We start from the raw sequence: 288,358 nt of genomic DNA on the forward strand, positions 1-288,358 counted from the left end.
CATTAAAACTGTTTAAAACCAATTATTGATGAGAAGGACCCAAGGAGTAGGAAGCAAGATTTTCCACAACTAAAGAGATAAAGAAGGAAACACAGAGATGAGTAGGAAGAGTGGGCCCATGGTGCAGTCAAGCCCCGCCCCCTGAGAAGACACCCACGTGGGAGGGTGGTTGCAGCTGCAGAGCTTCTCCCCAGACCCCCAGCCTGGGAGTGCTGCTCGGAAAGACGAGCCCCGGAGCAGCTGGCCCGGCAGGCCTGCAGAGCTTGTGTGCAGGAGCTGCTGGAAACAGAGATCCTGCTCTTAAAGGGCTCACGCGCGTCTCACGCTCTCTGAGTCTCAGCTCAGAGGCAGGAATTGGAAAGGTGCCTGGGTCAGGCTCGTCTGCTGGACACCCTCGTGGGACAGAATTTTGGTGGTGTCTCTTTCGGGGAGCTCATTCCGTTACGAGGACACTTGTGTTGCCAAGTGCCATTTAGGCGCCTTTCCTCCAGCCTATTGGAACGCGGCTTACCTGTCTATCGGAGGTCAGCACCAGTCCGGGGCCCCCCGGGCCACACGCCGGCTGTGAGGAGGCCCGGCCCCGTGCACCACTGGGCAAGCGGCCCCTGAATGAAACAGCACCTGGCGGCCAACCAGGGGGTGGGCAGAGGGGCCTTCCAGTCTTCTCACGGCAGCGGGCCCCTCACAGCAGAGGCGCCCACACAGCAGAGCGTATGGAGAGTGCTTCCTGTCTCCATAGGACGTCTCCTCCATCGGCCTCTTCTGCAAGGTCAGGAAACACAACCAAGATGTCCACTGAAAGTGAAAGTCACTCAGTCGTGTCTGACTCTCTGTGACCCCATGGACTGTGTACATGGAATTCTCCAGGCCAGAATATTGGAGTGGGTTGCCTTTCCCTTCTCCAGGGGATCTTCCCAACCCAGGGATCAAACCCAGGTCTCCCACATTGCAGGCAGATTCTTTACTGTCTGAGCCACCAGGGAAGCTCAAGAATACTGGAGCGGGTAGCCTATTCCTTCTCCAGAGGATATTCCTGACTCAGGAGTCAAAACGGGGTCTCCTGCATTGCAGGTGGATTCTTTACCAGCTGAGCTACCAGGGAAGCTCAAAGATACCTACTACATGGAAATAAATACAGGGGGACAAGGCAAACATGAAGTGATAAAGTAATATCTTGCAAATGAAAGAACAAGACAAAACTTCAGAGAAAGAACTAAACAGAGTGGAGATAAGCAATTGACTTGATAAAGAGCTCAAGGAGATGATTGTAAGGATGCTCAGTGAACTTCAGAAAAGAAGAATGGATGAACACAGTAATAACTTTAACAAAGAGGCAGAAAGTATAGAGACGAGCCACACAAAGTGGAAGAATATAATAACTGAAATAAAAAGGGCACTAGGAGGGACCAGGAGTAGATTGCATGACACAGGAGAATGGTCAGCAAGCTGGAAGACTCAGAAGCGGTGATCACCCTGCAGAAAAAAAATTTAATGAGGACAGTTTAAGATATCCCTGGGGCCACATCAAATAATTAGCATTGGTTATATAGACACCGGGGCAGAGGACTTAATCTGAAGACTATAGCTGGAAACTACCCGCACCTGGAAGAGGAAACTGGCAACCAGATCCAGGAAACACAACAGTCCCAAAGAAGGTAAACACGGTGAGCTTCAACCAAGACACATTCTGATTAAAATGCAAAGTTAGATACAGGGAGACTGTTAGAAGCATCAGAGGAAAGCAACGGTTATGCACAAGGGAACTCCCATAAGCTGATCAGGTGAATTTTCAGCAGAATTTTGCAGGCAGAAAGGAGTGTCATTTTATATTCAGCACGATGAAAGGCAATACATGACACTATGTATTAAAAACCCTAAAGATGCCACCAGAAAAATTTAAAACTAATAAATGATTTCAGTAAACTTGCAGGATACAAAGTTAATAAATTTGTTTCATTCCTATAACAACAAACTGTCCAAAAAATAAATTTAGATAATGATCCCATTTAAAATTGCATCAAAAAGAATAAAACACCTGGGAGTAAATCTAACCCAGGAGGCAGAATACTTGTATTTGGAAAAGTACCAATAGAAGACATTAATTAATGAGATTAAGGATGACATAAATAGATGGAAAGGTATACCATAGCCATTGATAAGAAGAGTTACTATTTTAAAAATGATCATACTACCCAAGGCAAACTAAATCCAGTGAAACCCCTAACAAAATACCAAATGCATTTTTTCATAGAACTAGAACAATGATTCTAAACTTTGTATGGAAACACTAAAGACTCAGAACAGCCAAAACGATCTTGAGAGAGAAAAACATCTATAGGTATCATACTTCCTGATTTCAAACTATACGAATCCTAATTTGAAAAGATATATGTCTTCCAATGATCACGGCAGTTCTAGTTACAATTGCCAGGGTATGGAAGCAGCCCACATCCATTAACAGGTGAATGGATACAGAAGACGTGAAGCATACACTTATACACCCACATACACACAGTGGAGTATTACTCAGCCACTAAAAACAAAATCTTGTCATTGGTGGCCCCACAGATGGATCTAGAGGGTATTATGCTAAGTGAAATATGTCAGAGAAAGACAAATACTGCCTGATTTCACCTATATGTGAAATCTAAAAGCAAAATAAAGCACAATGAAAACAGATTCATAGATACAGGTAACAAATTGGTCACTGCCAGAAGGGTGGGGGTTGAGAGGATGGGAGAATTAAGTGATGGGGATTGAGAGGCATAAACCTCCAGTCGTATGTAAATAACTTACAGTGGGTAACATACAGAGTAAGGAATATGGTCAATAACACTGTAATAACTTTGTGTGTGAATAGATGGCTAATAGAGAGTGCGATCGTTTCAGAATTCTGATCTGTGTGCGTGTGTGCTGAGTTGCTTCCGACTCTTTGTGATGCTGTGGACTGTAGCCCACCGGGCTCCTCTGTCTGTGGGATTCTCCAGACAAGAGTACTGGAGTGGCTTGCCATTTCCTTCTCCAGGGGCTCTTCCCAATCCTGGGATCAAACTGGAGCCTCACATGTCTTCAGCACTGGCAGGCAGAGTCTTCACCACTGAGACGCCTGGGAAGCCCATTTCATAATTTCTGCAAATATCAAATCATTGTGCAGTACACCCGAACTCTCATAGTGCTGAATGTGACCTGTGTTCCAATAAAAATGCATAATCATATTTTGGACACAAGAAAAAAGGATTAAAATGGTGTAATATTTTTGGATATATTGAGCTAAATTAAAATACTGTTAACATTTATTTCATCTGGTTCTTTTAACATTTTTTATTATAGCTATAGTATTTCCATTGGACAGTCCTTGTATAAAATTTGTGAAATTTACCTTTTTCCCCATTGAAAAGTTCTCGGTACTTGTTTTCTACAATTTCTTCAAGATTAGTAATCAACAGTGCTTTCCCTGGTAGCTCAGATGGCAAAGTGTCTGCCTGCAATGCAGGAGACCTGGGTTCGATCCCTGGGTTGGGAAGATCCCCTGGAGAAGGAAATGGCAGCCCACTCCAGTATTCTTGCCTGGAAAATTCCATAGATGAAGGAGCCTGGTAGGCTACATACAGTCCATGGGATTGCAAAGAGTCGGACATGACTGAGCAACTTCACTGGTTCACTAGTTAACAAGTGATAATTCCAAACCAAGGTAGCATTTTTATAGAGGTCGAAAGAAGCAGTGGCTTGTGCAGTTTGTCTGTGTGAATATTAAAATGACCACCTGTATTTGTTAATGCCTAATATGTAGGGTGTTGGGTTTATAACGTGGACAGTACCTGATCAAGGGCTTCTATTCAATGCCTTACTAAGCACATTAGATTAAGTGCAGCAGATGTTGAGAAGGCTAACAGTTTTATAAGCACTAATCTTCTGTATATTTTATTACATGCATTTTTCCAAGCTATAATTGAATATCATGAGCGTGGTGCCTAAGGATTAACGTTTGTGCTTTTCTTTCGGTGTTCACTGCTATTATCAATTATATGTTGTGATTCGTCAGGCTAAATTAAATTTGTTGCAGGATTTGGCCCGATCCTTCTCTCGGAATTTCCTGTGGCTTTCTTGCCCAAGGTATTTCATCACCAAACTGTCTTATTGAGCTCTCCAGCACATGCCACTGGGGATGCACCACTTACTGTCCAGGTCAAGTAACTGTGGATGCTACTTTGTTCTATAAAAAGATAAGGTTCTGGCTTCAAGTCACATTCCTTCCGTGGGAATTTGGTTCTGGCGGGATTGAAATACTGTTAAGGAATAGTTTGGTGAGAAGCGGCTTGAGGGACAAGAGTCGGGTGAGCTTGTGTTTAAAAGGAATGTGACTTGGGGACGCGGGTGGAGCAGAGGATAAGAATCCAGCTTCAAGCTGAGTCTGGAACTGAGGGAATGGATGTTAAAGATTCAACAGGAGCAATGGTTTTATACCAACAAACAGTGATTATTCGTCACAGTTCCACTCTATTTAAACAGAAGATTTCAGTTTCAGCTGCAGATCAATATGGCTGTAGAATATGTTACTTAATGTTTTCGGTCGTCAACTTATTGTTGAAGAAAATCCAGAAAACATACCATCCAGGAGTTTGAAATATTGATGGAGGACTATTTATAACCAAGCTTGATTCCAAAGCTGATCCACAATATTGTCCCAACAGACACAATATTTAGTTGACCCCTGAGCCAGATTCAGAAGTGAGTTCACACGCCATGGATTTATTAATTTTCTATCTTTTCTAGCTTTGAAATTTTGTCTCTTTTCCTCTCAAAAAAAAAAAAAAGTGTGAACTCAATGTAGAGAAACAATTCTATCGAAAGTTTTATTTTGCTAAGTGAGAAATTAACAAAAAGTTCATTGAGGATGTGCTCGTGGGGACTTCCCTGGTGGTCCAGGGGCTAAGACTCCAAGCTCCCAGTGCAGAGGCCTGGGTTTGATCCCTAGTCAGGGAACTAGATCCCACATGCTGCAACCAAGACCCCATGCAGGGAAATAAACAAAGATTTTTAAAAAGACGTGCTTCATATCTGAATGGTTACATTAGGATTAACTTTATTCAAAAGCACAAGTAAAGCAGAGAGCCGGGACAATCACAATAAATCAGATGTTTGGAACTAAAGTCCCTGAACTGTTCTGTAGCCTTTCAGGGAGTTTAGAGTTACGGGCAGAACAGCAGGAGAAGAATAAATGTCGAGTCCCATTTTTGTCCCACGTGAATCTTTATGCCAGAGAAGTCCACTCACAAAGTTGATTTAAGCGCATTCAGCGACCAGTGGAACTGTGATGGCACTTGAGGGCAGTGACAGCCCCCCACGGGACCCAGTCAAGTCCAGTCTGGTTCTGTTTTGTAAAAGAACATCTTTTAAGAATTACTGTTAACAACTTTGCTCATAAAACTAAGATTATGCTGTTTATGACCCAGAGAGGTAGGTTATCACAGGCAGAAATGTGAAAGGAAATGAATTATAGCTCGGATCTGTTTTTCTATCAACCAACTGAAAGTACACAACTGACGGCCAAGATCATCACGGCAGTCACTTTTGAAAAGAAGGATCAGAGGGTGGTGTTCATGCTAAGCTTAGAATATAGTTCTTGGCCAACCTGGAGTCAGGAAGCAAGGGAAGGTCCAGGCCTTGGTGTGTGGCCAGCCAGGGCTGAGTGTATTTCGTCATTGCTGTCCTCTAGCCTCCAGATAGCCCCCACGTACTAGGTCCTTATAAATGCCTGTAGGGGCAACGGAGGCTGGGGGTGAGCTGTCGGGGGGCATCGCAGGCCCGGCAGCAGAAGTACCAGAGGTGTGACGGGCGTGAGCCAGGGGAGCGGGCAGCAGACGCTCACGGGGCCGTGGAGATAGGGGAGAAGCTGAGCCTTTCTGGGCCCTCCTGGACCTTCAGAACCATGTGTGCTTTCCTCGGAGGCTCCCTGGAGACGCTCCATGGGAGAGACAGCTTGAGAGGAGGTACGTCGGAGCCACACAGATAAGGAAAGCTTTCAGTCCTGGCTGTGTTCATGGGAAGCAGAGAACACAGTCTAGGGCCGCAGCAGGAACCAGGGCAGAGTGAAATAAGCACAAATCTCCCGAAAACACTGAACATCTAAGTTCATCTGTGAAGAAAACCGCTGAGTACTGAGCCTTCAAAAGGGGATGACTAAGATCATAGCGCATTTGCGGTATTTATTCTAATGCTTTTCAGCTTTAAACACAAAATGGCGTTTGGACCATCACGTTCAGTGTAAGACACCAACGAGGAAGGTGGATGGAAGGCTGAGGGGAGACTGAGCTTCTCTGGGGCCATGGATGAACGCTTTGTAGCTCTGGTCCCCTCTGGCCCTCATGGTGTATTACTCACAGTGCCTCATAGAGAAAATGCCAGAAAGCCTCTTTTCCCTTATAATAACTCTAGAAGTAATAGGCAAATACATGGCTTACTATGTTTCAAACACCAAAGAATTTCTCTTCCATCCTTGTTGCTTTTCATAATCTCATTTTCCCTTCATGTATTACCCCCTGTTCAGGTGCTTCAGTCGTGTCCGACTCTTGGACCCTACGGACTGTAGCCCACCAGGCTCCTCTGTCCATAGGATTCTCCTGGCGAGAGTACTGGAGCCGGTTGCCATGCTCTCTTCCTGGGAATGTTCTCGACCCAGGAATCAAACCTAAGTCTCCCGTGTCTCCTGCACTGCAGGCGGATTACTGAACCACTTGAGAAGCCCTTTACATATTAACAATTAACAATTGTTAATAATTAACAATTCAGTGCATTTCCAGTTCTTTTTATTTGCATCTATATAAATATACTTCACTTTTTAAATGTAAAAATTTATTGAGGAGCACAATTAATTGGAGCATAAGTATGAAATGATTTCCTTTTTAAAAAGTGACTGTGATTTGTTTTTTTTTTTTTTTTTTCAACCGTGCAGCTTGTGGGATGTTAGTTCTGCAACCAGGGATCGAACCTGTGCCCCCTGCTTTGGGAGTGCAGAATCTTAACCACTGAACCACCAGGGAAGTTCCAAAAATGGCTCTATTATTTTAAACTTCCCTTTTTCCTTTGGTGCTGAGTGGGCTCCTTAATGAAATCTCAGCTCCTCTTCATAACTTTCCTGTTACGTTCAGTGGTTAGAATGGTTTCATTTCAATATTCAGGAGTCTATTTATTTGAAAACTTCAGTCTCAAATGCAGTTGAGAGAGGGTCTCCTTCCCGCGTCCAGGGGCGGCCAGCAGTGGGTGTGGCTCCAGCTGGTCCCTCTGGCCGTGCGGCGGGGGCTGGCGGGCGGCCTTTGCTTCCTGGCTGCGTTTGCTCCCCTAGCCTCTGTGAGCTCATGATGGTGAAAGTGCGCACACGCCCCTGACCGGAGCGGCTCGCTTCCCCTCAGCGCTGCAGGCACTGCCGCTCCGGGTCACGCCTGGCTACCTCTTCCGGACACGCCTGGCGTCCGCCGTCATGGCTCCGTAGGCCGCGCCTTCGCCTCCTAAAACACCCAAGGCGGGCGCTTCTCGGAAGGGCTCTGCAGCCTCAGCTGGCTGAATCCGTCCTGAAGGCCGGCAGACACCTGCGGGAATCTCCTCTTCCGTGTCCTTCAGAAATCGGGACCCTCAGGGAGAGGACCTCTCTGGTGCTCCAGAGGTTAGTGCCAGGGCGGGGCGCGGGTTCGATTCTTGGCTGGGGAACTAGGACAGTGCAGGCAGCGAGGCCAAAAAAAGAGAAAAACCTGAGAGGTGGGGTCTGGATTCTCTTTCCGCTGGTCTCTCGCCACCACCCCCCGCCACCCCGCCTTGGCCTCAGTCTCCAGGCGTCTCCTCGGGCGCGGGGAGCGGGGCGCCGTCCTCAGCTCTGCGGGTGTCCAGGTAGGAAACCGAATGCCCCTCTCTGCGCCTTGCCCTGTCTTTCCAAGCCGCTCCCTGGAGCCGCCTCGAGGTGGGAGGAGGCACAGCCTTCTGTCCCTCCCGCGTTGGGGTGGACGGAGCGCCCTCTCCTCAGGAGGGCTTGCAGTCTGAGCCCGCTGAACCCCAGCCCCGGCGGCCCCTCGTCTCCCTCTGCGTGGCGCTCCCCTTGACCCCGCGCTGCTCCCTTAACCGCAACTGCGCCTCTGAAAAGCGTCCCTCTTGTCAAACTAGCCTTAGATTCTTTCAGGGGGTCCTCTGCTTTCTGTTGACCATGACGAACGTGACCGCGTTTTCCTCTTAGAATATCCCCAGGTCTTCAATGTCACCAAGTACACATTTACTCACAGAGGCATGACTGAGTCAGAGGACCAGCAGACAAAACCCAAACTGAGATGCCTTCCATACGAAAGAACCAGAGTGTCCTCTCCCAGGTCACGAAAGACAGAAGGCCAAGGGATGCTCCCAGATTAAAGGGAGCTCAAAAGACCTGGCAAGTGAATGCCATGCCCACTCCTGGAGCAAAAAGGAAAAAAATTTTTCATTTATCTTTATTTTGAAAAATTAATTTTATTGAGGTATAGTTAACTTACAAGAGTTTATTAGTTTCAGCTATATAGCAAAATGACTCATGTATCTGTATACTATATCTATGTTCTTTTCCATCATAGTTTATCATAGGGCACCACCACACTGAATGTATAATTCTTGGTGCTGCGCAGTGGAAGCTTGCTGCTTATCCATTCTAAACGTAACAGTCTGCACCTGCTAACCTCAGACTCCCAACCTGTCCCCGCCCCACCCTGCTCCCCTTCGCAGCCAGGAGCTGGTTTCCTACATCTGCGGGTCTCCGTCTGCTCCACTGATAGGTTCATTTGTGACATATTAGATTCCACACGTAAGGGATATCATCTCATATCTGTCTGACTTACTGCACTTAGTATGACCATCTCCAGATCCATCCATGTTGCTGCAAACGGCGTTATTTCATTCTTTTTTAATGACTGCGTAGTATTCCATGCATACATGTGCCGCAGCTTTTCTTTATGCAGTCATCCGTCGTTGGCACTTAGGTTGCGCCCACGTTTTGACTAGTGTAATAGTGCTGCTAGGAACACTGGAGTGTACATATTCTTTTCAACTGTGGTTTTCTCTAAATATATATCCAGGGGTGGGATTGCCGGATCATACGGTATTTCTAGTTTTCTGAGTAAGCTCCAGACTGTTTTCTGTTGCGGCTGCACCAATTTGCGTTCCCACCAGCAGTGTAGGAGGGTTCCTTTTTCTCTGCGTTCTTTCCAGTATTTGTTATTTGTAGACTTTTTAACAATAGCCATTCTGACTGAAGTGAGGGGGTACCTTGCTGTAGTTTTGATTTGCTTAGGAAGAAATGTTTTTAAATTTTGCTGTAAATGACACGTTTGCTTTTGTGTGTGTGTATGTAGAGAGAGAGAGAATAAAGCAATTGTAATAAAATGTTGGCATTTGGGGATTCTCAGTACAGGGTAAGTGGAAATTCGTGTACTATCTTTGCAACTTCTCTGTAAATCAAAGTTACTTCAGAGTGAAAAGAGCATACAGTGTACATGACTGCTGTCTTACTGCTGGCTGTTTATTCAGGTTGCCTCGTGTTTTTCTCCATTGCAAACAGCCCTGCAGCAAAAAACCTCCTACATACACATCTTTCTGTACTTGTGCCAGTATTTGTTGAATGGAATGGAAGAAGTAGAGCTGTTGAATCAAAGGTCAAACACGTTTTGAATTTTGGTAGATTTTGCCACGTCGCCAAAGACTTGCTGTAAATGCCTACAATCTGCTTTATATTGCTGCAAAAATATGAGAAAAGTATTTAAACAGATGGTAACCTGGACAGATGAAGTCTTTCAAACTGATGGAATTTAAGTCACTAGAGTTTAGGAATTTAGCCAAATCTAGGTTATTATTATACATGTTAACTGCTTTTTCTGCCCTTTATCACCAACATTTTCAATGTCCTGTGGATTTCCTTTAGCCTGGGGTTTGTGACCCCTTTTCTTGTGGCCTACTTCTCTGAATTCCATTTGATCAAAAATGCTAGTTAATTTTACTCAGGAGGGCAAAAAAGTTAACATACCAAAAAAATTAAAATAAAAAAAAAACAGAAAAAAAAGTTGAAACGTTACTTTAGAAACAAATTGTACCTGACTTTTTGTATCAAGAATGACATTGCTTTCTTCCAAGAACATACATAGCCAAGGGTTGGTTGACAGGTAAAATCCCTTGCAAGATCATCAAGGGATCTAATATTGAGGTTGAGTTTGGAGACGCGACAGAATTACTGTACAGTTTAAAGAATGCATCTGCTCGCTTGCTTGTTGGCTGCGATCACATGTTCTAGCTGCAAAGAAAGGGAGAGGCGCTTGGGTCCACTGACTTCCTCTGTAGAAGTGGAGACTGATGTGCAGAGCTTGATGTTTGAGCTGGAATCACAGTGCTGATAATGCAATGCAGTGGCTAAGAGCTGGTCTTCCTTTTTTACTTTTCTTTTTGACCATGCTCTGCAGGATGTTGGATCTTAGTTCCCCGACCAGGGATCGAACACACACCCTCCACACTGAAAGTACAGACTCTTAACCACTGAACACCAGGGAAGTCCTGTGGTTTTCTGACTTTTTAAAGTGCTCTTTTCCTGCTTTATACCTGTACTATCTTAAATATCCTCTGTCCATGGGATTTCCCAAACAAGAATGCGTGAGTGGGCTGCCATTTTCTTCTCCAGGGGATCTTCCTGACCCAGGGATTGAACGAGAGTCTCCCGCATTGGTAGGTGGATTCTTTACCACTTAGCCACCAGGGCAGCCTCATAAATGACTCATACAAAGACCCTAACCAGGAAATATAACTGGGAAACTGGGTATTTCTCTTTGTATTGCTGGAAACTGCACCAGAACATATGAAAATGCCATAAATACCAGAAATATATAATGTGTCCTCAAAAAGTTTTGCCCAAATGGTAATTCTAGTGTGCTTCATATACACAAGGTCAAATGTTTCTTTATTCGGAAATGATTAGATTTTCCTAGATAATTACTGTAGCTGAAACTTGGGTGATTTGGTTTCTAATTTTCTTGACAGTGGCATAATTCAAACTAAGATAATGTCATTTAGCTTTTATAATTGAAATAAACATTTCTTTGAGTGTTTATGCCATAATGACGGAAGATAACCTGTTATGCAAGTATCAACACTGCCCCATCTTATCCCTGCCAGATCACCCACTCTGGCTCTGGAAGTGTGTTCTGTATTCAGCTGTCTGTAGGTGTAACATTCTGGAAGCTCAGAAAGTCTCATGTACAATCGTAAAGTCTGAATGCCACTGTTGCTAGATTCTGACTGTACCTGCTTCATTACTCTGGTGGGGTTACTTGCAGAGCATATTAGGTTTTGAAAAACCTTCATGGATACGGTGGGAGAGGATTCTGTAGTGAGGGGTGTGTATTAGTTGCTCACTCGTGTCTGTTTCTTTGTGACCCCATGGACTGTAGCCCACCAGGCTCCTCTGCCCGTGGGATTTCCCAGGCAAGCATACTGGAGTGAGTGGCCATTCCCTTCTCCAGGGCATCTTCCTGACCTAGGGATCGAACCCAGGTCTCCTGCATTGTAGGTAGAGGCTTTACCGTCTGAGCCACCAGGGAAACCATGGTCGTGGGGGGAGGGGTGACTTGGCCATGGGTCTGATCATTGAGAGTAAGAGGATGGCCAGCGAGGGAAAAGGCGAGGCTCTGTCCCAGAGAACCCTGGGGTCTGACCCTGGTTTGGATTGCTGTGATCGTCTACGGAGAAGGCAATGGCACCCCACTCCAGTACTCTTGCCTGGAAACTCCCATGGACGGGGGAGCCTGGTGGGCTGCAGTCCATGGAATCTCGAAGAGTCAGACACGACTGAGCGACTTCACTTTCACTTTTCACTTTCATGCATTGGAGAAGGAAATGGCAACCCACTCCAGCATTCTTGCCTGGAGAATCCCAAGGACAGAGGAGCCTGGTAGGCTGCCGTCTGCGGGGTCGCACAGAGTCAGCCATGACTGAAGCGACTTAGCAGCAGCAGTGGTTGTCTAAGGTGATCCACCTGGTTCGTGGGTGGCGGTAACAGGAGTTTCTGTCAATGGTGATGCCATTAATTGGGTGGTTCCCAGTCTTCAGCTAGTATTTTTAGGCTAAAAGGGATTGGTAATTGCTGACACAATGTTCTCTATTTAACACAAAATGCCTAGAACTAACACAGCACTGTAAACCAACTATATTCCAATATAAAATAAAAATTAAGCATAAATTAAAAGAGGATTTGCATGTGTTTGACAAACACAAACTGGCAAAAGATCCAATGCTAAAAAATTTTTAAAAAAACACAAATATTTGTTATATCCACTTAATATTCATTGATAAAATACTCTACACAGGTACTTTATAAAAATCAGAATGCCCTAACTATAAAATAAAAAAGAAATAAAAAGTGAATGGATAAAATTTCTTTTAATATAGAATGCTTGCGTACAAACCCCGGGAACGGTGCTCCCCGGACTTAGCTGCGTGCACATCTCCTGGGATCTTGTGAAAAAGCAGATTCTGGTTCATCAGGCGGTAGGTGTGTTTTGCTCTGTGCTCAGTCGTGTCTGACTCTTTACGACCCTATGGACTGTAGCCCGCCAGCCTCCTCCGTCTATGGACTTTTCCAGACAAGAATTCTGGAGTGCGTGGTCATTTCTTACTCCAGGGGATCTTCCCGACCCAGGGGTCGAACCGGCAGCTCCTGTGTCTCCTGCATTGGCAGGAGGATTCTTTACCATCGTGCCTGAGAATTCGAATTTCTAGTAACTTCCCGATTATGTCGGTGCTGCTGGCACCTGGCGTACACTTGGAGTAGTTGGCCCTAAAAGGTATAACCCAAAAGAGCTTATGTCCACAAATGCAGCCCGACACAGGCGTCTGGAATCGGCAGCTGAATGATCAGGAGAGGCATTGCCATTGAATGTGATTCTCGGGTAATTCATAAACAAATGTTGCTGAAAAACCTGTTTGACTTCCCTTGATTTGCGCAGCTAGTTGCATTCTTGCCCAAATGCTTTGCGCTCATGCGTGAAACACAGCTGGGTTCTGGACTCAGATAATGATGGATGTATTTTTCACCTCCAGGAATGCCCAGTGGGATGCTTGGCATTTTCGTAGCATGCAGGGCCCCTCTTTGTATGCAAGGTTATGCCATGGATGGCAGAACGTTATTATCCTTGACTCCTGCCTACTATCAATAGCACACCCAATCCTGTGAGAAACCCAAATCACGCCCACAGATTTCCCAAGCCCTGTGGGGCACAGAATGGGATTGCCAGAGATGTGAATCGAGGCAGAGTGCTGAGCTCATTCTGCTAATTAGTAACCACGGCAGAAACCCATTGTGAGGTTGGCCAAACACTTCAAGGGCTAGCGGCCCCGGCTGCTCGGAAACAGGTGAGCCTGAGCTCCTTGTGATGTGTTGGTCCATTCGCTTATGACATCAGTACTGTTTGGAACGCTGTTGGAGAAGGAGTGGGCTGGAACAGGACATGCCTCTCAGTGTGAGAGCATCTGCTGCTTGGGGGTCTTGTTAAAATGCAGGTACCGGTGCGGCAGGTCTAGAGAGGGACCAGAGATTCTGTATTTCCAGCAGACTCCTAGGTGACGCCAAGGCTGGCTGCTGGGGCAGCGTCTGCTCCACTCGCTCTGAACAGCGAAAGCTGTAGCACCACACTTGCTGAACTGGGGCTGTAGGTTGGAAAGAGTGCCCAGAACGGAGATGAGCTGAGGGCAGGCAGAGTGGACAACCGTCATCCCGTGTTTGTATCCCCTCCGGAAACATTCCTTTTTTCTCACTCCTTGTTACCTCTCAAAGCAGTGCCAACTAGCAGAGGACAGACAGCCAGCTTGTTTGCAAAGGCCTCCTAGTTCCTCTCTGGAATGTGGAAGCGGCGGGTGACACTTTGCTTAAAGGTCATCTTTAGGTCTAAAAATACAGAATAAAGGGTACAGAGATTCTATTTATGTCATCCAAGGATTTAATTAGGTGTAAATGTCATACTGTTAATGGATACTTAAAAGCCAGATTTCCTGAAGATACCGTCCAAATCAAACAATGACTGACGACTGAGAATGTTCTCTGAAAATCTGTTAAGGGAACGTGGTTATTTGGTTCCAGAGTCAGGAAGATGGGTTACAGCACGCATGCTCTGAGTCCCCCTGTGCTCAGGATGCGGCCCGCAGGCTAAACCAGGCACAAAGTTTAAGGAGGCACCGTTCTCTGGGTCGTGCAAGGGCCTCCTTACTTCTCACCTTGGATGCCTCACTTGCTCACCCTAATCCTGATTCTGCCAGTGCCCATGACGGCTGTTGCAAAGAGATGATGCTTATGTCGAGAAATGCATGGTGAGTTTGTCCGTTACGTCCTCCATACATGGATGAATCCATGTGTCTTTGGTTAATTACCTATTGTCTGGAATACTGTCCTTATTCATGCGTTTTGTGGTCGCCACAATAAACCTGGAAGACACAAAGATGGAAAAAAAATCTCAACAATTCTTTAAACAAATTCCTCCTTCTCTGTGTCTAACATTTTTCCTTGGGCTTCTTACAAATAGAATATCATCTTACCAAAGAATTTCATAGCTTATATATTTGTTATTTTGAAAGTTAGCCTAGGGCGAGAACCTCCAGGTTGAGTGAATAGAAATGGGCAAAACAAACCCCAAATAGAGCATCAACTCAAAACCACAGATCACACCCCTTCCCCCACACAACATGTCGTCATGAGTGAATTATGAAAAATGTGCTATTTTTGAAAGAGAATGAGCTCCCAAAGGCCAAAACCAACACTTGAAATCCTTTTCTTGGAAAAGGCCTTTTATGATGTATTGTAGCTGATTTCCAGTTGCTTTGGCTTGGATCTGCTGCGTTAGCGCCTCTCTGAGTGAAGTGTGGACGTTAAACTCAGAAGGTGGCAGAAGAGCTGCTGGTGTCCAGGCAGGATTGAGAGCAAGAGCTCGCGGACGTGGCTGTTTTTAGGCTGGCAGGAAATGTCCACATTGTCGAAACAAAGTTTCGCTTACTATGCTAACCTAAAGATATATTAATAGTGAAAGTCTTTTTCATTGAATTTATGGAAAAATGACCTTATAATAGCAATAACAAAAATAAAACCAACAAATTCCATAACCCTGATAAATGACTCACTTGTTTTCATTTTCTCTCTTTGCAGCTGGTCTGTCCTCAGGTTTCAGAGGCGTGTGACCTTGGCAGTGACACAGGGCCCCTACTCAGAAGAGCCCCACAAATTCCATAGCTGGTCATGCTTTATCCTTGTATGATTCTGCATGAAATGTTACATAGCTCTGAGTCCAGGGTTGATTGGAAGCTGTGCTCTCTTTTTACTCGAGAGTATATGATAGGTATTTTTCGTGCCATTTTATGCTGTCATATCATCTTCGAGACTATTAGTTTTTATGGTTATATAATACCAGATTATATTTAGGATTAAGCTCATATTCCCTTACCTTAATTTTACCCATGTTAGATTGCTTCTTGATTTTCATTAATATGTAATTCTGTACCAGTGAGAATCTCTGTGTATTCAGCTTTATCCTTTGAAAATTTTACTCAGGACACTTTGTTTGGATAGGGACCCCTGGGCTGGGCTGATTATACTTCTCAGCTTGCCTAGGACAGAGTTGGCTTATGCCTGATGTATTCATTCACTGCACCCCTTTTTGATCTGAGAAGTGCTCCCATGGGGGCTATAAATTTCATGCTTTTCTTGGCTGCGGCTGGTATTACGCCTATTGAGCACTTTTAGAAGGGAGAACTGATACAATCAAATGGTAGTAATAAAATATTTTATACAACGCTGAGCATAACCACTTTGGAAAATAAAATAAGGGGAAAAGAAAAGCTTCTTGGGCTTCCCTGATGGCTCGGTGGTAGAGAATCCGTGTGCCGATGCAGGAGACACAGGTTCAATGCCTGGTCCGGGAAGATCCCCCATGTCGCAGAGCAGCTGAGCCCATGCACCACAGCTGCTGAGTCAGGGCTCTAGAGCCCGGGGGTTGCACCTGTTGAGACCTTGCACAGCAGCTACTGAAGCCCCTGGACCCTAGAGACTGTGCTCCGCGATGGAAGAAGCCACCGCAGAGAAGCCTGCCGCAGCTAGAGAAAGCCCGCTCAACCCAACAGACAAAGCCCGCTCAACCCAACAGAGAAAGCCCGCGCGCAGCAGCAAAGCGCTCAGCCGAAAACAGATAGCCAGAAAATAAATAAACCTATACAAAAGAAAAGCTTATTTAGGAAAGATTGTCGAAATAGGTTTCAATTTTTCCACACAATCACATAATTAAGAAGAATGGGATGAATTAAATGGCAATAATATTTGGGGGCGTTTTAAAAATTCTTAGCAGATATGTGACTATTAGTGACCCATGGTGGTGAGAAATACCACTTAAAAATCAAGATGTTATGTTTATTTTTAAAATCCACAGATAATTTTTGTATTATATTAAAATATCATTAATTCTGATATGACCAATTTGAAATTGGTGATAATTTCAGGATGGACTTTAAAGTTTCTCTCTGCCATATCAAGGAAAAATAGGACTTGGCTAATTGCACTCATCTCACATGCTAGAAGGCAATGGCACCCCTCTCTAGTACTCTTGCCTGGAGAATCCAAGGGACGGGGGAGCCTGGTGGGCTGCAGTCCATGGGGTCGCAAAGAGTCGGACACGACTGAGTGACTTCACTTTCACTTTTCACTTTCATGCATTGGAGAAGGATATGGCAACCCACTCCAGTGTTCTTGCCTGGAGAAGCCCAGGGATGAGGGAGCCTGGTGGGCTGCCGTCTGTGGGGTCGCACAGAGTCGGACACGACTGAAGCGACTTAGCAGCAGCAGCAGCAGCAGCACATGCTAGTAAAGTAATGCTCCAAATTCTCCAAGCCAGGCTTCAGCAATACGTGAACTGTGAAATTCCAGAGGTTCAAGCTGGTTTCAGAAAAGGCAGAGGAACCAGAGATCAAATTGCCAACATCAGCTGGATCATCGAAAAAGCAAGAGAGTTCCAGAAAAACATCTATTTATGCTTTATCGACTACGCCAAAGCCTTTGACTGTGTGGATTACAATAAACTGTGGAAAATTCTGAGAGATGGGACTACCAGACCACCCGACCTGCCTCTTGAGAAACCTGTATGCAAGTCAGGAAGCAATAGTTAGAACTGGATATGGAACAACAGACTGGTTCTAAATAGGAAAAGGAGTATGTCAAGGCTGTATATTGTCACCCTGTTTATTTAACTTCTATGCAGAGTACATCATGAGAAACGCTGGGCTGGAAGAAGCACAAGCTGGAATCCAGATTGCCGGGAGAAGTATCAAAAACCTCAGATATGCAGATGACACCACCCTTATGGCAGGAAGTGAAGAGGAGCTAAAAAGCCTCTTGATGAAAGTGAAAGAATTGGCTTAAAGGAGAGTGAAAAAGTTGGCTTAAAGCTCAACATTCAGAAAACGAAGACCATGGCATCTGGTCCCATCACTTCATGGGAAATAGATGGGGAGACAGTGGAAACAGTGTCAGACTTTATTTTTGAGGGGCTCCAAAATCACTGCAGATGGTGATTGCAGCCATGAAATTAAAAGACGCTTACTCCTTGGAAGGAAAGTTATGACCAACCTAGATAGCATATTCAAAAGCAGAGACGTTACTTTGCCAACAAAGGTCTGTCTAGTCAAGGCTATAGTTTTTCCTGTGGTCATGTATGGATGTGAGAGTTGGACTGTGAAGAAAGCTGAGCACTGAAGAATTGATGCTTTTGAACTGTGGTGTTGGAGAAGACTCTTGAGAGTCCCTTGGACTGCAAGGGGTTCCAACCAGTCCATTCTAAAGGAGATCAGTCTTGGGTGATGGTTGGAAGGAATGATGCTAAAGCTGAAACTCCAGTACTTTGGCCACCTCATGTGAAGAGTTGACTCATTGGAAAAGACTCTGATGCTGGGAGGGATTGGGGGCAGGAGGAGAAGGGGATGACAGAGGATGAGATGGCTGGATGGCATCACGGACTCGATGGACATGAGTCTGAGTGAACTCCGGGAGTTGGTGATGGACAGGGAGGCCTGGTGTGCTGCGATTCATGGGGTCGCAAAGAGTTGGACACGACTGAGCGACTGAACTGAACTGAAGTGAGGAATAGTATACTTAAGAATATAGGAAGAGGTGGCTGTTCACGTTGGATCATGAAAACCTCAAAGAGCTTCAGCAACTGCACTTCTATAACCGAAATGAAAGGACTTGGTAAGCAGGGCTTTGTTGCTGGTTGGATTCATGCTTTGACTTGCTAATTCAAATAATTCTTATCTATTCATTGAATCCGAGTCTTTGCCAAATATGATTAGTATCAATACATCTAGTTCCAATTAGCATATGAACATGACCTTGGCAAAGCCTCAGTTCCTTAAAAATAGTGCTTCATCATCACATTAATTCTTCCCATTCCAGAAGACTTGTCCTTTGAATTTGTTCCAATTTTTTTTCCACATTTTTTGAGAGGTTGTATTTTCTGGATAAAGCAAACCATTCGTGTTCCTAAGACTTGAGTTTGGCTGTGACCTTGGTGAAAGCAAAGTGCAGTCCCAGATTTACAGGGGAGGGAACTTTGGACTGTCTCCTCCCTCCGGAAAAAAGACATGTGGAGGTTGGGGGTGTTTGCTGGGGGGCGGTGGTGGGGCATCTGTACTTGGCTGCAGTGTGAAGGCCACTGGGGAGATCAGAGAGGCTGCTCCTGGAAGATTCCAGAGCTTTGAGGGTTTGATGGAGTGCACACACTGCCCAATCTGAGACAGCATTAGTTTAATCTTATCTTCTACACCGATTAGCTCTGGGACCAAGAGCATGTTCATCTTCTCTGAAACTCAGTTTCATTGTGTATTGGTAAATACATTTCTCCCCGCAGTTCCTGGGTAGTAAGTTTAGACTGGGTCCTCAAAAGAGCAGGAAAAGACAAGGGATACCTGGGAGGAGAGGCAGCCAGGGAAAACCGGGCAAGCTGGAGTTTTGTGTGATTCTCCTCGGGGAGAACAGAGCCCCATGCTGGAGGGGAGCAGGCAGGAGAGCTCTGGGCCGGCTTAGCCCACTTGATTAGCGGGATCGGAGCGGAGGAGTGCTCCTCTCTCAGTGGGTCCTGGCCTCGCCTTCCCCCGCTGTGTTCACCGGGCGGTTCTTCACATCCGCATCTCTATTTCTTCTCTGTAAACAGGTTAATCAGTACTGTTTTTCTAGATTCCATATACATGCGTTAATACCCAATTTTTCACTCTGTGTCGTCTGGAGGGGTGAGAGGGGTTGGGAGGGAGGTGCGAAGGGGAGGGCTACGTATGTTGTTATGACTGATTTGCGCTGATGTAGGGCGGAGACCACTGCTGCATCGTAAGGCCATTATCCTCCAGTTAAAAAATAAACACAAGGGATGATTAGATTATTAAAAAACAAACAAACAATAATGGATGACTGGCCATTTTGCCCTTGACAGGGGCAGGTGTCTTTTAGGTCTGCCGGCGTCAGAGGCTGGGACTTGGAGGTGATCAGTAAGAAGCAGTGGGGAGAGGGAGCACCCTCACTGTGAGGGCAGAAACCAGGAGAGAGGGGATTGGAGTGCCTCCAAGGAGGGGTCCATTGGGGCGATAAACTAACTCTGAGCCTGGATATCCATCCTAGGCCTTGAGGTTTTGATTCAGTGGCCTCTGAAAAGCACCGTTCATTCATGAAATCCTGCCTCCTTCTCTCCTTTATTTGTTGAGTGCTGACCAGGTGCTCAGAGTTTAGGCTGGGGACATTCATACAGTTCAGTGGAACTGTTAAGGCTGAGTGATGACCCCTCCTGGTTAGCCTGGCCTTGTTCTGCAAGGGACAACCAAACTCTTCTTTCTAGGAAGCAAGGCTAGCTGTCCTGGGTCTGGGGATGGATCAGCCTTCACATCTAACTCGAGCCTTAAGAGCCAGCCTGCCCCACTGGTCCTGTCCCACCCACACTGTTGGGCTGCTCTGATGGTCCTTTTGGGAAAGGGGACTGCAGACCTCCTGCCAACACCCTTATCCTTCTTGGTCGTCGTCCCAAAGAACTCGCTTTGGTTTCCTCGGAGTGAGGTCAGCACTCTACTTCAGCCGGTAGACTAGGAACTCAATCCCTCATCCCGGTTGCTGTCAGCACGGCTTCCTAGGACTAGGAGGCCTTACTCCTCTCTCCCGTGATGTCTGACCACACCCCGAAGTCTCGGTTGTTTTTTTCTGTTTTGTTCACCATGGGTCTGAGAGCCTCTGGCTGTTCACACCTGCCTGGAGGCAGATGAAAATAGATACCATGTGCTCATGTAGTTAGTGAGTAGAAACACCAGGAATTCAAGCCCAGGTGAACTGACCCCAGAGTCTGTTCACAGCTGCACGGCTATTGGTTATCTCAACTCCACTGTCTAGCGTCTAGCATTGCTTGTTCTTGAGAAAATCCAGTTCGGCCCACAGGGCGTTGCTTTGTCTACAGTCTGGTTTTCCTCCTCCCTCGGGAAGCTTTTAGAATCGGAAGTATATTGCCAGGGTTCTAAATTCCCAGTGTGTCGATTTAGGTCTTTCCCTCCACTCTTTCAGCGAGTGAATCCTTTCAGTTTTTTCAGTTCTTGAATTTTTAAAAAAATTCCTTTCTAAGGCTGACTTTCCTGTTTATCCCTCCTTTTTTAATGGAAAACGAAATCCTACATATTTGGCCGTCTGGACCGATTTCTCGAATTCTTTTCTCTCGTGGTTTTCATCTTTCAGTCTTACTCTCTGGGGAATTTTCTCAAGTCTCTTTCTGTTGAACTTTTAATTTGGGCAAATATTTAAATTTCAAGGAGTCTTGCTTGTTTTCTATCATCCTGTTTTTGCTTTTTTGAAAAATAGGTTTAATATTTTGTCAGTTTTTTCTCACACCACCGACTAGAAAGTGTTGAAGTTCCCTTTTATTTCTAGCACCATTTTTTCTTTTTTTGAAATAAAATTCTCTTTGTACATACTGGTCTTTCTCTTTCACAGGGAAAACTTTCTATAAATACCTGGTGATTCCCGATTGTCTCTTTATATTTTAAAATTAGGTCCTGAAAGTTACTTGGGAGTTCTGTTGCCAAGCTGGAGCTTATTGATAGGTGTCTCTGGGTAACAAGTGATGTAGTGGGAGCTGACCTGCCCTGGGGCTCCCCAAATGTGGAAAGGTGGAGGTGCTTTATATATATATATGTATTTTTTAAAATAAATTTTTAATGTATTTTCACTTTTAGTTAGTGACTCACATTTTCTCTAAAGTATTCAGCATCGCTTTTTCTCCACTGCTTCTTTCTTTTTTTTTAAAAAATTTATTGGTATATAGTTGATTTGTGATTTTGTGTTGGCTTCAGGTGTACGGAAAGGTGAATCAGGTATACATTTACATGCATCCACGCTTTTTTAGATTCTTTTCCCAGTTGGTCGTTACAGAGTGTTGAGTAGAGTTCCCTGTGTTATCCAGAAGGTTCTTATTAGTCATTTGTCTTTATAAACAGAGTTCCCTGTGTTCTGTATAGCAGGGAACTCCACTCAATATTCTATGATGGCCTCTAAGGGAAGTGTTCATGTCAACCCAGCCCCCAGTTTGAGGCTCTTTATCTTACCCAAAGCAGACGCTTCCGATTTCTCGCCTGGGAGAGCAGATCCCTGTGTGAAACTCCCACGTGAAGCTGTGGTACTTGTCACGTCGGGTACTGGCTGTTCCAGCCTCTATGGCTGAATAACACATGTTCCCAAAGCTTAGTGGCTTAGAGCAGTCATTTGTTACCTCTGAGGGTTTCTGTGGGTCAGAAGCTTGGTGGCTGACTGGTGGTTTGGGTTTGGGGCTGCTCGTAAGCTGGGGCCGCGGTCATCTGAAGGCTTGACTGGGGTTGGAGGATGCGCGTCCATGGGGACTTGATCATATGCTGGAGAGTCGGTGCTGGGGCCCGTCTCACCACGGGGCCTGACCACGGAGCTGCTTGAGCATCCATCCGGCACGGCTTCTCCACAGTGAGCAATCCAGTAAACAGAGGGGAGTGTGCAGGCCTCTGAAGACCGAGCTTCAGACACCATCCCTTGGCGCTTCTGCTGTATTCTGCTGGCCCCCAAAGAGCTGTTCTCTGGTGGCAGGAGGCTAAGCGGACACCAGGAGCTAAGTATCGCTGGAGTCGGTCTTGTACAACGGGCACCGTGCGGACTTCCCGCTTGTCTCCCTATGTTCAGGGGTGTGTCTTACTCCCACTTTCTGATGTAACTTAGTCTTTAATTCGGGGCCCCAGGGGCTCTGCAGGAAGGCAGGCAACTTTGGGCCTTTTGTTCACGTCTGCCTCTGTGTACACATTGCGGGATTCCTCCTCCCATCTCTCAGGGTTTTCTTGAAATCAGCTGTCAGCCAGGAGATTCCCTCCTGTTCTTTCTCTGATGGTAGATGTATATGTTTTCCACCACTATCATTAGTGAGTTATTAGGAGGATGGAGAGAGAAATGTATTTGGTCAACTCATCATTTTTAACTTGAAGCCAGAAACTGTGTTCTTAATACAGTTTCCAGAATGGGACATAATTTTATTTCATGGGCTGATTTTCTGATTATCTCTATGAATAAATTACCTTTCCCTAATACCTAAGAACAGCCTGTTAGTCCAATTGATATTAAAGGATTTTTAAGAAGTTTCAGTTTATCTATAAGACATAAATAGTACTGGGTGCTGTATGCTGCTTGACACAAATTTTTTTAGCCTTATTTTGATATTAATGTAAAATTAGGACTGCCATCTATAATAGGGTTCACGCTGTGAAGTTGACACTGTATTTCAGAAGGTGGCGGAAAAGATGAGCTTGATGACTGGTGATCCTGTCACTTCTGTGGCTGCAACAACTCTATAATGTATCTTTTTCTATCATTAGAAGCATCTCCTTTCATCACCAAAGACAATTTGCTTGTAAATATTTATAGCTCCCCCTTTCCCAGGTTTTTTGTTACAGAGGCCTTCATTTACCCTGCTGTAGTCCTCTGTCTAATTTTTCTTTCTTTTTTGGTTAATAGAGGATACACATTTTTCTTTCAAAATCACTAAGAAATTAAGTTTAGAAGAGCCAAAATATCTGATATTAGAGATAGGTTCACGTTCAAATTTTTCTTTCTTTCTTTGTTTAAAAAGTCTAACGATGACTGAGTGACTGAAAGACAACTAAACAATTTCAGTTGATGACTTAGCAATTTAACTATGAGAACAATTTAAATTGTTAACCTAGAAAACACACACAATCAGAAATAAAAATAATAAAAATCAGCCATAATTTTACTACTTTCTTCTTGGTATATATCCCTTTGATTTGTTTTTTGTGCGTATATGCTCATTATTCTCTTTATTAATTTTGTCACTTAATGGTTTATTATGACCATCTTTCCTTATTAAGAAATATAAGCTAGCTATTTGTCAGTTATACTTCAATAAAACTGAAATTTATAAGCCTAAATGATCAACTTTAATGTCAGTATACAATTCCATTTTATGAATAAAATAATGTATTTAACCCATTCCTTATTGATGGATATTTAGGTTGCCATAAAATCTTAGTTATAATAAACAGTGCTGTGATAAATATTCATATATGTTTGTGTAACAGACACACACAAACATATCCACATCCTGACTTTGACTGTTTTGGAAAGGTAGATCCTTTGAAGTAGAATTTCTGCGCTGTAGGCAATCAGTCAGTTCAGTTCAGTTCAGTTGCTCAGTCGTGTCTGACTCTGTGACCCCATGGACTGCAGCATGCCAGGCTTCCCTGTCCATCACCAACTCCCAGAGCTTGCTCAAACTCATGTCCATCGAGTCGGTGATGCCATCCAACCATCTCATCCTCTGTTGTCCCCTTCTCTTCCTGCCTTCAATCTTTCCCAGCATCAGGAGGGAAAATCTTTTCCAAGTTCTTTGAATCAGTTCTTTGCATCAGGTGGCCAAAGTATTGGAGTTTCAGCTTCAGCATCAATCCTTCCAATGAATATTCAGGACTGATTTCCTTTAGGATGGTTGGATCTCCCTGCTGTCCAAGGGACTCTCAAGAGTCTTCTCCAACACCACCGATCAAAAGCATCCATTCTTCAGCACTCAGCTTTCTTTGTAGTCCAACTCTCACATCCATACATGACTACTGGGAAAACCATAGCTTTGACTAGATGGACCTTTGTTGGCAAAGTAATGTCTCTGCTTTTGAATATGCTGTCTAGGTTGATCACAGCTTTTCTTCCAAAGAGTAAGCGTCTTTAAATCTCATGGCTGCAGTCACCATCTTCAGTGAATTTGGTGCCCAAAAATGTAAAGTCTGTAACTGTTTCCATTGTTTCCCCATCTATTTGCCATGAAGTGATGGGACTGGATGCCATGATCTTAGTTTTCTGAATGTTGAGTTTTAAGCCAACTTTTTTACTCTCCTTTTTCACTTTCAAGAGGCTCTTTAGTTCTTCACTTTTTGCCATAATGATGGTGTCATCTGCATATCTGAGGTTATTGATATTTCTCCCAGCAATCTTGATTTCGCTTGTGCTTCATCCAGCCCAGCGTTTCTCATGATGTACTCTGCGTGTAAGTTAAATAAGCAGGGTGACAATATACAGCCTTGACGTACTCCTTTCCTAATTTGGAACCAGTCTGTTGTTCCATGTCCAGTTCTAACTGTTGCTTCTTGACCTGCATGCAGATTTCTCAGGAGGTAGGTCAGGTGGTCTGGTAATTCCATCTCTTTAAGAATTTTCCACAGTTTGTTGTGGTCCACACACTCAAAGGCTTTGGAGTAGTCAAGAAAGCAGAAATAGCTGAAGCCTATCCCTTCACCAGTGGATCTTCCTGACCCAGGAATTGAACCGAGATCTCCTGCATTGCGGGCAGATTCTTTACCAACTGAGCTATCAGGGAAGCCCATGAGACGTTTTAGGTGAACAAAATAGACAACATATAGTTTGATTATATATTTTTCTACATGTGCACACATAGGAAAAATTCACCAAAGAATCAGAAGTGACTGTCTCTTAACAGAGCAGCCCACTCCAGCATTCTTGCCCGGAGAATCCCATGGACAGAGGTGCCTGGGGGGCTAGAGTGCATGCGGTGCAAAGTCGGACACGACGGAGCGAATAAGCACAGCGCACATGATGGGGATGGAAGGCGCTCCTTCCCTCAGAACTTCTGGGATCCTTCAGTTACTTAGGGGCAAACATTGCTTTAGCCTTTTTCTGAGACAGAGGGTTAGAGTTGGGAATTGTCCCAAAGAGACTCCACTACACTTGTGGCTCTCCTTCTGGTCAAGGCTGAAAATTGGGGAGGTGGGGCAGATCTCCTTGCAGCTTTCTAAAATCATCATTACTGCTATTTTTCTTGTCTCTTTCCGGCTGCAGTGCACGCGTGCAGGATCTTTGTTCCCAGCCATGGATTCAGCTGTGCTCCCTGTAGTGGAAGCACATAGCCCTAACCACTGGTCCACCAGGGAAGCTCCGCTCTGCTTCTTAATGCAAGCTCCAAGGAGACCATTATCCACCGCTGTGGCTTAGAAGATGAACAGCTATCGCCAGGAAAGAAACTCTTGACCCAGATACCCTTCAGGGCCCTGAGTGAGATATGGGAGCTAGCTCTCATACAACCGTGACGTGACATCAATTCGTTTCTGTCTCTGGTGACCTGGGGAGCCCAGAGAGCTTTTCTGAGTTCCCGTGAAGTCAGAACTATTTTCATAGTTATACTAAGATGGTATTTGCCCTTCACTCTCATTTTCTCATGAGTATGCAGTGGAGTTTGCTGGAGACTGAATGACGTGTGATATTTCAACAGAGTGAATGCAGAGGCAGATGGCGGAATCCAGTCGTCATCGATTAAGCCAAGCATTGAAGAGATTTGCAAAAATATAAAACAATGCTATTGTCTCGCTGCTTATTTTGTTTTGGAAAAGAGAGTCATTTTTCATTAAATATGCTACTTATGGTATCAGAATGAGCTTATTATTTTTCATTTATAAATGAATAAGTCAATATTTCAAATTCTCTGTTTTAATTTTAAATATGGTAAATTTTGAGAAATATTTACCCACATGAGCAAAAGTCTTTTGGGGGTCCTGGATAATTATTACAGTATACAAAGGTCCTGAGATGAAGCAGTTTGAGAACCAATGATGTAAAGAAAAGAGACTGAACTGAACTCTAGGAAATGGTAGCACCAAGAGATGCAGAATTTCTACTGACCGATGAGCATTTGACAGACTATATTATTATGGATACTTGATTCCAAACTACTTTTAAAGGAGAATGAATACATTCTAAGAGCATTTAAAAAATGTCCCTCAAACCTTTTAAGCAAAACCAGACACAAAGCCAAATAACTAATGAAAAGGAAAACTTGGACTCAGGCTTCTAAAGAATTTAGCAGGACAGGAATTGAGAGGTAAATGATCATGCCTTGTAATAGTTCAGTTTTCTATTTTTTAATTTATTTTTAAAAAACTTTTTGATGTGGACCAATTTTTTAAAAGTCTTTATTGGATTTGTTAGAATATGTTTCTGTTTTATGTTTTGTTTTTTGGCTACAAGGCATGCGGGATAGTAGTTCCCCGACCAGGGGTCAAACTTGCAACCCTTGCATTGGAAGATGAAGTCTAACCATTGGACCGCCAGGGAAGTCCTGGTGCAACGCTGTAAAATACGGATACATTTGAATTTAACTAGTGAGCTTGGAAAGTTTCTGAAAAATTCCTATTTTTATTTTGAAATTGTCATCTAGCTAAATTCATGAATACTTTGTTAAGCTCCCTTATTCATTTTTTTCTATATCGTATGTGCCAGCAGTTAGAATGCATTGTTTTAACTGATATGAAGAAAAAATAGCGGCTCAGTTACCAAACCGATGTAATAGTCATTAAAAAAGATAGATTCTCAAAATAGCATGGATGCTTGTGTATGTAGACTGATAGTATGTTTAACTACAACCTTTCAGCAGCGTGCCCCCGATCATATGCCCGATTCATCTTTATGAGTCATGATTAACAGCAGGACCTATTCGTATCTGTTTAGTTTGTGAGGATTGGGTAACAACAGGTGAGAGACTCCAGTGGTATCATTAAGATTCAAGAGTCTTTACAAAGGCAGGTCTTTGGAATAACATTTCATGAATTGCCCATGTAGTTTTCAATCAGTAACTAACCTCTAATTATTCTGTAAGCTCCTTCTGAAGCATGCATTTCTTAAAATAACATTGATCATGTTTATATTGCAAAAAGAATACATATTCATTGTAGAAAATATAGTTAAGCATGGAGATGTGAAAGAAGTAAGTATCAGAGGCACATTCTTCCCACAAAGATCACCCTAGTAACAATTTGGTATGTATCTGGTTAGCATTTTTGACATGTACATATACACATATTTTTTCTTTTGCAAAAATGGGACCATCCTGCAGATACCATTTTGTAACTTGCTTCCCCCGAAACAGTATTTCATTAACATTTTTTCTTTCAAGTATCCTTTTTTTTTTGGCTCAGATGGTAAAGAATCTGCCTGCAATGCGGCAGAACTGGGTTCGATTCCTGGGTCAGGAAGATATCCTGGAGGAGGGCATGGCAACCCACTCCGGTATTCTTGCCTAGAGAATCCCATGACAGAGGAGCCTGGTGGGCTACAGTCCGTGGGGCCACAAAGAGTGGGACACGACTGAGCAGCTGGCACTATCCTTTTCCTTAGTACTCACATCACCTAAAGTTCTCCAGATATTTCTACTGCTATTCTCTTAGATTGTAAGAGCATATCATGCTGTCTTCAAGGTTATATCACTCAAGGTTTTCATTGCAAACAGCAGAAACTGACACGGGCTAAATTTCCCAGAAAAGGAGTTTACTGGAAACATTGGCAGCTCTCAGGGTGGGGGTAATAAGATGGTCCAACCAGAATCAGAACAACAAATGCCCACAACAGTGAAACACTAGAGATTTCTACCTAAATCTGTGCTCATTTAAAAATTGAGTCCTGCCTGCTCAGCCCTGTGGAATTTATCCCATTCACTTAGAATTGAGAGGAAATAGATGTTCGTGAAATGTCAAAATGGTGAAAGATGATCCTGCCTGCTCAGCCCTGCGGAATTTATCCCATTCACTTAGAATTGAGAGGAAATAGATGTTCGTGAAATGTCAAAATGGTGAAAGATGAACAACTGATACAAATGGGAAAGACTCGTGCAGATCAAGCCGGGGGGTTATTATGTCATGAGACCAACAGACCGAAGACCCCCTGGCTGGCTACACTGGGAGTCAGATTTGAGATGGGCTGATTTCATTTCTCCCTTGTGGCAGCTGATGGGGCACACAGTGCCCTTAATTGTTTAAGTGATGCTCAGGACCACACTGCGGGCTCCCTTGAGGAGGCTTTGAAAGGCAGCTGGAAACTAACGCTGGACGATCAGTGGGCCACGCTCAGTCTGTGGCTACGTGGAAAAGCAGCAAGGGCGACCCAGCATGTGAAGGGTCCTCCGAGGTAAGGCTGTGCCCTGTTGCAAGGGCAAGTCGCCTTTCATCTCCCACCCCCCGCCTTGAAACTGCTGCCTGAGACCATGTGTTAGCCTGCCTGATACTACAGCTTGACATCAGGCCTTTTGAAATAGAAGATGAATTCTTGGGGGTATGAGAGGAAATAACGCCATTTTGAAAAGTCATCTTCTACCGAAACCACTGCTTAAGGGCATCCTGCAGCGCTAAAAATGACTCGGAGAAGAGAGGGCGCCTTGAGAACGGAATTTCTCTCAGCTTTCTTTAAAGTTCTGATGAGTTCTTCTAGAGACAAGAACCTAGGTTGGTGCAGGAAAACTGATCTCCCGTAACTGTTCTGCACGGGAGAGGCTGTCTCCCTACAGCACTGCGCTCTTAGTGGTGGCAAAAAATAGAAATCCCTCCACTTCCCCCCGTCCCCGACCTGCCTTCCCCTAAAGGTGAGCCCCTGCTGCTGCTAAGTAGCTTCAGTCGAATCCGACTCTGTGCGACCCTAGTGATGTTTAACTCAAAATGGGAGCTTGCTGAAGAAATTAGTGCCCTAGTCTTTTTGAAATCAACATGTTTCGTCAGAAAATAAGGCCTTCAAAGAGTTGACACTAAAAGTAAAGAAATGGGCAGTAAAATAAATAAGAAAAAAGAAGCTACAACCGCTGCTGAGCACCTCCTGGACCCCTTGGCACGCATCTTCTCAGTTCACGCTCGGGCGCCTTCATAAGCGGGTGTTGGCGTTTCCATCGTACGGAGGCGGTGGCGGAGGTTCAGAGAGGGAGAGACTTGCCCATGACCGCAGACGACAGTGAGGAGATACCAGATGCAAACGGTGTTTTCCCCCCGCTGCAAACTGGTTCAACACAATCGGTGTGTTGGGGAGGAGTGTCAAGGAAAAGCAAAGTGGTCAAGGACACGGCGCTGATGGGGAGAGCGGTGAAGAAGCGTGGCCGTTTCCCAGCATTTGTCGCTGACATCTGTTGGTGTTAAAACCTATATTTGTAGTTGACCACAATGTAACATAAAAGGGAAAATTATATAGATGCAAAGGACTGATTATTTACTGACTTTATTTTTTTAAAAATTAAAAAAAATTATTTGTCTTTGGCTGTGTGGGCCTCTTTTGCTGTGCTGGTTTTTATCTAGTTGGGAGTGGGGGCCACTCTCTAGTTACGGGGCAGACTCCTCATTGGGGTGTCCTTTTCTGTTGTGGAGTACACGCTCAAGAGCTCAGTGCAGTTCAGTCGCTCAGTCGTGTCCGACTCTTTGCGACCCCATGAATTGCAGCCCGCCAGGCCTCCCTGTCCATCACCAACTCCCGGAGTTCACTCAGACTCGTGTCTATCGAGTCCGTGATGCCATCCAGCCATCTCATCCTCGGTCGTCCCCTTCTCCTCCTGCCCCCAATCCCTCCCAGCATCAGGGTCTTTTCCAGGGAGTCAGCTCTTCGCATCAGGTGGCCAGAGTGCTGGGGTTTCAGCTTCAGCTTCGGTCCTCCCAGTGGACTCTCAGGACGGACTGCCTTCATGACGGGCTGGCTGGACCTCCGGCTTTAGCTGTCAGGGCTCCTGGGCCCTGGGCACAGGCTCAATAGCTGCCGTGCTCGGGTCTAGTTGGTCCACCGCGTGTGGGGTCTTCCCGGACCAGGATCGAATCCATGCCTCCTGCATTAGCAGATGGATCCTTTACCACTGAGCCTCCAGGGAGGACCCTACCGAGTTTATTTAACAACACGTGCACTGACTGCTAATATGAAAACGCTGTTGCTCAAATATCATCCTCTTCACGTGGTCAGAAACGTGTTTGTGATACTCCTTCCACTGTCTGCTGAGCTTTGTAAATGGCCGTATCTATTTATTGATCTTCCATTAGTCCCTCTTCTCACATGTATACACATCTGTTCATATACACTCGAACACACACACACACACACACTCAAAAAGAGGTTTTAGTTCTTGGAACATCTTTAGGTTTTTGCTATTTAAAGCAATATAATAATACTTTTTGATTATAAGAAAAATTCTTGTTCATTGGTAAAAAGTTTGTAAGTGGGACAAAAATCAATATCACTCAAATCTTATAAATTGGTGGAAACCACTGCTGTTTGTTCTGTTTCCATGTATTCTAAACACTATATGTATGGGGGAAAACTTTTCCATTTTGAGATAATTATAGAGTCACAAGAAGTTAACAAAAATAGTACAGAACTGTCCTGTACACTTGTACCCAGTTACACCCACTGGTCACACCATATATAACTATAGTCTAATCCCCAAATCCAGGCAGTTGACGTTAGTGAAACGCACGCGTATAGCTCTGTCAATTTAATCACGTGAGTATATTCAGGCAACCATCCCCACAGTGAAAATTGTCTATGTAATTTTTAAAAATGGGAATATTCTGTATAATATGCCTCCTAACTGTTTTCTTCCTCTAACAATACAGTACACTGAGAACATTTTTCAGTGCAGTGAATATCTCTCCTATAATGATTATATTTTTGTCTGTGTCATATTCCATTGTGTTGATACAAGCGTCTTGGACACTTTGTTTATCGGAAGTAGGATTAAGAAGTCAGTGGCCATGGGCATGTTAAAGGTACTTGTGGCATGCTAGTACCCACTTCTTGAGATAGTGCATCAATTCCTACTCATGTGAGCAGACTGAATGACTTGCTCACTAACCAGTGCCTTGGCCAACATGGGTATTAGTAGTAAAGGAAATCAGTACCTTTTTGATAAGCTGAGAAGTGTTGTTTTATTGTGCTTTAATTCGCTATGTGTGATTGATAGTAAGGTTGAATGTTTCTTATGCTTATTGAACATTAATGTCTTGATTATAAATTTTTATTCCTATACCATGCCTTTTTTTTTCTATAGAGGAAATTCTTTCTTTATATATTTGTAAGCATCACTTATCGATGAAGGACATTACCCACTATTGCATACATAATGTTTTTTTTTTTGGTAGGTTTGTTTGAATTTGTTGCTGGGTTTTAAATTTTGTTTATAATGATTTTGCTGTGCAGAAGTTAATAATTTTCTTAAATTAATTTGTTTTCTTTTTTAGTTTCTTCCTGTGGAGAATCCTTTTCCACACTGAAATAATCAAGTTGTTTTCATTTTGTTCTTTTAGGATTTTCAAAACAACGTTAAATCTTTTAAAATCTTTGATATTTTAGCATACAGTATAAACAAAGTATCTAGTTAACGTTTATTCTAAATTGTTATCTATCCAAGCAACAACTGTTAAAATCCTTTCATTAATCTGAAATGTCTCATTTATCATACATTAAAATCATACATATGCTGCACAAAGGATAGAAGATGGAAAGTGGCTTTGAGCTCATAACCGTTTGCTTCATTTCCTCACTCATTCATTCCTGCACTGACTCATTCCACAAACATTCATTCAGTCCCCGCTCTGTGCTTTAGACGCGGTGGTCAAAGTGATGCTCAAGATGGACAGGGAGTTGTCATGGGACTCTTTTGCTTTTAGGAGTGGGCTGGGGAAAGCTAAAGGTTATAGCAAAACAGTAAAAAAAGAAAGAAAAACTTGAGTAGAAGGTGTATGAGAAGGAATAAATACGACTGCCCCTGACCTCACACCCTCGCCCGAGTCTCCATCGTGTCTTGCCTGGATTACTGCGGTGGTTTTCTGTCCATCGTGTCTTGCCTGGATTACTGCGGTGGTTTTCTATTCTGGCCTCTTTTAGTCTATTCTCCTGGCAACCACCAGAGTAATGTTTCTAAACCGCAAGCTAGATCACCCAGTTCCTCTGCTCCAAACCCTCCGATAGCCCACTCTTCCTTTCTGTTGCTAGGTAACAAATGACTACACAATAGCAGCTTGGACCAGCGCCATCTGCATCTCACTGTTTCAGGGGTCAGGGGTCAGGGCTGGTGGGAGCCCTTTTAGCATCTGTCTGCCACCGAGAGAAGAAGGCAGGGCCTCATGTGGCACTGGAGCCCCCTCGTGCTCTCCCCTGCCCAGCACCCCGCTCTGGCATGGTCCTCCTCGCCCTCCTCCGTGCTCGTGGGCCCTGGCTGGGCCTCAGACCCGCCAGGCACTGGCCAGCCTCAGGGCTCTGGCTGTTGCCGCGCTTCCTACACACACGCTCTGCTTGCCTCCTCTCCTCCAGCTCTTTGCCCCCGAGTCACCTCTCCGTGTCCCTGACCACTTGCAGAAGGATGCTTGTCTCCCTCCTGACGTGGACACCCGGCTGCCCGTCTCTTGTACCCTGTGCCCCGGCTTCTTCTTTGCACAGCTTCCAACAGGCTATTGCTTCTGAGATGCTGTTTTTGTGGTACTTGCCCTTTATCACCTGTCTTGTCCCCTGAGAAAGTAACCTCCACAAAGGCAGAAATCTTTGTTTTCTTGCTGGAACCCCCAAATGCACCTGGCACAAAGCCAGCATTTCATATATAATTGTTGAATAAATGGGGATGGCAATGACTTGAAGACATTTGAGCCGAGTTTTGAATAAGAGGCCTTTTCCAAAAAGATTAGTGGAAGAAAGATCATTTCATGCATACTTTTGAAAAAAAGATTTTATATGAAAGCTCTTCCAAGCACTTTCCAAACATTACTTCATTGAATCCTCTAAAAACCCTGTGATTATGTACACCTATTATCCCCATTATACAGATGAAGAAATTTAATAACTCACTCAAAGTCACACTGTTAATATTTAAATAGCGAGCCAGGCGACATGGGACCAGAGTCTGTATGCTTAACCTCTATGCTTTGCTGCCTTTCAAGGCATAGCCAGTGCAAATACCCAGAGGCTCAAAAAAAACGTGGAGCTTTTTGGGCAGTGAATAAACCCAGTGTGGATGGTGTTTATCTAGGCATGAGCAACATGATATGAATTGAGTCCAGAGATTAGGCAAAGAGGACGACCTAGCCAGCCTTAGACTGGAGTAACGAGTGGGGAAGAGATTGTTCTGATTGCTGGAGGTTTTTTGACAGGGCAATGCTGTGATTTGATTTAGGTTTAAAAATGATTTGCTCTGGATACTGGCTGGAGAAAGGACTTGTGACGGTGAAGACGGAGGTAATGAAAAAGCAATTGTCATGAACAGTTCTGTTAATTCTGTTTCTCCTAGATGTATTTTTTTCTCGTTATATTAATTTAGAAGTACCTCCTTGAGTCTGTTTGGTTCTTAGTTCTGCCAGCTAATGGAATGTCTTTGCATTTTCATTATGCTATGTCGTGTCTGCATGTGTGTGTGTGTCGTGTGTGTTGTCTGCATGTGTGTGCCATGTCTGCATATGTGTGTGTGTCGTGTCATATGTGTGTGTGGTGTCTGCATATGTGTGGGTCTGTGTGTCATATCTGCATATGTGTGTGTGGTGTCTGCATGTGTGTGTCGTGTCATGTGTGTGTGGTGTCATGTGTGTGCCATGTCTGCATATGTATGTGTGTGTGTCGTGTCGTGTGTGTGGTGTCTGCGTGTGTGTGTCTGCATGTGTGTGTGGTGTCATGTGTGTGTGGTGTCGTGTGTGTCCTGTCATGTGTGTGGTGTCATATGTGTGTGCCATGTCTGCATATGTATGTGTGTGTCATGTCGTGTGTGTGTCGTGTCTGTGTGTGTGTGTCGTGTCTGTGTGTGTTGCGTCTGCATAGTGAGCTTTATGAAAATTGCAGACGATGCCCGCCATGACTGTAAACGATTGGCTGAAATGCGCTGACTCACAGTGTTGAGTTAGTTTCAGGTGTATAGCGAAGGGATTCAGTTATGTGTACACATATATTCATTCTTTTTTATATTCTTTTCTCATGTAGGTTATCCCTGTGCTATACAGTAGGTGCTTGTTGGTTATCTATTTTATATATAATAGTGTGTGTATGTTCATCCCAAGCTCTTGATTTATCCTTACCCATCATGTTTCCCTTTCAGTAACCATAAGTTAGTTTTTGATGAAAGTGAAGAGGAGCAAAAGAGCCTTTTGATGAAAGTGAAAGAGGAGAGTGAAAAGGTTGGCTTAAAGCTCAACATGCAGAAAACAAAGATCATGGCATCTGGTCCCATCACTTCATGGGAAATAGATGGGAAACAGTGGAAACAGTGTCTGACTATGTTTTTGGGCTCCAAAATCACTGCAGATGGTGACTGCAGCCATGAAATTAAAAGACGCTTACTCCTTGGAGGAAAAGTTATGACCAACCTAGATAGCATATTCAAAAGCAGAGACACTATTTTGCCAACAAAGATCCATCTAGTCAAGGCTATGGTTTTCCAGTGGTCGTGTATGGATGTGAGAGTTGGACTGTGAAGAAAGCTGAGTGCCGAAGAATTGTTGCTTTTGAACTGTAGTGTTGGAGAAGACTCTTGAGAGTCCCTTGGACTGCAAGGAGATCCAACCAGTCCATTCTGAAGGAGATCAGTCCTGGGTGTTGATTGGAAGGACTGATGCTAAAGCTGAAACTCCAATACTTTGGCCACCTCATGCGAAGAGTTGGCTCACTGGAAAACACCCTGATGCTGGGAGGGATTGTGGGCAGGAGGAGAAGGGGACGACTGAGGATGAGATGGCTGGATGGCATCACCGACTCGATGGACATGAGTCTGAGTGGACTCCGGGAGTTGGTGATGGACAGGGAGGCCTGGTGTGCTGCGATTCATGGGGTCGCAAAGCATCGGACATGACTGAGCGACTGAACTGAACTGAACTGAAGTCTGTTTCTGCTTTGTAGGTAAGTTCACTGTAGATAAGTATCATTTTAAAGTTAGATCACATGTATGAGTGATGTCATATGATGGCTGTGTATCTCTGTCTGACTTGCCTCACTTAGTACGATCATCTCGAGGTCCACCCATGTTGCTCCAAGTGGCCTGGTTTCATTCTCCCTCGCGGCTGAGTAGTGCCCCATCGTGTGTGTGCCACGCCTCCTCTACCCGTCGCTCTGTCAGCGGGCGTCTAGGCTGCCGCCTGGCTGTTGCAGACGCTGCTGCTGGGGCGCTGGGGTGCCTGCCTCCTCCAGATTGTGTTTCTCCCTGGATGTTTGCTCAGCGGTGGGTTTGCTGGGGCATGTGGTGGTTTTATTTTTCATTTTCTGAGGACACGCCAGCCTGTTCTGCACAGTGGCAGTACAGTCTGCATTCCCACCGAGTGTAGGGGGCTCCTCTCTCTCCACACTTCCTCCGGCGCTGACTGTGGGTGGCCTTTCTGATGGGGGCCACGATGACCCGTGGGAGGTGGCGCCTCGCCGTAGCGTTCGTTTGCATCTCTCTGGTTATTTGCGATGTTGAGCATCTTTTCTTGTGATGTGTGGTCATCTGTAGTAACAGAACTTTTGAGAAGACAGAAAGGCATCACGCACACTGATGTCAAGCAGTAATCAATTCCTAACACCCCGGCTCGCTTTCAGACTGCAGTCTCTGTCTAAAAACAGGTTTCCTGAGGCATCATTTGCATCCTGTGCATTTTTCGCAGGCTCAGTGAGCCCTGATTTCCAGTCTGTCTGCTGGGTAGCGCAGCGGCTGTCACCGTCCCATTTTAGAACTTTCCGTCACACAGACTTCATGTCCACTGGACTCGCTTGTCTTCCTCACCATCCTTCTGAGAGAGCCATGAATTTACTCTGTGCCTATATATATATATTTTCTGGACATTTCACATGAACGGAATCACAGAGTACATAATCTTTCATGTCCAGCTTCTTTCACTTAGTGTCATGTTTTTGGGGCCCATCCATGCTTCAGTGAGTATCCGTACCTCATTGCTTTTTATTATTGAATAGCATTCCACTGCGTGAGTATACTATGTTTCATTTGTTTTTCATCAGTTGACAGATAACTGGGTTATTTCCACTTTTGCTTGTAATGAATAAAGTTGCTTAAGATATTGCCATTTACATCTTCGTGTGGACATGTGTTTTCATTTCTCATGGGTAGAAGTTTTTTTTGAGGAGCAGAATTTCTGGGTCTTTTGGAAAATCTTCATTTAAATTAATTTTCAAAGTCTTAAATAAAACTAGAATAGCCTGCACCATGAATTTATTTTGATAAGTTGTCATCTCCAAATAACTGATTATTTTTTATTAAATGTAAATTTGTAAAGCTAGCTTTTGTTATGTACTTGACATTTTAACTTAATAAGGAATGTCTTTGCATTTCATAATGTTTCAAACATTGAGAAATAATTTCTCCATGCTCATAGGTTTTTCCCTTGGTACTCAATTTGTGATTTGATTAAAAATGTCTTTAAAAACAAGATGTTCTCTAAATCATTGTTTTAGGCAACGTACCATATGGAGTTATTTCTGCCTTTAAAATACTCATCCGTGGAGAAGGAGGCTTGAAAACCACCGAGTGAATATCTTTCTTCTTTGTTATTTTAGCTGCTGACATTTTAAATTGAATTTAGCAGTGGCCTTATATTTTTAAAGTTAATGAAGTGGATTTCAGGTTCAGTTAACAGTAATTTAAGATGACAATTAAATTATTAGTGAAGCTAATTATTAAGTGGAAAACTCACGGTAATGCCCAAGCTAATGATGAAATAAAATCTTAGTTCCAAGAGCTGTGCAGACCGTGAGCTGGATGGGGTATAGATTTTTTAACAAAGAGTAGTGGGAAGGTTGACAGGTGACGGTCCCATGTCAGGTCTTATTTCCAGCAGGCTGAGGTTTGATATTTAGGTTCATGTCGAGATCTGTTTTATTTATCTAAGTCACACTGGGTGTAAAGCGCTGTTTCACAACGTCTTAAGCGATGTCTCTAAATATAGATACATCCGTTATGCTTCTCCCATTTTTCTCAAACTCACATGACAAGCGCAGTGATTGCCATGTTTATAATAAACACAGAAGAAGAAAAATGCTGCTAGGAGCCCTCCCTGTGCCTCTATTTCGGTAAGCAAGGGCGTGCGCTTCCTTGAGGGGTTTGCCTGAAGCGAAACTCCTGGATAGCGAGCAATGCTGCATCCAAGTCATAGACGAAGCCAAGCCTTTTCCCCAAGTGGTGAAACCGCTCTTTTTAACAGTAACTTTCTTTGCAGTGTATTGGAGTAGAGTTCCTTTTCAATGGTGTGTTAGTCTCTGCTGCACGGCAGAGTGAACCAGCTCTGCGTGTACATGTCCCCTCTTTCGGGAGCTTTCTCCCATCCAGATCCCCACAGGGCGTGGAGTGGAGCTTCCCGAGCTCTCCCCGGCTGGGGTCCACGGGTCTGCCCTCTGCTTCTTAGCGCTTTCACCGCCGCGTGTGAGCGTGTCTGCTGCTCCTCCTGGTTTGAATCGGGAGAGCTGGAAACCAGGCAGGTTCATCAACAGTGAAGGGGTGACTAAGACCTGATTCGCTGTCTCCAGTGAGACAGCAAATGGCGTCGAAAATGAACTGTGGGCTCAGTTCAGTATGCCTGCATCTCAAAGCACGATGTTCAATCACTAAAGCAAGACATGAAGTAAAGCATACTGAAAGGTCCCTATTTTTGTAATAGTCAAAGACTGCATTAAGCTGTGGTGTCAGAAGTCAGGACAGTGGTTGATCTCAGGGAAGAGAGGGCCTGGAGGTGGGAAGGGCAGGAGAGGCGTCTCGGGGTGCCCGCGGCCTTGGCTTCTGGGCCTGGATTTCTTCCTTTTGTGATGTCTCTATGAGCTCCATGCTTACGATCTGCACGCCTTTGTGTGCACATGTTAAATAAACCAAACAAAAAGTAAAAGGCAAGTAGGTAGTCAATGCAGAGAAACATTACTTTTTATCTTCTTTTGATTTTAATTGTAATATTGATTTGCACTGAGGCAGAATCCTTAAAGCAAAATGTATCACAAAACTCTTTCACATGAATAAAATTCCTTGATATAGGCTCTGAATTTGTCATTCATGTATTTTGAAACAAGTTAAACTGTTTCCTCATATAATTATTTTATAAATTTCCAAAAATAGCTAGGAATTTTTTGTGAGTACTTTGCGATTTAACTTGGAAGGTATTGACATCCTTATGGACGTTTTCAGCTAGGTTTATCTATGATGCTTGTCTATTTGTCTGCTCTTGTGCTGGTTAGTATTAGTCATTTTTCTTTTAAAAACTCAATTATAATCACATCATTAAAATACAAATATGTTCTTATTGTTAAAATTTAAAATATTATAAATAAGTCTATAATCTCAAATTTGGATATATCTTTTTCTTTTCCACAGGACTGTCCATAGTTATCAGTCTCCAAATAACTAGGTATCTAAGTTTTCTTCAGCATCTCTATATATGTAAATATGCCGAGAGAACACATATGGTCTCAGCTCATCATTTTTTTGCCTACGTGAGCTATACCAGGTAATCCTCATTTGTGTGTATTTTACTTTTTATTTTCCGCTCCCAACAATATGCTTTAGAGCTCTTTTCATGAAAGAAGATTAGAATGCCCTCATTCTTTTAATTTGCTGACTGCTATCAATGGAATGGGCTAGAAAGGATATGCAATGGATTATTTATTCATCCTATTGATGAACATGTAGACTGTTTCCATTTTTATGATTATAAACAGTGCTAAACCATAGCTATACGCATCTCTTTAAGCATGCTTGCAGGTCTTTCTCTAAAGTAGACTTTGAGAGTTAGAATTGGTCAAATGTTATGCACATATGAAAGTTTGATTAATACTGCCTGAATTCTTCCCTACAATTATTTTTCCAATTGGCATGCCTTCTAAGAATATTTTAAAAGTATTCATTTCTATCCTCTCATCAAAACCTCATATATTAAATACCATGGGGAATGGTAAAAATGAATGATTACTGTGCTCATGGAATTTGTAATTGAATGTGATTAAGTACATAAATATTTGTAATATAAGGCAATGCAAATAATGCCTTAAAGTCAGCTGAACTTGTGGAAATTGTAGCTTGTGGTGCTTGGTAAGAAGCAGAGAGGATACCTTACCTCTGGAGTGCCTTAGTGACGACTTCCCAGCCAACAGGGCTGACTCAGAAACCCAATTTATTGGCTTCCTGAGTGGATTCAATTCTCAAGAATAGATTCACAGTAACCAAACTTATGGAAAAACAGAAATAGCAGAGTCCAGACCTGCTCTGCAGCTGTCGTCTTCTGTCCGTGGACACCCCACACGGAAAGCCAAATTACCATTTAAATGCCAAGTAGCCCAGTTTTTAAGAAAATCTATCCACACAGCAGACCATTTGGCGTATAGCTTCTGTGAAACTTCTCAGTGGAGAAACCTGATTTATATTCTTGATCAGTGAATGTGGAATGAGGAAGAGGGGAGAGTGGGGGGAGTTACAGGAATCGCCTCCTCCACAGCACGGCGCACCTGCCGCTGCTCTGCAGACAGCTCCTTGGCAGAGACACCCTCTCCCCTGGGTACCGCTGTGCTGAGCCCAGCCAGTGTTCGCCTCGCGCCTTCCCTCTTCTTCTGGACTCTCAAGGATGGATAGTCCTCCTCCTGATGGGCACACATTGCAATCGCGTGTTACTCTCTGGAAGCGACCATGCTATTTAATCCTAATGATAAAATCAATAATTATAGTCAGAGATGCTTATTTAAGGCTTGTGATGTGCCAGGCACAGTTCCAAGTGCTTTAAATACATTAACTCATTTAATCCTCTTTAAAATGTCTTTCTTGATCTCCATTTTTGTCCATCATGTGTTGGTTTGATAGCTTATTTATCCAAGGGAGCCAACCTGCTTATTTTATTTACACGTTCTTAGGGTGACCCTCAATATAGATGTAACATACGGAAACACAATTAAAATAGGGCAGAAATACTAAGTAGAAGAGATTCTTTTTGATTGGGTCAATAGGTGAAATTTCTCAAGAAAGAAGAGATGATGCTTCAAAGCATGAGTTGAATTTTTATTGGCAGTGATAGGATAAGATTTCATGCCTTAAATAAATGAATTTCGCTGCTTAAAAGTGAAATTTCACTTCCCTGGAAAGTTTACTGACTTGAAATATCTAATATCTTATTAATGTCTGATAACCAAGATGTATTTGATTAAGAATTTAGCTGTTTGGAGTAGAGGTAGAGAGAGAATACAGATATTTTCCTGTACTGTTTTTGTTGTCTGATTAAACTATAGAATTAAAACAAAACTGTCATTGGCTCTGTGAGCTTTTTCTTTCTAAATGTTTCTTACACATTTGCAGCACAATTTATATCTTAATGAAAATGAGGCTCAAGAGATGCTCTTAGGATCCAGGAGGGGAAATTAGAATGCTTTGCTCTTGATTACAGCATCTGTTATTTCCTAGGGAAAAAAGCATCAGTGGTCACTTGTAAATTGTAATTCTGACCTACATTGCAGAGCTTGCAAATTTCCTTGGGAGCCTGATCAATAACACACTGTTAAAAGGGAACCTTGCTAACAGCTTTTTCTAAAAAAAGGTTGACAGTCAAGAAAACAATTTGTTCAATTTCACCTACTCTCCTGGAATTCCCATGAGGTAAAACTGCTCCCTATTTCGTAGTCACAAAAGCATTTTGTTTAAAATGATAATGTTGATGTTTATTATATTTTAACATGAAAGATATACATATCAAATATGAAAAGGATCTCTGGATTCTTGTGGTAGCAGGCTGGCCTTGTCTGACATCCTTCTCCCAGCTTCTGGGATGGTACCCTAAAAAGATTCACCAAAAACTGGCAACAGAAGAGGTAACTAAAAGGAAGGCAGCCAGTCAAATCCTGCATGAGATGTTTTCTAATTCTAGTAAATTAAGAATCCTATTTTTGGACTACACACCACCTGCCCGCTTTGTGCATCTGAACTGTGCAAAGAGGTCTGAAGATGATGGGAAGAGAGCTAAAGTCAGCCCACGTTTAAAGTGGGCCATTCTCTGAGTTAGGAGTTTTCAGTCTTGGCACTGTTGACATCACGGTTAGGATTAAGGCTACAGCTAGGATTAGGGTGGCAGGCTGGCTGGGTCTGACACCCTTCTCCCAGCTCCTGGTATGGCATCCTGAAAAGATGCACAGAAGGAAAAAAACAGAGGAGGAAAGTAAAGGCCCGGTCCTTCTTTGTCGTGGGGCTGTCAGAGTATCGTGGGATGTTTACAGCATCCTGGTCTCTACCCATTAGCTGCGAGAAGCACTGCCCACTCTTGTCTCTGGCTTTGACAAAAGCAGTGGTCTCCAGACACTGCCAAACTCCTTGAGGGCAGAACAGCCCCAGGCTGAGACCCAGGACTTAACTGACCAGCGTAGCCAGAGCCGGGGCAGCCCCTCTCCCGCCTCTCTTTCATCACCACGCTGCGTTTAGTGGCTCAGTTGTGTCCTGCCGGGCTCCTCTGTCCATGGAACTCTCCAGGCCAGAACACTGGTGTGGGCAGCCTTTCCCTTCTCTGGGGATCTTCCCAAATCAGGGATCAAACCCAGGTCTCTTGCATTGCAGGCGGATTCTTCACCAGCTGAGCCACCAGGGACGCCCGTGGTACCTCTTTTTTTCACTTTTTATGAAAGGAACTGACCAGGGACAGATTGAAGTGCTCTGAAGCCTGGGGCAACTTGTTTCTAAAAAAAGTTTAAGGGAACACGTTTGGACCCCAAATCGTCAGTGCTGGTAGAAGCTAAAGTAATGGTTACTTTTGAGAGAGGGACTGTCGGCAGGGTGGGGACACAAAAATGGCTTCTCCAGTGACAGAAATACTCTGTGCCTGGATCTAGGGATGGGGATGCGTGTTGAAAGGTCCTCAGGCCCAACTGTGCAGCTGAGTGCACTTTGCTGTGTTTAAGTGATGATTCAATTAACAAAAGCATCATCAAAAGAAAGAAAGGCACAGGGCAGAAAACCCAACTCAGGCAGAGGAAAAGGGCAAAGGGTCATCTGTTTGCAGATTAACATGCAGAGAGCATGGTTCTGAATGTGCAGAGCCAGGCGCATGTTGGCCACCCGAGCTTGGTTTGGGACGGGGGTGACTCCTGGGTTCTCACGAAGTCCGTGTGGAGCTCCACAAGCCCCTTGGGGTGAAGGGAAACCTAGTATTAGAAGCTGGTCCTCGGGACTGGTAGATGCAAGCTACTACATATGGAATGAATAAGCAACGAGGAGAGACTGCATCGCGCAGGGAACCATATTTAACACCCGTGATAAACCGTAACGGAAGAGGACGCAGCAGAAACGGGTGGGACAGTGTAAATCCACTGTTCTTTAATAAGATCAAGGTTAAAGAAGCAGGACCTGTCTTCAACCAACTGCCATAGCCTTAGAGAAGTTTCAGGAAAACACAAAGACGCTGGATCAATTTTAAAGATGCAGAACCCCCTAAATGTCTGTAGGTCTTGTCCTAGGAAACCTGGGCAGCAGGAGTCCTGCCCCTCAGCTCTCCAGGTCCTGACCCTCCAAGCGCTGCCGGGGGTCAAGGGAGTGCCCGTCAGTGGCTTCAACATAACGCTCTCCTACCTCCTGCCTTTGTGTCAAAGGCGCCATGATTCATCCATTTGCTTATTTCTTAGTTCATGTACTCGCCCAGCAGGCATTTATTTATTGATAATTTTATTGGAGTCTAGGTGCTTTCCAAAGTTGTGTTAGTTTCTGCCGTACAGCAGAGCGAATCAGCCACGCACACACGTGTAGCCCCTCTTTGGGGGTTTCCTTCCCATTCAGGTCACCACGGAGCGCTGAGCAGAGCTCCCTGAGTTACACCGTGGCTTCTCATTAGTCGTCTATTTTAAATATAGCATCGATACTGTGTATACGTCAACCCCAAACCCCCGATTCATCCCACCACCACCGCCTCCTTCCCGCTTGGCGTTCTTAGATTTGTCCTCTATGCCTGTGTCTCTATTTCTGCTTTGCAAATAAATCATCTATACCCGTTTCCTAGATTCTGCACGTATGTATTAACGTATGATATTTGTTTTTCTCTTTTTGGCTCACTTTACTCTATACGGCAGTCTCTAGGGCTGCCCACATTTCTACAAATGGCCCAGTTTTCTTCCTTTTAATGGCCGAGAAGCATTTATTATTTCACATAGACTGTATCCCAGGCGTTACTTTCTGGGTGAGGGCTATAGCGGTTTATGAGACAGACAAGATCCCTCTTCCCTTGCAGCTTATTTCCTAGTGGAGGAAACAGGCCAGGTCAATCAATAAACAAGTATATATTAGAGAGTGATAAGTGCTACGGTGTAAACAAAGTCAGGACATGGGATATTGACTGGGCGTGGTGGGGTAGAGAAGGTGTAGTTTTGTCTATGCAAATGAGAATGCAAAGTCTTTAAAGACCCTAAGGTAATGAGGTGCTTGGTGACTTGCTAGCCTACTGGTATCCACTTGTTCCCTTCTTAACAGACCTCTTCTCAGGGAGACTGAGTGTCCCAGCTCCAGTGTGAAAGGCCCTGGGTAACAGCCCTAGTAATGGTGGCCCACGCCCTTGACAACGATCGGCCTAAAAATCTGGGCCTTAAAACATGGGGTTTTCCTGTCCTCTGGCATTGGTTCAGGAGGGGTCCCTGGATCCAGCCTGAAGCAGGAGATGTGTCCAGGGAGTGGTGGCGGGTTTCTAGAAACATCTGGGAAGTTTCAGTTCAGTTCAGTCACTCAGTCATGTCTGACTCTTTGCGACCCCATGAATTGCAGCACGCCAGGCCTCCCTGTCCATCACCATCTCCTGGAGTTCACTCAGACTCACGTCCATCGAGTCCGTGATGCCATCCAGCCATCTCATCCTCTGTCGTCCCCTTCTCCTCCTGCCCCCAATCCCTCCCAGCATCAGAGTCTTTTCCAATGAGTCAACTCTTCGCATGAGGTGGCCAAAGTACTGGAGTTTCAGCTTTAGCATCACTCCTTCCAAAGAACACCCAGGGCTGATCTCCTTTAGAATGGACTGGTTGGATCTCCTTGCAGTCCAAGGGACTCTCAAGAGTCTTCTCCAACAGGACAGTTCAAAAGCATCAATTCTTCTGCGCTCAGCTTTCTTCATAGTCCAACTCTTCGCGTCCATAAATGACCACTGGAAAAACCATAGCCTTGACTAAACGGACCTTTGTTGGCAAAGTAATGTCTCTGCTTTTCAATATGCTATCTAGGTTGGTATCCTTAATAGGAAGAGATGGCCTGTTTTTCACTAGCTGAGAACGAGGAGGCAAGACGCTGTGGCCGTGCAAGAAGTGGGCTCAGAGCTGAGTGCAGGGAAGCGAGGGGTCTACCCGGCTCCCTGGGACATGAGCGAGCCCGTGGCACACGCTGCAGGTCTGCTCGGCGGGCTGGGCCTTCACTCCGCACGGCCGGAGCTCCTGTGTGTGCACAGAGCTGGAGGAAGGGCCCCGGAGGAGTGGTCCTCAGCCAGAGACAGGGGGAGGTGGTGGACGACTGAGACAGCTCTGAGCATCCCTTGTTCTCCAAGGAGGGACCACTTGCGCTGAGCCCTGGATGACGACAGGAAGACGTCTGCGAGAAGAGTGCTCCCAGCTGAGGCAGAGGTCGGCAAAGGCCCTAATCTGGGATCTGTTTTGGCCCATTCACGAGTCAGCACAGAGGAGGGAGAGCATGACCGGCGTCTGCAGTCAGGGAATCTGGCTGAAGTCCTCGTCTGTTTCTAGAAGACCATTTGTGTATGCACTTGACTGTGCTGGGTCTCAGTTGGGGCTTGTGGGATCTAGTTAGACCAGGGATTGAACCCAGGACCCCTACTTTGTCAGTCGTGATATTCCTGTTGGAGCTCCCAGTCTTAGTCCCTGGGCTATCAGGGAAGTCCCTAGAGTTCTCATTTTTCCTGCAACTTGATCTTTGATCTTGAGCAGTTTGATCTTGAGTGGGAGCTTCCTCTCCTTTCAATGGGCTGAACCATAGCATCCCCAAGTCAGGGCTGTAATTGAAACAGTGTAGGCGCTCCTGTGTCCTTATCTTTTGCAGGAAAATGCTGACTTGGGAGATAATGATTAGGAGATGCAAAGATGCGGAAACAAAGAATAGCTGTTGGGCTGAGGAACTGGTAACAGTTTAGCCTATAATTCTGCCATGTAACAGAATCACCAAATCCCCAGGTCCCTGAAAGATATGGATAAAAGCTTACATACATTCCCAAGCTGCTTTTACAGGAAGCAGACCTCCCTCCAGATGAAAATGCTGGCCACAAGAACATGGACCCTAGACAAGTTGAAAGCAGAAGGCTGATGATGCTTGAAACGTCACCTTGATGGCAGCCGATCCAAGAACTGCCCATGAGCTGACCACGTCCTGCTCCTTGAACACTATACGGGTCCTCATGACCCCCCCAGGGAGGATCACAGTCTTCAGGGCACTAGGCTAGTGTGCCCCCTTTGCCTGGCAAAGCAGTAACAGCTGCTCTTTCCTACTTCACCCAAAACTGTCTCCGTGTTTGTGTCTGGCACCAGTGAACAGAGGCGGAGATTCAGCAACATAATGAGACTCAAACGTGCTCCTGAGTGTGAAACGTCTGTTTCGGCCCTTGGCCCAGAGAAGCTGTTCTCTCCCCTGGATCAGGTTTGCTCACAAATGTTCAGTTTGCCATGGGTTTTACATTTCTGTGTGTGCGGGGTCATCGTCAGAAGGAGCAGAGTAAGATCTCACTCAGCTGAACCTTGGGACAACGAGAGCAAGCCAGCACGGATCAACCCTGAGGAACCATAGCTAAGCGCCCGTCATAGAGGGGTTATCCGGATCCACTTAGAGCGGAGGTGCCCCAGTTCGTCTCCTTGTCAGAAACTCTGGGAGCAGGCCTTCAGAGCTTGCACAGTGTGGGATGAGGGTGTCATCTGGGCCAGGACACATCACTTCCCCGGTAGCCCTGTCTACTGCAGAGTATCAAGAGATACTCTGTCCACGTCCATAAAGCTTGTGGCTCACAATGCACACTTTGGTCAATTTGTCCATCAAATAAAATGGAAAACTCACTATGGACATGTTATTGGGAGGAGCTGGAAATTCTGATATGCTTTCCCTGGAGCACTCATGATTAATTACCTGGTGGACCTTGACAGGTGCCTTGTGCCTGCTTCAAAAGCTGCTCTAAGGCTGACTTTCTACTCCTAATGGAAAGAAGCGTCCAGAAAAGAGCCTGGACTTTCCCTGATGTCCAGGGTCATCAAAAAGTTCCCGCTGGATCAGCTGTGTTCAGTTTCCAAGGAAGCCAGTGGAAAATTGCTTATGTTAATGGCACAGATGACGCTGCACCATGAATTCAGAGCATACCTGCAGAAGAGGAGTTCCATCCAGAATGCTTTTAGCAGAGTGCTATCAAGATGTTGGGTTTAATCACGCGTATTCCTTTACGACAACAGAGACGGAGAAAATGTGTTTCACAGCGCCTGTCGCTAGTGATATTTCTGTTAAAGTACCCTGTCAGAGAAGTCTCATAAAATAATAGCAACGGCCAAGTAGTATTTATCTAGGGCAAGTGATATTTTTCTGACCCCTAGGAAGCTCTGAAAGGAATCAAACCTCTCATACTCAGTCAAAAGCGATTTCGGGACCATTTCTGTCTCCCATCATGAACTAATTTTCTATAATTATGGGCTATTAAAAATGAAATGAAGAGATAAAGAAGGATTCAATCCCGAGCTCTGGCAGTTACTCATTCTTTGACCTTATTAATAATCATAGTAATAATGACAGTTAATATTTATGACAGCTTACTGGGTCCTAAGCCTTATGCATAGCACTTAACTCATACCCGCCTCATTTAATACCTGCACAAAGCCTTTGGGCCAAATGTATTATCGTATTCTTTGTATAGATGAGAAATAGAGACTCTAAAAGGTTATGACTCTCGACTCTCGTCTAGGCTCACAGTCTTAGCGGGCGCCTGGGATGCCTTTCCAGCCTGGGCCGCCCACCAGGGGATCACTAGTCACAGTCTAGAGTCCACCTCCTCCGGGCCTGATGTCCTCAGCTCTGTTTGTCTTGCTCTCCGATGTAACTGGGGAGGCCAGGGCCTGGCGGACTGAGTTTCCGGACTCGGCGTGGGGGGACCAGGAGTGGCTCAGCTCTGATGTGGTGTGGCATGGAGCAGGGCGAGCCTGGAGCCGGGGCCGTGGCCGTAGGACAGCGCCGGGAGCAGACGTGCCCCTGAGGCGCCCGGTCCCCTCCTAGTGACCCACGTCGGGGACCAGCTGCAGAAACGCTGTGAGACCGAGCAAGGGTGTTGGGAAGGCAGATGGCAGAGATTGCCTGAGGCCGGGCGACAGAAACGGGGGCTTATCAGAGGCTGTCCGGGGAGGGGGCACAGAGCTGCCCAGGGAGACCTGCACAGATTCCGGCCCCCATGCGGCAGAGGGCCCCGGCGCCCCTGCCTCCTCGCACCACCTGAGGACTCATGGAAGAGCCTAGCGCAGGCAGTTGCAAACTCTCCAGTGAGGACTTTTAGTGCAAAGCATTGTCTGCGTCTGTGCACGCCGGATAAGACGAACCTGGGTGTCTGGTTCTCCCTCAGCAGCCCGGCCATGGATTTCTGGTGCCGGACCCCTCAGCCGGGTTTAGGGCTAGGACAGAGGTAGGCAGATGGTCATGACGGAGAAAGAAAGAGCGTCCCGTTTTGTCATTGTTCTGAGAGGGGATCTGTGAGGGAACCAGGAGGAGGACCAAGCCCACTGCAAGTTAATGCTTGACCGCGATGGTCTCTGGAGGACACCACATGGCCTGGTGACAGCTGGAATTCAGGACTTGGAGCCCGTGCGGCGGCTTGTATTCTGTAGCCGCAGCTCAGCGGCGTCCGTTCGTGGCAGGGGGGTGCGCCAGTGCTGGGGGGCACAGGGTGAGCAGCCAGGAGACCCTGGGAGAATCTGAGACCCCGGACCTTGGGACGCAGGCTGGAGACGGGCAGTGGGGGTCCCGCTGCTGGCTGGCTCTTCCAGCCCGGGGAGCTGAAGTGAACAGAACCCGAAGGCAGCTGGCTTCCCGCAGCCGCTGCAGGCTTGTGTCCAGCGGGGTGGTGAGGCTTGTGTCGGAGCTGGCTGGCAGCAGCGGGCGGGCAGAGGCGCAGCTGTTACCTGGCACGGAGGCCGGGCACACGACAGGCTCGCGGCGGAAAGCCGGAGCTTCCCGGGCTCCGCCAGGGCTGGAAGGACTCGCGCAGAAACACGGCTCTGCTGGGAAGGCCCTTGGCTCCACTTGCACGCCGTTTAGTTCAGGCCGACTGGGAAACAGACACTAACGCCAACCAGCCCTCTGCGCCGGAACCTGCCAGAAGGATTCCAAGGACAGTCAGGAGATACAGGTGAACCCGGTCTTTCAGTCCGTGGAGGAAACACTAAGACAGGATCGGCCTGACCCTCCTGGAGGATGAGTGAGCAGGAACCAGCCAGAGGAGCTCGCGGAAAGACTCCGAAGCAGGGAGACACCGAACCCCCTCTTCAGGATGTAGGAAAAAATGGGCAAAGAGTTCAAAGTGATGGCAGATGGAGAGCTTAGGAGCAGGGAGGAGAGATTACACAGAGGTGACTGAGGTTTCTCAGAAAAGCAGACCAGGTGCTTCCCTGGTGCTCCTGAGGGTGAGGCTCTGTGCTTCCAGGACAGGGCTGACGGTGTGGCCCTCTGATGGCCTCTCTACGATAGGAGACTTTGGAAGAGGTACATTATGGGAACAGATGGGGCAAAGATTTGGTGTAAGAACGGACCTATGCTCTCTTGTTTTGTAACAACCTGTAAGGGAGGAGGGGCTCCCAGATGGCGCTAGTGGTAAAGAATCCAGCCGCCAGTGTGGGAGATGCAAGACACGTGGGTTTGATCCTTGAGCCGGGAAGATCCCCTGGAGTAGGAAATGGCAACCCACTCCAGTATTCTTGTCTGGAAATTTCCGTGGACAGAGGAGCCTGACAGGCTACAGTGCATAGGGCCGCAAAAAGTTGGATATAACTGAGCGACGGACCACATAAGGGAAAAGAATCTGAAAAAGTATATAAGAAACTGCATCACTGTGCTGCAGACCTGAAAATAATACATTGTGAACCAACTATGAAAGTGAAAGTGAAAGCTGCTCCATGGAACTCTCCAAGCCAGAATACTGGAGTGGGTAGCCTTTCCCAGGGATAACCCAGGTCTCCTGCGTTGCACTCGGATTCTTTACTAGCTAAGCCACAAGGGAAGCCCCCCAACCACAATTAAAAAATACGCTTTAAAAATTTTTTAAAATAATGGTGCAAGCATCTTATTATAGCGAGTTCTATCTATCTATCCATCCATCCACCTCATTCCATTTCTGAAAAGGTAAGCCAAGTAACTAGCAAAGAAAGTCTCCTGAAAAAATGACTCAAAGGTGAACTCTAGCTGACTTAAAGATGCGAAGGGCAGTGATGGGAAACTCATGGGAAAAAAGGCTCTGCGCTCATTGCAAGGCACGCAGAAATTCAGTGTGAAGAGCTGTGTTCAGTATGGCTCTAAACCAAGTGAGTGTCAAAATCTGAAAGAAATGCGTGTAATAGACATTTGTCAGGATAGGTTACGTATATCCTTCCAAAGCACTTGACACACAGCACATGCTTTATAAACATTTGCTGGATGAGGGTCGCAAAAGTTTAGTAGTATAAACTCTGAGGCGCTTGATGAGGCTCCCTGAGCAAACAGCTTCAGTCCTGCATTAGGAAGTCGAAGTGTCTGCTTCTGAGAGCAGACGGGTGTCTTTTGCCCTGTAAGCGTTGCCATGTCAAGGGCCTGCAGGGAAAAAGTGTCTTTCCTGGTTTCCGACTGCCAGCCGTGGAATCCGGCCCAGGAACATCACACCCTTCCCTCACGTCTGCATCAGTGTGACTCTCCAGTTCTGGCTTTCTCACTTTGTTCTGGATTTACATGACTCAGAGTCACGTTAGTCTGGTTTTTCAGGTATAGGGAATCGACTGCAAACTGACGGGTAACCATGATTCGCTGGGTCTTTTAAAAGAATGAATCAGTCAGTTAATTAATTTGGTGGCACCAGGTAATCTGGTTCCCTGCTCGGGGTGGAGCCTGGGCCCCCTGCATTGGGACTGCAAAGTTTTAGCCGCTGGACCACCAGGGAAGTCCCTTGATCATGATTCTTTCAAGATGACTACTTACCAGTGGGCCACCGAGTTGGCTGCGTAGGCGTCCGTATCGGACATCCCGTTCATGCCAAACAAGCTGATCCTCTGCATAGAAACAGGCTGCTCCGAGGGTGAGATGAGCAAGGTGGGCTTGTGTTATGAACAACACAGGGTGGTCTGCTTCTAGCCGCTCTAGGGTGAGGGCAAAACTAGCAAGAACCATTTGCCTTGTTTGTCCCTGAAGATCTTAAATGAATGAGACCTGTTCTGGGTTGGGGATTAAGACCAAAACCCACCCAGGACGTTGTAGGCAGGAAAGTTGATTGTGGAGATGACGGATTCAAGAGCCAGTGTTTCACAGACTCCAGGGGTGACAGGATTTTCAACTTGAGCTTTATTATCATTTACGTATATTGCATTATCTTTTTAAAAATGTTCAAAATTCTTTTACCTATTACTTTTCACTAGGGTTTATCCCAGGATAGTGAATATGTTCCCTGTGCAATATGGTAGGACGGTTTATCCATTTTGTACACCATAGTTTGCCTCTGTGGATTCCAAACTCGCATTAGGAGCTGCCATTAGGACTGGGAGTTCGCTACTTTGGGCAGCCAGGTGTGTTTCCTGGGGTGAGCACGTGTCTGGAGACTGAAGGTGCAGGCTAGGTGCTACTGGTACTACACGGGGCACAAAGACACATTCTCTCTGCCCCCTGGAACGTGCACTCCAGTAGGGACACCAGTATGAGTCGTGTAACCACCCAGGCATCACGGATTCAGTCGTCGCTTATTCATCCATGCATCCGCTATTTTTTAAGCACCTGCCACGTGCCAGGCAGGCACTATTTTAGGTTTTGGGGACTTTGATTCAGCAGTAACGAACAGGACAACAGGATTCCTGCCCAGGAGGGCTTTAGAAGGTGCCAAACTCTCTAGGCTGGAGCTACCTTTCCCAGAATTTCTTTCTCGGTGCATTTCTGGAATGGGAATGGCCCAGGACAATCTGTGACAGTTCTGTGCGGCGAGAGCCCAGCTCTGTGTGGCACCATCTCTGAAGGTCACTGCGGGGGCAGCTCGTGACACAGGAGCAGACCCGCTGGACCACCGTCCCGGTGCTGGGGTCACCTGTAGGCTTGCTGGGAATCTTTCGCTTCCTTCTCTGAGGCCTGGGTCCAGCTTGCTGCCACATGAGGGCAGAGGACCAGTTTCTGCTGCGATTCTGTTTGACCCTGGGGCTGGAGGCAGGTCCCAGGTCGTCCCTGTGAGCACAACCGTGCCCCCGCTCCCACGCACGCCCAGGTCTCCTTCCTGATGGCCAGGGAGCTGGACTCCAGGCTCGCCAGCCTTCACCAGATGCAGAGGCGACAGCCCCCACGGCCACACCACCTGCTCCCGCAACCGCACAAAGACTAACCCCTGACATCTGTTCTGTTCTCCCGCGGCTCTCCTGCTCTGGCTGAGCCCTGATGGATAGCCCGCCCTTGTGCCATTGACACCCTGACATTCTAGACAACTGCACCAGGGCAGACTATCCTTCAGGGTTAGTTATTAAGCAAATAGCTTAATAGACAAGCAAATTATGCAGTAAGTTTAAGAGGGGAAGGTGTAATGGAAAGAAAATTAAAGAGTCAGAGGGACCCAGGGCGCCAGGGGTGAATGCGGGCAGACAGGTGTGGTGGGAAACAGGGCCATCACAGTGAGCCTCTCTGAGGTGGGATGTGAGGGGACTGGAGGGAGGGGAGGGGCCAGCCAGAGGAAGACTCCAAGGGCAGGAGGACACAGGACGCTCCTGAGGCAGGGGGACGCCAGAGCACTCCCGGAGCTCCCAGGAGGCCTGTGTGACCGGAAAGAGGGGGCAGGGGGACAGAGGGGGAGAGGCCCTGGAGGCTCTGCTGTGTGTAGCATGCGTGCCTGCCTGCTAAGCGGCTTCAGTCATGTGTGACTGTCTGCAGCCCCACAGACTGTAGCCCGCCAGGCTCCTCTATCCATGGGATTCTCCAGGCAAGAATGCTGGAGTGGGTGGCCAAGCCCTCCTCCAGGGGATCTTCCTGACCCAGGGATCAAACCCGCGTCTCTCACGTGTCCTGTGTCAGCAGGCGGCTTCTTTACCGCTTGCGCCCCCTTGGAGGGGTCAGCAAACTCACTCTGGTGGCCGCATCTGGCCTCCTGCCTGCTTTTGTGCGTCAGGTCTCACTGGCGCTCAGCCGTGCTTGTTCATTCCCACATCGTGCACAGCTGCTTTCTGGCCACTGCGGCAGAGCTGGAAAGCTGTGACAGGGATCATATGGCCTAAACAAGCAGAAACAGTCACTCAGAAGGGTTCCGGATGCCTGGTCTAGAATCCGATGTTTTGCCTTTTAATCTGAATGAAGTCTAGAGCCATTTCAGAGCTTTGGGTGGAGGAGAGCCATGCTGAGACTTCCCTTAAAAGCAAAAGCATTAGTTGCTAGGTTGTGTCTGACTCTTTGGGACCCCATGGACTGTAGCCCATCAGGCTCCTCTGTCCTTGGAATTTTCCAGGCAAGAAGGCCATTTCCTTCTCCAGGAGGTCTTCCCAACCCAGGGATCGAACCTGTGTCTCCCGCATTGCAGGCAGACACTTTACCATCTGAGCCACCAGGGAAAGCCCTTATTTCAGGGTTATTTCTGCTGCTGTGTTGAGAGCAGATGGCAGGAGGCAAGGGCAGAAGCGGGAAGACTCACTGGGACGCGACTGCAACAGTCTACGCTGAGATGGGCGTGGCTTGGTTGAGAGCGGCAGCAGGAGGGAGCAGCGGAGGCCGGACGCTGATTATCTTTTGGATGCTGAGCCAAGCCGACAGATTGCATCTGGGCTGTGGGGAAATTAGGAGTCAGCAACTGCATGACTGCAGGCATCTTAAGAGCCGGTTTCAGGCGTCCCTTGGAGAGGCCCTGGGGGCCACGGGGATGGGATGCTGCCGGGCTCCCTGCGCAGCTGGAGCAGCGCTGCGCTGTCTGTTCCGCGTGTTGGACTTTCCGCTGGAAGGAAGTCTAGTTTTCAGTCTTGGCTCCAGGTTAGAGCCGCCTGCGAGGTCTGGCGAGGTCTGCTGCCTGGGACCCACTGCCCCCGACCAAAGTCAATTCACTGGCTTCTCTGGTGGTTCAGACACTAAAGAATTTGCCTGCAATGCAGGTGACCCAGGTTCGATCCCTGGGTCTAGAAGATCCCCTAGAGAAGAGAAAGGCTACCCACTCTAGTACTTTTGTCTGGAGAATTCCATGGATAGAGGAGCCTGGTGGGCTACAGTCCATGGGGTCGTGAAGAGTTAGACGTGACTGAGAGACTCACACTTTCTTGACCTGAGCACTAGGATTCATAAAAGATTCCCAGATGATTCTTTAATCAGCCAAAGTTGAGAACCACTGCTCTGATATTTTCTTTGAACAAACTTTCTATGACTTGCCTTTTTAGATTTGAATATTGCTTTTTTAAATGAAAACATTTCTATTGGAGTACAGGTGAAATAAATTTATTTACAAAACAGAAACAGACTTAGATCTTGAAATTAACTCTATAGCACTTGAATGATGGAAATGGGCTGGTTTGAGGTCTAGAAGGGTGCAGTGGAGTTTGTCTGTTTTCCTTTCCTTTTTCTCTTCCAGCACTTGGCACCTTCACAACACCTCCTTGAGTTCCTTTGAGGAAATTTTCCATCTCCCCTTTGTCCTTGGCCTTGCTGGTAATAACGCCTGTCCCGCCGTCTCTAAGGTGGACTTCCTGGATCTCGTCTCAGCTTTTCCCTGGTGCAGTCGGATGGCAGCTCTTTGACTTGAGCCCAACCAGGTGGACACACGGATGTCAGAGATGGTTGAAGGTGATGCTACAGCAGTGGCCAACACGCGGCCAGAGTCTGAGCAGGATTTCCCACCACTAGGTGGTTGCCGAGCCCTGCTCCCGGATTTATGGTCCTCAGTGTCCTGGCTCTTTCCATCTATCCCCAAGCCTGCCGCCCCCACTTCCTGTGGCTTTTTTCAGGCCCTTTGCCCTGCCCTCTATCATGTCAACAAATCCCCTATTGCCTAAGTTAGCTTGAGTTGCTAATCAAGAACGTTCCCGAGGCAGAATGCCTGGGTAGCACTCTGCTCCATTTGTACCATGACGTTATTCCAACCTATTCATTTGGCAACTGTGCACTGTGGCTTCTTTGATGGAAAAGAGCAAACAGCAGAAATAAGAATCTCTTGAACTGGGCTTATGCGATAGGGAAGAGACAGATACGAGTTGGAGCCCAATCCTTCAGAGGTTATAACAATCCCTTATAAAACGAGCATAGCTGCCAATAATCACCAGTAATTCCCAGGTGGTGCAGTGGTAAAGAATCCACCTGCCGATGCAGGAGCTGCGAGAGACACAGATTCCATCCCTGGGTCAGGAGGATCCCCGGAGGAGGAAACGGCAACCCAGTCCAGTCCTCTTGCCTGGAGAATCCCATGGACAGAGGAGCCTCTGGGGCTGCAGTCCATGGGGTCACAGAAGAGGTGGACGCAACTGAGTGAGTAGGCACACAACACATTAGCCATCTACTTCTTGAAACACACGCATTTGATTTGATATTCCAACAGACGCAAAGACTTTGGTTGAAAAGCAATGTAGATAAAATCTTCAAACTGGTGAGTTAACAAGACCTCTGTCTGGAGCCATGTGTCCAACATCCAGAGGAACAGCGACCTGTGCTGGCTTCAGTCCTGTAGGAAGCTGGCCGAGACAGAACTAGAAGTGCAAGAGGTTTAGTGTAGGAAGTACCCACGGTAGATCAAGAGGAGCGGCCGTAGAAGCCACTGGAAGGAAACCTCAGGTCAGGCTGAGGGGCTGGCACCTGCGAAAGGAGAGTGGAGGGGAGGGAGGAGCCTCGGGAACCCTCGGGGCGCAGCGCCCTGAGAAGGTCTCGGCTGCGCGGATGGAGCCCCAAAGCCACGGTGGCCAGTCGGAGGGGAGGGGTCTTGCATCGGCCCGAGGAGACGGCGGAGCGCAGGCATCCGTGAGAGCAGGCCCGCAGAGCGACCCGGGGTGGACGGTGGGGCGGATCTCAGAGAGGCAGCGGCCGCAGGTGGTTGGCTAAGCACGTTTCCTGCTGCAAGTTCGTTCCTGAAAGATGTGAGCGGCACCCTTCCGTGGGTCGTAAGCTAGAGGGCCAGAGGAGGCAAGACAGGATCCAAAAAAAAAAATTCCTTCTTTCTTTTCCTTCTTCCCTCCCTTCCTCACTCTCTCCCTTCCTTCTTTCCTTTCCTTTTTTTTCACCTTTGCAGAATCTTAGTTCCCCAACCAAGGGTTGAACCTGCGCCCTCAACCTGCAGAGAAAACATGCAGCCCTAACCGCGGACTCGCCAGGGAATTCCCAAGGGAGGAAACTCTCTTTCAAAAATCAAGGTCAGCTCCCCACACCTGTCCTGATCATTATTCAAGACCACTTAGGGCCTGAGGACTGTGTATAGGAGGGGAGGGCTTGTTCCCGTGTGCTTTCCGCCTGCTTTAGTAAGAGGTCTTCCAATCCGCTGTTCGAGAAGGATGAGGCATTTTGGAAAATGAGTGTATCTCCTTCCCTCTGGAGAGGGGTCAGCGGTGGGCTCTGGAGGGAAGAAGAGGCATTCTGTTTCTCAGAATGGGGCGCTGGGGAGGGTAAAGACTCCCACACTTCCTGTCGGCTCCAGCTGTATTCCTCTTGTTTTCCCCTCTCCTGAGCCATCGCGTGCCCCTTTTCTACTGAGCCATTCCTGTCGTTATGTAAACGTGCTCTTGAAGAGCTTCCCTTTGTCCCAGATTCCTCTGCAATCAGCCTCCTCTTATTCCACATCCGTTCAAGACCAGGCTCACCAGCTCTCTCCTGTTCTTGCATACACATTCATTCCTCCCTTTATCTGACTCCAGTCTCACTGCCCTTGAAAAATGCAGTTGTCAAGGGCACCAGAGACCTCCATGCGGCAAACTTAACGACCAGGTCTCTGTCCTTGCCTGTGTGACCACTGGCCACTAACACCGCTGAGACCCCCTTCTTCTTGAGATACCTACCTTTCTCGGTTTCCCATCTCCTGGTTTCCCCCATCTCTCTGGCTACTTCCTCTTTAAGTGTCCTTAGCTGACTCCTCTTCCTCAGTCAAGTCTGAACTTGGTGCTTTATCCGTGTTCTGAGCTGCACGCTCCTTGTCTTCTCTGCTTTCTCCAGCGTTTCTTGGTCAGGATGCTTTGGGCCTTTGGGCTCACGTGCTAAGCCACATCAGCTGTGACTGACTCTTTGCCACCCTGTGGACTGTAGCCCAGCAGGCTCCTCTGTCCCTGGGGTTCTCCAGGCAAGAATACTGGAGTGGGCTACCAGGCCCTCCTCCAGGGGATCTTCCAGACCCAGGGATGGAACCCATGTCTCTTATGTCTCTGAAACTGGCAATCAGGTTCTTTACTACTAGCACCACCTGGGAAGCCCTTTGGCCTCTTGGGGAGGGACATTCTCTGTTGTGTGAGGTTTTTATGGCATTGAAGGACTTTTAACATCCCTGGTCTCCAGGCACCTAACTCCATTGAGACTGTGAGTTTTTCATCTGTTTTCCAGAAGCCAAACGTGAAAAGAGGTATTTGTGTCAGTTTATTAGGAAAGAGCTCCCTGAAGAATTGGAAAGGGTGTGGGGGAAGCCAGACAGGGAAGGGGAGAAACTGAGACTCGAAGATGTTTTGGGCCAAGTTCCAGCCTCAGACAGATCCCTGCAGTAGGTCAGAGTGTAAATTACACCTCAAGGTTGCTCTGGCTTGAGAAGGGGAGCTGGGTTTTCATATTCCTACTTAAATCAGTCATCGCCTAAGAACTGCTGTGTATATGTGTGTGTGTGTGTGTGTGTGTGTGTTGGGGACCAGGAGGTGTGGTGTGAGGGCTCAGATAGGAATGCGGAAGAGCTTTTAACTCTCTGTTTTTGCAGCATCGCAGTCCAGTAGCTCAAAAGGAACCCCTGAAGAAAGTTGCAGATATGAGCCCTTAGAAGCAAAGCACCTTGAAGCTGGGGGAGGGGTGCTCAGAGCTGGTCAGGAGGATTCCTAGGACCTGGGAGGAGCAGGGGCAGCATCAGCTGTAATTGTCTAGAATGGAAACGTGGATGGAACGGGGTGGGTGGAGGCTGAGGGTGCGGAGGAGAAGAGCGGAGAGTGCCTCTCACCCGTGAGAGTGGTTCCCGGGGGTCTGCTTTCTGGAACTTTCTCAGGGGAGCACCTATAAGAAGACAGCTGTGCGAGTCCCAGGCGAGTTCCCAAGAGCTGTGCTGGTAGAGCCTGCATCTGCCTCCTGGTCCAGGAATTGCTCCCTGGGGTCAGCTGACCATCATCTGCATGCAAGGCCGGGCCTGCCAACGCCCGTCATGGCCTGGGCTGGGCTTGGCCCAGAGCCCCGGCACCCCACCAGCCTCCACACCTGTGTGCAGGTGAGTGCCGGCCTTCTCCTCACTGGGGGCAGTGAATAGGCATGTCTGATTTGCTGTGTCTTTCAGACTGAGGTTTCATAATTTAAAAATCACTAATTAGATGAGGTAAGCATGGAAAGAATAAATTCTTCTGTTAAAAGTGAGGAAACTGATTAATAAACCATTATAGGTACAAGTTTGAAAAGAGTGCATATAAATACACCACAAATTGGAAAGAGAGGAAAAGAGGGAGCTGGCTGCCTCATTATGCGGAAATGTTGAGAAGCAGGGCGAGAAAAATCACCTTCAACCCTAACACCCAAAGGTATCTGATTTTAACATCTTGTTTCTTTAGGATATTTTCCATCTCTACTGCTTTCATATAATGCTTTCCCTTTCTAACGTTACAATAAAAGCCTTTGCATATGCTATAGAATATTCTTGGAAACAGTATTTGAAATCGCTGCATAAAGTGCATATTGAGCTTTGCTCAACACTTTCCCAACTGTTGGACATTGCAGGGTTTTATGTTTTTGTTTTATAAATATCACTGCAATGGACAGCATTATAGAGGTCTGTGTGTATGTATGCTTTGGACAACTTCTCCAAGATACCTTATAGCTTGTTGTGGTTTTACACCGTGTCTTTCCCCGTCTCTTGAGTGTGAAAATGAGATAAGCTTAGTGACCTGCATCTAATGAGCAGGCTATGGCAGAAGTGATTGGTGTGACTTTGGAGACTGGGTCATAAAAGGCCTGCGGCTTCTTCCTTGCTTTTTCTTGGGCCATGTGTTCCGAGTATGCCAGTTGACATGTTATTAGGGTGCTCAAGCAGTCTTGTGGAGAGGTTCATGGGGTGACCAGCCTCCAGCCAGGCAAGTGAGTCATTTGGGAAGCAAAGCCTGTAGCCTCAGACAAACCTTCAGATGGATGTAGCCCTAGGCACACGGGTTGACTACAGCCTTACGGAAGAACTTGAACTAGGAACACCCAGCTAAGCTGCTCCGACAGTCCTAACCTGCAGAAACTGTGGGATGAAAAATCCCTGTTGTTTTGGGGGTAATTTTCAATGTAAAAACAGATAACTAATATAAGGCTCTTGATATGTTCAAATTGCCTTTTCAAAAGGTTATACAAATTTATACACTCATCAAAAACATAGATAAAATGGCTTTCTGTGTTACTTTTTCTACAAAGTTTGTGCTAGAAACAAGGTCTTTTATTTAAAGTTGTTTATTTCTTAAAGAAGGTGGCAGAGGAGGAGATCAAGATGGTGGATAAGGAGGATGCTGAGCTCACCTCCCACCATGAACACATCAAAAATACACCCCTGTGTGGAGCGACTTGCCCTAAAGACAACGTGGAGGCCGACAGAGGGGCTCTTCAACAACCATCAGTGTAAAGAAAGAGCCAGGCTTCCCCAGGGGCTCAGCAGTGAAGAGTCCACCAGCAATGCAGGAGATGGGGTTTCTATCCCTGGGTCAGGAAGATCCCCTTGAGGAGGGCCTGACAACTCACTCCATTATTTTAGCCTTGACACAGGAGCCTGGCGGGATGCAGTCCATAGGGTCACCAAGAGTCAGACACAACTGAAGCAACTTAGCAGGTAGGCAGGCAAAGAAAATCCATGCAGAGCTGGGTAGGAAGGGAGCAGTAAATACTAGATAAGCAATAAGGATATACTGTGTAGTACAAGAAGAAATAACCAGCATTGCGTAATAACTTTAAATGGAGTACAATCTATAAAAAAAACGAATCACTATGTTGTATATCTGTAACTAATATAATATTGTAAATCAACTGTACTTTCGTAATTAAATAAGGTAGCAGAGAGCCTTGTACTCAAAGTCAAGGAAGAGGGGGTGTGAAATGCCAGCGGATGGTACAGCCAGGGGATTAGCGAGTGGTGTCCTTGGGTGGTGCCCCTCTCCACAGAAGTTAGAAATCTCCCGGAGGAGGCAACATGGTGAAAAAAAGGACAGGCCGGATGTCGGAGAAAAACAGGCTACGCATGCGCATCTCAATAAGCAACCTGAGAGCTGCGAAGAAAGAGCGCCATCGCAGGATGGCTGGGCTTTGCCAGAGCGAGAAAGTTCAGGAGCTCTTGAAACTGTCAGATCTGGTGATCTGGCTGGGAACCGGCTATGAGCTCCAGGTGACTCAGCTGAAGCCTCTGAACGATGGTAAAGAAGTCACAGACTGGGTGTGAGTAGAAGTGCGGAACCATGCCGGGGGCAGAGCCCTGGGACCCAGAGATAAGGAAACGGGGGCTACGAGAGGCTAGATGACTTTTATCTAGGCCGCTTAGTCGATATGACGCACCACCTATCTCTACTCTCAAAAATAAGAGCTAGCATGAAATCTCCAAGGAGGCACTTAGCAAAGTGTGTTGAATGGCTACATCTGTTTATCTCTATGAGAAATACAGTCATCCAAAGAATTCCAGAAAAAATAAACCAAACAAAACACCCTGGTTATCAGTTAATTCAGTATTGCAGTAAAAATGGAGCTTTTGAGCCTCAGCCCCTGTCTCCTGCCCAGCCCTGTTGCCGGGCAATTCACTGTGCTTGACTTGTAGGAGGTTACCCCAGGGATGGCAGTGTCATCAGCTCACTGAACGCAGAGAAATGGGATTGTGGAGAGAATTTCTAAATGCAAGAGTGAGTTCATTGCTAAGAGAGGATACAAATGGGCTTGCTGCTTTTAAAATCACATTTAAACACACTGAACATGAAAATACAGAAATTTTTTTGATCTTCTGGTTATATTTTGTAGTTTATGAATCATCTTAGTCAACTTTTCTGGAAAACAAAGCAGTTGGTTTCACTCCTCAATGTCATGTTACTTTACGTGTCAATTGACCACATCCTCATTAATCTGGTTGCAGTGACTCAGCAGTTTTCAAAAGTCTTGGAGTCAGGGAAGTGTTTGTAAGCCTTTCCTTGCTACATAAGTCATGCACATAAAAATCATCATTGTCATATCACAATAGAATCATCCCTTAAGCAAAAGCCCAAATTTCCATTTTTCTCTACACTCTTGAAAGATTAGAAACAGGGAGGCAGGTTTGTAGCAACATGGATGGGCCAGGAGATTGTCATTCTGAGTGAAGTCAGTCAGACAGAGACGGAGAAATATTGTGTGACATCCCTTCTCTGTGGAATCTAAGACTAAATGGTACAAATGAACTCACAAAATAGAAGCAAACTCACAGGCCCAGAGGAGGAGCTTCTGGTTGTGGGTGGGGGTGGTGAAGCGAGGTGGGGGGAGCGGGGCAGAGGGAATACTTAGGGAGTTTGGGACCGACGTGCACAGACATACACACTGCTGTGTTTAGAACGGATAAGCCGCAAGGACTCAGTGCTGCTTGGCAGCCTGGTGGCAGGGGAGCTTGGGGGAGAGTGGACGCATGTATGTGCATGGCTGAGTCCCTTCCCTGTTCACCCAAAACTGTCACAACGTGGTTAATCAGTTATACCCCAATCAGTTCAGTTCAGTCGCTCAGTCGTGTCTGACTCTTTGCGACCCCATGAATCGCAGCATGCTAGGCCTCCCTGTTCATCACCATCTCCCGGAGTTCACTCAGACTCACGTCCATCGAGTCCGTGATGCCATCCAGCCATCTCATCCTCGGTACAATCTAAAAAGTTAAAAAAAATATGGAGGCAGTGTTCTTACATTAAAACATCAAGAAAGCTTTGAACAAAATGTGGTGTTTGTAGGTTTTCAAATAGCCTCATATATGAGAATGAATATGCACGGTATAATCAACTACTTTCTGATTTCTTTGTTTCCAAAAGCTCATCCATTCCTCGTCCTCTTTATTTTGAGTTTATAGAGCAATTAGGAGCCACTTTTGTGAGTGAAAATGGAAAGCTGTATTGCCTGTTCAGTCATGGAAGCCCAGAGCTGTTGACTGTGCTGTTTTCGCACCAGCAGCACACTCTGAGCTGCCAGTCGGGCGTGGTGGGGGCGTATAAACCAGAGCAGGACTCTATGGTCTTTACCGCCGGTGTCCTCAGCCTGCTTCATGTCTGGAGAAAAGCTTCGCCAAAGAAAGAGCTTGATCAGAGAACAAAATCATGCCGTTTGCGGCACGGAGGCAGATGAGCATGCTAAATGAAGCAAGTTAGGGAGCGAAAGAGAAGCACCATGTGATGCCACTTATATGCGGAATCTAAACTATGACACAGATGGCCTGTCCATGAAACAGTCAGAATTGTGGACAGAGAGAGCAGACCGGGGTGCCGAGGGGGAGGGGAGGGCGCGGAGGGTTGGCTGGGAGTTTGGAATCAGCAGATGCGGACTAGGATGACCACGATGTACAGAGGGGATAAACAACGAGGTCTTGCTGTATAGCACGAGGAACTATATTCACTATCTTGGGAGAAACCATAATGGCAAAGGATATAAGAAACAAAGTGTGTATAGATATAGATATAATACAGATATAGAAATATAGACGTATAGATATTCTCCAGGAGATCTTCCCCACACAGGGATCGAACCTGGGTCTCCCGCACTGTAGACAGACGCTTTACCGTCTGAGCCACCAGGGAAGCCTCATCTATATCTATATCAATGTATATCCATCACATATATACATGTGTGTAGGCATGACTGCGTTACTTTTCTGTCGAGCAAAGTTAACACAGCATTGTAAAGCAACTATATGCCAATTGGGAATTAGAAAAAATAGATTTTGGGAAAAAGGAGAAAAAGATGAATTTCACAGTCAATACAGATAAATCGTGCACTTAACCTGGCAACAAATAAACAAAGCAAATCTGTGATAACAAAACCGCCTCCCTCCACTTCTGGGAGCCGCGGTGAGGAGGCCGGCGCCCACTCCCGGGCAGGCTCGCCCTCCTGCAGTCCTCCGCTGCCTTGGTGGTCTCCAGTCCCCCCCGGAGCCCGCCTGAGGGGTCTCCCTGCCAGATCGCCTTTCACTGGCCTCCCCCAGGTTGAGTGGGCCTTGCCCGATGCATGGCGGTCTATTGCGAGTGATGGTGCCCCTCACCCTACCAGTCTTCGAGCTTCCTGAGGGTGCAGCCCTGTCTCCTTGGTGGCCCCCGAACCTCACGCGGCGTGTGGGAGTGAATGAAGAAGGGCGGGGATCAGTGCCAGCCCAGGCCCAGCAGCCAACTGGGGGCTCTAAGTAGCAGCTAACTGGAAGCTCTAAGGCGGCCTGTGGACCTCCGAGCCTGTGACCCAGGCCCATCTGTCTTCTCTTAAAAATATCCACTTTAGGAACTTACTTGGTGGCTCAGTGGATAAGAATCCGCTTGCCGAGGGCACACGGTTCGATCCCTGGTTCAGGAAGATCTCCCACGCCTCGGAGCAACGACGCCCGTGGGCCTCAACCTCTGAGCCCGTGTCCCAGAGGCAAGCCGCGCAGTGGGGAGCCCGCCCGCTGCGGGAAGAGGCACGCCCGCTCGCCGCACAGGAACGCCCTCGCAAAGCAGCCCAAAATAATGAATTAACTAAATCATAAAAGAATAAGACCACTTCGTTCCGTGCTCGGCTGGCCCACGCACAACCCTCATGGGGGAGGAAGCTTGACGGGGTCTCAGTGACGCTCATCCCTCCAGCTGACTAGGGGAGGGCCGGGTCAATGCTTTCCTTCACAAAAGCAATTCTTTTTTATTTGATTTGTCGTTTTTCAGCCTCCGAGTAACTCGCTCCAGGTGCAGAGAGGCAGGTGAGAGAGGGTGTGTCCTGGGGGAGGGGGCGGCTGGCGGGCTGCCCAGGCTGGCTGTCCCAGGTGTCATTGTCCCCTCAGGGCTGCCACGTGCTCAGCTTTGCACAACCGTGATATTTCACTCAGTGTGAAAGGGATCAGATAATCCAGCCCACAGGACTGATAAATATACCCCAAGACCCCAAACTATTCATCTACAAGGGAAAATCTCACTAGAGACCAAAGGGGAAATTCGTATTAGCTGCAGAGTGTGTTCCTAGAGGAAAACGCGTGTAGGAAAGAGATGTCTAAATCCCAAGCTGCATGGAGGATGGGAGGAGGGACAGCGATGAGTGTCACTGAGCTACGAGATGAGATGCGCTACTGCCCTGGTCCGTGAGCCGCCAAGCGGGCTGTGTATTTGTGCTCAGAGGCCCTGGCTGTGGCACCCACGAGAAAGTCCTTGGGTTTTGACTCCCTGCTCACATGATCGCAAAAGGAGCAGTTTCTGCAATCAGCAGGATTCCTCCCGACAAGGCAAACCGAAGCTGTCATGTCCCCAGTTCCGCATTAAAATGATAATCCAGGACACCTGGATTGGACTTCCGTATTTACAAATCCCTAGAGTTCTGCGTTGGCGTACATTAATTGCTGCATTTAGCTAATCTCATCCATCATGTATTAACTCAGTGATTTCAGTCTTACAAAATAAATAGTGTAACAAAATGGTCACATTATTCATAGGTTTGGGGGGTCTGGGCTTTGCTTCTCACTTTGATAACTGTTTTTGGGCACTTGGTACACACTCTCTGTAAGCACTGATGGTGATCATTCACTTGGTGCACACTGCCTGTAAGCACTAATCATTCACTTGGTGCACACTGCCTGTAAGCACTGATGGTAATCATTCACTTGGTGCACACTCTCTGTAAGCACTGATGGTGATTATTTGTTAAGCAGGGCTTTTCAAAACTCCAGCCTCCGTGCACGTGTGTCATCAGATCAGAGGAGAGGGTTCTGATCGGTGGCTTAAAAATGAGTAAGAAATATTAGAATTCATGGGCACAGGTAAATGTTTTCCATGTATTCTGTGTACTGCATAGTGCTGTGAAATGTTTTTCTGCCTCTGGATCAGTGTTAAGGAAATCTATAAACCCCACCCTCGAGCTCAGATCTTCACTCTCTGCCTTAGAGAGCAGGATGCTCGTTGTATCAGAAGATGTTAGAAAATTTATGTAGATGGAACTTTTGCCTGTTGTTGAGGGGACAGTCTACGTTCTGTGTCAGAGGTCTGTAGAAATATCCCATGTTGACAGTGTGTGATGGGAGGTAAAAAGCAGGTGCAAGGTATGTCCAGCCAAATGTAAATGAGAAAGTAGCTGAGAGGAAAGGCTTCTGGATGCCGGCTGGTCACTGCTTCTCTGTAGCTTGAGTTTCTCCTCTTGCCCCAGGGCTTGGGGTTCCAGATGGTCAGAGCAGAGCTGCGCTGGGCTTAGTGAGTTCCAAGTGATACAGGGTCGTGGTGATGCCTGCTCAGATTCAGCTGGTCAGAATGAATAACGAGATTCTGATATGAAATTTAATTCTCTTAGGAAATTGTTCTCTTAAGCATGAATATACAGAATATATTTGGGCATTCTAGAAATTGTTTGGTAAACTCTTAGAGATGAAAATGCATTTTACTTTTTCCTTTGGAGTCCAGTGAATTACATTGTGCCAGTGTGTTCATGAACCCGTAGTGCTGAGTATTCTAAACGTTAGGCTGCATCCATCCATCCATCCATTTGTCCATCCATGAATGTACCCATCTGTCTGTCCATCCATCTACCCACTCATTTGTCCATCCATCCACCCCTTCCCTGTTGAGCACCTATGTACTCTGTGCAAGCAGTTTGCCCTCTTATCGTGTATTTTCAATTCCAGGAAATCTTAGGTTGGGTGGGAATAGGAGGTGGCATTGGAATAGGCCAGGAGGGGGTGAGGGAAAGACCCGTAGAGATCTACAGCACCCTGGGGAACAGCTGATACAAAAGCCCTGAGGCAGGACCAAACTAGATATATCTTAGAAAGAGGGCAAAGGCAGCGGGGCTAAAGAATAGTTAAGGGGAAAGTACGGGAAGAAATCACATTAGAGAGACCGGCATCTTCTCTATAGCTCTTCTGGCCAGTTTTTGCAATCATGGGAATCAGTTCAGTTCAGTCACTCAGTCGTGTCCGACTGCTTACGACCCCATGGACTGCAGCACACCAGGCTTCCCTGTCCATCACCAACTCCCAGAGTTTACTCAAACTCATGTCCATCGAGTTGGTGATGCCATCCAACCATCTCATCCTTTGTCGTCCCCTTCTCCTCCTGCCTTCAGTCTTTCCCAGCATCAGGGTCTTTTCCAGTGAGTCCGTTTTTCACATCATGGACACCCTTCTGAATGAGAAGGTTCTTCTCTGTGTTTCTTTTTCACTAATTACCCTCAGAAGCCTCTTGTCTGACCCCCATACAGCTAAGGATTTTGAAAAGCTGCTTTTCACCTACGTGTCCATCCCAGTTCCTGAGCCAGTTTCTCATTGCCTGGTTTCTGAGCTAATCTTAATCTAGCCTGATGACACGTTAGGATCTTCGGTCCCATCCGAGGTTGGGATCAAGACCGAGGCTGACGTCTGGCAGGTGAAAGGCCTGTCCCTATCCCAAGCGGCACCCTTAGCGCTCCCACTCTGCTGCCCAGCCTTGTTCCTCTGTTCCTCTCTGATTTTGCCTCGAGGTTGATACCCCAGCCTGAGTATCATACTGACTGGGGCCCAGGCCACCTTCCAGTCCTTTCCCATCCGTCTGTCCCCAGCCATTGGATGGACAGATTCCACCTGAATCCTGCCCACCGCCCTGCCCCCCAGCCCAGCACTGTGATGTCCACATCTGCTATGCAGGCGGAACCTTGGGCACTGATGCCGTCCGAGACTGCGTCTAAACAGCCAGGTCCTCTGAGCATCGTAATCTAGATTCTTGCTTTATCTCCTGAGGCCAGTCCAGCTCTGGCACTCTCTTCTGAATTTCTCTGCCTAGTCTTCTCTTGGCAGCTCCTCTGTGAGTCTCATCCAGTTATGCACGTTGGTTTTAATCCTCCGTATTGGTCCTAATTCTAGCCCACAGGGCCAAGTCTATGAAGCGCTTCATAGATGTGAAGACGCTCACTGTTTCAATTTTCTCTTGCCCCCTAACAAATCACCATGGCTCAACACAATGACGGTAACTTTTATTGCTAATGATCTTGCAGTCTGGCCAAACTCAGTGGGGGGAAAGCTTATTTTTGCTCCATGTGGTGTCGGCCAGGGTAGCTTGCTGAAGTGAGGATCTGTATCCAAGTGGATCACTTAGGTGGGCTTGCAGGGAGCGCCGCGGGGCCGCTGGCTGCCCCCTCAGCGCTGCCCTGCTTGGGTCTGCCCTTGTGGCCGCTGGAGACTCCTTCTAACAGGGCGGCCGGATTCGAAGCAGGAGGGGATGGAAGCTGCCAGGCTGGAACTGGCACCGTGCCACTTTCTCCCCATTCTCTTGGTCAAAGTCATCGTAACATGAGCCCAGATTCAGGAGGGTAGAAATACAGCTCTATTTTTTTTAAAAGGATAAAACATATTTTTTTTATTAAATACATTTCCCATGACTTATAAACTTCCTTTGGAAACAACTTTCTTGTGCCATAAATAGGTATTGTAAATGTACAAATATCTAAAAGGATTAGTGCCTAGAATATATAAAGGACACTTGAATAAATGGAATAAAGTAAAGGAGATAATAGAAAGTAGCACTTAGAAGGTGTGACTGTAATCTTGGAGAGGAGGAAACCCAGTGGCGAATGAAGTATGTGAAAGATGTTGAACTTCATGTTAAGTAATTTGAATTAGAAGAAGGTAAGATTTCAGGGCTGCCAGATGTCCTATATTTTGATGATGATGTAATTTTGATTTTGATATTGTAATTTTGTTTGTTGGCCAGCACATGGAGAGAAGAGGACCTGACGTCACTGCAGCAGAGAGAGGTCAGTTTTAAAGTAGTCGTTATGATGTCCACCTGAAGCTAATGTGTCATATATTAACAACTCAATTAGAAAGAACATTGCTTACTCCACAGACAGAATTTGCAATGTCTCATTTAAAGATCATTTTGAAATGTTCTAAAACCCTAAACTTTACTTCTAAGTGTATGCCACAGAGAAATTTCTGTGTGTGATAAAAAAGACACACTGTAAGCTCCGTTTCTTGATTTAGGGACTGGACACACATCTGGCGGCCGCGTGCAATCTCGCCCACACCCAGAGGCTCATCTGACCCTGCTCTCCCGTGTCACCCACATCCCACTCCTTCAGTCTTCTCTCAGCTTGAAAGTCCCTGTTGCTTTCCCACGTGGCATCAGTCCAAGTTTTATCAAGATGCTACAGTATTAACTGGGACAACAATAGTTACGGTCAAGCCAGAAACTGAGATGCGTCCTAGTGATGCTGAGATGACGGAGACATTGTCCCTGTCCTTAAGGAAACGTGGATTTAAAAGAATACTGTTATCCCCCGTCCTCTGATCTAGTTTTAAACCTCCCCCCACCGCAGGTATCCTACCAAGAACATAACATATATTTTAATATAAGCCTATTACAGAATATGAGAAGGCAATGGCACCCCACTCCAGTGCTCTTGCCTGGAAAATCCCGTGGACGGAGGAGCCTGGTAGGCTGCAGTCCATGGGGTTGCTAGGAGTCGGACCTGACTGAGCGACTTCACTTTCACTTTTTACTTTCATGCATTGGAGAAGGAAATGGCAACCCGCTCCAGTGTTCTTGCCTGGAGAATCCCAGGGATGGGGGAGCCTGATGGGCTGCCGTCTATGGGGTCGCACAGAGTTGGACACGACTGAAGCGACTTAGCAGCAGCAGCAGCAGGACAGAATATAGAACAAGAGTTTCACCTTCTTTCTATAAAAGCTTACATCTTTCTTGATATAACCCAAGGTCATGCTCACTTCCTGCAAAGCTACATTTCATTGCTAACGGACCCTGAATTTATCATTGACTATGACTCTAAGGCTTCCTTTTCTACTGTCCTGTTGGTATGGCATGGCACCTGTGTCTTATACTCAGAAAGCTCACGTTTGGACTCAATTTATCTACTTAATATTGAAAGCTGTCCTTGTCAGGTTTAGACTTGTCGGATCTAAACTACTGTTCAGCCTAAAGGATATTTTAGATCATCATCTCTTGCCTAACATAGCAGTGTTCAGTCAACACAAAGGTGATGTTGGTGCCCTTAGGTGTTCAGGCAAATAACTGATGACAATGTTAAGTGGACTGAATGCAGTCCCTGTGATCTGCCGCTGGAGGTCTTCAGGGCCACACAGGAACCGCCACCCAGCTCGCAAAGTGTTCTTGCCCCTGGCCGCGAAACTTCATCTGATCCAACAGTGTACTGTGAAAATAGCTCTCCACTTATCTGCTGAAGTCCACGCACTTTTCCTCTACGGTACATCCCAGATCTCGTGGCCCAGGAACCCTGTTGGGGAAGAAAAACTATCAGGCAAATACCACATTTTCTCAATGAAAATATACTGTGTCCCAAACAGACTTACTCCTTTTCTAGGCTCTTAACTGACTTAAAAATATCATTTTGTGTTTTCATGATTTCTTTTTTGAGAATTAGTTTGATTGAAGTTATAATTCATGAACAACAAATTACGCTCGCTTAAAATGTATAATTTCGCATATGTGATCACTTATATGTGGAATCTAAAATGTGATGGAAATCTACACATCTACAAAACAAAAGCAGACTCAGAGGCTTGTGCTTGCTGAGGAGGAGGGGTGTGAGGGAGGGAAGGAATGTGAGTTTAGAATTAGCAGACGCAAACTATTACGTACGGGAAGGATAAATAACAAGGTCCTCCTGTAGCGCACAGGGAACTGTCCTCAGTATCCTACAATAAGCTGTAACGGAAGAAAATATGAAAAAAAAAATATGGCTGAATCACTTTGCTATGTAAAAGACGTTAACAGTTTTGTAAATCAATGATACTTCAATAAATTAAAGATATTAAATGTATTCTTTGATGCATTTTGACAGACTTATGAGATACATAATGTAAGAGGTGTGTAATCGTATGCAAATATGATATAGGTGTATAATTAATCAAGGTGTGTAATCGTATGCAAATGTATAATTTGATGCATTTTGATGTACCATTGAAACCACCCCCCTGATGGAGCCTCAGGACATTTCCGCCGCCTTCCAAGGCTTCCTCTTGTCCCTTCTCCATCGCTTTTCTCGTCCATCCTTGGTCCTCAGGCAGATCTGATCTCCTTTCTGTCATCATAGGCTACTTGCTTTTCCTAGAGTGTGTTACAGATGTGCTTATACAGCGTGTGCTTTCTTGTGTTTTGTTTTTTTCACTCAACGCAATGATTCTGAGGCTCGTCCATATCGCTGTTCTCCCATATTGCTGTGCTCCTTCTCATCGCTGAGTGGCATCCTGTTGCAGACACCTGTTGGCAGACATTTTTCCAGTTTTGAGCTCTGATGAGTGTAGCTGTTATGACTGTTCATGTATGAATCTTGGTGTGGATGTGTGTTTTTATTTCTCTTTTGTACCTAGATGACTTCTCCTTTTAAAAAATTTTTATTTTGTTTTTTCACAGATTCTTCCTACCTAGAATCAACACCACCATTCTGCAGTTTTATGGCCTATTTTGGAAACTGCAGAAAAGGTAATCCACTTCCAACCTTCTGGAATATCTTTATAGTTCCTCAAAAAGTTTCCATTTACAACTTCTTTCAATTCTTGGAATATAGTTCCATAACTCAGAGAATGTATTCTCTTTTGGCTAACAGATTTTGGCATAAATTTTCCTGAAAACTTAATGTGTCTGACTAAGCATTTTATGTACATTATTTCATTTTCTGCTTATAACCATCTTATAAGAGAGATGCTACTTTATTTTTTAGCAGATGAAGAAACAGAAGCATAGAGAGATGATGTAAGTTGGCTAAATTCTGACAGCTGAGCAGATAAGTGGTTTGAAGCTAGTGATTCTGGCTGGAGCTGGAGTCAAAACCATTTCACAACATAAGATAGATGGTGGTGATTATGATAAGAAACTGGGCGTTCAGCATGGTGAGTGTTTATAACAGGAAGATTCCTCTGGGTGAGGACAGAGGCAAACTTTCTTGACAGGGAGGTGATGGCTGAAGTGGGTTCTGAAAGCTGGGATGAATTTGGTCATGGTGGGGTGGGGACAGACTGATACAAAATTCAGATACACAGGCAATATAACCAGAGGCTCAGGGGCAGGGATGGGGCACCACTGAGCTGCCTCAGTGCAGAGATCTGTGCATGACGGGACAGGGGAAGAGTGACTTGGAGCCCACGCTTGCTCTGTTTGCACCCAACACGCCAATAAATTGGGAGATGAGATTTTGGGGGCAGCGGTCAACGACTTTAATCAGAAAGCTAGCAGACAGAGAGATGGCAGACTAATTCATTAAAAAAACAACAACCCCTCAGCAGAACACATGCCCCTCAGTCTGACTTCGGCTCCTTTTATACAGAGGAAGTGGGGTGGGAGGGCACTCTGCAATACCAACCAACGGCTGAGTGGGACTGCTGCTGCTGCTGCTGCTGCGTCTCTTCAGTCGTGTCTGACTCTGTGCCACCCCACAGCAGCCCACCGGGCTCCCCCGTCCCTGGGATTCTCCAGGCAAGAACACTGGAGTGGGTTGCCATTGCCTTCTCCAATGCAGGAAAGTGAAAAGTGAAAGTGAAGTCGCCCAGTCCTGTCGTGAAGGTCGGATGAGTGGGACTGCTAATGATCGCTAACTTAGAAGAGGGGCCTGCTGTGACGTTGACCAGCGGCGTCACTAACTCTGAGGGGGCCTGCTCTGATGCTGACCAGTGGCCTCTCTAAGTCTGAGGGGGGCCTGCTCGGACAATGACCGGTGGCCTCTTTAACTCTGAGGGGGGCCCGCTATGACGCTCACCAGTGGCCTCTCTAACGCTGAGGGGGCCTGCTCTGACGCTCACCAGTGGCCTCTCTGACTCTGAGGCAGGCCGGCTGTGACGCTGACCAGTGGGGTCTCTAACTCTGAGGGGGCCAGCTGTGACGCTGACCAGTGGCCTCTCTGACTCTGAGGGGGCCTGCTGTGACGCTGACCAGTGGCCTCTCTGACTCTGAGGGGGCCAGCTGTGACGCTGACCAGTGGCCTCTCTGACTCTGAGGGGGGCCCGCTGTGACGCTGACCAGTGGCCTCTCTGACTCTGAGGGGGCCCCGCTGTGACGGCGATCAGAGGCTGAGTGTGACTGCCTCAGTTGCTTCCTAACATCCAGGTGCCTGCCCTACCCTCATTATAATGACTTCTTGATGGACAGATCTTAAATACATATTTTAAAAACGTCTACAAATGTATACATGCACAGAACCTCCCTCGAATGAGATAGAAAACTGTTCATCACCAGAATATGTGCTTTTTTCAGACAATCCTACGTCACTCCGTGACCCCTCCTCCACTCTTCTGGCTTATCACCATAGACTTGTTTCGACTGTCCTAGAATATCCCATAAACGGAACCACGCGGCATGTACTATTCTGTGTGTGGTGTTTTCTGACCTAACTGTTCTAGAAATTTGTCTGCAGTGGCTGCACAGATCTAGACTTCCTTCCTTTTCACGGCTGAGGTGTTTTCTGGTGTATGAATACACCGTTGTTTGGCCAGCCTCCTGCTGGTCTGGGTTGTTTCCAGTTTGGGGCTGTTATGACTAGAGCTGCTTTTTGTGTGGACCTTTTTGTGCCCATATGGTTCTATTTCTTAGACAAATAGCTTGGAAGCCATGGCTGGGTCATATGGTAATCTTTTAAGAGATGGCTACACTGTTTTCCACAGTGTTTAAATTTTTAAAAAATATTTTTAGATTCGTGGGTTCTAGACATCTTATTCCTATAAAGCCTACCTCAAGACTTGATTAAGAATGCAATATTCACGTTAGGCTTACAATAGTATTTTCTGAGACAAGGAGGACTTGGCAATTACAGATGGCTGGCTTAGCCATCAACACCCCTTCCCCGTAATTATGCTATAAATTAGGGGTGACCCTTGAGCCTCTTCTAGTAAGAACTTCGATTTCTGGAAGGTGAACGCGAAATCCTCCAAGGTGTTCTTAAGTGGTGTCTAAAGGAAAAACATGCTATAATGTCACAGAAGTTAATAATTTTAAGGAGCCTGTAGGCTTGGCAGTGGACTTAAATGCTTAACAATAATTCAAAAATGGCTTAGAGAAACTTAAAAATGTGAATCATTAAGTGGGTCTGAAATTATGCTCCTGACATGTGTGTGTGACACACGAGAGCACTTACCTGGGAATTTATTACCGGCTTCTGAGCAAACAAAGCCTGACCTACATTTGACTAAAGTCAGCTGTCTTTGGTTAATCCTATGGGCTTCTTTTTATTAATGACACAATTGCTAATGTGGTAGAACATTGTCATTACAGAACAGCACGGCGGGATGAGCTGCAGCTGTTGCTCCTCTTTCTGAACCTACCGAGTCATTAAATCTGAGTTTGGGAGGAATACAAGTTGTAAAGATTATTCAAATTCTGATTCAGAAATAGGACTACTGGGAAATTGTAGGTACATAAAGTAAAACTTTGAATCAATCAAGGTTCCTTTTTTTGGTGAAGGTTGAATGTTCAAAATTGTTCCTTACATTTCATTTAAAATGGAATGTCAAGGAAATAGAAGGTGAAGGAAAGAAAATCAAAGAACAACAATAATTACACACTAAGTCTCTTTTATTTCAAGGAAACTGATGTATTGTTACTGGGGAAATATTAGGAAGATAATTTTCCTTCAAAAGATCATAGCATTTTAAGAATCTTAATATTAGTTTAACAAGGATTTGCTTTTGTCCTAACAAGCCAGAGAAGAACTGATTCCTCTTCAATATCTAAGGGAAATTTTGTTACACTGTTTGTAGGTCTTCCTTGCAGAATTTTCTCTTCTTTTGGAATTCTTACTTTGCCTTTGTTGACAATTAGTCCTTTGTAAAGGGTATGAACCGGTAGTTTCCAAACAGAGTGAAGTTACCTTAGGGTGGCTCAAAAAAATGTTCAGTTTTTGAGGCGTGTGTGTGTGTGTGTGTGTGTATGTGTGTGTGAAGTTGCCTCAGTATAGTGATATTCAATATTTGTTGAAAACCACAAAAACTATCAGCCCAAGATACTTCACGGTTTCTTCAGTATGACTGGACTACATCCCCTTCCAGGGGGTCATATGTAGTTGCTGGATTTTGACAGCTGCTGTGTTACACAGCAATCACCACCTGGAACACCAGGTGGGTGAGGGTTGTGGGTGCCAGTCCACACTGATCCCAAAGTTGTGCAAGGAACTAGGATGCACACATCCTGATTAATAAGTGCTTGTGATTATTTAAGGATGAAAAAAAAGCAGGTTTTCTTTCAGTTTATGCACATTATTTTTTCAAATGGCTACTAAATTGTTAGGACAAAAAAGAAAACAAACCCAACTTACCAAGTTGTATGGACCTAACTATTTAGTACATAAAGCAGCTGATTATTTCTTTGGAGTTAGGAATGCTGTGAAGACAATTTCTAAGTCACTTAAGGATCCCTTGAAAGTGAGAAATTTTAGGAGCACCCGGTATAATCTGATGATCATGTAAGGTAACTTGTGACCTGTTATTTCCATTACTGTGTTTTGGAAGTTATTTTTAAAAGTTGGGAGAAATAGAGTTCACAGAGAAGCCTTTCTTTCTTTTATTTAAATTGAAGTATAGTTGATCTACAATGTCATGCTAATTTCTGCTGTACAGCAAAAAAATCACAGACTTGGATCACTGTGATAGTGAATGGTTTGCCTTGGGAATGAACCAAGGTCATTCTGTCATTTTTGAGATGGCACCCAAGTACTGCATTTCAGACTCTTTTGTTGACTATGAGGGCTATTTCATTTCTTCTATAGTTTGCCACAGGATATTGAAAATAGTTCCCCATGCTATACAGTAGGACCTTGGGGTTTATCTATTCTATGTATAATGGTTTGCCTCTGCTAATCCCAAACACCCAACCCATTCTCCACCCCACCCCCCATACCAAGGTGTTTTTGTATGACATCCATAACTGGTCTCTCTACTTGAGCTCAGGGGTTGGCCAAGGGTTTGTCCAATAGCTGGCTCATTCCACAGTACGTTCAGTCATGAGAAGTGTTGCTGAATGCATACTTCATACAAGGTGCTGGGGTTCACATCTTTGCTGAGATGAGCTCACAGTCCTGCAGAGGACTGTGCACAAGGTTAACCAGACGAATCAGATACAAAGCGAGGACTACTACGGTTGAGAAATGAGCTCAACTTTTTGGGAACACTATGACAGTGTCTCATTATGACTGAGGGGTCGACAAGCCCCATCTGAACTGGCTCTGAAAGAGTTCCCCCAACTCTAAAGTATGTGAAAACCTGTTGACATAGATTAGTAGATGTTTATAGTGAAAGTGAAAGTGAAGTCGCTCAGTCGTGTCCGACTCTTTGCGAACCCCGTGGACTGTAGCCCACCAGTCTCCTCCTTCCATGGGATTCTCCAGGCAAGAATACTGGAGTGGGTTGCCATTTCCTTCTCCAGGGGATCTTCCCGACCCAGGGATCGAACCCAGGTCCCCTGCATTGCAGGCAGATGCTTTAACCTCTGAGCCAGGGCTATATGGGTAACTATAGACTAATTTTTTCTTTTTTAATTTGATTTTTATTTTATATTGGAGTACAGTTGATTTACAATGTTATGTTAGTTTCAAGTGGACAGCAAAGTGACTCAGTTATACATATATATATATATATATATATATATTTCAGATTATTTTCCCATTTAGGTTATTAACATAATATTGAATAGAGCTCCGTGTGCTATTCAGTAAGTCTGGCTGCTTATCTATTTTACATATGTGCTTAGTTGCTCACTTGTGTCCGACTCTTTGTGGCCCTTTGGACTGTAGCCCGCCAGGCTCCTCTGTCCATGGGATTCTCCAGGCAAGAACACTGGAGTGGGTTGCCATGCCCTCATCCAGGGGATCTTCCCAACCTGTGGATCGAACTTGGGTCTCCTTTATTTCCTGTATTGCAGGCAGATTCTTTACCCACTGAGCCATCAGGGAAGCCCCATTTTATATATTCTAGTGTGTATATGTTAATCCAAAATTCCTAATTTATCCCTTCCATCCACTTTCCCCCTCTGGTAACCATAAATTTGTTTTCTAAATCTGTGAGTCTGTTTCTTTTTTGCAAATAAGTTAACTTGTATCACTTTTTTAGATTCCACACTGAAGTGATCCTATATGACATTTGTCTCTCTCTGCTGACTTGCTTCACTTGGCCTGATAATCTCCAGGTCCGTCCGTGTGGCATTACTTCATTCTTTTTATGACCGAATAGCGTTCCGCCGTGTACACTCACCACGCCTTCTTTATCCATTCCTCTGCGGATGGACATTTAGGTCCTTTCCAAATCTTGCCTGTTGGGAATGCTGCTACGATGAACATTGGGGTGCACATACCTTTTTGAATCATGATTTTTTCTGGATGTATACCCAGGAATGGAATTGCTAGACTGAGTTTCTAGACCTTTTTTTTTTTTTTTAAAATCAAGGTGCTAGTAACAGCAAAGAAGGTTAGTAAAATATTACTGCTGTGCTGGAGTCAGAGGCCAGGGTGAGACACAGGCCTGGCTTTTTCGTCAACTCACTGGGGACGCTGGAGCATAGGTGGCAGTAACCTTCTCTGTCTATAACCTGAGACCATCAGATTACATGGTCCTGGTGACTCTAAACTGCATAAAATTTAACAGAATGCATTTAAAAAGCACATGCTTGGTTTATGAAACAAAAGAAAATTTTAATTGGAAAGCATTTTAAACTTTTTTTTTTTTAAGTAATGTACTATTTGGTTAAATAATAGGAGACATCCTGGAGAAGATCTCAGAAATAGATGCTTTAATCTGGAGTTACCCTGTCTATCGCTCACTCCTTTGTCTTCTGGAAATGTTTATAATCATGAAGGGCTGGCTCTGTAATGGATCCTTTATATTTTTCACAGCGAATGATAAAATCGGTCCCGCAACAGCCCTGACGTTTTGACACTGATGCTCATAGATGTTGCTAAGGATCTGATGGGCTCGTAGATGTTGCTAAGGATCGAATGGTGAAAGGACTCAGCATGAACTCACCTCATGAGCTTTCCAGAGGCTCGTGAGAGAAGCTGAGCAATAGATTCCTTGATGAAAGTCCCGGGTGAGGAGAAAATGTCTGCAATGTGTGTGTACTTATTTGTCAGGAGGGCATGGCAGCCCACGCCAGGATTCTTGCCTGGAGAATCCCCAGGGACAGAGGAGCCTGGGGGGCTACAGTCCATGAGGTCACAAAGAGTCGGACACGACTGAGTGACTTAGCACAGCACAGCACGTGATACTGTTTAAGGTCTCTGAGGAAACTGGTATTTGAAATTATTTAAGATACTGAAGCTGAAACTCCAATACTTTGGCCACCTGATGCGAAGAACTGACTCACTGGAAAAGACCCTGATGCTGGGAAAGATTGAAGGCAGGAGGAGAAGGGGACGACAGAGGATGAGATGGTTGGGTGGCATCACCGACTCAATGGACATGAATTTGAGTAAGTTCTGGGAGCTGGTGATGGACAGGGAGCCCTGCGTGTTGCAGTCCATGGAGTTGCAAAGAGTTGCACGTGACTGAGCGACTGAACTGAACTGAAGATACTTAGCCTTGGAGGTGGCAAATAAGATTTTCACCAGATTCTGTTTATTCTGCTAGCGTGATGATGGGAAATGGGCTTGGAGTGAGCCGCTGTGACCGCTTGGAAAGTTCAACTCTCTGCGTTGCAGATCTGCGAAAGAAGGCTGACAATAAGGCTGCTTACATCGTAGGATGGAAAGGCGTGGTGCGCGCGTGCCTGCTGTTACTTTGTGTCCGGCTCTTTACGACCCTGTGGACCACAGCCCGCCAGACCCCTCTGTCCATGGGGCTCTTCAGGCAAGAATACTGGAGTGGGTTGCCGTGCCCCGCTCCAGGGAATTTTCCTGACTCTGGGATTGAAGCTGTGTCTTCTGTGGCTCCTGCTTTGCAGGTAGCTTCTTACTGCTGAGCGCCTGGGGAAGCCTCAGCAGAGGCGACAGGCGCCATGAATTACCCGCATTGTCTGGCGAAGAGAAAACACTCAAAGCAAAGATTTCTTACGGTCGCTCGGGAAGATGATACAGCGGGGCCAGATGCCGAAAGGACGGGCCCATGTCTTGGATTAGGAGCGCACTCGCCGTGTAGCCTCAGATGAGTCCACGATGATCTTCAAATCCTGAGTCTTTCATTTGTAAAACTGAAAGTACCGAGTCTGCTTTCTTCTCCTCTAAGCCTGTTGTAGGGACCGGAGGAGAATGTGAACGTGGAGTAGTTCCTGCCTGCCACGGGCCGGCGGAAGCGATTCCCATCCCCGTCCTAGCGCACAGAGGGGCTCCCAGGGAGACGCAGGAAGAGACGGAGGCTTGTTCAGCGCCTTCCCGCAGCACAGCCTATTGACCGTCTCCAAAACACACCGAATTCAGTCCACTTCTTTGCCTCTGCTGCCATCTTATCTCCAGATAGCATCGTCTGTCACTGAGGGAGGTGGCCTCTTTGTTGGTATTCTGCTTCTGCTCCTGATCCCTTTTAAGCCGTTTCCCACTCAGTTTCCAGAGCAGTACTCTTCTGCTTAAAGCCCTCTAGTGGCTTCCCATCACACTGGGAAGAAAATCTATGCTCTTGACCTTGAAGTCTTTATGCTGTCCGCTGCACACCAGCCTCACGAGCCATCCTTCTGTTCTTTAAGAAGGCCAAGTTCGTTCCCAGGAGCGTCGTCTATTATAACCGTGGCCCTGCCAGTCTAGAGCATGCTTCCTCCTGATGGTTCCCGCAGTCCTCCAGGAGCTATTTCTTGTTATTATTTGGTCTCCCTGGAGAGGACTTCTCTGGCCATTTTATTGTGCTGTCCTATTTTCATTTCTCCGTAGCTTTTGATCACCATCTAACTTTCTCTTTGAAGGCTAGCTTCAGAAGAACAGTATTCTTCTCTATCTTATTTCACGTGTCATTCCTAGGAACTGGAAAATATCTGGCATACAAGAGGTGCTAAAAAATCCATTAGCTAAATGGACAGGGGTCAACATGAGCAAGGACATGTTTGTTGTTACTAACTTTTTATCTGTTTCACTTAGAAGACTCTAAAGGACCTCAAATCTCCTCCAGCATAGAACTTCAAAGGCTTGAATTTACCTTCTTCGTGTACACCTCATGGAACCTGGAATGGCTCATAGCTTCTAGAAGGACCTGGCTGTCTGCTTTGGGGATAGAGTTGACATCTGGGGAGGATAACACACAAAGAAAATAAGACTGAGGGCATCACCAACAGTAGAATGGGTCTGTAGTGGTAGAACATCTCCAACAAATGGTTATATATTTATTCAATGGAATATAAGCAAGAGACCAGTGTTGCTACTTGAGGCAGTATGTTGCAGCCATATGATGAGGGAAGGAAGCAGCTGAGTACAAAGTCAGCTGAATGATTCCACTTATTTGAAGTCCGTAAACAGACAAAACTAATGTATGGTGACTCAGCTCAGGGTGGTGTTTACCTTTGAAAGGAAGGTATTGACTAGGATGGTGCATGAGAATATTCTGTTACGTATGTAAAAGTGAATCCCCTTTTATATTTAATATGTGCATGTTTAGCCTGTCCATTATGTGTGGCTGTCTGTGACCCCATGGACTGTAGCCCGCCAGACTCCTCTGTCCATGGAATTCTCCAGGCAAGAATACTAGAGTGGGTTGTCATGCCCTCTTCCAAGGGATCTTCCCAACCCAGGGATAGATCCCAGATCTCTAGCATTGCAGATGGATTCTTTGCCATCTGAGCCACCAGGGAAGCCCAAGAATACTGGAGTGGGTAGCCCATCCGTTTTCCAGGGGATCTTCCTGATCCAGGAATTGAACTGGGGTCTCCTGTGTTATGTAGGTGGGTTTTTTACCAGCTGAGCCACACAGGGTCAGCTGTTGGGAGACATGACGCCCTGGATTCCGTGGGTGCAGTAGACCAGCATGCACCTTCCCATTGTTTATTTATATTTATTATTTTATATATATTTTATATATAATATATATATATTTTATTATATATATATTTATATATATTAACATATATACACTGACACATAAAACAGATAACCAACAAGGACCTGCTGTATAGCACACGAAACTCTGTCCAATGTTCTATAATAGCCTATAAGGAAAAGAATTTGGAAAAATAGATATGTTAACTGAATCACTTTGCTGTACACCTGAAACAACATAACATTGTTAATCAACTATACTTAAATATAAAATAATTTTGAAAAAATTTAAATAGGATAATATTTTTAAAATTTAAAAAAAAAGTGAAAAAGGAAAGTAAAAAGACTTTACCAACGTATCCTTCAAGATCCAATAATTAGCCTAATTGTGGGGTCGCAACTCCAGTGCCCAGAGAACTGAAGCTATTCAACATTACTCAATAGTTGAGATTTCAGCAGCAAAAACAAGCATGGGAAATGCTAAATTCTCGAGTTTAAAAGGAAAAGCATAAACAGTGACATACATTGCAAGCAAAATTTAGCTGCATGGCAACAAAAAATCAGACCACCTTCTGATTAAAAAGAAGGAAAAACAGCATACATTTCTGAAACACAGGAGTCACAGGGGTTTTGATGGGACAGACTAACCAAGGGAAGCCCTCACCACCTAACCCCGTTCACGAACAGAGCCGTAGTTTCCTCTAGGTTAAGATGCAGTGTCTTTCTCAAGTACCGTACCCCCCTGAACTCCGTGGAGTAGAAGAGAAGGTCATGGGCAAAGGGTCTGCAGGCAGGGGACGCAGCATCCTGAGGCTTGTATAGCCATTTAATTAGATGAAATGACAGCGCCGTAGACCACTGCTTGTAGGACTTGCATTCTCCACAAGTTACGGGGCAGCTATTTATTCTTTGCAAAGAGTGTTTCCTTTCCTCCTTTTTGGCTCAGATTCCCTTGGATTTTTCAGAATGATCAAGTTTTTGGAAATATGTTTCATGTGGTTTGTTTTATTTTTAAAGGTGGGAGGGGCATATGTGTGGTGGAAAAGCCAGCTTCAAACGTGAAATCCTTTCCTAACTTCTTCACAGGAAGCTCACATTTCCAAATGAGCTTTCACGACTGACATTTCGAAGAGCGTCGTGTTTGAAGTTCTTCACAGAAGACCCAAGTTTGGCTTGAAGAGCTGGCTTGAAAAGCACAGTCTCCTTATTTCCACAGAACAAAAGAGCTCGCGGCCTGCAGCCGCTCAGAACTGGGCAGCACTGTGGGAAGCGGTGCTTTAGCTCCTGTCTCCTGAGGTCCCTGCGGGCTTCCTCTTCGGTTGCCCTGTCTTATTGGGTCTTCCTCAGGAACAATCCGTGTTCCTACCACCTGTTTTCTTGGGTCTTCCTCAGGAACACTCCGTGTTCCTACCACGCTTTGTCCTGGCTTCTCCAGCTTGTGCTTATAAGCACCAAGCGGGCCTTTTCATCACTAGCTGCCTGGACTCTTCCTTGCGATAAACACTGCCCTCTGCTTCACCGCAACTTGCTGTCAGAGGGCTGGTTTTACTGTGTTCAGGCAAGCTGACCCAAGCTTGGTTTGGTAACAGTTTGAGTTGAGGTCCTAGTATTTAAACCCAAAGGGTCCTGACTGATCTCTTAAACTACGTTGGGGTCATGTTTACAGCAGTCCACATGTGAGACTATAGTTCATTTTCCTTTTGAATTTTAATATATTTTTTGTACACCCTCATTCAGAAGATTTAAATATGTTATCTAGTCGAGTCATCTGCAGTGATTTGTCTCTTAATTTCATATTTCAATTCATTTACGTGATCATGCGTTTCAGTGACCATACCTTCCTATTAACTCTGGTTTTATTTTTATTGCAAATGCTTTTTGCATTTTATGAATTTGCTCTGTAAACTAAGGCTACGCAAAATCGATTCCCAGTTTTTAGTGAGCTCTTACTCTTTTGATGGAAACAGCAAAATGACTGAAATGTTCCACATTTCATACATCATAAAGCAATATTCTATCATGAAGTGGTAATCAGCATTCCCAATATTATAAATACTTGTTTGCAGGAAACTGCTGGCACTTGTAAATTTCCTTCGGTTACTCCCACCCTTCTGAGTTATGACCAGGAACAGAATTCTGTAGTGGTTTTTTTTTTTTTGTCTTATTGCTATTTCAAAGCAGGCCTTTGTGATTAAGGAAAATTTTTGACGGGTATCGCACCTAGGGTGGGTCAAAGGGGTGTGTCAAAGGAGTGTGATATTAGTGTAAGTGTGATGTGGTTTTGTACCTTGAATGCTCACTGAATGCCATTTGTGCTCTGAGGACATTTTTAGGCTTCAAATAAGATACATCACAACATTCCTCGCTGTGTGAGCACTGGGCCCCTGCCTGCCCTGACTGCCTGCTGGCTGAGTGGCCCCAAGGAGCTCATGGCATTCTTCACTGTATGCCAGGCTGTGTCTCAACTCGGAACTTCTAAACACGCTGGAGATAGATGGGAAATAACGCGTAAAGCTAAGAAAAGAGCTTCAGAAAGTGAAAGTGGTAGAGAGGTGTCTCCATCCTCAGGTGAGGCGCCCTAGCTTTCTGGGGCCGAGTGGGGCCCCCTGTTCCCTCTGGCTCCTGCCTGCATGGGGGAGCTCACGGCACGAATGGTTTCTACAAGTGAGTTGAAAATTAGATTTTTTTGGGGGGAATAGATGTGCCTTCTGAGAGCAATTTTCCAAAGCTGTAGTTCTTAGTAAGGAAGAGCTACAACCTTTGGAAAGTCCCTAATGCCCAGCTGGTTGGGATTCTTTCCAATTCAAGTTGTCAGTCATCACCTATAATGTGGTGATGAAGGGAGAAAGTGATTATTTTTATCCACATCTTTCATAGTAGATAAATGTGTGCCACTTCATTTTTAACTCTGAGAATGAAATTTCACGATTTATTCCGTTTGCCCTGTTGCTTCAGATTTGTTAAAGACAGTCTGTATCTGATGAAGTTACCTCTGAAGGGAGGCAAACACCTTATTTCTTACCAAATTTGATGTTATTTGTTACCAGATGTTGTCAAGAAGGTTTTGGCAAACACCAGGGTTCAGTTGGTGAGAGAGAGTCAGCATATGAGACCGTAATACCATGCCGTGCATTATATATATATAATATATACACATACATACATACATACAGGGACTAATTGGTCATAGCAGATTAGAAATTTAATTTTTCAAATCACTAATAACATTTCAAACCTACATTTCTGGCTTTGCACTTTTTATTAACAGAGGTAGCTAAAATAAATAAACAAATAAAAGGTCACTGGTCCCGGTGGGAAGCTGGCATTGCCAAGGGTGTCGCATTCAGACGGCCACAAGGAGGAGCCCAAGCATCAGACAGAAAAGGAGCACAAACCAGGAAGTGAATCTTGCTGCTTGGGGCAATGTGTTAAGACCACATTGATTCTTAAATGGAGGTGAGGTGATGTGTGGGCCTCTTGCCCAAGTTAATATCGCACTGGGGATGTTTATGCTGATATGCTGGTATGTATCCGAACACATAAATAACTGTGATAACATAGGCACCATCTATTCTTCACCGGGCAGCCAGCTAGATCTTTAAAAAATGCAAACGAGACCATGCCCTGGCCTGGCTTAAAGCTTTCTCATGGCGGCTCTGCACTTTGGGAATTAACTACGTGGTCTCAGCCTTGGCCTTCCAGTCCCTGCTTTATCCAGTTCCCACATCCCTATCTGGAGTCGTCTCATGCCTCTCCCTGGCACATTCACCTTCCAGTACATTCTAGAATGGCTCCTTTTCCACTTGAGGGACTTGCGGTTTCCTCTCTTATTCCTGATCTTGGCATGCCTGCGTCCTTCTCTTCCTTGGAACCGGGCTTCACGGTTACCTTGAGAGCCTTGTTTCCTGACACTTACTTAAGAAGACTTCGGCCTGCCCTCCTCCTCCCATGAAGTTTCTGTTCATTTCTTCTCAGCATTTGTTACAAGCTGTCATTCCCCTGGTCATTTATGTGTTCGCCATTTATCACTTGGTTTTCATTTTTAAATTTATATTAGGGCAGGAACATGGCCCATTTTGTTTCAATCTCTGGTGCAGGAAGATCCCCTGGAGGAGAAAATGGCACCCCCTCCAGTGTTCTTGCCTGCGAGATCCCATGGACAGAGGAGCCTGGCGGGCTGCAGTCCACTGGGTCGCACAGAGCCAGGCACGACTGAGTGAGTGAATAACAGTGGTCTACGTGATCACTTTAGGGCCTACAGGGCCTGGAACAATTCTTGGCACACAGGATGTGTGCCATAAACATTGGTTGAATGAATGAGGTTTGATTATTGGAACTTCCAGAACATGACTGGGCCAAGGCAACCCTGAAAGAATAACTGTGAAATGTTGCTGGTGAACTTGAGGTTCTGTCTTGGTCAAGAAAAAATTCAGAGCTGAAGCAGAGAGCTTAAGAAGGTAATATGGGCTTGCTCAGAGGCTAAATCATGTCTTACTCTTTTGCAACCCCATGGGCTGTAGCTTACCAGGCTCCTCTGTCCATGGGATTCTCCAGGCAAGAATACTGGAGTGATTTGCCATTTTCTCCTCCAGGGAATCTTCCCAACCCAGAGATCTAACCCACTCCACTGCATCACCTGGGAAGCCCTAAGTGAAGAGAGAGTTTATTCAAGCAAGGATACGCTCTGGTGGCTCAGATGGCAAAGAATCTGCCTACAAGGCGGGAGACCCCGGTTTGATCCCTGGGTTGGGAAGATCTCCTGGAGAATAGACTGGCAACCCACTCCGGTATTCTTGCCTGCAGAATTCCAGAGGAATCTGATGGGCTAGAGTCCATGGTGTCTCAAGAGTCGGAAACGACTGAGCAACTCAGACCCAGAGTCTCAGAGGGAGAGCAGACAAGCATGTGAGGAGCTGCTGCGCTGGGTTTCTTTGTTAAGCTTGCTTTAACTGCCATAGATGGGGGTCAGATGGTAAAGAATCCGCCTGCAATGCAGGAGACCCGGGTTCGATGTCTGAGTCAGGAAGATCCCCTGGAGGAGGAAATGCAGCCCACACCAGTATTCTTCCCTGGAGAATCCTGTGGATGGAGGAGCCTGGGATCGCACAGAGCTGGACAAGACTGAGCAACTTCACTTTCTTTCACTTTAAGTGGCAATCGAACGAAGGGGCAGAATATTCCCTGGGGAAGGAGGCGTTTGGGATCGACCTTCCTGATTTCCATCCCAGCTCCTTGTTCCTGAGGGGAGGAGGGATTTTGTCCCCGTTTAGCTTAGATGGGAAGTGTCATGGCTTGGCACTTGATGAGTACCTCTTATCTGTGAGGCTGATCTTGTGGTAATGAGAGCCCTTGAGCTAAAGGTTACCTCCAGATGCCGGAGATCGCTGCCTTTCCCCACCTGTCTTTGTCTGCAGCTCAGACCCTTGCCACCCAGAGGTGCGGTTTCCTGCCAGTCTGGAGGCACCTGCCTTCCTTTGTCTTCCTGCGGACCTTGCTGTTTACAGGATGCGTCATTTCCTGCCACCTGGCTCCTGCCCCCGTTCCTCTGCTCATGCCCAGCTACCTGCCTGCAATACCAGAAACAGTTTAAAGAAATTAGTCTCCATCTCAGCGACCTCTACTCATGGTTGCAAGGCCCACTCACTGGTTCCCCAACAACACAGGCACTGCTCCTCCTGCCCCCAAGAAGAGGCGGCAGACGCTGCACAATGAAATGAAATCTGAAGCCCCCCGCCCCCGGCCCCGGGGGTAAATGACGGAGAGCATTGCTGGACAAACACAACACTGAGCAAAGTATACGGACACCTTCCATCGCTATCAGTATTGTCTGACCTCTGAAGACACGAGCTTGTTTCTGAAGACAGCATCTTCTGCGGGTCAGTGGGATTGCCCTCTGATAGTGTCGCCAGCCTCGCAGTTCAGAGGTGGTGACAGAAATGACCCTCGGTGACCCCGTCTCTCAGACGCAGGAGGATTCTTCGAGAAGGTGCTGGTCCCTTCGTCTTCAAGGAGCCAGTCTTAGAGTTGCAGCAAGCAGGCTCCTTTAAGACAGATCTGTGCTCATGTGAGTGCTCCCAGAAAATTCCTGGCTCTGCTAAAACCGTATCCTAGAACTCACTAAGCTTGAGTTTCTGCCAAGCGTATTATTTTACTAGGTATAATATATTTCACTTTTACCTTGTATTTGGTTTTATAAATAGCTTCTGATTCTGCCAGTAATGACCAGTAATTATTCAACCTTGTTCATGCTCTCCATCTTCTCAAGAAACGTTTTCTAAGTAGTACTTTCATTTTCCGGGAAAAGAAACACTTGCTTTCTGGAAATGTACTCAGGGAAGATTCCCCAAAGAAATGTATTTGATCCTTTCACAAGAGGAAGGTTGACATATTACCTGTTAGAATCACCATTTCAAAGACCACGCTTACATATTTTAAAACTTGCAGGATAACAAGACAAGCTAACGTTGGCGTCTGTCTTGTTTATCTCTCTCAGCGGTTACTTAGTCGGGCTGTATATGCCTGGATTTAATTTCTGGGCTTTCTGTTCTCTCCCATTGGTCTACGTGTCTATTTTTTTTGGCAGTACCATCCTATTTTTATTACTATGGCATTAGTATTATTTTATTACTATGGCATTTTATTACTATAACTGTAACTTAAAATCAGGAACTGTGGTACCTCCAGCTTTGTTCTTTTTTTTGAAGACAGGAAAACCACTTAATTTTGAGTTGGTTTGTTACACAGCATTATTGTGACTAGGTGTGCTATTGGACACATGTTTCTGAGTGACAGTGATTCTGTCCTTTTCAGTTCAGTTCAGTTTTTGCTCTGGGTTATATTAACTATGGTTTTAGATGGCAGTGGTCTGTGGTTCTAGGTACTGGGGACTCGATGATGGAACTTGGAGGTACTCGTGGCAATGTAGCTAATATTTATGGCTTTTGATAATGATTGACTTGTACCTTTTTTTTTTTGGCCATGCAGCATGCAGGGACTTAGTTGGCCTACCAGGGAGCAAACTCATGCCCCCTGCCATGGAAACGTGGCCTCTTAACCAGTGGACCACCAGGGAGGCCCCTGATGGACTTGTGCTTTTGTTGGTTATGGTGCCTAAGCTAAAAGTGGTTATTCTGTTGACAGTACTTCACGTGACAGCCCACGTGGTATGCTAGAGAGCTCAGATTTTCTGCCAGGTTACCATGGTTTGATTACTACCTAACAGCTCTCAATGCCACATAATTTCCAAGGAAGCTAAATATACCGAGTTCTCAGTTTCTTGCTAGACCGGGGAAATTGAGACACTGATGGGTTTCTTCTCACTGTTTATATGTGCACGTGTGCACACACACACACACACACGCACACGCACACACACGCACACACACACACACAGAGAAGACGTAAGGGATTCCTGGTTATTGCTCTGTATGTGTGGCAGTCAATCTGGGCCCATTTGGCACAGATGTCAGAAGTGGAGAACTTCTTATACTTATTCTCATGATTTTCCAGGAGAAAACACCTTCTCTAGGCCCACGTTCGGCCTTTACAAGAAGGGCTGGTACACTGGTATAATGATACCGACTGGATCACCCTTTCTTTGGCTCGGCTCATGCAGTCGTGAGAGGCAGAGCCCTGCCTGTGCGTCGGCAGGGGAGCAGTCCGCGTGTTGGGTCCCCCCCCCCCCGGAGGAGCTCGGTCCCGTTGCTGAAGCTGTCCTATTGTCCAAGGAGGGAGCTGGGGATGCTGGCTTTTGTTTTCCATGTGGCTTCTTTGCCAGTGTGCCCATTTGAGTTACGGGGCACCATCGTTCTCTGTAAGAAGCCTGCCACGTCTTCTGAGGATATCTCTCACTTTTGTGGATTAATGGTTAACAAAACTCTTCACTTTTTTCCCCTCCCTTTTTTTGAATGAGAGTCTGACCTTTGGCTAGCTGTCTGGCTCAGTGCCTCTGGCGGCTCGACAATGATAGACCCGTCAACGTGTTTCCAGGCAGGATTGCTCGTGCTGGGAATGACCTCTGACTGGCACATTGCATCTGGCTTGGAAAGGCTCTAAATACTTGACTGGGAAGCTATGTTTTGGACTTCCCTAAGAGCTGTGACTCTTGGACCTGGGCATGCATCCCACAGGGACCCAGGACACTACAAATCCCGTGGGTTAGCATCTTTCAGGTCAGGGTGGATCCTGAACCTGCCTGATGTGGGTCTCGTCTCCTGGCGTCTGAGCCATTAGACTGCTCCAAGGACCACTACAGAAACAGTCCACCCGAAGCTGTCCTTTTGGTAAGCTCTGGGCTCTGCTCTCTAACCTAATAGATGGGCCCCAAGTCTTGTGAGTCTGAATGTTTAGTGGCACCTAAGACGATTTTCAGTAGGCATTGCAGACCTGGCACAGGTCCATAGCTCCAGCTGCTGACACGCTTGAGGCAGACATCGTCTGACCTGAGAGGACTCCATGGCAGATGAGCTGTGCGTCTGTCTGGGAGTGAGTCACCATCCCCGGAGGTTAAGGGGCAAGATGCCCATTTCCTTGGAGTTCCCAGACGATGTTACTAGCACATGAACAGAATGTTGTCCAGGCAACCTGCCTAAACACCACATCCCTACTCTGAGTCAGAGGATATGGAGAAGGGCTTTGAGAAGGAAGGAGCTTGGGGGGATGATTATGTTGCAGGCAGTACTGGCCAAAGGGTGACTATTTTTTGTCAAACCAAAGGGCGCTGACAACTCGAGTCGCTCAGGAACCACACAGCTGGTCACAGGAAAGCAGGAGAATGAACGCCCCTCTCAGGCATGCCCCCAACCGCAGGAGGGCCTTCTTTTTTCTCGGTGGGGGAGCACAGATGAGTTCTGGCCCCTCTGCCATGTCGCGTCTTGCCTAGAGATGGAAGGCGGGTCTGTGGGACGAGTCAAGGGCTCCAGCAGTGGCCTCTTGAATTCTCCTCCTCTCAAAGCTCTCTTCCACTGTTTGTCTCCAGTCGGGTGTTTCCCAGGAGGAGACGGGAATGAGCATGGCCACCCCAGGCTTCCGTTTTGCACCTTAGCAACCACAGAGAGTTGGACTGTGAAGAAGGCTGAGCGCCGAAGAATTGATGCTTTTGAACTATGGTGTTGGAGAAGACTCTTGAGAGTCCCTTGGACTGCAAGGAGATCAGGCCAGTCCATCCTAAAGGAAATCAGTCCTGAAGATTCACTGGAAGGACTGATGCTGAAGCTGAAACTCCAATACTTTGGCCACCTGATGCGAAGAGCTGACTCATTGGAAAAGACCCTGATGCTGGGAAAGATTGGGGGCAGGAGGAGAAGGAGACAACAGAGGAAGAGATGGTTGGATGGCATCACTGACTCAGTGGACATGGGTTTGAGTGAACTCTGGCAGTTGGTGATGGACAGGGAGGCCTGGCGTGCTGCAGTCCATGGGGTCGCACAGAGCTGGACACGACTGAGCGACTGAACTGGACTGAACTGAACCTCAGAGGGGAGAGCATCCTCCTCCCTTCCCTCCAGCCGGCAGGCCCTGGCTGACGCTCCCTGGGCTTGGACCGTCCTCATCACAGAGGCCGGAGTGACGGACGCCCTCATGGGGCTGCCCGGGAGCAGACCACTCAGCACACCTGGAACACACAGCCTGTGATGGAAGCAAATGGCTTCCCCAAAAGGAAAACTGGAGGGCGGGGTGCCAGGCCGTGGGGAAGGACAGGGGGAAGGCTAACCATGGTTGTTCCCCACGGCGTCCCTGAGCATCCAGCAAGAATGTAGAAAGGCAGTGATTTGCATTCTCTGGCCTGGAGAATACCATGGACTGTATAGTCTGAGGGGTCGCAAAGAGTCGGACCCCACTGAGCGACTTTCGCTTGCTCACTCTGCTGATGGGAGTACGCCGTGCTGTGAAATGGATGATACACACATGCTCACGGGCTTCCCCAGCCAGCGGGCGGCTCCCGCTCTCACGAGTTTGGGCGAGACTAGAAAACAGGCAAGGCCGGATAATGTGTGACCAGACTTATTTGCCGCACAAGCATGTCTGGAGAAAGTTAATCTTTAAACGTCTGCTCCCGCCCTGTTGTCTGGACCTCTCAGAAGACAGAGAATACCGTTCCTTTTCCTTAGATGGCTCTCCTCTCAGGGCCGTATTAGGGAAATATTGATTTGACTCCTTATTTTGTTAAGCAGCGCATCCAGCAAGTTTTAACTTGTTCACTTGAATTCCATAGCGTGGTCTTAATCAGACCCAGTGCAAACCCAGGAACCCAATTGTATTCTAAACCAGATTCTTCTCTCCTATCCGAAGAATAAATGGTGAAACTCTTCAAGATATTTAAAGACTAAATGTTTAAGCCCAGAACTTAAAAGATGAATAAAACAAGCAAAACAAAAAAATTAAGGCAGCACCAAACTCTGGGCATTCAGGACATGTTGCCATTGAGGACCTCACTATTTTTCTGCAAGTCATTAATGATTTTGACTTTGGTCAAAGGCAGAACAATTCCAATATAGAATTGTTTAGTAGTATTTTGGACTGTTTCCTTTAGTGTCTGGTTTTCTCTTTTCTCCTCATTCAATTTAAATGACAGATATAATGCAGTTGGCACAATGGACATTAGACTGTTCCAACAAACAAATCCTCAGCTATAACTCACCTGAGCTGTCCTTGAATCTGTTTTTGGAATGCGGGGTGAGGGTGAAAGCGGTTATTACATAGCAGAGTCAAAACCATATATTCCTGTTGGTTCCTGACACTGGAGCAGAGTGAGAAGGGAAAGCATCTTTGAGAAAAGAAGAGCGATTTTGTAACTCAAGGACTCCAGTGCCAAGCTCTGAGTTTTTGTTTATGGTGGGTGGATACTAATGAGTTCATCTCTTTTCCACTTGATTTTTCTCATTCAATAAAACCGCAAAGCTATGTCAGTGTTTGTGTCTCTCACACACAATTTGCAAATCCTTTGGCAATAAAGTTAATAAAAAAGTTATGAAGATCAGGCAGCCTGCCTTGACCGCCTTCTGTCATCCCTCTACTGCGGCTGCCTTCCATGAGCCTCTCCTACCCCTGTAGTCCTGATCGGGAGACCCTTAGACCATTTCTCATCACATAATTCCTTGTTTATTTATGTTCGTTGACTATCTCTCTCCTTAGAATACAGATCTACAAAAGCTGGAATCTTGGTATTGTTCATGGATGTGTACTGAGTCCCTGGAACAGTATCCACCTGGCCCTTGCTAAGCTTTTGATAAAGCAGTGAATAAAATATGTATATATTTATTCAAATGATATGTATATAGATTTATCTATTATGCATGTATACAAACACACACATATGTATACATATATTGGCCTTTAGAAGACATTAACTCTCATCTTCTTAGACAAGGTTGAATTTCAAACAGGAATATAGCCATCTACTTTTATCTCAAATGCAAAAAGGATATCATGGAACACTATCTCATACTTTTTTTCCAACAAAAGAAAAAGCTTTTCTTTTCCTGTCATGCAACAAAAGATACCACTTGATAAAGTGTTGATGAAAGTTCATTTGGTAGAAATAAAAATTTCACTTCCGTGTAGATCAATTCACTTTTCCCAAAGGGTTCAGGTAAATCAGGGTTTCTCAGTCTTGGCACTATTGACATTTGAGGCTGGTTAGTTCTTTGCTGCGGGGTTTGTTCTGGGCTTTGTTAGATGCTGAACAGTACCCTGCCCTTGACCTACTAGGGACCAGTGTCATCCCCTTCCCACCAGTTACAGCAACTAAAAACGTCTCTAGCCATTTGTCGGATGTCCCCTGGCTGAAACCATTTATCCAGAACAACCCATCCAATTTTAAATAGTCTCATTGGCTCACCAGAGAGTCTGTTTAATTATTAAAGCGACAGCAGCTCTCTTCCATCAAGCACTTATGTGATCGGCAGAATAATGTCCCCCCAAAGGTCCACATCCCAATCCTGGGGACCTGTGAATATGCTACCTTATATCACAGAAGGACTTGGAGGTGGGATTCAGGCTAAGGACCTTTAGATGAGGGGACTTTTTTTTTTTTAATGTTCAGGTGGGACCAATCTAATTATACACATCTTTAAGAGAGGAAAGGCTTTCTCTTTCTGACTGACCTCTTAACGCATGTACGTGGGATCTAGAAAGATGGTGCAGATTAACACACTTGCAATGCCGAAATGGACACAGACCTGCAGAGCGAATGCACGGACACTGGAGGGAAAGCAAGGGGTGAGCTGGGAGAGTTAGACGGACAGATAGACATTGTGGTGCATGCCAAGCCGCTTCAGTCGTGCCTGACTCTCTGCGATCCTGTGGCCTGTAGCCCGCCAGGCTCCTCTGTCCATGGGATTCTCCAGGCAAGAACACTGGAGTGGGTGCCATTTTCCTCCTCCAGGGGAACTTCCCAACCCAGGGATTCCTGGTCCAATGAGTGGTGTTCTTAAAGGAAAAGATTAGGACACGGACACACACAGGGAGAAGACCACAGGAAGACACCTCCAGAGAATGCCATCTGTGAGCCAAGAAAGGCCTTTAGAAGATTCCAACCCTGCTGCACCTTAATCTTGGACTCCTGCCTATAGAATTGTGAGGAAAATATTTCTGTTGTTTAAGCCACCCAGTGTGTGAAACTGTGTTATGGCAGCCCTAGAAAATCCATATAATAGATGAGGAAATGAAGAGTCAGAGAACAGATAAGTTTCCCTAGGACACCCAGCTAATACAGAAGGGATTAAGGCCTCCAAAACCTGTGCCCTTCATCCACACACACTGTGGTCAAGATCATGGATGGTCCGGAGGATTCTAACTACTGCCAGTTTACAGAGGAAATGCCTGAAGCAGGTGCTCACATTCTGACTGATTTACAAAGCTGTTGTATCTTGAGTAACATACTGACTTCAGAAACTCAATTTGCTTGCATGTAAAAGTGTTATTATTTTCTTCCCAAGATTACTTACAGAATTAAACTGGACGATGAATGCAAAAGGCCTTTGTCCAGTTCAGGGCACTGCAAATGTGAGAGGATCTTCTTCAAGCCTTATCTCTACTGGAGAAGAGGAGTGTGGCTCTGACAGCATCCTCCAGACCTTCTTTCAGGTGTGTTTCGTGAATGTCGTTTGGACCCGAAAAGCGACATATGACGTATTCTTCAACTAAGGGGGAGCAAGAGTGTTCAAGAGTCAGTGCTTCCTTTCTAGATTTCCTTCTAAAAGGCAATTCACATTGGTTTTATTGTTTGAAATTCCCAAGGGAGGTCTTCTCAAGTGTAGATTTCAGAAAGCCAGTGGGAAGAATAGCAACTGTTTAAAAAACTGTCCACGCTGGTTTAGCATGTCAGATTTATTACGGGATAAGTCCTGGTGGCTCAGATGGTAAAGAATCTGCCTGCAATGTGGGAGACCTGGGTTCAGTTCCTGGGTTGGGAAGATTCCCCCTTAGGAGGGCATGGCAACCCACTCCAGTATTCTTGCCTGGAGAATCCCATGGACAGAGGAGCCTGGCGGGCTACAGTCCATGGGGTCTCAAAGAGCTGGACACGACTGAGTGACTAAGCACAGCACAAGAGTAAAAACAGAGAGAAAAGGACCAATTAGCTGCGGTAAAGCTAGCAAGGCAGTCCTCCCACAGGACAGCCGCGTGGGTCACAGGTCTCTGGGTCCATGTACTGTCCTTCTGGGGGAAAGCACTGATTTTGGTTTGAAACTCAAACTTCTCTTTCATAATACATACTCTCACAAATGATAGTCTTTGTATATCAGGTAACAGAATCCTCAAGCGCTCAAAAGGCTCTATGAGCCCCATGAATCTTGCTTCAACTGTGCTGGGGTGGGGCGGGGCGTCGGGGCCAGGGGGAGCTGTACGATCGACCCCTCCCACCAATCTTCAGATGCCAGGCGAGGGCAGACTTAGTGCCAGGGCGGGGAGCTGGCATGCTTTCTCCTAGATGCTACCAAAATAACATTACGTCCTGATTCCACATCAGCAAGATATACAGAGGCTACCCATTTTCTAAAATGTCTTTTCCTCTTCTTCCCAAGGTACTACTTCTTTTTTGTTTAAAGATTTTTGGTATGGACCACGTTTAAAGTCTTTTTTTTCTCTGGTTTTTGGCCGTGAGGCATGTGGGATCTGAGCTCCCCGGCCAGGGATCAGCCCTGCACCCCTTGCGTTGGAAGGAGAAGCCTTCACCCCTGGACCTCCAGGCAAGTCCTCCCTAAAGGTACTTCAATCTCAACATCAAGTCCTAGCTCAAATTTCACCTCTCTCATGATACATTTTTTTCCATCTTTCATAGATACAAATCCTTCACTCATCTGTGCATCTCTACTACCTTATTCAGATCTCAAATACAGTCTCATATAATAATAGATACTCTTAATATAATAATATAATATGCTACTTACTCTCATTTGTAATAGTTGTTTACCTTTCTGTGTAATAATGATTTGTGAGGTCTCCAATGTCAGGTATATTTGTGTTTCCAGCACTGTGCCTGAAACATAGGAGCTATACATATACTAACACATTTCAGGTGAGACGAGGGACTTTGGCTAGCTTTATCAACCTGGTTATTAATTTTTAATTTTAAAATTTATATTTGCTTCCAGTTTTATTGAGATATGATTGACATAAAACTTTACAAGTTTAAGGGTATAGCATAATGATCTGATTTGCATACATCATGAAATGATGACCACGGTAAGTTTAGTGAACACCCATCATATCATAATTTATATGAGATTTAACAAAATCTGCATGTATTTAACTAAATTAAGGAAACAGAAAAGATTTTTTCTTTGTGATGAGACATCAGGATTTACTCTTGTGACAGCTTTCATGTATAACGTACAATGGTGTTATTATATTTATCATGCTGTACCTTACATTTCTACTACTTATGTGTTTTATAACTGAAAGTTTGCACATTTCAACTGTGTTTACCCAATTCTACCCCCTTGGATAACCACAGATTTTATCTCTTTTCCTATGAGTGAGTTTGTTTGATTTTAAAGTATAATTGAACCACAACACCTGTTAGTTCCTGCTACGCAACATAGTGGTTCAGTATTTCTGTACATTACAGAATGTTCACCATGATAATCTAGTTACCATCTGTCACCACGGGGAGATGTCACGTAATTGCTGATTATGCTCCCCCACACCGTTCATCCCCCACCCTGACTCATTCATTTTGCAGCTGGAGGTGTGCATCTCTTCACACCTCAGCTATTTCTCAGCGATTTCAGCTACTTCCCTTCTCTCTCAGCTGTTTCTCGACTCCCCCACTCCCTCCCCTCTGGGAAGCACCTTTTCTCTGTGTCTGTGACTGCTGCTATCTCGTTATGAGAACACAGGGCAGCTACGTGCAAGAGAATCAGACTGGACTGCATCAGGCACAAAGATACATTCCAAACTGATTAAAGACTTTAAACTTGAGACCTGAACCCATAAAACTTCTGGAAGAAAACATAAGCAGGAAGCTGTCCCCGGGACAGAGATTGGAAGCGTCAGCGATTCGGGACCAGGAAGACTCTAAGCCACCAGCTTTGAAGACAGATGGGGACACACAGCCAGGATCTGGGGGTGGCCCATGGGAGCTGAGAGCAGAGCCAGCAGATGCCCCCGCCCGCAGAGACCTGCCTCTCCGTCTGTCTGGGTGGGCATGGAAGCAGATTCTCCCCAGAACCTCTCGAAAGGCAGGGGGCACGGCTGACCCAGATTTTGCTCCTGGAATCCCTGAGCCAAGAACCCAGCACACCACGCCTGCATTTCTGAAAGCTTGTTTTTCTGATGGGCTTGTTTTGATCACTAACATGTTTCATTCATTACTCAGCAATAGCAAACTGATACAAATAATACGGAACTGAATTTTACAGTGGCCTGAATGGGGTTGGAAGAAGCAGGTCAATCCTAGCCAATACCTTGATTCAGCCTGGGAGATTTGAGCAGAGAACTCAGTTACTCTATGTCCAGACTCTGACCTGCAGGGTGTCTGAGAAGATAAACTGTGAGATGCTTTAAGTTATTAAGATCGGGGACCAACTCCGATGGCTAACATCCCCCAGCCCCACCCCCCAGCTCACATCAGAGGTAGAAGGCTGAAAACACTGATCTCTGTCAAAACAAATTCGGGATTAGATGTTGGGTGTGAGAAGGCACTATTTTATTGGAATAATTTTATCTTCTAAATTCATAAGTATACTAAAAGTTAATAAATGGAAAATCACCATAGTGTTCTAAAGAATATATAAAATTGGGGCTTCCCTGGTGACTTGCTGGTTAAGAATCTGCCCTTCCATTACAGGAGGCAGGGGTTCGATCACGGGTCGGGAAACTAAGATCCTGTGAACCATGAGGCACAGCCAAAAAATAAAAATCAACTTACAAGTTAAAAAAAAGAATATACGGAATTGAAGGTTATGAATAACAGTGACTACATTCAATTTGTTTCTCTTGTTTCTCTCGGTTGCACACAAGACAAGCCCAGCTCACACGTATTTAGTAACTGCCCAGTCAGTTTCATAATTGGGTCTATTGTGGACATGTACAGGCTGGAGTGAAAAGAATAGGCCACCGCCGGGTTACCGCCTCTGTCATCACTGGCACCATTACAGGAAGTCGTCTAATTGACAGAAATGATAGAATTTTTATGCCAGGATTGGTATAAAATTCAACTTTTTGTTGCTTTACAATTAACGTGGTCTCTAGAACATTTCAATTTGATATGACATTTAAGTGTGCGTACTGATTGTATTACAGTATTTTAAACAGATGATTATATATGCCTGTGTGCGAAGTTGGCTTCAGTCGTGTCTGACTCTGTGTGACCCCATGGACTGCAGCCCGCCAGGCCCCTCTGCCCACGGCATTCTCCAGGCAAGCATACTGGAGTGGGCTGCGTGCCCTCCTCCAGGGGGTCTTCCCGGCCCAGGGACTGTCTCATGTCTCCTGCATTGGCGGGCAGGTTCTTACCACTGGCAGCATCTGAGAAGCTCATGAAAGTGAAAGTCACTCAGTCACGTCTGACTCTGCAACCCCAAGGACTATACAGTCCATGGAATTCTCCAGGCCGGAAGACTGGAGTGGGTAGCCTTTCCCTTCTCCAGGGGAATCTTCCCAACCCGGGGATTGAACCCAGGTCTCCCGCATTATGGGCTGATTCTTTACCAGCTGAGCCACCAGGGACTCCCAAGAATGCTGGAGTGGGTAGGCTGTTCATTCTCCAGGAATCACCCGGGGTCTCCCCCATTGCAGGCGGATTCTTTACCAGCTGAGCTATGAGGGAAGCCTGAGAAGCCCATATTCGTGTACATATGCACACACACGCACACACGCACACGTGCACACGCGCACACGCACGTGCACACACACGCACGCACACACATGCACACTCACGCACGCACACACACGCACACGCACACACACGTGCACACAGGCACGCACACACGCACACGCACGCACAGAAGTCCGCGCACTGTGCACCTTTGCGGTCCTCCAGGTTTCCAGAGATGTGAAGGCTCTCGCTCAGACCCTCTCCATGCTGACAGCAGCTGGTCCTTCAGTACAGCTGACCTTGTGGAGGAAGGACCCAAATGGATTCCTGAACGAACAGACAGCTACCTCGTGTTGAGGTCTTTAGCCTGTTGGGAAGCTGAAACCACGGGGCGAGAGGAAGCGCCTTAGATGTCCGCGACAGCAGCTGTAAGCTCCTTGGAGCTCGGCTCCGGGAGTGATGGCTTGGGGGCGGTGCCCCCTCCTGGGGCAGGTGGGAGGGAGCAGTGATTTCTTTCTTTCTTTATGGCTGTGCCGGGTCTCTGTGGGTTGGGCCTTTCTCTAGCTGTAGGGGCTACTCTCTGTTGTGGTGCAGAGACTTCTCACGGCAGCGGCTCCTCTTGCGGAGCCCGGCTTCTAGGAGCACAGGCTTCAGTAGTTGTGGTGCGTGGACTTAGCCGCTCTGTGTGCAGCACCTGAAATCTTCCTGGACTGGGCGCTGAACCCAGGTCTCCTGCACTGAAGGCTGATTCTTAACCGCGGAGCCACTGAGGGACGCCCAGCAAGGATTTCATCTACCTGGATTATGATATGCCAGTGGGGAGTCACTTGAAGGTCTGAAGCAGGGACTGATTCTCACCACCGCGTGGCGAAGGGGATCCCAGCCAGAAACTCATTTTCGTGGTCCAGATGGGAGGTGGGGAGAAGGAGAGAGGAGTCCCTCAAGATCTTAACAATCTCCCAGGCAAGGAGCCCCTTGCAATGGGAGTGTGTCAGTCTGAATACTATCAGAAAGCCAATTAAATAAGCTTCAGGCAAGTGGGACGTGAGTTCCCATCTGCCATTTCTTTCTCGGGGCTGCAAACATGTGACGGAGATAAAGGCAGTGTTGGTCATATCAGCAAAAGAAGTTGCAGATAGGAATTCAAGTAGGTTTAAATCACCAACGATGTCAACAAGTGAAAAACTGTAGCACCAGCTGCTACAACAACCTCCAAGTTTTAGTGGCTTTCAATAACAGAAGCTTCCCATTTCGGTTCTCATGCACGGGCTTGCAAGGTTGGCCTCTGTCATCTAGGGGTTCTAAGTGTCCTCAGACAGAGATGGTGTGGACGGTTATGAGCCTGTGTTTAAGCTGGGCCTCCAACCAGCTTATCTGAGATCTGTTCCACGTTTCACTAGTCAGGACCTGACGGCATAAACACACTGCACTGCGGGGACCAGGAGACCTAAGGTCCATTGCGGGCTTGGCATCTCCGCTCCGGAGGTCAGGCTCTGCCGCATGCTGCTGGCTTGAGTGGTCTGTTCGAGATGAAGCTGGGGCGCTTCCTTCTTTCTCTTCAACTAATGAAACCACAAACTCTCTCTCTGGGACATCAATTTGCCTCAAGGGTGGGAAGGTTTTCGTTTTGTTTTTTGGTGGCATTTGTTGGCCTGCAGTCTACCGACATCAATCTATTCTTATTCAGTTGGTAGAAGTTGAAACCTCATCTATTTTCTTTTTTTAAAGACCATGCTTCCTTTTGGCCTCTTCATTAATTGAACACCTATTTGGGGTTTCCCTGTATCCAGACATACCTGGCAAAGGCACAGTGTTATTTTGTTTCCTGAGGTCAGCTTTGTAAAAACAAAGTGTTTTATAAGATAGAGAAGTTAACTGCTGGATTGAGGGCCTACTTAGAGCAGTCAAAGCTTGTGCCGTCTATTCACAGTAGCCAAGCATGGAAATAACCTAAATGTCCGTCGACAGCTGAATGGATAAAGAAGGCGTGGGACATGTATACAACGGAATATTATTCAGCTATTAAAAAGAATGAAAGAAGACTCTTGAGAGTCCCTTGGACTGCAAGGAGATCCAGCCAGTCCATTCTAAAGGAGATCAGCCCTGGGATTTCTTTGGAAGGAATGATGGTAAAGCTGAAACTCCAGTACTTTGGCCACCTCATGCGAAGAGTTGACTCATTGGAAAAGACTCTGATGCTGGGAGGGATTGGGGGCAGGAGGACAAGGGGACGACAGAGGGTGAGATGGCTGGATGGCATCACTGACTCGATGGACGTAAGTTTGAGTGAACTCCGGGAGTTGGCGATGGACAGGGAGGCCTGGCGTGCTGCGATTCATGGGGTTGCAAAGAGTCAGACACGACTGAGCGACTGAACTGAACTGAATGACATTTGGATGCAACTAGAGATTATCATACTCAGTGAAGTGAGTCAAACAGAGAGGCAGATACCAGACAGTATCACTTATATGTGGAATCTAGAAAATTTGATACATATGAACTTATTCTTAAAGCAGAAATAGACTCACAAATGTAGAAGGTAAGCTTGCGGTTACCAAAGGGGAAAATGGAAGGAGGGATAATCAGGGGATTGGGGTTCACATTGCCCACTGCCTCACATAAAATAGATAAACAGCAAGGATCAGCTCTATAGCACAGGGGACTGTACTCATATAATAACCTAGAGGAGAAGAGAACCCACAAAAGAACACATAATAATGCATATATATAAAACCTATATATTTGCATAACCCCTGACTGTACAACTCTGTCTAGTCTCTCTGTTGTTCTATCTTTAGTTATAAAAGTAACAGCTGATATTTATTGAATGCTTTCTGTGTGCTGGGCCTTCTTCTAAGCTCTTTACCTTGATTGTTGTGGTCTTAACAAGAAAGCTATTATGTGGGTACTAGTATTCTTATTTTAGATGGGAAAATTGAGAGAGAGGTTAAATAGTGTTAGAAAAAGTATAGATTTCAGGACCATCAAATTTAATGACTTTCACGGAACTGGGTGGGTCTCTCGTTTTCACTTGTAAATCTTTGGAGAAGGCTTTTGTTCCCTTTTCTCCAGTAAAGACTCTGTAATGAATCTGGCTTTCCTTACCTTATTCCCTAAGGCTTCCCTAAAGCTTCCCGGGTGCCCCAGTGGTGAAGAATCTGCCTATCAATGCAGGAGACAGAGAAGTCTTGGGTTTGATTCCTGGGTTGGGAAGCTCCCCTGGCGAAGGGAATGGCTACTTACTCCAGTATTCTTGCCTAGGGAAGCCCGTGGATAGAGGAGCCCGGGTTCGCAAAGTCAAACATCTGGGTGACGGAGCACGCACACGCACCCTGTTCCCAAGCTGGTTTCGCAGGAAGAATAATTTAATGCTGTCTGGCTAAGGGGCATGTGTCTTTACAAGCACTCAAGATGCTTCCTGTGAGTCTCAGCATCTCAGCGATACTGTTTTCAAGGAACTAATGGGCTGAATAAATATGTTTCTTGGCTGTAGACCCACTGTACTCTTTGGATGACACTTTTGAATACTTATCTAAAATGAACATTTTGCTTTTATTACCGGAATTACGTGCTGCTGAAGAGGCTGTTCACGACTCACGTGGGACAGGACCGTGTGTACATCTTCTGGGCAAAGTGCTCATTTTCAGCTTGCATTTATTGGCACTGTTTAACTCAGGTGAGATTGCTGCGGGAAGTAGCTCTCTTAATCAATCAGCTTTGAGTTTATTTGGTCAGTAACACAATCTAGCCCTTGTCAGACACATTGACTGCTGTTGACCTAGGAGGAGTCTCGAGGAGGGCCGCGCCGCTTCTCAGGTTGCTCAGCTGCGAAGGGCTAACTCAGAAGTTGGTTCCTCCGCAGGTTTACGTTTCCTCTTAAATCCCGGCTGATGTTCCCTGTGTTTGCAGACTGTGGGAAAGTTTCTTCCAGCTGGTAGCGAGCTATCAGGGATCACGAAGAGGAGGCTCAACCCGCAGGCGCTGTAAGCCCCCGGACTTTACACAGCGGTAGATGAATTTTCACCGTGAAGACCCGCGGCGGGGGCATTCCTGCGGCGCTGCCCTGTGCGTGGCCGACGCGAGCGTTTCTCGGAGGCACCTGCGCCCTGGGGGGCGTCCTGCACTGTTCTTCAGTGTCTCAGGGCTGACTCCCCGAATTTCTCTCTTTCAAAATACGACTGCCTTTCGGGTCAGGCCACCAACTGGCCACATTTTGGGACTTCTCAAAACTCACATCTGGCTACCATCCAGTCCTATTTTCTTTCCTGGGATCCCTGGATCAGGAAGATCACCTGGAGCAGGAAATGGAAACCCCTGCAGTGTTCTTGCCTGGAGAATCCCATGGACTGAGGTGCCTGGCGGGCTGCAGTCCACGGGGTTGCAAAGAGCCTGACACTACTGAGTGACTGAGCTCACAGACGTGCGCGCACACACACACACACACAAATTTTTATAACAAAACATGCCACAAATTAGCTGGTCCATTTAGTACCTGTTAGTAACAAGATTTGGGCTGAAAGTATGGGCTAAGGGTTTAGTGTCTGTGGTATGCGTGGCCATGGATACTACTCGAAATATTCTGTAACTTCTGAATAGACACATGCATTTTTAATCACTGTGAGCCTGGGGGAAGTGTTCCACTTCAAGAGACAGGCAATTATTTACTTAGTAATACTTAGCATACTTCCTTATCACTCTAGCTTTTACATAAAGCCCCAAGTTCTGAAAAAACAAAACAAAACCCAAAAACTCTAAGAGATTTAAAACCTGTACCGACCAGTATGGTAGCCACTAACATGTAGCTAATGGACATTTGCACCATAGCTTGTCCAAATTAGTGGAAAATGTACTGTAAACGTAAAATACACAACAGATTTCAAAGACTTAATATGAAAAAGAGGGTTGGCTACATATTAAAATATAGTATTTTGGATTCATTGGGATGAATAAAATATATTATTAAGATTAACCACTTATTTATTTTCCCCTTTTTAAATGTGACTATTAGAAAATTTTAACTACATATGTGGCTTATATTTGTGATATGCATTATATTAATATTGGCCAACATCATGCTAAACAATTAATAAAGACTGTTACAATCTTAATACATATTAATGTTTAGCACAGATCACAACTGAGGAATATTGGCATTTAGTGGTCTTGATATTTGTTATACAACAATTACAATTAAAATGCCAATACATTCTCATTAATTCAGGACACTTATTTCTTACCTGAGTTCACCCATTCATCTTCCAACACCAATGCTTAAAAAAAATCTCCCTAAGATCAGCTTGGATGAGTGCTCCGTCTCACTCTGAAATAGTCTCATTGCTTTTGGTGGATTTTAGCTGAGAAGCAGGAGGCACATGGTTTGTTTTGACAGCGAGGCATGCAGGAGGCTTTCTAGTTTAGATTTGGCATTCCATCTGCTGTGTTTTACAAGTAGAAGAGCTTGGTGACGAGCGATCTGCTGGAATGAGGTGGTGGAGGTTCTGTTTTACCCCGTGTCGTCTTCTTTTTCTTTTTCTTTTTAAACTTACGAGCTAAAGAAGAGATACAAACCGCACCCCTGTGCATTAGCGACCGTGCCAAGTGTAGCAGATGAACGTGCTTCTACTGAGTATCACTCGGTCTTCGCCAGTCAGATTGCTCACTGCTCTGCCTCCATTCCCAGGGAAAACATCTCTCCAGAGCTGTGGATTCCATTTACAGCTCAAAGGGAACTGCTTCCTACAAATCGCTGTCATAAATCAAAAGCAGGAAGCCTGCCTCCTGGGATCAAATTGAGTAGATTTCCGATTGCCAGGTCTCTGTGGAGTTCAGGGGATTTATAAGTAGGGACTCAAAGGATTTATCTCTCTTGCGCATATGTAAGCAATCTGGAGTCAATTGCTTTAGGTTGGTGAATGCGATGTCTACGCACACTCTTCCCTTCCGGTGGGCGGGGAAGGCAACGACGAGACTGACCTAGAAACTGGTAGATGTGGAGCTTCCATCAGCCTGTGTCCCTGAAAGACCACGTGAAAGAGGAACATGGTACTTGGGCGTTCTTTGAGAGAGAATTAAACTTCCATGTGTTCGGGCTGTTGCATTTGTTATAAATGCTTGGCCTACCCTAGCTAATGTAAATTCTGTTAGCTATTTCTTCTACTGAAGTACGGTAGATTTTCAATATGGTATTAGTCGCAGGTGTATAGCATAGTGCTCCAATACTTTTATAGATCATATTCCATTTAAAGCTATTACAAAATAATGGCTATACCTCCCCGTGCTGCTCAATATATCCTTGTTGATCATCTGTTTTGCGCATATACTTGTTTCCTCCTAATCCCCTGCCCCTCTCTTGCTCCCTCCTTCTCCTCACTGGCTCCTGCTGGTTTGTTCTCCATATCTGCAAGTTTGTTTCTGTTTTGTTGTAAACATTCACTTGCTTTATCTTTTAGATTCGACACGTAAATCATTAGATGGAGTGCTTGTCTTTCCCTATCTGACTTGTTTCACTAAGTGTGACACCTTCCAGGACTAACTATGCTGCTGCAAATTACAAAATCTCATCTTTTGTTCGTGGTGAGTTATATTCCATTGCTTCCTTGGTGGCTAAGACAGTAAAGAATCTGGCTGCCATGCAGGAGACCCGAGTTCAATCCCTGGGTCGGGAAGATCCCCTGGAGAAGGAAATGGTAACCCACTCCAGTATTCCTGCCTGGAGAACTGCGTGGACAGAGGAGCCTGGTGGGCTGCAGTCCGTAGGTTGCAAAGAGTCAGACGCGGCTGAGTGACTAACACAACACAATATTCCACTGTGTATGTGCATCATGTCTTCTTTATCCATTCATCTGTTGACGGGTGGCATTTAGCTTTCTTCCAGATCTTGGCTATTGAGAATAATGCTGCGATGAGCCATGCATGTGTCTTTTAGAATTAGTGGCTTTGTGTTTTCAGATATATACCCAGGAGTGGATTTTCTGGGTTGTATGGTAGCTCTGTTTTTAGTTTTTAGAAGCCTATATCCTACTTTCGTAGTCGCTTCATAAATTTTCGTTCCTACCAACAGTGCACAAGGGTTCTGTTTTTTCCCCTCCTCTCCAATATTTGTTATTTGTAGACTTTTTCATGATAGCCATTCTGATGGGTGGGAGGTGATAGCTCACTGCTGTTCTGATTTGCATTTTTCTCATAATTAGGGATGATGAGCATCTTCTCAAGTGCCTGTAAACCATCTGGGCGTCCCTGCTGGCTCAGCTGGTAAAGAATCCGCCTGCAATGTGGGAGACTTGGGTTCAATTCCTGGGTTGGGAAGATACCCTGGAGAAGGGAAAGGCTACCCACTCCAGTATTCTGGCCTGGAGAATTCCATGGATCTATATATTTTCTTCGGAAAAATGTCTATTCAGGTCTTCTGCCCATTTTTTTTGGGGGGGGTGTTGTTTGCTTTTTTGATGTTGAATTAAATGAGCGGTTTATATATTTCGGATAGTAATCTGTAGCTGTTACTATCCTCTGCAAATCCTTCCGTGTCTTAGGTTGTCTTCTTGCTTTGTCAGTGGTTTCCTGTGCTGTGCAAAAATTTAAGTTTAAGGAGGTCCCATGTGTTTGTTTATTTCTTGTGTCTTAGGAGACAGAGTCAGAAAATATTTTTATGATTTATGTCAAAAGTAATCTGCCTTATGTTCCATTCTAGGAGTTTTATGGTTTCAGATCTCATATTTGTCTCTAAACGATTTTGAGCTTATTTTTGAATACGGTGTGAGGAATGTTCCAGGTTCATTCTTTCACATGTAGCTGTCCAGTTTTCCCAGCACCGCTTATTGAAGAGACTGTCTTTTCTCCATTGGACAGTCTTTGTCTTAGATTAATTGACTGTGTGTTGGTGAGTTCATTTATAGGCTTTCTATTCTGCTTTATGGAGAAGGCAGTGGCACCCCCCTCCAGTGCTCTTGCCTGGAAAATCCCATGGACGGAGGAGCCTGGTAGGCTGCAGTCCATGGGGTTGCAAAGAGTCGGACACAACTGAACGACTTCTTTCACTTTTCACTTTCCTGCACTGGAGAAGGAAATGGCAACCCACTCCAGTGTTCTTGCCTTTAGAATCCCAGGGATGGCGGAGTCTGGTGGGCTGCCATCTCTGGGGTCACACAGGGCCGAACACAACTGAAGCGACTCAGCAGTAGCAGCATTCTGCTTTATTGACCTATGTGTCTGCTTTTTTGTGTGCCAGTCCATGCTGTTTTGATTAAGCCCTATTAGTTATTATACTGGTAGTTATCTGATTTGAAAATTAGAAAATGTCATAAATCACAAAGGAGATACTTTTTTCTCATCCTCTTTCATCTTCAACAGTCATGATCTTATTTCTAGCATGTAACTGAAGCTGGCTTAGACGTTAGTCATGGAGGTGGAAGATATTGGAACTGGGAAGTTCAGTGCCTCACTTTGCAGATGAGGAAACACCCTTATCTTGCCTGCCTGGTGTGACATGACCAGCAGTTTCAGGAACTGGAGTTTACTGTTTCTCATTTCAGTATCTTTCCAATATATCTAAGAGGTGGAAGGGCTTTCCTGGTGGCTCGGACAGTAAAGAATCCGCCTGCAGTGCAGGAGACCTGGGTGCGATCCCTGGGTTGGGAAGATCCCCTGGAGAAGGATATGGTATTCCACTCCAGTATTCTTGCCTGGAAAATCCCATGGATGGAGGAGCCTGGTAGGCTACAGTCCATGGGGTGGCAGAGTCGGACACGACTGAGGGACTTCACCTTCACTATCTGTCTATGTAGTTTAAACTTTAAGAAACACATTTATACCTAGAGAAAACCATAATTCAGAAAGATGCATGCACTCCAATATTCAAAACAGTGCTATTTATAATAGCCAGGACATGGAAGCAACCTAAATGTCTATCAACAGGGTAATGGATAAAGAAGAGTATTACTCAGCCATGAAAAGAAGTGAAATTGGGTCATTTGTAAAGAAATGGATGGAACTAGAGGTTGTCATACAGAGCCAAGTGAGTCAGAAAGAGAAAAACAAATATTGTATATTAATGCATACATGTGGAATCTAGAAGGTTGGTATAGATGGTCTTATTTGCAAAGCAGAAATAGAGACGCAGACAAACAGAGCACGTTCATGGACCCCAGGGGGAAAGAGGGAGTGGGAGGCAAAGGGAGGTTGAGATGGACACGTGCACACTGCCGACACTGCGTACGAGACAGATGGCTGAGGACGCACCCAGAGCACAGGGGACCCGGACGCCCCGTGGCGACCTGAATGGGGGAGAGGTTCAGAAGGGAGTGGATGTATGTGTGAGGACGGCTGATCCCTTTTGCTCTACAGTGGAAACTAACATGACTTTGTAAAGCAACTATGCACCAGTAAAAATGAATGAAAGGACACACATTCAAATTCACTGAAAATAGCCAAGTCCACTGACAATACTACGGTTAATCATTATAAGAAAATACATTTGTGTGGGGCTTTTATTTAGGTCTTCTCATTTGATCTCCTTAACAAATCTGTGAGTTTGACAGCGATTTTTCTTATACCATGGCATAACTTGGAAAAAGGGCTCCGTTTGGAGGTGATAGAACTGTGGCTTGGGAAGTGTGCATGGCAAAACACTAGGCCACGTAACAGGTAAGTGAGGAAACCGGAGCCTGATTTCAGACCAGATGCGCTTTCTCTACATGCCATTTCCTCCGTAACCCTTTACAATTAAAACCAGTTATAGTTTGGTTTGGATGTTCCTTATGGAGATGACTGCTGTGTCTCTAGGATGCTTCACATTCCAGACGTTTTGAGTTTGACTTGGTAATTTGTCGTTGTTGACAACATATAGTGGAGATCTCCGGCGTCCTCTCTCCTCCGTTTGTGCGGGTGAAGTCGTGCACTCTGCAGCTCTTGGTCAGGGAGTTCTCTTGGTCAGGGAGTTCTCTCGGCCCTGGTTCTTTGTATGATCGTTCTTGGCGCAAATTAACCAATCCTGTTGTTCCCAGGTGGCTCAGTAGTGAAGAATCCGCCTGCCGGTGCAGGAGACGTGGGTTCGATCCCTGGGTCGGGAAGATCCCCTGGAGGAAATAGCAACCCACTCCAGTATTCTTGCCTGGAAAACCCCAAGGGCAGAGGAGTCTGGCAGGCTACAGTCTGTAGGGTCGCAAAGAGTTGGACATCGCTGAGCACACACTCAGGCATTGTATCATGGTGATTCTTCGCCACTGCTTTTCAACCTAGCTTAGGTGTGACCCTTGGACAGAAAACAACTCAGAGTGGCCCGCCAGTGAGCTTGAGATGCTGAAAGAATAGCACAGACGGGTGGAACATCTGCATTGAATCAAAGCACCCCACGTGCCTTCTGCTTTTCTTTCTGGGTTCTGCTCTAATCAGGCAACGTTTAACAGTTGTTCAATGACCTGGATTGTGTGGTAAGTTCTGTACAACTCATATCTTTCACTGTTAAAAAAATTTCAGATTGTTTCACCAGACAAACACTTATGAGTAGACGGTTAGGCAAACAGTTCATTTAATGTTTTATTAAATTGCATATTTTTCTGCTGTGCCGCGTTGTAATTTGACATCTTTATAGACTACAGAGTGATCACTACCGCACACCGAGTTACCGTCTATCACCACACCATCGACCCCCTCCTTTCGTCTTGCCTATGCGCTCTCATAAGCACTGGTGCTTGGTCTACTCAGAGTTTCTGTTTCTTCATGATTTGTGCTCGAACCATGTTTTCCAGAGTCTATCCCTCTCTTCTAGGCTGCCCAGTCTGTTGGCCTGTAACTGTAGCAGTCTCTTAGGACCCTCTGTGCGTCTTTGGTATCAGTTGTGAATCCTCGTCTTTCACTTTTGCTCCCATTTACCTGAACTCCTCTCTCTTTGTTCTTGGTTAGTCTAGCTGAAAACTCCTCTCTCTGTTCTCGGTTAGTCTAGCTGAAGTTTTGGGTACATGCGTGTGTGCAGGCTCAATCAATAAATCAGGTTTACTGATGTTGCTTATCTTTTCAAAGAGTCAGCTCTTAGTTTCATTGGTTTTTATGATTTTTATGGCTCTATTTTGTTTATTTCTGCTCTGACCTTTATTATTTTCTTCCTTCTGCTAATTTTGAAATTACTTGCTATTTTCTTCTAGTTTCTTTAGGGGTAAAGTTAAATTGTTCATTGGGTATTTTTCTTGTTTCTTGACGTAAGTCTGTGCGGCTGTGAACTTTCCTCTTAGAACTGCTTTTGCTCTGTCCTACAGACTATCATATTTTTGCTATCGTTTGTCTCTAGATGTTTTATTTTTCCTTTGATTTATTTGATGAACTGGTTATTCAGTAGCATGTTGTTTAATCTCCATGTTTTGATTTTTTCCAGTTTTCTTTCTGTAACTAACATCTGGTTTCATATACCGCTGTCACAAAAAGTGCTTGATATGATTTCAATCTTCCTGAATTTACTGATCTTATTTTGTAAACTGTGGAAAATTCTGAGAGAGATGGGAATACCAGACCACCTGACCTGCCTCTTGAGAAATCTGTATGCAGGCCAGGAAGCAACAGTTAGAACTGGACATGGAACAACAGACTGGTTCCAAATAGGAAAAGGAGTATGTCAGGGCTGTATATTGTCACCCTGCTTATTTAACTTCTATGCAGAGTACATCATGAGAAACGCTGGGCTGGAAGAAACACAAGCTGGAATCAAGATTGCCGGGAGAAATATCAATAACCTCAGATATGCAGATGACACCACCCTTATGGCAGAAAGTGAAGAGGAACTCAAAAGCCTCTTGATGAAAGTGAAAGAGGAGAGTGAGAAAGTTGGCCTAAAGCTCAACATTCAGAAAATGAAGTGATGGGCATCCGGTCCCATCACTTCATGGGAAATAGATGGGGAAACAGTGGAAACAGTGTCAGACTTTATTTTTTTGGGGGCTCCAAAATCACTGCAGATGGTGATTGCAGCCATGAAATTAAAAAACACTTATTCCTTGGAAGAAAAGTTATGACCAACCTAGATAGCATATTCAAAAGCAGAGATGTTACTTTGTTGACTAAGGTCCGTCTAGTCAAGGCTATGGTTTTTCCAGTGGTCATGTATGGATGCAAGAGTTGGACTCTGAAGAAGCCTGAGCGCCGAAGAATTGATGCTTTTGAACTGTGGTGTTGGAGAAGACTCTTGAGAGTCCCTTGGACTTCAAGGAGATCCAACCAGTCCATTCTAAAGGAGATCAGCCCTGGGATTTCTTTGGAGGAATGATGCTGAAGCTGAAACCCCAGTACTCTGGCCACCTCATGCGAAGAGTTGACTCACTGGAAAAGACTCTGATGGTGGGAGGGATTGGGGGCAGGAGGAGAAGGGGACGACAGAGGAGGAGATGGCTGTTTGGCATCCCTGACTTGATGGATGTGAGTCTGAGTGAACTCCGGGAGTTGGTGATGGACAGGGAGGCCTGGTGTGCTGTGATTCATGGGGTCGCAGAGAGTCGGACATGACTGAGCGACTGAACTGAACTGAACTGAATTTTGTAACCTAACATGATCTATTTAATGCACTTGAGAGGAAAGTATATTCTGCTTTTGGATGAAATGCTTTATATATACATGCATCTGTTAAATTCATCTGGACTGATATGTCATTTAAGGCCCATGGTTTGCTCATTGATTTCCTGTCTAAATGATATATCCATTGATGTACGTTTGGTGTTAAATGTCCTCTGCTATTATTGTTTTGCTCTTAATTTCTCCCTTCAAGTCTTTTAATATTTGCTTTAAATATTTAGATACTTCTCTGTTGGAGAAGGAAATGGCAACCCACTCCAGTACTCTTGCCTGGAGAATTCCGTGGACAGAGGAGCCTGGTGGGCTGCTGTCCATGGGGTTGCACAGAGTTGGACATGACTGAAGCGATTTAGCAAGTGAAGGACCTAAGCTACTCCATTTTGTAAGGTTCCGGGAAAACAGCCTTTGGAAATCCCCTAACCTCACCCCACCGCCCACGAGCCAATCGGACCCCAGACCAAAATCTCCTGACTTAACGTTCAGGAACTCGTGGTCTACCTAGGTAATGGGAACCAATCAGAACTCGTGGCCAGCCCAGGAAATGGAAACCAATCAGAAACCAGCACCTAACCCTTCCACAGAAGGTAACCAATTAGACGTCTCCCAACCCGGAAACTCCCGTTTTTCGAAATTTTCACGAGAGAATACCCTATATAAGCAGTGTAATCCAGAGCTCAGGGCTCCTCCCTATAGCCGCTGTGTCGGTATCGGTGGGAGCCCCAGCTCGAGCTTGGTAATAAAAACTCTCTTGCTTTCGCATCGGATATCGGCTCCCTGGTGGTCATTGGGAGATTTCGCAACTTGGGCACAACAGCAAGTATGCATGCATGTCGGGTGTATGTCTGCCTACTAAGCTCCACTGTCCATGGAGTTGTCCAGGCAAGCAAACTGGAGTGGGTTGCAATTTCCTACTCCAGCGGATCTTCCCAGCCCAGGGATCAAACCCATGTCTCCTGCATTGGCAGGCAGATTCTGAGCCACTGAACTACCTGGGAAGCCCATGTTGGATGCATATACATTTATAAATGTTATATCTTCTTTACATTTAAAATATTTTATTTCATGCATCTCTTAAATGATTATTATAATTTTAGTTTCTTTGACTCCTTTTGTCTTTTAACCTTCATGCTCACTTTATACGTGATTAATGCACTACCTCTATTTTGTATTTACCTTTTCTAGAGAGACTTTCACTTTTGCATGTTTTCTTCTTATTTGTTAGTGCCACTTCTTTTCAGTTTAAAACTTTTCCTAAAGTATTTCTTGTAGGGCCAGTTTAGTGGTGATGAACTCCGGTAGCTTTTGTTTATCTGGGAAATTGTTAAAATCTCTCCTTCAATTCTGAATAATAACCTTGCTGGATAGAAAATTCTTATTTGGAAATTTTTTACTTTTCAAAACCTTGAATACATCTGCTACTCCCTTCTGTCCCATAAGGTTTCTGCTGGAAAATCTCCTGATAGCCTTTTGGGTCAAGTGAGTCTGTGAATGTGCTTCTTGAGAGTGGGTCTTCTGTTCTCTGCAGTTCTACAGTCTTGCTGTGCGTATTCCTAGGCGGTTTTTAAAGTGAAGTGTTTTGGAGCCTTCTCTCTCCTGTGCAACATCAAGGGGTTGGTGTGCCTCATGTGGGACTCAAATCGCTTGCCCCTCATGGAAGAGTCACACCTCTGTGATCCCTCCTCCTCATGCAATGTTATAGCTGGAGTGTGGTGAATCGTCCTACACACGGCTGCGTATTTGACATGTTCACTAGAGGAGCTGAGTTCAGGACCTTCCTACACTGCTGTCATGAACCCTCTTCCCTCATAAAAAATGTAAAATTACGCTGAAGATTCTATCAGCTTACATTCAGAGGGAAGTATCTGGTGTATTTGATACCTCTCATGATATTCTTTTGGGTTAAATGGAAGCAATTATAGACGCAATGTCAGAATGCTGCTGCTGCTGCTGCTAAGTTGCTTCAGTCGTGTCCAACTCTGTGAGACCCCATAGATGGCAGCCTACCAGGCTCCCCCGTCCCTGGGATTCTCCAGGCAAGAACACTGGAGTAGGTTGCCATTTCCTTCTCCAATGCATGAAAGTGAAAAGTGAAAGTGAAATCGCTCAGTCTTGTCCAACTCTTAGCAACCCCATGGACTGCAGCCTACCAGGCTCCTCCATCCATGGGATTTTCCAGGCAACAGTACTGGAGTGGGTTGCCATTGCCTTCTCCAATGTCAGAATAGCAAGGTAAATTCTTACCTGGCTGAAAAAAATGTTGGCTAACTGGGTCAACCAGATGAGGTTGGGCCCTGTTCTGTTAAACATTTAAATTACAATTGGGATGAAAGACATACATAGAAATTGCTCAATAAACTTTGGATGTCACAAAACATTGGAAGAACAGTTAATGTATTAGGTGATAAGCTGTTCATCAAAAGTTTTGCTAATAATCTTATCATGATGACCTGGAACTAACTGGATATAATTCCTAAATCTAGGGCTGAAAATAAGATCTTTTGTGAATGTCTATAAAGAGGAAGACTGAGTTTAGTAGGGCTTTATGTGCAGAAGATTTCAGCTGATTACAAGCTGAACAGGAGCCAACAGCCCAGCCACAGCTGCTGGGCAGGCTAATGCAATCTGAAGGGAGTGTCGGGACAACATACTATTTGGATCAGTGGCAAGGATGGCTCATTGTAATGGGCACTGGTCAGAACTCATCAGGATTATCGCACTACTTTTGGTTCCATATTTTAAGTGGGTATTGTCAAATGAAGGAAATTGGATGCTGAAGAAGCCCAGAGTTCAAAGACTCGAGGATGTTCATCCTGAACGAGGGAAATGGTGATGATGTGGTAACTAGGGTGACGATATGGTTGGGTTCACCCAGGTCATTCCCTGTTCATGCATGTTTCTTAGTATCCCATCTGATTTAGCATCTGTCCCAGATATGTTATTTTTACATTTTGGAGAGCAATTTATTTTTTTTAACGCTTTTTTTTTTTCCCCTGTTTGTTTTTTTGGCTGCACTGTGGGGCAGGTGGGATCCTAGTTTCCCAACCAGGGAATGAACTTATGTCCCCTGCCCTGGGAGCAGAGTCTTAACCACTGAACTGCCAGGGAAGTTCCTGAAACTGCTTTTGAATTAGACTCTTTTAATAGATCTCCCACTGTATTAAAATCTAGTACTCAATTAATTAATGTAAATATTAACAATTATAATCCATTCATTATTTTAGTACCACTTTTTATTTTCAAAATTTGTCCCTGTCTTGGATAGTAAGTTGCATACCTAATAATCTTCTTGCTATTTGGAGGATTCTCTTGTTGAGAGATTTACTTCTGTGTAAAGAACTACTTTTATGTCATTCACAGGAGAGAAGGTTGATCACCTGGTAGACATGATAAGAAGTCAAGTTTCAGCTGAGTGGTAGGATCTTATGATCCTATGAAGTGGTAGGATCTGATGAAGTGTTAGGATGTCACCTCTGGAAAAGCTCAAGTGAAGCTTGATGACCTCTTGTATGCCAGGGGTTTAAACATACTTTGCTATGGAAAACTTTCAAATATATGCCAAACTAGAGAAACAGTATACTGTCAGGAACATTTGAGGGTGGAATCCAAATTTCCAAGTGGCCGCAGTAAACCCAGTGCCATTGGTTGGTGGACGAAGCAGTGGCGACCGGGCTCAGGTGAGTGCCCACTCGTCATGCCACAGCCCACATGATGCTGAGACCAGGGCCTCCTGTGCCAGGTGTTGCTGCCAGCTAGACTTGCAGGCCCCTGGGAATCAGGAGTCTGTTCCTTTCTTACCTTTGGCTTCTTTGATAATTGATTCCTCATGCATAAAAGAGGGTCATGTTTTCCTTCTGGTATTTTCAATTTTTTTCTTCGTGAGTGGTCTTTTCGGAGGTGCAGGCTGTCACTGCCTCATCCTGATCCCAGCTTAGGTGACGCCTGAGCCCCTAACACACAATGTCTGTCTAACCCATTGTGTCTGTGATTAGTTGCTCAGTCATGTCTGACTCTTTGAAACCCCATGTAGTCAGGTCCCCTACATGTGACTGTAGCTCGCCAGGCTCCTCTGTCCATAGGATTCTCCAGGCAAGAATACTGGAGTGGATTGCCATGCCCTCCCTCAGGGAATCTTCCCAACCCAGGAATCGAACCGGGGTCTCCAGCATTGCAGGCAGGTTCTTTACCAGCTAAGCTACCAGGTGCTTAATACACATTTGTTGACCGAATGAAAGAACCACTGACAGGCTGCCATCTACCGTCTCCTGCACGATGGAAGCCTAGCATAGGTCTCTTCACTGGAAAATGGGATTTGGAAGTAATTTTAAGCTTTTCTACCCATGGAAGATTGAAGAAGCTGGACTATAAGGGAATTCTTGTCTTTGATGCCATTCTTGGGTGGTAGCTTCTGCATTCTCAGTTATTAAATGAACTCTAACTGGCACCTAGATGTAATCTGTTCCTCCAACTATTGTGTAAACCTAAGGAAGTCTCTGCTCTCTCTGCATGGAAATACAACAGCCATCCCCTTGCATAAACATTTCACTTAGAGTAGACAGGATGATATTCCAGAGAAGAAGACTCTATCCTTATAGTTGGAGCTAGATGATGAGAAACACTCTTAATCAAAGGTTGAAACAATCCCCTGGGGAGCAAGACATGGGCGTGACCAGGCTAGAGCCTTTGTAGAGCCTTGTTCCCTCCTCATGAAGGGGCACAGAGTATTTCTCACCTTTGTCCAATTCCCAAATCTTTAACATTCAGCTATTTCACCAATGAGAGCAATGTTATGGCATTTTACAAGTCTCAAGTTTCACCAATAAAAGCCTATTGCTGATATTCACTATTCTAAGGTCAAAGCATTTGGTTTGAATCAAGATATAGTAATTGTCAAGAATGATGGGTCTGAGGTTTAACTAAGAACCTTTTCTAGTATTCACCACTGGAGTGGTGTTTCTAATAGAAGGTGGACAATGTGAATTTACTTTTCCTGTGTTCAGACCCATTCTACCTAAAGAGCATTTTTCCCTCCTTCCAAATACATGAATCTATGACTCACATGAGTAATCAGATACATGGTTCTTTAGAAAAATGATACTAGTAACTAAAAAATAAAAACCATGTAATGATGCATTGAGACCATCCTTTGATATTTTCTCCCTCATCAAGAAATCCTCCAGTATTTAGAATACCACATAGTGGTTTAATTTAAATTATAATTGCCACATGCGTTTCTTCATTTAGAACAAAATAACAATAAGGAAAACTAACAAAGTAAAGGTATATTTCCATTTGCATTTCCTTGTTCCTGTTTTGATAACAAGTAAATTAGACTGAACTGAACTAACCTGTTACAAAGAAGTTTATTTTTTACCAAGTTCCTGGGCTTTTTGAAAAATTGTCTCATTGACTAAAGTTTTTCACAATCCATCATTTTCAAGGAATAGAAAATAAAAATTTATAATTAATGGAAAAGTTCATTCTCAGCTATTGGTGTGAAATATTTCTTGAATATTCTAGTTTCCTGATAATGTCTCAATTTGAAGAGATGCTTAAAATGACAGCTATTGATTATCTGAAAATTTTGAATGATTATTTAGTTGCCCAAGAATATAATTTCTTTGGACCTAGAGATTTAAATGTCCATACTTTGAATAATTCTTTAGCCATCCCAACTCTGTTCTAGTTATTTAATTTTCAGTTCTTGATGCATTTTGAGACTGCATAAACTTGGACAAGTCATAATCTTATTTCTGTGTCATCCATAAAATGGAATGAAATAGCTGCCCTAGGAAGGCAGATTTTACTTTCTTGGACTCCAAAATCACTGCAGATGGTGACTGCAGCCATAAAATTAAAATATGCTTGATCCTTGGAAGAAAAGTTATGACAAACTTAGCATATTAAAAAGCAGAGCCATCACTTGCTGACAAAGGTCCGTATATTCAATTCTATGGTTTTCCAGTAGTCATGATGGATGTGAGAGTTGGACTGTAAAGAAGGCTGAGCACCGAAGAATTGATGCTTTTGAATTGCGGTGTCGGAGAAGACTCCTGAGAGTCCCTTGGGCAACAAGGAGATCAAACCAATTAATCGTAAAGGAAATCAGTCTTGAATATTCATTGGAAGGACTGATGCTGAAGCTGAAGCCCCAGTACTTTGGCTACATGATAGAAAAAACTGACTTATTGGAAAAGACCCTGATGCTGGGAAAGATTGAAGGCAAAGGAAAAGGAGGTGGCAGAGGATGAGATTGTTGTTAGCATCACTGACTCAACAGATATGAGTTTGAACAAACTCTCTGAGATAGTGAAGGACAGGGAAGCCTGGTGTGCTGCAGTCCATGGGGTTGCAAAGAATCAGACATGACTTAGCAGCTGAACAACAAGACTTTTGTGTGACATTAGGGGATAAATTAATATAACTGATTTCTCAGCAGTAGAGACTACCCTTACCCTTATTGAAAAGGTGGACTTTGTAGGGCAAATTAAAAGTGAAGCTGGGAAAGCTGTTCTCTTGTCTGTGACAGTAGAACCGATTAATCGTGAAATCTCAGACAAACCCACACGCGCTGCAGAATGAAGTGTGCCTGCCACTTATTGCTGGAGTTACTTTCACTTGCCTCACCTTTTTGCTTATCACTTTTGTAAATTTATTTGTCTTACCTCTCAAGTTTTCTCTAAGTCATCAAGAATCTATACCAAAATCCTAGGTTCTTAGAATTTTTCTAATTCCAGAAGAGACAGAATTTTGCGATCATCTGTGACAATTCTAGAAAGCACTGCTGATTTTGTAAAAATCAATAGCTTTTCTTCACTGAAAAGTGATGACTTATGTTTCTTAAGGATATGAGAAGATGTAGCCATAAACTTAAATTACACTCACATCAGATTTTGGTTATTCTTTGGCATGTTCTCTATACCTAGCTGGATTCTATATCAAAGGTAAGTGCTGCAAATTTAAAAATAATTGCTAGATCAATAAATTTGTTTATAAAATGAACCAATTTTATTCTGTTAAATTCTGTTTATCTCCTGGTGGTCCTCTGGCCGGGACTGCAAGCTTTCAATGCAGGAGCTCTGGGTTCAATCCTTGGCCCAGGAACTAGATCCCACATGCCACAGCTAAGACTTGGTGCAGCCAAATAAGTTAAAAAAAATCTGTTTATCTGTGTTATAATGTGCTTGAAAGGGAAGTCTAATGGTAGTTTATATAATTTTACAACTTCTGTCAAACTGACAGTGTGCAATCACTTCCTTGGAGCATGTATATATATACACACACATACATTGCTATTTTAATAAGCATTTTAAATAAAAATTCCATAATTAAAAATCAGCTAAGGGGAAATATAAGTTGAGTAAGTGGGCCCAGCTTACAGTTAGTACTCAGAGTAAATAAAATCGTAAGGAAATCTGGTTTTGTGAACAGTTTATGGATTAGGTTAATAAAGGATACTTTCACGGTGGGTCCCCTGGTGGTCCAATCGTTCAGAATCGCCTGCCAAGGCAGGGGACACAGGTTCTGTCTGGTCCGGGAAGGTCCCACCTGCTGAGGAGCAGCTGAGCCCAGGAGCCACGGGAACTGAACCCCGGCTTCTCCCAGCAACAGAGACCCAGCACAGCCAAAAATTAACAAAGAAGGACAAAGAAAGGGAATGTTCATGAACTCAAAAGTGCCTCCAAAGTCTGTGTCGCACACTGAAAGTAGGGATCACCAAGCAACAGGACTTGCGCAGACGTAGCGGAGCTTCGGGTGCGTGTCGCCCTCCTCAGCGTTGCTCTGAGAGTGACCGCTGTAACTGTGGCACTGCTGTTGCAGCTCAGCATCGTCTGGGACTGAGCCCCGAGGCTCTATCTTCTGAGTACGCCTCCCGTCAGTAAGCTGCCTGTGCCCCGATTTCAAAAACCTTCTCCAGTGTGGCAAAGCTTCATCCTTTGCAGGTAGATTGATCTTTTGACAAGAGCCTGGTACTAATCAAGAGCAACCTCAAAGCCCCTTGAAGACCTATGTCTTATTTGCTGGTGACTTATCTCGTTTATTCAATATCCTTGAAATGGAGCCTGGGAGATCACTGGCTGTCTGCACGAGCTTGTAAAAACTGTTGTTGATTTTAAAAAGTGCAAGTTCAGGTTTATTTACTCTTTAGTTGAAGCATAATTGCTTTGTAATATTGTGTTTCTTTCTGCCCCAGGACAGTGTGACTCAGCATAAGTATACACGCGTCCTCTCTCCCTGGAGCCTCCCTCCCACCCCTACCCCTCCCACCCCTCTGGGTTTTCGCGGAGCCTGGGGTTGAGCACCCTTGCTATACGGCAGCTTCCCACCAGCTAGCTATTTCGCACGTGCTAGTTACGTTTCCATGCTACTCTCTCAGTTCATCCCACCCTCTCCTTCCCTGCTGTGTCCACAAGCCCATACAAGTGCAGTTTTATCTGGGGCAGAAGGAAGACTGAATCGTGGAGACAGCGTTTCAGACAGCCCGAGAAGCTGCTCTGAGGAGGTAGGATACGTAGAAGTCTTGCAACAAAGGACAGGTGGTTGGGAGCATCACCAGACTGCTGATATTGAATAGGCCAGATATCCCAAGTTAAGCAATTTAGTGTTTTTCTCTGTACGGAAAGATTCAAGAGTCTGGACTCACTGGAATCATTCCCTTGTTATGCACCTCGGCTAACTGCAGACAGGATCCTGTATTTCCACACCCTGGGTTTCCTTAGGGCGTGGCTGCAGTCTGACGGCTGCTGGGCTTAGTCACTCAGTCCTGTCAGGCACTTTGCAACCCTGTGGACTGTAGCCCCCCAGGCCCCTCTGTCCATGGAATTCTCTAGGCCAGGATACTAGAGTGGGTGGCTGGTCCCCCCTCCAAAGGATCTTCTCTACCCAGGGATCAAACCCAGGTCTCCCGCATTGCAGGCGGATTCTTTACCCTCTGAGCCGTGTCTAGCGGATCTTCCCGACCCAGGGATTGAACCCAGGGCTCCCGCATCGCAGGCGGATTCTTTACCCTCTGAGCCGCCGGGGAGCCCCTTGCAGCTGCTGGATTACAGGTATTCTTTTCGGCCCTGCGTTTCCTCGGGGCTAATCGGTTCATGTCGAAGGGCTGGTGACTGTGGCATCCTCTGTTTACTGATATGCTGGGGAATATTTTGTTTCTCACCGTCACAGTGCAAAATCATGGACCTGACTGGCTTTGGTGGACCTGTGTGGCTGCACAGTGATGTGACTGGGAAGGAGAAAGCTCAAATACCGGCTTCCTTACCTGCCAGCCCCTGACTGGGGACCACGCCGCATGTTAGGTTTCCTAATCTCTGGGATTTTTCCCATCTGGACCACCTCATGCTGCTGTTGTGAAGGATCATGTTAGCTGAAATGTGTTAAATGATTTGTATGGTTCATGCAATATTCCAAGAGCTCAGTAATTGGCGGTTACTGCTACTTGCTTCGAAGAGAGTCACAAACAGGAGTTTTGTCCTGGGCAGGTATCCCTGCAGTAGAGAAGATGAATCAGGGGAGACTCATTGCTGTTTTTAGGGAGATACAAGTGACGTATATGTCAAAACATCTGTTAGTTTCAGGTGTACAGAGTAACGACTCTATAGATGTATATACTGAGAAATAATCACCACAATAAGCTTATTAGGCATCTATCACCATACATAGCTACAATTTTTTCCTTGTCATGAGAACTTCAAAAACTTATTTTGAAATTTTTAAGTGGAGAATACTTGCTTACCCACGCTGTGTTGGCGTCTGCGATGCGGCAGCGACTGTCATAGTGTATGTATATGCCTCCCTGTCGAGCCTCCCCCCCTTTCCCCAGCCCACCCGCTAGGTCATTGCAGAGCACTGAGCTGAGCGCCGTGGTCTCTGCAGCGGGCCTCCTCCAGCTTGCTGCTTCACACAGGGCAGCGTGCATGTGTCCGTGCCGCCCTCCTCGTGCTCCTCACCCTCTCCTCCCACTGGGTCCCCGCATCCCAGCCTCTCCTTACTCTGCTCTGTCCACAAGCCCCTGCTTTCTGTTCCCTCCCTATTTCACAGCTGAAACTTTGCACCTTTTGACTCCCTTTACCCACTTCGCCCGCCTCTGGCGACCGCCAGTCTGTTCTCTGTATCTGTGAGCTCAGTTTGTTCTCAGAGAGGCAGCGGTGAGCAGTGGCGTGAAGCAAGATCTTAAATCCCTGCCCTGGGTTTGAACATGGGGAGCCTGGATGAGAAGCAGGACTAGCCACCAGACCAGACAGGGCTGGAGGCTAGAAGCTATTTTTCCCTGGATCTTCGCCCTCAGTGAAAAATGTATTTCTCACAGAGTTAAAAACTGTAAATGCAGGTATAAAGTTCTCTATTAGAGACACAGCACAACCACCCGTGGGGGCGCACACAGAGAAACGGCTTCGTCAGGACAGAAGTAGGGCAGCGATGCACGCCAGAGAGAAAGGATGCGGCATCCCTCCCAGGGAGGAGGGCTGCAGGAAAGAGGCGGCTAAGCCGTTTACACAGGGCAGTTCTTCCGGGTCTTTGTTTACCCTTAGGCAATCACTTGGTTTCTTTTTCCAGACCTGACCTACCCTAGGACTGTCCCTGACAGGCAGGCCCATTTTTTTCCAAGAGGGATTCCAGCCCAGACGTCTGTGGGGGGCATCACCTCTTCTGGGGTGGGGCCCCCTCGTTTTTGACCCCCAAGGAGGCTGTGTGTGTGCAGAGTCTCCTTTGTCCCAAGGATGGGAAGTAAGTGACTTCCTGGTGCCTTACTCGGACAGGGCTGTCTTTCTCTTCTCCTGCCGTGACCGTTCTCTTAAGGGTCCATGGTAGACAGAGCCTGGCTGTCTACCCTGTTTCAGCTCTGACTTCCGTTTCAGAGAGCAAGTAGTAGGTTGGCTGCATATGTCTAACCTGGAGCATTCCTAGCTCCTGTTTTAGGAAATGCAAACGGGAGGCTAGTTGTAAATGTCCAGCCTGAAGCCCACCTTTTTCTTGCCCCAAGAAATGTAAACAGGAAACCAGTTGTAAATCCCTAGCCTGGGGCGCATCTATCTCCTGCTTCAAGTGTTTTTTTCTTTCTTTCTTTTTCTTTTTTTTTAAGATTCCACCTTTGAGTGAGAGCATCCAGAACTTATCCCCTCCTGTCTGGCTTATTTTACTAGCATAATGCCCTCAAGGTCCATCCATGCTGTCACAAACGACAGGATTTCCTTTTTTTTTTTGGCTGGATAGTATTCCATTGTATATATGCATGGCTTATATATACCATATTTTCTTTACTTGTTTACCCATAGGGGAGATTCATTTTTTATGTGTAGTTTTTGAAATAAGTTTCACTAAGTATGAGTGAAACTATTGCTCATCCATTGTTTAGCCTTCTAGGTGAGTCCTCTGATTCATTTGATTATATTCTAGAATCAGCTTGTTAACAAATCAGCTTCATTGTCTTTTAGCAACATTGTGGTCCTATATGATTTATTTTCAGTCTTGCATAAGCAAGAAGTGGGCATCCCCTGCTGAAAGAAGGCTCTTTGGAAAGATTTGAGAACTTCTCATTCCCTAATATACACTGTACGTTTTGTGGCTTTGGGACTAATACAAGTTTGTCGGCTTGACGTTGGTTTTCCTTTATCATCTTATTGTTCCTTAAAAGTCCTGCTGTGTGCAGAATAAGACCAAAATGTCAATGTATTTTTAGTAATGGTGCAGTGCCACTGGGGGTGAATGCTCTTCCGGTCTTTCCTAATACCTGGTCATCAGTCATGTTGAAATGCAGATCTCTGTATGTGGGTACAATTCTTCAATCGCTAATAAGTAAATGTTAGCTAATTAGAATAAGAAAAAGGAGTCCAGAATGGCTGTGGCTAAAAGACAAGGAAGGGAAAAGCCTGTGAAAATAGAACAAAGGAAAGTCCGAGGATCAGAGAGAGGACCTCGGGTAGAACAAACAGCCCTCCTAGCTGGCCCGGTTTCCAGGGGCAGGCCCAGGGGGAGGAGAAAACATAAAAAGGGGGCCCAAAACTGGGCAGGGGGCCTCTCTTCTGTTTGCCTCTTTTTGGGTCAGCCTGCCCTCAAGCCTCAAGGATGTATTTTCCTTTACTTTCTGAATAAAAGTGAGCTGTAACGTGGGGCTGTAACGCTGGCCCGTCCAAGGGCTGTAACGCTGGCCCGTCCAAGGGCTGTAACGCTGGCCCGTCCAAGGGCTGTAACGCTGGCCCGTCGCTTCAGATTTTTGTTGCAATGAGACAGAACTGAGGAAATCACAAACTTCCCTGACATAAATATTCACGTTGTTGTTCTGAGTTTAGTCCTCTACGCTTTATAAAGTCCTTACTGATGAAATGTTGTCATGCCACAGAATTATGCACAAAAGGAGAAAAGCAACTAGGTATGGTGGATGGAGGAAAGGAGAGAAGACCCTGGGCTTGATTAGCCTATAAGCAGCGAGTTCGTCATTTTAGGGAGTTGATATGTGGTCAACTCTATCTGTGAAAAGAGTTCTAGAGGTGATGCCAGAATTCAAGCGTTGTCAATAGGGGCAAATGTAAAGGGGGAAACATGGTCCTAGATCTTAGAGGCAGGGTGATGCAGTGCAGCTTGCCACCAAGGCTCACCGGATAAATCGCATTCACATGCCAGACACACTCCCTTAGGTGTATCAAAGCCCTAAACAGTTTTCTTCCCACTGGAGCCATTTCTTCTACTTGAGAAAGCATTTCTGAACACAAACATGAGCAAGAGATAGATGTTTATGCAGACAACCCTTCCTTACATATAAAAGGAAGGGTTTCAAGTTCCATCATTTGCAAGCTTCACGTGCTGGTTCCAGTCACAGGTGACTTGCGAGGGTCTTGCAGTGGACGGCAGAGTCACAGCTGACATTGCTGCTGTGATGTTAGACCTGTCTGTGTGCTGAGAACAGTGAAGTTAAGGATTCACTCTTCTCATTGCTTAACTGTGTGATGTTGAAAAAGATCACTTAAGTTCTCTGGGCCATACTTTGTGTATTTAAATTTAGAGACAGTCACCATCTTAGGCTACTCTGCAGACTCATTGATAAAATGACTAATCAATGTATGTGAAAGCACTTGGTGAACTCCAAAGCAAAGAGAGCAGAACCAGTGAGTTAACGTCAAGGGGCAAATAAATCCATGCAGAGCCTCAGTTATCCTGTTTGTTCAATTTTGCCAAGCATTTGCAGGCTTTTCAGAATACTTCATGAGTATAATATTGCCTTAGATGCATTCCTAAGTAGAATAAAATAGAAGGCTCTACAGTGTGATTCCAGACATATCTCACCTTCTTTCTTATTACTTTTTTTTTTTTTAAAGCTGGGAATGTGAAGATTTTAATAATAATTGCAACAATAAATTACAATTGGTTATGGTTTAAGTGTGTTGAGACCTTGCTCTAAACACATGGTGTGCTTTTTATTTTTCACAAGAATTCCACGATTAATCTCCCACTTATATGAAAGGAAACCAAGGCATAAACAGATTAAGTGAAATACGAAGGTCACACGGCACGTAGTTGGTAGAGCTGAACCTGGGTAGTTTGACTCTAGGATCCGTGCTTTTAAACTCTGCATTCCATTCCTCTTGACAGTCCTGTTTAATCCCAAGCCTATGCTCTTGGCCTCTCATGCACTGCCTCTCCGGAAGTCTTCCAAGTAGAGAGCTCACGAAGAGGCAACATCTCCTGGCTGCGGAGTATGTACAGCAAGATCATCTTCATAACACACATTCGTATACAAGTGTGTGTAAACGATGAAGCTGCAAATATTTAGGAATAAATACAGTACATATCTGCATGTTCTAAGGGACAAACTTGATAGAAAAACCAACGGTTAATTTTATGAAGTATTAGAGAATAAAAAAATAACTATAGAGCTCATTAATTTCTAAATATGTCTTTTCATTTGTCATTCTTGTTGCAGTAGGACCACTGGCACAAAGGAAGAGAAACAAACACACATTTCATTTGCTTCAAGGATCGAAAATCGCTGGAGTTAGAGGAAAGCTCTGTGACACGTTTCAGACTTGTATCAGGAATTCAGACAGGAATAATGTACGAGAGGAGTGTGGGAGTATAAACACTCCTTTGCCGTCTAGAATAAAGGTGTGCTCAGCAAACCACACCAAACTTTAGTACTTAATGGAAAGAACACGAGAGGCATTGGTATTTAGAGCTAGTTGTGGATACTGGACTTCATTGGCCAAAATCTCTCCCTGGGGAATGAAGGATTTATTCCTCCCAACGCAGAGGTTGTCCACTGAGATCGCCACACCCCTCTTTGAGAATTGCCTCTACTGAAGAGTGCCACCTTGCCCAAGGGTGCCTGCTTCCCAGGGCAGTGCATCACCCATAAGTCCAGGGGTACAAAGGTCTGGGTCCCTCCTGGCATGATCAGGGTGATGCCAGCCCCAGGGATCCTCCTGGGCTCAGGGCTTAGCCGTAACTGCACTGCAGCCTGACTTCTCCCCTGCCAGCCTCTCCTCCTGCCCTATGTTTCCAACAAACATCCTGCACAAAATTCCTGAACCCAGCTTGCACCGTGGGGCTCTCATCAGTGTATGTGAAAGCACTTGGTAAACTCTAAAGAACTGTTTGATCCCAAACCCCGACCTCAGATCTTTCTGAAGGTTCTTCAGGCAGCTGCAATTAGCTTTTGATTAAAACCGTTAAACAATTTTATTGGAAGGGAAAGTTGGTGTCCTATAGATTCTGTACTATATTGCCAGAAGGTTATGCTAAGGTCAAACCAAGAGGTTGATTCAAATAAACTAGGATTTTATAGGCTTGTCAACCTTCAGGTCAACTGGATCATTAAAGATGTTTTCATTGCCTGATTATGGAGAGAATGGGCTTCCCAGGTGGTGCTAGTGGTAAAGAACCCGGCTTCCAATGCAGGAGACACAAGAGATGCCGGTTCAATCCCTGGGTCAGGAAGCTCCCTTAGAGGAGGGCATGGAAACCCACTCCAGTATTCTTGTTTGGAGAATCCCATGAACAGTAGAGCCTGGTGGTCTATACAGTCCAAAGGGTCGCAAAGAGTTGGACATGATTGAAGTGACCTAGCACGAACGCATGTAAGCACAGATGAGGAGAAAATAGAAAAATGGTCAAATGATCAAAAATTGTCAAGTGATTTAATTCTAAAAAACTGAATTTGTAAAACCAGCATAAAGCGTTATTACTATTTCTTTTCAGTTCACTCACTCAACAAGAAATTATTGAGGATCTCTTACGCTATGGGAGAGAGAGAGTAATGTGAGATATGGATTGCTCTTCTCGTCATTGTATAAGGGAGGAAATACATGTGCCTATTATATGATTAACAAAACAAAATAATATTGGGTTGGCCAGAAAGTTTGCTCAAGGTTTTCCATAAGATCTTACGGAAAAATCTGACCAAAGTTTTTGGCCAACCCAATACGAAACAAAAAGATACAGGAATTTAGAAAAAACAAATAACGCTGAGTTGTGGTGACCGGGAAATGTTTCAAGGATTACACAGTATTTGAATAAAGCCTAGAACACTAAGCAGAGATGATTGGGAAAGGATGTGGTAAGCAGGGAAAAGAATTGTTCACTCGCTGAGTCCTGTCTGACTCCTTGTGACCCCATGGACTGCAGCACGCCAGGCTCCCCTGTCCACCATCTCTCAGAGTTTGCTCAAACTCATGTCCATTGAGTCAGTGATCCCATCCAACCATCTCATCCTCTGTCGTCCCCTTCTCCTCCTGCCTTCAATCTTTCCCAGCATCAAGGCCTTTTCAAATGAGGAAAGAATAGGACCAAGATATGGATGTGAAGAAATGTAAGTAATATTGTAGCATAGCCTATCGACCTTCCACACCATAGGAGAGGTAGTTTGGGGTCAGATGATGAGAGTCTTCAATAACAGGATGAGAAGCTGGAAGTTTCTTTAGGAGCCAGTGTGTGGCTCCTGAAGGTTTCTGAGAATGGCCTTGGAAGGAAGGTGGAGTGGCCTGAGAACAAAACCCTGGAGATGAGAGGGTGAGCCAGGCAAACTTCCTGGTTCATGAAGCCTGATTTTAATATTGCTCTCCATCTACCCACCAGCCTAGCCTCCCAGCAGCTCTCCAGAATGAGAAACTTGGTTAAAGGGCTTGATTAAAAGTGAGGACACCTTTTTTTCCCATCTAGATTGGCTTTAAAAATGTAGAATTTCAATTTTATTTGGGCAGTGTCTTTAAATTGTATTCCCAGCTGAAACAACGAGCCAATAATAAAAAGAATTTCCCATGAAACTATAACTGAAGCTCAGAATTGAATTTTCCCATTGTTTTGTGCCCAAGTATAGTTGTTCCAATATCTGCCTGTTGAGGGAGAAGACCTTAAACAAATATGCACACAGGAGGACCTTGGTCCACCGGTGAGTCAGTGCCAGAAGCCTCACACTCCCACCCTGGGAACTTCCCACTGGGTTTCTTTTTGAAATGACAGTGTTTTGGGTGCTGCATAAATTTACAAGTGATTCTCTAGAAGTGAGTTTCTCACAGAAGGCTGACTCAATAGCTGTGTCTGGCACCTTTTTGCTATCTGTGCTGATTCCTTCTCACTTTGCAAAGACTTTATTTAGAGCGTTTCCCAGATCTTGTCTAAGCTGACCTAGGAAAGTAGTAAAAGCGTTAATATGTTTTTGAAGTTGAATGTCTCCTCATTCAACTTTTTTCTTCTTTTCTAAAGCACTCTGTAATAGTTCAGGAGATACCAAGGTAACAATTACAGCAAGTCCCCTGCACAGGAACCTTCACGTGGCGAACTTTCAAGGGTGTGAATGTGCTTCCCCTCAGCATCACGCATGGGTGACGCTGCAGCTCACCCGCTTCTATTCCTGATGAGCCTTCAGCTTCTCATCTCCCATCCTCTCCCTCCTCCAGTCAGTGGCTCTTCTTGCCTGTTTGCTCGATGCCAGCCCTGTGTGCCCGCAGCTGTACTGCACTACAGTACTTTCCAAGGTACTGCACTGTAATACTAGAAACACCTTATTTTTTGTGTTTGTCATATATCATTCGTGAGAAAAGTGTTATCAGCCTGTTGTAGTACAGTACTATATAGCTGACTGTGTTAGCTGTGTACCCAGGCTAACTTTGTTGGACTTATGAACAAACTGGACTTGTGAATACACTCTTGGAACAGAATTTGTTCATATGTAGGAGACGTACTGTGTTATGTCTTTCAGAAGTTCTAGGAATTGCCACACAGCTGCTATTTTTTGTGTTTGTAAATATCAGTGTTTAACATGCGTGTATGTGTGCTAAGTGCCTTCAGTCATGTCCGACTCTTTGCGACCTTTTGGACTATATAGCCCACCATGCTCCTCTGTCCGTGGAATTCTCCATGCAAGAATGCTGGAGTGGGTTGCCATTTCCTCCTCCAGCGGATCTTCCCCACCTAGGAACTGAGCCGGCGTCTCTTACATCTCCTGCCTTGGCATGTGGGTTCTTTACCACTAGCACCACTTGGGAAGTCCAGTGTTTAGCAGACTTTAAATTTATTTTGTTACGACAAAAATTCAACAGCAACAGTCAAGAAAGCAAAATGAACATTTAAAAATAAATGAAATCACAAAGAAGCAAAAGTAATGCAGGCTGTCAATGCCCGAACCGTTTAAGGGAAGATAAGATCCTTCCTGGGAAATGGAGTTAGGACAAACAGTTGAAGGAGAGCTGGGATTCTGATAAGCTTGGACAAGTGGCAGACGTTTCTGATAGGAACAGAAGGAGAAGGAGAAAAGTTTCCAGAAAGAGATCAGTGATAAGGGACACTTTTCAAAAAGTTAAAAACATAGCTGTTTGACAAATTTAAAATGAACACGTCAAAAATATTATTCATCTCATTAATTCATATACTGAAGAAATCAGTGTAATGGAGTGACTGCTTCCAAGAGCATCTGAGGTGCTGGGTATCCTCAGAAATTTAATGAAGGAAAGTTAGCATATGATTTCTGGGTTAGAGACAAAACTAGGGAATGTTCAGTAAGACAGTGCACTGTGACACTGGGTCCCCTTTTCTGCTAGACAAAAAGCTGTGTTAAAGCGTGTTAGTGGCTCAGTCATGTGCGACTCTTTGAGACCCCACAGACTGCAGCCCACCAGGCTCCTCTGTCCATGGGATTCTTCAGGCAGGAATACTGGAGTGGGTTGTCATGCTCTCTTCCAGGGGGATCTTCCCAACCCAGGAATTGAACCCAGGTCTTCCGCATTGCTGGTGGATTCTTTACCACTTCAGACACCAGTCACTTCTTTACATCTAGGTCTTTATTTAATGGTAAACAGTGGCTGAACAAAGTATATGCCTTTAAATAATCCTTGGGTTGACCTTTTAAGCAATGCCTCCAAATGACATTGAAAGGATATGGTACTCAACCTTTGTTCTGTGTTTTTGATGAGTTTTCTTTGTTAACAGTAGGAAGGTTGCATACAGTAGGACGGTTAACATACTTGGATAATTTTGTTTCCTTCAAGTGGAGTGGCTGTAGTGAACAGCAAAAAGAAAGTGAATTTGGAAATCTTTGAACAGATTGGGGCCTGTAGGGAATGGTGTGGAGGAATTCACTGAAGGTTTCGATGTGGACTTGAGGAAGGGCTATTTAGAAAAATAAGTAGTCTAAGTGATACAAGAATTATGACATCTTCTAGGACATTTGTTCAAAAATTTAGGATTCAAGTTGAATGTCAAGGACAGGAAGGAATAGGTATGAGGGGCTGAGGGCAATGCCTACAGAAAATATAGTTGAAAGGAGATATTAATAGGAGTGAGTCATTACTCAGTTATAGAAATCAAGCATTAATCTATTGATCCTGAACTGGAGACCGATGACTTTGAAAATGACATGCATGATAGGAGAAGGAACTGATTTAAAGTGACAGGTAATGAGCTCAGAGAATAACTGGGATCTCATGAAACTCCATAAATCATTCAGTCTACTTGTCCCTTCTGATGGACTCTCGAGAGTCTTCTCCAGCACCACAGCTCAAAGGCATCAGTTCTTCAGTTCTCTGCCTCCTTTACTGGAAAGCAAAGAGAGCAAACCAGTCAATCTTAAAGGAAATCAACCCTGACTTCTCTTTGGAAGGGCTGATGCTGAAGCTGACGCTCCAGTAATTTGGCCACCTGATTCGCACAGCTGACTCATTGGAAAAGACCCTGATTCTGGGAAAGGTTGAAGGCAGAAGGAGAAGAGGGTGACAGAGGATGAAATGGTTGGATGGCATCACTGATTCAACAGACATGAACTTGGACAAACTCTGGGAGATGGCGATGGACAGGGAAGCCTGGCGTGCTGCAGTCCATGGGATCATGAATTTGGACATGACTTGGCTGAAATGACTTGGCATGCATCCAGACATCCATGCATCTGCCACTTCGTGATGAGCAGAGCAAATTTCCCTGATACTTGGCTTTGCCCTTGGCTATGTAACTTGCTTTGGCTAATGGACTGCCTTGCATGGTTAGGCTTGCCTTTTTGAACTTCTTCCATTTTTATGAAAAGAACCAGATAGCCCTACAGCCTAGGCTATAGAATGAGACAGGTAGTCATGCTACCAGAATATTCACTCTGAAATGTCTTGTGACTGGTTCGCTATTTGGAGCTGTGACTTTTCTGAAATGTGTGATTATTGAGTCTGCAGAGTAAATGTGATTATCACAAGAGACAGTGTATGCATGATAGAAATTTCATAATGACATTTTCATGCAGGTTTTATCTTTCTTTATATTACTGCGTGATCATTGCATTGTTAAATAGAAAATTCTAGATTCAGATTGATGGAGAAACAGAGACAGCTCATGGATGAATAAAGTAAGGTTTATTTATCCAAAGGATAGAGAAGGAAGTCCATGTAGTTAGGATACTTAGCAGAGAGATCAGCTATATTCTCTATAAGTCACAAGCTTCTGGACCCCAAGTTCAGTTCAGCTCATTTCAGTTGCTCAGTCGTGTCTGACTCTTTGTGACCCCATGGACCGCAGCACAGCAGGCCTCCCTGTCCATCACCAACTCCCAGAGCTTACTCAAACTCATGTCTATTGAGTCAGTGATGCTATGCAACTATTCATCCTCTGTTGTCCCCTTCTCCTCCCACCTTCAATCTTTCCCAGCATCAGGGTCTTTTCAAATGAGTCAGTTCTTTCCATCAGGTGGCCAAAGTATTGGAGTTTCAGCTTCAGCATGAGTCCTTCCAATGAATATTCAGGACTCATCTCCTTTAGGTTGGACTGGTTGGATCTCTTTGCTGTCCAAGGGACTCTCAAGAGACTTCTCCAATACCACAGTTCAAAGGCATCAATTCTTCAGTGCTCAGCTTTCTTTATAGTCCAACTCTCACATCCATACATGACCACTGGAAAAACCATAGCCTTGACTAGACGGACCTTTGTTGGCAAAGTAACGTCTCTGCTTTTTAATATGCTGTCTAGGTTCACCAAGGCTAATGCACGAGTGAGTGAGAACCATATTGGGTCTTCCCGGAGCTTAAGCAGGAAGTGACTGCCTCTAAGTGACTTAATGGGAAAGTGGAAGTCGCTCAGTCATGTCTGACTCTGTGACACCAGCCAGAATACTGGAGTGGGCAGCCTTTCCCTTCTGCAGGGAATTTTCCCAACCCAGGGATCGAACCCCGGTCTCCCACATTGCAGGTGGATTCTTTACCAGCTGAACCACAGGGGAAGCCCCTAAGTGACTTAGAATGGGAGCAATTCCACATGTAAGCTGCTCTGGATCTGTGCTGGGTGCCACACCACAGAAGGAGGAGGAGCATCTCAACTGTCTTGGTGATGAACATGTACAGTTGCAGGCATCGGTGCAGTGCGTTTAGGAAATACTTCCTCTGTTTCTGCTAATCCCACACAGGCTCTCGGGAACTTAGTGGATTTCCTTTCACAGGATGCTAGGCTTCCAGTCTTGGGTAGCTCCTGATGCAGCTGTTTCTGTATTCATTTCACCCACGTGTGATGCCTGCACGCATGCATCTCCGCATGCTCTCTGTGCTCTGTAGTTTGTGTTTGTCAATAAACTTGGTAGAAAGAGCCAATGAAGGGCCTGCTGTCTTCTTGATGGGAGAGTCCAGCGGGATTCGGAGCACCGTGTGCAGAACTGTAATCTGGTCCCCCAGAAAAGTACCTGCAAGCCTATATACTTTCATATTTACATTCCACTTAGAGTTATCCTCGCTTGCTTTTAAGCTATGCCACCGGTGTTATTTCATTTTATCTCAAGATACAGTCATCACTATCTGAAGCTAACTTCTAATTGGTGGAGCTCCTTAAGGACTGCGATTTATCCTTTTATTAAACTACCTGACAGCCGTCCAGTGCTCAGAAAGTGTCCGGATGTCCTGTGATTCAGGTACCACAGCAAGTCTTTGGAACGCCCATGGGTGGAAACGATGGGTAAATGACACACACCTGTAATATTGTCCCTACAGATAGTCATAGCACTAGAGGGCTACTTCATCTGCTTTTGTTGAAGTCTAGTTGATTTACAATGGGGTACAGCAACTGATCCACATACATGGGCTTCCCCGGTGGCGCTAGGGTAAAGAACCTGCAGGAGACACGAGAGACTCGGGTTTGATCCCTGGGTCTGGAAGAGCCCTTGAAGAAGGAAATGGCAACCCACTCCAGGATTCCTGTCTGGGAAATGCTATGCATGGAGGAGCCTGGCAGGCAACAGTCCACAGGGTCGCAAAGAGTCGGACACAACTGAGTGACTGTGTGTGTGTGTGTGTGTGTGTGTGTGTGTGTGTGTTGTATATAATGCTCCACTAATTACATTAGGGAAATACATACACCTGTGAGATATAAGAAAGCATCATACATTAACTGTTGTCTATTGTCATCCTGCTTATTTAACTTCTATGCAGAGTACATCATGAGAAATGCTGGACTGGATGAAGCACAGGCTGGAATCAAGATTGCTGGGAGAAATATCAATAACCTCAGATATGCAGATAACCCCACCCTTATGACAGAAAGCAAAGAAGAACTAAAGAGCCTCTTGATGAAAGTGAAAGTGGAGAGTGAAAAAGTTGGCTTAAAGCTCAACATTCAGAAAACTAAGATCATGGCATCCCGTCTCATCACTTCATGGCAAATAGATGGGGAAACAATGGAAACAGTGACAGACTTCATTTTTAGGGGCTTCAAAATCACTGCAGATGGTGATTACAGCCATGAACTTAAAAGATGCCTTCTCCTTGGAAGAAAATTTATGACCAACCTAGATAGCATATTCAAAAGCAGAGACATTTCTTTGCCAACAAAGGTCCATCTAGTCAAAGCTATGGTTTCTCCAGTAGTTATGTATGGATGTGAGAGTTGGACCATAAAGAAACCTGACCGCTGAAGAATTGATACTTTTAGAACTGTGGTGTTGGAGAAGACTCTTGAGAGTCCCTTGGACAGCAAAGAGATCCAGCCAGTCCAACCTAAAGGAGATGAGTCCTGAATATTCATTGGAAGGACTGATGCTGAAGCTGAAACTCTAATACTTTGGCCACCTGCTGTGAAGAGCTGACTCATTTGAAAAGACCCTGATGCTGGGAAAGATTGAAGGCCGGAGGAGAAGGGGATGACAGAAGATGAACGGTTGGATGGCATCACTGACTGAATGGACATGAGTTTGAGTAAACTCCAGGAGTTGGTGATGGTCAGGGAGGCCTGGCATGCTTTGGTCCATGGGGTTGCAAAGAGTCAGACACAACTGAGTGACTGAACCGAACTGAACTGATGTCTGTGTGGTGGCAGGGTGAGGTTCACACTGTTATTTTTTCTAGGAGTTATTTGCATACATCTAGTAGGAAGTTCCTTCCCATGTACACCGTTTCTTCCACCCACAGTTTGAGTCACAATATTTTCTGGATCAAAATTGGGACATTTGATTGAATACAAGATTCAACATTTATTGTGGGAATGGAGGAATTGTTTAAATAGAAATAACAAGAATATATGGGGCATATTGTTGTTAAATAACGCTAAACACAAGCAATTTACAAGAATAGCCCTGGATTTTATTATAATTACTTGGGCTATCTATTGAAACTACATTCTAATTTTGGCCAAGAAAATACAGGAGCACTGCTCTTTAAAAGATATGTTCTAATTCAGACTTCTCAATAATTCAGACTGATTTATTCATTAGTGTCGAGTAATAGGAGTTTTCTCTTTATTTGTCTTATGTTGCGTAACAAGTGCTAGTCTCTCAGTTGGTGCTGACTCTTTGCGACCCATGTGCAGCCACCCGGCTTCTCTGTCCTTGAAATTCTCAAGGCAAGAATGCTCGAATGGGTTTCCATGCCCTCCTCCAGGGGATCTTCTCAACCCAGGACCGAACCTGGTCTCCCACTTTGCAGGTGGATTCTTTACCGCCTGAGCCACCGGAGAAGCCCTGCAAAACACACTCTTCTAGAATCAGACTTTATGCTCTAGGGTTGTTGTGTCATGTCTGACTGTTCTGCAGCCCCACAGACTGTTGCCCACCAGGCTCCTCTGTTCATGGAATTTACAGGCAAGAATACTGGAATTGGTTGACATTTCCTTCTCCAGGGGAATCTTCCTGACCCAGGGATCAAACCTGAGTCTCCTGCATTGGCAGGCAGATTCTTTAGCATTGAGCCACCAGGGAGGCCCTGGGCTCTAGAGTACTTTCAGTTATTTTCCAAGCTAATCAAACAATATCAAATGTGTCTTCATTGACATCCAAAGTCTAACTCTGTACCACATACCTCTAAAGCCATACTCTCTTTATATTTTCAACAACTTTCATACATACGGGTCCAACTTTTGAGATTATTCAATATGATAAGAAGAGAAAGGAAATTTAATCTGAATGACTCTGGAACTCGTTGTCTATCAGGGAGAATGATTTTTGGATGTTCCTCAAGTGTTACTTGATTTCAGCTCAGATGGGGAGAACTGGGTTCTTTTCGGGACTGTTTGCTCAGAAAGCTCTTGTCCACCTGGCCTCCTGGTGATCCTCAGATTCAAACAGATTCTGTAATAGCAGTACTATCGAGAACATCCATTGGAGGACACTAGAGCACAGCAAATAGATGAGATTGCAGGAATGCAGAAGGAACTTAAATCCTCTGCACAAAAGCAGACAGATTCCTCTCCAAAATTAAACCTCATGGCTAACTACAGAACTGACTAATTATCAATATTTCTATTGAAAAACAAACTCTATCACTGATGCTTTTCGTCTTTCAGAGTTGTAATTTTAGAAATGGCTGATGAATGACTTTTCCAGGAGGTAAATACATAAATTATTTAGTAACTTTTACATTTTTATGTAGGAATCTGCTTTGGAAATTCTGCTTAATAGCCTAACCTTAATTTAATCTTCATTGACTGATGAAGTCCTTTGCAGGTTGATGATCTGGGTTTTGAACATGGAGAACTTAGTAAGGCTCACAGAATAAAAAAAAACAAAACAAAAATACCCAGGGATTCTCTTTGCTGCCAAAGGGAGTTATCCCAGGCAAATTATTTAGGTAAAAGCCCTGATGAGAGAAAAACCTTTGACATCCATGGTGAGGGTTAGTAAATTTTGTGATGTTTTCAAGTGTTTGAATAGTCTGTTAACAATTTTTAATCTCAAATGATAACTATCTACAAGATGTGAATAATAGATATTTGGGCCTTTAATTTTAATTTAGTGTAAAACCAGGCTTGTTCCCGTTTCTGAGATTCTGAGTTTTCTGGAACTCCACCAATAAACCATACATAGCTTGGACTGTAAATAATGATGCCCACCATATGACAACTTGTTAAACACATTGCGCTTGAAAACTATCAGCATAATCATGTACTTTTGTCAGAAGAATCAGCACTCATATATCAACTTATCTTGGTAATAATGGCAACTGTAGGTATTTATTTCCACTTGATACACAGGGGGGCACTCTGGGTTTGGTTTGCAAAGATGAGAAATTCTGGGACTAATTTACTCCTGGAAATAAGTGTCCCTTGACCCAGAATACTTAGCTGGGAGTGACATGGCAGCCAGCTTTTCCTGTGTAGCATCTCATTAACTTCGATTCACCTCTCCTATTGCAGTGCAGACTGTCAGGCAATGAAAGCCATTATTTATGGTACTGAGCTGACGAAGGGGTTAAATCAGGCACATTAAAGCTTGTAGGTAGTAGTTTAAGTGGGGTGGGAATGCCACTGACATCACTTAGAAGCCATGTACTGATTTATATCCTTCCAATGGGGGTTCCAGCCTCTTGTAAGACACTTGTATTCCAAATCAGTTGGCTGTTTGGGGCCAGGGCTCTGCTTCTTTATTTCTTTAAGAGTGACTAATCTCTGTCTTGGCGATGGCAATGGCACCCCACTCCAGTACTCTTGCCTGGAAAATCCCATGGACGGAGGAGCCTGGTAGGCTGCAGCCCATGGGGTCGCTAAGAGTCAGGCACAACTGAAGCGACTTAGCATAGCATAATCTCTGACTTAAGCTGCTTCAACATTCAGAAAACGAAGATCATGGCATCCGGTTCCATCACTTCATGGGAAATAGATGGGAAACAGTAGAAACAGTGTCAGACTTTATTTTTCTGGGCTCCAAAATCACTGCAGATGGTGATTGTAGCCATGAAATTAAAAGACGCTTACTTCTTGGAAGAAAAGGTATGACCAACCTAGATAGCATATTACTTTGCCGACTAAGGTCCGTCTAGTCAAGGCTATGGTTTTCCTGTGGTCATGTATGGATGTGAGAGTTGGACTGTGAAGAAGGCTGAGTGCCGAAGAATTGATGCTTTTGAACTGTGGTGTTGGAGAAGACTCTTGAGAGTCTCTTGGACTGCAAGGAGATCCAACCAGCCCAGTCTGAAGGAGATCAACCCTGGGATTTCTTTGGAAGGAATGATGCTGAAGCTGAAACTCCAGTACTTTGGCCACCTCATGCGAAGAGCTGACTCATTGGAAAAGACTCTGATGCTGGGAGAGATTGGGGGCAGGAGGAGAAGGGGACGACCGAGGATGAGATGGCTGGATGGCATCACTGACTCGATGGACATGAGTCTGAGTGAACTCCAGGAGTTGGTGATGGACAGGGAGGCCTGGCGTGCTGTGATTCATGGTGTTGCAAAGAGTTGGACATGACTGAGCGACTGAACTGAACTGAACTGAAACTGCTTACATGTTTTGGGGGTGAGGGTATAAACGACTAAATGATGTCTTAGTTGCTCAGTCGTGTCTGACTCTCTGCGACCCCGTGGACTGTAGCCCACTAGGCCCCTCTGTCCATGGAATTCTCCAGGCAAGAATACTGGAGTGAGTTGCTATTTCCTTTTCCAGGGGATATTCCCCACCCAGGGATTGAACCTGGGTCTCCCCCATTTCAGGCAGATTCCTTACTGTCTGAACTTCCAGGGAAGTCCTAAGTGATGTAAAGTTTTCCACAAAATACTAACTTGTTCAGAAGCATTTAATAATTGTAATTATGGTATTCCTAATAATTTAGTGTATTTAACTGCATATTTAGTTAATTCTTTTTTTGTTTTCCCCACTAAAAGAGTGACACTGAGTGGCGGGCTGAGTCACCCACGGGGCATTGATTTTTATTAGAGTATGGTTGCTTCAGAATGTTGTCTCGGTTTCTGCTGTAAAGCGAATCAGCTGTGTGCGCACATATATCCACTCATCTTTGGATTTTCTTCCCATTTAGGTCACCGCAGGGCGCTGAGTAGAGTTCCCTGAGTTATACAGTGGCTTCTGATTAGTCATCTATCGTGTATGTCAATGGGCTTCCCTTGTGGCTCAGCTGGTAAGGGATCTGCCTGCAGTGCGGGAGACCTGGGTTCGATCCCTGGGTTGGGAAGATCCCCTGGAGGAGGGAAAAGCTAGCACCTCCAGTATTCTGGCCTGGAGAATTCCATGGACTGTATAGTCAATGGGGTCGCAAAGAGTCGGACGCGACTGAGCGACTTTCACTTCTTCGTGTCTATCAGTAGTGTATTCATGCCAATCCAAATCTCCCAATTCCTCCACACCCCAGCCTTACTCCCTGGGTATCCATACATTACTTCTCCACATTATGTCTCTATTGCAGGTTTGCAAATAAGATCATCTGTTACCATTTTTCCAGATTCCACCTATATGCGTTAATGTACGATACTGGTATTTCTCTGTCCGACTCACTTCACTCTGTATATCAATCTCTAGGTCCATCCAGGTCTCTACAAATGGCACAATTTCCTTCCTTTCTTGTGGCTGAGCCATTCTGATACTGCACTTCGCTTTCTCCCTGTCTCAACAGGACATGGACGGCACCTTCCCATTAGGTGATTCGTGAAGAGCCTAATAAAGATGCCGCAGGATTTGAGGAAGCGGTGCGGCAAGGAGGCTAGCCATCATGGGCAGCGCAGACGTCCACCTCTGCATAGGCAGGCCGGGGCGGGCGCTGCACCCGGAGGCATGTCCGCCGCGGTGGGGAGCCAGGTGTCCACCGCACACCGTGCAGGAGCAGCGTGGGACCCAGGGGCAGACAGCTGACCTCACCGTCACCCCCGTCCAGACTCCTGCCCGCTCGGCTACAGCCGCCTGGACCGGAGAGCGGCAAGCCAGCCCTTTGCCGCGCGTGCGCAGGTCAGCCACAGCGCAGGGCCCCGCGGGGGCGGGCGAGCGCCGTCCTGAGAGGCGCAGAACGCATCTTGCTCCTGGCCGCGCCCGCCAGGGGTCAGATCTCGCGAGGCCGCGCCCGCCAGGGGTCAGATCTCGCGAGGCCACTGGTCGCCTACGAGACCCGGGACTGCGAGAGCCGGGATTCTGGCTCCCAGGTGATCGTGCCTGCTGCCCGCGGGCACGTGCGGCCTGCAAACGGAGTGAGATTCCTCACGTTCTCCAAGAAGGGCGATGCCTCACGTTCCCAAAGAAGGGAGATGCCTCACCTTCTCCGAAGAAGGGAAATGGCTCAACCTCTTCGAAGAAGTAAGATACCTCACGTTCACCCCACGTGCATCTTCAGCAGTGAATTTAAAACTCGACTAAAAACCCCGGAAGATGGCAGTTAGCCTACTCAGCCTTGAGCCTTCTTACCTGGATCTAGGTAATTAGTCTAATTGAGCCGTTTTACCTGTGTTCTCTCACAGACCTCGACGCCAAAGTGTCACTGAGTCTTCAGACTGTAATGTTGCAGTTTTAGAAAAGAAAAATCTTCACAGAATCAATAGGTGGTAGACTTTATGCAGAGAAATCATGAGTCTCAATTTCCCTTTCCTGCTAGAAAAGGGGAAAAAGTTCAGAAACAAGCACATATATTGTAAATGGCCCTCCTTTGTGGTCTGGACTTGGCCCTGGGGTGTGCGGTCCCTGATCAGGTGTGTGCACAGCAGCCCCAGGGAAGCGAGAGTCTTAACAGAGGAAGTGGGTAGAACGGAGGTTCAGCAAACTGCTGCTAACGGGAAATTGAGGTTTTTCTTCCAGGACTTCAAAACTAGGTCAAGACAGCACTTGTGAAATGTGTTAAGGCATTGTCATTTTTCACGAAGCCCTGCAAATTATGTAACTAGTTCTGATTTTAACTGTGTATTTATACCTTAAGCATTGTGTCGTACTGTTCGCGTGCATGTAGATTTTCACGAAGTTAGGTTGTTTCATTTTTTTTTTTAAAATAAATGATGTAGCAATAAAATTCTTGAAGACAGCTCGCTGGATACATGTTCTTTAGGGGTTATAACGACGAAGGCAGTTCCTTGGCACAGAGTATATACATATTTGATATTTATAAGCTGATGTTCCCATAACTCTCACACTTCTTTAAATGTTGGTTCCACAGTTAAATTCATTTAATATATGCAATCATTTTGCTGTGGTTTCCCCAGGCATCTCTCAGTTGGCAGGAATTTGTTGTCTAGGTGTTTCCTTAAGAAGGGCTCATGAGAGAGACATTCCCTGAATTACATGTGCAGTGGTGTTTTCCAGTAGTCTTTATTCACAAAGACAGCTTGGCTGGCTATAGATCCCTTTGCTCACACTTTTCTCCCTGAAAGTCTTCTAGAAATTTCTATGCTATCTTTGGCTTTGAATGATATGAAAAAATCTGCTCTGAGGCTAGTTCTTCCCCTTCTCAGTGTCTTGGTCAATTTGCCTGACAAATGAAATTATTTCTTTTAATTTTTAGATTTCAGTAATCTTGCTAGGATTTGTCTTAGTCCTAACTGCTCTGGGTAAACATCGTCAGGGACGTGGTATGCCATTTCAACATGAAAATTCAACTCTCTTTTCCCAGAGAGTTTATCAAATTACAGTTTCAGAGTTTGTTCTGATCAACTCTTCTTTTCAGAACAAATTTTTTGAAACTATAATTTGACAAACTTTCTGGGAAAAAAAGAGCTGAATTTTCAGTTAGTCGTAAAGGAAATCAACCCTGAAAATTTGCTGGAAGGGCTGATGCTGAAGCTGAAGCTCCAATACTTTGGCCATCTCTAGATTTCTTATAATACTTGCTGCTGCTGCTGCTGCTAAGTCGCTTCAGTCGTGTCCAACTCTGTGCGACCCCATAGATGGGGGACCACTGTACCTAACACAATGTAAGTGCTGTGTAGGTAGTTACAAGGGTGTCGCAAATTCAAATTTTGCTTTTTGAAAGTTTCTGGATTTTTTTTTCCCCTAATAGGTTCAATCCGCAGTTAGTTGAATCTGTGGATGCAGTATCTGAGGATATGGTATGTTGGTTGCATATTATGGTAGAAACTTTTGCCTGGTTTTTTCTTTCATCTCCCAATTTTTCCTTCTTACTTATAAGCTCTTATTTGTTTTATTTTGATTGCTTTTTAAATATCTATAATTATTATTAATCACTATTCTCATCCCAATAGTTATTTTGTCTTGCTTTCATTTTAATTTCAGTTCAGTTCAGTTGCTCAGTCATGTCCAACTCTGTGACCCCATGAATTGTAGCATGCCAGGCTTCCCTGTCCATCACCAACTCCTAGAGCTTGCTCAAACTCAGGTCCATTGAGTTGGTGACGCCATCCAACCATCTCATCCTCTGAGGTTATTGATATTTCTCCCGGCAATCTTATTTACAGCTTATGCTTCATCCAGCCTGGCATTTCGCATGATGTACTCTGCATTGAAGTTAAGTAAGCAGGGTGACAAATTGCAGCCTTGATGTACTCCTTTCCCAGTTTGGAATAAGTCCGTTGTTCCATATCCGGTTCTAACTGTTGCTTCTTGACCTCCATGCAGGTTTCTCAGGAGGTAGGTAGGGTGGTCTGGTATTCCCATCTCTTTAAGAATTGTGCACAGTTTGTTGTGACAGTCAAAGGCGTTAGCATAGTCAATAAAGAAGGAATAGATGTTTTTCTGGAACTCTTGCCTTTTCTATGGTCCAACAGACATTGGCAATTTGATCTCTGGTTCCTCTGCCTTTTCTAAAACCAGCTTGAACATCTGGAATTTCATGGTTCACATACTATTGAAGCCTCTTGCTTTCTTATTTTCTCTTGCTTTCATTTTAATTTAGTTCTTATTTATTTAAAGCCCCTTCTCTTTTAGCTTTTTCCTTGAGTTCTCACAATATTTCATCCATGTCAATCCTTTTGCTCACCCTTGCTCTTGTTTTCTCACAATCTGTTCTCTAGTTTCTGCATTTCTGCTTTATGGGTTTACTTTTTAGATAAGTAACTCAAAGAAAAACTTGTGGCAAAGTATTTCATCACTCTTTTCCTCTCTTCCGTGACAGCCTTTCCATGGTGGATGTTTTTTGTCTGGTAAATTTCGCTGCTCTTCCCTCTCACTTTTCTTGTAGTTCTTGTATGGAGGTTATTCCAATTTTTTACTACTTTTTCGAGAAAGAATGAGTCGCACTTTCCTGGCCTAGGTTTTATAGCCGTCCCTTTAGAGAAATCACTGCTCTTGGTTAGTTTTGAGGTATTCTGCCTCCATTTCACTACCCTCCTTGAGTCCTTTTGTATTTATCTGCCTTCTCCATCTTCTACCTATCTTCCCTACATCCTTGGCAATTGCAAAAGCTATACATTTCACTTGAGGGTAGACCCTTCTTACAGAAAGGGTGTGTGTGTGTGTGTGTGTGTGTGTGTGTGTGTGTGTGTGTGGTGTATGGGGTGTGTGTGTATGTGTGTGTGTGTGTGTGTGTGTGTGGTTTTCTGAGATCTCCTGCCATGAAGCTGACTTTATTGTTCCTGAGCATGGCAGTTGCTATACTTCTTGACACACCTCTGGGAGTTTTTATTACCTTTAAAGTCCCAGAAAGACATCTATTTCTTCTTTATTGACTACACTCAATTTTTTGCCTATGTTATTTTCAATTACTATTTCAGAGAGAATAGGAAGATGCATAAATATTTCCTCTATAATAGATTATGGGTATTTCTTTGTATTTGCTTAATTTATTGCTTTTAAACTAATTTTTTGCTTTATTAATTTTTCATTGTTTGTCATTTGGCAAGTTTCTTTCAACTTCCAACTTGTTAGTAATATGTGCATTTTGAGTGCTGTCAAATTTAGCAAAATTTTATCAGTTTCTTTCAAATATGAGGGATGTGATGCTTTTCCTCCGTGATCTGCATCTGTGGTGTTGGGGACTATAGGAAGCATTGACGTCATGATGCAACTTTTGGCTGAGTGACTTAGCAGAGTGGGCTTTAGAATTCCCCAAAGCCATGTTTCCACTGGAGGATTAACTTTACTACCTCAGAACTGACTGTGAATCAAATAGTGGGAGCAAATAGTTCCCTCTACACCCACAAGTATATCCTGAACTCAGCCCTTCCTTGGCTGACAGGAAGAGTTGAGGCCACTTGAGCCTTCTCCCACACCACCGTGCACTAGGGAAAGGCCATGGAAGTCAGTGGAAATACATAGTCAGAATGTCTTACTTTTGTACGTTTTCAAAGCATATGTCCAGCTGAGCATGTTGTGAAGGCTGCAGAGGTGAAGCTCTGAGGTTGCCACGTTTGCCTTGGGGATCAGGGTAGGGAGGAGGGTTTTTGTGGGGGGAGTGTGGTTCTAACCCCAGGAGAAAAGTTTGAGGCATTGGCTGCTGGGTCCTCCTGGGCAGTGTCAGGGGCCGGGGAGCAATACTTTGTTTTGGCACATGAACAGTTCCCAGAGCTAGTTTGTCTTTTTCTTAACTTGGAGTATAGTTGACTTACAATGTTGTATTCGTTTCTGGCATATAGCAAAGAGCTTCAGATATACGTTTATATTCTTTTTCAGATTCTTTCCCATCATGGTTTATCAGAGGATCTTGAATAGAGTTCCCTGTGCCATACAGCAGGACCCTGCTGGTTCTCTGTTTCATGTATAGTAGTGCATATCTGCTGATCCCAGGCTCCTAATTTATCCCTCCCTCCCAGTTTCTCTTTTGGCAACCGTTAAGTTTGTTTTCTGTGTCTGTGAGTGTGTTTCTGTTTAGGAAACAACCATTTCAAAATTCTTGCTGCCATTGAATATTTTGGCAGAGGTTTATTAACAAAACCCCAAGTAGTGGCATAAAAAGGTATCAAGTATATATTGATCTTCAGAGTCAACCATCAAAGGTTTATTTGCTCTCTACAGGTCCAGTGTTGGGTTAGAGGAAGGAGAACAGAGCAGACTCTCTGTTCTGAAGGAGTCTGAGGTCCGGCTTAGTGTTTCTCAGGCAGGTTGTGACATTAATTTAGTAGGTCACCACCAGATTGAAGATAACAGCATAGAAAATGTCAGAGTGAATTTTAGATCATAATAACCAATATCATTTTATATTACTCGTGACTCTAAAATCCTTTGCTCACTGAGCTTGCTGTCAAAAATATGAGAAAAACTTTGACTTCTAGGTGGAAAAGATACTACAAATACAGCAGGAGAAAGTAGCCTCTAAGAATCGTGTCTTCATTTCCTAGGGCTGCTGTAGCCAAGTCCCACAGACTGAGTGTCTTAAACAGCAGACACGTACCGTCTCTCAGTTCTGGAGGCTGGGAGTCCACCACTGAGGCATTGGCGAGGCGGCCTCCTTCTGAGGCCGCGAGGAGAAACCTGTTCCCTGCCTCTCTCCCCACTTCCAGGGCTTTGCTCGCCATCTGTGGGGTTGCTGGCTTGCAGGTGCACCCCTTTAATCTCTGCTTTCGTTGCACACAGCATCCTCCCTGTGCACATGTTTATCTCTTTGTCCAGGTTTTCTCTTTTTCTAAAATCATGACTTTCCGTAAGTCATGGTGGGTCAAGGCCACCCTAGTGAGCTCATTTCAACATGATTCCCTCTGAAAAGACCCTGTCTCCAAGTAAGGTCACATTCTGAGTTATTTAGGGTTCAGGGCTTCAGTGTGTCTTTTTTTGGGGGAAGGACACAATTCAACCCATAATAATCAAAGTGGGCCCCTCTTAAATATATATGTGCTGGTCCTTGTAGCAAGGCCTTATTGGTTTCTATAATCACGATGAGAAGTACATTTATTATGTCAGTTTTACAGAGTAATAGAGGTTCTGAGATAGTCACTGTTGCAATTTAAGTCTATTTTACTTCAAAGCCTGAGTTGATTCATTCTGCTGGTTGATTCCTGGGAGGCTAGAGCTGGCAGGGGTCTTAGAGGCCATCTGGTGCCACCCCCTCTTTTCACGTGTAGTGGGCCAAAAGATAAAAACGGTCCTGTTTGTAAAAATGTGCTGTGCTTTCTACATTCCAGAGATGCAACAGAATCCATCTATGGAGAATTGGTATCCATCTATGGACCTCTGTTTTACTTTTGGGAACTCTGGACTGGTCTACAGATTTTCTTTTCTTCCCCACCATCCCCGCAAATGTGGGACCAGTTGGGATCCTGTGGGGTGTATACTGGGAGAAACTGAAGCACGGAGATGCCATGCTTCTTGTCTGTGGTTCCCCCAGCTTGTGCTCCCCAGATAACATGTATGACACAAATTCCAGGAGCAGTATTAACGAGAAAAAGAGAGAGGAGATGGCAGAGGAGGAGTGGGAGAAGGGGGAGAAGCGGCCAGACGGACAGGAAGAGGCGAGGGAAGGAAGAGGTGAGGGAAGGAAGAGAAGGACAGGAAGAGGCGAAGAGAAATGCAGGAAGCGTGAGCCCGGCCTGTCTCTCCACAAGCTTCAGCCAGAGGTTAGCTTAGCTCAATGGGCTAAAAATACGTTTGTCTCTTTCCCAGAGACAAATATAAAATACATTTTTGCTATTGAACTTTATTCCTATACAAATCTCTTTTCTCCTTGATTAGTATGAAGAACAGAGAACTGGTAATTCTTTGCATAGGATAAAAGTGGAATCTGAGAAATTTTGCACATGTATGATGTGGAAAAATAATTTTCATCTTGATTGCCTGTTTCCCATTGTCAATAAAAAAGATAAACAAGTACAAGACTATAAGCTGATAGCAAACCAGCGTGATTGTAGGAAGGGTCTGGGTTCTACAGCCAGATCTATCTTTGTATTTATTAGCAGTCTGAACTTGGGAAAATTACTTAACGTCCTTGAATTTTTGTTTCATTGACATAGGCATTTGAGATGATCATAACACAGTCCACTTCAGAGAGATGTGGATTAGATTAAATAAGATAAAACACATATGCGGTGAACATAGAACCCAGAGTATGGCAGGCTTGACACATGCCTTCCTTTATCAAGTAGCTCTGGCCTTAGACTTGACTGTCCAGTTTTCAGTGACTACCTCCCAGTCACTCATTCAAGAAATGTTTGCTGAGCTTGTATTTCTGGCAGGGCACTCCTTTTGGCACTGGGTATTCAGTGGGAACAGAGACAGCCAGGGTTCCTTTTCTCTCTCTCTCTCTCTTTTTTTAGTGATACCTTTTCTTGAAAATCAGTTAATTAATTTTTGGCTGTGGTGGGTCTTTGTTGCTGCACGCAGGCTTTCTCTGGTGGCAGCTGGTGGGCGCTCCTCTTCCTTGCAGTGTGGGGGCTGATCTTTGTGGCGGCTTCTCTTGTTGAGGAGCGCCCGGCTCTGAAGCATGGGCCCGGTGTTTGTGGAGAACGGGCTTAGTTGCCCCATGGCCTGTGGAATGTCCCTAGACCACGGATTGGACTCATGGCCTTTGCCTTGGCAGGTGAGTTCTTATCCACTGGACCGCTGGGGAAGTTGCTCTCTTTTCTTTAAGATGCAGTCTGATAAGAAAGACGGATGATAAGCTGCTGGATAAATAAACAATGGAAACTATCAGATGGAAATGAGGAATTTGCAGCAAGTTAAAGGAGATCCAGGTTCTTGATGTCTTCTTTATTTTGGATGATTGGGGAAGGTATATTTGGAGAGGAGATAGATGAGCAAAGATTCGAGTGGCAAGAAGGAGGTTCTGAGGTGCGGACTAGGAGTTCTCGCCCTTGAGGCAAAGGAAGGAGTTCAGAAAAGGCATGAAGCTGGGGTGACCTGAGATAATCAGAGTGAAGGGCAGAGAGCTGGTGGTCGAGGGGCAGAGGGAAAGCCAGCAGGGCTGGAGCATCCTGGGAGGAGAGTGTGACGTGGGAGCTGGATGCAGGAGGTAGTGCTGGAGACGGGAAGCAGCACGTGGATTCTGAGTATGGTTGGAGATTAACTGGGGGTCGAGAACCAAGGGTAAGGCCTAGGTCATTGCCTTGAGCAACCACAAGGACACTAGTGTCATTTACAGAGAGGAGGAACCCAAGGGAGAAGCAGGGTTTGAGGACAAGTCAAGCATCATGCAATATTTGACATACTTACTTGCCACTCAAGGAAGCTTTTGGTAGGAGACTCATATTTTACAGAGAGGATATGGATGTAGATGTGGGAGTTATCGACATATCTATGGTCTTGGACTTAGGCGTTCCCTGGTGGCTCGGACGATGAAGAATCTGTTTGCAGTACAAAAGACCCAGGTTTGATCCCTGGGTCGGGAAGATCCCCTGGAGAAGGGAACAGCTACCTACTCCAGCATTCCGGCCTGGAGAATTCCATGGACAGAGGAGCCTGGTAGGCTATAGTCCATAGAGCTGCAAAGAGTCGGACATGACCGAGTGCCTAACGCTTTTCACTTTAAAATCCACAGTACTGCCCAGGAGACCCTCTTCTCCAAGCTGCAGCCAGCTGGCCTCCTTTGATACCTGCTTTCTCTCCGTTCTCACCTCATTGATATAGCAGGACCCTCGGCCCGTGATGACTTTAAATTGTGGAAGGGGCACATTCTGTGTGGTTCAGATCCTGCCTTTTTTTCTTTTTTGCTAACAGAATCTCCATTTTTTTTTTGCCTTGGATTCATAGGAAACTTTCACTCAAATAGTCACTAATCACTTTCTAGGTGAAAGCAAGTATAAAACATGTTACTTATCTTTCACTACAGAATAATAAAAAGAAAATGTATCCCTTCATAAAAATTATGGTGAGAGCTCATTGATTAATACTGACCTCACTTTGGAGCTGCATTTCACCATCTGGGCACATATTCACCTTTGATTTGCATACAGCCTCCAAGTGATGCCAAGAGCCATACTACATGCCAGTTTAAGACAAGTTAGGGCCATAAGATCTACCTGCTGTTAGAAGCTTCGCATTTATGATTTAGGCTCGATTTCACATGTTTTATGCTGAGTTTTATAGCGATGCACTCATCGTCAGCACCTCTGGGCACAAGTACAAAGCACCACTTACAAAAACAACAGATTGGCAAAAGCCAGGCTCCAAGGCTAACCCCCGTCGCCCTGTCTCAGGCACAGGCGCCAGTTAAAAGATGAATCTCCTTCTGTGAGCCCCAAGGGCCTACATCCTTGGACTCTTAATGAACCAAATCAGAAGGGAAATGATTCAGGGACTTGGAAAGCCTGAACTTCTTTGTGTTCAAAGTTAGGGTCCCTTGGGAATTAGTCTAATCTTTATAATCAATTTCACTCGTGTAAAAAGGAAGTAAGAGGCAGCTTGTCACTGTGCGGTAAGTATGAGAGTGAGAGTTAAGTGGTGGCGCATCATGCAGGACGCCACCCTGTCCCAAGCACTTTGTACATATTCATTCATTGAATCCTCTTCCCATTATTGTGAAGTGGGTCATATTATCACCCTTATTTTATAGGTGGGGAAACAGAGGCACAGAGAAGCTGAGTGACTTGCAGGATCTCACAGCAAGTGTGCTGTTGTGGGTTGGTTGCCCCAGGAAGTGGGCTGTGGTCTGGAGATTTGCACACGCGAGATGTCAGGGTGCGCTCCCGGGATTATTCCCTGGGGGCAGAGAAGGAAGCAGGGCTGGGCAGAAGTCGGGGTACGATGCAGTCTCAGCAGAGGCTTTAGTGAACCCCTGGTGGCTCAGACGGCAAAGCGTCTGCCCGCAATGCGGGAGACTTGGGTTCGATCCCTGGGTCGGGAAGATCCCCTGGAGAAGGATATGGCAACCTACTCCAGCACCCTTGCCTGGAAAATTCCATGGACAGAGGAACCTTGTAAACTACAGTCCACGGGGTCGCAAAGAGTTGGGCACGACTGAGCGACGTCACTTCATGGGGAGTTCTGGGGCAGGTCTGGCAGTTTTCCAGAGACGGGATGAGCCAGGGTGGGGAGGAGCAGGGCTTGCTTTTCTGTTGTGCAAATTGTCCCTGGAAACGGGTTGTGACCTTGGGTGAGGCCACTGTCTTCTCTTCTGTAGAAGGCATTTCCTAGGCAGCTGCTGTTGGCACCACTCCCTAGAGCCAGGGGATGAAATTAGTTAGCTCTAATGGGGGATGTGGCTGGCATGTCACAGAATCCACAGGTGGAGCTGAGATTCAAAGCTTCAGTCTGGCTTTAGAGTTCAGGTTCTTAACCACTACAGATCTTCTTTGACTTATGATGGGGTTATGTTCTAATAAACTCATAGTTGAAATTATCAACTCAAATCCATTCAACACCCTGACCTACATCACAGCTCAGCCTTGTGTTCTAGAGTCACTCTGTCACGTCTGACTCTTTTGCAACTCCGTGGAGTGTGGTTCGCCAGGCTCCTCTGTGCGTGGGATTTCCCGGGCAAGAATACTGGAGTGGGTTGCCATTTCCTTTTCCTGCATTTTCCTCTTCCTGTCCCAGGGATCGAATCCCCATCTCCTGAATCGGCAGGTGGAATCTCTACCACCGGTGAAGCCACAACTCAGACTAGCCCATGTTGAACACACTCAGAGCGCTAACATTAGCCTACAGATGGGCAAAACCATCTAACACAAAGCCTATTTTATAATAAAGTGCTGACTATCTCCTGTAATTTATTCAGTACTGAAAGTGAAAGCCAGAAAGGGTGTAAGTCGTTTGCCCTCAAGATCACCTGGCTGACGAGGCACTGTGGCTGCCGCCACTGCCCAGCATCACATGGGAGTACCACGCCATGTGTCATTAGCCCAGGAGAAAGGACAAAATTCAAAGTACGGCTTCTGCTGAGTGTGTATTGCTCATCGTAAGTCAAACTGTTGTAAGTCAGGGACTGTCTGTCTGTTGAATTGTATGCAGTATACTTATTGCGTTCACAGTATGTAAGTAAGACCAGGTAGTGCTAATATCCCTGGTTGGATGGTTAGGAATACTTCTAGAAAGAGACTAAAAATAAGATCAGACCAAATGATTTTTCAATAGACATGAATCTGTGCAGACTCTGGGAGGGATTAGAGGACAGAGGAGGCTGGTGTGCTGCAGTCCATGGTGTTTCAAAGAATGGGACACAGCTTAGCAACTGAATAACGACAGCAGCATTTTTTTCACTTAGATAACTAAGCTAGGAAGCTTGATCATTAAGTATTAGTTCAAGTTCTTCAGGATGTATGCCACAGACATGGACGCAGGCTGACTTAAACAGAAACCCAAACTACAACAACATCAAAGGCAAGATAAAGGGAGTTCTCCTGGGGTCAAGAAGACCTGAGCGGCAAGGCCTTGGGAAGCGCAGGGCTGCAGTGGGGCTCAGGCAGCTGGAACCAGGCTGTACCCCGGCCCCTGCCTCTCACTCTGCACAGGTTCATCTCTCATAACGGGGAGCGAAGAAACTCGAGGGGCTATCCTCAAGTTTTGTTACTGTCCCCAATTCTGGAGGAGACCTGTTGTCTCAGCTTGCCTTGGCAGCCACTCCCGGAGTCAGTTGTTGCAGTGAACCTCTGTTAAGATAGTGGCTCTGGACTTTATTATGCCGATGGCAGAGAGTTCCTAGGAAAGAGATGTTGGGTAGATAGCCCCAATATCATAGGGATGTTCAGCATAATGTGTATGAAACACTACTTTTCTGCTTTAATTTTTTAAGTTGAAGTATAATTTATTTCACTGCTGTGTTAATTTCTGCTCTATATAGCAAAGTGATTCAGTTACACACACACACACACACACACACACACGCACATCTCTGTCTATATATGCATATACATTCTTTCTCATAATGGTTTCTTACAGGCTGTTGAATATATTTCCCTGTGCTCTACAGTAGGACCTTTTGGTTTATCTGTTCTTTACATACTAGTTTGCTAATCCCCAAGTCCCACTCCATCCCTTCCCCACCTGCCCTTCCCTGTGGCGAGTCTGTTCTCTGTTGTGAGGAAAGGGATGTCTGGGAGTCTGTTTCTGTTCCGTAGAGAAGCTCACTGTGTCATCGTTTAGACTCCACATGTAAATAATACCGCATATTCATCTCTCTCCTGTCAGTTGGTATGATGGTTTCTAGGTCCATCCAAGTGGTTGCAAATGGCATGATTAAGCTGCCCTTTTTCTCTGGCCGAGTAGTATTCCATTGTATATATACGTACCATATCTCTTATGCATTCATCTGTTGATGGACGTTTAGGTTGAAACACTACTTCTAAATAACCTCAGGGAAGCGGAGACACCTCTGCTCTTCCAGCTCCCCTGCCGAGACGGGGAATCAGGCAGAAGACTAAGCCTGGCTCCTTGCGTACTCCTCACTGGTCTGTGACTGGCTGGGTGCTGCCCCTGTGCCTGACTGTCTCTGTGTTAGCGGACATTACGCAGAAGCACGCATGCCTCATTCGCTGTCTTCTGCAACAGAAAAGCAAAATAAACATGTTCTGCATCCTTTGGGGTTTAACGCAGTCAGCAACTGGCACTACAGATAAGAGTTGTTTCAAGTGACAGGAGGAGTAATGAAGCGTCTTTGGCATCTCTCTACCAGGGCCTGACAGTCTTGTGTATTTCAAGCGTGGAAGGGTAACAGTTTCTTCTCCTGGACAATTGCCCACTCAACGGATAAATGGTGTATGAAGGAAAAGAGAAAATCTTTTGTGTTCTTAGTATGTGCTAGCAGTTTTACATACATGTGAAATAACCTTGTGGGCATAGGACCAGCTTAATACAACCCGGGGTGAAGCTCACGCAGCCTTGCCCTGGAGCTCAGCACCCGCGCTGGTCTGCAGGCATCTTTCCCAGCCTCTGCGTCCCTCGATGGTCTTTGGCCCAGCCTTCATGGGTGTGTTTGGGAGGTACCCCTGTTGTGTTCGCCCCGAAGTTCTCTCAGTCTGGTTTAGTGTTCTGGGTTTGCTGGCTGCTTCAAGTAACTTCTCCAGGAGAAATATGAGCGTTCATGTGACTGATGTTTTTAAGGGTTTTAAAAGCACTTAAAAACACTTTTTCTGTTCTCTGTTATCTCTTGCTCCATAAAACTCTGTTAGGGACTGAGGCGCGGCTGGTGGAATGGCCCAGCCTTAAGCGTAAACCAGAGGGTTAATGTCATGAACTGTTAGTGTTTTTTTGGTTTATCTGTTTATTTAGTCTCTAGCTGCAACTCCTGCCAGTACAGAGTGTTTTTCAGCCCTCCTTGGAAAGTGCCCCTGCCAGGCACACTTCTAATCTACCCTCCACTCTCCTGTCCCCTAGAAAGTCACGCCCCTTCTGCAGCCGCCTGTGGGCCAGTCTGACTCACTGGAGAACTTTCCCTTTTCCTGCTTAGCATTATTCCAATGTTTACATCAGAGGAGACTGAGGTTCAAAAGAAGTCAGCAGATTGCCCACTGTTGCACAACTTGTAAGTAACGGAGCAAAGATTTGATCAGAAATATGTTAATCCAAAGACTTTTATTTTTCACTATAAAAGTAGCATATCAAAAAACTGGAAAAACACCTGCAAAGTTCCTTAAAACGTACATTCTTGAAATATCTGAAAAATGAAAAAAATCACCCGTTTTTTTTCTCTCATCAGAAGCAAGGATAGTAACTGTCTTGATTTATTTTCTTTTTGTAGATTCTTGTTTGTTTATTTCAGAGGTACATCCTGGCATTTCCTGTGTCTCCAGATGAGGGAGGGGTTGGCTGTGGATTGTTACCCCGATGGCTGGCTTGCTAATGCTTCCTGAAGCTCTGGGAAATCTTCACCTCCAGAGTTTGAATTCGGGAATCCTTGTGGCTTCTTAGGGCAGCTGCAGAGCACGGACACTCTGGAGGACGCTTGGAGCACATTTCCTAGGCGTTTATTACAGGTGTGTCTCTCAGTGGTTCCTAAGTGTTTCGTGCATCGTAATGGCCTGGGAGGCCTTAAGCATGTGTGCTCCAGCATTATCTAGAACCTACTGAATCAGAGGCTTCAGGGATTACTTGAGGCCATCTGTACTTTACAGAAGCTCTCTCAGTGATTCTCAAAAGTTTCTGTTATTCTTTAGAACCACTGGTATATTTGTCTTAACAACTGCTTTTTTTCCCAAGAGGCACTCGGTAAGCCATTGGCAGTTTGAGTTTGTTAGTTGTGATCTTAGGATTGCTGTTGGCAGGGTCTGGATGGGAAGTTGTCTTAAGAGGAGATACTGCTTCTCTCATCTTCCCTCTATTCCTTGCTCTCTGTGGCACTTTCATATTCTAACGAGACTTCAGATATTTCCTATGGCAAGAGCTCCCTTCTGTGGAAGGGTCTGGTTTGTAGAACTTGGGCATCGAGAGAAGTGTCAAGAGAAAACGGAAATAGCTGCTGTATTTCTAGAAACCAGTAATTATTTCTCTGGTCCTCCAGGGTGTATGCAGAAACGAGCAGATCCATCCTGGTGATATGGCAGAATCAGGGCAGCAAAAGAAAGGAGGCCGGATTAGAGCACATCACTGATCTCTGGGCTATGCTTGCACGTGCGTCTACATGTTTTTAAGCCTTCTGGAGGAAGTGGATGCATAAAAAAGCTGCATCGAGAACCACGGAGGCGACGTTTGCGCCTGTTGCAGAGCGGGTGGAAGCAAGACAACGCAGAGCCTCAGCACTCGTGTCTAGGATTTTGGTGTTATTTTAAGACCACTGGGGAGACGTAGAAAGGATTTAGCAATGAAATTGATAAGAAAGATCATTTTGTCTGCTCTGATGAAGATATGTTGGGGAAGAGTCTGAATTGAATGGAGGGGGGACCATTCAGAGGCTGATGCAATGGCCTGGGCTAGGATGGAGGCAGTGGAGATAGAGATAAGTGGACAGAGCAAAGAAACATTTTTTTTTCCCTTCTGTGACAACATCGTGAGGTATGTGGGATCTTAGTTCCCTGACCAGAGAGTGAACCTTGCCCCCTGCAGGGGCAGTGCAGAGTCTTAACCACTAGACCTCCAGGGAAATCCCAGGAGCAGAGAAGCATTTGATAAATAAGATCTATAAGACTTACTGATTCATTGAGTGTTGGGGTTGAGGAAGGGAAGAGAGGGTGGAGTTTTGGATGAGATGTCGGTGTTTGGCTTGGACACCTAGAATGCCATTCTTTAATTTAGGAAACCTGGGAGGGAGAGGGGTTTGAGGTGGGGGCTAGAAGGCCGTCCATTTGGGACATGGCAAGTTTGAGAAATCTGTGTGATAGGCAGGGCAGAGGTTCAGGCCGGCCCTTGGAGACCGGGGCCTGATGCTCTGGAGCGAGGTTTGGGTGCACAGCGCTTTGCGGAAGAGTTGGATCTGCCTGGTGGAGCCTGTGTGGATGGAGAAGTTACAGAATCCGTATTAAAGCCCTGGCCATCAACACTGGAGGCGAAGCTCGAAGAGGAGAGCTTCCCAAGGCAAAGGCACCAGAGACAGTGAGGAAATCAGGACCACTGCGTGGAGGGATGGGAAGAGAAACTCCCAGATGGAAAGGCAGTTGTGTCGGGGAGGAGGCGGGGAAGAGTTCCTGTGATGGGGATGAAGTCGGGGACAGGCGTCAGTCTGTGAGCTGAGGACTGATGAGGAGGAAGAAGGGGCCTGGGAGCCGGGAAGGAGAGAATCGACGGGAGGGCCTCTCTGGATCTCAGTTTCTCCCCGTCATTAAAGAAAGAAGTGATTATCTAAGGTTTCTAATAACCCTCATGCTCTGTGATCAGATGTCTTCAGCCACACTTAAGCAGGTATGAAACTGCAGGGCTCTTTCAGGTCAGCGTACGTATTTGATAGAGGACAAAACATAACCCAATTCAAGATTCATAATTTTATGGAAACCCAATACTGAACGTTTTGCAGTAAAGCAGACGGTCTTGTGACTTCACTGCTGAACTTCCCACGTTGCTTCCCCTGTGCCTCGCACTGAGCTTCAGTGTGACCCTCCGCAACGTCGTGCGTGGAATTGGCAGTTTCATGAGTGGAAAGATAGAGTCAGGTGTGCCTTAAGTCTTCTTCGACTTTCAGGGAAGGGAATCCAGACTGGAGCTATGAAACCATTTTTAAATACAGTTCTGGTAGAAACTTGTGGTTTATAGCATTAAACCACTTGAGTTTACTTCTCAGAGGTAATTTCATCCTTTTCTCCGTCTGGAGTTGCTCAACTAGGGAACTCAATGCTTTTTCAAAATGACATTTTTCCTTCTGTCCTCAAATGATGAAGAAGAAAAATGTCTTTTCTTCCTTCGGATAGTCAGAAGTCGTCTCGTTTAACAATGGTTTTGGTAACATGCTGTTTAATATCACTTTTTTGTTTGCTTTGGAGCACGTGATATTTGGACAGACATCTTCAAGCATTCTGGGTGGTCTGTGTCTTCCAGTTAATCCGAGAACTGACTGGCATAAAACTGCGGTGTGTGCAGTGTTTTGGGGCGAGCAATAAAATGTTAAGGTATCACTTTCTGTTGTTCCTGGCCTTGTCCAGCGAGAGTAGAATGAGCCACTGCACATAAATCAGCCGTGCCCTGGTGGTTAAATAAGCCGGTATGACACAGTTAGTACCGTGTTGCCATGCAGACTCCCGTGAAGCCTTGGACGGTGCCGTCTGACATCATTACAGCCGGGACACTTCCCTTCCCAGCCGGCCTTCCCAGGCGGCGCTAGGTCTGGCTGCCAGTGCAGGAGGTGAAAGAGACGCAGGCGTGATCCTTGGGGTGGGGAGATCTCCAGGAGGAGGGCAGGACAGTCCACCCCAGCATTCTTGCCTGGAGAGTCCGATGGACAGAGGAACCTGGCGGGCTACAGTCCATGGGGTCGAAGAGCACGGGACACGACTGAGTGACTTGGCATTGCAGCTTATGCACATTAAAATCTGCTCCCACAAAGCCCCACGCTCTAACGTTTATTTATTTTTTTTCCACTGAGAAGATGTAAGAACAGAGTGATAAAAGATGAGTTTTGTGACAGCCTTTCTCTCTTTCTTTAGGTCCTTTCTTGAAAGGAAGTGCAGGGTGTGGTAGGAAGGGCCACATGGCTGGTGAGCGTCCAGGGTGTCTAACCGGCTCCCGGGACGTGTGACGGACAGCATCTGCGGCTGCTGCTGCTCCGAGTCTCCGTTCATTAGTGGCTTCCACGATGTTTTAATAAACCTGCCTGTTTGATTCTCCTAGATAGAGATAGATAGAACTATTTTCATGCTCATCATTTGTAAAAGCAGCGCCACACCACACTGGGAAGATTGCAAACTCACCAAATCCACCAGGGAGGACAAGTTTCCACTTTGGGAGCAGAAACTTTTGACTTGGGCCCATTGTATTCAGGGTTTGAATATACAAACCAAACTGAAATAGGAACTGAAATTTGGAAGCCTGGAAGCAAGCTCTAAAATTATGATTTTCTTGGAAAAACAAAGGGGATGTGGATTTGTGCCCCTCAAAATATGTGGTCAGAATTGGCCCAGAGTTTTGAATTTTGTAATGGAATACACTGTTTGGAGGTAATTCTGTGAGAAAAAAACAACAAACCCTGGGGGCACCCTTGCCCATTTCTTAGAACCCTCTGGATGTGAGAGTCAGCCAGGTTGACAGGTCGGGTTGGGGAGAGGCTGTCCCAGGAGGGCAGGCATGTGGTAACTTGGGTTCAGCGGCTGGGGCCTCAGTGGTATTAACAGGAGCTGGAGCTCTGCTCTAAATTGGGAGCCAGCCCATGTGAGCCTGGCCTCCTCTCAGGCTGCCAGAGTTCCTTGGGTCGAGGGATAGAGACGAAATCTTTTGAATTGAAGACCCGCTTTCCCACCCTCCTGCCATCCATCTTCCTGACCGGCCTCCTCCCATCCCTCGTGCCCTCTCTCTGCCTGGCAGGCGTTAAGCCCAGACGTCTTTTCCTCTGGAGACCTTTCCCGGAATCCTCCCACCCTTGTTTCCTTCCCTTGCACAGCCTGGTCCCGTCATCCGTGTTAGGTAACTTTAATTGTTAAATGCTTGTCACGCTATATGGTAACTGTTGGTATAGGTGTCTGTCCCCAGTATAATTTGACTATTGCGGAAAAGAGTAATGTGGTCCATATAGCTTGCAGCACCCACCACAGTGCCTGGACGGTCTCAGGAGGAACTGAATGAAGGAAGGGGGTTTGGGGAAACTGCATTCTACCCAAAGTCATATTAGTGTGGCTTATCCCTTTTCCCTGGTAGCTGAGATGGTAAAGAATCCTGTCTGCAATGCAGAAGACCTGAGTTCAGTCCCTGGGTTGGGAAGAGCCCCTGGAGAAGGAAGTGGCAACCCCACTTCAGTATTCTTGCCTGGGAAATCCCATGGACAGAGGAGCCTGGTGGGCTACAGTCCATGGGATCACAAAGAGCTGGACCTGACTGAGTTTCACTTCAGTTCATCCCTTTTCTGCTTCCAAAGTGGCAGTGAAGGTGCCTCTGATCGTCACTCTAAAAATTTGGTGTGTTGATTTATGTCACCACTTTATGGTGGCTTGGAAAGCACCATGGCCCTTGAGTCAAAGCATTTTTGTGATTTCCTGTTTTAAAAATAAATATTTATGTACTTGGTGCACAGGGCCTTAGTTGCAGCATGGTGGACATTCTTAGTCACAGCATGTGGGATCCAGTTCTCTGACCAGGGATCGAACCTGGGCCCCTGCACTGGGAGATGGGGTCTTAGCCCCTGGGTCCCCAGGAAGTTCCATTTTCGTGATTTCTAATGAATGCTTTGGTCTTCACGTGCCTCTGTAAATATCTCACTGCTCCAGGCGGGGGTGGTGTGCAACTGCCCAGCCTTACTGATGTTCGTTCACGACCTGTGTGGGTTAGGATGGAGGCGGGGGTGTAGATTAGGACTGAGCATGGAGCCACAAGGTTAAGGGTGAGGGTGACCAGCTTGGGGTGGGGGGGCTGGGTGGTCTTGGAGCTGGAATGATGTAACCTACAGTAAAATGGAGGTGTTGACACAGGAAACGCACCTTTCTTCTCTTGTAGCTTTCGCTGATACTGACCCTAATAAGTTCATCCAAAGGGTAAAAGGTGAAGGGTCATTGGAGGGCATATTTAAAGGCTGTGCCTGGTAGGCAGTTTGCTAAGTGAGTGCCGGAGTGAACGTTGCTTTCTGTCATTTGTACTGGACAGAGAACCACCACGTGGCTACAGGATCTCTCCCAGTGTATTCACTCAATTCAGACGGAGGAAATGTATTTCATTTTGGCCTAGGGAGGAATATAGGTTCTTATGGCCCGACCATGCCATGTGCATGCCGTTATTTACTCCAGGAAATATTTTATGGCTGTGGCCAAGAAGCAACGCCCCTTATAAGCTAGTGAATCCTTAAAAAAAGGTTATAGCCCATTGATCAAGTATTCAAACCTCATGTATATCGTTGCTAACGATGAAAAATTCCTAGTACACAAATAACTTGTTAGGTAACAACGAACTGTAAATAATGCCAGTGAGAATTCCTTTAAAAGTTAGCCTTAAAAATTAACCTTCCCTTAAAAATTACTTCCGATAGACTGAGTAAAACTGAACCGCAGCTGGCAAGTTTGCAGTGCTTGAGATGTGTCCACGTGGAGGAGCTGTTGATAGTTCTTTCACAAAGTTTTTTTAAGTTATTTTTTCATGGAGTATGGATGTCCCCTCTGTTTTGGATTTCCTTCCCATCAGGCCACCACAGAGCACTGGGTGGAGTTCCTTGTGCTGCACAGGAGGGTCTCACTAGTCACCTGTCTAACTGACATAGTGTCAGTGGTGCATATGCCAGCCTCCGCATCCACCCGCCCCCTCTCCCCGCCTTGGTATGCACACGTCCGCTCTCTACACCTTTGTCTCTGTTTCTGCTTTGCAAGCAAGTCCATCCGCATTGTTTCTCTAGATTCCCGTATAAATGCTACTATATGATGTTTGGTTTTCTCATTCTGACTGCTTCACTATGCACGACAGTCTCTGTCTATCCACGACTAGGCAAGCTTCTAGACACCGTACCTGGTTTTGATGTGAACAATGCAGAGCCGTGTCAGGCATGGCTAAGACTGCCTGACGCGGAACACACTGGCCACGTTCTCTGCAACCCTTTGTCCAGGAGATTTTCTTCGACCCTTCTATGTTCTTCTGGCTTGCCTAAGAATTAAATAGACCTGAGACAGATTAACAGGAGAAAATCACACAAACGTTTAATAACATGTACCCCTGGGAGTACATGTGTAGAAGAATTATGCAATAAAGATCTTCATGACCCAGATAACCATGATGGTATCATCGTTCACCTAGGGACAGGCATCCTGGAATGCAAAGTCAAGTGGACCTTAGGAAGCATCACTATGAGCAAAGCTAGTGGAGGTGATAGAATTTCAGCTGAGTTATTTCATATTCTAAAAGCTGATGCTGTGAAAGTGCTGCACTCAGGATGCCAGCAAATTTGGAAAACTCAACAGTGGCCACAGGACGGAAAAGGTCAGTTTTCATTCCAATCGCAAAAAAGGCAATGCCAAAGAATGCCCAAACTGCTGCACGGTTGCACTCGTTTCACGTGCTAGCAAAGTAATGTTCAAAATCCTTCAAGCTATGCCTCAACAGTATGTGAACTGAGAAGTTCCAGATGTACAAGCTAGAGTTAGAAAAGGCAGAGGAATCAAAGATCAAATTGCCAACATCCATTGGATCATAGAAAAGGCTAGAGAATTCCAGAAAAATATATACTTCTGCTTCATTGGCTACGCTAAATTCTTTGACTGTGTGGATCACAGCAAACTGTGGAAAATTCTTGAAGTGACGGGAATAGCAGACACCTTCTCTGCCTCCTGAGAAACCTGTGTGCAGGTCTAGAAGCAACAGTTAGAACTGGACATGGAACAGTGAACTGGTTCCAAATCGGGAAAGGAGTACATCAAGGCTGTATACTGTCACCCTGCTTATTTAACTTCTGTGCAGAGTGCATCATGCGAAATTCTAGGCTGGATGAAGTGCAAGCTGGAATCAAGATTGCTGGGAGAAATAACAATAACCTCAGTTATGCAGATGATACCACCCTTACGGCAAGAAGTGAAGAGAAACTAAAGAACCTCTTGATGAAGGTAAAAGAGGAGAGTGAAAAGGCTGGCTTAAAATTCAACATTCAAAAAATGAAGATCATGGCTTCCGGTCCCATCACTTCATGGCAAGTAGATGAGTAAAGCACGGAAACAGTGACAGACGTTATTTTTGGGCTCCAGAGTCACCGTGGACAGGGACTGCAGCCATGACTCTGAAAGACGCTTACTCCTTGGAAGAAGAGCAATGACAAACCTAAACAGCGTATTAAAAAGCAGAGACATCACTTTGCCAATGAAGGTCCATCTAGTCAGAGGTATGGCTTTTCCAGTAGTCATGTATGTATGTAAGAGCTGGACAGTAAAAAAGGCTGAGCACTGAAGAATTGATGCCTTTGAACTGTGGTGTTGGAGAAAACTCTCGAGAGTCCCTTAGACAGCATGGGATCAAACCAGACAATCCTGAAAGAAATCAACCCTGGATATTCGTTGGAAGGACTGATGCTGAAGCTGAAGCTCTAGTACTTTGGCCACCTGATGGGAAGAGCTGACTTATTGGAAAAGACCCTGATGCTGGGAAAGGTTGAAGGCAGGGGAAGGGGGTGACTGACAGGATGAGATGGTTGGATGGCACCACCAACTCAGTGGGCATGAGTTTGAGCAAACTCTGGGAGATAGTGAAGGACAGGGAAGCCTGGCGTGCTGCAGTCCATGGGGTGGCAGAGAGTTAGACATGGCTGAGAGACTGAAGAACAGCAGCCCCTGAGAGATGCCCAGTAAGACTGAACACCCTCACCTTATACACCACCTTTAGCTTAAACTGAAGAGAATGTTGTGGGTGTGGGTTTGGGACGTCAAAGGGGAGAAGGTAATTCACCTGGAGATGGAAGTCCAAAGATTTGGGCCAGTGGAGTCAGTGGGACACAGAGCAGAATTTTAGCAGACTTTGCTGGCTTCCTCCCTGTCTACACATCTGATTCATGTTGTGGATTCCTACGGTGAGGCTTCCTGGAGCAGATCCTCTGTCTACACTCTTCAGGCAGCTGAGGGGAAGGTCAAGGTTTCTTCCTGAGTCTTTTGGGCCTTGATTATTTTCAGCTTGAAATATTTCTCATGCCAAACAGACATTTTGGGGTAGCAAATTTTGTTCCCCTAAAATAGTATAGAGGGTTTTACTTACAAAAAAGTATGGCATATTTATTTGTGAAATCCTGAGATATTATTTCTCATTGTGATTTTTTTTTTCTCATTGTGATTTTAAGCCTACCTATTCTAGGCAGAGATTTGTAATCATTTGACTCCTAATTCCAGTCATTTGTTTTGTTCTTTCCCTGACTCATTTCCTTCTTCCTTTCTTCTCTCATCACTTGTGTATCTGAATCCTATGCTGGGAATTGAGTGTAAATAAATATTTAAGGTCAGGGACATAATCTAATAAGACAAGTTGTTTGTAAAAGATCAGCATTGTAAGCAGAACAAAATTAAGTTTATGTTCAGCTGTCGTCCATGAAATTGGAGGGTAATACACAGGGATTTGTTTGAGCAGACAGTTTATTTTACATGAAATAAATGGCAAATTTAAAAATACAATGCAATTTGTTTTTTTTTTCAAGTTCTACACACACACTTCTTTGCAGAATTGCTGTAGCATAAAGAATAAGCCAGATCTAGGCTTGACAAGATCTAGTTCCTGACTCTGCTACTTGCTAGCTGTGTGGCCTTGGTTAGATTAATTGATGTGTCTGAGTGTCCAATTCCCGTCTCCAGCACTGTTTACGTTGTGGGGGTTGTGGGGATTCAGTCAGCTACTGTATACAAGGAACTCTGGCATACGAAGGATATAGATAAGGGATTTTGTGTGTCATTGCCTTTTCAGATGAGATTTCTTCCTGCTCTGCTTATTCTAGACAGATGGACTTTCATAAGAAAGCACTGTAGGAATGTAGGCCCAGAATGAATTTGGGCAAGCAATTCTTTTTGAGCAAGACAAACTTGGGCTTCACACACACACACAGCATAAAAGCTGAGAGTCAAGTTTATTCAGTGTCTCGCTGACGACTATGGCCCAGGAGACAAACTCTCAGGGAGCTCTGAGAAAATGTTTCCAAGAAGTAAGGGGGGAGGTTAGTAAACATGCGATTTTGGCCAAGGGGGTACATGCAGCCAAGCACACATCTCAGTAGAAGGTTGCTGCTAGTTGCAAGGAACCGATGTCTTAATGGCTTTAATGTTTTCTAAGTATGGGAACATGCAGGTATTCAGGTTCATAGAAAATTTCTCCGAAAATAACTGTCTGCAGGCCTGTCCTGCCAGTTTCCCAGAGTGCCGAGCGCCTCTTTCCTGATCTCCACCCTGGGGTCTGCATGTGTTGAAGGTCAGGGACTGCGGTGGCTCCCGACTCAGTCCTTGTGGAGCTGAGCGGTGAGAGGCCTCCTCCAGTTGGCAAGCCTCAGCATTGTCCCTTGCTAGCAGGGTGTCCCTGTGTGTGTGGCACTCCCTGAACCTAAGGTGTCTTGTGATACTTGGAGTTTTCAGGTAAGGGTGCTGTTGTGGAGGGAGGGGCGTTCAAGCTGGTTCCAGTTTGCCCGACCTTGCTCGTTCGAACTGTGCTGAGCTCTGGGCAAGCTCTGGGAGATGGTGCAGGACAGGGCGCCCTGGCGTGCTGCAGCCCATGGGGTCGAAAAGGGTCGGATGCGACTGAGTGAGTGAACAGCGATGACAGAGCTGCCTTGAGGACCATTTTTGATGGACGATCACCAAAGGCCCTGCAGGCCGCTGTGGAAGGACAGTGCACGCTGAGCTGTTCTTGGCACAGACAAGACCACTTGTAGGACTCACTCACAGGGCCACACACTGCCTGCTGCCCGGCTGGGCTGGTACTTCAGTGCTGGGGAAGAAGTGTCTATGCCGGCAGAGGCTAGCACTCTTGTAGCCCAGATTCCGCTTTTGCCCCCGAGGACCCTCCTGGCCACACGCCCCTCTCCCTGGGAGCTGCCCCTCCCGTGCCCCCCACCTCCCAAGCCACCCTCAGCTCCTCTCCCCTGCGTCTGTTTCCTCTCCTTCCAACCTCTCGTTTGTGGCCTGACCTCGAGGCCTGCTGACTGCAGCTCTCATCACTGGATTCTCAAACGGTTCTCTCAGGAAGCCTGACTCTGGAAAAGAAGGTGCTTTGGTTTTAAGACTGCTGACTCTGTTACTGATTTTTAAATTGATTTGGGAGTTAAAGACCTGAGTATAAGTCTTTCTTTCCTCTTTGACTTGGGCTAAGCAATTCTAGTCTTCCTGAGGACAAGTAGGCCTCTGAAGGCAGGAAAGAACCGGGGAGACCATGGGGGCAGTAAGGAAGCCCTCGTGTTTTCTTTCACAGCATCTCTTCTAGTAGAGAACACATTCTGCTTCAGTGCAGTTGCTATTGTTCAGCTGCTAAGTTGTGTCCGACTCTTTGCTACCCCCAAGGAATGCAGTGTGTCCTTCACCATCTCCCAGAACTTGCTCAGACTCAGCTCTATCGAGTCGGTGATGCCATCCAACCATCTCATCCTCTGTCATCCCCTTCTCCTCCTGCCTTTAATCTTTTCCAGCGTCTTTTCTAATGAGTCAGTTCTTTGCATCCAGTGGCCAGAGTTTTGGAGCTTCAGCATCCATCCGTCCAGTGAATATTCAGGACTGATTTCCTTTAGGATGGACTGATTGAATCTCCTTGTAGTCCAAGGGACTGACAAGAGTCTTCTCCAGCAACACAGTTCAGAAGTTTCATTCTTTGGTGCTCAGACTTCATTATGCTCCAGCTCTCACATCCGTGCCTGACTACTGGAGAAACCATAGCTTTGACTATACAGACTTTTGTTGGCAAAGTGATGTCTCTGCTTTTTAATATGCTGTCTAGCTTTGTCATAGCTTTCATTTCAAGGAGAAAGTACCTTTTAATTTCGTGGCTGCAGTCACCATTCCATAGTGATTTTGGAGCCCAGGAAAGAAAAGTCTGTCCTGCTTCTACTTTTTCCTCTTCTATTTGCCATGAAGTGATGGAACGGGAGGCCATGACCTTAGTGTTTTGAATATTGAGTTTTAATCCAGCTTTTTCACTCTCCTCTTTCACCTTCATCAAGAGACTCTTCCACTTCACTTTCTGCCATTAGAAATGCGATTAACTCAGCAGAAATAATCTGCTAGTTTTTGTGCTAAGTATCTGAATCACCCTGCTTATTTAACTTCTATGCAGAGTACATCATGAGAAACGCTGGGCTGGAAGAAACACAAGCTGGAATCAAGATTTCTGGGAGAAATATCAGTAACCTCAGATATGCAGATGACACCACCCTTATGGCAGAAAGTGAAGAGGAGCTAAAAAGCCTCTTGAAAGTGAAAGAGGAGAGTGAAAAAGTTGGCTTAAAGCTCAACATTCAGAAAACGAAGATCATGGCATCCAGTCCCATCACTTCATGGGAAATAGATGGGGAAACAGTAGAAACAGTGTCAGACTTTATTTTTTGGGCTCCAAAATCACTGCAGATTGTGACTGCAGCCATGAAATTAAAAGACACTTACTCCTTGGAAGAAAAGTTATGACCAACCTAGATAGCATATTCAAAAGTAGAGACATTACTTTGCCGACTAAGGTCTGTCTAGTCAAGGCTATGGTTTTTCCTGTGGTCATGTATGGATGTGAGAGTTGGACTGTGAAGAAGGCTGAGCGCCAAAGAATTGATGCGTTTGAACTGTGGTGTTGGAGAAGACTCTTGAGGGTCCCTTGGACTTCAAGGAGATCCAACCAGTCCATTCTGAAGGAGATCAGCCCTGGGATTTCTTTGGAAGGAATGATGCTAAAGCTGAAGCTCCAGTACTTTGGCCACCTCATGCGAAGAGTTGACTCATTGGAAAAGACTCTGATGCTGGGAGAGATTGGGGGCAGGAGGAGAAGGGGACGACAGATGATGAGATGGCTGGATGGCATCACGGACTCAATGGACGTGAGTCTGAGTGAACTCCGGGAGTCGGTGATGGACAGGGAGGCCTGGTGTGCTGTGATTCATGGGGTCCAAAGAGTGGGACACGACTGAGCGACTGAACTGAACTGGACTGAACTGATCCCTATTTCCTGCCTTCCTGGTGGAGACAGATGTGCTTTGCTGTCTTGATCTAGATCTACTATTGTCTGCTGTTGTGGCCACAGAATGAATAAGGTTCACACAGAAGGTCGGATCATAGATTAAGATAAGCACTTTTTTTTTTTCTCCTTTATAAAACAACAAAAAGTCATGCTCCCTAGGTCAGGTCACCACGCTTGGTTTCTAACATTCTCAGATCTTCTCAGGGAAGATCAGCGATCAGACGGCAACCACAGAAAGCTTGTGTGATTCCTTCTGCAATGATTGGTGCTGAATAGTGCAATACAGTCTTTCAGTGATTTTAATTGAAATGAGATATTATAAATGAATTGAAGTGAAACATACTGCAGTTGGCAGACCGTGGCCCTCAGGTCAAGTCTGGCCTGTTTTTAAGCCTGAGAGTGAAGAATGACTTTCAGATTTAAAGGGCTGTAAACAGAGCAAAACAAAACATCAGAGAATATGTGACGCGCGGCCTGAAAAGCCTAAAATATTTATCGACCCGCCTTTTGTGAAAGAGCTTGCTGACCCACGGTGCCGAGAAAACAAAGCAAAGCAGCAAAGTCATCTGGCATCCTCCCTAGCCTTATAAATGCACTGCTTCAGCAATGACATGTATTTTAGATCACGAATCAAGTTTCGAAATCTGATTTCTCACTCACAAATTGAAGATCATTATATCTCTCAATGAAATGATAGGCGTTGTAGTAATTGTTGCACAGAAGATACTGAAAAGAAAGACGATCTTTATCATCATATCTCTGTAGCTTTGCAGAGTGTGGGGCGGCTGGTCAGGATTCTCACACACACACACCCACACACACACACACCCACCCACCCAGGAAATGATACACACACCCACCCAGGAAATGATGCACACACACACAGCCAGGGAATGACTTTCCTGGGATGGGAACACAAGTTATTAATAATAAAGTAATTTTTATTTTATAACATTTTACACCATGAGTAAATGAAAATACCTTGAAATATGAAGACTTTTAACTATTTTCACAGTAAACCAACTGGATGTGGGGGTGGGGCATGTGTCTGCACCTAAAACCTCAAAAGCTGCCTTTCAGAGTTGAAGGAAAAAGAGCTATACTTCACCAGGACTGTTGTTCTTCAATAGAATGAATCTCTTAGGAATGTATTGGGAGAGTGGCACTTTAAATTTTTTTAAATTTTACATTTAATTTTTATTTCATATTGGAGTATAGTTGATTTACGGTGTTGCATTTCAAGCGTGCAGCAGAGTGAATCAGTTAAAAATGTGCATATATTCATTCTCTTTTCTACTGTCTTCTTATTTAGGTTATTATAGAATATTGAGTAGAGTTCCCTGTTCTAAACAGTAGGTCCTTGTTATTTATCTATGTGATATATATAGTAGTGTGTATATATTAATCCCAATCTCCCAATTTATCCCTCCTCTCCCCACATTTCCCCTTTGGTAACCATTAAGTTTGTTTTTGAAATTTGTATGTTTCTGTTCTGTAAATAAGTTCATTTGTATCATTTTTTTTTAGATTCCACATGTAAGTGATATCATACAACATTTGTATTTCGACATCTGACTCACTTCACTCTGTGTGACAGTCTCTAGGTCCATCCACCTCTCTGTAAGTTACACAGTTTCATGTCTTTTTTTTCGCTGAGTAATATTCCGTTGTATATGTGTACCTTATCTTCCTGATCCATTCACCTGTCTTAGATGGCTTCCATGTCTCGGTTATTGTAAATAGGGCTGCCGTGAACACTGGGGTGTGTGTATCATTTCCAGGTATGGTTTTCTCCAGATACATACCCAGAAATGGAATTTGGTAGTTCTGGACCATATGGTGGCTCTGTTTTTAGTCTTTTAAGGACCCTCCATACTGTTCTCCGTAGTGGCTATACCCATTTACATTCCCACCAGCAGTGTAGAAGGGTTCCCTTTTGAGTGAGTGGTACTTTTAACCACTTATTTTAAATCTCTTATATTCAACTTGTATTATTAAACTTTATTTTTTGGAAAATTTTGAACATATATAAAGCTAGAGAGAATAGTGTAGAGACTCTAGCTTCAACAGATCTCAACTTCTGCCCAGTCTTGTTCCGTCTATAACCCTTCCCATTCCTCACCACCACCGTCCCATAAAGTTTTTAAAAGAAAAGGATTATGTCATGTGATCTGCACGTTTTTTTCAACATTTATCACAGATTGTTTCTTTAAAGTACCCTTTTGAAGAAATGTAATCAGAATACCCTTATCATACCAAGGAAACTGACAATAAGTGTTTAGTATCAACAAATGTAGAAAGAATGTTCACATCTCTCTGATTTTGTTTTGTTTTGTTTTAACCAGGATCCATGCATGATCTACACAAAACTTCTAGTTGATAATGTACATCTCTTTTAATATCTAAATTTACTCCTCTTTTAATTCTTTGAAGTTTATGTTCGACTGGATCAGTCTGTGACTATTTTAGCAAGATTCCTTTGAGAAATACTAGTCTGTAGTTTTCTTTTTATGTAATATTTTCCCTTGAGTTTGTATCAAGATACTATTGGCCTCATAAACTGAATTGGCAAGTGTTCCCTCATATTCTGTTTTCTGGAAGGGTTTAGGTACCATTGATATTATTTGTTTCTCATGTGTTTGATAGAATTCCTTAGTGAGGTCATCTTGGCCTAGAATTTTCTTTGTGGAAGGTTTTAAACCACAAATTAAATTTCTTTAATAGTTACAGGATTATTATATTATCCATTTCATTTTGGATGACCTTTCATAGCAGGCTTCTTTTAAGGAATCTTTCTATTTTATTTAAGTTCTTGAGTTAATGGGCATAAAATATTCTTTTCAGTTCAGTTCTGCACTCAGTTGTGTCTGACTCTCTGCGACCCCATGAATCGCAGCACGCCAGGTCTCCCTGTCCATCACCAACTCCCGGAGTTCACTCAGACTCACGTCCATCGAGTCAGTGATGCCCTCCAGCCATCTCATCCTCGGTCGTCCCCTTCTCCTCCTGCCCCCAATCCCTCCCAGCATCAGTCTTTTCCAGTGAGTCAACTCTTCACATGAGGTGGCCAAAGTACTGGAGCTGGTGTCCTTTCAATGTCTCAAGGATCTAATGTGATGTCTTTTCTTTCATTCTTCAAATGGTAACGTGTGTCTTCTCCCCCAGCCTCCTTGGTCAGTCTTCCTAGAGCTTTATCACTCTTGTTGATCTTTTCAAAAAACTAGCTTTTGGTTTCATTGAGTTTCTTTATTGTTTTTATGTTTTCCATTTTACTAACTTATGCTTAACATTATTTTTCTTTTTTCTGCGTGCTATGGGTTTGATTTGCTCTTCTTTTTAGTAAGGTAGAAGGATATATCATGTATTTGAGACAATGTTTCTTTTCTGTTATAAGCATCAGTCAGTTCAGTTCAGTTCAGTTGCTCAGTCATGTCCGACTCTTTGCGACCCCATGAATTGCAGCACGCCAGGCCTCCCTGTCCATCACCAACTCCTGGAGTTCACTGAAACTCATGTCCATCGAGTCAGTGATGCCATCCAGCCATGTCATCCTCTGTCGTCCCCTTCTCCTCCTGCCCCCAATCCCTCCCAGCATCAGGGTCTTTTCCAGTAAGTCAGCTCTTCACATGAGGTGGCCAGAGTATTGGAGTTTCAGCTTTAGCATCATTCCTTCCAATGAATACCCAGGACTGATCTTTAGAATGGACTGGTTGGATCCCCTTGCAGTCCAAGGGACTCTCAAGAGTCTTCTCCAACACCACAGTTCAAAAGCATACAATACTATAAGTTTATTTTTAAGAATTGTTTTAGCTGAATCCCATACATCTTCATATGTTATGTTTTAATTTTCATTCTATTTAAAACATGACAAAGTCATCTCTGTGACTTTGTCTTTGATCCATGAATTGTTTAGAAGTGTGTTGTTAATTTCTGAATATTTGAAGATGTCATGATAGGTTTGTTCTTAAATTCTAGGTTAATTTCTTATAGTCAGAGAATATATTTTCCAGATTGGTTTTATGACCTAGAATGTGGTCTGTCTTGGTGAGTGTTTCATATGTACTTGAAAAAAGACACGTGTTCTGGTTTTGTTGGTTGAAGTGTTCTAGAAATGTCAATTAAGTCAAGTTGTTGAATGCTGTTTCCCTGATTGTCAGTCTCCATGCTGATTCTCCCCTGTGCAGATTTATCAGCTCCTGAGAGAGGGATGTTGGATCTTTTAAATTATTGCTGAGATCTGTCCCTTTCTGCTTTCATATCTCCCAGTGCTTGTCTCAGTGCTTGGAGCCTTGCTTTTAGGTGCGCATGAGTGTATGATATGTCTTCTTGCGAGATGAAAATCTAGGAAATAGAAAATAGCAGGCACTCATGAAAAGAAGGACTTCCTGCTCAACAGAACCATATATTAGCTTTCCTCCCAAATACATGGCTAGCGTATTTGAAGACATTTAAAAACAAGAGTTAGAAGAAAATCCGTAACTTGTATTTGCTGAGAATAAGGAAAAATGTTTTCATTTCATCTTGCTTCTCATTTTATTTGTAATAAGTTAGAGTCTACTAGATGATTGTTAGGGACTTGGAAAAATTAGGTTGGGTTCTCCAGTGACTGGAGTCACCCTAAAATTGGGCAGGAAAAAGAGGAGAGGAGACGAGGAAAAGTAGGGCTCATTAGAACAAAGCATAGATTCCCAAGTCTAAAATAGAAGCAATAAAAAACCTATCTCACCTTTTTTGGGGGTCGCAGGGGAGTCAGTAAATTAATTCCTTACAAACTTCTGTTGGATTTGTGCTTGATGGAGACTGTTTCTCATTCGAGAGTACCAGATGAATTACCAAAAACTGGGCTGAAATAGAAAGAGGACATGGAAAAGCACAGCCAGACAGAGACAGTGTTTATAACCAGAGATTCTTCAGCATCTTAGGGCCAAAGTGGATACAGCTGCCAGCAATCATGTTTATTTTTGTTTCCTTAAGGAATAGCTTAATGAAATAATGAGTAAAATATTATGATTAAAATTAAGAGAGCCATTGGATGACTTCCAGTGGCATGTCCAAAGCAGAGATTTGTGTTGTTTCTTTGACTGACTTCAGGAAGAGCCAAGAAGTCCCCATCCTTGGATTTGTTTAGGAAGGGAATTATTTAGGAAGGTCCATTGCCCTTATTTGAAGTTGAATAGAGAGCTAATTATGAGGGATGAAGATCCATGATAGGCATCAGAATCAGTCAGGTAGCCCACATTGAACATGTTTTAAAATGAAATAAATCCTTAGAGTTCTAATCTGTCTCCTCTAGCTTACCCACTGTTGACTTATTCACTGTATGCATATTCAGCATTTTCTGAGCGCCCTCCATGGGCTTGGGGGATAGTGGTAAATGAGACGGTCTAGCTGCCCACCCATTCCTTTCCTTGTCTCCCAGCAGCTCAGCTGGAAGCACTTCTGTTGTTAATTTTTTCACCTTGAGTTGCTCTCAGAAGGTGTTGGTGCACGTTTTCTGTTCTGTTTACTTTCAACATTCATTCTTCTGTTTATTAATTCCACAAAATTATCTTAAAACAGAGGCAGTGCATTTATACACAGTAGTCATAAGATGGGGCTTCCCTGGTAGCTCAGCTGATAAAGCATTCGCCTGCAATGCAGGAGTGAAAGTGAGTGAAAATCCCTCAGTTGTGTCCGGCTCTTTGCAACCCATGGACTGTAGTCCATGGAATTCTCTAGGCCAGAATACTGGAGTGGTACTTTCCCTTTCCCAACCCAGGGATAGAACCCAGTTCTCCCACACAGAAAGCAGATTCTTTACCAGTTGAGCCACCAGGGAAGCAATGCAGGAGACCCCGGTTCAATTCCTGGGTCAGGAAGGTCCCCTGGAGAAGTGATAGGCTACCCACTCCAGTATTCTTGGGCTTCCCTGGTGGTTCAGAAGAATCTGCCTGCAAAGTGGGAGACCTGGGATCGATCCCTGGGTTGGGAAGATCCTCTGGAGGAGGGCATGGCAACCCACTCCGGTGTTCTTGCCTAGAGAATCCTGATGGACAGAGGAGCCTGGTGGGCTACAGTCCATAGGGTCACAAAGAGTCAGACACGACTGAGTGACTAAGCAGAGCACAGCACAGCACAGTTATAAGACAGAAATCACAGCTGCGCTTACGGAGCTCCTACCCTAGCAGTGGGTGTTGGTAAGAAATCATGTTGTCCCAAATCTGTGGAGTTAGTGCCCAGAGACGGGACCCAGGGCCATGAGCGTGAATGTATGTTGGAGTGTGCTCCCCTGGATCTGCTCCTCTGAGGGCAGATGACTTCTGAGCTCTAAATGGAGGGCTCTACCTTTATATGTAGGTATAAGAAGAAGGATGGCCTCTCTGAACCTTGCTATGCACCGTTAACTGTATTACTCCATCATTCTGGTTTTCTCCTCTTTATATCTCTCTCCCAGTAACAGTGGTCCAAAACCTATGTGTGTTTTGGGGCTCAATGAATATACTGAATTGGATTAATTTTTTAAAACTCATGCAAAAATGGACAAATATAAGGTTACATGAGAAAGACAGAAGGGAAAAGAATCAGGTTCAAAGACATATAGCTGAGACATTGAAGGAGATGGAGAAGTTTCCATGAGGGGAAAGTAAGTAAGTACCGTCATCATGACCTATGGGATCCTGCTGTAGTCAGCGGTAACCATCATTATGACTATCATTATTATTAATATGGGCTGCAAGTCCCATCCTATGCCTCCAGCCTCATTTGACATACCACGGTGTCAAGCCTGTTGTACAATAAGACAGCAACGCAGCAGAGGTTTTATGCAGATCACTTGTGGTTGATTAGGTCATTGCTCAACACATACTCTATTATCTCCAACTTCATGTAAGATGGATCTACAGTCAGCCCTCTGTATCTGTTGGTTACATGTCTGCAAATTCAATCAAACGCTGAATCAAAATATTTTTTTGGGAAATACCCCAGAAAGTTCCCAAGGGCAAAACTTGAGTTTGCTGAATGCCCCAAACTATTTCCATAGCATTTATGTTGTAATAGATAGTATTGGGAATCTGGAGATGATTTAAAATATTCAGGAAGGTATGTGTAGGTTAGATACAAGTATGAAGCCATTGTATATAAGGGAATGGAGCATCCAGGACTTTGGCTGCTGAGGGATGACTGTACTTCTGTGTTCCTTGACTTGCTTCAGTCAGTAGGTTGTTAGCAGAGGCTGGTGCTTTTGGGTTGTGGCTTTGAGGATCTGCTGTCCCATGAGAAGAACAAATTCCAGGCAGCCCACTGGCCCCAGAAGGTTAAGAACCACCGGAACAGAGATAAACAGAGCTTGCGATCTGGAGCCAAGCTCAGGCAAGGCTAGCTAAACTTAGCAGAGGATTTCCAGTGGCTGAGAAAAAGACTGAGAGGGAAAATGTGATTAAAATAGTATCCTTTTCAAAGAATTTGTTGATTGTGAGAATAAAATTCATCACCATGGGAACAGTTTAGCTGTGATATATTTTATGAATGGAATTTGCTCAACTCTCTGAACCATTTTATGACCAGAACTGGAATTCAGAGTGTCACTTTGGAACATTCATTTTAAAAGGGAAAGTGTTGTGTGGAGGTGGCTGTCAGGGCACAGTATGGGCTCTTAATCTGGTGACTTGTTAGATTCGTTGCGTTCCACGTGGGCCTCAGCGATCCACAGCCACGTCCGTCTGTTTGAAGAGCATCTGTGAGCGGAGTGGAGCTAAAGAAAGCCTCTATGACAGTCATTGGGTGTGGTCTAGTGTTGCGTCCAGAGGCAGTTCTGAATTGTGGGAAATATTTATGCTCATACAAAAAGTAGAATTAGTAGGTCATAGATGGAGATAATCTATATGTGTTTAAGTATAGCCAAACTTGTAGGCAGGGTAGGATCAGGGTACTAATATTCACTTTGTTCTTTCCTGCACTGACTGACTTGACTTTTATTAGGATTGTGTTTGAACACATGAGAAAGCTAGCACTTAATTCTTTCCTGGTAGCTCTACAGTTTATTAGTGATTGCAGGAAAGGATATTGCCTCTATGTCCAAGACGACATGTGCCCAAGTGGCCTTCTGAGTTTCAGGGTGAGCTGAATGTACTTTTATTTTAATTTTTATAGGCTATTTTGTTTATTTATTTTTGTTTTGGCCATACCGCTCGGCATGTAGGATCTTAGTTTCCTGACAGGGATCAAACCCGTACCCCCTGCACTGAAAGTGTGGAGTCTTAACCGCTGGACTACTGGGGAAGTCCTCTGAAAATGCTTCATATGTGAACACTTCTGCTTGTTACTATATTGGTGAAGAATGGATTCAGTCTGCAATTTTTTTGAGAGCTTTGAGCAATCCATTGGATGATTCAGGAAGAAATGTTTTTGCAAATTATTTATTCAACAGTTATCTATAGATATCCTTCCCTGTGCCAAACACTGGGAGATACAATAATAAGACAGGTATTGTGTTCAGTATCTGATGGTATAAATGGAAAATAAAGCTAGAAGACAAAGAACAGACAGTGTAATAGGTCCTGTGTTAAGGGTCTTTGAAAGTGAAAGTGAAAGCCGCTCAGTCGTGTCTGACTCTTTGCAACTCTATGGACTATACAGTCCATGGAATTCTCCAGGCCAGAACACTGGAGTGGGTAGCCTTCCCCTTCTTCAGGGTATCTTCCCAACCCAGGGATCAAACCCAGGTCTCTTGTACTGCAGGCGGACTCTTTATCAGCTGAGCCCCTAGGGGAGCCTGGATAATGCACGCCTTTGCAGCACCCAGGCCCACACAGCCTGGATGGAAGTGGGTGGGGAAAGCTTCACTAAAGCTTTCTGAAGGAGCCTCTAAAAAGTCCCTTAGAAAGGAACCGTTTCTAAAGACGAACACGTAGGAGCTTTGTCTGGTGGAGGAGGTGTAGTGATCTGGGGAGAGCTTTTTCAGGTAGAAAGGCTTAAAGAAGGCCTTGTGGCGATAACATGAGGTCAGGAGTCATTGTCAACTAGTGCCAGAGACATGCCTGGGCTCCTCTCCCCAAAGCAGCCAGCCCAAAGCCGCAGCACAGGCACTGTCGCAGAATGAGTAAGTCTTCCTCACGTGCAAAACTGTATCCGTGGTTCCCCTGAAAGCTTAAGACCGTTTCTCCCCAACTGAAGTTAAAAGGCTGGAGAAACAAAATGCAAACGGGACAGTTTTGAAGACAGATGCCTGAGGCGTCCAAGTGGAGAGTCAGTGGATTGCTTTTGTGTGCGTGAACTCCAAAGCAATTAGGCTTTCCTGGTGGGAAAAGTGAAAGCTGAGAAGACTTACGTGATCAAAAGTACTAAAATAAGGGAGGAGGCAGTCAAGGGCCCTGCTGACTCTGCTTGGACGCCTCAGTCACCAGGTGACAAGTTCCTGCATCTCTGCACGCTTGTTTTGCATCCGCGCATAAGAGGGGCCAGGGAGGGACTATATTAACATGTCATGCTGGGTGCCTGCTCCGCCATCAGCCAGCTCCACAGTGTCAAAGGGCCATCACCCGCAGGCATCCAGAATCTGCTTTGTCTGAACGCAAGGAGAGTCAGAAGTACCTGGGAATCCTCTCATCACAGAGGCAGCCCTTAACCAAGGTCCGTGAGGTCCGGGTGGTCGTGAAAATACTCCAGCTCTCTGGGCCCCATAGGGCGCAGCTCCAAGTGACCACATAGTCACTGCGCCCCTGTGGACTGGAGCCAGCATCTCCCTGCGTGGAGCTTTGCTTGATTTTGGACGTGTTTCATCTTCCCCTTCCAGCACCATCTCCTGCTGCTCCACCAACCAATTTAGATGGTAGCTTTGATGTCCTTTGGTGTCTTGAACATCCTGCTTATTTTACATATATGCATGCATGCTAAGTCACTTCAGTTGTGTCCATATAGTAAATACTTCTTTGTGGCAGACTAGAAGAAAAATATATTTTGCGGTTAATACTGTTTGTAATCACAAGTACTACATATAAACATTCCCCCTAATGAGTTCATTAAGTGTTCAATAATTCAGTAACTGGTGTTTTAAATGTTCGCATCTGCAGAGCTCCTTGGTGTACTGTTACTGAGATGTCTACCAGTTTTAGTGATATTTGGGGAAATGTGTTGGGGATTTTGGATGGGCTAGGAATACATCCTTACTTTTCCATTTAAAGTAATGGGATAGAACCTGCCGTTATCTGAAAATTTGCAGCCTAAGATTGCTACATTTCCAGGAATGGATTAGATTTGAATAAACTGTGTTGGAAAACTATCCCCGGATTGCAATGAGCCTAAACCACTTAGCCCATGGTATCTGAAATTCTCTGTGAATGTTAATAAGCCACCAAATAAAACCACATTATTAAGTGTGCCTGGTTTTTCTCTGAAGTATTCTACATCACAGAACAGTTTTTTATGGTTGGAAGGGGAATGTGGGATAGAACTTCTTGAGGTATTTTTGAGACTGTGGATTTTTAAAGTGTTTTGCCTTCCCTGTGAAGCCCCTGTAAGAGTTATGGCAGTGCTGGGAGTTTAGTGAATTGATGTTGTGGGGGTAAAGAGCTTCTAAGTTCCTTGACTGGTGTAATAATTATAGAAAGATTAACAGGAGAAAAACAAACTTCATATTATGGGAGTCCAATAAAAATAAGGGACTCAAAGACGGGATACTGAGGCTTATACGCCATCCTGAGCTAAGGAGAAGAGTTCAGGGTCTGGGGCTGGGATGAAAGACAGTTCACAGGAAGATACGAGGAAAATGTTTGCCAGGCCATGCAGATAAGTCTTTTTCATATAAAACGTTGCGCTGGTAATGTTTCTCTTCCTGGTACAGGCCCTCCCCCTCTAAGTTCTTTTAGGCAGTTAAGAGAGAGATGAAAATCTTTTCCTGTGTCTGTGAGGTTGTAGTTGATTTCAACTCCGAACAGTCCACATGCAAAGCCGTGCATTTTGCAGTGGCTTATGTTGCACGATGTAAGCAAAGAATGTGAGCCCGCAGGTCGCTCCTCACCAGCAAGGCCAGTTCCGTCTGTCAGCTAAAAGGAAACTCACAACATGAGAGCCGTGGGTGGAAGTTTTAGTCAGGGTGTGACTGCGGACGAGCCAGGAGCAGCTTCCCCGGTGGCTCAGTGGCTAGGAACCCTCATGCCAGTGCAGGAGAGGCGGGTCCCCTCCCTGAGTCGGGAAGAGCCCCTGGAGGAGGAACTGGCAGCCCGCTCCAGTGTTCTTTCCTGGGAAATCCCACGGGCAGAGGAGCCTGGGGGGCTACAGTCCACGGGGTTGTACAGAGTTGGACATGAATGAGCGGCTGAACATGCATGTATGGCCCAGGAAGCAACTCAAAGTAATTGCTCTGAAGAGATGGGAGACAGTCTATATACATATATATGTGTATATATATGAATTTTTGGCTGGGAAATACATGTAGTAAAGCATGTATCTTGGTAAAAAGATGACTGCTAACCACAAAGAAGGGCTTCCTTGGTGGCTCAGTGGTAAAAGAAACTTCCTGCTAACACAGGAAACGTGGGTTTGATCCGTGAGTCAGGAAGGCCCCCTGGAGGAGGAAATGGCAGCCCACTCCAGTGTTGCTCTTGCCTGGGAAATCCCACGGGCAGAGGATGGGGTCCCAGTACAGTCAGACTCAACGTAGCTACCGAGCGTACACGCATGCAGTCACAGAGCCAGCATCTCAGAATAACTTGCGTGCTCTTCTGAGTAGGAGAAGGCACATGAACCTGGGGTCATGGAATTCTTCCTGAGGTTTGCAGCTTGACTGCCTGAGGGCTAGTTTGTCTGAAGCATGGAATGCCTCATCCTGTTTTTTCCATCTTGAATCCCCCCAAGGAGGCGCTGTGGCCAGCGGGTGGGCTGCAGTGGGCTGTGACTTAACCCTTTGTGTAACCGGATGGTAAGTGATACTCTCTGTTCTGTTTGTGCCCCTATATCTCTGTGAGAAGTGGGTCTCTCCTCATGCCCGCATCTTAACACAGAAAGTCTAAAATCCCCCCTGCTATCTGGAGGGCTGATAAGCATCTAGTACCCTTGGTTGGCAGGTTGACTCTGGGCAGAGGGGAGTGTTTTCGCTGAAGGCAGGCTGGCCTTGGAAGTCCCCCCACCCCAGTCTCGGATCCCCTGTAGCAGGAGCTGCCTCCCCCACGTCAGGGATGCCCTGTTCTTCCTGCGCCCCTTCCCTCGTCTTCTGCCTCCTCCGCAGCCTCAGACTTTCATTCCACCGGGGGTAAAACCTGGCTGTAAATCCAGGCCTTTGTTCTGTTCTTGGGAGGGTCTCTTCTGCTAATTTCTGTTTCAGCCTTAGTGTGAGCTCAGGGAGAGAGTATGTGCCAAGAGTACTTGTACATTAGAGTCACCTAAAGTTTTTTTTGACACCTGGACCTTCCCAGCAGGCCAGAAAGTCAGAGTGTGGGACCCAGGAATCAGTTTTCAAAGAAGCTCGCAAGATGTTATTTCTGTGATGCCAAAGTAGAGACCTGCCTTGGGGACCTGAGAGAGAGAGAGAAGGAAGGGAGGGAGCCGTAAAGAAATCCTGAGATGAGTTCTCTGAGGTCTGGCCCAAGCGTCTGTAGGTTCTCCCACGGGAGGGGACGATTCTGTTCCTGCTTTTGTGAGAAGGATACTGACATCCCAATAAGAATAGCTCCTATGGGGAGTGTTAGGATCAGATTTTAAATACGTTCTGAAACATATGTGGTAAGTCCCCTACATATAAAAGAGTTCTGTTCTGAGAGTGTGTTCATGACTGATTTGTCTGTGAGCCCAACAAGGTTAGCCTGCACCCCCAACTAGCACAATCAGCTATATTGTGTTAACAGTGCTGTGCTGTGATCGGTTTATAATACTTCTCATACAAACAGTACATAAAACAAACACACAAGTAAAGAAAGCATTTTTAGTTTCACAAAATGGTACCTTGAAAGGTACAGGATGACAGCTGGGTTACAGGGCCATATTCGCATCTTTGAAGGCTCCTGAGGCGAAGGTTTGTGGGTAGGGGACTTGCCGTGTTCACCGTGAAGCCTAGCTGTTGGTGAGGGGCAAGTCAAAGCCCTTGCTTCCTTTGAAGTCAGGGTTAATCATCCTGCAGTACTCGAGAGACGACAGTCTTCTACTAGCAACAGCGATGCTTGGGGCCTGGGTCCTGAAGGGTTCTGAAGGGTAGGGTTGCCACATTGCTTTTCACCAGAAAAGAGAAGCTTGAGAAGGTTTCTCCTTTCAGTGGCAGGGTACCTGCTGCATGGTTAGAGGCCCCAACCTTGCCGTTTTCTCTGCACTTGCCACCGCGGTCAATTGTAAGATGCCGGGAGGCAGGATCCCCAAATTTTCCCGCCCCCTGCAAGGTGTGGACAGTGTCTGAGGGCCTAGCTTGTCTGGATTAACAGTGCTTCCTGAGGGAGGGGCAGCTTCAGCCCAGTGTGATGTTCCAGCTCTTCTCCACCGCTTAGGCTTGACCTGGTTCCCAGCCTCTCCCAGGGATTTTCTCCAGGTCTGCGGATGTTTTGGCCTGCTCCGCTATTTCTAGATCCATCTGATGGTCAGTCGCTTCTCTGTGGAGCTTAGAAAGTCCCATGACTTTGCTACATCAGCGTTTCCAAATGAAGAGCTCTTCCTCTTGATGCAGCTCTACCTGACTGTGGCTCCACGGTCTCTGGGCCAGATTCAGAGCGCAGAGCCCAGGCCGCTGATGGCAAGCCTCTCACTCACTCATTGACTCACTCAGCTATCAGGCGTCTAACAGGGATTTTCCGTTCAGTACTGGGGACAGGCTCTGCCTTCAAAGGGCTTGCAGACTCAGAAAAAATAGTGATGCTCGTCTTGGTCCATGTGCATGTTCAACTTATCATTTTGGACATGTCTTTCCCAGGAGGGTATTCCCTGTGGAGTTAATTTCAAGATACCCCAGTTGTCTCTTGATTCTGAAATTTTAAGCATTTCCCCAACAAAATAGAATGTTGCATAGACCTTAGTGCTTTTGTGGCTCCAGAATTTATATCCTAGAGTCGGATGGTTTTGACTGAAGTCATCAGTGGGTAGCAACTCATATTTTAAACACGTGAATGAATGGCTCTAGCTTGGGGATAGGCTATTTCCTTGAATGGATTAAAAATGCAGCTGGTAAAAGAAAGTATGTATTGAATAGCTTTTATTTTCTTGATTTAGATTGGTATATATTTGTTTGTTCTAGGCTTCTTTTGCTTGGACTATTAAGGTGAGGATTTTTAAAAATTAATATGCTACCTAGAATCAAATTTTGAATTGCAGAGCAGAAGGTTCTCGTGGTCCTCCACAGTTAGAGTAAATCTCTTTGTTGATGCTTAGAAGGAAAATCTGGGTAGGAGTATATTCATAGAAGCATAAAAAACATGTGCTTTATGTCCAGTTTCTAGAAAATGTAGGTTACAAGTGGACCATGAAAAGACCAACGGGACCAGAAACTGGGAAATGCACGAATGTGACCCTCCTGTTGGGCCGTCGGGTTAAGGCGAGACCATACCCTTCCTGGGAGTCAGGGCTTCTTACTGCAAGTCCACACTGAGTTTGTGTGTGTGTGGCCTCAGTCAAGTCTGACTCTCCGACCCCATGGACTGTAGCCCACCGGGCTCCTCTGTCCGTGGATTTTCCTGGCAAGAATCCTGGAGGGGGTGCCATTTTCTCCTTTGGGCACCTTCCTGACCCAGGAATTGAACCCACGTGTCCTGTGTCTCCTGCGCTGCAGGCAGGTTCTGTGCCCACCGAGCCACGGGGGAAGCCCCCATGTGCAGTGTGGGCAGGAGCCGAGGGTGCGGGAAAGGCTGAGCCCAGTGCCGGTGCGTCCCTGCGGGAAAGGCTGAGCCCAGTGCCGGTGCGTCCCTGCCGGGAAGGCTGAGCCCAGTGCCGGTGTGTCCCTCCCCTCTCCTTCCCTCCGCCTCCCTTCATTCTCCCCTTTTTCCTCCCGTCTCTCCTTCCTTCTTTTTCCTAAACAAGGTTGAGGGTCAGTTGGGCAGATTCTGAGGCTCTGAAAGGGATGATCTGCCCTTCGCCCTGTGAGGCCAATCAGGAGTGAGACGGGAAGCTGGACTTGGAGGGGAAACGGAGCCCTTTGGTGGGAACAATATGTGCATAAGGCCTAGGGCACCTATGTTAACATCAGGTTTTCGTTTCCGGAAGCCTTTGCCTGGGAAAGATGAGATGGTGTGCCAGTAAATAACCCAGCCATTTGCTTTGGGAGATCTCCACTGATTAATTGATCAGAGCCAGTAGTCTGCTCACCAAGGCAAACAGCCTGCTTATCTAACAATTTACTTATCGGTATTTGCTTCCAGAGTCTCAGCTCTGTATCAACTGATCTAAGCTATCAGGTCACAGACTTTGCCCAATCACAGCTAATTCCCCACCTTAAAAGATAGGCCTCAACCAACTTGAGCCCAGACCCTGTAGCCCTGTGAATACCTTACCTCCAGTTTTCCTTCTAAGGTGCTGCGGAGCCTCTGTGAAGATGGTCTCCTCCCTTCTCGCAGTGAGCTTGAATCGCCTTAGTTCTCTTTGCTGAGATGTTGGGGAGCTCAGTAGCGGCCCTTGCCTGTCCTTTGCCGGTGGAGCAGGCCTGGAGGGTCAGGGTCTCCCCAGGGGAAGTCTGGGAGCAGCAGCAGTTGGTGGGGCAAGGCAGCTGTGTCATGCGCTTGCTGATATGGTCCAGGTCACAGGCAGTAGTGGTCAAAGGACGAAGACCCCAGAAGTGGAGGGTCAGAGTCGGGGGCTCGTTCCCGGTTTCACAGGTGGCGAGGAGCATCTTGCGACACCTCAGAAATAGCTGAAGGTCACGGGGGGAACGGCTGGTGATTAGGAAAGGGTTTTGCTATAGCAGTTTGGTAAACAAAAGAAAACGTGACCTTATTTTATAGTTGTAGGCTGATGAGGCCAGAGACATATTGGTTATGTAAAACCATTGGGTTATGATTGGAGCATTTTCTTTCCTATCTAAGTTATGACTTATATTTTTTCTTTTAATGGGTTCTGTATATATTTTGGAAATGCAGAATGAAACCTTTTCAGCATGGGGTCATTCAGATGGCACTAGAAACCAACATATACATATACAGTATTTGAAAAAAACAAAAAAGAAGATCTGTAAATTGCATTTCGGCATTTTTATTTGCTTAGTAGAAAATTAAATCCAATATGCACAATTGACTGTACCCTGCTTACAATAAGCAGATTTTTTTTAAACACAGAAGCGGTAATAGGCAATATGGTAATAAAAAGTCCCAAAGTATCTTTTTCTGCATACTTATCAGTAATTATTAAAAGCCAGAATCAAAATAAAACTTGAACTATTCACAGTGAAACTATGAATAGTTTAAATTAACGGAGTCGCAATTTTCACATTGGCATTAAAGGAATTGGATCATTTGCTGAGAAACTCTGTGCCCCGTTGTCTCTGAAGATTGGAGCTCAAGTTCATGGAAGGCTGGAGATTCGGTGGAAGCCTTCAAGTCACCTTGGTCCCAAGACGTGACCTTTTACTATTGATCTTGGATGTAGGTTGGATAAAGGACAAATTTTCATGGTTTGGTAACAAGTGTTTAGTTCAAAATGATAGATGGCTTTCTCATTCCTGTTTCCTCTCTGGGTTAGTCTGGACTTTAGCAAGTTGATAGATAAATAAATCACATGCTCTGGGTTTCCAGTCATTTGCTGTAATAAATGAGCTAGGCAAAAGTGGCAGTCAAGGGTGAGATGACCTATCTCACATCAGGATGCTGTAAGTTACTAGGTGCCGAGATCTAGAATTCCCCTTCGGCTGAAACTTCCCTGGAGCCCACCTCTCCTCCTGCTTTAACAATCCCGTTCTTTCTTGCTTGTGCTGTGACAACAGCGACAGCATGGAATACAGGCTTCATTACATTTTTTTTTTTTCTTTCCACAGACCCTTTTTGATTGATCTTATTTCTTTTTCTAAACTGTTTTTCACACAAATGTCCTGCACAGAAGAGGAAAAGAGAAATACACCCCAAACTTCTATCTGATGCTCCTCTCTCGTCTCAGCAATTTTAAAGCAAGCTGTAGAGGTTCTCAATGGGCCTGGAGTTGAATACACTTCCTGTTCATTTTCCCTCCTTTGTTTCTTGGCTGCTTGACTGCTGGTGCCTTTCTTTCCTGATCGTAGAAGACCTAGATTTCACTAAACCCTTTCCTTTTTCTTACTTTAAAAAAATTAAGAATGTTTGTATGTAACTGTTGCTGACATACAGGTTTGTGTTAGTTTCAGGTGTACAGCGTCAAATTATTTTCTGTTATAAGTTGTTACAAGACACTGGATAGTTCCCTGTGCTATGCAGCAGATCTTTATTGGTTATCTGTCCTATATACACTAACTAGCGTGTGTCTATAAATCCCAAGCTTTTAATGTGTCCTTCCACCTCCCCTTTCCCCTTTGGGAGCTGTAAGTTTGTTTTCTGTGTCTGTGGGCTGATTTGTAAATAAGTTCATTTGTATAATTTTTTTTTTAGACTTCCCATATAAGCAACGTCACGTGATACTTGTCTTTCTCCGTATGGCTTTCCTCACTTCCTATGGTAATCTCTAGTTTTATCTATGCTGTTGCAAATGGTATTGTTTCATTCTTTTTATGGCTGACTAATATTCCTTTGTATATACGTACCACTTCATTTTCATCCATTTATCTATTGATGAACATTTAGACTGCTTCCATATCTTGGCTGTTATAAACAGTGCTGCATTGCACACTGGGGATGTGTATATCTTTTCTAATTAGAGTTCTCATCTTTTCTGGATATATGCCCAGGAGTGGCTTAATTTCCAAAATATAGGAACAGCTAGTACAACTCAATATCAAAAAGACAACCCAGTCAAAAAATTTGCAGAAGACCTAAATAGACATTTCTCCAAAGAAGACACACGGATGGGCAATAAACACTTGAAAAGGTGTTTAATATCATTCATTAGTAGAGAAATGCAAATCAAAACTACAATAAGGTGTTACCTCAAACCAATCAGAATGGCCATCATCAAAAATCCACAAACAATAAATGCTGAAGAACGCGTGCAGGAAAGGAAACCCTCCTACACTGTTGGCGGGAGTGTGAGTTGGTGCACTCTCTATGGAGAACAGTAGGGAGGGTCCTAAAAAACCAGTGATCACAGGAAGAGTCTTTACTGGAAGGAATTCTAGGGGATGGGAACACTCCAGGGAGAAGAAGCTTACCACTGCAAACTGAGTGAGGGTCTTGCTTTCTTAATCAGCAGTCCCACTGGGACACAATGAGCCATGTGCCGTCTTACTTTCCAGAGGACACGCGGCTGACATCACCTCGGATGTCACCAGGACGTTATATTCTAGTAGCAATTATCCTGCTATGGATAGTGATGCTGATTGCTTGATAATGATCTGAATGCTGATACTGAAGAATTTGGGAGTTAGAAGGTGTTCATTTGGGAATGAAAACAGAGAGAGTGCTCTTACGACATGGTGAATGGTGATTCTGGCAGAAGCTGGAATATTCCTACTGAATATTAAGAACAAACTGAAGGAAATAAATACAAGTACTTGTTAAAATCAGAGGGGAGTGAGCTGTGCATCGAGCAAGTGGATATTGCAAAGAAGACTGAGATCCGTGGGAGAGTAAGCTTGTGTGTTGAGACTGATGGAATAGGTGCTGTTTAGCATGGGTTTCTCCAGAGATGCAGGGCATGAGACAAGGACTTATTTTATTTTGGGAAGTGATTCCCAAGGAATTGAAGCATGGGGCTCGGAAGAGCAGAATAGAGAAGAAGGAAAGCCAAGCCCAGGGTATGAGCTTCTACTGGTGTTGCTGAACTCTCTCTGTTGAGTTTCAGTAGGTCTTGGGTAGTGCTGGAGATTTGCATTTCTGTCAAGGTCTAAAGTGATGTTGAGACCGTTAATCCAGAGGCCACACTCTGGGAACCACTCCCCTAGCGGTGTTAAGGCTCCTGCAAGTTCAAGTTGATCTTGGCAGTCTCTGGCAGGCATCCGACCTAAGCCCTGGGCAGAAGGTGTGCCGCCAGGTGACCTTTCCAACAGTTGGTTGTTGCAGGAATGACCTAATCAAAGTGGTGAGACCCGGAAATACAAGTCAGGACATAAAGGGTGTCTGGCTCTTTTAAAATGATTTTTTACTACTAATAATTTGTGGTGTGCTACATTAGGGAGGAAGAAGACATATGTCCCAACTCTCCACAGATCATGGGGAAATTTGCAGGAGTAACTGAATTTTTAAACAAGAGACGCTGCTTCTTCCTTGGCATGTTCCAGTTTCTGGTGCAGTGTGAGGATGTGTATGCCAGCATCTGCAGCTGCAGAGGTTTGTATGACCTGCCAGATAACAGGAGGGGCTGCCATGATGGGCTATTGGCCCTTCCAGGCTCTCACTCGGGACTCTAAGAAAATCCGTAAGGTGAGTAAGAGTAGAGAGCCCGGTGATATCACAGACGCTGCTACAGTTGAAATCGCACTTCATAACCTAAAGTTAGGTTTTTACAGTCTTAAAGTTCAGAGTTAGTCCTGTTGTCCATTCTGTTTGCTGTCCCAAGTGCTCACGCAGGTTATCTGTCTCAGTTCAGTTCAGTTGCTCAGTCGTGTCCGACTCTTTGAGACCCTATGGACTGCAGCACGCCAGGCCTCCCTGTCCATCACCAACTCCCAGAGCTTATACAAACTCATGCCCATTGAGTCAGTGATGCCATCCAACCATCTCATCCTCTGTCTTCCCCTTCTCCTCTCACCTTCAATCTTTCCCAGCATCAGGGTCTTTTCAAAAGAGTTAGCTCTTTGCATCAGGTGGCCAAAGGATTGGAGTTTCAGCTTCAGCATGAGTCCTTCCAATGAATATTCAGGACTGATTTCCTTTAGGATGGACTGGTTGGATCTCCTTGCAGTCCAAGGAACTCTCAAGTGTCTTCTCCAACACCACAGTTCAAAAGTATCAATTCTTTAGCGCTCAGCTTTCTTTATAAGTCCAACTCTCACATCCGTACGTGACTCCCGGAAAAACCATAGCCTTACCTAGACGGACCTTTGTTATCTGTCTAGCACAGCTCACTGAGCCTCCCCTGGCCCCTGGTTTGGAGTGGTCGTTTTCTCCTGTTCTTCTTGTACAGCTTGCCTTTCTCTGAGCACTTACTTACATTTTAGTGACTGACTTCTGTCTTCCCCTCTCTGGCCCTTGAATGTAAACACCACAAGAGGGTATGTTTCTATTTTATTTTCTCTTACATCCCAGGAACAGGGAGAGATCCTGACTAACTTTACTTGACATCTAGGTAAGAAAATAATTAATAAAAATAAATAATTAATGAAAAGCACCCTCCTCTCATCCCCTTGCAAAGTCTTCTCTTCTGCTTTTTTGGGTAAAATATCATGTTTACCACAAAAAGTATTAGAAACACACACAAACGAGGTAGTAGGTATTTATCACATGTAGCTGATAAAGTTTGTGGTGAGACACTGATTTCTGGTGAATAAACCCAGAACAAGAGAAGCGAACACTCACTCATTGTGATTTCCAGTAAGAACAGAGACCTTGAAAGTGAGGCGTCCTAATCGCTTTGACCTATTGGATTTAAGCAGAGGGTGTCAGAGATAACTGTGTGGAGCGGTTAATATTTAGAAAGGTAAAACCTGATTTGTTATACACAATAAAGATCAGTCATTAACTAGATTTTGATATCTAGGAACTCAAATGTCAGGGTTGTTTAGGTCACTGATGTATCAACAAAGCAGGTTGGCCTCTGAATTTCTTGCTTCATTATAGAAACCTCTGTGTCACATGTATATATGAATGTATATATAAGGAAGTTGGCGTTTCTTCCCACGGTGGTCTGTCCAGAGCTTTTAGAAACACCCTTGACTGCAGATCTGTGACCCTTGACCCTAAAAACCAGTTGGACTGACGGAAATGTGTGAGCATAAACTACAGCTATTCTCATAATGTGTTTCGGTGGGGTCTAGTTCAAACACTCTTTCCTATAATTGTTTTCTCTGGTTTAGTTCTTATCTCTTGTGAAAGTGTGAAGAAATGTAAGTATTTTCAGTTCTCAATCTGAAAAAAAATTATTGGGCACTCCATTTGTTAAATGAATGTGATGGTTAATTTTATGTGTCAACGTGGCTAGGTCATGAGTTGCCCAGGTGGTTGCTTAAGCATTATCCTGTGTGTTTCTGTGAGGCTGTTTTCGTTTCTGTTTTTTTTTTTTTTGCTTGTTTTTATTTTTCAACTAATCTTTATTAGAGTATAAGCTACGTTACAATGTTGTGTTAGATTCTACTGTATTACAAAGTGAATCAACTATGTATATATACGTATACACATATATCCACACTTTTTTGGATTTCCTTCCCATTTAGGTCACCATGAAGCTCTGAGTAGAGTTCCTGTGCTATGCTGCAGGTGCTCATTAGTTGCCTGTTTTATACACAGCAGAGTTCCTGTGCTATGCAGCAGGTGCTCATTAGTTGCCTGTTTTATACACAGCACAGTTCCTGTGCTATACAGTAGGTGCTCATTAGTTGCCTGTTTTATGCACAGCAGACTTCCTGTGCTATGCTGCAGGTGCTCATTAGTTGCCTGTTTTATACACAGCAGAGTTCCTGTGCTATGCAGCAGGTGCTCATTAGTTGCCTGTTTTATGCACAGCACAGTTCCTGTGCTATGCAGTAGGTGCTCATTAGTTGCCTGTTTTATGCACAGCAGACTTCCTGTGCTATGCTGCAGGTGCTCATTGGTTGCCTGTTTTGTACACAGCACTGACAGTGTATATGCACCAAGCCCAGTCTCAGACTCATCCCGCCTCCCCCTCCCCCTCTTGGTGCCCATATGCTTATCCTCTGTGTTGTGTCTGTTTCTGCTTTGCAGATAAGATCATCTGTACCATTTTTCTAGGTTCCACTTGTATGCATTAATATGCAATGTTTATTTTTCTCTGACTTACTTCGCTTTGTGTAACAGTCTCTAGGTCCATCCACGTCTCTGCAGATGACCCAGTTTCATTCTTTTATGACTGAATGTGAGGGTGCTTTCGGATGAGACTACCACTTGAGTTGGTAGGTTGAGTAAAGCAGATTGCCCTGCCTAGCGTGGGTCAACCTCATCTAATTAGTTGAAGACTTTCATTGAACCGAGGGACTGGCCTTCTCCTCCAAAAGAGAGAATTTTTTGTGCCCCATGGCCTTTGATCTGGGGCTTTGGTTTTATCCTGCCTTCAGCCATGAACTGAAACAGCGGCTCTTTGTGGATCTGGAGCCTGGCATCATTTGGCTGGAATCACACTGTTGCCTTTCCTGGCTCTCTGGCTTGCCAGCTCCCCATGCAGACCTCGAGACTCGGCAGCCTCTGCAAACATGACGTGTGAGCCAGTTCCTTATCTGTCTCTCTAATTCCCTCTCCATCTCCATATCTGTATCCAGCTACACATATATCACACAGCTCCTGCTTCTCCGGAGAAGCCTAGTACAACAGACAGTCAGATTTTCTGGCAAGGTTTAGGGTAGCTAAACATATTTCCTTTCGGGTAAAGTACCAGTGGTGATGATAATACTTGGCTTATTTTATCATTAAATATTATTAGAATTATTTTAACTAATTTTTATATAATAGAATATTAATTATTACTGTTTATATGTAATAGCTAGTGTAATTCCACAGCATATAATACAATGGTATGTATTAATACACATTAATATATTAATACACATTGTTAGCACCTTACCCATGCCTCTTCAGTACCACAAGGGGGTTTTCTCTGGCTGTAGGAAGAGAAAAGTTTTTGGCCTAACTGGGCAGGATGGAGTACCAGGCTCTTAACACCTTCAGACCTTTCCCTCAACCTAACAAAAGGAGTTGGTGGTTAAACACCTTAGATTTCCCCCGCATCTCATGGAACAACCCTGAGGCATTGCCCCCTAGAGGTTCCCAGAAGGACGAGCCCCAGTTTCTGGCAGGGGTAGTCCTCGCGTCGAAACTTGGTTAATTTGTTCCCTCCCTCTCTGCACCTTAATTCCTGGCTTCCCTCCTGGTTCTTCCTGGGGTAGCATCAAAAAATAAACCACGCACCTTCACTTTCTTGTCTTAGGCCTGCTTTCAAGGGAACCCAGCTTAAGGTGGCAGTCGTGTCAACTTTGAAAGCAGATGACGGGTGCCTTTAAGAAGAGTAACGCATAAACTATAGGCCCAAGGTCCACATCATTCTATTAAACGACAGATCCTCACTAAATGCCTGCTGTGTGCTTCCGCTAAGAAGTTCATAGTACGTAATGCTTTAATAAGCTGACCACTGACTTTGTCATGAAACAAAAAGCCTCAGATGAATGTCACAAAATACTGTGTCCTCTACGTTGCCTTTTACGCCCTTTCTCTACTAAATGATGACTTGTGTGACTAACACAAGGTCTCATAATGGAAAAGGGCTCTCCTGGGACTCTCATCCAGCAGCCGCTAGGTCCTAAGTGTTTAAAGGGAGACTAGTTTTGAAAACCACAAAGGAGTATGAAGAATGGGCTGGATTCATTCATCTAATGGCTCTGAAACCTCATTTGTGTATTGAATATCAGATTCCTTTTAATTAAGGAAATTGCTTTTTGAACTTCTGCTTCTTCTCTTGTAAATTTGAAATGAAAGAGCAAGTTGTAACTATATATTTTAATATGTTTGTAAATTATGTGTCATTGGCAAACCATTTTAAGATACAAATGACTTCATTTTTATTCAAAAGAGGCCTAAATGGGCATGATAATGATAAGAGTACTGATAGTAGTTAAAATTTATTTAGGTTTATTCTCTGCCAGACACTGCATCAAATGCTTTCTGTTTATTATTATTAATCCTTACAATCATTTGCAAAGCAGTTCTTTTTAACTTCTGTCTTACAGATGATGCACCTGAGACATGAAGTGATTTTGTGGTCATATTGCTTGTGTCAGAGTGGAAATCAGAACCCAGGCCATTCTGATTTCTAAGCCTCTGTTAGTTTCATTGCATGGAGAGACTGTCAGAGCCTGAACTGACAACTCCCTGTATGTTCCTTGTGTTTCCATGGTATCTGGTCTGTGCTTCTCTGCTGAAGGAAATATATCTGTGAATCAATACTGTGCTGTTGATATTTTTCACATGCCATCAGTGAGAATCCACTGTTATTGTAAATCCTTAAAACTACAGCCTGTGCTTTCTGGACATAAAAATTAGTATGCGAATTGCTTTGTGGTGAAGTTTAACTGACAAATAGGTGATTTTAAAAATGGTTTGGGCCATTTGCCAGGTGTGTGTGAGTCTGGTTAGCGCCTCATTGCCTTGAGAATGACTGATTCTGCTCCTTGCAGGTGAATGCTTGTTAAAACTTCAGAAGAAGATGCTTTTAAGCAATTTTATCACCTCAGTTCTCTCTCCCAAAATTCCCTATGGTTCCTCATTGCTTTTTGAAGAAAACATAAGCCGGATGTTCAGAGACTGATAGCTGTCTACCAGAATCCTGTTTCCTTTTCTTCCTGGACACACAGCTGGACTACATTTCCCAGCCTTCTTTGGAAGTAGGGCTGGCCACGTGACCGAGTTCTAGCCAATGGAAGGAGAAGTGATGTCTGGCTGAAGTGATGACGTCATTTAGTGGCAAGGCTTTTAAGAAAGGGCTGAAGCCGCTCCACAGTTTTTTTCTCTTTGTGACCATTGCATATGGGAGATAGTGAGGCCTTAAGGCAGAAGTCGCCAAGGCTTTTTTCTGGAAAGGACCAGATAGTCAATAGTCATGCCCTGTGGGATGGTATGTCAATACAAATCTTTCTTATTTTGAGTATTTTACAACTCTTTAGAAATGTAGAAGTCGTACTTAGTTCTCTGAAATACAGACTGTATTGTACCTTTTCCCCCTAAAATATAGTGGAGCCACAAGGTGGAAGGAGCCCAGATCCTTGAATCACCGTGTGGAGGACAGGTACCCATCAGGTTAGGTTTCTGCTAGACATTGTTACATGAATGGAAAGTAAGTATTTACTGTGTTTGGGCCATTATGCACATTGGGGCTTAGAATCACAGCCTATTCTTCCACAATCAACATACTGGGATTGGGCCCAAGCCACTATCTACACACACATTTCCCCACTTAAAAGTAAATGCTTCCTACATGTTGGTCACACTGGAATACTGTCTATTTCTTCAGCACATAATCTAATTTCTTATTTTTATGGATTTACTTATGTAATTGCCTGCTGGCTATAAAGTCGTTCCATCCTATTTCTGTTTCTTGAAGTCCTCCTTTTCCTTGAGGACCTATGTCAAGTGCTACCTCCTTTAAGAAGTCTTCTTTTGAGCTGGCAGAAATGTTAGTTTACTGTTTGAGTTCACGTATTTTAACAGTCTAACAGGTGCTATGGCTTTCTGCCTAAGTTGATAGTGGTTTGTACACATACCTTTGTCTTCCCTACCATGGTGTCAGTTTTAAAAGGTCTTCTTGGAGGAACCTGCCATATAAAATATGACAAGTAAAGGGGTATGGTGGATACTCGAGTCTTCAGGCAAAAATCATGCAGTCAAAATGTCCTAGATTAATCCTTTGCGTGTGTGCATACATGCTCACTCATGTCTGACACTTTGCGACCCCATGGACTGTAGCCCACCACGCTCCTCTGTCCATGGAATTTTCCAGGCTAGAGTACTAGAGTGGGTTGCCATTTCCTTCTCCAGGGGATCTTCCTGACCCCAGGATCTAACCACGTCTCCTGCATTGCCTGAAGGATTCTTTACCACTGCGCCAGGCAATAAACTGCACTGTTGAGTTTAGGGCCCATGTGCATGAAAAATATTTTATATAAAAGATTATATGATACTCATGTCAAAAAGATGCTCCTGTGGGGAGGAAAATGGGACCAGTTGCTTGCCCTGAGGCCGTATGCTCCTGAACAGAATGCTCAGGGGAGAGCTGGCTCTCTTTCTATAGAGATTCCTCTTTCTTGCTGTTTGTATAGTTCTGAATTCACCAAATTTAAATATCTGCATGGGCATGACTTCAGTAAATTTGTGCCTTAATTAAATGGTTGAACCATGTATTTACTTTTTGTAATAACCATTTTGGGAAAGAGTCATTTCTTTTGGCAACTTCTTTTAAGGAGGGGGAAGAAGGAGGCTGCTGGGTTTGCCCTTGAGCTTCTGAGCTGGACTAGTGTACTGCGGGACCACTCCTGGCTACACTCCAGGGGAGACTGGCTCATCTCCTGGGCTCTGTGCCTGTCCCTGCTGGGGAAAACACTGATAAACAGAAAGAAAAATCCAAGTTCAAACCAGCTGTTCCAGTGTCTCTTTTAATGTACGATGGCGATAACACTGAGACACAGTTCTTTGTAAGTGCTTGTTTTGAAACAAGCTGTCAGTAATACTGTTCACAGGAAGCCATGGTGGTTCAGTAGTAAAGACTCCACCTGCCAAAGCAGGAGATTGAGGAAATGCAGGTTTGATCCCCTGGTCAGGAAGATCTCCTGGAGGAGGAAATGGGAACCCACTCCAGAATTCGCATGGACAGAGTTGGAAGATCCCATGGGCAGAGAACGCTGGTGGGCTGCAGTCCAAGGACCACAAAAGAGTCAGACACCATTTAGTGACTAAACAACAACAACAATACTGTTTATACAGATTCTGGTAACAGCTGCTAAAGACGCGGTGAGAGCTGACAGGGACCTACCTTGCAGGGGTCATCAGTTTCAAGCCCGTAATGTATTTCTGCTCTGTGAGTCTGTTGATGGAAAAGTTTGAGATTCCCCAAACTGCAATTTTCATTAGCCCCAGAGACTGGGCACATAGGAAGAGCAAAGGCTGCCTGGTGGCCTGACTTCTGCAGTTTAAAGTTTCCGATATTCCAAGTCGTTACGGTCCAGTGGGACTTTGTGAGATGGAGATGTTCTGCGTCAGTGCTATTCATTACGGTAGCCGATAGCCGCGTGCGCTGTTGTTTTCCTGTTTGGTCTTGAGGATCCACCTATGAATTTTTATTAATTTATTAGAGTATAATGATTTACAGCTGGATTGCTTCCCGGTGTACAGCAAAGTGATTTGCATATACATATGTGTACGTGTTTATGTAATCACATATCTTCTTTTCCCCTATGCTCTACCGTAGGACCTTACTGATTATCTACTTTACGTATGATAGTGTGTATATGTTCATCCCCAAATCTCCTCCTGAGCACTTGAAATATGCCTAGTGCAAGCTGAGATGTCCTGAGATTTCATTCGCTTAGCACAAAAATGTCAAGTATCTCAGTAATAACTATTTTTATATTGGATTCATATTGGAATAGTTTTATATATGTTGGATTAAATGTAGCAGATCATTTTAAAGTTACTTTTTCTGGGAGTATAGTTGCTTTACATGCTGTGTTAGTTTCTGTTGTCAGCAGGGTGACTCAGTTATTCATATACCTTCTTTTTTAAAGATTTTTTCTCCATATCGGTCATCACAGAGGGCTGAGTAGAGTTCCAGGTGCTGTACAATAGGCTCTTATTCGTCACCTGTTTTGTGTATAGTAATGTGTATATGTCAATCCTAATCCCATATCATTAAGGCTGAGTTCATGTATTTCTTATCTTTTTTCATGTGGCTACTAGGAAATTTAAAATAAATAGGCTATGTGACTTGTATGTGACTTTCTTGGAGAGCACTGCTCTAAAGGATGATGTTATTGATTGTATAATACCAGAGTAAAATTGTTATCCTTGCTTTCTCCTCGTCTAAGTCTCTCAGAACCAAATGCCAGCAGTTGAGCAAACCAGAAGCCCTTTGAACCTCAAGATGCCCGGTCATGAGTGCGGTTCATGGAGGTTACAGAATGACCCTTGGGCCACTCAGCATGCTGTGCCTATAACCTGGGGCTGTGTGCCTCGTTCACTTTCCACTTGGTATCTTTGCTACTCTTCTGAGCTATGAAAGTGCTCTCTCCAACTGACGTTTGTGCTTAACTTAATTCAGGAAATATTAATGGAACTATGTTTTAAACTGGGCTTCCCTGGTGCCTCAGACATTAAAGAATGCTCATGCAGTGCAAGACATCCAGGTTCAGCCTCTGGGTCCGGAAGATCCCCTGGAGAAGGGAAAGGGTACCCACTCCAGTAATCTTGCCTGGAGAATTGCATGGGCAGAGGAACCTGGGGGGCTACAGTCCTTGGGGTCACAAAGAGTCAGACACAGCTGAGTGACTCAGCACATTTCAAACATCTCATTCAGGTGCATAATGTATCCTGTTGGTGAGCCATTCTGATACGCTGACATCTGGAGAACATACAGACGTCTGAATATTGCTTTTCTCTGATATTAAGATGTCTTAGATATGGATTCTTTGAAGTTACTGCTTTTTCTGACTCCTGGAAATCTCAGGTATTTAACCTGGGATATTTGCCCGATGAAGTTAAAAAGAAATAAATAATACAATTCAGATAAGGAAATTACTGAAAATTCATGAGTATGTTTCAAAAAGTGGAAAGCATGTATTTGGGGATAAAGTGAGTTGAATGAGAAATATAATGAAAGATCTTTTTTTGGATCAAGTTATCCTGAAAAGTGTCTCTCCGTTCCACATGTCGTTGAGGGTTTGAATGGAAAGTCGTTCTGATCCATGAGAAGCAGAGCGCTTCTCCATTCTCTTTTCACTGTTCTCTGAGGTATTTAGACAGATTCTTTTCTTTTGAAAAATCTCTTTTCCTGCCAACTTTGCTGCCAGAAGTGGTCTCCCAGGACTACAAGAGACTGTCTGAATGTTGCAAATAAAAAAGTCCCAATTCCCGGATCGTGTCTGTGGATAGAAGAAATGCCTCTGGGACGAGCACAGCTGGCTGCTTTACAGCTTGCTCCTCAGGAGCAACGGCAGGCCCTGGGCTGTCTGGAGAGCTGGTTGTGTGCAGAGGAGGAGCTGAGAGGGCTTATTGGTGGCTGGCATTTGTAAAGCATCTTACTCAGGTCTCTCATGGACACCATTCTCCTTTCTCAATCTGAGAAAGACAGTGGGGTTAACAGTACTGGGCCAGAATCAAGTACTGGGCACACGATGTCATGAGAGGAGGGTCTGGCATGCAGTAAGTGACTGTAAATGTGCTTTGGTTTTCCTTTCTGTCTCTGATTGTTGCGGGGAGACGGTGCTGAGCTTGCTTCTCGAGACCGTGGAGTCTATGTCTCATCCTCCCTGCCGCTCGTCTTTCGCTGCAGAATGTGGTTCATATTATTTTTAAGCCCTTTTTGCCGAAGCATGTTGCTGTGCTCCTGCAAGCTTCACGGATCATGCGGGACGACAGACGTGAAGAGCCAGGGAATTACAGTGAGACAAGGTCACCCCATAGCAAACTGTCAGTGTTTTCCTAGAGAAGGACAGCTATTGAGTTATCCTGATCCTGAGTGTAGTATAGTTCCATAGGACTGAGAGTTTCTTTTCGCCAAGACCCATACGGAGCGACATATTCGGTCACTGCTAATGAGGTGAGCCAGTGTCTCCAGATGAGTGGCGCAGAGTCAGAATGAATCGGTGCTGTAGGGGAGAGTCGGTCTTTCCTCGTGCTCTCTAGACCAGATGTCTCAAACTGGAGCTATCTGAAGAGTTTACAAAGACACAGATTTTCGTCGGCTACTTTAGTTCAGTTCAGTTCAGTCGCTCAAGTCGTGTCCGACTCTTCACGACCCCATGAATCGCAGCACGCCAGGCCTCCCTGTCCATCACCAACTCCTGGAGTTCACTCAGACTCACGTCCATCGAGTCTGTGATGCCATCCAGCCATCTCATCCTCGGTCGTCCCCTTCTCCTCCTGCCCCCAGTCTCTCCCAGCATGAGTCTTTTCCAATGAGTCAGCTCTTCGCATGAGGTGGCCAAAGTACTGGAGCTTCAGCTTTAGCATCATTCCTTCCAAAGAAATCCCAGGGCTGATCTCCTTCAGAATGGACTGGCTGGATCTCCTTGCAGTCCAAGGGCCTCTCAAGAGTCTTCTCCAACACCACAGTTCAAAAGCATCAATTCTTCAGCGCTCAGCCTTCTTCACAGTCCAACTCTCACATCCATACATGACCACAGGAAAAACCATAGCCTTGACTAGACGGACCTTAGTCGGCAAAGTAATGTCTCTGCTTTTGAATATGCTGTCTAGGCTGGTCACGACTTTTCTTCCGAGGAGCAAGTGCCTTTTCGTCTCACGGCCGCAGCCGTCAGCTGCTTGAGGCCCTCACATGAGTTGCAGGCCCCCCAGTGGCCCAGTGGTGGGGGCTGCCTGCTGATGCAGGGCACTCACGTTCGACCCCTGGGTTGGGAAGGTCCCCTGGAGGAGGAAATGGAAACCTGTTCCAGTATTCTTGCTTTGGAAATCCCATGGACAGAGAAGCCTGGTGGGCTATGGTCCACAGGGTCACAAAAGAGTTGGTCATGACTTAGTGACTAAACAACAACCCCCAATAATTCCATGTATGAGTTACATGGAATCTAGAAATACCCCCACACACATACCTTACAGAGTTTTAAAAAGCAGACACATCTCTTTGCAGACAAAGGTCCATCTAGTTAAAGCTATGGTTTTTCCAGTAGTAATGTGTGGATGTGAGAGTTGGACCATAAGGAAAGCTGAGTGACAAAGAATTGATACTTTTGAACTGTGGTGTTGGAGCAGACTCTTGAGAGTCCCTTGGACTGCAAGGAGATCCAACCAGGCAATCCTAAAGGAGATGAACCCTGAGTATTGATTGAAAGGACTGATGCTGAAGCTGAAGCTCCAATATTTTGGCCACCTGATGCTTAGAGCTGACTCATTGAAAAAGACCCTGATGCTGGGAAAGATTGAGGGCAGGAGATGAAGGGAGCTACAGAGGGTGAGATGGTTGGATGGCATCACCAACTCAGTAGACATGAACTTGAGCAGAGTCGGGAAGATAGTGGAGGACAGAGAAGCCTGGCACACTGCAGCCTGTGAGGTCACAAAGAGCAGGACACGATTTACCAACTGAACAACAACAACAATATTTATAGACATGAGAGCGGTGCCTTTCCTTTCTAATTTGTTTGAATGGGAACACACTGTTGTGATTATTTATGGGATTGTTGTCACTTATTCAAAGAACTGGACTCTCTTTTTTAAACATGATAGACATATAGGAATGTTTTTTCATTTTTAAAAAATGAGTGTGGAGGAAGGTTCTTTCCCCCTCCAGGTTTCCTCCTGTTTATGTTAAATTCCTCCTATTATTCGTCTTTAATCCTGCCTTCCTAACTGCTGGTATTGGAGACTGTGAGCTTTTCCTCTGGGCACATGTTAGTCTCATTTCAGCCACGACTGTGTGGTGCACGTATTTCATCAGAAGAGCAAGCCCACAGTTAATTAGGTGCTTTTGTCTTTGGACTGTGAAGTCTGGAGACCTGGTTTCTTGCTTTTTTGAAGTGTTGCTGCTCTCCAGATTTTGGGGGAGAGACAATAGATGGGGGCTAAGTGTCGTCACTCACTTACGTGGGGTGTTTTGAAGTGCCTTTTCACAACAGGGCTGTTATTCTATGACTGTATATCACAGTGCAGCAGCCTCGCATTTGAAATCCATTTGATGGGAGGTGTTTTCCACTTTGTCGTATTTTTCAATCAAGAATGATTATTTGTCAAGCACAGGAGTGACGCCGCCTAGGTTCCAAATCATTTTAGAAAGAGCAACATGAAATGACACTTTTCACGGGTTAGCACTGCCGTCTGAAGGAGAAGGGCCAGTCCACTTGGGGGAGTTATTGAGGAGGAGCAAATAGAACGAGCTTTCTCCCACAGGAAAAAGCGACTCTGTGTCACTGAGGAACCCTCCATACCCGACCGTGGCTTCAAGCAAGATGAGCAGAAATGAGGTGCTCTGCAGTGGCTCTTTGGAAATTTGGTTCAGAAATGCAAACATCTTTTCAGCTTAAAAAGATAAAATGACTATGTTAAAGGAATCATATATGATTATGTTAAATTTAATTGCAGAATTTTGTCATCTCAAAATGAATTTGGAGATATTCCTGATCTGGAAAGATTAAGAGAAAAACCTTGAAGCTAAGCTACAGGCTTTAGCAAATAGATAATTTCAAAAATTGAGAAAAGCACCTCAAATTTTTTTCCACTGATAAGTTAATACCCTGATATCTCAGATTTAGTTGAAGGGGAATACAGTATGAAAGCTTAACAAAATTACCTTGACTTTGAAAGTTGATATTCTCAGGTGAAAATGAAATCCCTTGGGTCTCGATTTGCTCCCCAACTCAGCAAGTCTGAAACAGTTGGCGACTACACATCTTGGCTTGATAATGCAGTCAGAGCAGAATCAGTAAACCTGACTTGGAGAAATACAGCTCTTTTCTTTCTGCCTCTCTTGACCAGATAAATAAGTAGAATAAAAATCTGCCTTTTGGCAACCAAGTTATAAGTAATTCTTTTTTGTATTTCATTAATTTATTTAAAAATGTGGGTTGCTGACATAAGGGGATAGTGTAATTCTTCTTAAGGATTTTTTAATATCTTTAGGGAAAATCTGAGATTTCGAATGTTAGTGCAGTTTTTAAAAGTGAGATTGAATGTGGGTGTTTCTTTCTTTGCCCACTTTGTCTCCTTTTGGGGATCTACAGGCGCCTTTTGCTCCCTGTTGTCAGAGTGTGGGTTTTTTCTCACCCCAGCGTTCTCACTGACCATACTTGGTGATCAGCATGATGAAGGTCATGATAGTGAGTGCAGCAGCTAGACTTTCTTAGGCATTTATTGTGGGTCTACCTTACGGTAGATGATTTTCATGCATGTTTCTCTTTAAGCCTGGTGATAACTCTACTGTTGGGTCCTGTCATCGTCCACATTTTCAGGGGATGAATTCCAGACTCAGGAAATGAAAGGAGCTGACGAAGGTTGTGCAGGACAAAACCAGCTCAAGCTGCCCTTGAATTCGCGTCCGTGAACTCCAGAGGCCTCACCTACTGCCTTCCCCCCGAGTTGTGAGTCGGTGCGGTCTGTAATCTTTTATGGCATTTTGTCCCATTGCACGTGAGCAGGATACCTAGGATGAGGCCGACTGGCTTGTGCCGGCTTCGGGACCAAGCTGGTGAGTGGACGGTGGCGAGCAGGGATGACTACAGAGCGTGCCTTAGCAGCCCTGGCTTCTGCTTACTTTGCAATTACAATGCTTGTTGGAAAGTTATAGGTGAAAGCGCTTGGAAATAACTGCTCTGAGTTATTTCCTCTAACTCTTCAAGGCAGAGTTCCCTCCCACCTTGTTTATAGCATTAATTAGCTTAGGAGGCTCTCCGTAGCTGTGGAACAGGGGATAAAATTCAGCTCCGTCTCATCCTCAGAAGTGAGTTGGTTAAGTCTAAGTTACTATACTGTTTGACTTTTAAGAGTATTTGAGGGGAAACGTGGAAGAGCAAATCCCCACAGTTATTCAGTGAGTATGTGCTCAGTCGCTCAGTCCTGTCTGACTCTCTGTGACCCCATGGACTGCAGCCCACCGGGCTTGTCTGTCCATGGGATTTCACAGGCAAGAGTACTGGAGTGGGGAGCCATTTCCTCCTCCAGGGGTCTTCCTGACCAGGGATTGAACCCGAGTCTCCTGTATCAGCAGGTGGGTGCTTTACCGCTAGTGCCGCCTGGGAAGCCCACAGTTATCATTACTGTAGACGGCACCGCTGCGTGATTGACTTCAGAAGAGCAGATGTCGTCAATGCTTGACATACAGTAGGTACTCAGTAAATGATTATTGATCACAGGAGGTGGTTGAGCACCTCTTAGCCAATGAGCAGTGTGCCAAGTGCTATGCCTTCAAGGTCACATTTGATCATTGTCACCAACCTGTGACTAGCCTGCTTATGAATGAGGAAACTGAGGCACAGAGAAGTTAAGCGGTTTGCTCAAGGTTATGCAGCTGGTGACTAGGAGAATCGGGGCTTGGTCCCGGGCCCGTTGGCCTCCACACCCCATAGTGTGTGTTGCTCCCATCGTCACGCTGCAGGCCGTTTCCCCTCATCTTCAAGCTCTTCTCGGAACTACTGCTCACACTGGGCTGACGAGGCATGGCGAAGAAAGATGAAGGTCCAGCAACGTTAATCTGAAGAGCCAGATGAAAGCAGGACTACCTCCGTGGTTTTTTTAAAGCATGCTATGTAAGTTTCTTTTTTTAACTTTTCAGATTTGTTTTTTATTGGAGTATAGTCGCTTCACAGTGTTAGTTTCTGCTGTACAGTGGAGTGCGTCAGCCTCACGTTTGCACAGATCGCCTCTTTTCTGGATTTCACTCCCAGTCAGGTCCCCACAGAGCCCGGAGTAGAGCTCCCTGAGCTATACGCTAGGTTCTCGTTAGTTGTCTCTCATGCAGAGTAGTGTGTGTGTGTCCATCCTGGTCTCCCAGTTCACCCCCTCTCCCTTTCCCCTCTTGGTGTCCATGTTTGTTCTCTGCATCAGTGTCTCTTTCTGTGTTGCAAATTATCAGTTCAGTTCAGTCTCTCAGTCATGTCTGAACTCTTAGCGACCCCATGGACTGCAGCACACCAGGCTTCTCTGTCCATCACCAGCTACCAGAGCTTACTCAAACTCATGTCCATCTAGTCGGTGATGCCATCCAACCATCTCATCCTCTGTTGTCCCCTTCTTCTCCTGCCTTCAATCTTTCCCAGCATCAGGATCTTTTCCAATGAGTCAGCTCTTCATATCAGGTGGCCAAAATATTGGAGTTTCAGCTTCAGCATGAGTCTTTCCAATGAATATTCAGCACTGATTTTATTTAGGATTGACTAGTTTGATGCAGTCCAAGGGACTGTCAAGAGTCTTCTTCAACACCACAGTTTAAAAGTGTTAATTCTTTCGTACTCAGCTTTCTTTATGGTCCAACTCTCACATCCATACATGACTACTGTAAAAACCATAGCTTTGACTGGACATACTTTGTGGGCAAAGTAATGTTTCTGCTTTTCAATATGCGGTCTAGATTCAGTTCATTTCAGTTCAGTCGCTCAGTTGTGTCCGACTCTTTGTTACTCCATGGACTGCAGCATGCCAGGCATCCCTGTCCATCACTAACTCCTGGAGTTTACTCAAACTCATGTCCATCTAGTTGGTGATGCCATCCAACCATCGTCATCCTCTGTCATCTCCTTCTCCTCCTACCTTCAATCTTTCCCAGCATCAGTGTCTTTTCAAATGAGTCATTTCTTTGCATCAGGTGGCCAAAGTATTGAAGTTTCAGCTTCAGCATCAGTCCTTCCAGTGAATATTCAGGACGGATTTCCTTTAGGATGAACTGGTTGGACCTCCTTACAGTCCAAGGGACTCTCAAGAGTCTTCTCCAGCACCACAGTTCAAAAGCATAAATTCTTCAGCGCTCAGCTTTCTTTATAGTCCAACTCTCACATCCATATGTGACCACTGGGAAAACCATAGCCTTGACCAGACGGACCTTTGTTGGCGATAAAATTGCCAACAAATGCCGAGCTGTCTAGGTTGGTCATAGCTTTTCTTCCAAGGAGCAAGTGTGTTTTAATTTTATGGCTGCAGTCACCATCTGCAGTGATTTTGGAGCCCAAGAAAACAAAGTCTCTCACTGTTTCCATTGTTTCCCCATCTATTTGCCATGAAATGATGGAACCAGATGTCATGATATTTGTTCTTTGAATGTTGAGTTTTAAGCCAACTTTTTCACTCTCCTGTTTCACTTTCATCAAGAGGCTCTTCTTTCTTTGCTTTCTGCCATAAGGATGATGTCATCTGCAAATCTGAGGTTATTGATATTTCTCCCGGCAGTCTTGATTCCAGGTTGTGCTTCATCCAGTCCGGCATTTCTCATGATGTACTCTGCATGTAAGTTAAATACGCAGAGTGACAATATACAGCCTTGATGTACTTTCCCAATTTGGAACCAGTCTGTTGTTCCATGTTCATTTCTCACTGTTGCTTCTTGACCTGCATACAGATTTCTCAGGAGGCAGATCAGGTGGTCTGGTATTCCCATCTCAGGTGGGAATTTTCCAGAGTTTGTTGTGATCCACACAGTCAAAGGCTTTGGCACAGTCAATAAAGTAGAAGTAAATGTTTTTCTGGAAGTCTTTTGCTTTTTCGATGATCCAGCGGATATTGGCAATTTGAGCTCTGGTTCCTCTGCCTTTACAAAATCCAGCTTGAACATCTGGAAGTTCACAGTTCATGTACTGTTGAAGCTTCACTTGGAGAATTTTGAACGTTAGTTTGCTAGCATGTGGGATGAGTGTAACTGTGTGGTAGTTTGAACATTCTTTGGCATTGCCTTTCTTTGGGATTGTGATGAAAACTGACCTTTTCCAGTCCCGTGGCCACTGAAGTATATACAGTTGAAAAGACACCTGTGTTTTAAAAACTTTGAACACTTCTACTCTTAGAGTGGCCTGCCTTGATAAATACAAGTGGTAGCTTGAAATCTTCCTTTTGGGCATGATTCCAGTGCTGTTTCTGAGAAATTTTCCACATGCAGAACATTTTCAAAATAGGAAGTCTCAGATATGTAGACAGTAAACTGTGTCGCTTATGTACATGGGAGAATATGCCTTATGGCTTGAGGACACTAGAAACGAATCAGTTTAATTGCAGCCCTTGCATTGTAGCCATGTCCACATGTATCTGTGTTTAATTTTACCCTGTAAAATTAATTTTAACCTTAAAATTAAACTCTTCAGGCTCACATGTATCTAAGGTCTGATTTTAGAGGAGCAGCCAAGCTATTTTTCTCATCTAACTAAAAAGGATTTGTCATAGATTAATTGGCCATAGGGGCACTGGCTTCATGGGTGACCTAGAGAGCATCGTATGGAGGCAGGTAAGTCAGACAGAGAGGAGAACTCTCCTATGACATCCCCTGTATGTGGAGCCTAAACAGAAATGATACAGATGAACTTACAGTTACAGAGCAGAAACAGAGTCATAGACTTGGAGAACAGACTTGCAGTTGCCAAGGGGAGTTCGGGATGAACGTACGCTCTGCTGTATCTAAAGTGGATAACCAGCAAGGGCCTACTATACAGAGTGTGGAACTGCTCAGTGCCATGTGGCCGCCTGCTGGGAAGGGAGGTTTTGGGGGGAATGGATCCATGCGTATGTATGGCTGAGTCCCTATGCTGTTCCCCTGAAATTATCAGAACATTGTTCATCAACTATACTCCAATACAAACTAAAAAGTTTTAAAAATAAATAATAAAAACAATTTCTAAGTATTAGGAAAATGCTTTCATTTAGTCATCTTGGTTACTTACCCTCTTAGCCAGGGAACTCTGGCTTCCTCAGTATCCTATACAGCTTTGTGTCCTTTAGGTTGTAGTTTTGGAGAAGTGTTCTTAATTCCTTAAACTCTCTTGTGAAGGAGAAGTGTGGAAGTTATATGAGAGTCCCTCTAATACAGAAGGGCAAATACCGCTCCAGTGAAATTTGTTCCCTTCTCTTCAGGATTTGTGTTCTGTTGCTTTTGCTACCAGTTAAGAGTATTGCCTGTATCTGAAATATGCAGAAGAGCCCTTCTCAAGGGTCTGATCTTTAAAAGTGTAACAGTTTTCCATTCATATAGAGATAAAAACTTTCAAGATAGAGAATAACATTTGTTGGAGGTTTGCAGGAACATTGTCACCTGACCTACATGGATAGCTGCAAGAATAAAGGATTCTGATACCAAGAAATTGATAACAGCTAGTCACACCTCCTCACCTTTTAGTATACAAGAAGCCTGAATTCTAACTTGGGGGCGATGTTTCTTAGGGACAGTAAGTGGTCCACCATATTCTTGGTCGACCGGCTTTCTGAATAAGATGTCTGTTCCTTGCGCTAGCAACTTGTTTCCGATGTATTTGCCATATGAGCAGTATGAGCTTAGACTTGGCACCATCACTGAATTGCAGACATTACTGAGAGCGTGTGATTCTAATACTGTACATTTTCTCAGGGCGTGTGTGCGTTTTCTTCCCATTTATTTATTTCTTGTATTCCATATGCATGTAGCACATGAGCAGAAATTGTCTGAGTCTCTCATTGAAACTGTGTTTCTTGGGAATAAAAGAGAAGGAGAAAGCCTGTATTCTGAAAGAAAAGCAGTGACACCCTGAATTCAAGTTAGGAACCTGGGACTGTCTCCATAAGTGAAACCGGAGCTGAAGAAAGACCAAAACGTGCCCTTTGTTCCTTGATGGTCGTGACAGAGCATCTTCAGCGGCTGCTGAAAGAAGCAGTGCAGGAAGGCGCTCAGTCGTCGCTGACTCTGCGACCCCATACACTGTCGCCTGCCAGCTTCCTGTCCATGAAATTCTCCAGAAGGGAATACTGCAATGGGTCGCCATGCCTTTCTCCAGGGAACATTCCTGACCCAGGGACTGAACATGGGTCTCCTGCATTGCAGGCAAGTTCTTCACCATCTGAGCTATCACGGAAGCCCTCAATGGTAGCTATGCACTGTTCAGTCATCCGCCTGGAATCTTGTAGCTGACTCTGAATTTTGTAGTTTTCCAAATACCTCTCATTGAAGTGTGTCATTTTCCTTCACTGAAGTAGTGGAAATTCTAATAAATTCCTTTTTCTGGTTGTTTTATAGTACTGTCTATCTCTCAGTTCAGTTCAGTCATTCAGTCGTGTCCGACTCTTTGTGACCCCATGGACTGCAGCACGCCGGCCTCCCTGTCCATCACCAACTCCCGGAGTTCACTCAGACTCACATCCATCGAGTCGGTGGTGCCATCCAGCCATCTCATCCTCCGTCTCTGTCTCTCATTGCCTACCAAATCCAGAAGTTCCAGGTGGAAGAGCTGGGCTTCTATTGTTCACCATTCCCAGGGCCTGGCACTGGGTCTGGAACTCAGGTGGCGTCTTAGACTGGATGCCCCAGCAGCAGAGTCAGAGCTGAGAGTTCTTGTGCAGGTGAGTCTTGAAGGAGGGCTCCCTGGAGAAGGGGAAGGAGGGGAGGAGAGGGCAAGGCCTCAGCTGGAGGTGAGCTTCAGCCTCCTCCGGGGAGTCGGGGAGTCGGGAGTCGTTTCATCAAGGTCTATTCTAGGCGGCTTCTTTGTATCCTTGTATTATTCTTAGGCCTCAGCTCCCCCCAGGGTGAGATTTGCATTCCTTCTGGACAACGCCCCGCCTCCTCTGCTGAGAGCAGGTGTTTAACGCTTTGACGGGGGCTCTGGGGGGAAAGTGCAACCCCACTGGATGCCTCTGCTTCAGCTTTCTGCTATCCTGCTGACTGTTTTCTGCTTGTTCACGGGTTCTGCTACTCCTGTTTTTCCCCTGAGTGCTTCTTGGATTCTAATCTACACTCTTGACCAGCTTGACTCATCTTAATTTTGCTAACAGGGCCATCAGTAATTCTTTTAAACACACTTTCAGTTACGAAATGAATTGGCATAGCTCAGGACTTGGTTTTGCACATAGAGTAGGGTTGAAAACGGAAAAGAATTTCCTGTTAAAAGTCCTTACATATTCAGCGCTTGGTGTGAGGTGTGAATCACGCTAGTAATTGATCCTGGCACAACTGGGCAGCTTTTATGATTTTTTTTTTAATAGCGGAGGATAGCTTTCCATTGTATAACATTTGGCTGTTTTATCGCTTTCCAAAATACACATAAACACACATACGTACACAGGGATCAACTTTCATAGCTACAGACTGAAATTTTAGCCCAGTGAATGAATAGCCTGGTTCCCAGATCCCTTATACTAAGTGTCCCAAGCTACTTGGGCTTTTCTCTGTGGGCCTTTCTACTTTTTTCTCTCCACATTAACATTGTTCATCTTTCTCTGTGATCCTTTGGAGATGGTGGTGGTGTGTGGAAGAATATACCCCAAATTTCTAACTAGAAAAATATAAGTATGAAAGGACTTTACATGCCCCACATTTAAGAGATTCTTCATTGAAAATGTGTTAAGCATGCATGTGTTGAATCCTTGTCGAAGGCTTAATTCTGACTGAGCTTCAGTTGGAACTGGTAAGACAGTGAAAGCCACTAATTTAATCTACATCTTAGGTAAAATATTTTAATAAATTAATATACAGTTGTATCCTAAACCAGTCAGCAAGTTTTAATAAATGGCATAACAGAATTTTTGTTTTTTTTTTTAGTAGAGAGGTATGTCATGTTAAATGGAACTCTTAAATGGAATTATTTGTATATAATGTAGGGAACTTTTCATATTCATGTTCTTGGAGTTTGAGAGTCCAAGCCAAGAAATGCTTCTTCCGTTCAGATTTTAATCCCATTAACTTAGTGTCGCATTTTATAGTGAGCTGAAAAAGCTGTGAAATTTGCTTTGGATTGTTCTTACTACATCCAAATGCCTAAGTGGTTGTGGAACAGCCTTTCCTGGTTCTGTATGAAACTTGCTTTTACCTTATTGATTCACTTTGTGTGGTGGGGGCAAGGAAGGCTGCTGCAAGCTCGTTCTGTTTATGCTGTAAAAGGGCTGGTGGACAGTGGGCAATTTTTTCCTGTTTCTTTGGGCCTCAGTTTCCCTATGTGTCTAACGCACGGGTTGGACAGACCAGTGATTTAAACCCTGTCAAGAACAAAAGCCACGTAGGGAGCTTGTTAGAAAGCAGTTTGCGGGGCCTCCACCCCACAGATGCCGATCTTCCATGTGTGGCCGTGTGCCTCCCGCTTGGTGTCTGTCCCGTGCCGGCTGCCCCTCTGAAGGCAGGACCGATCTTCCTTGTATGTCTGGCTGTCTATCCTCCACTCCCATTATCTACTCAAGGAAAAGGGCCCAGGAATCCCCTCTGATTCTCACCTGCTATCACTCCCCTGTATCCATAAACTCATAGCTCACAAGTATGTTTGTATTCCTTTTGTTTTAAAACAGTCTCTCTGGTAAGAAAACCTTATCTTTCCTTTCCTTTGCTACCAGAATGTTGGTCCCAGACATCTCACCTCAGACCATTTGAATTCTCTCTTTCTGCCTTGACGAGAGCCACACTGAGAGTAGTAAGACTCGTTTACGTCCAGTGATGGTGAGAAGAGCTGACGTGCTTACCGTCATCCAGACACGTTCTGAGGGTCTTCGCCCGGCATTCCTTCCTATGACATTGATCATTTCCTTTGGCCTTTGCCTCTTTGATTAAGACCTCAGGTTAACACTTTACTCTTCAAGATCAAGTTCAAGTCATTTTGTCTAGGTTCAAAGAAACATCTCAGCATCTCATGGCAGTTAGATTGCAGGTGTGTGAAACTGATAAATCTACGTTGGGGGCAGTACATCTTTATGATATCACATCTTACCACCCAACAATATCTATTAACCTAAGTCTTCTATTAATATATTTTAAAAGACTATATTTTAGAGACATTGCAGGCTTATGGCAACATTAAGCAGAAAGTGCAGAGTTCCTATGTGCCCCTCCCCCACACAGCCTCCTCTCCTCAGCGAGCTCTGGAAGGTGCGTTTGTCAGAAATGATAAACCTACGTGGACTCACCACTATGACCCAGCATCCACAGTCTGCAGGAGGGCTCACTCTTGGTGTGTGGTCAGCGTCCACAGTCTGCGTGAGGGCTCACTCGTGGTGTGTGGTCAGCGTCTACTGTCTGCGTGAGGGCTCACTCGTGGTGTCTGCTCCGTGGGTTTTGGTGAACGTGTGACGGCGCGCACCCACCGCCTTGGCGTCGTGCGGTGCAGTCTCACCGCCTGGCAGATCCTCTGTGCTCTGCCTGCTCGTGCTTCCCCTGACCAGCCCTCGGCAGCCGCAGATACTTTTGCTATCTCTGTAGTTTACCTTTTTCAAAACGCCGTTAGTTAGAATCATGCAGTGTGTAGCATTGTCAGGCTGGATCCTTTCCCTTAGTATCGTGCACTGAAGATTCCTCCATGGCTTTTCATGGCTTGATAGCTCGTTTCTTTTCACCGCTGAGTTGTGGTCCATTATCTGGATTTTTGAAAGTCACTCAGTCCTGTCCGACTCTTTGTGACCCCATGAACTATACAGTCCATGGAATTTTCCAGGCCAGAATGCTGGAGTGGGTAGCCTTCCCTTCTCCAGGGGATCTTCCCAACCCAGGGATCGAACCCAGGTCTCCCGCATTGCAGGCGGATTCTTTACCAGCTGAGCCACAGGGGAAGCCCATTGGACTACAGTGTATTTATCCATCCACCTGCTGAAGACTGTCTTGGTTGCTTCAAGTTTGGCAATTATGAACAGAACTGCTCTGAACATCTGTTTGTAGGTTTTTATGTGGATATAATTTTTCAGTTCATTTGAGTAAATACCAAGGAGTGTGACTGACTGATTGTATGGTAAGAATATCTTTAGTTTTGTAAGAAACTGCCAAACTATTTTCCAGAGTGATCATACTGTTTTGAGTTTCTACCAGCAGAGAATCAGAGCTCATATTGCTCCATGTCTTCACCAGCAGTTGGCGTTGCCAGTGTTCTGGATTTAGCTATTCTAAAAGATGTGTAGTGATCCTTCACTGTGTAGTTTTAACTTGCATTTTCTCAATGATGTATGGCGTGAAGCATGTTTTCATATGCTCTTTTTTTCGTCTATATATCTTATTTAGTAAGGCGTCCACTAATATCTTTTACTCATTAAATTTTTTTTTCTTGTTCCCAAGTCTTAAGAATTCTATGCTGTTTTGGATAACAGTCCTTAATCACTTGTGTTTTTTGCAAATACTTTCTCCCAACCTATGGCTTGCATGCTCATCCTCTTGACATTGTCTTCTGCAGAACAGAAGTTTCTAATTTTAACAAAGTCCAGTTCACCAATTATTCATTTCCTAGATTATGCCTTTGGTATTGTATCTACAAAGACATCACCATACCCAAGGTCACCTAGATTTTTCTCCCCTTTTATCTTCTAGAATTTTAATAATCTTGCAGTTTACATTTAGGTTATGATTCATTAGGAGTTAATTTTCATATAGGGTTTAAGGTCTGTGTATAAAGTTTTTCCTTTTTGTGTGTGTGTGCTTTGCTCCACTGTATTATCTTTTTTTTTTTTTTGTCAACCATCAGTCGACCATATTTATGTGGGTCTGTTTCTGGGCTCTCCATTCTGTTTCCTTAATATTTGTCAATTTTTCAACAATACCACGCTTCTGTTCTAGTATTAGTGAAAGAAACAAAGCTTTAAAGTAAGTCTTGAAGTCAGGTAGTTTGAACAAACTATAGCTTTGTTCTTGTCTTTCTGTATTGTGCTGGCTATCCTGGGTCTTTTGCCTCTTCAGATAAATATTAGAATCAGTGTGTTGACAGACACAAAGCAACTTGCTGGGATTTTCACTGGAATTGAGTCTGTAGATCAATTTGGCAAGAGCTGACTCTTTGCAAAGTTTTTTTTTTAATGTTAAGAATTACCAAGAATGAAATAATTTTACAAGATGCAAAAGTCAGTTTCCTTTAAACAGCTAGGGTGAGGGATAATATCTGGCTGCCATGTGGCTTGGGGTGACTTTTAGAATCCCACGACCCCTCTAGTGACATACACACAAAGACTTTTATCTGATGTGTATCAACTGGTTTTCTTTATTCAAAAAGTCATTGAACATGCAGATTATCATGGCAGGTGAGAAGTGTCAAGTACAACACAGAATGAAACGATCATGCTGTTTGGAATCGACGGGTTTGGCTTTGAGCTCTGGGTCTTTCACTTATTAGCTGGATGGCCATGGGGAGTTTAGTTCACCAGCCCAGCTGAAGATGATGTTGATACTATGTACCCAACTGGGGTTGGAAAATAGATGAGTAGAGCACATGGCTCAATAAATGAAGTGTAGTGTGATGGATGAGAACTGTGCCCTGCTTCAAGAGAGGAGCTCAAAGAGCTGAGTGTTGTGAGGGAGGTGAGGCCAGTGTGAACACAGCTGTAATCTTCCAGCCACTACTGGTTATATCCCACTGGCATCCATGAGTCCTGCCCTTCGGGAACTTTGACCTTATTGTGCCAGTAGTTTATAAATGTGGAAAAAGATGTATTTTTATGTAGTTACATATGTTTAATAGTCTTTGTGTATATTGCATATACTAAAAAGGTTGAGCTCTAGAAGTAAGTGCTTCCAAATAGTACTTGTATAAAATGATGCACTGGACAAATACACATGGGACTTCAGTGAGAGCTGAACTAGAAAGGGAAAGAAATACGGGAGATAATGTGGAGTAAGGGAGTGAGTTACTGAGCCCAGGGCCTGAAGACCATGCGCCTTGAAGACCACAAGTGAGCCTTGGAGAGTAACTGCCACCTTTTCCATGGTGTTTGTTTTCTGAGTTTGAGACAACTGACTTATAAATACATTTGGAAGTCCAGACCCATTTGCTTATTGGAGAAGGCTGGTACAACTATTCAAGAAATCTTCCAGGTGTCTGACTAGTTGTTTGGAAGTGTTATTAATAGGGATAGAATAGTTACCCAGCTAGAAATCCCAGTAGGATTTCTAGAGAGAGAGAGATTTTATTTCACACATATATATAGAGAGATGTAGATAGATGGAGAGACTGACCTCAGGAGATCACCATAAGCTGGACACCAAGCAGAAAATGCCTAGAACATCAGGCTTCTGAACAACAATCAGAACATTTTGAAACTGAACACGCTTCCTTGGGCCACTGCCACAGAAATATGGATCCAAGAGCGGCATTCAGCCTTGGGAGGCCTGTAAGGTGGCAGAGCCTGACAGCCGCACTCCTGCCTCCAGCCCAGATGGTGGAGAAGGAAATGGCAACCCAGTGTTCGTGCTTGGAGAATCCCAGGGAAGGGGAAGCCTAGTGGGCTGCTGTCTATGGGGTCGCACAGAGTCGGACACAACTGAAGCGACTTAGCAGCAGCAGCAGCAGCAGCCCAGTCGGGAATATAGGTGAAAGGAGTAGGAACCTAGGGGGAAGAGGCCGTTGCCCTGAAACACCCTTCTGCTAACATATGTATGACTTAAGCTTCGCCGAGACAGTCCCAGGTGGAGCACAGAGGGCCGGAGGAGGAACTAACGATGTGAGCACTGCCGCTACCCAGAGTAAGGGAGCTGATGTCTCCCCTCCTGCCCCTCCTTTGACTGTAAGGATCCAGCCCTGTTCTCGGGGCCGCGCTCCCTTGCCTGCCCTCCTGTGCTGCTCACGAAGTCTGCCCTGTGCCAGTAAACTCCCTCTTTGCCTGTGCTTGCGACAAGACAGAAGAGCCTGAGCTGCAGTAGTCCTGAGGCCAGGCAGGAGGTTTCAGTTGGAAGATGCTGGGTTCAGTCCCCTCCTAAGTCAGGGGTCCTGGGTTCATGTTCCAGACCTGAAGTGCAGCTGGGCTTGAGTCCCACTGACGAGTGTGATTTCCTTGCCAGTTCATTTTTATTTGAAGGATAATAGAAAGAAGCAAGAAACACAGTGTCTGTAGTCACACTGGGAGTCATTTTCAGTAAAATTGCTTTATTGAAATAATTTTAGCTCAGAAAGGGATATGAGGCAGAGGATAGCCCCAGCGTCTCCTTACCTGAGAAGCCTTCTTCTCAAGGTTTCTCTGGGCATTACTCTGATCCCTTCGTGAGCAAACACTTCTGCCCTCCAGTCCTTCTGAATTTACCGTATTCTCCTGGCCAAGCCGTGCTGTTGCTGAGCTCCCTGCCTTAGCACGTGGAACTCTTTCTGTCTCAAGAATACAAGAATACTTTCCCACCATATCTTTTCCTTCCCTTTGTTCATTGTCCCTGCCTCAGCCTTCAAGACTCACTTTGGGTTATCTCCCTTAATCCCAAGACATGACTTAGGGTGCTGACCCATACTTGGTTTTGAATCATTTTTGTAGCCAGTGTTTAGTGAATACTTTCAGTATAGAAGGCCCTATATGAGGAACTGCAGAGGAATAATAAAATTATAAATCCAAGCCCAAAGCAACCCCCCCTTTTTGGTTCAAGAATAAAATGGACCACAACATGAGAAAAAATAGCTACGAGATTGTGCTATCACGTACATGGAAAACTGAAGGAGGAAACTTTCTGCTGGGAACAAGGAGAGGAAAAGTGAGCTGCTTCATGGTGGATGTACCACTGAGCTCGATCATAGCTGGCAGCGTTTTAGCAGGACACGTCATAAGGAGAAGGCGCGACTTGACAGACTGGCAGAGGCGGGAAGGCCCAGACTGCGTGTTCTTTAGTACAACACCAAGACCCTCAACAGCTAGAACTTTCTCTGGCTCCTCAGGGAACACAAAGAATCAAAAGGCTGATCCGTGTTTTCACAGTTGTGAGATTTTTAAAGGGGCTGCCATCACCATGGCAGCAAATGATGCTGCTCAGAGAACATACCAAGGTTTCGATGGTTGAGCATCCCATGTTCTTTGTGTTAGACTTTAATGTAAATTACACAATAAAACTCACATTTCATAATAAGGGTGATCAAGAGCGGTATTATGAAAGATAGGAGGTGAAAGCCTGCTGTTGCCACCTGGACCACGATCTGGAAATGTTTGCCCTTTGCTCCCATTAAGGACTTCATTTTCCCCAGGAGGGGAAATGGCAATTTCTGATGTACAGAACCTTTCCGCCAATAGGTGGATATAGCTGCTCCTCTCACCCTGGGCCAGAGGCTCTCACTTAGATTCCCGTGTGTCCTTTCTGTTTCCTATACTTCCGGGATCACTTCAGTTCTTAGCATCTCAGCTCAGACCACCTAATAGAAGCCTGGTCATCATGGAACTACACAGCTCCCTAAAACAAAAAGGAAATCACACTGTAGAGAAAAGGGAAGTTCTTTCTGGAGAGAGAACTAGTGGTGAGTAGTTACCAAATTTAGACACCTGCCCTTTAGGCTGGGCACCCAGGATAGCTCTCCTCTCTTGCTTTTCTGTTCCATTCTTTATAACCTCTCCCAATACAGTTGGAACAGTGAATAGGTCAGATTGACGGAAGTATAAGATATGTGTAGATGAATTGCTGGGAGAAATGTCAGTAACCTCAGATATGCAGATGACACCACCCTTATGGCAGAAAGTGAAGAAGAACTAAAGAGCCTCTTGATGAAAGTGAAAGAAGAGAGTGAAAAAGTTGGCTTAAAACTCAACATTGAGAATACTAAGATCATGGCATCCGGTCCCATCACTTCATGGCAGATAGATGGGGGAACAATGGAAACAGTGAGAGACTTTTTTTTCTTGGGCTCCAAAATCACTGCAGATGGTGACTGCAGCCGTGAAATTAAAAGATGCTTGCTCCTTGAAAGAAAAGTTATGACCAGTCTAGACAGCATATTAAAAAGCAGAGACATTACTTTGCTAACAAAGGTCCATCTAATCAAAGCTATGGCTTTTCCAGTAGTCATGTATGGATGTGAGAGTTGGACTATAAAGAAAGCTGAGCACGGAAGAATTGATGTTTTTGAACTGTGGTGTTGGAGAAGACTCTTGAAAGTCCCTTGGACTGCACAGAGATCCAACCAGTCCATCCTAAAGGAAATCAGTCCTGAATATTCATTGGAAGGGCTGATGCTGAAGCTGAAACTCCAATACTTTGGCCACCTGATGCAAAGAACTGACTCATGTGAAAAGACTCTGATGCTGGGAAAGATTGAAGGTTGTAGGAGAAGGGGGTGACAGAGGATGAGATGGCTGGATGACATCACTGACTCAATGGACATGAGTTTGAATAAACTCCGGGGGTTGGTGATGGACAGGGAAGCCTGGCGTGCTGCAGTCCACGGGGTTGCAAAGAGTTGGATGTGACTGAGTGACTGAACTGAACTGAGGTGAATCGTGAGGAGATCCGACAGAAAAATTAGTTTGTGTAAAGCTGAGAAGAGCCTTAAATATCAGATTCAGAAGTCTGAGTTTAATTTGGTGTATACCTGGGTGTGAGATGGGAAACATTTTATTATCAAAAGCAAGTATTTACTAGGCAGATTCATCTGGAGGCTAATTCACCAGGTGTGCTGGAATTACGATGGTAAGGATGAGGAGGAGTATTAGGAAGGCATTTTCATGACCAGATCAGAGACAGCAGTCTACAGAGGGCTGATAGTAATGAGAAAATAAAGATCAAACAAGAATAACTTCCAAAGAAATTGTAACCCTTTTCATCTCTTCTAGGCTAAGAAGGTATTGTAGCATATCAGAATGATGTCTCTCCAGAATATGAATACCCCTCATTTATTTTAACATGTTCTATGTATAAGATGGTTTACATATACTTTACAATCACCATAAACAGCCCTTTGAGGCAAGTCAGTATTATTCCCATATTACAGATGGAAAAACTGAGGCTCGTTTTAGTATGTAATATACCTAGTATTACATGACAAGTAAATGGTAGAGCCAGAATTTGAATGCACTTCTGCCTAATGTAAAAATCAACATGCTTCTCCTATTACGGAAAGTTGATTTTCTGTCAACAAAGTATATTGCAGCATTTCTTAAAAATACTATTTTGTGAAAGAACTTTAAAATATTCTTTGCTTAAAGAATATGGAGTAAACAGGTTGAGTCAGTCAGATGAGTTATATTTTTCTGACAGAGACATTTTCTAATTATGGATTACATTTTGTTGCTGTTTAGTTGCTAAGTCGTGTCCAGCTCTTTGTGACCCCATGGACTGTAGCCCGCCAGGCTCCTCTGTCTGTGGAATTCTCCAGGCAAGAACACTGGAGTAAGTTGCTGCTTCCTTCTCAAGGGGATCTATCCTCCCAACTCAGAGACTGAGCCTGTGTCTCTTGCATTGCAGGCTGATTCTTTACCACTGAGATACTAGGAAGCCCATTAGCTCAATTTTAAAATCAGACAATATTTTGCACAAATGAAATTTGAAAGGCTGTACCTCAAATAAGACAAGCTCAAGTTCAGGAGTAGATGTCTATGTAGTTGGCTAAATCAAGTAAATGCTTAAGTGGTTTTATTCGTACTGATTCCTTTGAAAATAAGGTTTCGAAAACGATGTGTCTGCTTAAATCAGGATGTCAGTACTAAAATACAGTCAATTCTTTTGGGACAGTATATCTTGAAGGATTACTATTGCCAGCACGAAAATCCATTTTACAGTATTTTCTAGACGCTAAAAGGCATCCTTTTGATTATAAGCACTATTTCAGTAAGAAAGCTGATTGAATCACTTTCCATCAGCCGAATGATCACTTTTCTTTATAAGCTTCAAGGAGAAAAATTCAATACAGGGAACCCACTGTAAAATTCTGTTTAAATGATTCCAGGAGACAGGTTGGGAAAGCTATAAATGTAGGATGTCCTGAGGCTTTTATAGGAACCTGAGCCTGTATTTCCTTCTTTTACTTTGCTCTGTTTTTGTTTGGGGCTTTATAATAAGGGGAGTACATTGTCAGTTTTGAATGGCAGTGGATATAATTGAACCAAGTTCCTTAATGCTTCTATTCTGGCTCCCAGGAGCTCCCCTCCCGCTGATGTGACCCTGAGACTCTGTATTAACATAGGAGAAGCCAGAAGTGTCTCTTGTTTTCTTGGCGTGAGATGAGCAGTGTATTTTGGGCATCAGGTAATTTCCTGTCTCTGAAGTTAAAGTGAGTGAAAGTGTGAGTCTCTCAGTCCTGTCTGACTCTTTGAGACCCCATGGACTGTAGCCCACCAGGCTCCTCTGTCCATGGGATTCTCCAGGCAAGAATACTGGAGTAGGTAGCCATTCCCTTCTCAGGGGATCTTCCCGACCCAGGGGTGGGATCAGGGTCTCCTGCGCTGCAGGCGGATTCTTTACCACTGGGATACCTGGAAAGCCAGATCCTGCTAGTGCTGTTCTAAGCCAGTTAGCTAAGAAAGTGAAGCAGAAATAACCTCCACGACACAGAGTAACTGCAACTGAGCACCTCATGTGTATGTTTCCATTCATGTGTTTATTTAGCAGAGCTAAATGTGCTTTTTTGAGAGCTTAATGTGCTTCAGGCCTGTTTGAGGCACTTGGGGTTTATTGATGCTGAAAATGACACCATCCTGAGCTTTCATTTGTGGGCAGAGGGTGGGAGATTGGAGAACAAGTCCTAAGTATTGTGGTTAAAAACAAGCAAAGGGAATCAAGGGAAGAGACGTGGAGTATGAGCAGGATCAGGTGGTCAGGGTGGGTCTCCTTGCAAAGATGAGAATCAGAGTCTAAGTAGCTGAGGAAGGAAGCCGTGTGGACACTGGAGGCAGGAGCGTCCAGCGACCATCAGTTCAGAGGGGCCAAAGCAGGAGTGGCCCGGTGCGCTTGAAGGACAGTGTGCAGACCAGGGAGGCAGTGGGCAGGTAAGCAGGGGAAACAGGAGGAGGGAAGCGAGAGCCACAGGGAGTGGCTGGGGCTGTGACAGGGCTTTGGGCAGAAGCAAGCACCAGCTGGCTGATGTTTTAAAATACGTCCTCTGGCTGCTGATTTGAGAAGTGACTTGGAAACAGGACTTCTTGGGACTTCCTGGGGGTCCAGAGGTTAAGAGTCCACTCGCTAACGCAGGGGGCACAGGTCCCAACTCTGGCCTGGGAAGATCCCACCTGCCAACGGCAGCTCAGCCTGGGAGCCGGAAACGCGGAGGCCGCGCCAGTGGGCGGAGACCGGAGAAGCCCCCACTCACCGCAACTAAGGAAGCCCCCGCGCAGCTCCGACACCCGCACAGCCAAAAAACATAATAAACAAATTAGTAGAAGAAAGAAAGAGGCGACTCCTGTGGAGGCTGGGATAAGAGTCCAGGGGGGAAAGAATGAGCAGCTTTCTTTATCGATTTCATAATGTTATTGTAACAAATAAGGATGTGGGCATAAATACCTGATGAAAAGCGACTTCCCAGTGCACCAGCCCCAAGCATCCAGTATCATGCATCGAACCTGGACTGGCGATTCATTTCACATATGATATTGTACCTGTTTCAATGCCATTCTCCCTAATCATCCCACCCTCTCCCTCTCCCACAGAGTCCAAAAGACTGTTCTATACATCTGTGTCTCTTTTGCTGTCTCGCATACAGGGTTATCGTTACCATCTTTCTAAATTCCATATATATGCATTAGTATACTGTATTGGTGTTTTTCTTTCTGGCTTACTTCACTCTGTATAATAGGCTCCAGTTTCATCCACCTCATTAGAACTGATTCTAAGGGAGGGGGGTTCAGGATGGGGAACACGTGTATACCTGTGGTGGATTCAGGTTGATGTATGGCAAAACTAATACAATATTGTAAAAAAAAAAAAAAGTGAAAAAAAAAAGAACAAAGGAGAAATTAAGTCATTCTCAAGTGAACAATCGGATGTGAGAGTTGGACTGTGAAGAAAGCTGAGCGCCGAAGAATTGATGCTTTTGAACTGTGGTGCTGGAGAAGACTCTTGAGAGGCCCTTGGACTGCAAGGAGATCCAACCAGTCCATTCTGAAGGAGATCAGCCCTGGGATTTCTTTGGAAGGAATGATGCTAAAGCTGAAACTCCAGTATTTTGGCCACCTCGTGCGAAGAGTTGACTCATTGGAAAAGACTCTGATGCTGGGAGGGATTGGGGGCAGGAGGAGAAGGGGACGACAGAGGATGAGATGGCTGGATGGCATCACGGACTCGATGGACGCGAGTCTGGGTGAACTCCGGGAGCTGGTGATGGACAGGGAGGCCTGGCGTGCGGCGATTGATGGGGTCGCAAAGAGTCGGACACGACTGAGCGACTGGACTGAGCTGAACAAGTGAACAAAAACTAAAATACTTCATTGCTAGCACATTGCCTTTCGAAAATGACTAAAACGTGTCCTGACAGAAATGAATGAACACAAGACAGGGACTGAAATCTGCCTGAAAAAGAACACTGACAAAGGTTAAGAAAAAAAAAGCAACTTCCCGTATTTGAGGGGGAGATGTACTGTCTTTTGGAGAAGGCAATGGCACCCCACTCCAGTACTCTTGCCTGGAAAATCCCATGGATGGAGGAGCCTGGAGGGCTGCCATCTGTGGGGTCGCACAGAGTCGGACACGACTGAAGTGACTGAGCAGCAGCAGCAGCAGCAGCAGTACTGTCTTTTGATTTCTAAGTCATTTTTAACAGGGTGAACAGAGTATAGAAAAAGCTTAACTAACTGGAGCCCTCTCAGTGGCAATCATTTTAACATGTGATTTTTAACTGGAAGAGGAAAATAGTTAAAAAAACACACCAAAACCCTGAGATCAGAGGTTTAGTTGCTATAAACTATATTCCAGGAGAGGACTGGGATTGTTTTATGCCTGTGAAATAACACAATAATAATTGACATTCAAGTGGTGACTTCAAATATATTTTCACTCAGAAGGGGTATATATAATAAACCAGGATCTGGAGGGGTTTATATTCAAACCTGACACCATCAGGCCCTTAATAAAGCAGAACACTCCTTGGCTGAGACTGTCCAGGTACTGAGATCTTTCGTTCTTGTCTGCAGGCTTTACTTGAAGAAATTTATTCGTTACTAGGCGTTCACAAAGGGCAATGAAGCTTGATCACTAGTCTTTTTTCTAACTCTCCTAGTGCTTGCAAATATTTTAAGGTGATTCATCTGGGGAATTTCCTGAAAGAAACAATAAAAATTGGATATTAAGTTATTTTATTATGAAAATTGGATATTTAGTTATTTTATTATCAGCATTCCTTTTTTTTTTTTTAAACACACGAGGCAGAGCAATGCTGACTTTATAAGGATTCATTTTTAACACACTGTCCAAAAAGAACTGTTGACAGTGATGGGTATGTGAGGGCCCATATAATCAGTCATCTTTCCTTGGCATTCGATTTTACTTTTCTACCTGCTAACAGATTCACAGGAAGCAAGCTGTATAGATATGCTCTGAAGGCAAGAGTTGATTTAGTAAATTCTTGATAATTTTTTTGGTGCAGACAAAAGGCTTTTATTGTTTTTTGATTGAAGTATAACTGGTGGGCTACATTCCATGGGGTCACAAAGAGTTGGGTACACCTGAGCGTGAGCGCGTGCACACACACACACACACAGAGTTGATTCACAGTTTTGTGCCAGTCTCTGCTGCACAGTAATGTGACTCAGTTATACGCATATATACACTCCTTTTTCACATTCTTTTCCACTGTGGCTTATCACAGGCTACTGGATATAGTTTCCTGGGCTATGCATTAGGACCTTGTTACTTATGCATCATAGATGTAAGAGTTTGCATCCAGCAACCTCAAACTCCCGACCCATCTTCTCCTTCCCCACCTCCCTCTTGGCAACCACAGTGTGTTCACTGTCTATGAGTCTGTTTCTGTTTTGTTCAGTTCAGTTCAGTCACTCAGTCATGTCCGACTCTTTGTGACCCCATCAATCGCCGCACGCCAGTCCTCCCTGCCGTCACCAGCTTCCAGAGTTCACTCAGACTCATGTCCATCGAGTCCGTGATGCCATCCAGCCATCTCATCCTCTGTCGTCCCCTTCTTCTCCTGCCCCCAATCCCTTCCAGCGTCAGAGTCTTTTCCAATGAGTCAACTCTTCGCATGAGGTGGCCACAGTACTGGAGCTTCAGCTTCAGCATCATTCCTTCCAAAGAAATCCCAGGGCTGATCTCCTTCAGAATGGACTGGTTGGATCTCCTTGCAGTCCAAGGGCCTCTCAAGAGTCTTCTCCAACACCACAGTTCAAAAGCATCAATTCTTCAGTGCTCAGCCTTCTTCACAGTCCAACTCTCACATCCGTACATGACCACTGGAAAAACCATAGCCTTGACTAGACGGAACTTTGTTGACAAAGTAATGTCTGCTTTTCAACATGCTATCTAGGTTGGTCATAACTTTCCTTCCAAGGAATAAGCGTCTTTTAATTTCATGGCTGCAGTCACCATCTGCAGTGATATTGGAGTCCCCCAAAATAAAGTCTGACACTGTTTCCACTGTTTCTGCATCTATTTCCCATGAAGTGATGGGACTGGATGCCATGATCTTAGTTTTCTGAATATTGAGCTTTAAGCCAACATTTTCACTTTCTTTCACTTTCATCAAGAGGCTTTTTAGTTCCTCTTCACTTTCTGCCATAAGGGTGGTGTCATCTGCATATCTGAGGTTATTGATATTTCTCCCGGCAGTCTTGATCCCAGCTTGTGCTTCTTCCAAGCATTTCTCATGATGTATTCTGCATATAAGTTAAATAAGCAGGGTGACAATATACAGCCTTGACGTTCTCCTTTTCCTATTTGGAACCAGTCTGTTGTTCCATGTCCAGTTCTAACTGTTGCTTCCTGACCTGCATACATATTTCTCAAGAGGCAGGTCAGGTGGTCTGGTATTCCCATCTCTTTCAGAATTTTCCACAGTTTATTGTGATCCACACAGTCAAAGGCTTTGGCCTAGTCAATAAAGCAGAAATAGATGTTTTTCTGGAACTCTCTTGTTTTTTCCATGATCCAGAGGATGTTGGCAATTTGACCTTTGGTTCCTCTGCCTTTTTAAAAATATGAATTTATTTTAATTGGAGGTTAATTACTTCACAATATTGTATTGGTTTTTCCATACATCAACATGTATATGCCACAGGTATATACGTGTTCCCCATCCTGAACCCCCCTCCCTCCTCCCTCCCCATACCATCCCTCTGGGTCATCACAGTGCACCAGCCCCAAGCATCCAGTACCATGTATTGAACAAACCAGCTTGAATATCTGGAAGTTCATGGTTCATGTATTGCTGAAGCCTGGCTTGGAGAATTTTGAGCATTACTTTACTAGCATGTGAGATGAGTGCAATTGTGTGGTAGTTTGAGCATTCTTTGGCATTGCCTTTCTTTGGGATTGAAATGAAAACTGACCTTTTCCAGTCCTGTGGCCACTGCTGAGTTTTCCAGATTTGCTGGCATATTGAGTGCAGCACTTTCACAGCATCATCTTTCAGGATTTGAAATAGCTCAACTGGAATGCCATCACCTCCACTAGCTTTGTTCATAGTGATGCTTTCTAAGACCCACTTGACTTCATGTTCCAGGATGTCTGGCTCTAGGTGAGTGATCACACCATTGTGATTATCCGGGTCATGAAGATCTTTTTTGTACAGTTCTTCTGTGTATTCTTGCCATCTCTTCTTAATATCTTCTGCTTTTGTTAGGTCCATACCATTTCTGTCCTTTATCGAGCCCATCTTTGCATGAAGTGTTCCCTTGGTATCTCTAATTTTCTTGAAGAGATCTCAAGTCTTTCCCATTCTGTTGTTTTCCTCTATTTCTTTGCATTGATCACTGAGGAAGGCTTTCTTATCTCTTCTTGCTATTCTTTGGAACTCTGCATTCAGATGCTTATATCTTTCCTTTCCTCCTTTGCTTTTCACTTCTCTTCTTTTCACAGCTATTTGTAAGGCCTCCCCTGACAGCCATTTTGCTTTTTTTGCATTTCTTTTCCATGGGGATGGTCTTGATCCCTGTCTCCTGTACAGTGTCATGAACCTCATTCCGTAGTTCATCTGGTACTCTATCTATCGGATCTAGTCCCTTAAATCTATTTGTCACTTCCACTGTATAATCATGAGGGATTTGATTTAGGTCATACCTGAATGGCCTAGTGGTTTTCCCTACTTTCTTCAATTTAAGTCTGAATTTGGCAATAAGGAGTTCATGATCTGAGCCATAGTCAGCTCTGGGTCTTGTTTTTGCTGACTGTATAGAGCTTCTCCATCTTTGGCTGCAAAGAATATAATCAATCTGATTTCGGTGTTGACCATCTGGTGATGTCCATGTGTAGAGTCTTCTCTTGTGTTATTGAAAGAGGGTGTTTGCTATGACCAGTGCGTTCTCTTGCAAAACTCTATTAGTCTTTGCCCTGCTTCATTCCTCATTCCAAGGCCAAATTTACCTGTTACCCCAGGTGTTTCTTGACTTCCTGCCTTTTGCATTCCAGTCCCCTATAATGAAAAGGACATCTTTTTTGGGTGTTAGTTCTAAAAGGTCTTGTAGGTCTTCATAAAACCATTCAACTTCAGCTTCTTCAGCGTTACTGGTTGGGGCATAGACTTGGATAACTGTAATATTGAATGGTTTGCCTTGGAGACGAACAGAGATCATTTTGTCGTGTTGAGATTGCATCCAAGTACTGCATTTTGGACTCTTTTGTTGACCGTGATGGCCACTCTATTTCTTCTGAGAGATTCCTGCCCGCAGTAGTAGATATAATGGTCATCTGAGTTAAATTCACCCATTCCAGTCCATTTTAGTTCACTGATTCCTAGAATGTCAACGTTCACCCTTGCCATCTCTTGTTGGACCACTTCCAATTTGCCTTGACTGATGGACCTGACATTCCAGGTTCCTATGCAATATTGCTCTTTACAGCATCAGACCTTGCTTCTATCATCAGTCACATCCACAGCTGGGTATTGTTTTTGCTTTGGCTCCATCTCTTCATTCTTTCTGGAGTTATTTCTCCATTGATCTCAGTAGCATATTGGGCACCTACTGACCTGGGGAGTTCCTCCTTCAGTATCCTATCATTTTGCCTTTTCATACTGTTCATGGGGTTCTCAAGGCAAGAATATTAAAGTGTTTTGCCATTCCCTTCTCCAGTGGACCACATTCTGTCCGACCTCTCCACCATGACCCACGTGTATTGGGTGGCCCCACAGGCATGGCTTAGTTTCATTGAGTTAGACAAGGCTGTGGTCCTAGTGTGGTTAGATTGACTAATTTTCTGTGATTATGGTTTCAGTGTGTCTGCCCTCTGTTGCCCTCTTCCAACACCTACCGTCTTACTTGGGTTTCTCTTACCTTGGACGTGGGGTATCTCTTCACGGCTGCTCCAGGAAAGAGCAGCCACTGCTCCTTACCTTGGACATGGGGTATCTCCTCACCGCCACCCCTCCTAACCTTGGACGTGGGGTAGCTCCTCTTGGCCTCCACTTCTGACCTTGGACGTGGGGTTGCTCCTCTTGGCCTCTGCCCCTGACCTTGGACGTGGGGTTGTTCCTCTTGGCCTCCGCCCCTGACCTTGGACGTGGGGTAGCTCCTCTTGGCCACATTTCTGTTTTGTAGATAGATTCATTTGTGGCCTGTAGACAGAAGTCCTTGATGCAGCAAATTTTATGGGGATCAATCATCTGCCCAGGACAAGTCAACAGGTAACAGGGTTACCATTAAACTTCCGTTTCTCTTGAAGATACGATGCTTCCCATTACCTGTGGCATCTTGGACAAGCCACAGATGAAATCTGTCTCATGGATAAAGGAATCCTGAAGACTACACCTATCTAAAAGCAGGAGCCTGGTCTGCCCAGTTGACCTTTGATTCTGTGTCTTGAGGATTTCCTTCAGAGTTGACTGCTATGATAATTTCTTTTCCTATGAAACAGCACAATAAATTGGTGAATCTGTCCATGATAAATAGAAATGTCCCATCTGCTGTTCTGTACCATTTTTGCTTTACATTCCATCAACGAAATGCTGTAACAGCAGTGCTGACTGGAAAGAATGACTCTTGAAAAAATTTCCTTCTTTCTATTTCCACTCAATAATGCATTTTAAATCTGTATCCTTACTTTTCTGGGGATCATCAAATTTAGGCAGAAGTGTTTTATCAAATCTGATCTGGGTTTCTAATCCACAGATACTGAAAAGTGAAAGTGAAAGTTGCTCAGTTGTGTCCAGCTCTTTGTAACCTCATGGGCTAACCCCACAGTCCATGGAATTCTCGAGGCCAGAATACTGTAGTGGGCAGCCTTTCCCTTCTCCAGGGGATCTTCCCAACCCAGGGGTTGAACCCAGGTCTCCTGCATGGTGGGCAGATTCTTTACCAGCTGAGCCACCAGGGAAGCCCAAGAACGCTGCAGGGGGTGGCCTATCCCTTCTCCAGTTGGTCTTCCAAGCCCAGGAATTGAACTGGGGTCTCCTGCATTGTAGGCGGATTCTTTACCAGCTGAGCTATGAGGGAAGCCCATAGATACTGAGGCCCTGCTCAGTTTATTGGGCTTCCCAGGTGATTCAGTGGTAAAGAATCCACCTGCCAAGGCAGGAGACACAGATTTGATCCCTGGGTCAGTAAGATCCCCTGGAGAAGGAAGAGGCAACCCCCTCCAGTATTGCCTGAGAAATCCCATGGACAGAGGAGCGTGGCGGGCTACAGCTCATGGGGTCGCAAAGAGTTGGACATGACTGAGCTCACGTGAACACAATGGTACCCATTTTTCTTAAGTCTGTATTTTTTTTTTAGTACTAATTAGGTAAAGCACCATCCAAATAAGTGGTATTGGTCATTTGTGTTTCCCTTGTATTTGTATAAAATGACCATTCTAGTGTTTTGCTCATTTTAAAATTCAGTTTTCTGCCTTTTCCTATTGATTTTTAGAAAGCCTTCATGTAGTCTAAGAGTAAATTCTCCAGCTATATGGTTACAAACATTTTCATGCTGCGTCCTTGAACTTTTACTCCTTTATGGTGTCTTTGCATAGCCAGAAGTTGTTGCGTGCGTGCATGCATGCTAAGTTGCTTCACTTGTGTCCCACTGTTTGCAACCCTGTGCATCATAGCCCGCCAGGCACCTCTGTCCAAGGGATTCTCCAGGCAAGAGTACCAGAGTGGGTTGCTGTGCCCTCCTCCAGGGGAGTCTTCCCGACCCAGGGATGGAACCGGGGTCTCTTGTGTCGCCTGCGTTGGCAGGCAGGTTCTTTACCACTGGCGCCACCTGGGAAGCCCCAGAAGTTGTTCGTTTCAATGTAAATAAATGTATTTTTTCCTTCATAGTTAGTGCTCTTTGCCTCTTGGTTAATAAATCATTCTTTATCCAAAAGAAAGGATGGTATTTTCCCACAGTGTCTTCCTAAAGGGCTTTAGTTAGGTTTCGTGTTTACTGAAGAGACGATTCTTTCCGTAACCCTCTGCAGTGTCGCAGGAGCTCACACCAAGCGTAGGTCTGCGTCTCAGCGGGCCGCTGTGCTCCACTCGTCTGCTGACTACCACTCTGTGGCACTCTCGGGCTTAATTACTGTGGAACAAGCCTTGATATCCGAAGAACAAGATCTCGTATCTTGTTTAGTTTTTTAAAAAAAGTGTATTGATTAGTCTTGACCCTTTTTACTCCCATGTACTGGTGGCTCAGACAGTAAAGAATCCGCCTGCAACATGGGAGACCAGAGCTCAGGGTTGGGAAGATCCCCTGGAGAAGGGAACGGCTCCACAACCCTGTATTCTTGCCTGGAGAATCCCGTGGACAGAGGAGCCTGGCGGGCTACAGTCCATGGGGTTGCAAAGAGTCAGACATGACTGAGTGACTTTCACTTTCACACTGTACATTTTAGAGTCAGCTGGTTTGGTTCCACAAAAAACAAGCTGGAGTTTGCTGAAGATTCTCTTGCATTTCTAAATCAGTTTAGAGATAATTGAAGCCTTTGCATGAGTTCTGCTTTTGTCTAGTTTTTCCTTTACTGTCTCTCAGTAAAGTTTTATTTTCTTTGAAAAAATATTCTGTTAAGGTTATTCTTAGGCATTTAACATTTAAAAAATTTAATAATTATTGCAAATGGCATATTGAATCATTTTTTGCAAATTTAAATTCTAGGTTGATTTATAAGAACACAGTAGATTTTTGTTTGTAGATACTTCTTCCATCTTGATAAATTCTCTCATCTGTAGACCTTTTTGGATGTTCCAAGGACATAAATAGATTACATGTAAATAATAGTTATGCTTATTACTTTACATTTTTACAGATTTTAATATTTTTCTTTGCCTAACTTTGCTGACTAGGATTGAAAAATGTCAAACATTGTTCCCAGTCTTGCAAGGAAGTACTTTAGAGGTATGCCATTTAATATGATGTTTGATATGTACTCTCTGCACTACATTTTTTTCCCTCCAGAATAAGGTGTTGAGCTGGACTTGCATGCATCGTTGCAGTCATTACCCTAAGTCCAGCACCAGGTATTTCGTTTCCTGGCAACCCTAGTTCTTTGAGATACTCAATAATAATTAAACGATTTTGAAGTTTATTCAGGCTTTCCTGATTGTTGAAACAGGGGTGCCAGTCTTGTTTTGAAATTACTTTTCTGAGGCCTATTTTTTTATATCATAGGATTTACACCCAAGACAATTCCTCGGTCCACTTTCCCCACCCCTTCTTCTCCACCAGTAACGACGACAATTGTTCTCTTTTGTGGTTTGGGGCAATGTTCTTCCCAGTGGTCTATATCCTTGGCTCAAGTGGAGCGTCTGTTGGTTTAGGACGTTTCTTTGCCCACTTACATGTAAACTGAAGTTTTTAGTCGCATTGTTCCCATGTTCACTTTCTGTATTTTTGGTTTTATGTTGTTAAGTATTCTGAATACACAAGGCCCCCGGTTTTTGGTGGTTCAACATAATGACCTTTTGACTTCAAGGTCATGTGGAAGGTATATGCATTCAGTAGAAATCGTGCTTCCAATTTTGAATCATACTTTTAATTTTCTTTTCCCTTGGCTAATGGTATGTGGTACAATTCTCCCTCACGGTGGTGGGCAGTGGCCTCAGCTTCTAGTCAGCCGGGCAATCAGGGGGGTAAACACGTACAAAACCTAATGATGTAAAGAAGCTCACTACAGAAATTTAACATTTAACAACAGTGCACTTGGAACCCATGCTAGACCCACACAACATTCTGGTTTTCACTTTCAGTTCAGCATTTAATAGATTACAGGAGACATGCAGCACTTTGTTGTAAAATAAGCTCTGTGTTAGACGGTTTTGCCCAAGCATGGACTTTTCTGACAGAGGTGTTGGAGGGCCACGCATCCCCCCTTCTCCCCTACAGCGTCCAGGTCTAACGGGAAGGTAGGGACAGGTTTCTGTTTGGGGTTTCCCTGGTTGCTCAGTGGCAGAGAATCTGCCTGCAGAGCAGGAGATTTCTGAGTCAGGAAGATCCCCTGGAGAAGGAAATGGCAGCCCATTCCAGTATTCTCGCCTGGAGAATCCCATGGACAGAGGAGCCTGGTGGGCTACAGTCCGTGGGGTCGCAAAGAGTCGGACATGCCTGAGCTGCTGAGCAGCTGCAGAGCACCTTTTTCCCGACCCTGCAGAGCGCCTTTTTCCCAACCCTGCAGAGCGCCCTTTTCCCGACCCTGCAGAGCGCCTTTTTCCCGACCCTCAGAGCTTGTTAGTTTTGTCTGTTCGTGTTTGTTGGCATGTTTGGTTGCAGGCTTCTGCTTTGAGCTCCATTTTATCCCCTTTCTTACTAAAGATTGCAAATAGTTTATTTTCCTGCTTGTATGTCAGTAGTAACCCTTTTAAGTACCTAATTCTAAAATGTATCAATACTTCCATAGCCTACCATAGATCTTAGCGTGTTCCGACTGTAACATCCTCCTTCCAGTTTCTTGCCCATTATTATGGTCATTTATTTTGGTTCCATTTCATTTGTAAATTCTCCCAAATTTTCATTTTTATTACAAGCCCTGTTTATACTCAGTGCTAGTTTTAACTTACTACTCTGTTTGCCAATTTCTTTATTCAGCATTTTTTTTTCTTGTTTCCTAGTCCTCCCTGGTGCAATTACATTCTTGCTAAAATACAAGCTCAATAGCTTTTTCACTGAGAGTAAAAAATGGCAAGTCTTTTCTCTTTACTGTAACTAAGCCTGCCTTATAACATTCCTCTCAGGGTCACTAAAGTTTAAAAAGTTTTTTATTGCAGCATATACAGATTGCGTTAGTTTCAGATGTGTAGCAAAGTGATTCAGTTATACATTTGTGTATATACACACACACACACATTCTTTTTTAATATTCTTTCCTGTTGTGGTTTATCATGTATGCTTAGTCGCTCAGCTGTGTCTGACTGTGAGCCCATGGACTGTAGCCCGCCAGGCTCCTCTGACCATGGGACTCTCCAGGCAGGAATGCTGGAGAGGGTTGCCATGCCCTCCTCCAGGGCGTCCTCCTGACTCAGGGATAAAACCTGTGTCTCCCGCACTGCAGGCGGGTTCTTTACCTCCGATAGTTTCTGCTACATAGTAGAACCTTGTTTGTTTTTTTAAATTTTTACTGGAGTGTAGGTGATTTACAGTATCACGTTAGTTCCAGGTGTAACCACAGAGTGAATCAGTTACACACATACATACATCTACTCTTTTTCAGATTCTTTTCCCATATAGGTTATTACAGAGCATTGAGTAGAGTCCCCTGTGCTATACACTAGGTTCTTGTTGACTGTCTATCTTATATATAGAGGTGTGTATACATCCACTTGACTAAACTTTGGACAGACTTCTCCCAGGCTCTAGGCCCCTCCACCTCTGATTTTAAAGAGCATTTCCTTTAGAAAAGTTGTCGTTTCAAATTCCTCCTCTGCTCCTTTGAGATGTAGATCTTCTCCCGTCCTCTCTCCAGTTTTACAGCCCAGGAATGGGAGCCATCCCACTTGAGATGTCATCAGCAAGAAAGACAGGGACCCAGTCTCCCAGGCTCTGTGGAAGGTCAGGAGCCTGGCTTCCAAGAACAGTGAGCAGGAACAACTGAGCTGTCACTGTGGCGGTCTCCCCACTGGCCTCACCCAGCGCTTCTCCACTGCACGTAAACCCTCTCGCCTTTGTTTCCGTGGCGTCGAGTTCAGCCTTTCTCCTCTGGTGCAGGAGTCTTTTTTTGAATTGGAGTACGGTTGATTTACAGTGTTGTGTGAGTTAGGTGTGCAGCAAGGTGATTCAGTTATACACACACACATATATCCTTTTCCAGATTTTTTTCTGTATAGCTTGTTACAAGGCATTGAGTACAGTTCCTTGTGCTATACAGTAGATCCTTGCTGGTTATCTGTTTTATATAAAGTAGTGTGTGTATGTCAGTCCCAAGCACCTGATTTATCCATCCACCTTCCACATTTTCCCTTTAGTAACTATAACTTTGTTCTCTATGAGTCTGTTTGTGTTTTGTGAATAAGTTCATTTGTATCATTTTTTTAGATTCCACATATAAGTGATATTATATGATATTTCTCTTTGTCTGACTTCCTTCACTTAGCATGGCAATCTCTAGATCTATCCATGTTGCTTAAAATGGCATTATTTCATTCTTTTTTATGGCTGAGTACTATTCCATTAGACGTATGTACCACACCTCCTTTATCTGTCAGTGGGCATTTAGGTTGCTACCGTGTTTTGGCTATTGTAAATAATGCTGCTATGAACATTGGGGTGCATGTATCTTTTAGAATTAGAGTTACTGACTTTTCCAGGTACGTGCCCAGGACTAGGATTCCTGGATCATATGATAGCTCTACTTTTAGTTTTTAAAGGAGCTTCCATTCTGTTGTCCATATTGCAGTAGTCTTGAATGAAGTCTTCCTTGTTTGTTTAACTCTATCTGTTCACAACTCAACAAAATATTATGTTTATTTTACATCTCCTGAATGATAGAGTAACTTAGAAGAAAACTGAGTTATTTTTCTCTCTGCACATTAAAGATACTATTATTGAAAACAGTATAATCTAATGCTATTTAAGTGTTTTGAAGCAAATGCCTTTGGGGACACAGATCTTTAAAATATTTAGAAACTGTGGTAGAATACGCATAGCATTTCAGTCATCTCTGTGTGTGCACTGCCATGACATTAAGCCTGTTTGTACCGCCGTGCAACTACCATCGCCGGGATCTTTCGTCCTTCCATGCTGAAGCCTCGCCCCCACTGAGCTGTGCCTCCTCGTCCCCGTTTCTCCCGGCCCCCGGCAGCCGCCATCCTGCTCCTCCTCGTCCCCGTCTCTCCCGGCCCCCGGCAGCCGCCATCCTACTTTCTGTCTCTATGAATTTGACTACTCTAATTATTTTATAGAAGTGGAATTACACAATATTTGCCCTTTGAAAGTGAAAGTGAGGGTGTTAGTTTCTCAGTTGTGTCTGACTCTTTGTGACCCCATAGACTGTAGCCCGCCAGGCTCCTCTGTCCATGGAATTTTCCAGGCCAGAATACTGGAGTGGGTTGCCTTTCCCTTCTCCAGGGGATCTTCCCAACCCAGGGATCGAACCTGCGTCTCCCACATTGCAGGCAGATTCTTTATCGCCTGAGCCACCTGGGAAACCCCATGTATCCTTTAGGGTCTGCTATATTTCACCTAGCTTTAATGTCTTCAAGGTTCTTTCACGTTGTGGAGTCTCAAAATGTAATTCTCCATTTCAAATTCTTCTGTATGTGTACTCCATTCTTTTTACCCGTTCCTTCTGCAGTAGAAATTTGGGTTGTTTCCACTTTTGTCTACTATAAAAAACACTGCTAATGAACATGGACGTACAAACATTTCTTTGAGAGTCTGCTTTTCAATTCTGGAATTTATGTTCAAAAATGGAATTACTGGGTCATACGGTAACTCTGTGTTTAATTTCTTAAAAACGTGTCATTGTATTTTCCGCAGAAGCTGCACTATGCTACGTTTCCGTCAGTACTACATGAGCTCCAGTTTCTCCACTCCTTCCAGGACTTATTTTATCTCTCTCTGTGTTTAATAAACACCATCCTAATGGAGTGGTGTCTCCTGGTAGTTTCGATTTGCATTTTGCTAACGATTAATGATGTTCAGCATCTTTTTATGTACTTACCGTATGTTATTTTCTTTAAAAAAAAAAAATATATATATATATATATATATATAAGTCTTCTGCCCATTTCTAAATCAGATTAAGTTTTTATTGTTGAATTGTAGAAGTTCCTTTTTTAAACATCTCTGTATATTTGTTATTGAAGTATAGTTGACTTACAATGTTTCAGGTATAGAGCAAAGTGATTCAGTTATACAAATACACATACATTATTTTTGAAATTATTTTCATTATAGATTATTACAAGATATCAACTACAGTTCCCTGTGCTAACAGTAAACCTTTGTTGCTTGTTGCATATCTATTTTTTAACTAGAAATCTAGCATTCTATTCATGCTAAGTCAAACATGTGGAATCCAATGTCATAATTCATACGTTTTCTAAAATATATGTTATACATATTTATGTATCTAAAAGCTTTTCTACTACACTTGATAAAGGCTTAAGAAAGAACATCAAGAAAAAAAGAAGAAGAAGAAAAGAGAAAAGATGGAGAAACTGGAGAACATAAGTGAAATGGGAGCACTGAATATGAGACAGAAAAAGTGAAACAAACTAGAAAAAAGTGAAAGATCATCATATAGTCCAGTTGTTTTAAAGCACGACTGTTCACTGGAAACATACCTGGAGCTCTGGAGAAAAAAGCGATACCTGAGCATTTTTATTTTTCAAAAAGTTTCAAGATAATTCTGATATGCATCTGAATTTTAAACAGTGATTACGTTTTTCTATTAGATCCTAGTTTTGGTGATATAGAGATCTATTATTTTTCTGTTGACCAATCATGATACAAAGGTATTAAGTGAGTAATAGTTACATAATCACAATAGTAAAAGATGTTTATCAGTTTACAAAATCAATAGCCAGACAAAAAATAACAGATAATGACAATTGCAAGGCATAATGGGAACATGATTAGCTTAATAATATGAAATAATTACATACAGCTTGGTGAGGGGGAGTCAAGCAGAGTGGTGTGGTGAGTGGAAGTGCCTGCATGCACGTGATTTCATCCACCCAGCCAGCCTATGTCTTTTGATTGCATTTAATCCATTTACATCTAAAGTGATTATTGATATGTATGATCCTCTTACAGTTTTCTTAATTGTTTTGGGTTTATTTTCTGTAGGTCTTTTCCTTCTCTTGTGTTTCCTGCCTAGAGAAGTTCCTTTAGCATTTGTTGTAAAGCTCATTTGGTGGTACTGAGTTCTCTTAACTTCTGCTTGTCTGGAAAGCTTTTGATTTCTCCCTCAAATCTGAAGGAGAGTCTTCCTGAGTAGAGTATTCTTGGTTGCAAGTTCTTCCCTTTCATCACTTTAAATATATCTGGCTTGTAGAGTTTCTGTTGAGAAATCAGCTGATAGCCTGATTTCCCTTGTATGTTAATTTTTGTTTTTCCCTTGTTGCTTTTAAATTTTCCCTTGTTGTCTTTAATTTTTGTCTGTTTGGTTACTGTGTGTCTTGGTGTGTTCTTCCTGGGGTTTATCCTGCCTGGAACTTTCTGTGCTTCCTGGACTTGGTTGACTATTTCCTTTCCCATATTAGGGAAGTTTTCAGCTATTGTCTCTTCAGATATTTTCTCAGGTCCTTTCTCTCTCTCTTTTCCTGCTGGGACCCTTATAATGTGAATATTGGTGCATTTAATGTTGTCCCAGAGTTCTCAGGATGTCTTCATTTCTTTTCATTCTTTTTTCTATATTCTGTTCCATGGCAGTGATCTCCACCAGTCTGTCCTCCAGGCTATTTATCCATTCTTCTGCCTCAGTCATTACGCTGCTGATCCCTTCTGGTGTATCGTCCATCTCTGTTTGTTCATGACGCTGCTGATCCCTTCTGGTGTATCATTCCTGTCTGTTCATGACGCTGCCAGTCCCTTCTGGTGTATCGTCCATCTCTGTTTGTTCATGACGCTGCTGATCACTTCTGGTCTATCATTCCTGGCTGTTTGTTCATGACGCTGCTGGTCCCTTCTGGTGTATCATCCATCTCTGTTTGTTCTTTAGTTCTTCTAGGTCTTTGGTAAACATTTCTTATACCTTCTCAATCTTTGCCTCCATTCTTTTCCTGAGATCCTGGATCATCTTTACTATCATTATTCTGAATCCTTTTTCTGGAAGGTTACTTATCTCCACTTTATTTAGTTGTTTTTCTAGGGTTTTACCTTGTCCCTTCAACTGGGACATGACTTTCTGCGTTTTCATCCTGACTAACTTTTGTAATACGGTTTTTGTTTTAGCTGCTGTGAGATTGTGCTTCTTGCTCTCTTCTTCTGTCTGCCCTCAAATGGAGGAGGCTAAGAGGCTTGTGTAAGCTTTCTTATGGGAGAAGCTGGGTCTTGGTCTGGTGGGCAGGGCCTTGCTCAGTAAAGCTTTATTTTATTTTTATTTATTTATTTATTATTATTATTATTTTTTTAATTTTTATTTTTACTTTATTTTACTTTACAATACTGTATTGGTTTTGCCATACATTGACATGAATCCACCACAGGTGTACATGCATTCCCAAACTTGAACCCCCCTCCCACCTCCCTCCCCATAACATCTCTCTGGGTCATCACCGTGCACCAGCCCCAAGCATGCTGTATCCTGCGTTGGACATAGACTGGCGATTTGATTCTTACATGATAGTATACCTGTTACAATGCCATTCTCCCAAATCATCCCACCCTCTCCCTCTCCCTCTGAGTCCAAAAGTCCGTTATACATATCTGTGTCTTTATTGCTGTCTTGCATACAGGGTCGTCATTGCCATCTTTCTAAATTCCATATATATGTGTTAGTATACTGTTTTGGTGTTTTTCTTTCTGGCTTACTTCACTCTGTCTAATTGGCTCCAGTTTCATCCATCTCATCAGAACTGATTCAAATGAATTCTTTTTAACGGCTGAGTAATACTCCATTGTGTATATGTACCACAGCTTTCTTATCCATTCATCTGCTGATGGACATCTAGGTTGTTTCCATGTCCTGGCTATTATAAACAGTGCGGCGATGAACATTGGGGTACATGTGTCTCTTTCAATTCTGGTTTCCTTGGTGTGTATACCCAGCAGTGGGATTGCAGGGTTATAAGGTAGTTCTATTTGCAATTTTTAAGGAATCTCCACACTGTTCTCCATAGTGGCTGTACTAGTTTGCATTCCCACCAACAGTGTAGGAGGGTTCCCTTTTCTCCACACCCTCTCCAGCATTTATTGCTTGCAGATTTTTGGATCGCAGCCATTCTGACTGGTGTGAAGTGGTACCTCATTGTGGTTTTGATTTGCATTTCTCTAATAATGAGTGGTGTTGAGCATCTTTTCATGTGTTTGTTAGCCATCCGTACGTCTTCTTTGGAGAAATGTCTATTTAGTTCTTTGGCCCATTTTTTGATTGGGTCATTTATTTTTCTGGAATTGAGCTGCATAAGTTGCTTGTATATTTTTGAGATTAGTTGTTTGTCAGTTGCTTCATTTGCTATTATTTTCTCCCATTCAGAAGGCTGTCTTTTCACCTTGCTTATATTTTCCTTTGTTGTGCAGAAGCTTTTAATTTTAATTAGATCCCATTTGTTTATTTTTGCTTTTATTTCCAGAATTCTGGGAGGTGGATCATAGAGGATCCTGCTGTGATTTATGTCTGAGAGTGTTTTGCCTATGTTCTCCTCTAGGAGTTTTATAGTTTCTGATCTTACATTTAGATCTTTAATCCATTTGAGTTTATTTTTGTGTGTGGTGTTAGAAAGTGATCTAGTTTCATTCTTTTACAAGTGGTTGACCAGTTTTCCCAGCACCACTTGTTAAAGAGATTGTCTTTACTCCATTGTATATTCTTGCCTCCTTTGTCAAAGATAAGGTGTCCATATGTGTGTGGATTTATCTCTGGGCTTTCTATTTTGTTCCATTGATCTATATGTCTGTCTTTGTGCCAGTACCATACTGTCTTGATGACTGTGGCTTTGTAGTAGAGCCTGAAGTCAGGCAAGTTGATTCCTCCAGTTCGATTCTTCTTTCTCAAGATTGCTTTGGCTATTTGAGGTTTTTTGTATTTCCATACAAATCTTGAAATTATTTGTTCTAGTTCTGTGAAAAATATGGCTGGTAGCTTGATAGGGATTGCATTGAATCTGTAGATTGCTTTGGGTAGTATACTCATTTTCACTATATTGATTCTACCAATCCATGAACATGGTATATTTCTCCACCTATTAGTGTCCTCTTTGATTTCTTTCATCAGTGTTTTATAGTTTTCTATATATAGGTCTTTAGTTTCTTTAGGTAGATATATTCCTAAGTATTTTATTCTTTTCGTTGCAATGGTGAATGGAATTGTTTCCTTAATTTCTTTTTCTACTTTCTCAATATTAGTGTATAGGAATGCAAGGGATTTCTGTGTGTTGATTTTATATCCTGCAACTTTACTATATTCATTGATTAGCTCTAGTAATTTTCTGGTGGAGTCTTTAGGGTTTTCCATGTAGAGGATCATGTCATCTGCAAACAGTGAGAGTTTTACTTCTTCTTTCACAATTTGGATTCCTTTTATTTCTTTTCCTGCTCTGATTGCTGTGGCCAAAACTTCCAGAACTATGTTGAATAGTAGCGGTGAAAGTGGGCACCCTTTTCTTGTTCCTGACTTTAGGGGAAATGCTTTCAATTTTTCACCATTGAGGATAATGTTTGCAGTGGGTTTGTCATATATAGCTTTTATTATGTTGAGGTATGTTCCTTCTCTTCCTGCTTTCTGGAGAGTTTTTATCATAAATGGATGTTGAGTTTTGTCAAAGGCCTTCTCTGCATCTATTGAGATAATCATATGGCTTTTATTTTTCAATTTATTAATGTGGTGAATTACATTGATTGATTTGTGGATATTGAAGAATCCTTGCATCCCTGGGATAAAGCCCGCTTGGTCATGGTGTATGATCTTTTTCATGTGTTGTTGGATTCTGATTGCTAGAATTTTGTTGAGGATTTTTGCATCTATGTTCATCAGTGATATTGGCCTGTAGTTTTCTTTTTTGGTGTCATCTTTGTCAGGTTTTGGTATTAGGGTGATGGTGGCCTCATAGAATGAGTTTGGAAGTTTACCTTCCTCTGCAATTTTCTGGAAGAGTTTGAGGAGGATAGGTGTTAGCTCTTCTCGAAATGTTTGGTAGAATTCAGCTGTGAAGCCGTCTGGACCTGGGCTTTTGTTTGCTGGAAGATTTCTGATTACAGTTTCAATTTCCGTGCTTGTGATGGGTCTGTTAAGATTTTCTATTTCTTCCTGGTTCAGTTTTGGAAAATTGTACTTTTCTAAGAATTTGTCCATTTCTTCCACGTTGTCCATTTTATTGGCATATAACTGGTGATAGTAGTCTCTTATGATCCTTTGTATTTCTGTGTTGTCTGTTGTGATCTCTCCATTTTCATTTCTAATTTTATTGATTTGATTTTTCTCTCTTTGCTACTTGATGAGTCTGGCTAATGGTTTGTCAATTTTATTTATCCTTTCAAAGAACCAGCTTCTGGCTTTGTTGATTTTTGCTATGGTCTCTTTTGTTTCTTTGCATTTATTTCTGCCCTAATTTTTAAGATATCTTTCCTTCTACTAACTCTGGGGTTCTCCAATTCTTCCTTTTCTAGTTGCTTTAGGTGTAGAGTTAGGTTATTTATTTGACTTTTTTCTTGTTTCTTGAGGTATGCCTGTATTGCTATGAACTTTCCTCTTAGCACTGCTTTTATAGTGTCCCACAGGTTTTGGGTTGTTGTGTTTTCATTTTCATTAGTTTCTATGCATATTTTGATTTCTTTTTTGATTTCTTCTGTGATTTGTTGGTTATTCAGAAGTGTGTTGTTCAACCTCCATATGTTGGAAGTTTTAATAGTTTTTCTCCTGTAATTGAGATCTAATCTTAATGCATTATGGTCAGAAAAGATGCTTGGAATGATTTCGATTTTTTTGAATTTATCAAGGTTAGATTTATGGCCCAGGATGTGATCTATCCTGGAGAAGGTTCCATGAGCACTTGAAAAACAGGTGAAATTCATTGTTTGGGGGTGAAATGTCCTATAGATATCAATTAGGTCTAACTGGTCTAATGCATCATTTAAAGTTTGTGTTTCTTTGTTAATTTTCTGTTTAGTTGATCTGTCCATAGGTGTGAGTGGGGTATTAAAGTCTCCCGCTATTATTGTGTTATTGTTAATTTCCCCTTTCATACTTGTTAGCATTTGTCTTACATATTGCGGTGCTCCTATATTGGGTGCATATATATTTATAATTGTTATATCTTCTTCTTGGATTGATCCTTTGATCATTATGTAGTGGCCTTCTTTATCTCTTTTCACAGCCTTTGTTTTAAAGTCTATTTTATCGGATATGAGTATTGCCAGTCCTGCTTTCTTTTGGTCTCTATTTGCGTGGAATATCTTTTCCAGCCCTTCACTTTCAGTCTGTATGTGTCCCTTGTTTTGAGGTGGGTCTCTTGTAAGCAGCATATAGAGTGGTCTTGTTTTTGTATCCATTCGGCCAGCCTTTGCCTTTTGGTTGGGGCATTCAACCCATTTACGTTTAAGGTAATTATTGATAAGTATGATCCCATTACCATTTACTTTGTTGTTTTGGGTTCAGGTTTATACACCCTTTTCGTGTTTCCTGTCTAGAGAATATCCTTTAGAATTTGTTGGAGAGCTGGTTTGGTGGTGCTGAATTCTCTCAGCTTTTGCTTGTCTGTAAAGCTTTTGATTTCTCCTTCGTATTTGAATGAGATCCTTGCTGGGTACAGTAATCTGGGCTGTAGGTTATTTTCTTTCATCAGTTTAAGTATGTCTTGCCATTCCCTCCTGGCCTGAAGAGTTTCTGTTGAAAGATCAGCTGTTATCCTTATGGGAATCCCCTTGTGTGTTATTTGTTGTTTTTCCCTTGCTGCTTTTAATATTTGTTCTTTGTGTTTGATCTTTGTTAATTTGATTAATATGTGTCTTGGGGTGTTTTGCCTTGGGCTTATCCTATTTGGAACTCTCTGTGTTTCTTGGACTTGGGTGATTATTTCCTTCCCCATTTTAGGGAAGTTTTCAACTATTATCTCCTCAAGGATTTTCTCATGGTCTTTCTTTTTGGCTTCTTCTTCTGGGACTCCTATGATTCGAATGTTGGAGCGTTTCATATTGTCCTGGAGGTCTCTGAGAATGTCCTCATTTCTTTTAATTCGTTTTTCTTGTTTCCTCTCTGATTCATTTATTTCTACCATTCTATCTTCTATTTCACTAATCCTGTCTTCTGCCTCTGTTATTCTACTATTTGTTGCCTCCAGAGTGTTTCTGATTTCATTTATTGTGTTATTCATTATATATTGACTTTTTAATTTCTTCTAGGTCCTTGTTAAACCTTTCTTGCATCTTCTCAATCCTTGTCTCTAGGCTATTAATCTGTGATTCCATTTTAATTTCAAGATTTTGGATCATTTTCACTATCAATATTCGGAATTCTTTCTCAGGTAGATTCCCTACCTCTTCCTCTTTTGTTTGGTTTGGTGGGCAACTCTCCTGTTCCTTTACCTGCTGAGTATTCCTCTGTCTCTTCATCTTGGTTATAGTGCTGCGTTTGGAATGGCCTTTTTATATTCTGGTAATTTGTGGAGTTCTCTTTATTATGGAGCTTCCTCACTGTGGGTGGGGTTCTATCAGTAGCTTGTCAAGGTTTCCTGGTTAGGGAGGCTTGTGTTGGAGTTCTGGTGGGTGGAGCTGGGTTTCTTCCCTCTGGATTGCAGTGGAGTGACCAGTAATGGGTTATGAGACATCAAAGGTTTTGGAATAACTTTGAGCTGCCTGTATTTTGAAGCTCAGGGGAGTGTTCCTGTGTTGCTGGAGAATTTGTGTGGTATGTCTTGCTCTGGAACTTGTTGGCCCTTGGGTGGAGCTTGGAGGCATTTGATGAGCTCCTATTGCTTAATGTTCCCTGAATTCAAGAGTTCTCTAATGTTTTCAGGCTTTGGACTTAAGCCTCCTGCTTCTGGTTTTCAGTTTTATTTTTACAATAGCCTCTAGGCTTCTCCATCTATACAGCACCGATGATAAAACATCTAGGTTAAAGATGAAAAGTTTCTCCACATTGAGGGACACTCAGAGGTTCACTGAGTTACAAGTAGAAGAGAAGAGGGAGGGGGTAGTTAGAGGTGACTGGAATGAGATGCGGTGAGATCAAAAGAGGAGAGAGCAAGCTAGCCAGTGGTCACTTCCTTATGTGCGCTCTATAGTCTGGACCGCTCAGAGGTATTTACGGAGTTATATAGGGAAGAGGAGAGGGAGGAAGTAGACAGAGGTGGCCAGGAGGATAAGAGAGAGGAATGAGAAGGAGAGAGACAAATCCTGCCAGTAACCAGTTCCTTAGGTGTTCTCCACCGTCTGGAACACACAGAGATTCATAGAGTTGGATAGAGAAGAGATGGGGGAGGAAAGAGACAGAGGCCACCTGGTGGAGAAAAAGGAGAGTCCAAAGGAGGAGAGAGTGGTCAAGCCAGAAATCTCACTCTCAGGTAAACTTGGGTAGTGAAGTTTGGGTTTTTAAATGTACAAAATTGACAACAAAAACCAAAGAGCAAAGATTAAAAATCTAGAGTAGAGGTTGGATTTTAAAAAATACAATATTAAAGAAAAGAAGCAGAAGGATAAAGGAAGAAAGAAAAAAAAAGAGAGTAAAAACAAACAAACAAACAAAAAAAAAGAATTATTAAAAGAAAAACAAAAACAAAACACCAACAACCATCCAAAGACTATATATGGTGTTTGCCTTAAAAAAAAAAAAGAGTCTTAAAAAAAAGTAATAGTAGGTTATAGAAATAAAAATTAGCAGAGAAATAAAAGACTTAACAATAAAAAAAGTTAGAAAAAAAAGAAATGATTTTAAAAATAGTAAAAATATATCTGGCCCTTCTCTGATGTTGTGGGCAGTGTGGGGTCACTTCCAAGGTGGTTCCCTCTGTTTAAATTCTTCTGTTTGCTGGTTTTTTAGGCTCACTAGTTCAGTCGCGCTGTGGGGAGGGGGGATGCTGCAAACAAATGGCACTGTCGTGTGCACACAGTGTCTCAGCCCCGCTTGACCTGTCCCTTCTCGCAGCGCACAAACGCTCCGGCTCTACGATGCTCAGCCGGGAACCGTCTGAGGCTGGTCCTAGGCTGCGTGCACTTCCCTGGTCTAAGCCGCTCAGGTTCGGCGCTCAGGTAGCCCTCAGAGGCACAGATTCAGGTGGGACTGCGTTTTGTGCCCTTCCCAGGTCCGAGTAGCTCAGGCGTTTGGCGAGCGTGATTGCTACGACTTGTCGCCTTTTCTGCCTCTGCTGCTCAGTTTTCTGGGTGGACCACTGGCACCCCCCATGAGGCAGATTGTGATTGTCCAGCACCCCCAGAAGACTTAGCAAAGAAGCCTGCTTGCAGTTAGGTAAGTAAAGTCTCTCCGGGTCTGTAGTTGCCCCTTTCCAGTCTTTATGGCTCTGGCTGCCTGTCCCTGGCGGGGGATGGTCTGCAGCCGGCTTTTTCTGTTCCGTCCTTTGTTCTGTGCTCGGTCCTGGCGGTGTCTTGTGTTTGAGCTTTTCCTGCAGTAGCTCTCCCACAGTCTGGTTTGCTAGCCCAAGTTAGATCGTTCTGGTTGCGCGTGGGGCGTTCCTGCCCGATTATTACCAAGCACTGCAGCCCGCGCCTCCCGCGTGTCCCTGCCCTGCCCCCACTAGCTTGTGGCGGATGCAGGCGTCTGTGCTGCTTTTCCGCTGGGGGAGTTACTGTTGGGCTTGCAATCTGTTGGTTTTAATTATTTATATTTTTTTCCCTTCCTGTTATGTTGCCCTCTGTGTTTCCAAGGCTCGCCACAGACTCGGCAGGGAGAGTGTTTCCTGGTGTTTGGAAACCTCTCTTCTTAAAATTCCCTTCCCGGGACGGGCTTCCCTTCCCGGGACGGAGCTCCCTCCCCACCTCCTTTGTCTCCTTTTCCATCTTTTATATTTTTTCCTACCTGTTTTTGAAGACAATGGTCTGCTTTTCTGGTTGCCTGATGTCCTCTGCCAGCCTACAGAAGTTGTTTTGTGGAGTTTGCTCAGCTTTGAAATGTTCTTTTGAGGAATTTGTGAGAGAGAAAGTGGTCTTCCCGTCCTATTCCTCCGCCATCTTTCTCCGCTCAGTAAAGCTTTAATCCAATTATCTCCTGATGGGTGGGATATTATCTCCTGATGGATGCCCTCCTTCCCTGGTAGTTTTTTGGCCTGAGGTGACCCAAAACAAAATCCTGGGGTCTAGGGGCTCTGTGGTAGGGTTAGTAGCAAACCCCAAGAGGGTTTACACCAAGGGGGACCTTCCAGTGCCCCCGGCCCTGTGGTGAGCTCCTGCCGGCCCACGCCTCCACAGGAGGCCCTCCAACACCAGCAGGTGGTTTTGGTTCAGTCTCAGTGGGATCACTGCTCCTCTCCTCTGGGTCTTGGTGTGCACAAGATTTTGTTTGTGCCCTCCAAGACTGGAGTATCTGTTTCCCCCAGTCCTCTGGAAGGCCTGTAATCAAATCCTGCTGACCCTCAAGGCCAGATTCCCTGGGGATTCCCAGTCCCTTTGTTAGATCCCCAGGCTGGGAAGCCTGACGTGGCGTTCAGAACCTTCGCAGCAGTGGGAGAACCTCTTTGGTAGTATTGTTCTCCAGTCTGTGGGTCGCCCACCAGCAGGTATGGGGTTCGAGTTTATCGTGATTGTGCCCTTGCTGCCACCTCACTGCGGCGTCTTTGTCTCTGGATGTGGGGCGTCTTTTTCTGTGGGCTCCAGCGTCCTCCTGGAGTGGTGGTGATCAGCAGCCAGTTGCAGTTCCAGTGCTCCTGCAGGCGGAGATGAGCACATGCCCTTCTCCTCTGCCATCATGTCCTGCTGTAGAAGTTCTTTGTATATTCTGGATATTGACCCTCCATTAGATAGGTGATTTGCAAATATATCCTCATGATTTAAAAGTTTTTATTGACCTGTAATAGAAACTTCTTGGGCAGAGGTAGAACAAAATAAATTGCACCGATAGTATTTCAATCAAACCAAAATAAAAGTCATTCCAGAACGTGCTGCACATATGTAAGTCTTAAGGCAGGAACCACTGAGTGACTGACTTAGTCACTTAACATTTTCTGAATGCATGTCATATATCTTGATGTTAAAGGTCTGGTGATTCAGAGTTGGGGGACAGTGTTGCTGTCTTTAAAGACCTCATAGTAACCAGGCAACCTAATGATAATGAGGCAAAGGAGAATATGTACTATATGTTTGTTTAATGTGGCACCAACATACTTCTCAAGTCTAATCTTTCTTTCAGTCTGTACTTACAGCCATGCTTCTGTTCTTGCCTGGCCTCTGCACAGCTCCCATACTTAAAATTTCCCCATGTTTCCCTCCCAGACACTATCCTAAACATGTAATTCCAAATCATTTCTTGGGCTCTAGTTTTAAAGGTCATTTCTTCAGTGAGTTCCCTGCTGCTGCTGCTGCTGCTGCTAAGTCGCTTCAGTCGTGTCCAACTCTGTGCAACCCCATAGACGGCAGCCCACCAGGCTCCCCCATCCCTGGGATTCTCCAGGCAAGAACACTGGAGCGGGTTCCCATTTCCTTCTCCAATGCATGAAAGTGAAAAGTGAAAGGGAAGTCACTCAGTCGTGTCCGACTCTGTGCAGCCCCATGGGCTGCAGCCCACCAGGCTCCTCCGCCCACTGACCTTCCAGTTCTCCTGGTAGAGTCTTCCCAGCAGGTCTTATGACCCTGTTTTGACTTTCATCACATTCATTCCTTCTTCAGTGTCTGTTTCCCTCTCCCAGTTCTGGATTCTTTATAGTCTAGGAATCAATTTACTGTTGTATTTGCTCAGCTCCATCTCACTCTTCCATTTCATTTTAATTTTTTTGGCTGCAGTGCATGTGGGATCTTAGTTACCCAACCAGGGATCAAACCCATGGGCCATGCATTGGAAGTGCAGAGCCCTAACCACCAGATCGCCAGAGAAGCTCCTCACGCTTCCATTTCCGAACATAGGCAGTGGCTTTGGGATGGACCAGCTTGGCCAGACTGAACCGCGTGTCCTGAAATCCCTCTGCTGCATGCTTCTCGCTGAGGAGGACTGTTAGGGAAATTCTCCCGCTACAGCCGGAGCCTGGAGAGGAGGCTGTAGCTACTTTGCGCGCAGTCTATTCATCTTGTTGCTGCTGACTCCTGGCTCCCCGCCGTGGTGCGAAGCATCAGCTGGGCCAGATGCGCGTGGTTCAGCCTCGGAGGGTCCTGGCTTCTGCAGGGCTCTCTTACCATCAAGTCAGAGGCCACGAGAAGAGACATGTGTTCCCCTCTGTCCTTGTAGGGCCCCAGCCTGCTCCCCATCTCCCCTGCCTGCCTGCCTGCTGTGCGACTGCAGCCTCAGACGTGACGGCAGCGTATGTATCTCCCACTGGTTCTCCTTCTCTGGCCGAGCCCTTACTGAGATAGAGCAGATTTTTATTTTCCTTCACAGCTCACATAAATAGCATGTTGGCTTATTAACTTATTTATTGGCTGCTTCTTCCACTAGAAGAAATACAACATAGTGGTTAAAAGCACAGATTCAGAATGAAAATGGTTATAGTTCATCTTGGCTCAACCCCCCACCAGCTGTAATTTAGTTCCCTCATCTATAAAATGGAAATATTCATAACATCTACTGATAAAGTTGTTATAAGGATTAAAGGAAGTATTATTTTATAGATCAATGTCTGGTACACATAAGCAGCACATATTACTTTGATAAATAAAAATATAAGAAAAAATAACGGGCTGTGAAGCTTTTCAGGAGAGCAGGCATCTTTCCTCTTGTTCAGCACCTGTGTTCTAGCACCCTGAAGAGTGTTAAGCGCACAGTAGGTGCTCAAGAGGAGAGTGAAAAGGTTGGCTTAAAGCTCAACATTCAGAAAACAAAGATCATGGTATCTGGTCCCATCACTTCATGGGAAATAGATGCGGAAACAGTGGAAACAGTGTCAGACTTTATTTTTTGGGCTCCAAAATCACTGCAGATGGTGATTGCAGCCATGAAATTAAAAGACATTTACTCCTTAGAAGAAAAGCTATGACCAACCTAGATAGCAAATTCAAAAGTGGAGATATTACTTTGCCAACTAAGGTCTGTCTAGTCAAGGCTATGGTTTTTCCAGCAGTCATGTATGGATGTGAGAGTTGGACTGTGAAGAAGGCTGGACACCAAAGAATTGATGCTTTTGAATTGTGGTGTTGGAGAAGACTCTTGAGGGTCCCTTGGACTGCAAGGAGATCCAACCAGTCCATTCGGAAGGAGATCAGCCCTGGGATTTCTTTGGAAGGAATGATGTGAAAGCTGAAACTCCAGTACTTTGGCCACCTCATATGAAGAGTTGACTCATTGGAAAAGACTCTGATGCTGGGAGGGATTGGGGGCAGGAGGAGAAGGGGACGACAGAGGATGAGATGGCTGGATGGCATCACTGACTCGATGGATGTGAGTCTGAGTGAACTCCGGGAGTCGGTGATGGACAGGGAGGCCTGGTGGGCTGCGATTCATGGGGTCGCAAAGAGTCAGACACGACTGAGCGACTGGACTGAACTGAACTGAGGTGCTCAAATGGTTGAATTTCAGAATAAAACAATCTCGAAGACCAACACTTTTAATTTTTTTTTTGCCAAGGTGTGTGGCCTGTGGGATCTTAGTTCCCTGACCAGGGGTCAAACCTGCACCCCCTGCAGTAGATGTGTGGAGTCCTAACCACTAGACTGCCAGGGATGTTCTGAGGACTAACACTTATCCTATATTGAGTTTTTCTGTTTCTCAACTTTCTGTCCATTCAAGCTGCCAAAGAAGTATACCACACCCCTTCCAGTCCCGGTAGGCCACAAAGGCAACGGATCCCCCCAACGCAGATGATTCAGAATCCTAGGATCTGGGGTTCTGGAGGCAGAAGTTGAAAAATCTCCCTGGGTGATGCTGTGTACAACTTCGTGCAATTGTGCCCTCCTATGGGATGGTTTCTTTGTTCCAAGGTCAAGGGTATTAGACTTTCCACAAAGAAGTAAGTATTGTAAAAATAATTTCATCAGTAATGAAATGTAAACATATCCTCTTTAATACTCATTGGAATGCCCTATTCAATAAAGATGAGAAGTTAAAGTCACAGGTGCCTATACTATTAATATTATTGTAACTAGAAAGTGATGTATTTAGTCAATAATTCTTATCCCTTAAAATCTTCCTCTTTTTTTTTCCTGAAGGTTTTTAGCTTTTCAAAGTTTGTCTTGAGTTTGTTTCCTAACTACAAGAAAGCAATATATGAGTGTCTAAATTTCTCCAAAATCAACCAGATGCAAGTCATCTCTGTCCTTCTGGTAGCTTACTTTCATCCAAAGGCTCTTTTATTACTAATTAAGCATGCTAAATCAATTATTTGCATAAACTGTTTTCCACTCTTGTAATTGAGTTTAAAAATGACAGCCTTAACAATATCCAATACAGAGAAACTAATTTCAATTTCAGTGTTCCCTCATAAGCCAAAATGTCATCTAAATAAACAAAGTCGCTTGACTATAGTCAGTCACACAAAATATTTTCTCATTAACCTTTTAAAAGTTGCTGCTCACTTTACACCCAAGAAATAGAGAAGTCTGATTTTCATTTGTAGCCTGGTTATTGTTCAGATGCTAAGTCGTGTCTGACTCTTTGTGACCCCAGGGGCTGCAGCCTGCCAGGCTTCCCTGCCCTTCACCATCTCCTGGAGTTTACTTATACTCCTGTCCATTGAGTCAGTGATTGAGTAGTCCAGTGCTGTCTTAAAGATTTTTTTTCTTATGAAGTGAAAACTGAAGCTGCTCTCTGGAGATTCCCATGCCTGTTCTCAGCAGTTCCTGACTGGGGCCTTACTGGGTAGCTACGGTCACTCAGTCATGGCTCTGCTCCTGGAGTTGTGGAGAAATCCTAACCAGATTCTAACCTAATGGGAAGTGTCTTTATCTCTGGTGTTAAATCATCTGGATTTGGTTCCTGCTTATCCACGTGGAGCAGGCCTGCTTTCTACACTCGCTGCAGCAAACCGGTGTCCTCAGACCTTTACTCTGTCGTGTTTTTCTAGCCGTGTTCTTCCTGCTTCCAGCTCAGGAAAGTAAATCTCAGTTTGATATTTGCCTAGAGCAAAGACAAATAGGAGAATAAACCTGCTTAACTAAAGCAAATACAAATTATTTGCAGATGATCTGTTGGTTTGTGTTATATATGGCCTTCCTTCCCTCTATTAGCCCAGCTAATTAAATGGACTTGCTTGAAGGTCTTCTTGAATCTTTTATTTCTCTTGTGCAGCTTCCCAGTTCTATTCATTAGAAACTAAAGGGGATGCATTTGTCTTGGTTTTGTCTTCAGCTGGAAGATTACTTATTTCCTGGACACTTCAGGGGAAGAGTATTGGATACAGGAATCTAGACCAAAAGAGGGCGGTTCTTTGACTTAAACGTGGACATGTCATTTATCTGTATTTTTTTCTTTTTTTTAACAAAACAAATTCTAAGTAGTTTTCAATCTGCTTCTAAAGGAACAGATGGCAGTAGCCACTGGTTCCTCCTCAAAGCAGCCACGAACCCCGAGACTCCTGCTGAGTCTGCAGACGTGAGCTGCCTACCGGTGGTCAGGGTGCCTTTCAAATCCCGTTTCTTAGGTCAGTTCCCCCAAACAGATCCTGGGATGAGATTTTGTGTGCCAGTTTTTTTATTATAAGAAGTGTTTGAGGGAAGCTAGGAAAGGAATAGGGCTTGGGGCGGAAAGCAGAAGCTAAAGAAGCGGTCTTGGATCACAGAGGAGAGCTTGGCCTCAGCCCTTTGGCGGAACGCTGGGGTATGAGATCCACAAACCAAGGCAAAGAAGGCGGGCGAGGGCAAACTCACCCCTGTCTGTCACCGGCTTAAGTCTAGTCCAGGTGAACATGGGCACCGAAGCCCCTCTCTACAGGCCAAGTGGTCCCTGTGACCCCAGGGCCATCCTTCTCCTGCAGAGAGATACAGCTCCTACTTATCAAAAACACCCCACTCGTGGTGTGGCGTACACAAAAATGGCATAACATAGATGTGAGAGGATCTGAGCGGAGCACTGACTCTCTCCACCGTTCCAGGGCAACACAACTTGGGGCTTGAGCTGTGGAGGTGTGATCATCCCTCTTTTGCTCTTCCCATTTTTGTTATCTCAGAGAAGTCCCATCATGGAAAAAGGACCGAAATGTTTCACTGGGATGCTCAGATACTCTTCCTGGTTTTGACTTCCCATGGTCCTGATTGCCGTCTGCTAAACAAGGTGGGCCTGTGTAGAGGTCTGTTTCCTATATCCCTGGTATGAAGTCAGTCCTGACCCCAATCATATTTACGGACTTAAGGCTCCCTAGAATAGGGTCCCTTTTCTTTGCTGCTTTTTGACTATGAGAAATATTTTTTACAAGCAGACTCCTTTTCCCATATTCAAAAGAAAATATATGACTGAAAATATTCGGAGATGGAAACTGGGTTAAACCTGTTCCCAAGTCCTTATTAAGTAAGGAACCAATAAAGCAAAAGATATTATGGAACTTAACATCAGGAAAGACTATACGCAATTTCGACGGGAGGGAAAGAGAAAAACAGACCAAAATAAAGTCAGATCATTTACATTTTCAGCCTTTAGTTATGCACATAAAACTGTAGTATTTTGTATATTTCTCCATGAACTTTTTGTGAAATTCTGATCACATTGTATAATTTTCAAATCTTCTGTCTTCTGATCATTTACACCTTTTGCACAATTTGTGAAAACAACATCATCAACCCCTCTTTAACTTTGAAGTTGGCTTGAAGCTGGCATGGACCAGTAAGGTTAAAGTGAGGGTTTCTACTCAGAATGTTTTCTGTGAACCTTTCTTCTTCAGCCTCTTGTTCTTGTTCTTTCCCGGCCTGTTCTTAAAGAAAGAAGAAAGATAGCACTAAGTCGTGTCTGACTCTTGCAACGCCATGGGGTGTAGCCCGCCAGGCTCCTCTGTCCATGGGATTCTCCAGGCAAGAAGCCTGGAGTAGGTTGCCATTCCCTTCTCCAGGGGATCTTCCTGACCCAGGTTGAACCCACATCTCCCATGCTGCAGGCAGATGCTTTACCTACTGAGCAATGCAGGAAGCCCCAGCCTGTTCTTAAACTCTTTCTTAAAAAATTTTTTTTTCCAGCTCGGCAATAAACATCGTGGTAATATCTGTTGTTCTCTTTCTGACTTACTTCCCTCTGTATACAGGCTCTAGGTTCATCCACTGCACTACAGCTGACTCAAATTTGTTCCTTTTTACGGCTGAGTAATATTCTGTTGTATTTATGCACCAAATCTTTATTCATTCATCATGTGTAGAATAGATAACTAGTGGGAAGCTGCTGTTTAACACAGGGACCCCAGCCTGTGTCTCTGTGATGATCTAGAGGGGTGGGATGGGAGTGGGGAGGGAGGCTCAAGAGGGAGCTCATATACGTAATTATGACTGATTTGTGTTGTATGGCAGAAGTTAACACAGCATTGCAAAGCAATTATCCTTCAATTAAAAAAAAGAACTGCCATGTCATCACTTTCCTCTTAAAAATCCACAGAAGTTCTTGAGGAACAGATACATATTCCCTGAACGAGGAGTGTCCAGTTTCAGCGACCTTCCCATTCAAATGCTTCAGGTGCTGGGGGCTGATGGAGCTTTTGGCTTTGAGGAGCTGCACAGAGCTTGCAATTGAGCCTGGCTGTATGACTGGTTCCCTCCCTCAGCTCAGAAACCATCCTCAGATTTCAGACGTGCTCCCATAGCCCGAGGTCACAGGCACCTGGAGAATTTCTATGCTCTCCCCGTGGTGTGAACAGGGAGCAGGTTGATGTTATCAGCTGTGAACGGTTCAGTACTGTGGCTGGCCTCCTGTTTAATTGTTTGGCATCCGAATGGGGCTGAGTGCCCATGTTGGACCATTTGTGAGATATTTGGATTATTATGCTTCATCCACAGTGACTCTTGACGTCTTTTGAGATGGAGTGCTTTTAATGAATTATTATTTAAAAAGTTACTGTTATATATCAGAATATTTTCGTTGTAATCAAAATAAGATTACAATGGCAGGACTTACCACTGCATGATTTGACAAGAGTTTGCTCAGGCCTCAGTGGCTTTGCAGGACAAAATCAGTATGGTGAAATGGCCCAAGGGGCTGGGAACTGGGGATTCTCACTAGGGGTTTATGGTGCACTCCAATAACCAGAAGTTTTCCCTATCACAATTCTCTCATTTGAACTTACTGCAAATGAGAAATGAATAACAACTGCTGTGTTTGATTTGTTACTTTTTTGTGTTTTAATAGCTGCTACTGCTGCTGCTAAGTCGTTCCAGTTGTGTCCGACTCTGTGACCCCATAGATGGCAGCCCACCAGGCTCCCCTGTTCCTGAGATTCTCCAGGCAAGAACACTGGAGTGGGTTGCCATTTCCTTCTCCAATGCTTGAAAGTGAAAAGTGAAAGTGAAATCTCTTAGTCGTGTCTGACTCTTTGCAACCCCATGGACTGCAGCCCACCAGGCTCCTCTGTCCATGGGATTTTCCAGGCAAGAGTACTGGAGTGGGTTGCCATTGCCTTCTACCATGTTTTAATAGCTAGTCTTGTCCTAATAAATAGGCAATACTTTCTTCCTCTCCCTTGGATGAATCTTGTGGAGGTTAAGTCTTGCCAAGTATGTCAACCAACTGATGAGGCATTGTGTATCCAGAGCGCAGATATGCCAGGCAAAAAGGTTTTGATTAGCTCCCTGTTCTTTTCTCTTTTAGCTGCTAGAACGTATTCTGCTTCTCAGTAGTATGTTTCAGCCAATCTCCAAAAGTTGCTTTGCAGGAATTGGCACAGTGTACTGTAGTATTTAAGATTTTTGTTTCCACAAGATGGCTGATGCTCTTTTTTTCACTCTTTGTCCCAGAATAATAATCACCTTCTCACATTGCAATCACAGGTTAAGGTCTTCAGAAGTCATCTCTCACTTCAGTAGTCAGCCACGTTAGCTTATGACCTGCTCTTTTTCAAGACAGTCTCTTTAGACTTCAGCATTTTATGTTTGGAGTTAATCAAATATGGAGTTCTTTTGAAGAATACTATATGCAGATTGAATGTTCTGTGGAAGTTGAAAATGTCTGCTTTAAAATATTACAGTCCATTGGTACATTCTCAAAAGGAATGATCTCTAACAATGTATGTTTATACCGGTGGGTGAGGAGAACACAAGGTTCTGGCCAGGGTCATTGGAAAAGTGTCAGAGTGGGAAGCAGACCGCAGAATAGATGGCTGCGGACCCAGAACTTGACATTGTCCTGCAAGAGCGCGGCACATGGAGGCCAGGAAGGAGGCGGTGCAGGTCCAAGAGCCCACATCTCTAGCGCTCCGTGCTCCTCGTCTCTCTTTCACATGAAAGTTGCTCTCTCTCACGGCACACTGGTGAAAATGAATACAGCTCCCCTGTCCAGTCCTCCTTAGAAAAATGTTAGACACTAAACCAAAGGTGGGTTCTGCAGACCAAGTACCTCTGCGCTGAATTAGCTTAGACTCTGTCCAGCAATAGTCTTCCATCTCGGAGACAAAGCAACACAGTCTAAGTCTTCCATTGGGATGTGTAAATAACAGGTTAGAGAAGAGAGCCAAGTCCCTAACCTCACGGTGGATTCCAGCAGTTCAATTCAGTCGCACACTTGTGTCTGACTTTGCGACCCCATGGACTGCAGCACACCAGGCCTCCCTGTCCATCACCAAATCCTGGAGCCTACTCAAACTCATGTCCATCGAGTTGGTAATGCCATCCAACCATCTCATCCTCTGTCATCCCCTTCTCCTCCAGCCTTCAATCTTTCCTAGCATCAGGGTCTTTTCCAATGAGTCAGTTCTTTGCATCAGTTGGCCCAAGTATTGGAGTTTCAGCGTCAGCATCAGTCCTTCCAGTGAATATTCAGGACTGATTTCGTTTATGATGAACTGGTTAGATCTCCTTGCAGTCCAAGGGACTCTCAAGAGTCTTCTCCAACACCACAGTTCAAAAGCATCAATTCTTCAGCACTCAGCTTTCTTTATGGTCCAACTCTCATATCCATACATGACTAATGGAAACACCATAGGTTTGACTAGATGGTCCTTTGTTGGTAAAGTAATGTCTCTGCTTTTTAATATGCTGTTTAGGTAGGTTGCTGGGAGCCAGCATGAGGAACTCCACCCATGGCAAAGGTCATGAGGAAGGAGGCGTCGGCATATACAAAGGCGGGATCGAGCCTCAGGAAACCCCCTGTTCCCGAGCATCTACCCCCCAAAACCAGAGTCTACCTACTTTACTGTTTCATGCTCTCACCTACACCTCTGACTTTATGGGGGGCTGTTCCCCACCGGCTCTCTCGGAGAAGGAGTAAACTTGCAGCTCCAGTCAATAAAAATTCCTGGGCGTGACAAGGGTGTCTCAGGTCAAACCTCTCTGCTGGCAGACTAGCTTGTATGACAGGATTATCCACACTCCTGCCATTACACACATGATTGTTTACTACCTCTCAACCATAAACAAAACAGAGAGTTAGGAGTCTTTTGAAAATCTTAATTCAGTTCAGTTCAGTTCAGTCGCTCAGTTGTGTCCGACTCTGCGACCCCATGAATCAGCACGCCAGGCCTCCCTGTCCATCACCAACTCCCAGAGTTCACTCAGAGTCACGTCCATCAAGTCAGTGATGCCATCCAGCCATCTCATCCTCGGTTGTCCCCTTCTCCTCCTGCCCCCAATCCCTCCCAGCATCAGAGTCTTTTCCAATGAGTCAACTCTTCATATGAGGTGGCCAAAGTACTGGAGTTTCAGCTTCAGCATCATTCCTTCCAAAGAAATCCCAGGGTTGATCTCCTTCAGAATGGACTGGTTGGATCTCCTTGCAGTCCAAGGGACTCTCAAGAGTCTTCTCCAACACCACAGTTCAAAAGCATCAGTTCTTTGGAGCTCAGCTTTCTTCACAGTCCAACTCTCACATCCATACGTGACCACAGGAAAAACCATAGCTTGACTAGACGGACCTTTGTTGGTAAAGTAATGTCTCTGCTTTTGAATATGCTATCTAGGTTGGTCATAACTTTCCTTCCAAGGAGTAAGCGTCTTTTAATTTCATGGCTGCAATCACCATCTGCAGTGATTTTGGAGCCCCCAAAAATAAAGTCTGACACTGTTTCTACTGTTTCCCCATCTATTTCCCATGAAGTGGTGGGACCGGATGCCATGATCTTCGTTTTCTGAATGTTGAGATTTAAGCCAACTTTTTCGCTCTTCTCTTTCACTTTCATCAAGAGGCTTTTGAGTTCCTCTTCACTTTCTGCCATAAGGGTGGTGTCATCTTCATATCTGAGGTTATTGATCTTTCTCCCAGCAATCTTGATTCCAGCTTCTGTTTCTTCCAGTCCAGCGTTTCTCATGATGCATATAAGTGCATAGAAGTTAAATAAGCAGGGTGACAATATACAGCCTTGACGTACTCCTTTTCCTATTTGGAACCAGTCTGTTGTTCCATGTCCAGTTCTAACTGTTCCTTCCTGGCCTGCATACATATTTCTCAAGAGGCAGGTCAGGTGGTCTGGTATTCCCATCTCTTTCAGAATTTTCCACAGTTTGTTGTGATCCACACAATCAAAGGCTTTGTCCTAGTCAATAAAGCAGAAATAGATGTTTTTCTGGAACTCTCTTGCTTTTTCCATGATCCAGCGGATGTTGGTAATTTGATCTCTAGTTCCTCTGCTTTTTCTAAAACCAGCTTGAACATCAGGAAGTTCACAGTTCACGTATTGGTGAAGCCTGGCTTGGAGAATTTTGAGCATTACTTTGCCAGAGTGTGAGATGAGTGCAGTTGTGCAGTAGTTTGAGCATTCTTTGGCATTGCTTTTCTTTGTAATTGGAAGGAAAACTGACCTTTTCCAGTCCTGTGGCCACTGCTGAGTTTTCCAAATTTGCTGGCATATTGAGTGCAGCACTTTCACAGCATCAACTTCCAAGATTTGAAATAGCTCAACTGGAATTCCATCACCTCCACTAGCTTTGTTCATAGTGATGCTTTCTAAGGCCTGCTTGACTTCACATTCCAGGATGTCTGGCTCTAGGTGAGTGATTACACCATCGTGATTATCTGGGTTGTGAAGATCTTTTTTGTACAGTTCTTCTGTGTATTCTTGCCATCTCTTCTTAATATCTTCTCCTTCTGTTAGGTCCATACCATTTCTGTCCTTTATCGAGCCCATCTTTGCATGAAATGTTCCCTTGGTATCTCTAATTTTCTTGAAGAGATCTCTAGTCTTTCCCATTCTGTTCTTTTCCTCTATTTCTTTGCATTGATCACTGAGGAAGGTTTTCTTATCTCTTCTTGCTATTCTTTGGAATTCTGCATTCGGATGCTTATATCTTTCCTTTTCTCCTTTGCTTTTGCTTCTCTTCTTTTCACAGCTATTTGTAAGGCCTCCCCAGACAGCCATTTTGCTTTTTTGCATTTCTTTTCCATGGGGATGGTCTTGATCCCTGTCTCCTGTACAGTGTCATGAACCTCATTCCATAGTTCATCAGGTACTCTATCTATCAGATCTAGTCCCTTAAATCTATTTGTCACTTCCACTGTATAATCATAAGGGATTTGATTTAGGTCATACCTGAATGGTCTAGCGGTTTTCCCTGCTTTCTTCAATTTCAGTCTGAATTTGGTAATAAGGAGTTCGTGATCTGAGCCACAGTCAGCTCCTGGTCTTGTTTTTGTTGACTGTATAGAGCTTCTCCATCTTTGGCTGCAGAGAATATAATCAATCTGATTTTGGTGTTGACCATCTGGTGATGTCCATGTGTAGTATCTTCTCTTGTGTTGTTGGAAGACGGTGTTTGCTATGACCAGTGCATTTTCTTGGCAAAACTCTATTAGTCTTTGCCCTGCTTCATTCCTCATTCCAAGGCCAAATTTGCCTGTTACTCCAGGTGTTTCTTGACTTCCTGCTTTTGCATTCCAGTCCCTTATAATGAAAAGGACATCTTTTTTGGGTGTTAGTTCTAAAAGGTCTTGTAGGTCTTCATAGAACTGTTCAACTTCAGCTTCTTCAGTGTTACTGGTTGGGGCATAGACTTGGATTACTGTGATATTGAATGGTTTGCCTTGGAAATGAACAGAGATCATTCTGTCATTTTTGAGATTGCATTCAAGTACTGCATTTCGGACTCTTTTGCTGACCATGATGGCTGCTCCATTTCTTCTGAGGGATTCCTGCCCGCAGTAGTAAATATAATGGTCATCTGAGTTAAATTCACCCATTCCAGTCCATTTTAGTTCACTAATTCCTAGAATGTCAACGTTCACTCTTGCCATCTCCTGTTTGACCACTTCCAATTTGCCTTGATTCATGGACCTGACATTCCAAGTTCCTATGCCATATTGATCTTTACAGCATCGGACCTTGCTTCTATCACCAGTCACATCCACAGCTGGGTATTGTTTTTGCTTTGGCTCCATCCCTTCATTGTTTCTGGAGTTATTTCTCCACTGACCTCCAGTAGCATATTGGGCGCCTACTGACCTGGGGAGTAGCTCTTTCAGTATCCTATCATTTTGCCTTTTCATACTGTTCATGGGGTTCTCAAGGCAAGAATACTGAAGTGGGTTGCCATTCCCTTCTCCAGTGGACCACATTCTGTCCGACCTCTCCGCCATGACCCGCCCGTCTTGGGTTGCCCTATGGGCATAGCTTAGTTTCATTGAGTTAGACAAGGCTGTGGTCCTAGTGTGATTAGACTGACTAGTTTTCTGTGAGTACGGTTTCAGTGTGTCTGCCCTCTGATGCCCTCTTGCAACACCTACCATCTTACTTGGGTTTCTCTTACCTTGGGCGTGGGGTATCTCTTCACGGCTGCTCCAGCAAAGCGCAGCTGCTGCTCCTTACCTTGGATGAGGGGTATCTCCTCCCACTGTCCTTCCTGACCTTCAACGTGGGATGGCTCCTCTAGGCCCTCCTGCGCCTGCACAGCCACCGCTCCTTGGACGTGGGGTTGCTCCTCCTGGCCGCCACCCCTGGTGTTGGGCGTGGGGTTGCTCCTCCCGGTCACCGCCCTGGCCTCGGATTCGGGGTGGCTCCTCTTGGCTGTTGCCCTTGACCTTGGATGCAGGGTAGCTCCTCCTGGCCGCTGCCCCTGGCCTTGGGCATAGGGTTGCTCCTCCCGGCTGTTGCTCCTGGCCTCAGGCACTGCCCCTGGCCTCGGACATGGGGTGGCTCCTCTCGGCCGTCGCCCTTGACCTTGGATGTAGGGTAGCTCCTCTAGGCCATCGCCCCTGACCTCGGACGTGGGGTAGTTCTCAGCCACGCTTAGTGCGACAGGCGCCACGGGCGCCTCCTGGACTTAGTGCTTAGTGTGCCAAAAATCTTAATTAGCATAGGGCTTTTCTTATTGTTGAGTCAATGATTGCCGCCAGGCCTCCATATCCTTAGGCATCTGGGAATATATTAATGTGTTTGGAATATAGAAAAGGAAATATAGTAGTTTTTGATGTTAGCAATACTAGACTTTTTGAGTTAATGAATTTTCTCTTTGGTTATAGATCATGGTTCAGTTCAGTTCAGTTCAGTTGCTCAGTCATGTCCGACTCTTTGCGACCCCATGAATCGCAGCATGCCAGGCCTCCCCGTCCATCACCATCTTCCGGTTTTCACTCAGACTCACGTCCATCGAGTCCGTGATGCCATCCAGCCATCTCATCCTCGGTCGTCCCCTTTTCCTCCTGCCCCCAATCCCTCCCAGCATCAGAGTCTTTTCCAATGAGTCAACTCTTCGCATGAGGTGACCAAAGTACTGGAGCTTCAACTTTAGCACCATTCCTTCCAAAGAAATCCCAGGGCTGATCTCCTTCAGAATGGACTGGTTGGATCTCCTTGCAGTCCAAGGGACTCTCAAGAGTCTTCTCCAACACCACAGTTCAAAAGCATCAATTCTTCAGTGCTCAGCCTTCTTCACAGTCCAACTCTCACATCCATACATGCCCACAGGAAAAACCATAGCCCTGACTAGACGGACCTTAGTCAGCAATGTAATGTCTCTGCTTTTGAATATGCTATCTAGGTTGGTCATAACTTTTCTTCCAAGGAGTAAGCGTCTTTTAATTTCATGGCTGCAGTCACCATCTGCAGTGATTTTGGAGCCCCAAAAAATAAAGTCTGACACTGTTTCTACTGTTTCCCATCTATTTCCCATGAAGTGATGGGATCAAATGCCATGATCTTCGTTTTCTGAATGTTGAGCTTTAAGCCAACTTTTTTGCTCTCCTCTTTCACTTTCATCAAGAGGCTTTTGAGTTCCTCTCCACTTTCTGCCATAAGGGTGGTGTCATCTGAATATCTGAGGTTGTTGATCTTTCTCCCAGCAATCTTGATTCCAGCTTCTGTTTCTTCCAGTCCAGTGTTTCTCATGATGTACTCTGCATAGAAGTTAAATAAGCAGGGTGACAATATACAGCCTTGACGTACTCCTTTTCCTATTTGGAACCAGTCTGTTGTTCCATGTCCAGTTCTAACTGTTGCTACCTGGCCTGAATACATATTTCTCAAGAGGCAGGTCAGGTGGTCTGGTATTCCCATCTCTTTCAGAATTTTCCACAGTTTATTGTGATCCACACAGTCAAAGGCTTTGGCCTAGTCAATAAATCAGAAAAAGATGTTTTTCTGGAACTCTTTTGCTCTTTCCATGATCCAGTGGATGTTATAAATCACTGTGTCCTTGCTATGTAAAAATGTAACTTTATCACTATCTTAAGACTAAATAAATCATAAGAGAAACATTGGTGAAGGGTTTTCATTTGTTGGGCTGATGTATGCTGCTAAATCTCCATATTCCCTGCCCTTACAATGAATATAACTAGCATATAGGAGAAATAAGTATTAACCTTTAAGATTAATCATGTTAACCTTAGGTTAAATGAATTCCTTTCTTAGCTGTAACCCACTACACCCTCACCCTTTAGGAATGCAACTTTATCTGGTACCTTCAGAGGGTGATGCCTGGTTTAAGAAAAAACATCCTTGGAAAAAATTAGTGTTCTGGTTAACTGACCATTATCAGAAAGAAAGGGTCATAAAATCTCAGCAGGCCTCATGGCTAGAAGATGATGTAAAACCCCTAAGACCTTTTTTTAAAAAATATATTTATATGAAGCACTTGATTTTGATAAAGGTCAGGACTGCTGACTCCCACGTGACTTTGAAATTTCCATTTGTCTCTATGTGTAACAAAAGGTATATAAGCAAACCTGAAAATAAAGAAAACGGATCAGTTTCTGCAAAGACTGATTCCCCCGTGTCGTTTTCTTTCCCCTTCTGGCTGAATTCCCATCTGGAGCATGGATACTCGGCAAACTCCTTGTCTTGGAGTTTTATTGGTATTCAATTCTTTTTCTCCACTAATATTTCCTGCTGCACTATTCTTTTCTAATCTCTCTTTATATCAGTAATTAAATAGCTTTTTCCTAGGACGCCGATTCCATCTCCCCTTTGAATTACCCTGGATCCACCGGGGCTGGACCCCGGCAGTTGGTCATAGCTTCTCTTCCAAGGAGCAAGCGTCTTTTAATTTGATGGCTGCAGTCACCATCTCCAGTGATTTTGAAGACCCAAAAGTAGAGTCTCTCACTGTTTCCTCATCTATTTGCCATGAAGTGATGGGACCAGATGCCATAATACTAGGTGACCACAGATAAGAGATGTCCACTACAGATCGCAAGTGATCTTATATTATAGGGGAGAATTCCAGTAATACTATTATAAATGAAAGTAAAACTAGTGATAGTAGTTTGGAGAAGGAAATGGCAACCCACTCCAGTATTCTTGCCTGGAGAATCCCATGGACAGAGGAGCCTGGCAGGCTACAGTCCATGGGATCGCAGGAATCAGACATGACTTAGTGACTAAACCAGCCAGCAAATGATAGCAGTTAGCATTTATTAAGCATTTCCTTTGTTTTAGATACTGTGGTAAATTCTGTACACACTTAATCCAGTTTTATAGTTAAAACAACACTGAGGATGTTTTAAAATTCATTTTAAAGAATAGAGAACCAAACCTCAATGAGATTAAGAAATTCATCAAGGTCAATGATTCAAATCCAGGTTTGCCAAATGCCAGCAGCTATGCTGTGCTCTCTTCTTAACTTGTTCTTTTTTTAAATTTAAAGGCAATATTTCTAAGAATTTGCTTAAAGCTTCTTTAAAAAACAAGAATTCCCATAAAGCATATGGTGTATTAGACCAAATCATTTGGCTCATTAAGACTGTGCTGAAATCTGTATCCTAATAGCCTTTAAAGTGTGTCTACATTTATCTCAAAACTATTAATTAGATGAATTTGCCTTTTTCAGAAAATGAACATTCCCCATTTTTTGGTGTTTTTTTTTTTTTCCCCCAGCCCCAGATTTCCAAATGGTTTTCCCTCTTACTTATCTTCTGTCCTCTTCTGGACTGCTAACACTTTCCGTGAGAAGGCTGTAAATTCCTCTGCAGCCATTCTTTGAGCATTATCAAGTGAGGGGATAACACATTCTAATTCATTTTGACCTTATTGCTTTCCTAGACATGTGCTATATTGTTTGAAAAGCACAGTTTTTCCGAGAAATGAAGTGGTCTATCTCAAATAGGGTAGAAGGAGATGCGTGGAGAGTAGAGGTGGAGAAGTATGAAGGAAGGGACACAAAGCCCTGTGTTTGGAGGAAAGAAAGCAGGAAATGGAAGAATGTGGTTGCACTCTGTGTGTGCATGTGACGGTGAGTCAGCGTTCTGGCAGGTCCCATGTCGCCATTTGTATTCTGTTTCTGCAAGTGTTAAGTAAGTAAGTGTAAGTTGCTCGGTCATGTCCGACTCTTCGTGACGACATGGACTGTAGTCCGCCAGGCTGCTCTGTCCATGGAATTTTCCAGACAAGAATATCTTAGTGGGCAGCCATGCCTTCCTCCAGGGGATCTTCCAGACCTAGGGATCGAACCCGGGTCTCCTGCATGGCAAACAAGTTCTTTTCAGTTTGAGTCACCAGAGAAGCAAGAGTGTTATTGACGTATAATTTATGTACTATAAAATTCACCTATTTTAAGTGTACGATTCAGTAATTCTTAGTAAGTTTTAGAGTCGAATTGTGCAAACATTGCCAGAATCCAGTTTTTAGTTCTCATTCTAATCCTGGCCCCAGGTAACCACTAATTTGCTTTTGATTTGCCTTTTTCTGGATATAATATATGTAGTCTTTTGTGTCTGGTTTTTAATTTTTTTCCTTTGCATTTTTTTTGAGTTACCGTATTGTAGCGTTTATCAGTACTTTGTTATTAATGAATGGCGCCCCACGGTATGGGTGTATTGCATTACGTTTAACCATTTTCTAGTTCATGGATTATTCAGGACATTTCTAATTGTAGATTATTCTAAATTATGTGTCTGTGAACATGAAGTATAAAATTAATACGATATATATCTCCATTTCTCCTGGGCAGGTAGCTGGGTAGAACTCCTAGGTAATATGATAAATTTAGGCTTACTTCTAAAGAAACTTTCAAACTACTTTCAAAAGGGCTGTACAATTTTATATTCCCATCAACAATATATGAGTGTTCTAGTTTTTCTACAGCCATGCTAAGACTTGTTGGCCTTTGATTACAGTCATTATATTGGGTGAAAGTGATAACTTACTGTAGTTTTAATTTGCATTTCCCAAGTAACTAATGATGAGCATTTTTCATCTGTTTCTGAGCCATTTATATACCATTTTTGAAGAAATGTATATTCAAATAAAATACACCATATTAACAGAATAAAGGATTGAATTTTAAGAGTTCTTTTATATTTTGGATTACGAGTCCTTCTAAGACATGTAGTTTGAAAATATTTTTACCCAATCTGTGACTTGTCTTTCATTATTTTAAACTGTTCATGGAACAGTTTTTAATATTATTGAAACCCAACTTATTAATATTTTCTTTCACAGATTATGCCTTGTTGTTGCACCTAAGAAGTAAATATAAAACCTAAAGTCACCTAGATTTTCTCCTGCGTTCTCTAGAAGTTTTATAGTTTTGAATTTTACTCTTAAGTCTATCATCCATTTTGAGCTTATTTTTGTGGGAGTTGTAAAATCTGTGCCTAGATTCATGTATTTTTTTGCAGGTGGGTATCAGATTCTTCTGGCATCATTTGTTGAAAAGACTACGTATTCTCTATTGCGCTGCCTTTCTTTGCTCATTTGTCAAAGATCAGCTGACTTTATTTATGTGAATCTGTTTCTGAGCTGTCTGTTCTAATACATCCATTTGTCTTTTCTTTTTCCAGTACTCTTGATTACCATAGAATTACAGTAAGTCTTAAAGTTGGGTAGTGTTCATTCTCCAATGTTATATTTCAATATTTTGTTGGCTATTCTGGGTCTTTTGCCCCTCCATACAAACTTTAGAATCAGTTTGTCATTATCCACAGAATACTTTCTAGGATTTTGGTTGGTATTGCATTGAATATACAGATCAAGTTGGGAAGAACTGACGTCTTGAGTTTTACCTGTGAGCATGAATTGCAATGGTGCCCCACTCCAGCACTCTTGCCTGGAGAATCCCAGGGACAGAGGAGCCTGGTGGGCTGCAGTCAGTGGGGTCGTGAAGAGTCGGACACAACTGAGAGACTTCACTTTCACTTTTCACTTTCATGCGTTGGAGAAGGAAATGGTAACCCACTCCAGTGTTCTTGCCTGGAGAATCCCAGGGATGGGGGAGCCTGGTGGGCTGCCGTCTATGGGGTCTCACAGAGTCGGACACGACTGAGGCGACTTAGCAGTAGCAGCAGCAGCAGCAGCGTGAATTATCTCTTCATTTTTTCATTCTTTGATTTCATGCACCAGAGTTTTATAGTCCCTCTGATAGATGTTGTACCTATTTTGTTAGATTTATACCTAAGTATTTCATTCTTGGGAGTGCTAAGGTAAATGATATTGTGGTTTTCTTTTTTCTTTTATTTATTTTAAAAGATTGGCTTACCACTCTAGGACTGATCCAGAAGTCCAGCATGATTCTTTTTAAAATTTATTTGGTTAGTTAACTTTTAAATTTTTGCTTGCGCTGAGCCTTTGTTACCATGTGCAGGCTTTCTCTAGTTGCAGCGAATGGCGGGCTGCCCTTCCTTGTGGTGCATGAGCTCCCCATTGTGGTGGCCTCTCTTATGGTGGGGCCTGGGCGCTAGGTCCTCAGGCATCATTAGCTGTGGTACTTGGGCTCAGTAGTTGTGGCACACGGGCTCTAAAGCACGGTCTCAGTAGTCGTAGCATGCAGGCTTAGCTACTGTGTGACATGAGGCACCTTCTCAGACAAGGGATTGAACCCATCTCCCCAGCATTGTTAGGGACATTCTTAACCACTGGACTATGAGGGAAGTCCTGGCATTGTGTTTTTAAAACTTAACTTGTTTATTGCTGGTATACAAAAATGTCATTGAATCTGTATATTAACCTTGTATAACGAAAAGGTGCTATAATCATTTATTAGTTTCAACAGCTTATCTGTTCTTTCACGTCTTATACAAAGATGATCATGTCATCCAGGGTCCGAGGAGACAGCTTTGTTTCTTTCTTTCCAATCTATATATTTTTAATTTATTTTTCTTATCTTATTGCATTAGCTAGAACTTCCAATATGATGTTGAAAGGCAGTGGTGGAAACATCTTTGCCTTATTCCTGATGTTTGGAAGAAAGCATTTATTTTTCTATTTTTACGTAAATATGATTTCAGCTATGTGTTTTTATAGTATTCTTTATAAAATTAATGAACTTCCCTTTTATTTATAGTTTGCTAACAGTTGTTATCATGAATGAGTATTAGATTTTGTTCAGTGCCTTTTTATGCATCTGTTGATATCATCTTGTATTTTTTCCTTCTTCATTCTGTTGACCCAATAAAATATATTAATTAATTTTCAAATGTTGATTCAGTCTTGCATACCTGGGATAAATCTCACTTAGTCATGGTGTTTAATTCTTTTGTTGAATTTGATTTGCTAATATTTTTTTCTTTTCTGAAAGATTTATTTTATTTATTTTTGGCTGTGTTGCTCTCCATTGCCGTGCTTGGACTGTCTAGCTAGGCGAGTAGGGGCTACTCTCTAGCTGCGGTGTGTAGTCTCCTCACTGCGGTGGCTTTGCTCACTGAGGGGCATGGGGTTCTAGGTGCCTGGGCCCAGCAGTTGTGGTTCGTGGGCTCTGGAATGCTGGCTTGTAAGTTGTGGCGCGTGAGCTTAGCTGCCCCATGGCGTGAGGGGTCCTCTCGGACCAAGGATGGAACCTGTGTCCCCTGGACTGGCAGGTGGACTCTTATCACCTGGGCCACCAGGGAAGCCCCTTGATTTGCTAATATTTTGTTGAGAATTTTTGCATCTGTGTTCGTGAGAGGTATTGGTGTAAGTTTTCTTTCTTGCAGTGTCTCTATCTGATTTTGCTTTGAAGGTAATGATGTCCTCATAGAGAGAGTTAGGACGTGTTCACTTTGTCTCTGTTTTGGGGATGAGACTGTGGAGAATTGGCATAATTTCTTCTTTAAATGTTTGTTAGAGTTCACCTGAGGAATCGTGAGGGCCTGGTGCTTTCTTTTCCTGGGAGGTTTTTAATTATTAATTCAATTTCTTTACTAAATATAGGCCTCCTGAGATTATATCTACATGTGTGGGTTTCAGCACGTGTGTTTCTAAGAAAATGGTTTATTTTGTCTGTCATCACATTTCTGAGCATAGAGTTGTTCGGAATATTTTTTCACTATGCTTTTAATGCTTGTGGGGCCAGGAATGATGGTCTGTCTTTCGTTTCTGATACTAGTGATTTATGTCTTTCCTCTTTATTTTTTAGTTTGCCTGATTAAAATTATCAGTTTTATTCATCTTTTCAAAGAACAAGTGTTCGGTATCATCCATTTTCTCTTCTGCATTCTAGTTTTCAATTCCACTGATTTCTGTGCTTTGTGATTCTATTCATCTTTGTGGTTTATGTCACTATTATTTCTCTATGGTGGCAGCTTAGACTGTTGATTTTGTGTCTTTCTTCTTGTCTAATATGCGCATTCGTTGCTGTGATTTACTTCCAGGTCTGCTTCTGCAGTGCCATACACATCTTGGATAAGTTTCACCTGTATTTTCATTTAGTTTAAACTATATTTAAAAACTGAATCTTCTTCTTTGAGTTATGTATTTGTTTCATATATGTTGTTTCGTCTCTAAATATTTTGAGATTTTCCAGTTATCTTTCTGTTACTAATTTCTAGTTCATTTACTTGTGGACCAGTTTTTTTATGATTCCACTTTTTAAAGAATCAAGTTTGTTTTATGGCCTAGAATGTCATCTGTTTTGATGAATGTCCTATGTGAGCTTGAGAAGAATATGTATTCTGCTGTTGTTGGATGAAATATTCTACAAATGTCAATTAAGTCAAGTTGATTGATGATGCTGTTCAGTTCAATGATATTTTTACTGACTTTCTGTCTGCCAGTTCTGTCAATTACTGATTGAGATATGTTGAAGTCTCAACAGTAATAGTGGACGTAATTCTTTCTGCTTTTGTTCTGTATGATTTTGTTTCACATATTTTATGCTCTGTTGTTGAGTATATGCACATTAAGGATGACTGTCTTCTTGTAGAACTGACTTCTTTATGATTATGTAATATCCTCTTTATTGCTTATAATTTTCCCTTTTTTGAAGTATGATTTTTTATGAAATAATATTTTTACTCTGGTGTTCTTTTAATCAGTATTATATATCCTTTTCCATTTCTTTTAGTCTATCTTGCTTGATATTTAAAGTGAATTTTTTGTAGACAATGTATCTTTGTGTGGGTTTTCTTTTTTTTTTTTTTGCTCTAAATACACTGTCTTTAAATTGGTGTGTTTATTGGTAGCTGTTTTCTGTTTATTCCACTTTGTTTGTTATCTACTCTTCTGTATCTTGCTTTCTCTGGTTTGGTGTGTTTATATGATTCTATTGTTTTCTTCTTTCTCAGCATACCAATTTCACTTTTTGAAAAATTTTTAGTAGTTGATCTAGAGTTTGAAACGTACATTTACAACTAATCTAAAGTTCACTTTTAAATAACACATGCAACTCTGTGGGTAGTCTGGTACCTCATAACAAAGTATTCCTTATTTTTCCATTCTGTTTCTTATGTTGTGCTCATTCATGTAGCTAATCTATAAGCTTTTTTTTAAAAAAATTTTATTTTACTTTATTTTACTTTACAATACTGTATTGATTTTGCCATACATCAACATGAATCCGCCACGGCTGTACACGTGTTCCCAATCCTGAACCCGCTTCCCACCTCCCTCCCCTTACCATCTCTCTGGGTCATCCCAATGCACCAGCCCCAAGCATCCTGTATCCTGCATCGAACCTGGACTGGCGATTCATTTCTTATATGATATTATACATGTTCATGTAGCTAATCTATAAGTTTTAACCACTTAATTGCTGCTGCTATTTTGAATACTTATATATTAGATCAGTTAAGAGCAAAATAGTAATAAAGTGTTTAATTCATCTATTTCTTCTCTAATGCTCTCCTTTCTTTATAAAGATCCAAGTTTCTAGTTTATGTGATGTTTATTTTCTCTGAAGAATTTTCTTTAATTTTTCTGTGATGTAGGTCTGCTGCTGCTGCCGCTAAGTCACTTCAGTCGTGTCCAACTCTGTGCGACCCCATAGATGGCAGCCCACCAGACTCCCCTATCCCTGGGATTCTCCAGGCAAGAACACTGGAGAGGGTTGCCATTTCCTTCTCCTATGCATGAAAGTGAAAAGTGAAAATGAAGTAGCTCAGTCGTGTCCGACTCTTAGCGACCCCATGGACTGCAGCCTACCAGGCTCCTCCATCCATGGGATTCTCTAGGCAAGAGTACTGGAGTGGGGTGCCATTGCTTTCTCCAGATACAGGTCTACTGGAGATAAATTCCCTCCATTTTTGTTTGTCTGAAGAAGTCTTTAATTCTTCTTCACTTTTGAGCGATACTTTGGCTAGGTACAGAATTGTAGGTTTGTGATTTTATTTCTTCCAGTGTGTTAAGTATTTCAGTTCACTCTCTTTGCTAGCATAGTTTCTGAAGAGCCAGTCAATGTGATTCGTATCTTTTTTCTTCTGTTGATAATGTGTTCTTTTCCCTTTGGCATCTACTTCTTTCAAAATTTTCTTTTTCGTTTTCTGCATTTTGATATGATATGCATAGGTGTAGTTTTATTTTTTCCTCCAGTATTTATCCTGCTGGATATTCTTTGAGCTTCTGAAATCTGTGGTTTGATGTCAGTCATTTATTTTAGAAAGTTCTCAGTCATCATTTAAACTCTGTCTTTCTTGTCCATCTGGTGTTCCCATTACACATTAGGTACAGTTTTTCTAGTTGTCTAACTGTCCTTGGGTGTTTTGTTTCATTATGCTTTTTTTTGTTTTGGTTTTTTTCTTTCTTTTTTTGAATTTCAGTTTTGGAAGTTTCTATAAACTTACTTTCAAACTCACTGATTCTTTCTTTCTTTCTTTTTTTTTTTTTTAGTTTTTTATTTTTAAAATTTTAAAATCTTTATGGCACCAGGGGTCAAATACTTTGCTCTATCAAAAGGGGAAAGGATGGGAAAAAAATCTTCACATATTGAGGTATGGGAATGTCATTCTGGCTTTATATATGGCTTAACTTGACTGACCAGAGTGGCCTGTTTTGTGGCTTATTAAACATACATTGCTGGGCTTCCCTGGTGGTCCGGTGGTTAGGGTTGCTCAGGCCAGTGCAGGGGATACAGGTTCAGTCCTTGCTCTAGGAAGATCCCACAAGCCTCGTGGCAACTATGCCCATGTACCACGCCTACCGAGCCTGCGCTGTAGAGCCCAGGAGCCTCTACTGAGCCCACACTCCCCAAGTACGGAAGTTCGAGTGCCTTGAGCCTGTGCTCTGAAACAAGAGAAGCCACCACAAGGAGCAACCTGCGGGCTGCAGCTGGAGAGTAGCCCCTATGTGCCACGGCTAGGGAAAAGCCTGTGCACCAGCGGAGGCCCAGCGCGGCCAGAATCAAAGAAGCATTTTTTAAAAACCCATACATTGTACATCTGGTTTCGCCATTGAGGAGAAGGACGCATTTACCAATCAAAACAGTCTTTTGTTCAGACATCCACGGCAAAAGAAGGTGGCTGTTGTGGACATGATTTCAGACATGATTGTGTATGGCTGAGAACCTGAATCTTCTGAACTGCCCGGGACTTACAGATGCTGGCAGCCATTCTCAAGACAGCATCTGCTAGCAGCTGCCAACTGCAACCTTGCTGTCTGAAGGTCTCCTCTTATCATCGTGAACCTTTTCCCTTAACTTTAGGAACAGTAGTGACAAGAGAGCTCAAACTATAGACTCTTAGCAGAAGGCACCAGATTCTTTGGGTATATATCAATATCCCTGGAAAAAGGGAAACCCAAATAAATAGAGTAATTCATTGCGTTACAAGACATTTCTACAGAGGACCCTCTCCATAACTTACTGTCCTGGGTGCCATTCTTTCCTCAGCCATGTTTCATTCATTTTCAACCTTTGAGTCCATGAAAGACATTCTTGAATGTCCATGAAAGACATTCTTCATTTACCTGGCAGTGTTTTCATTTTCTAGCATTTTCTTTTGAGTCTTTCTTAGAATTTTTATCTTTCTGGTTACATTACCTATCTTTTTTTAGATATTGTCCACTTTTTCCATTAGAGTCCTTAACATACTAATTGTAGTTATTTTAAATTCTTGGTCTAATAATTAAAATTTCTCTGTGCTAGCTGAGTTAGTTTCCTGATGCTTGGCGTGTGTCTTCAGTCTGATTTTTCCTTGCCTTTTAATATGCCTTGTAATTTTTTATTGAAATTCAGACATTGTGTATTAGAAAACGAGGTGAGTAGGTGTTTGGATGATGTTCTGTATGTATATGACTAGCAGTTAGGCTGTGTTTATTGTAGCTATAGTGTAAGAGGCAGGCTTCCCTGGTGGTTCAGTGCAAAACAGCCTGCCTGCCGTTGTAGGAGATACGAGTTCGATCATCTGGGAAGATCCCCTGGAGAAGGAAATGGCAACCCATTCTAGTATTCTTGTGTGGGAAATCCCTTGGACAGAACAGCCTGGTGAGGTACAGTCCATGGGGTTGCAAAGAGTTGGACACAACTCAGCAACTGAAGAACAGCATCAATAGTGAAGTTCAGTTCAGTTCAGGATGCTTCTGTTTACTCTGGTATCCTCATTTTTGTCTCCTCTGTTGTCCTTGAGTTTCCCTAGAAACTCCTTACATAGTCTGATTATTGAAGTTCACTCAATTGTGATTTATTGTTATTATTCTCCATCCCTGTTAATGTGGAGAAGGCAAACATTCCATACTCTCATGATTTAATCTCTGTTTAAAAAGTGGATCAGAATTCCTGGACTATGACCTCCAGGAGAAACTGGCTGTGGGGAGTAGAGTCAGCTCACTGCCCTTCTAGAGATAATGCTCCAGTGAAGTCGTTTTCCTTAAGATCGAGTCTTTGTTTTGGAGAGTTGTATTTTAAGGTGGTTCCTTTTTTTGTTTCATCTTCTGCAAAGTATATGGGCGCTTTCTTCCTGGTTTTCATGAGTGGGAATGTGGTGGGGTTCTTGGAGGTAAAACTTACAAATGTATCGAGGCTCCCTGAAGACTGGGTCCTCAGGAGTTTTCAGGCTAAAGCGTCAGCGCTCACCCTCCAGCACTGTGTGGGTCTAGGCAGCGCTCACCCTCCAGCACTGTGTCGGTGTAGGCGGCGCTCACCCTCCAGCACCGTGTCGGTACAGGCAGCGCTCACCCTCCAGCACTGTGTGGGTCTAGGCAGCGCTCACCCTCCAGCACCGTGTGGGTCTAGGCAGCGCTCACCCTCCAGCACCGTGTGGGTCTAGGCAGCGCTCACCCTCCAGCACTGTGTTGGTCTAGGCAGCGCTCACCCTCCAGCACTGTGTTGGTGTAGGCGGCGCTCACCCTCCAGCACTGTGTTGGTCACAGTGTTTGTGTTCCTACCAGTTTCTGGCTCCAGTACCTTCTGCTCTTGATAAGCTGTGATTCTCTGTTGTTCCCCTCCAGTTTTCAGCGCAGTCCCCTGGAGAAGGAAATGGAAACCCACTCCAGCACTCTTGCCTAGAAAATTCCATGGATGGAGGAGCCTGGCGGGCTACCATCCATGGGGTCACAATGAGTTGGACACGACTGGGCAACTTCACTTTTCAGGGCAGTAGTTTTCTTTGTGACCTCAATTCTTTGATAAATCTAAGGACAGTTGTTGATTTTTAGTTTTTCAAGTTTCTTCTCTTTATGAAGAGGGGAATTAAAACTTCTAATCTCTTCATATGTTGTCATGAGAACTGGAAATACCATTTATTATTATTATTATACTTCTCAACTCCAGAATTTTCTTTTTTAAAAACAGTATTTATTTATTAGTAGTCTCTATTTGATGAGTCACTTTATCATCTTTCTCTTTAATTTATAGAAGTGATTTTCATTTGTTTCTTGAATCCATTTGTGATAACTGTCTTTTTGTGCTAAATGGGACATCTCGGTCCTCTAGTAGACACTTTTTAAAAACTGCTTTTTTCCTTGTGTACAGGTAACACTTCTGTGTTTCTTTGTATAGTATTGGTTTTTTTGAAAACTGGACATTTTAGGAAATATGTAGCTTGTGCTCAGTTGCTCAGTCATACCTGACTCTTTGCAATCTCATGGACTATATAGCCCGTCAGGCTCCTCTGTCCATGGGAATTTCCAGGCAAGAAGACTGGAGTGCGTTTCCATTTCCTACTCCAGGGGATCTTCCTGACCCAGGGACTGAACCTACGTCTCTTGTATCTCTTACACTGGCAGGTGGATTCTTTACCACTGCGCAGCCTGGGAAGCTCCTAATATGAACCACAGCAAGTATGAATTTGAGTCTTCTTTGATGTTGTTCTGTTTATTGTTAATGATTTGTTTGGACTAATTCTGTGGAGTCTTATCTTTCCCCACAGTTTGTGACCTCTGATGTCTCTGCTAAGGCTTTCTTTTTCATTATTACTTTTATTTTCAAACCTAATTTCATAGGGGATGCTCCCATGTCAGAACTGCTTAGTGATATCTGAAAAATTAGAGATTGCTTCCATCTACCTTGAGCTATGATATCTCACGTATATGTTTCATATATATATTATATATCATATATATATAAGATATTACATCTTAATATGTTATATTAGGCGTCTCCCCATGTTCATGGATCTGTGTGTGAGTTGGGAGACACATGTACATTTCAGACAGTTCATCTGTTTTTCCTGGCTTCTACCTTCTGCTAGCACAAGCCTCACATCCATCCAGGGACAGAGAGAGAGCTGCCTTTTCTAGTCTCTGCTAAGAACACGTGCAGCCTTGCGCATGCACACTGCCTTTGGGATCCAGGGCTACGTGGGGGCCTATTAAGGCCTCCTCTGGCTGTCTCATTCCTGCTAACTTTATGCCTAGTCTGACTGCCACAACCTCAGCCTAACTGACATCGGCCTTTCTAATTTGTCACTAAAATTGCTGCTGTTTCTGACAATGCCCAGGCATGTGGGAATTCCTCCCTGTTCTGATGGCTATCAAGTTAGCTCTCAGCCCTCCTGGCTCAGAAGCTGGTTTTCATGGTTTACACCAACCCAGAACATAGCTAACCACAAAGGCAGAGATGGGGTGAGTGGCAAGGTTGGGACCATAGCAATCCCAGGATACAACGCCACGGTGAAACCCCTGCCTGAACTGCCTCCACACACACGTTGCGTAAACCACGACTCCCACTACACAGTCTAGTCTTGTGTGGATATATCTCAGTTTATTTCATGTCTTTCTACTGCTTCTAGAGTCCTGAAATTTGGGGGTTTGACAGTTTCATCCGGTTTTATCATTGCCTTTTGGAGGGAGGATTTGGAGTTACTCACTCTACAAACTCACATACGCAGGTGATACCACCCTGATGGCAGAAAGTGAAGAGGAACTAAAGAGCTTCTTGATGAAGGTGAAGGAGGAGACTGGAAAAGCTCACTTAAACCTCAGCATTCAAAAAACTAAGACCATAGCATCTGGTCCCATCACTTCATGGCCAACTGATGGGAGAAAATGAAAACAGCGACAGGCGTTATTTTCTTGGGCTCCAAATCACTGCAGATGGTGACTGCGGTCATGATGCTAGACACTCCCAACTCCAGTGGAGGCAGTGGTGGGCTAGACAGTCATGGTACCGTGTCAAGGGGCACCTTGCTACAGTCCCATTCCACAGCCGCCACTGGAGTGGAAGAACCACTGGAGGGCAGGCAAGAAGCCGCCTGAGGGTGTGTGCCAGGACTGGCGGCTGGTTCGACATTACTTTGCCGACTAAGGTCTGTCTAGTCAAGGCTATGGTTTTTCCAGTAGTCATGTATGGTTGTGAGAGTTGGACTGTGAAGAAAGCTGAGCACTGAAGAATTGATGCTTTTTGATTGATGCATTGATGTGGTATTGGAGAAGACTCTTGAGAGTCCCTTGGACTGCAAGGAGATCCAACCAGTCCATTCTGAAGGAGATCAGCCCTGGGATTTCTTTGGAAGGAATGATGCTAAAGCTGAAACTCCAGTACTTTGACCACTTCATGCGAAGAGCTGACTCATTGGAAAAGACTGATGCTGGGAGGGATTGGGGGCAGGAGGAGAAGGGGACGACCGAGGATGAAATGGCTGGATGGCATCACGGACTCGATGGACATGAGTTTGAGTGAACTCCGGGAGTTGGTGATGGACAGGGAGGCCTGGCGTGCTGCAATTCACGGGGTTGCGAAGAGTTGGACACGACTGAGCAACTGAACTGAACTGAAGAATTTGGGATCAGAAGCTGAACTGATGTAGCTGTGGCCTGAAAGCCTCAGAAGAGCCAGTTACTTGCCATCAACCCATGTTCCTAGCTCCTTCAGATGGATGGTGATGGGTATTGAGTGTAGTCGACTGTTGTGGGGATTGGAATATCCATGTGACTGGAAAAGTCACAAGCAGAGAATGAAGTCAAGTCCTAGCCTTTGATTTTTAAGGTTTTACTTCCATTTTTCCCTTCACGTATTGGCAAAAACAATAAACACAAATTTAAAAAGTAACAATTTACCCTCCAGGCTCGTAGACGTAATAGTCCGGTCTTGCTCTGAGCCAGGAGGCAGGCTCGGTGGCCTGTTGCAGCCCTTGGGACCGAGTTCATATCTTTGACCCTGGTGGCTCTGACTGCAGTGGAGACCCTGTGTGCAGTGGAGACCCTGTGTGCAGCAGAGCCCCAGGCGAGATTTGTTCTGGGAAAAAATGACTCGTTTCGTTAGAAAGTTTTACAAGATGGTTATTAAAAAATGTGATGGCTAACGAGTAAACAGCTTGACAAGATTATTTCAGTATGAGTGTGGGCTAAGTCTCTTTGGTTGCATCTGAGTCTTTGCGATCCTGTGGATTGTAGCCTGCTAGGTTCCTCTGTCCATGGGATTCTCCAGGGAAGAGTACTGGAGTGGGTTGCCATTTCCTACTCCTTATTTCAGGATGTTGGCCCTTAAAATGTTTTCATTCTTAAAGCTGGTTCACTTGGGATTTAAATAAGTGGTGGATTTAATCATTTGACCGAATTGTTTATCATCAAGATGTTCCTTCCGCTCTGCCTTTCACCATTCAACACGTCGACCTGGCATCAGCAGGTGTTGCCATGGAACAGATGGGGGCCCCTGCGCTATACCCTCGGTGGCTAACTCACTTTCTTTACTCATTGTGGATTGATCATTCTAGGCAAGGGACTCTTCAAGAAAGCGTGTAAAGCAAAGCTATGAAACCAATGTGTGGTTTTCCTTTTTTTGCGAAAAAAATCTTGGTTTGTCTTTAATGGACCTGATCAGTGACTCTGTATGAATTCAGGCTCTATGGACTCAGATTCTGTGTTGTTTGAGCTTTTAGAAAAAAATTTTAAAAATTAAAGTCTGTTTTTTTTGCTTTGATTTCTATGGAAACTAGTTTAATTATGGATCATTAGCTACCTCACTTCAATTCTAGTTTCATCAAAGTTTCTTGATTTTTTAATTGGAAAATTTTCTCATGGAATAAATGTCTCTTGGAACATTCTTATTCTGCCTATCATAGCTTCTGATGATGGGGCCTGAAGCCTAATCAGAGATAACGGACCATGAAATGCTGGTATTTTTTTTAACAACTGATAAAATAGGGTAATTTTAAAAAGACAGTTTGTAAGACATTCATTTAAAAATAATTAAATAACTTGTTACCTCTCTTACACACACACACACACACACACACACACACACACACAACTATGAACGGTGGTCCAGTGGTTTAGACGTCTATGTTTGTGATAAACAAGTAACACGCTATTTCACAGGCTCCCTGACTGGGGCAGCTGGCCCCGACTCTGCCCTGTGTGCCCCCCAGGACTGGGAAAAGAATAAGAGCATCCAGTCCCTGCAGCCTCTCCCCTATCTTCTCAGTTAATGCTTCCACTTTTTATTTTAGCTCTTTTTACTGTATTCTGTTAGTCTTGGAACAATTTACTACTTTCTCATGTATTTTTAAATTTTTATTTATTTATTTATTTATTTATTTATTTATTTTTTCAGCTCAATATCTGAATATTTTAGTTGAAAACATGGAAACTCAATCAAAATTACTGACTGCAGTTGAAACATTTTTTTTTATGTTTAATACATTGATTCTAATAGCGCCTTGAGCAACCTGTCTCATGCATTGAACCTGGACTGGTGATCTCTTTCATATGATAATATACATGTTTTCAAGAGTCCAAAGACTTCTATACATCGGTGTTTGTGTGGACTCTGAGAGCTGGTGATGGACAGGATGGTGTGCTGTGGTTAATGGGGTCGCAAAGAGTTGGACACGACTGAGCAACTGAACTGAACTGAACACATATATATGGAATTTAGAAAGATGGTAACAATGACATTTTATTTATTTATTTATTTGGTTGTCCTGAGTCTTAGCTGCAAACTCTCAGTTGAGGCATGTGGAATCTAATTCCCCAACCAGGGAGTGTGGATTCTTAACCCCTGAACCACCAGGAAGTTCCCTCCCATGTAGTTTTTATTATGGTTCTTTATAGCAGTGAAATTCCTCTCTCTCCTTATGGAAAATGCCTTTTCTCCTTTGACCTTGAGAAAGGTCACTGGCTTCCTGTATGTTTCCATGCTGTCTCTACCTGGTTGAATACATTTCAACTCCATCTCATTCTGTAAGAGTGACTGGGGACTGTAACAGATACAGGGTGTGGAGAGAACCTGTCTTTCTATGTCTGGGTAAAGAACATTTTAAATGGACAGAGATAAACTATTTTATTCCGAAGATGATTATTATTATTTTATCTTAAAAGATACAAAGTTTTATTAAACAAACCTGGAATCAATGGTATCATTCCATAAATTAGACAGCAGTAGAATCTTCCCAGGGTGTGTATATACACACACAAATCACAGTGATTTTCATTGTGCAAGGAAATGAGAGGTGTAGATACAGACTTTTTTTTTTTTCTTTCTTTCTTTGTAAACCACATGAGAAGCCGAGATGATCAGGGAAGGTGGCAGGCACACCAGCCCTGGATGCTTCATCCCTTGAGAGAGAAGGAAACTCCGACCGCCCTACAGAGTCTCAGGAAGCCAGGAAACGCAGCTGGTGAGCCAGGAAAGGCGGCTGGTGAGCAGAGACGCTTCTGATCCCAGTTGCAAAAAACACATGTGCCATGAGTTTTATTTAAATAACACAGGAGTCCACCGTGGAAGAGCAAAGAGAACATCAACAGAAAATGTCTCCAGACACGATAACTTGGAGGGAACGGTTCCAGAATATTTCCTTTTTGATTATCAAGGGTTGGGTGTGGTGGTGACCACACGGGGTTAGCAGGAACAAGCTCGGTGTGGAAACGTGATGCTTGGTGGAAGCGTTGTCCCTCCACTCGACCTCCACCAAGACACAGACACACACACAGACTCAAATATACTACTTAAGACAATCGTACATGTGTTTTTTCTCTTTGTTCTTGGTGAGTCAGCAATGCCCACACAAGTTGAACTGATTAGTCAAAACCAGATAAGGAACGGAAGATTAACCTTTCAGGGCGTTCACAGTGACTTTGGGAGGTAAATATTGTTAAAAGTGGTGTGACTTTATACCTTTTGTGGAGCCTCCAGGTGGTACATAGAATCAGTTATTCTCATCACTAACAAGGAAAGTCCTCTCCCCTAAAGTGCTAAGCATATTGAGATTAAATCTGAGAGAAATGCATGCCACCCCGTTCAAAAGATGAGAGGAAAAGAAACATGTTATGTATGATTTTCCTTCAGCTAAGACCACTTTCTTCATCTGCAAAATAGCAGGGTTGGATTTGATCAGCGCTTTTTTTTTTCCCTTTGATTTTTTAAATGCAACTTTGGAACCGTTTCCCAAATGGAAATACTGCCCTTAAACTGAATGGAAAGGTGGCAGTTTTAACATACGGCCTCAGGGTCTTTGGCAGTATTTTCATTGAGGTTAGGGTCTGTGTCCTCTTCCCTTGAGTGTGAGCAGGTTTGTGATAGCTTCGCCGTCAAAATATGGTGGAAGAGACCCTGGGCGACTGCTGAGGCAGAGTCATAAAGCCCGTGCAGCTTCCGGCTTCTGCTCTGGGACCCTTGCTTTAGAGGCCGTGACCACGGAGGGGGAAGAAGCTCCATTACGCTGCTGCCGCCACGCTGTGTGGAGGCCCAGGCCACCTGCAGGGGGCTCTGCGGAGACGCTGGTGCACGGTCCCCGTCAGCAGTCCTGGTCCAGGCTCTGGGATCCCACCCCGCATCCGCTGGGCTCACTCTCCGCTGTGCAGTTCTCAGCTGAGGCCCCACACACCAGAGACCAGGCGCATCCCGTCCCTGCTCCGCCCTGTCTGAATCCACCAGACTCAGAATCTGTGAGGATCATAAACTTGGTGGGTATTTTAAAAGTTATGTTGACTTTTGAGGTGGGATAGTTAAGATGCAGTGTATGACCAAAACAAAATTACAGAGGTTATATTGGAGTTTTTCAGGCTGAAGTCAAGGACCTGTGGAATTCTGGAAACTGCTCCCCTGAGAACGCTTATGATATCTGGCACCCATGAGAGAAACAGGGCTAGTGGAAGCCTTTTGTGAGCTCACTGTAGCCTGTGTGACCTGAGCCATATTCCAAATATTTCAAAATGTTGACTGTTAAAGTAATTAGCCTCCAAGTAAAATAAATAAATTTAAATTAAAAAATACTAAGCATTCCCTGGAAATAGAGTTTGATTCCAAAAGACCTTTGGTGAGAAAGCTCAACATTTAACATCCCATGATCTGAGGTTTTAGAAGGCACAATTCTACATGGGTGGTTTGGGGTACCTTTGAGGCCTCTTCTTACTGTTGTGGAAATTTCCACTTTGTTATTGACTCCATGTTTCAATGTCAGTAGGAGAATTTTATCAAATTTCTCTACGAATTCGTTCACATCCAGGGAAATGGCACTGCCTTTATTTATAGCTTCCGCTTAGAATTTAATATTTAGAAGAGTTCAGTGACATTTTCATAGTGATATGACATGAGGGCAATACAATATTACAGAAGCAGAGAAAGTTCAAATGTACTTTGTTTCCACTGATGACACCCATATGTCACAAGGGAGAATGGTGAGCTGATCAATTAAAATCAAGAAGAGCAAAAATTAGACAGCCTCTGAAACAAAGCAAAACTGTAGATTCCTCTTGGGACCCCAAAGCTCTTCTCTTGTTTCCTTTCACCCCTGGTGTGACATAAAGTCTTCCTTCTCAGTTATTGAGGCAGAAAATAGCATTGCTGAAAATCCAGGAGACCAACAGTGGACCTTTTGGCTGTATTTTTTCCTTTTTAAAATTTATCTAACAGCCCAAGGTGGGCTTGTCGTGGGGTGGCCCTAGTCATAAAGAACCTGCCTGCCAGTGCAGGAGACATAAGAGACGTGGGTTCTATCCTTACATCAGGAAGATCCTGCAGAGAAGGGCATGGCAATCCTGGAGAATCCCATGGACAGAGGAGCCTGGCAGGCTATGGTCCATAGCGTTGCAGAGTTAGACATGACTGAAGTGACTTAGCACACACGCAACAAACCAAGGCATATTTTGAAGATGGGGGAGTGGTATAGTGTTGGTGACATGGGGGTAAAAGATGGATTGGACCAAATATGCTCCCTTTAGTTTTGTTGAGACGATTTCTTTCATTTTGTGTTTCAGTTTTCTGAGACTGTTTTAACTCAGTGCTTCCCAGTTTTTATGTGCATAACAGTCTTATTTAGATGATGTTAAAATGCAGATTCTGACTCAGTAGACTGAGGCCTTGGTTTAGTGGGACCTACGAGTCCACATTTCTAGTGAATCTGAGATGATGCCTAGGGCCGCTCTTACAGTAGCGAGATTGTCAATAGCTAGTAGCAGATCCTGGCAGCCGCATGTGGCAGCCTTAACTCAGCCTTTCATACAAGCAGTTGAATTTCAATGGAAATGTAAAATCGGTACATAGGGCCAAATTATTCAAATCAGTAAGTACTTGAACCTAGTCCTTAAGTGACTCTGGAACTTTCTTGTAAGGGACACACTTCTAAAAATGATATTCTGAAAATTTGGGCGTTGTTATAGCTCACTCAATTATGAATACTGATTATTTTATTTCATATAAAAACTCAAGGCAGTGGCTCTGAGCAGGTACAAACTGAGAGTTTGCATGTAATTCTTCTTTAGCTGTGTTTTCCAGAATCAAGGTGCGTGTTTCCCAGCAATTAAAAAAAATGGTTGTACTTCTTCCTAACTATATTCTGAAAGTGTTGTCACTGATTTAAGATTTTAATGCAGATGTGGTTTTGACATTTTATTTTCCAAGACAATTTGACATGGCAGGTATAATTCTTGGATGGATCATCAAAGGAACAGTCACCCAATAGAATCTTCTAATAGGGTAGAATTATTAGCATATATAAAGGTTTGTAGATCATAGGAACAGGGTTCTGAGCCAGTGCAACTTTTTTCTCCCTCAAGGAAGATGAGCAGTAGTTTGACAATTTTGATTGATATCATATGAATGAGTAGCATTTGAAACGTAGTTGTATTTCATAGAGGCTTACTTTTTCCTGAAATACGATGAATAAAGAGATGTGAACTAAGGTTATGGTAATCTGACTTTCAGAAAGGTTAGTGTGCATGACAGCAAAAGGTTTTTTAAAATTTCCCTTGGTTTTCATGAATCTACTCATACAGGCACTAGAGCGTGTATAGGATCTTTCCAGTAGGAGGTTGGAGGAGACTGGCTGAAAAATCCAGTGTCTGAAACACCTGGGATGTTGAGCAACAGATGAATCCCAGAGCCAACCTGCCTTCTGAAATACGCTCATGTAGTTAAGCACGTCTCTGATTAGTCGTTACAGATGTTTTTGGTGTCTTTGAACTCTCTTTCAGAGACACAGTTACAGCCCATTAATAAGGTACCTGTAGGTGGGGATGTTTTGGTTCCCTGTGTAGTGTGACAAGCTGGGGAAAGCGGCGAAGTGGCTGAAGAACTGATTCTGCGTTACGTCTCCATCTGTGACTAGGAACCTAACCTCACCCTCTGTTACAGAGAAGAGCAGTTCAGAGAAGGAGGCCGCACAGGGTGCCAAGGGCCCGGAAACCACCCTGCCATGCATCTGCCCTGCCCCTGCCCCTGCCCTGCCCTGAAGCAGGAGGGGCGGTAGGAGTGATGGAGATAATGTGTGTAGAGGGTTTAGATCTCTTCTGGGTGAGCCCAAAGCAGCGGGGCCAGCCCAGAGCTTCTTGTTATTGTTATGACTCTTCCTCTAACCTATGATTTTTTCCACATTATGCAAGCTTGTCAATTACCCACCTGTGTCCTGTTCACGCCACCATGATTTTATTTCTCATTATTGAAGTTTGTGCTTCTGATTGAGAGATGTTGCTGTTTTTTCCAGATCCGTCCTGGCAGATTAATACCCAGCAAGAGTCCTGCTGTCAGTGGGCATTTGAATGGTATGTTTAAAGCCGCCTTTGATGGCAAGGATGCCAAATTATGCGCTCCGCGACAGCTGTTTGGTGCGTCTTTGTGAGCTGCGTGATTGAGAGCTGCAGAGCTCTGGTATCCTCTCTGACTGTGTTCGTTTGGTGAGTGGGATCTTAGATACATTATACCTCTTGCAGTTCATCTTCTGAAGCCATTGAGAGAACGTTAAAAGAAAATTAAAAAATAAAAGAGTATCCCTGAAATTGTGCTCCTGGAAAGGTCACCATTTCAAGTCAGACTCTGTTTTTGAGTAATTCCTTAGGGTGCAGAGCCTTCTGATGGTGCAGCTGGAGTTGAGGTGTATGGGGTATTAGGGGGAACGTTTTTGCCTCCCCAGGCACTCAGTTCAGTGAGAAGTCAAATCCAGAAGATGAATCCATCTGTATGCTACCAGGGAACAAACAGCGTTGTTCTTTTTAAAATGAATTAATTTATTTTAATCGGAGGCTAATTACTTTACAATCTTGTGGTGGTTTTTGCTGTACATTGACATAAATCAGCCACAGGTATACGTGTGTCTCCCATCCTGAACCCCCCTCCCACCTCCCACCCCATCCCTCTGGGTCATCCCAGTGCACCAGCCCTGAGCACCCTGTCTCATGCATCGAACCTGGACTGGTGATCTGTTTCACATATGATAATATACATGTTTCAATGCCATTCTCCCAAATCGTCCCATCCTCTCCCTCTCCCACAGAGTCCAAAAGTCTGTTCTATACATCTGTGTCTCTTTTGCTGTCTTGCATACAGGGTCGTTACCATCTTTCTAAATTCCATATATATGTGTTAGTATACTGTATTGGTGTTTTTCTTTCTGGCTTACTTCACTCTGTATAATAGGCTCCAGTTTGATCCACCTCATTAGAACTGATTCAAATGTATTCTTTTTAAAGGCTGAGTAATACTCCATTGTGTGTATGGACCACAGCTTTCTTATCCATTCATCTGCTGATGGACATCTAGGTTGCTTCCATGTCCTGGCTATTATAAACAGTGCTCCGATGAACATTGGGGAACACGTGTCTCTTCCAGTTCTGGTTTCCTCGGTGTGTATGCCCAGCAGTGGGATTGCTGGGTCGTATGGTAGTTCTCTTTGCAGTTTTTTAAAGGAATCTCCACACTGTTCTCCATAGTGGCTGAACTAGTTTGCATTCCCACCAACAGTGTAGGAGGGTTCTCTTTCCTCCACACCCTGTCCAGCATTTATTGCTTGTAGACTTTTTGACGGCAGCCATTGTGACTGGCGTGAGATGGTACCTCGCTGTGACTTTGATTTGCAGTTCTCTGATAACGAGAGAGCATCTTTTCATGTGTTTGTTGGTCGTCTGTATGTCTTTTCTTTAACAACTTTTATTGGAATACAGCTGCTTTACAGTGTTGTGTTAATTTCAGGTGTACAGCAAAGTGATTCAGTTGTACGTGTATCCACCCCGTTTTGATTCTTTTCCCATACAGGTCGTTACAGAGTGTTGAGTAGAGTGCTCTGTGCTGGGCAGTAGGGCCTTGTTAGTTACCTGTTTTATACATGGTAGTACGTGTATGTCAACCCTAATCTCCCAGTTTACCCTGCCCCCCTTTCCCTGCTGGGAATTGTGTTTTCTACACCTATGACTCAGTTTCTGTTTTGTAAATAAGTTCATTTGTATCATTTTTTTTCTAGAGTCTGCAGTGACTTCCAAATGGAGCGTGCATGAACCCAACATATATTGCCTAACAAAAGGGGATTTCCTTAAGTCTGGTGAACAAGTGTGATCAGTAGGCAAATATCCACCTTGCTCTGCCTGGCTTCTGATGCTCAGGGCAACTCCGTTAGCCTCTGGGTCCCCATGGTGACATCTTATAAGTGGCTCTAGGGCCCTTGGATGGAAATGCAAGCCAGTCTGTGGGTGCAGTATAGGTTATAGCTTTTACATGTTTATATATGTGGTATTCAGGCTCCTATTTATCCTCTTGCCTGGAGTTCCACAAAAGGCAGATGGAGGCCTGTTGGAGGAAAAGCCCACTGAAGAAGATTCAGATGGGACCTCTTCAGAGGTCATTCTTCCGGCCATAGGGCTGAGGTTTACCACCAGCCCTGTAACAATGGGAAACTGAAGATTTGGGTCTTGATGCATATTCTTTAGAATTTTTTATGAATAATCGGTATGTTAAACTCTTTTTTGTCCTCAACATGAAAAACACGTCTCAATGCTTTTTTTTTCTTGTGTAAATTCCCAGGATAAGTACAGGTATTCTTATATTTTATTTTTGGATCCTGCCTGCTTGTTAAAGTTAATAATTTAAATTGTAAAGTAAGAGAAACCAGATAATTAAGTTCATGTCAGAAAAGTACCTCAAAAAGATACAACAACTTTATATGAAATTTTCACAGGTCTTTACTCACAGGAATGGTGGAGAGGCCTGTCTGTGACATTGCTTCTTTATAAATTATGTGGAAACAATTTTCATATCACTTTTTCTTAGAATGACCCTCACAGAAAGTTCAAGTTCATGATAATAAAGCAGAACAAAATGAAAACATGTTTTTATGAAGTGCTTTCCAAAAGGCTTGCTTTCCAAAGAGTCTAGATGAACAGCTTCAAACAGATATTTCTATGAAGTTTTGAGTATTATCTTACAAAGCTTTGCATATTTTATTCTATCCAATAATATAATTGTGATTGATATGTGTATATATTTTTGACAGTGGTTGATATTTTTGTTCAATTATGTTATCAATGTTACATATACTTTATGTCTATAATAAAATAAAATACTAAAATAGAAGTGTTAGCTCAGGAGCTAGACTCTCAGGGTTAAACCCTATGTTTGCCACATACTACTGTGATCTTAAGGAAGTTACAAAAGCACTCTTTGCTCAGTATTTTGAAACAGAATACTTATCTCAGAGTTTTCAAAATAATTAAATGAATTAATACACGTAATTTTTTTAGAAACACTGCCTGGCACACAGTTCTGGCTCAGTGTATACCAGCTATTATTCTCATTGTTCATTGTTATGTAAAAAGGCCCTGGGAAACAGCAAAAGAGAACAAAACTGAGACAGGAGGGAAAGAGGCAGGGCACGCGTGTAAAGGAAGGACGTGTCCATGGTGCGTGACGAAGGCTGGTCAGAACCCACTAGGTCCAAGGCGGCTTAGGATCCGGCCTCTGGAGAACTTGAGCCTCATCACACGCGCCCTGGAACACGCCAGCATCTACATGGCACACCCACAGGCACCATGACCGTTCTGAGGGCAACGGGAAAAGGCCACCAAGTGGGCGCTGGCCCAGTTTCTGGAAATCTCCATCCCTTTCCCAAAATAATCGTAATAATTCTCTGACTCATTAGCCTAGGAAATTACCCAGCCCATGAACACTGACCACATCGTATTTCAGGGCCTCTTGCCTTCTGGGATGCCCACACTCTGCCTATGGAGTGTGTTTCTCTCTAAACAAATCTGTTTCTTAGCTATCACTTCATCTCGGGATACTTTTCCCGTGAAGCAAGGTGACCCTTCACCTTCAGGGTCAGAACTACCATCTGTTCTCTCCCATAGTCTCTGTGGGCCAGGATTCCAGGAAGGGCTTCTGTGATTGGTTCTGGTTGGAGGGGCTGTAGCTGAGAGAGTGGGGGTCTGGAGTAGCTGAGAGCTGACTGGACGCCTCTCTTCAAGAGGTCTCTGCATTTCCCCGTCTGTTCTTGCGTGTGGGCGATTTGGGTCTCCTCACCACATGCCTGCTTCACGGCAGTTAGCTTGCATGCAAAGAGGCCCAGGGCTCGATAGCCAGGGGACACAAAGTAGTCTTTTATTCGGGAGCCTCAGAAGTCATGCCAGGTCGCTTCCACTGCACTGTCCTCATTGCGCTGTTGTAAAAGTCCAGCCAGCTTCAAGGGGAGGGAGCATAGATTCCCCCTTTTTAATGGACGGAGTTGCCTTGTGAGGGGAATATGTGATTCAGGAGGCGTCATCTGGGCCACCTTTGTGAGATGCAGTCCGTCACTGCTGTTATTGTCTACTGTCTTCCTGACACAGTCACATCCTCAAAGGGATATGTCCTAACTGCTGAAGAAACATGGGGCTAAGTGTATATTTCTTATGAAGTGAAATAAAAGTTTTCTGTCTCAAATAGATTATTGCCTGAGGCTAAAGCATAATTGACTCCATGGAGTTTTCTCACAAATGGAGACATGTTTTCTGTTGATACCAGATGCAAAGATGTCCTAATCCTATTCTGTTACTAATGGAGGAGTCTATTTGGAGTTATTGCTTCAAAAGAGAATCACCTTTTCTTGTGTGCCCTGGAAATGCCTTTAGACATTGTATTTATCCACCAATTATATTTTATTTTGATAGCGTACTTAATAGACTTGGTTATGGTTGATGCATCTTTGTTTGCCAGATAAAAATACAATTCAGTGACTACAATGAGTAGTTATTAAATTCTGTGATATGATGAAAGTAATTACAGTTAATGTTATCTATATTATTACAGTTTTTGCCATTAGTGAACAAACACATTTTAGCTTTTCCATTATAGAGGAAATATGTTTCTTTCAGCATACAGTGGCAGTTGGCATACATTAACTTTATTTTGATATTTAATTGTATATGTTTTGGATGGCATTTTGCATAAATTTGTGAAATTTTATATAAGATTCAAGGTAAGTTTTACTTGGGGCTTCTCTGTTGGCTCAGTGGTAAAGAATCCACTATCAATGCCTGACATTCAAGAAACCTGGCAATTTTGACCCCAGAAATCCCTCTGTGGAGAGTAATTAGCTTTTCCACTGTTGACACAAGATTCCGAGAACTTACATTATTCAAGAACACTCAAGTGCAAGAGATCTCTCTGGAGAAAATTCTCTCTGCACTCTCAGATCTTCCTGTCTGTCTCATGCCCTTCTGTCTCTCTGTCTGTTTATCCAAGCTTGGGGCACGTGTTATGATTTTGAGGCAGTAGAGGCTTATCCTGCTCTCACAGTCGTCGTTGTGGCTGTTTGGGCTCTAAGTCATGTCTGACTCTTTGCAACCCCATAGACTGCAGTCGGACCAGGCTCCTCGTCCATGAGGCTTCCAGACAGGAGTACTGGAGTGGGTTGCCATCTCCTTCTCCAGGGGATCTTCCCAACCCAGGGACTGAACCTTCGTTTCCTGCCTTGGCAGATGGGTTCTTTACCACTGAGCCAGCTGGGAACCTCCCATGGTCCTTGTTACCAGGAAGTTATTGATGACTGTCAACATCAGAGCTTTACCTTCCATCATCATTTTTTTTTCCCTTAATTGAAGACTACTGGGAAATAGTTGAAACATAAAAATAAGTACTTATGGAATGAAAATGCCTAAAATCAAAGCAATCTAAAACTGCTTTGTGGGAAAGATAGTCCATATTTCAGAAGCTCTTCTTCTGATGTAGTTTGCTCACATCAAAGGAGAGAAGCAGTTGGTGGCTCATTCTTGGTCCTAGAGGAGAAAGCTTCCAAACGTGAACTGAACAAAAAAGAAAGCATATGAGTAAAAAGTAAGTCCTTTGATAGTCTGTTACAGCAGATTCGTTCTCTTGAAAAGGAATTGTGTGGGTTGAAAACTAACACAACGCACAGACACATAGACGTTGCATAGAACAAACCTGGAAGAATAGAGCACAGCAAATTTAAAGGCGATAAGTAGGTGCCTCTGGAGGAAGGCACGAAAGTGGAGTTACGAGAGAAGTGGGAAAGGGGATTTTCACCTTTCACTCTCTTTCTGTATAACGTGAACTTTTCTGATGTAAAGAGATTATTTGTGCTTTTATTTTTTTGTGCTTTTATTTTAAAATAACAAGAATATTCTGTGTATTGCTACTTTTGTTTGTGTTGAAATCAGGGTGTATTTGTTACTAGGTAAAGATGTTTATTTGTCATTTTTTTCCACAGTAATCTTGTTAAAGGGTAAAAGGATATAATTATTTCTATCTTTGAATTTCAGAGCTGAAAACACAGTAGAGAAAATATCACCTCTCAGGCTGTCTCCTATAAACACTTAATTTAAAATCAAATGTATCATTCATCTTTCCCCCTGAAACATTTCTAAAGGCCTCAGACAACTTACTGTTTTCCATGGTTCCGTGAGTTGACTGGATCTTTCAGCTGCGGTCACCCTCGTGGCTGCTGCTCACGGTCTGGTGGGGAAGAAGACGGGGCGGCCTCACCAAGGAGCTGGCGCTTGGAGAGGGCAGTCAGCTATGGTGTCTTAAGTCGGCGCCCACATGGCTTCTTTCACCACGGCGTCTCCTCCTGCAGGGCCTCTCCAGTGGCCCCTGGCTCCAGCAGGATGGCTTGGATTTCCTTACAGCGTGGCCAGTGGGTTCAAGCTGAAAGCTGTCTTGGCTTTTCACGGTTAGACTTGGAGCTGGCGCGTGGTTGGTTCCCATTGAATTCTGTTGGTCGAAGGTCAGAGGACCCGTTAGAGTCAAGGTGTGGGGAAGAGCCATTGGTGGGCATCTTTACAGTCTCTGGCCTCACCCTCCACATCCCCTCCTTGCAGGACACCCATCCTGATGCCTCCTGTTAGGTAGCCTGTGGTAGACGACTATACTGTTGTAAAGTGATGCTCAGCGTTGTGTGTGCGTGCTAAGTCGCTTCAGTCGGGTCTGACTCTCTGAGATGCTGTGGACTGTAGTCCTCTGGACAGGCTCCTCTGTCCATGGGATTCTCTAGGAGCTCAGGACCAGATTTCAAAGGCTTAGCGCAATAGACTTGATTTCTTGCTTACATAGCAGGCCGAGGGTTCCTGGTCAGAGCAGCTCTTGTTCTGCTGGTGATTTGGAGGTCCATGCTCCTTTCATCTTCAGCATGTGGTTTCCGGGTTTGCTGTGCCCGCAGGCAGTGGTATATGAGAGAGCAAACAGCATGGGGAATCACGCAGGAAAGGTTTTACGGGCCAAGGGTGGGCACAGTGTCCTTCATCTTTACTCACATAACACCAGCTGGACCTCAGTCTCAAGGCCACACCCAGTCACACAAGGACGCTGGGATGTGTACTCTGATGGCTGTGTGTCCAGGGGAAGGGGGAGGGGGACTGGTGATTAGGTAGCAGTCCTGGCCACACACTACTTCCCCATCCCCCCAAAGAAAGAAAATCAGAAATAACTTCCTTTGAGAATGGTCATATCCACCTCTGCGATGTCTTGAAACCTGCCTCAGAGACTTGTTCTTTTATTGGATTTAAAAAATAAAAGGAACATGCTTTTTTATTTTTTTGAGTGTGTAGGGGCGTGATGTCTATGAGGGATCAGGGAGATTAGTACGGTGGTACTGAACCTGAATGAAAGCTGATAAATGGAAGTCAGACTTCACCCAGCATCCCTTAGGTCAGAGTGAAACGGAGCAGGACCCTGTGGTCCTGGCACGGTCGCGTCCTCTGCCTGCCTTTTGTCTGTGGCAATATCTTAGCCAAAGAGTAAATTTCATCAGAGAAGTGAGAACTTGCAAGAACAAAGGCAATCAGTCAAAGGAGGGCAAATAACAATAGTTAAGCAAAGTCAGGGGTTTCAGCTCCTCCGCAAGGTCTACAGACCATATTCTAGCCACATCCTGTGTGCGTCTGTAGAGACCAGAACCCCCGCAGGCGGAAGAGGTTAACTACATGTTGACCGGCGATGGCACCCACTCCAGTGCTCTTGCCTGGAAAGTCCCATGGACGGAGGAGCCTGGTGGGCTGCAGTCCATGGGGTCGCTAAGAGTCTGACATGACTGAGCGACTTCACTTTCACTTTTCACTTTCACACATTGGAGAAGGCAATGGCAACCCACTCCAGTGTTCTTGCCTGGAGAATCCCAGGGCCGGGGGAGCCTGGTGGGCTGCCATCTATGGGGTCGCACAGAGTCGGACATGACTGAAGCGACTTGGCAGCAGCAGCAGCAGCAGCCTAGACTGTGGCCGTGACATGAGCTTCCACAATTCCCCGAGCTGGCCTTAGGAAATGGAAACAATCAGGATGATGCTGGTCAAACCATGAGGACCAGTTTTAAAGTGAGTGTCAGAGCTGACTGTGCTGTTTCTGCGTGTAGTCCCCTCCCTCTGTCTATGAAAGCTCTTGCCCACTGATTGTCAGTGGCTGCCTTTGGACAGGAGTCCACTCCCTCACTCCACCCTACCCCCGTTGCTGGCATCCAAAATGAAGCAAACTTTCCTTTCCACCAACAAGGCTTCTTTAATGACTTTTGAGCAGCTGGATCCCACATTCAGTTACAATAGTTATAAGTGAAAACAGAAAAGAAAAAGAGAGAAATGTTCTTGCTTGTTTCTTATGTTTATCCAGTGGCCTTAAAATGTGATTGTTTATGAAAAATAGACCTTCCCCATTTTCTTTTGTGTGCAGTATAGGTGTAGGTTACAGCTGTCTGAGTAACGGGCACCAAGGCTAGGTTAGATTTACTGGGGAAAATGCTGGTGAGGGAACATGGGGAGAGAGACAGACAGATGGGAGAGAGCTCAGCCGGTGATGTAGGTCTGGTCCTTCTGAGGGCAAGAGGGAAGGGAGGATAGGAGGGAGGTGAGTCGTGCTCTTAGACCGCAGTTCCCTTTTAAGACCATTTCAGCAAGGCTGGCAGGGGCTCCTCCAGCCGAAGTCCTCTGCTCTATGGACTGCCGCAGCGTACCGAGGTGGATCCCATCCCTGGCAGAGAGCTGCCGTGGCAAGTGGCCCGCCCACAGTCACAGCGGGAGTTTCAGGTGCAGCAGCTTGAGCCACAGCCATCTGTGCTTCTTGGAGCTGGAGAGTGGAGAGCTGTATTTTCATGGTTGCTGTAGTGTTATTTCGTTCCTGTGGCCCAATGAGCAGCTGGAGAGTGGTTTAAAATATTTGGCAGTTATCATAAATGCCCTTTGGAATAACTCATTATCTTTGTAATAATTCATCATCTGTTGTTACCTGGTGGCTCAGATGGTAAAGAATCTGCCTGCAATGTAGAAGACATGGGTTCAGTCTCTGGGTTGGGAAGATCCCCTGGAGAAGAGAATGGTATCCCACTCCAGTATTCTTGCCTGCAGAATCCCATGGACCCTAGGAGCCTGGCTGGCTACAGACCATGGGGTCACAGAGAGTCGGACACGACTGAGCGTCTAACACTCTGACTCATTGTCTGTTCTTATCTATCTGCCTGTACCAGAGGGGTAGTTTGAAAAATCTTAGTTGGGTGGGTTTAAATTAATTTTTGTTTTTGGCCTGGAAACTTGCTTCCAGAGCATCGGTGTTATAGGAGAGTGTCTGATGACCACCTCATTTCAAAACAAATAAGAGACAAACCCACTCTCAGTTTGCATCTCAGGAAGCCAGCAGCCCCACTCTGCCTTCTGTTAACTACTGTCAGCTCCATTTCGCTGAATATGAAAAGCCTTCCTTCTCAGACCAAGTTTTAGCTCTGCTACCCTTTGCCTCTCTTACATTATTGCTGTTTGTGTTTTATCAGGATACTGGCAGGAGCAAATAGTCTCAAATATAAACAGGAGTTTCTTAACAAAAATAATTAGTTGGATATGGCAAATTAAGCTAAATTTTGTGCAGTGACTTTTTTAAAATAACACATGTGAAAATGTTTTGTAATGTTGGATTAATAGGCAGTTTTCTTTTGAATTGTTTGTACCAGAGATGATGGAGAAGGGTGAATTCAGAATGCTGTGCCCTTAAATTGCTCTTATTTAATTGTGTTCTGATTCATGTGCTGCTAAAGGGAAAAGACTGTGAAAAAGAGTGAATATATGTTTATGCACATTTGAGCCACTTCGCTGCACACCCAAAACTAACACAACATTGTAAATCAACTGTACTCCAATGGGAAAAAAAAAGAGTTTGAAATTCAGGCGAAGTGTGGAAAAATGTCTTGGTATGTCTATTTTAAAAGGGATATTTCTTTTATTCCCGCCATTAGACCATCAGATGGGTAGAAGCAAGGATCGCAATGGGTTAACAGACAGGCCTCTGCGGTGATGTGGGTCTTGAGCAAATGTGTGCCTGACTGTAGTGCAGGCTTGTGGGAAGGCTGCGCTGTGGGCTCGGTGAGCTGCGCCTGGGCGGCTGAGACGCCTTTTTCCAGGTTCAAGGTGCTGGTTCTGCCACTCCGTAATCTTTTACGTGGAAGGAAAGCCACGCATTTAGTGGGTCTCAGAGTCTTGGAGGAAGATCAGTTTGCCCACTTTTATTGCTTATCTTCCCAGTCATCTTTGTGCTCATGATAGAGAGGATAAATGGATTTAGCAGGAACATGCTTATTGGCAATAGAGGGAGAAGAGCCCACTTAAAATTTCTGATGCTGTAAAAGCTATCACTCTGTGTGAAGACTAGAGTGTTCTGGTACAGGCTGTAAAGAAATGGAGAACAAATCATGGTTATGTGCTAAAAGATACAGGATTCTATGAAGTGATGGGAAAGAAGCGAACATAAAATGCAGCTGGGCTAAAACATATTCATCTGATCATTTCTGCCTTTGCATTTGCTGTTTCAGGCTCTGGGTATACAGCAGAGGACATTTAGAAAGATAAAAGTGTCAGGAAGAAAAAATTATTTGTTACATCCAGGTGTTCAGGCTGATTGTAAAATTAATAGAACCTTTAAGACCCAAATCCTAGAAAAATCAAGATGATAATGGCAACAGTAATGAGTATAGTCACAGCATCATTTTACACACTCAGTGCTAAGCATTGTATATATGCATGATTTCACTTGCCCAGTGACTCTACCAGTGGCACTTTAGTTGCTCTCATTTTACTGGTTGAAGAAATCGGGGCTTAAAGAAATTTGCGGATGTTTCCAGCTCCATTTGCCTTTGGAGAAAAGTGCGCCTAGTCCGCCCTTCATTGTGAGTCGGGAAGAATGAGCTGCTGCTGCGCTTTCACTCAGATTTCCGGGAGCGGCAGTTCAGGTGTCTTTAGTCAGTCCTCCACGTCCAGATCCCTCACAGTGAAGACTGCCTTCGTTCAGATCTTTGAAGATTCCTTCCTCAGCAATAAACGCCGCTCTCATGGAGTTTCATGAGCCCTCCCTTCTTTTGAATGGCCCTCAGTAAATGTGGTGAGTTCCGGATATACGTCACAGTCCTCGTCTACCCACTTTGCACTAACTCTGCCTCTGGGGTGTGTGGACTACAAGCTCTGAAGCTCCTTAGGGAATCTTTTCTGGTTTCTCTTCGAGATGCAGCTTGTAAAGAGAAGACAAAAACGGGAAGTTGTGAGCTTGGAGGCGTATGTGTTGGGAGCACGGCTGGGACTTCCAAAGTGGAATATGTAAACGCGAGGACTGTTTGAAGAACAGATCACATGATTATCTGGTTCTCTTTAGCTACAAAAACTGAGCCCAATCTCCGAGACCCCCTCGGGTAATTGTTCACAAGGCAGACACAGAAATCCCTTTCAGTTACAAGATGAGAGTCCATTACCTGCTGCCCAAGACCAGGATTCTAGGGATGGAGGTCACTAAGAAGCTAGTCAACGTTTTATTCATGCTTAATTTAAAAGCAACAATAGAACAGCAGCTACCACCACCACTTCCGAAGTAACATATTCAAAAGAGCCTTATATGGAGATTTAGCAAACAAATTTTATATGTGTGTTGAAATTTCAATTCAAAAATCATATATGATTTAAAGATAAAAAAAATGAAATGTGTGCAGGTGTGTATGTGTGAGTTGTATGCTTACTGTGGGTCAGTGCACCCTGAGCCTCTAATGGTTTCCTTAGCATAGGGAATTAGAATTTGGTATTGCTATTGGAGAGGTGACAGAACGAGATTTTCATGCAAACATCTGCATTAATGTTGATCTTTTACAGTGACCTCGTGTACTCCTGAAGCCGAATCTGGTCTTTTTACCCTGACACTGAATTAAGTCTCAGAGACAGATTTTGGGTGAAGTAGAAAAGAACAGCTTCACTGTTTTCCAGGCAGAGGGGGACACAGTGCATCCCAGAGCTGTGCATCCCAGCCTGGAGGGGGTGGTGAGAGGCTGTGCAGTGATGGCTCAAAGAAGGTGTGCTCAGCGCATGGACATTCTCTGATTGGTTGGTGGTGAAGGAACTGGGAGTCAGCATCATCAACCTTCTGGTTCCAACTGGTGTGGGGTCAGTATGCGTGTGGGCAGGAGACGGTCAACTTCTCCTGCCTGGCAGGGATGGGGCGAGGGGGGCGTTCGGTATCTGCAAAACTGCTTCAAGATACTGTTGTGTGTCCTCCTTGAGGAGGAACCAGAACCCCGCCCCCAGGCTGCACTCTTTCTTTTGACTGTTCCTCCCTTTTCTCACAGTCAAAAGAAAGAGTGCAGCCTCCCTTGTCTCACTGGAGAAGGAAATGGCAACCTACTCCAGTAGTCTTTCCTGGGGAATCCCAGGGATGGTGGAGCCTGGTGGGCTGAGGTCTATGGGGTCACACAGAGTCGGACACGACAGCAGCAGGGACTCAAAACTGGAGAAGGCAATGGCACCCCGCTCCAGTATTCTTGCCTGGAGAATCCCATGGTTGGAGGAGCCTGGTGGGCTGCAGTCCATGGGGTCGCTAAGAGTCAGACACGACTGAGCGACTTAGCAGCAGCAGCAGCAGGGACTCAAAACCGGAGAAGGCAGTGGCACCCCACTCCAGTACTCTTGCCTGGAGAATCCCATGGGTGGAGGAGCCTGGTGGGCTGCAGCCCATGGGGTCGCTGAGAGTCGGACACGACTGAGCGACTTCACTTTCACTTTTCACTTTCATGCATTGGAGAAGGCAGTGGCACCCCACTCCAGTGCTCTTGCCTGGAGAATCCCAGGGACGGGGAGCCTGGTGGGCTGCAGCCCATGGGGTCGCTGAGAGTCAGACACGACTGAGCGACTTCACTTTCACTCTCACTTTTCCTTGTCTCACACCCGCTCTTTTCCCTGATTGACAACTATTGGACCCGCCCTTTGGAATTCCTGGAAAGTCACAGAGGCAGAATAAAGCTTATTTCCTGTAATCAAGAGATGGGCACCACAGAAAGGGCTTTGTGCCCAAGAGCCCAAGGGTCCTGTTTTGTTTTACTTCCGACATAGTAAAAGAAAAAAGAGAGAAAAAAAAAAACTACAAGTAAGATAATAATCTATGATGTATTTATCTGGGGATATGTATTTTTCTTTTCCTTTGCTAATTGTGCACACTGGCCTCCTCCCCAGTCTTTTATGGGCAGTTTTATCCTATGTAATGAGTGGCAAGGGTCTTCAGTGCCCTGATCGATAGCTTGAGGTAAAGAAACCATCTGGGTTTCTGAATGACAGGAAGTTACATCAAGTATGATAAAAACATCTCTGAATATTGGTAAAGAGCCATAGCAGTGAAATGGCGCTTTGGAAAATATTTCTATTTCAGGTCACTTGAGGATAATGGGTGAGTGTGTGCTCGCTTGCTTAGTCCTGTCCGACTCGTTCCAACCCTGTGGACTGTAGCCCATCAGGCTTCTCTGTTCGTGGGATTCTCCAGGCCAGAATACTGGAGGCAAGTAATCTATATAAAATAAGTGAATTACATTTTGATTATAAAACTATTTCTTCATATGTTATTTAGCACATCCTCTCATATTTTTTTCTGGAATCAAATGCATCCAGGAGGTAGCCTGGTAATTTCAGCCATCTAATTAGCTTGACCACCTGTTTGGCCATATTGATTATTAGAGCATCTTTGAAAGGCTCATTCAGTTGAGCACATAAAAAGCTATTCTAATTCCATTTCTGGAAAAAGTACCTGATAAGAAGGACATGGTATTAGACAGACTCTGTACT

The 288,358-nt window shown here is 44.4% G+C and overlaps 2 long non-coding RNA genes across 2 annotated transcripts; both read left to right on the top strand.

Moving 5' to 3' along the window:
* Nucleotides 1-7,454: 7,454 nt before the first annotated feature.
* Nucleotides 7,455-138,173, top strand: LOC121818036 (uncharacterized). The gene is made up of 11 exons (XR_006058145.2): nucleotides 7,455-7,660; nucleotides 25,418-33,589; nucleotides 34,437-35,233; nucleotides 38,679-38,811; nucleotides 63,515-63,549; nucleotides 67,511-67,553; nucleotides 70,193-70,261; nucleotides 92,642-92,789; nucleotides 93,731-118,015; nucleotides 118,429-118,562; nucleotides 118,681-138,173. It is a non-coding gene; the product is annotated as an uncharacterized LOC121818036 (long non-coding RNA).
* An 8,817-nt stretch (nucleotides 138,174-146,990) lies between these two features.
* LOC121818058 (uncharacterized) lies at nucleotides 146,991-159,593 on the top strand. Its single transcript, XR_006058163.2, has 2 exons — nucleotides 146,991-150,875; nucleotides 151,400-159,593. It is a non-coding gene; the product is annotated as an uncharacterized LOC121818058 (long non-coding RNA).
* Nucleotides 159,594-288,358: the final 128,765 nt, after the last annotated feature.

The sequence above is a fragment of the Ovis aries genome, chromosome 26 (assembly GCF_016772045.2).
Source record: "Ovis aries strain OAR_USU_Benz2616 breed Rambouillet chromosome 26, ARS-UI_Ramb_v3.0, whole genome shotgun sequence".
NCBI lineage: Eukaryota > Metazoa > Chordata > Mammalia > Artiodactyla > Bovidae > Ovis > Ovis aries.